The sequence below is a fragment of the Eumetopias jubatus genome, unplaced genomic scaffold, assembly GCF_037043125.1.
Source record: "Eumetopias jubatus isolate StellerSeaLion01/CBP00866 unplaced genomic scaffold, mEumJub1_p1.0 scaffold_15, whole genome shotgun sequence".
In the NCBI taxonomy this organism is placed as follows: domain Eukaryota; kingdom Metazoa; phylum Chordata; class Mammalia; order Carnivora; family Otariidae; genus Eumetopias; species Eumetopias jubatus.
Window position 1 is genome coordinate 20,933,936 of NW_028274821.1, and position 288,358 is coordinate 21,222,293.

A 288,358-nucleotide genomic window follows, 5' to 3' on the forward strand; every position below is an offset into this window, starting at 1 on the left:
AGGCCAATGAGCAAATATCTTAGGCTTCTCAGCCCATCTGTTTTCTCTCAGATACCCTTGCATGAAAGCAGCCAGGGACAACATGTAAATCAATGAGCATGGCTGAATTCCCCTAAAACTTGACTTATGGACAGTGACAGTTGATTTTATGTAATTTTCGCATATCACAAAATATTATTCTTGTTTTGATTTTTATTTCAATGGTTCAAAAATGCAAAAAGCATGGTTAACTCACCAGCCATCGAAAACCAGGCAGTGGGCCCACAGGGCAGTTTGCAGATCCTTGCTCCAGAGCAGTGAAAAATCATGAAGTGGCTGACTCGTTCAGATAATGTCTGCTAGGCAAAACAATGTCACTAGGGTTTACTAGCAAAGAGGAATGATTACAAGACTGTGTCAGTTTGGAGTGCTTTGGGCTGCAAAGAAGCCAAAAAGGCTAACATCAGGTTGGAAAGCAAGCCATTTCATAGTACAGTTAACAAGCAATCTGAATGGAGGGGTTCCAAGGTCTGCTCAGAAGTTTAACAATGTCATCAGGGACCCAGCATCTTTCGATTCTTTTGTTCCTCCATTCATAGCATGTTGAATTTCCACATTTATTCTTGATATTTCACAGTCCTAAGATTGCTTCTATGGCTCCAAGCATCATGTCCTCACATCCTCAGCATGAAAGAAGGGGAAGATTGTTCACCGAGAACTCTCACCATTTCAGTCTCTTTTGTCTGAAACCAAATACTTTCATAGAGGCCCTTCAGCAGACTACTCAGACTACTCCTTGGCTAAAATTAGGCCATATGGCCACATCTTTGCATTGCAAAGGAAAATGCAATTGTCGTCACCGGCCTATGTCAATCATCACTTGCCATCAGGCTGCTATAACAGGATACCACAGACTGAGGGTCTTAAAGAGCGGGAATTTATTTCTCCCAGGTCAGGAAGCTGGGAAGTCCAAGATCAAGGGGTCTGCCGATCCAGTGTCTGTTGAAAAGCCTCTTCCTGGTTTACAGATGGCGTTCATCTTGCTGTGTCCTCACATAATGGAGAGCAGAGAGCAATCATCTCTCCCATGTCTCTTCTTATAAGGGCCCTAATTCAATTTATGAGGGCTCCACCTCATGACCTAATTACCCTCCAAAGGCTCTGCCCATCATATCAGGATTTTAAACTTTGACATGTGAATTTAGGTGGGATGCAAACATCCAATCCCTAGTGGTCATTTATCACATTGGTCTGAACAAAACTAGGATTCCATGAGCAAGGAGGAAGTACAGCGATGATTCTTGGAAATGCCATTGACAAGATCTGCCTCAACGAAAGATACAGCATCTCACAGGAAGTTGAGCTACAAGCCACACTGAGGTAGGATGAAATTTCTGGATTCCTACATGGCCCTCTATCTTCCCACTTTCCATGTATAATGGCAACTATCGATAAATATTTCTATTTTCTAAATCGACCATCAGATGGCTGAGGTCCAGGACCATACCTTATTTGTCAGGGCGCTCTCCATGCCTGCCTGGCACATGGCAGCACTTCAGTGGGCTTTGAGAATACTCAGCAAATGGAAGTGTCAGAGCTTGCAGACAGAGTTAAGGAAATCCCCCAGTAAGGGATTAAGAGCCTGAATTAGGGAGAAGAAGAAATGGAATGAATCGAATGAATCTTGAATCGAAGTTGTGCAACCTTAAGTCTTTCTCTTCCCTGTGGGAAGCAGTGAAGCCATCCCAGCAGCAGTACCTGCTCTGCTCCCACGGTTCCTGGCCCTGTTGCATCCTCAGTGGAACGGAAAAGACCAGATCCCGTCTTTTGGCATCACAGTGAGTTGGCCAGGAAAGTTATCAGTGTCCTCCCTGAGAATGGGCCAGGGAAAATCTGAATAAACTTGAAAGAAATTTCAGTAAAAATGTGAAGGTGGACTCACAGTATGGGTATTTCACCAGCAACGGTTGGAGGCTGGAGTCCAACAGCAGAAAATTAGGTTTCCATCTTCTGTTCCTTTGTTTTTCAAGAGCTCTATTCTAAAGTGTTATAATCTCCTCTAACTTGTGAATTGGTGGCCATGTTCCCTGAACAGAAGGCAACACCCCAATGAATAAGGTAAGCAAAGCTTTGCCACTAAGCAAACAAAAGAGAACCGTAGTTGCCTCTTTTTCTAGTTTTTGCATCCAGTGAGTTCAATGTCGTCAAATAAAATGCACAACCAAGTTCATCTATTACAGCGTCGATGATATGCTGAGGATTTGTCATATGTACATTAGCAAGATGATGGAAGCACATTTCCAAAATGTCTTTCAGAAAAGTTTTTTTTTTAAGGTTTTATTTATTTATTTGAGAAAGAGTGAGGAAGAGAGACAGAACGAGCAGGGGGAGGGGCAGAGGAAGAGGGAGAAGCAGACTCCCCGCTGAGCGGGGAGCCCTACAGGGGACCTCGATCCCAGGACCCTGAGATCATGACCTGAGCCAAAGGTAGACGCTTAACCGACTAAGCCACCCGGGCGCCCCTCCTTGTGGATTTCCACACTTCTTAGAAACCTCACCCTTCTCTTGGAATCTCCTGTCTCCAGGAGGAATTGGTTGCACAGCCCTGGAGCTGAAACCCTGGCTGTTTTCTTACCAGTAGGCTCCACTGGCCTAGAAGCTTACTTTCAGTTTAGGGCCTGTGTTGCCAGGAGAGCTGAGTGGGCAGCAAATTACAGATAAAGGCCTCAGGTGGTAGTAACTGGAGGCTGGTGCATCCTCCCAGGCCCACAGCTTAGGAAGAACAGTGCCCCTGACTAGGTGGGGAGAGGCTAGAAATCTAGAAATGGGAAGTGCATACGGTGGTGGGTGATACCAAGCAGGAAGCGCTCAGTGTCTGGGGAATCAACTTGCAAGGCTGCCTTCAGGTTGAAGCCTCCCTGTGGCTGCTACTGATGGGGTTGCCCCGCCTAGCATATTACCCAAGGTCAAAGGCCTCTCTCTCTCCCCTCCTCCGCCCTCATTCGTTGATTCCCAGGATTCTCAGAACAGAAGCCACTTTTCTTCCATGACTCAGTTCCCACAGATGGTCTACCTGTCGTGAGGTGGGCAGTGGGTGCTTGGAGAGATGATTCGGGCTTGCCTCAGGGAGTTTAGACTCTGGAAAACTAGACGGGAAAAACAAAAGCTAATAAATTAGACAGAAAAGTAACATCCTCACTCAAATTGGCCATCAGATGCTTATCTCTTTCACCATCAGAAACTTGTCCATAAGAGAACCTGGGTGATGAAGAGAATGAATGCATGTGATTGACACTAGGGGGACAAAGCCCCAAATAATCCATCGCAACCAAAAAAATGTTTTGGAAGCATCATGCCATATACCAGTGGTTTTCAGCCAAGTATCACTTTGGTCCCCTTCCCCTTCCCCCCAGAGGACGTTTGACAATGTCTGGAAACATTTTTGGTTGTTGCAACTGGGAACAGCGTGCTTCTAGAAGGTAGAGGCCAGGGAGGCTGCTAAACACCCTACAAGTCACAGGACAGTCCCCTACAACAAAGAAGTATCCAGCCCAAAATGTCAATAGTGCCAAGGTTGAGAAGCCCTGCTTTATATTAAAATTCATGCAAATTTTGCATTCTACTCAATATTGAGAATAATATTTAACATTTTGTGTGCGTGTATTTTGTTTTTTGCTTTGGTTTTGTTTTCTGAGTAAAATTGACACAAAAAGAAAATGGGAACATTTTCTGATGCTCTGGCCTGGGCTCTGGCCCTTATGCACCATGCTTTAAAAAGCATGGCCCCATCCCTACCTCTCCACTGATTGCACTCATCCTTCAGCTTGCCTTCCACCTCTTCTGTGAAGACATCACAGAAGCTTGTAGCTGAGAGGTGTCAGATTAGGCAAGTAAAAATATGGGATGCCTGGTTAAATCTGAATTTCAGGAAAATAATCTTAGAGTGTCCACGTAGCCCATGAAATAGTTTGGACAATTGAAATTTAGAATTTTAGTTTCAATTTGGGATTTGAATTTCAAATAAAGAAGAAATATTTAAAAAAAAAATAAAAACATGTCCCATGTGATATTTGGGATATGTTTATACTGAGCAATATTTATTTTTTTTAATCTGAAATTCCATTTTAACTGGGTATCCTTTATTTTATCCAGCAGCCCTATCTACCCCAGCTTTAAGTGTTTTCTGTCTCCTCTCAACTCCTATGATGCTGTGGGTTGTACTCCTTTGGTACTTGTGTTTCATAATTGTATTTGAGTAATTCTCCTTTAGCAAGGATGTTTTAAGCCCCCTAAGTAAAATCTAAGTTTCATAGGTCTGGGATCAGGCCCCATCGCTTTGTTCTTGTTGTCTAGAAAAGTGCCCTGAATATTGCAGGAACCCAATAAATATTTTGTGGCTGATGCATCATGACATTTTCATGCTATGCTGGGAAACTAGAAACTTTATCAGGTATCATTACATGATACATACTCATAAGACTAGGATTTTAGCAATGAGTATAGACTATACTAGTTAGGATTCACTTGGCTGTTAGGATTCACCAAAACACACAAACAAACAAAAATCATCCCTAAAACAAGACACACGTTTACTTCTCTCCTGCATAAAAGCAGGCTGGAAATGAGCAAGGCAAAGTTGTGGTGGTATCCCCACTGTCAGAGACCCAGGCTTCTTTTTTTTTTTAAAGGCATATTTAATGACTATTGAATCAGCTAGTTCCTCCTAAACAAGGCTTCCTTCGTCTTTTTTTTTTTTAAGATTTTTTTTTTATTGATTTATTTGACACAGAGAGAGAGAGAGAGACAGCTAGAGAGGGAACAAAGCAGGGGGAGTGGGAGAAGCAGGCTCCCAGCTGAGCAGGAGCCCGATGCGGGGCTCGATCCCAGGACCCCGGGATCATGACCTGAGCCAAAGGCAGACGCGTAACGACTAAGCCACCCAGGCGCCCCAACCCAGGCTTCTTTGAATTTTTCACTCCACTCTCCTTAGGGTGTGGCCTTTGCCCTCACCTTCCAAATAGCTGCTGGAGATCCCGCCCTCGTATCCACATTCCAAGAGCCAGAAGGGCAGGAGGGAAGAAGAAGGGTTCACCCTCTCCCTTTAAAGACAGTTTCCTCCACTTGCATCTCATTGACCAGAACTCAAGCATACGGTCACCACACAGATGCAAGGGAGCCTGACAAATATGGTCTGTGTTCAGGAGAGCAGTGTGCCCAGCTAAATGTGAGGTTAATTTGAGAGCAAAGTGAAGAATGGCTATTTGATGAGCCAAGAGCAGTCTTTGATACGGATCCCTTCTGGCCTGAGACACAAATTCCATTACCACTTTTGACTTCTATCCCTCATTCTGAAAGAAATGGAAACCAGACACTAGAAGAGTCCCCGGTTCACACCTTGTTTTTAAATGCCACCTCCTTCACACAGCCTTCTTCCTTTCACAGTTTCTTCCTTTCACTTATCCCTTTGTGAACCATCCACGCACTTAATGCATGGGCATGGTTTTTACTTTGCCTCACAGTTATTGCTATGAACTCACATTTCCTCAGTAGACTGTAGACATCTTGAGGACAGCGTCAATTAGGAAATCTCCATGGCCTCTTGATGTGTTGCACACACAAGGAGTTCACCTACCAGTTTCATGGGGGAACGCCCGTCTCACACGTGTGGAAAAGGAGTAACAGCTTCTCCCAGACAGGCACAGGAGGGAAATGTCTGCATTCCCTTTAATGATGGCCAAGATAATACAGTGTGGAGATTATTTCATTTAGTTAAGTGGATCTGGTAAAGGGGAAAAATGAGTTTGTTTGGAGACTACAGGGAGCTTTTTGAATAGAACTGATGTGAGAGCCTCAAGATTTGGGCTAAAATCCTGCCCCCAAACTGCTCACGAAAACAGCGCGTCTGCAAAACTTGCCATTACTGAATGCATTGGTGGAGGAAGGCCGTCAGTGAAGGCTAATGCTTATACAGATGGTATAATGAAGAAATGGGACGTTTAGGCATGGGAACCACAGCTCCAACAGAAGGAGCTGAAAAGATATAGATAAGATTAGTGACATATGTAAAGGCCCAGATACTGTGTGACAAAGTCTACCCAGCTGAATAGGCTGAAGCCAGAAGTAATAGGAAGGCCATGTTCTCCCTAATCCGCCAAGATAAGCTGTTCCATCCAGAATTATCAGCCAACAATCTTCAGGGTATCAGGCTGAAAATGAAGTTTCAGACTGCTTTGATTCCTCATCCATAAATGAGAAAGTGCCTGAAGGATCTTTATTTATTCTCGCTCCCACCGAAACACTCTTCAAAAAGTGCCAATATACTAGCAACAGATGCATAAAGCCTCCCTTCCTTTGATTGACAGAACATGATATAAAGCAACCCTCACTTGACATTTCAGTTTTATAAGTCTCCTAGCAGGGGGAGGGAAAAAAAAAAATCTTGAAAAAAATCCACCAGAAAATAAAGAGGATTTTTGCAAACTCACATGAATGTTTTCAGAATCAAATTCAACAGTTTTATTTCTCTCCAGCCCTTATGTGATATTTCGGGTTGCAGATGAATAATTTCAGCAGAAGTAATTTCAGCCATGTGCTTATTAATGTTTATGGCTTATTAAAACAAAGTATTTACATGTTAATGTTTATTGATTACTGGATGTTTAAGTTGCTTAGTTATAAATAATTGGGTTATAAATAATAATCTGGGGAGGAGATATTTAATCTGGTGCTGTGTGCGCTTTAATTTAGATTTCAAAATAAGTAACTGAGTGAGAAAATGTCATCCACACCTATGCATTTCAGTTTTGAAAGGTCATCCCATGGTTAGTTTGTACATTTAAAAATTCTTGTCACACTGTTCAATAAGATATTAAAGTCAACCTCACCCCTCTACATATTTCTTGCAATTGACATATAAGTGTTCTGTTTGAAATAAGAACTGAATTTAATGCCTACATATTTCCTAGGAAGAAGGGTTGAAAAATCTTCCAGAGGAGTCTTTCAGAAAGATACTAATGCTTTTTGTCTTATCAAAGGCTTCTGCTTTGTATTTAATTCTTCTCTGAGTTTTTGCTAAGGTTATGGGTAGCTGGAGTTGTCCACGTCCTGTGGCAAACATGGTAGACTAGAATTTCAGCACACCAGCATTTCCCTGAGGAACATCAAAGCTGCTTTGGATCCTGGGGGTTGACTCTACGTCACTCAAAGAGCATTTCAAATGGTAATCTTCAGACTGCAAAGAAAACTCTGGGTGTATAAGAGCAAGAGCAATAATATACCAAATCTGACAAACCTTAGCTAGATGGAAGTCAGTTTTCTTTCAAGCATAATTTACTTATCTGTGTCTCCCGTTTTCCCCACTTGCCAACAAACTGAACAGTTAGAGAGCATGCAGATGTTGCCCAGAACGGTGTTAACACTCTTTGTCCTGCTTTGGGTGGCATTAGTGGTGGGTTGGCTCCAGATCTTGGTTATTTTGCCATAGGGAAGTGGGAACTTGAGGAAAGCAATGAGGGTGATCATTTTCCTATTACAGGCTCCCTGCTTGTGTCCTGCCAAAATTCCTATGTTGAAGCTTAAGTACCTAATATGATGTATTTGGAGATGGGGCCTTGGGGAGATAATTAGGTCAGAAGGGTGGAGCCCTCATGAGGACAGTAGTGCCCTTCTAAGTAGAGACTCTCCCCGTTCTCATCCCTTCCCCCTCCCCCCCTTCCTCTCCCTTGTGAGGACACAGCAAGAAGGCAGCTAGCTGTCTACAAGCCAGGAAGTGGTCCTCGGGAAACATCAGCACTACCTTACCTTGATCTTGGCCTTCCCAGCCTCCAGAACTGTGAGAGATAAATATTTGTCATTGAAACCACCCACTCTATGGTATTTTTGTTTTGTTTTAGCAGCCTGAATTGACTAAGACTGTGCCTAATGATAGTATCTTTACTGGCATAGAGATACTCTCAGAGAAGCCAGGAGAAAGTTATTGGCTTGCCCACCCACCACCTTATTTTTTTGATTGGATAAGAGACTATAATGTTTCCAGATTTCAACCAACAACCCAGGAAAACAGAGGAATTAGATGGAAAAGATTGAACAGAGAGTATATAGATAGAAATATTTGCATAAATTCAGGAGAATTCATTTTTTTAAAGATTTATTCATTTATGTTAGAGAGGGAGACAGCATGAGTGGGAGAGGCAGAGGGAGAGAGAATCTCAAACAGACTCCTCTCTTTGAGGGTGGAGCCCGACATGGGGCCCGATCTCAAGACCCTGAGATCATGACCCCGCGATCAAAACCCTGAGCTGAAACCAAGTTGGATACTCAACCCAGGTGCCCCAGGAGAATTCATTTTAAAAATAGACTTCTACTGCCCCATTCGTTTAGGACCCAAATATTCATCTTAGATACAATAATTCCGATGATACATGCAAAATGGATGAAGAGCATGGGATGCGACAGAATACTAGGGCTATACAATCCAGCCCCACAAAAAAGGATCTGATTAAATTTCATATATATGCCCCACTATGAACCCTGAATCAGAAACAAATGGTTAATTTTTTCAAAACAGAAAATTGGCTCCTAAGAAGTTCCAGGCTTGACTCCCAACGACTTTGATGGGATGTCTATTTAGATTAACTATAGTTCATAAGGCCTCCACCTCCTTCAGTCTATTTTATCAGTTCATGTGGTGATTAAATAAATCATATCATGGCACAAAATATCCTCTCTTTTCATTTAAACCTCATAGAGACACCCAAGATGATACAGGCTAGGAGTACCTATGTGACAACAGGGACCTTCATCTCCTGGGAGAAATGTGAACATGTCCTATAGCATTTTAGAAATATGTTATCATAGCTGGACCTTAGATAAGAAGAAACACATAAAATCAGCAGCCAGTATTAAAATAAATTGGGTTAGCATAGAAGTTTCTCCTAAAAATTAATAGTTTTTTTTTAAATGCATATGATGAGACAGGAGTTCTGTTTACTTTATCTCATTTAAATTTCCCAGTAACCCTGTGAGGTGAGTGCTATCAAAACCGCCATTTTGCAGACTGAGGGTTCTAGAGGGGAGGGGGTGGGGGGATGGGTTAGCCTGTTGATGGGTATTAAAGAGGGCGTGTTCTGCGTGGAGCACCGGGTGTTATGCACAAACAATGAATCATGGAACACTACATCCAAAACTAATGATGTAATCTATGGTGATTAACATAACAATAAAAAAACCCATTTTACCTAGAAGGAAACTGAGGCTTCTTTCTGAGCCTAACTGGGCACGATCCAGTCACTTGGTCAAGACTGTGTAGCTGGTGCACAGCAGAGCCCAGCTTTACACACAACCCTGTCGAATTGCACGGCCAACCTGCAGCCACCACTTTATATTACTAGCTTTTGATTCTTTTGGTTGGGAGTTGCTCCTGCACATCTGTTACACACATACTTTTTTTTTAATATTGTAATAGGGGGAAAAAAATCCATAGCCTGTGCTTTACTTCTAAATTCTCTGGAACCTCGGACATGATAAAAATATTTCAGAATATGTAGTGTGCACAGGATTGCCACAATATGCTTATATGGTAACAACTAAGCATGAGATGTGTGTGTGTACATGCGTGTGTTTAAAAGAGTCTGTTATTCTAAAATATATTTCCCATACATAAGTGTACATCCTTTGCTAAAGGCAGCATGTCAGAGTGACACTTATAATTTCAGGATAAGCTCAAATTAAGTCTAACACGTAAAATACAAAAATCTCAAATACCCAGACTTGCTTCCAAAAATGGCCATTTAATACAGAATTGTTGAATAATTCATTCTGTGCTATATAAGCACGTCCTATACCCAGTTGGCATTGGTACAGGTCACATATAAGCTGATGCATTTTACTATAACTCATGGCCATTATTTCTTGTCCAAATTTCTTACAAAGGTGTGTAATGTTGCCTGTAGAGAAACAAGGTAAGAATGTGGATGACTCCATCAAGACTCCCTTACCATGTGTTCTGTACAAGTCTGCAATAGATGAAGTTTACAAATAAAAGACTATACTTTTTAAAAAAGTAAATATAGGCATATTCTTATTAGCACAGGAACTACCTTCCTGGAAATGGGAACGCTAAGTGAATCTGTACCCTCCGTGTTTATTAGGTCATAGCCCTTGTAAGGATGTGGTCCCTATGTGGTGATTGTTTAATCGTTAACAGTGCCTAAAATAGTCCTTGTTCCAGAGCAGACACTCAGTAAATATTTGTTGAATGAATGAATGGATTATCCATTCACTTCGGCTTCCCTGAAGTCATCACATACCTTTCAACATTGCTTCTTCTGGGTACTAGCCACACCACTGTAGTCTGTCTCCCTGTCTGCAGGGATGTTTGTCTGTCTGAGGGCTTCTGCCCATCCTGGTTGGGGGCTGATCCTTACCCTCTGTTTCCCCACCTGCAAGCCCGTCCTTTGAAGGCGCCCCAAGCCATTATCAACCTCAAATATTAAAACCCCTCCTAAAAGTCTTGCTTGCACTGTTTCCCCTCCTCTGGCATGTTTACAAATATGTTTCTTATTAGCTATTATGAGTCAAGGTTGTTCAGCTAAACAAGAAGCAACGGCAGAATTAGATACTCAAGAGAATCAACAAATTGCCTGACGAACACCATTCAAACTGAGCCAAGTATCTCATGGTCTGCTGCTGGTCTTTGACAGAGCCTGGCATCCCAATGCTCTCCTCTGTACCAGCTCCCTGTCATAAGAAAAGTAGCTATTAATTACATTATTCACTATCTACGTATTTGGTAAAAGTATTTTCTGAGACAAAGAGTAAAATATCGAATCAGTAGTATAGGAGCGAATCCCAAATGTATGCCTTCATTCTAGTAAGAAAGCAACAGATTTGTTTTGTTTTGTTTTACTACTTTTTTGCAGTAGAGCATACATACCATAAAGTGTGTAAATCTAAAATATGCATTGTAATGAATTTTACCAAAGAAACACAACCACCCCACAACCCAGATAAAATCACTACCAGCAAACCAGAAGTCTCCCTCATACCTTTCTCCTACTCATTACTTACCCCATTTCTGACCCATAGCAAAGGAACTCTGGTATCTCTTACCAAAGATCTGTTTGCCTATGTTTTACTTCTTATAGATGTGTTATGTAGCACAGACTCATCTGTGTCTGTCTTCTTTCACTCAATCTTTTATCTGGGGGATTTATCCACATTGTTGCAGGTCCCTGTGATTCATTCATTCTCATTGCTCTATAGTATTCCATTGTACTAGTATATCACAGTTTATTTATCCATTCGTTTTTAATGGACATTTGGATTTTTCCCCAATTTGGGGCTGTTATGGACATTCTCGTACACGTTTGGGTGCACATGTGTAACATTTCTGTTCGGTATATAACCAGAAGGGAAATTATCAGGTTACAGGATAAACACTTTTTAATTTTTAGAAGGTATCGCCCTACAATTTCCCCAAGTGTATGAGACTTCCCGTGACTCTACACACATAAGACACTTGATATATAAGACGCTGGACCGTTTTTGGTTTGGGTTTATTTTAGCCATCCTTGCGAATGGGTAGTGTTACCTCAGGGTGGCTCTCTTTGCATTTCCCAAATACCTAAGAATATTGAACATCTTTTTGTTGATCATATAGAGATCTATATGATAAAATGCTTTTTCAAGTTATTGTCCATTTATATTGTGTTATATGTTTTTTCTTATTGATGTACACAGTTTTACATATGTAAACACTTACATATGTATATATAAACATACATATATAATGTATACGTACAATGTATATGTTCAATAATAACATGTGTTTTAGAGAGAGAGAAACAGAGACAGAGAGAGGAGGGGGCAGAGTTCTTTTCTGGAAATACATTAATAGCAATTATCTTCATCCACCCTCTCCCTAGTCGTTTTACTGTCTGGATGATGTCATTTAGTGAATTAAGATTCTGATACCTCTGTTGCCACAGAGGTATATAGAGCCCAGGACCTTACAGTCCTTGGGTTCTGTGTTAAAGAGTTTGGCCTGTGACTTCTGTGGCCTCACACCTCACTCTTCTCCCTGGTTCCCCTCTGCCATCTTCCTGCCATTTCAACAACTCCACCATATTGACTTCCTTGCAGCTTCTTCAATAGGCCAGGCCTCCATTCATCTCAGAGACTGTGACTTGCTTCTCTCCTGACAGAAACTACATTTTCTATTTAGGATTCAACTAAAGTTTCCTTTCTTGGTATGCCCCATTATATAGGGATACGGCTGGGGATAGGTACTATGTTTTGCTCATCTTTTTATCCTATCAACTTGACCAGCACATAATAAAGGTCCTCTAGAAACATTGTTTGTTTGAATGAATGAGAATGTATTTACTACAGTTCTCCTATGTCCACTGATCCTCTCAGTGTAAGAACTAAGGGCCAAAAGGAAAGTGAGAGAAACAAAACTATCACTAATCTACTCATTAATTAAGTCAGCAAATAAATATTGAATACTGGCTTTGGGTTAGCCACAATGCTGGACATGAGGGATACGACTGTAGGAAAGACAGGAAAACTCAAGAAGTTTTATAGTCTAGGGAGGGAGACAGACAGGTTCATATCAAGGGAAAAAAAGGTAAGTTTTAAAATCACAAATTGGAATAAGTTCCATAAAGAAAAACAAACGAACAAAACAACACAGGGCACTAAGCTCCAGAACACTGAGAGTAGGGAACACTCACTTCGGAGAGAATGTCAGGGAAAGCCTCTCAGGCGGTGACAATTCAGCTAACTTCTGGGGAATGAGGAGCCAGTGTCTACCCTTATTCAGTTCTGAACCAGGGTACTTAACTTGATCATAATCTTATTCAGGTTTGTTTACCTCAGGAGTTCTCAAGGGGCTGTCCGGAGATCAATAATAGGCTCCTCCCTTTCAGACATGCTATAAGGTCAAAACAAGCAAACTAACAACCAACAACACCCCCCAAAAACTAACTTCAGTCTTCTGTCATTACTAAGAAAAATGATTTCTCTTTGTAAACATCTTATGTACTTTACACTGTATCTGCATCTAAACTAGAAGTCAACAAAAGAAAATGTCCCACTGAGAGGAAGAAAGAAAGAAAGAAAGAAAGAAAGAAAGAAAGAAAGAAAGAAAGAAAGAAAGAAAGAAAGAAAGAAAGAAAGAAAGAAAGAAAGAAAGAAAGAAAGAAAAGGAAGGGAAGGAAGGAAGGAAGGAAGGAAGGAAGGAAGGAAGGAAGGAAGGAAGGAAGGAAGGAAGTAAAGAAAATAGAATATATTAAATATATTAAATTGGTAAGAGGTTTTTTTTTTTTTTGGCTATTCTTATAGCCTTGTTTAATGTACTATGGTCCCAGGAGACATTTATATTTGCACCAAATTTGCAAGCAGAAATTATCATATTACTCTGCGAATCCCTATGTTTGAATTTACCCTTTCTAAGGTTCTGACTTTTCCTATTATAAATATGCCCTTGAAGACTTGTATGAGGTAATATATGTGAAAAGCACATTACGCTACAAAGATATGTATACTCATGTATTGGATTATTATTGCAAGTAAAGAAAGTGAAATAAAAGTTATTGACACCATTTCTATATAATCCCCTCCATTGATTCCTAAGAGTGTCTTTGTGAATCCAAAGTGTCTTGTTTCTTGACTAATGGAACATTTTTATACAGACCCTTTCAAGTATATATGCCGTCAAGTAATCAATCTGTAATCTGGAGCCCTCTCTGATTTAAGATCTCCAAGTCTTTCTTGAATACTAATTAATCTATTCTGGAAAGATTTTCTATTAGCAAAGTTCAACAATATGCATTCTTCTATGTACCTGAATACTGAAACAAAATAATGATTTGTAGATGTTAGGACCAGTTTGGCAATGACCAAACTATACCATTATCCTTATAGTTACTTACACAAATTTCTTTGAGCACGTTGATACATACATTCTCCAGAGCTAGATTTTCCAATTCAGAGAACCAAGAGGTTCTCAGAATATTAGGGGAAAAAAATTAACATGAAAAGTCAACCATTTAGAATAACAAACTCATAATAACTGTCATTCCCGTTGTGAGGACTCAATTTATTTGAACAGACTTGACTAGAAAAATAATATTCAGTGAACGTGAGGATGTGGGATCATTGTTATATTTCCTTGAAATCGTTATTAATAGTTAAAAAGACATCATGACACTCTAAGATGAAACTACTTCCATGTAATTATCCTGCTGTTAAGGACTACGAACACATGAATACAAACTTTGTCAACAGAATTTTATAAAATCATCCATAAAGTGATCATTTACTTAGAGGCCCTCAGTCATCCTATCACTTTAATGTTCTTTACCTTTTTGGCATACTAGGACAATGATTTGGGAGAGGTGGATCTCCAGAAAATATTTACTTCACAGATTTGCTTGTGTGTGATATAATCCTTTATTCATTGAAGTCTCTATATCCCATCTTTGTTTCCCTGTTAGTGTCACTCTAAAACGAAGAAAGGGAAAGGAAAGATGTGAAAATGCTTTTTCTTCTTAAATCTCCTACCATCCTCAGCAAACACTATTAGTAAGTGAGAACCTCAATGTCAGTTATAAGAGAGATGCATGGAGGGTGTTTTGAAATGTCCTAAGGAGATGCCTCCTATCCTTAAATGCATCACATACTTAGAAAGAAAGACACCTTTATAAGGCAGGAAAAAAAGACACAAGAGTAGAATTTCCAGTTTCAGCTTTATGGTGTAAGTACGTTTGCTTCAGAGAAGGAAGAAGGAGGCAACTTTGACAGTCCTTACATATTTCTGGAAGGCAGTGAGATGCCCTACATTGCCCAGCATTGCAACACTGAAATCATAGATTTTGCCCCAAATAAGTTCACCTGTCAATCATACATGAAAAAATTGGATTGTAAAATTATTAGAATGAATTTAAATGTGTTTAAATTGCCATTTATATGCTCATGGAGATTATATAAGTGTGGAATAGCACCAAAGCTTATATAAGAAGGAAAATATAATGCTTAGCATAAATCAGGCAAAATATTTGGTTTAATATTGGATGCATCTGAACATTTTTTATTGGCATTTCGGGCTTTTCTTCCTCTATCTTTCTAGGTAATGTTGTTAATGAATAATACAGAAAGTATAAAGTATCCAACCCCCGCCTCCCATTCCCTTTGGTTGGGGCTGAGCGATTAGTTGGTGCATTCAGTGGGGCAGAGTTGGTTATCAGGGTAAGGGCTGAGGGAAAACCTATGAGATCAGAATATTGGCTATTTAGGGGTACTGAACAAATATATAAAGTAAATGAACTGAGGATAATGGGAAGCAGATTTCTCACTGTTGAAGACAGGAGTTACAAATATAGAAAGAGGGAACACTGGAAGTACTAAACTGGAATTGAAAGTGTTGGTGCGGAATCATGATTTTTCAATATACATAAATAGAAATAGGTAAAGCTTCATGTGAGCATGTGTGGGTGTTTGTATGCAGGTACACATTCCTAAGTCTGTCTGCACAAAGAACTTAGATGCAATGACACACTGGTAACAGCATCCAAGGTACTCAGATCTTGACTCCTAAGTAGCTCCCACCAGTTTCAAAGAAACCAAGAGTTCTGGGGAAATGGCTGAATGTAGGGCTGAGACAGGGAAAAAACAAGATGAACCTGGACTATCTTGGGATGGAAATTAGAAATTTCCCCCCCAAAATTATGTCAATTATGACATAGGAGCCAGCTTGAAGGGGCTTTCTTTGGCTAGGTCCGGGACAATTTGATCATCAGCACATATAATAATAATAATGGGTTGTAATATATTGAGTGAAATGGGAATTTGAGTCAAACCTGGTATAGATGGTAGGTAGGTAGATAGATGATAGATAGATAGAGATAAATGGGTTGATCTAGCTTTTATGGTGAAAGGAAAACTCTATCATCAGTAGAATGACATACACATATAAAAAAAAAGATCTAATTTATAAGATCACCATTTGCCAGCCATTATAGAGATAATTGATTCAGCAAAATTTATCAAAGGATGCTAAAACTGGTGGGTAAAGATTTGATGAGGAGCAGCATATTTACATAGTCTCAACATTTTCTCCACAAATTACTTAATTACTTATCAATTAATAGGTACAAAACACATAAAAAGTAATCTTACAATGGAGAAACTTGGAGAATACTATCTAAAGCAAATGATAAGAGTTAATAGCACCAAGAATGGGATGTATAGAAATCATGTGCCTCCAGAAATGCACTGAGAACACACTTCACTTCTATGATGCTTCTGCCAAAAAAATGCGTAAATCACAAGAAAATATCAGATAAATCATGATTGTGGGACATTCTACAAAAATTGGCTGGTACTCTTCAAACTTTTCAAGGTCATGAAAGATAAGGAAAGACAGAAGAACTGTTCCAGACTGAAGAAGACGGAAGAAATATAACTAAATACAACATGTGATCTTAGATTAGGTCTTGTACTTCATAAAGAGAGTTGTTAGGAGAATTGGCAAAATTTGAATGGGTCTGCAGATTAGAGGGTAATATTTTATCAATGTCAATTCCCTGATTTTAAAAGTTTGACTGCACTGATGTAGGAGAGTGTCCTCATTTTTAGAAAATATACATTGAAGTATTAAAGGGTAATGGGGTAACATGTCTGAAACTTAATCTCAAATGCTTCAGAAAAATATGTTGTAATGTGCACATATATGTATAGTGTGTATATGTGTGTGTGTGTCAAAAAGAATGATAAAATAAATGTACTAAAATGTCAATATCTGGGAACCTGATTGAAGGGTATACCAGAGATCTTTGTACTATAATGCACCTTTACTGTAATTTTAAAATCACTTCAAAGTGAAAAGTTAAGAAAAAAACTTAGTTCTCCTCACTTCCCAATAAAAGGGCATGAAATCATGATTTTAAAAAAGCAAAATAAAGCACCCAGACACCTAAATACAAGAAGCAATGGTCCAGGGACACCTGGGGGCTCAGATGGTTAAGTATCCAACTCTTGATTTCAGCTCAGGTCTTGATCTCAGGGTCGTGAGTTCAAGGCCTGAGTTGGGCTTGGGCTCTGTCCTGGGCATGAAGCCTACTTAAAAAAAAAAGAAGTGGTCCAGAATATCTACAAAAAATAATTCACGGTTGTATTAAACTATCAAAATTTAACGAGGAAAAATAGTTGTGTATTTTACCCAGTTCTGTCTCCCAGGAGATGGATGTCAAAATTTGGGTTCCAAATTTATGTCCACTTTTCTCTATTTCAGTTTATTGATTTCTAGTTTCTCAGAGAATCATTTTGGCAGACTGCATCCCTTTCCAATATTTCTCAGTGAGGCTACTTTCCAAATATCCATCTAAAGTTTTATAAATGTTCTCAATATGACCACAGATTATGTCTCTCCCCTCTAGGAAAACAGAGATTTTTTAATTCCTAAACAATACCTACTATCTTAAATTGAGGCATTGCACCTAAAAAATTATCTTTTCTCCCCTAGAGTTTGGACTTAAAGAAGGAGCCTTTAGATGGTAGGCAGAAGAGCAGGATATTATCAGAGGTGTTTCTTTTCAGCTTTGGGGTTTCATAATACAGCCAGTTTCACGTTTTTTCTGATTTTCTCTAATTCTAAATATTGAGTTTCATAATTAAAGCTTAAGACTATCTTTTAGGTATGATTTTCTTAAAGAGGAAATCTGGGTAAGTCTCAATATTTATTTGAGTTATAAACTACCATAAGCAATACTTTCTCAGTGTCACATTCTTCTCAATTTTCAAATTCTTGATCAATTAATAATTGTGTTTAAAGTTAAAAACTTCTCCCCTAAAAGAAACTAAGTAATGTGCTTGCTGTGTTGGGAAGATAAAGTCATTGAGTTTGGGTAGAAATCTAGGGATACAGAGATCCGTCTAGACCCAAAATGGTGATGATGATGATGGTGGTAGTGGTTGTAATGATGATGGTGATGATGATTATGACGGGATAATGGTGGTTATGATTATGATGGTGATAGTGGTGGGGATGATGAGATGTTGATGGTGGTGATGGTGGTAGTGATAGTGATAATGATGATGATGTTGGTATTGATGGTGATGATGATGATGGTGGTGCTTATGATGCTGATGGTGGTCATGGTGGTGATGATGAGATGATGGTGGTGGTGGTGGTGCTAATGATGACGGTGATGATGATGGTGGTGGTGGTGGTGATGGCAATGATGATGGTAAAGGAGAAAGAAGGAGATAAAATGATAATGACAATTATTAGTGTTAACATTGAGAACTTTAAGGGTCTCACATGCCCTTGACATTTTTAATCTTTAAAATAATTGTATAAAAAATATGCCCATTTACAAATGAAGAAGCTGAATTCCAGAAAGACAAATAAGTTGGCAGAAGTCACAGAATCAATAAAATGCGGATCCATGCTCCAAACCTAGGTCAGTACATCTCTTTTACCCTAACATGTTGAATTAAGAGTAGCCCTCCCCTTCCTGGCCTCCTCTACGAGCACATACTTACTATATTCTCTAAATTTCTTAGAACCCAGAAGTTGAATGGGAAAGAATTTTAATTCTGTCCACTGTTGTAATTCAGATATATACAGACACATCTGACCCAGTTGTGGGGCAGGAGGACTGGTAGCTAGATTGTAGATACCGACCAAGAAGCCTCACACACTTGCAGAAATCACTACAGTAACTATCAAGGTCTGCATGACCTGCCTCACTATTACCTTTCTGACACCATTTCCTGACACTTTCTCCATCGCTTACTCTACTCCAATCACGCAGGCCTCCTTGATGTTCCACGGATACATTAAGCACAAAAACCTCAAAGTTTTTGCATTTGCTAATCCCTTTGTTTACATAAGTAACATACACACATGCATTTGTAGTGTGTGCATGTGTGTCTGAAAGAGAGAAATTGATTGAGATCCATAAGTGAGGGCAGCCTCAGTAACTGCTTGAAATAAAAGGAGCAGTGGTTCAAGATATAAGGGAGACATTGCTATGGAATCCACCCTGACCTAGAGTCTCTCTGCCCTGGAAAGATGGGACTAAAAGGCAAAACCAAAAGAAATGCAAATGAAGGTTGATGCAACTCTGCTGGGTGGCTCTGCTCCCACAGAGCTGTACACTGCTCTGTACTTTCATTGACTTCATTGCTTTTTAAGAGATCCCTTACCCATTCCCCTAAATTCTCCCGTTCCTATCTTGCACCAAGGGATATAATACTAGCAGTGATCTTTTCTTAGCAGAGATTGGGACTATAGAACAGAGTTCTTTAATCAGGGTTTCAGTTAGAAAGTCTACAATTTGCAGATAACAGAAACCTGATTTACAGAGACTCAAACAGTCATTTCATTCTCTTATAACAAGAACCCCCAAGGTAGGTGTTTGCTGGCATTGAGTCAGCAGTTCAACAATGAATCAGGGACCTGGATCTTGTTTTTTCATGCTTCCATTCTTGCAAGCTGGCTTTTATCCTCCTGCTGTACCCTTGCCGTTGTAAAAGGCCATTGCGCCTCCAGGCATTATCGAAGGCCTGTCTCTCAAGCAGCTTTGTATTATTATTATTCAGGAAGGAAAATCCTCCTGCCAGTCCTCGTATTACACCCCATTGGCCAGAACTGAGTCACATGCCCATTCCCAAACCAATCACAGGCCAAGAGGCATAAGGTTATCTGGTGCGTATAAACCAATCAGCCCTAGGGCCTGAGGTAGGATTCTAGCCTCCCATTAGGAAATGGTATATTCTGAGAAGTGGGAGCGTTCTCTTAGCTGTTGAGTATATTACACCTTCTCACATCCCACCCATTGTTTCATTGTGTGCCTTTGCTCTAATATACTCGTTCAAGGGCACAGATTTTAAAAATAATAAAAGGAAAAATCACATGAGAACAAGAAAATAAAAGAATGGGGGTGAGGAGACAAATTTCTGATATAGCACATAGAAGAGAACAGGGCCTCCATACCTGGGTAGATAGAGGTTATCTTAGAATAAAAAACCTGTGCTCTGTTAAAGCTCTCCCAAACTACACGATAAATATAGATGTTAAATAAATATATACAAACGCTAGCTCTGTCCTTATTAATGTTTACTAATTACAAAGGGAAAAATAACTTTAGGGTGGAGAAATCTGGCAGGCATCATCTTAATCAAGGAATTAAAGCTAACATCACCGGTAGTGAGATTAACTGAAACCATGTGCCATGTGATAGGATGCAATGAATAACTTGCCAAATATGTATAACCGATATCTAATCACGAGGAAACAACAGGCAAGCCCAAATCAGGATCTTCTGCAAATTGGTCTACAATCATCAAAAGTGTCAAGGTCAAGGGGCACCTGGGTGGCTCAGTCAGTTAGGCGTCTGCCTTCGGCTCAGGTCATGATCCCAGGGTCCTGGGATCGAGCCCCACATCAGACTCCCTGCTCAGTGGAGAGTCTGCTTCTCCCTCTCCCTCTGCCTACCTCTCTGCCTACTTGTGCTCTCTATCTCTCTGTCAAATAAATAAATAAAATCTTAAAAAAAAAAAAGTGTCAAGGCCAAAAAATTAAGAAGAGACAGAGAGGAACTCTTCCAGAATGAGAAGGGTGACTAAAACTTCATGATAGCTAAAGGCAACACATGATTGTGGACTGGATCCTTTTGCAACAGAGGACACTATTAGGACAATTAACAAAAATGGAAAGGAGTGTGAGGATCAAGATGTTGGGAACATACTGATGTTAAGCCTTGATTTTGATGTCTGTATGGGTAGTATGCAGAGGAATGTCCCTTTCTGTATAAAATACATACTAAAAATATTTAGAGGTGATGGAGCATTATGTCAGCAACTTACAAAAGATTCAGGCAAAAGATTTTTGTATTATCTGTGCAAGCTTTCCAGAACTTTGATTCTGTTTCAAAATAAAAACACTCTTCTGCTGTTTTCACTTAATGATATACAGAGATGCCAATTCTTTGTAATGGCTGCATAGTATTCCAGTGCAGAGAAGTGACTAGTTTTCTATTGACGGACATTTTGATTGCTTCCCACCCTATGCTATTACACCCTATGCTGCCGTGAGTATTTCTGTACTTAGTATTTTTAATATGTGCCACTTTGTCTGTAAAATTAATATCTAGAAGTAGAAATTATCTTAACTGAGTTTAAATGGAAGGTGTGTTCCAAGATACATAGTACACAGTGCTCAATGATGAAATATTTACTACAACTATTTTAAGGTTGATTGATCTAGTTTTGTTTTATTTTGTTTTTTTAGAGGGAGAGAGAGATGAAGCTTGTGCATGTGAGGGGCAAGGAGGGGCAGAGAGAGAGAAGAGAGGAGAATCTTAAAACGGGTTCCATGCCCAGTGCAGAGCTATGTGGGGCTCAATCTACAACCCTGAGGTCATGATCTGAACTGAAATCAAGGTTCAGACCCTTAACCAACTGAGTCACCCAGGCGCCCCTGATCTGGCTTAATAATAGTTTTACTCATTGGCTCAACAAATATTTTTTGGTTTGCTCCTACAGAGTAAGCTCTGCATTAGTCCTAGAATGCAACCATAATCTTTACCTTCGAAGGAAATAAACATTTGAGATATTTAGCAGGTTGAAGTTAATTAATTTAAAATTTTCCCCATGTAAAATATATCTTAATATTGACAAATCTTAAATGGAGGCAGAAAAGAATTAAAACCCTTTTTCTCTTAAGGTGTATATAATTTTTTTTTCAACATGGAGAGGAAACCCTTAAAAAGTTTTAGATATTTTACTAAAGTCAGTTATCAGCCTTGGTGTTGCTATTAATATTCTATCTATTAATACTGTCTATGTTATGGTGATTTCAATTAAGTCCAGTTGGCCGTTTGACACACTGGTTCCTCTGTTTTTCCCCCATTTTAAGGTTTCATTGCACTTTCTTGGATGTCAACCATCTCCTGAAAGATGGAGAACAATGGCCCATCTCTACAAGAAGGAAATATTATTTTCAAGGTTGTTTTTTCCATAGATTTCCTGGAGAGAATTCAGAAGTAAATACATTCATAAAAATTTTTCAAATATAAGTGGAGGCCACTAAAGACTCCCACTCTAGGAAATTGACACAGAACTGACAAATTGCATAAATGGCCTTTTATGGATATTGATGCTAGCTGTGTAGACAGAGGAGGCTCTCCATCAAGAATTTATCAAGGAGAGTCCCCAAAATAAATAATAGTGAAAATCCCAGAATATTCCTATCCAGCCTTGTTAAGGAATAAATAATAACAATTAAGACTCCAATTATAAAGAAATAAATCTCTTAAGGTCAAAAGGCTATTCCTCTAAATTGAGGACCTCCGTGAAAAGGTTTGGAGTTGGATCTAGAGATTTGTCCAAATTGAAGTCAATCTCTGGTTTTGAAAGGGCCAGGCAAAGCCCCAGATGCAGAACAGTGCAGGGGTTGGGAGCTTAGTGGCTTGGGAGGCATATCCTCAGTATTTTATTGTGTGAGCATTCAGGGAGTCAATGATTTACCTTCTCTGAGTCTCAGTTTCTTCAGCTGTTTAATGAGATAACAACTCCAGCTTTTACCCAAGACCTAAATAAAAGTAATCTAATCTAACTAGTGGCCACTCGGCCACGAGTTGAAATTTGCCTGAGTGTGCCTGTTGATTTTCGTAGGGCGTCTTAGGGCGTCATTAAAGACCTGCCCTGAGCCTGCTTTTCCAGCCTCACCTGTCTCCACACCTCCCCTCGTAAACTACACTTTGGAAATAATCCCCATGATGCCACGCAGTTCCCTGTGCTGTTTCACATATCTGTTCCTCTAGCCTGGAATATTTTCTGTTTCTCATGATCAGCTCGAGGGTACTATCCATCAGGAAGCCTCGACTCACCCCTGGGTTTCCCACTTGGCCAAGTCCAGCATGTGCGCATGTGCCTGTTCTTGTCGGGGAGGACGCGGGGGGGACAGGGGGGTGCCGAGAGAGGAGAGTGTACAGGAAGCGATAGATGCGAGAGGCTGAGGAGGTCCTTTGGAGCCAGATTGGGAGGGGACTCACGTGATACATGGAAGAGTTTGGCCTCATCTTAAGGGCAAAATCTTACAGAGGCCACAGAGCCTTTTACTAGAGGAGTGACAGGATCAGATATTTTTTATTTAAGGAGATGATTTAGCTACAGTGACAAGGATAGATTGGAGATGGGGGAAATGTCACAAATCCAGATGGGCTCTGCTGAATGATAACAAGTCTCCCTGCAAGCTTCTTTCTCGTCGCCTCTGGAGTTTCAGAGGAATTGGTTGGTTGGTGTGTCAACCCAGACGGCATTTGACGGGAGTGCCTGAAACTTACAAAGCATCCGAGGGTGAATATCAGGGTCCCTGAGGGGTGAGTCTGACTGTGGCAGCCCAACCTCTCCCCGCGTTCTGCTCTCACCCCTCCTTTCTCTATAACAGAGAAGACAGAAGGCGACTGGAATTTCTTCTAATAATGAAAACGGAGAGGGAGTTGGAGAAGCAAGGGTAGGCAGCAGAGAAAGAAGGAGCATGCTTATAAAGGTTGTTACCACTTTTGCCCACGGACACCGTGCCAGGAGCTTTTCCTAGTCAGTGGTTCTCAAGCCATTAGAATCACCTCAAGGGCTCATTAAACCATAGAATCAGTGATTCTGATTCTACAGGTCTGGGGTGGGGCCAATAACTTGCCATTCTAACAAGATCCCATGTGAGGCTGATGCTGTTGGTCCAGGGGCCATACTTGAAAAGCCACTTGCCCTATTTTGTTTCATTTGTTCCTCTCAATAACGTGGCAAGGTGGTATTGTTGCAACAGAAGAAGCAGCCACTATTGGAGGATTTTGTAACCTGCCCCCTGCCCTAAATCAATGAGCAAGTAGAAAACAAAACTTTGGGGCCAGGTTGTGCTTGGCTCAAAAGCCCATGTTTTTCCCACCTCACCTCCCTTTCCCCGACAGCTGTCTTGAGACCTTAAGCAGGACAGATGGAGCTCCCAGCTTTTTCCTTCCCATCGGGGTCCCAATTGCCCACAGCTCTTAAGTGTGAGGGTGGTTTGTAAAGGAACATATTGTACATCTGAGCGCTTCCTTTTCTCCAAAAAAACGTTTTAACTCCTTAAGCTGTGGTTCCTCACTCTGGCCCAAGAGCTGATATCAAACTATTGCTATGCAGTTGCTCCTGGAACATGTTCTTTGAGAGAGGTACAAAATGAACATCCAACTGTTCCACACACAACATAATGCCTGGAAGTCTGCAATCTGCCCACATACATCTTGCCTTTGATGCCTTTTCCAGTAAGTTCCAGCCTTCCCTGTGCTTGCATTGTTAACCCTTATCACAGCCACAACCAGGTGGTTTTATATGGAATTGCCCACTGTGCTCTCTACAAGGCAGGTTTTCCCCCATTTTTTTCTTTTTCTTAAAATATTTCCACATGCTATGGAAGTCCTGCCAAATCCTGTTTCTGATGTTGGATCGTGTGTCCTTACTTGCTGGTTGTCCACTTTGAGCTGGAAAGAAAGAAAAAACAAGCGGCCAAGGAAAGCATTTATTTTGAATATACCTGTGCTTGGGAATTAATTATTTTATCTACAGGTAATATGTAAAAAGCCAAGATGACTGTTTTTGGCCAAAGGAAACATTTTAACCTAATATGTCCTTGTTGCTGTTTTGAAAGGTAATATTCAACCTATAAAGTAGCAAGGTTTGCTTGAGGACTTTTATAAATTCTTTCTTTCTGTGTTATTTACAATGCATATGTTCCTTTACTGCAATAATCAAAAGGCTAACTGCCCTGAGATTTTATTTATGCCTAAGATTTTTCCCTCTGAATAGAGAGGTAGTAAGCACCAACAAATTTTGCCCACCTAATTTTGCACAAAGCAGAGCATGATAATCCTCTTGAACTTCCAAGTTTACCTCATTGGTATAGTTCTTGTTTTTTGTTTGTTTGTTTGTTTTTTTATAAAACCAGCTGCTGTTTTTTTTTAAAGATTTATTTATTTATTTGAAAGAGAGAGAGAATGAGAGAGAGAGAGAGAGAGCACATGAGATGGGGGAGGGTCAGAGGGAGAAGCAGACCCCCTGCTGAGCAGGGAGCCCAATGTGGGACTTGATCCCGGGACTCCAGGATCATGACCTGAGCCAAAGGCAGTCGCCCAACCAACTGAGCCACCCAGTCGCCCGGTATAGTTCTTGTTGACCTCATTAACTTAGTATTAGTTGATTTAGGATTAACACAGCTTAGTATTCCTTGACTCTGGGTAGCATTTTTGTCAAAGTCGGTTTTGCTTTTTAAATCATTAGACTGTAGGAAAGTGAAAAATTTATTTTCATAAATGTAAATTTTCAAAGTCTAATATTATTCTTCCTTTTCTTCTGTTTTGTCTCCTCTTCCCTCTTTCCTTTTCCCCCTTTCTCTTCCCTTTTTTTCTCTCCCCTTCCTTTCCCAACAGTTCAGCCTCAGATCTATCAGCTAGTGGAGGAGGAGACAGCTCAGGGAGGGATAGCACAAGTCCATGGAAGTGAGGAGGACTCTACACTGGGGGATGGTCATGCTGGGTGACCCAGCATGTGAGGTTGCCAAATTTAGAATATAAAAATACGGGAAGTCGAGTTGGGTGTGAAAACCATTCAGTGAAACACTGAATGGTTTTCTTTTAGTATAAGTATGTCCCACGCAATATTTGGGATATACTTATGCTAAAAAATGTTTGTTTATTTGAAATTAAAATTTAACTGGATGCCCTATATTTTATCTACCAACACTATCAGTGTGGGATGTCAGAACTCAGTCTAGATGAGAAGGACATCCACATGGGAAAGTTTAACACAGGGTGTCAGAGCTAAGCAGGAGGACAGGGACATCTCTAAAGCAGAGAGATGATGGCCCAAGAGACTGTTCATTTACAAGGCAGTCGGTCAAATAGGGAAATATATTGAGGATAATGTTGAGGACCTGTTTTGTGGGGTTAGGATTGGAGATATTGGCGTCAACTCATGGTTGATAATGTGCAAATGGTTTATATATTTGCTTAACATGCATAGACTTTCTTTGGAAGATGCACAAGAGAGTCATGTGTTTACCTCTAAGGAATAGAACTGAGTGGCTGGAGCATGGAAGGGAAAAATGAAAAAGGTCCTTTGCTACTTTTTACATTTTGTGCCACGTGGTCACATTACCTGCGCTAGAGGATATTTCTTTAAACATTTAAAAAATAGAATTAGCTCTATTTCAAATCAGGATATTAGAGGTAGCAGGGACCTTGGAGATTTTTCTAGGCCACATTCCTGAATTTAAGATGTTATAACGGAGGACTAGAGACTTTAAGTGACCTTCAAGGTCAGAGGACCAAACAGTGTGTTTCATTGGAAAGAAAGAGCTCTGGATGAAATCATGATTCTATCCCATGGCAGCATGGTACCCTTGGGCAAGTCACTCGCCTCTCTGAACCTCACATTCCCCTACAGTACAGAGTACAAAGCAAGGGCTCAAGGTCAGCTCGCTCAGGGACAAGTCCTGTTCAGCTTCACCTGTCACAGTGCATGAACTTGGGCGAGTCGACTGGCCTCTTTAAACTGCAGAATCTTCATTTGTTATGATTGCATTAACTTTACTTTATCAAATCTAAGAAGCCTTAGATTGTTTAAAATGCACCATTATTTTATGTTGCACTAGGAAATTTTAAAAGTGCTGCGATTAATTGTAAGATGGCAACCACCGTGAGATGCATGCTGGTTTCAAAATGCTAAAATGTGGAGAAAGAAATGCATCTTAGACTCAATGTAATATGATAGTATTTACCAAAGGGAACAGATTTGTAATATAAGAGGTGGTCCAATGGTAATTGAGAAATAAATGGATACAAGTGAAGAAAATCAGGCTGGCATTTAAAAACATTATGAGGGTGGGAGAAAAAAAGAAATAAAGTAAAGATATAATGGAAAGTAAATACCTCAATCTTTATACCGTTTTGATCCAGAAAACAGATAGTTTGTACACACTTGGAAGTAAACACAACACAAAAAAAATGAAATAGAACTGGAGTCACTTTGCAGGAAGACAGGCTCTGGTGTCAAGTAATTTGGCCAAAAACCAAAACCCATCCTCTGTTTTAAAATGACATATTAGGGGCGCCTGGGTGGCTCAGTTGTTAAGCGTCTGCCTTCGGCTCAGGTCATGATCAGGCCCCACATCGGGCTCCTTGTTCAGCGGGAAGCCTGCTTCTCCCTCTCCCACTCCCCCTGTTTGTGTTCCCTCTCTTGCTGTCTCTCTGTCAAAAACTAAATAAAATCTTTATAAAAAGTGACATATTAATAAGAGGTGGCAGATGTGTGGTTTGGGCATGGAAGTAAGCAGCCCTGGGGAGCGCCAGGCTGGGTGGGGGTATACACTGCCTCTGGGCCGGCATCTGAGTGAAGTCAAAAGGAACAACAAAGTAAGAAAGGGATCTTGTGAGGTCTATAAAATATGTAACTCTAAGCGTGAATGCCTGAGAACTTTGGAGGAACGGTGGCCCTACTTAATTGTCCCATTAACCCTGGTAAGATACAGAAATTGAAAAATAATATGGTTGTGTATCTAGGTTGCCTCACCCATCCCACTAATCAATACTGGATCGAGTCCCAGAACGAGGGAGCTGTGTGGGGGAAGGAGCAGAAGCTCACCCTAGAGCCCCAGTCTGGGATGAGAGGCATCCAGCCTATAAGGTGGTCAGGTCAGTTTGACCTTATAATCACCCAGGAGGGTGAGTTTGGAAAGTACGGTGTTGAAGAGGAAGAAAACACCTCTTAAGAGTTGTTACGAGAATTAAATGAAATCACCACATCGGGCATGTGGTAAGGGCTTCAATAAATGTTAGCTATTGGTAAATAAAAAAAATTAAAAAAAGCTTTATCAACCATAAATGCCATACAAATATTTATATCATTTAGTTTTTTTTTTTAAGCACCACCATGATCAGATCCTGATTCTTGAGGCTCACAATCTAGACCTCTTTGCAACATGCTACCTTATGCTTATTTCATGCACTATTACTTTAAGTTGAACCTTTTCTCAATAAACTGCATTATATACACTTGTTCATAAACAATAGTTGTGTGCATGGGGTGCTGTTTATCTTTCAGATATTTCCATAATGCATACACATGATGTAACATAGAAACATAGATTTTTTTCTTTTAAAGAGCAAAGCTTCAGCAGTTTCTTTGAATTTTATTTTGCCATTTGACTACATTATATTTCTGATGTTCAATTTGCACTGAGTACATTATGGACTTCTCTAGGGAACAGAAAGAAAATTTTTTAAGTAAACATAAAATGCTTTGATAAATCAAAACATGTGAATGAAATTTCTGTTAAAAGTGTTCCAATCTCTTTTGAGACTTGAAATAAAGCTCTGTCTTTGATATAATAAAAACTTAACCCAAAGGCAACAACAAAGTAATAATAACTTGTTATAGGAGTAATGCATAAGGCTTATTTTAAAAGGTTAGTTGTTATATAAAATACAAAAAGAAATCTTGCTATAAACTAATTGTAAAGAAACTTAGAAGCTGTAAAGTCTGTGCTTTCTGATTTAAACTGGCAATAAGAAGTGTACATTGTTTGGAATCCATACATAACAGCTTATATCATAAACTAGCCATAATGTCTCTCATACTGAAAAGTCACCCTTATTCTAAGTTATGGAATATCACCTCAATAATAGCTCTGTGAGAATGAGACCCTGCCTGGCCCATCACAGCTGTATTTCCAGTGTATAGAATGATGTCTGCCCAGAGTAGGGCTCAATAAATATTTCTTGAATGAATAAATGACTGAACAGTTCACGCAGAAATTCAGTGATTTTAGAAATCCCAGTAAACAGGGGCACCTGGGTGGCTCAGTTGGTTAAGCAACTGCCTTCGGCTCAGGTCATGATCCTGGAGTCCCGGGATCGAGTCCCACATTGGGCTCCCTGCTCAGCAGGGAGTCTGCTTCTCCCTCTGACCCTCTTCCCTCTCGTGCTCTCTATCTCTCATTCTCTCTCAAATAAATAAATAAAATCTTAAAAAAAAAAAAAGAAATCCCAGTAAACAAAATTCTAAATATAAAAAATGGGTAATTAGAGAATGATAATTTAAAATACAAAAATGGTGCTATGAGCTTGCAAGTTTCGTACAAGTCAAAGGACTGTGGACAAGAAATCTGAAAATCTTAGCTCTGCTAGCCAACTATATTTAGTAAGTCACATAGCTGAGCCATTTAGCTTCTGAGTTTTAGTTTCTTCACCCCTAAAATGAAAAGGGAGGGGTGGCTAGAACTGATGATTCTAAGGGCCCTTGCAATTCAAAAATCCTATGATGCCAGAAATACAAAGGCCCACCCCCAAGCATGTATGTGTATGCTTGCTCATTTTTACTTGAGATAAAAACAGAGAAATTTGTAGCTAAATCACTATCAAAATTGACAGTGTGGAAGAGACTTCTGAGTGTCCTCCAAAACCTGCTTTCCCCTTCTTCCTGGGCACAGAGTTAGGCTACATATCTCAGCTTCTGCTGCAGTGAGGTGTGACCATGTGTCCAAGTCCTAGGGATGAAACATTAGGAAGTGGCGTGCACTACTTTCAAGCTTGCCTCGTAAGACCTTCCATGCTCTCTCCTCCAAACACTTCTCCTTCCAGCTGTCTGGGGTGGTGATGCTCCCATCCCCTAGAGTAACCTTAGAGGCTACATATTGAACATAGCTGAGTCATCATCAGTCTGGATCTCTGAATACCTTCGTGCAGTACAACACCTACTCCCTCTCTCATCCCAGAAATGTTGGGTGGCAATTCTCCTTGGGTCTCTCATGTTTCTGAATGTCCTGTAAGCAGAGACACTGGCTCTCTTAATTTCAGACTCTTGTCAAGGATGTTGGTACAGTGAATATAGCCTTGGAAGACAGAGATAGTGTCTTCCAGAGAAGCAAAGGGCGGGTTTCTTTGTTGTCCAGTGTGATAAAGGTAGTATCTTCCTCTGGGTAATAAAGGGCAGTTTTGCTTGCACCTCACTAGAAAAGATCCAGGTTCCCTAAGCTCAAGGATCCTTAGTGTTGACTCAAACTCACTTTATGTGCAGTATTCACACTGGGCAAGCTATGTCCTCCTGTGGGATTTGGCGGACATGGAGAAAGGACACAAACATGGAGCTCATGCTGCTTTCTGTGGCATGAGTAATCAAGTCACTTGTGCTTGACCCAGAAATTGTGTCTTCTGCTAGCTTCCATGAACCTGTGGTAGGCTAGCTAACTCATAAGCTCACAAGTGGGGTCAGATCTCACACAGTCACAGTTCTTGATACCCACCCACTCTTCTCACCCCACAAAAACCCTGGACTCTTAGGTGAGTGAGCCATTACATTTTAGGGTTTTGTTGTTGTTGTTATTGTTGTTTTATATCCTTAACTGATATAGCAGAAGTCACATCCCCATTGAAAAAAAAGAAGAAATTAGAGTTAATTACCTTATCTTTGCCAAATAAGGTGACAAAAATAAAGGATATGAGTCTGTTAAATGAGGGGATTGAATTAGATAAATATTTTCAGAATGTATCAGGGTACACCCTAGTGCTGTATCTAGTGAAAATAATGTTCTATATTCAGATATGTTTGCAATACACTCACTGTTTAAATCTTATCCCCCTCCTTCCCTGGAGAGTCACAATACACATAAGTTTATTAAAGACTCTGAGAAATCCTGTGGTAAAGAAAATTATTTGCATTATTTAACCAGCAGTATTTTCCTAAATTTTTTTCAGCGTAACCTCTATTGACATTCTCGGAAATGAGTGTTTCATGGAATACACAGGGGGAAATGCAGGGCTAGATCATTTCTAACATCACTTATAACATCCCTGCCTTTATGCATCTATGATTCAAACGTCTGAAAATAAGTAAGAAACATATTTATTCATTTATTAGACTAATTTGAGTACAGTCGGTGCTTCTTAAACTTTGATGTACACCTGGGAATCTTGGTAAAGTGTAGCTTTTGATTCTGAATGTCAGTGTAGGACCTGATACCCCACATGTCTATTGAGTTGCCAGGTGATATCGACCAATGTTTGAGTAACAAGGATCTAGACAATACAGGATCTAAAAAGTGAATAGTTGCACTTCCGATGATTGCATTAAGACACGTAGCAAATCATGGTTATGGATATGCTAAGGATATGTTACTGTAAATGAGTTTTTATTACATATTTAGGAAGAAAAATGCTCCAAAGTTCATATTGGACGACTTAGGGGTGATTTCAGACTTTCTCAGTATTACCCGATGAATTTAGGGGCATGTTGACTAACCGGAAAAATGAATGGGTATTAGTTTGGGGGCTCCATATCATCATACAGTCTCTTCCCAGTTCAGAAGTTTGAACACAGAGTGGGGATCTTCAGTAAAGACACTGACAAATAGTTTGTGGTTCAACCCAGTAAAAGGGATTAATCTGATCAGATTGTTACCTATCTGTTCTAGATTAAAGATGATGAAACTTTTTTCTCTCCAGAAAAGAATGTTTTTCTTTCTTTTGTTTCCTCTTAACTCAAATTTGAACTTCCTTGGCCTATTTTTCAAGAAATCATTTTCCCCACTCTACTCTAACGGTTCTATAGGAGAATTTTTTCAACAAAATATAAAGGCATGTGAGATCAGGTAGAAAGTTTATCAGGAGATGAGCTTACAGGAGCATAAAAATTTAATATCACTGAGGTTACTTCCAACAATGAAAATGAGAGAAAGTTTGGCATGTGCTAATTAAGGAATTTGATATGTGTGAATTTGTTTCCAATTATGAGATCTGAGTCCAATAATGAATTCTTTGAACCTGTTTCCAAAGTAACATATTTGGTTCTATAATAAAATCTCATAGCAATCCCTAAATAAAAATAATTTGCAACCTTCACACTAGTGAGAGGAAAAATGTCAAAGAAGGCACACCACATGCTCTCGATGGAAAAATAAGTAAAAAAAAAAAAAAAAAACCACATTTAACTTTGTAAGAATTGGAAAGAAATTCATGATATAACTTTATGTGAAATAAGAATAAAAGAAAGTCTATCTCCCCTATAAGTAGACAATAAGAAAATGAAAGCAATTCAGTGGGTGGTATGATAAAATCATGAGTGCATTTTTCTTTATTTTGGCTCCTGTTAATATTGTACTTCCACCATCAGTAGACATTATGTGATTTAAAATAAATATATTAAGATGGTTCATGCCGATGGGTCTGTGGAAACAGTAGTAGTTATGTCAAAATAGGAGTTAGAAAAATACCATATTTGTTTTGTTAATTTTTTTTAACATGTTGGTGTGGGAGAAATGTTGCTTGATCGGCACTTTCTGTCAATGTAGTGTGTAATCTAAGTTACACGTAGGGAAACTATGTTTCCCTGAGAAACTCGGCAGAAGACAGATGGCACACCCAAAGTGAACAGTTGAGGAGAGTTTAATCGACTACAAAGGTGAAGGCAGGGTTTATGGCAGTCCCTGGGTGGGTAGCAGAGAGTGAGCTGTTGTCACCATTGGGCCTGAAGGAACAAGGATAAAGTAGTCCTGCGGACTCAGGTTGGGCGGCCGATTGGAAGTGGCTACTGCAGCAGAGAGACAGCTAATGCGCAGAACGCACAGCATCCTGGCAGAGAAGCCCCAGAAACAGACACCCTGACCTCACATCCCTCCTGCCCTTCTTCACCCGTGGGTGCATCCTGCTCATCCACCGCAACCAAAGCCAAAGGCCAAGGGAGGTAGTTGGTGCACGTCAGCTTCCAAGGCCCGGAGTGGGGCGAGAGAAATGTGGGGCAGGGATCTGGAGGGACCAGGAGAAGAGAAGCCGAACAGGGGGCTCGAGGGCAGTGCAGAAACAGGATCTGTACATTTACACAAGGGGGCACGTGAGGGCTCATGCTAAGTGCTTCGGGCGAATGCTAATGAAGAAAAATATGGCCAAAGGCATTTCTGAAAACCTGGAGCATTGCATAAACATGTTTATTTCTCCTTATGTGCAAGAGTGCCCATGCTGTGTTTGCTTGGCTAAAATAAAATGTTCCAAGACATCCTGTGCTCTCCTTTGCATTAATAGCAAGAGCAATGGATCTTGAAACAAGAAGAATCTCAGTCAGAACTTTGTTTAAAAATCTCTCCTAATCAGCTTTTATATGTATTATATAGAGAACATATGTATGAATAAAATTAATAAAATTAATAAATCACCGTTGTTGAGGCTCTCTTGACTTCCAATTTTTTTTTTTTTTTTTGCTAGAAGTGTAAATTAGTGGTGATGGTGATGATGGTGATGGTGGTGGGGGTGGTGATGTTGATAGCTATCACTCTTGAATGTTTACTACGTGCCCAAGCACCTATGAGGTAGGTGCTATTATCGTCTCTATTTTAACACGGTATGGGTGAAGAATTGAGGCTAAAGGAAAATCATTAACATCTTCCAGTCACATCAACAAAAATAAATGACTGGGCTTTTAAAGGCAGCCAGTCTACAGAACACCAAATTTTAAACATCCTATTACCTCTGTCTTCGGAAACATTGCATTATACACTTTTTTTTAATACTGGAAAAGATGACTGGTGTTCTTTAAAACTTTTGCTTGAAAGTTAATCAAATAAAACACAAGGCTGCTAAAGATAGAGGAAGAACAAAAGAAAAGACATCAGAAGTAGGGTGGGGGAGACATGTCGGCTGAGGAAGGTTCTACACTGATGTCAGTCTACTTGCTGGTTCCTACCATTCACGAATGTTCTGTTCTGCACCTTTCCATCTAAACTGGGATGTTTGTCCTCCCCTTTCCTAAATGATCACTGTGAATACTTGGGAACCCAGTTTGATCATTTTGTTGAATCTGTATGAAAGTCCTATGTACAGAATTGTAATAGGATGGTTTTGCCATAGGCCTTCAACTTATCCCATATCAGCTTTGTTCAATGAAATGCTGAGAAATGTGATGAAATTGTGAAGTGTGCATACAGCTACATTGCATCTGTCCATGTGAATGGCTTTACTAACATGTTAAGCTGCTTTTGTAAAGCATTCTGATCATCGACCAAACCAAATACAGATAACCAAATATGGATAATCAAGGGTTATCCAAGTGTTATCCATATTACTCCGCAGCCTTCAATGCTCAAAACATGAAAACATTATAAAGAAATAAACAACAATTCTCACTCTACCTTGGAATGTCAAGGGATAGATAGATATTTATGGATTGTTGAGACTTGATACTTCTCCATGTTTGCACTGCTTGGCTCATTTTTCTATTTATCGGATGGTAGTCCTGAAAAATATGTAAAAATGGAAACCTTCAGTAAGTTAATATAATGACTTCTTAACAGCTTTGACAAAAAGGTTGGTGATGAAATTAAAATAGTTATGGAAGATGACATATTGAGGTTAACAGTGGGATTCAGTTACCCATGATATCCATTAGCATGGAAGGCTAAGAAGTTGCTGTATATTTCCTAAAGCTTGGACTGCCTCATAGCTTCAACCATATATAGCAGAAGAGATGTGAAGGAAGTCATTGGCTCCAAACTGATCTGATTTGCCTGGTGGCTGTGTACGAGCCTCTGTTGGCACAGATGTCCGAATTGCAGGCTGCTGAAGATGGTCCTGTAATAGCTCGTGTCTCTGCCACATGCTAGAGAAGACTTTATCTGGGCCAGACCTGGACTTCTGAAATAGTTTCCTGTCATGGCCATTTGTTTTTTGTTTTGTTTTGTTTCGTTTTTGCCTCTCTGGTATCCGTTCCCTTTTTCTCCACATTACAATACTTCAGATTTCCTTTGGGAAGCTACTCCATCCCCAATCTCAGGTCATGTGGTTTGAGATGGATCGCGTGACCCAGCACTCAATTTTCTGAGCCATACTGATTGGTTCAGAGGTGGGCTCATGAACCAGGCCTGCCCTAGTATCAAAATTCCATCCCTCTGGATGCATGGATTGGTTTAGAGATAGGCATAAACCCAAGTTGATCCAGTCATAGTTAATTCAGAGACCTGAGAAGGTACACCAAAAAAAAAAGTCTTCTCTGCTTGCATGACTCGCACTAACAATGATATAATCCTAGAGCTATAGTGCATCTTTATGGAATTCAAGAATGAATCCCATGAATGTAATGCAGAAAAAGCCAAGAAACTAATCCTTGCTAATGTTGTTTGAGCCCTTGGATCAAACCATGCCTAAAAATATGAGTATTGAACTCTCAGAGATATTAGTTAGTTTACCCTTCTTTTTTGCTGAAATGAGTTTAAATCGGGTTTCCTGTCACATGCAACAAGAGAGTTCTAAATACTGTATCTCTTATCTACATTTATTCTCATCTTCTAGTTCTAGAAATATCCTGCTATTGATCTCCCTCTTGATCTAGCACTCTCCCATTAAAGAACATTTAACAATGATTCTTCAGTGCTTAGCCTAACAGGCACAGTCTGGTTGCTGCCTTACCTTTGGCTGACTCAGCCGTGTGGCTTAGCCGCATGAGGGCAGTTGGGAGAAAGAACAAATAGGACTCGATGGGAAGTGGTCAGGGGACCATAGCCTGCTTGGGAGAGGACAGTGTGGCATCTGGGAGCAGTGTCCTGTGGTCATTTTTAAAATCCCAAGTGAAATAAATATGGACAATTGGAGACATAAAACAAATATTTCAGAGACATCATTCTGGGAAATCTGGGTCATCAAAAGGAGTCACAGTGACGCTGTAGCTCAAGGGCGAAGCTAGTTCCCCACCCCACCCCCGTCCATTGGTTCTGCCTGGTTGCAGGCAGACAATTAGCCATTTGGTTGGGCCATCAGGGCTTACTCTGGAGAGCGGCCATGTTAAGCCTCACTTGGGAGGGGACACACGGGTCACTACCAAATGCACTAACTAACCCTGTTGATATTCACTCAAAAAGTCCGATGGTTTGGAACCTGTGCGGCATGAGCACTTTACTAGCTTTAGCTGCAGAAAACAGAGGCAGGGAACGACAGTGGCTGCCAACAGGTGCAACCAACAGATCCCAGAGCCACAGTAGGGTTGTAACTATTGGCTCGGAGACCAACCTAGACCTAGGCTTAAGTCCCGGATCCACCATCAGCTACTGGTGTGGACTTAGGCAAGTGTTTAAATTTTATAGACAATTGCCTCAGTCTTCTCATCCAGAAAATAATTCTTTCCTCAGAAGGTAGTCATGAGTATTAATTGAGAAGAGTGTATAAAATGTTTAGGACAAGAGTAAATACTCAATGAACACTGTCTCTCGTTATACCCCTATACAGCTGATAATCTGGATGTACCATGTACCATTTCCTGTATATAGCTGATGCTCCCCATCTTCACACATTCCATTTTCTCCCCTTATGTTTCCCTACTGAAATTCTACCCAGCCATTAAGATTTAATTCAAAAGTCATCACTTTCAGGAAGGCTTCCTTCCAACTAGATGGAATCCTTCCTTTGGCTTTAGCTTTTTGTAAGAGACAGAATAGGGCAGTGGTTCTTAATCCTGGCTGCATATTAAAACCACTTGGAAATCTATTAAAAATATTGATGCCTGGGCCCCTATCCCAGAAATTCTGATTTAATTGGTCTGGGGTGAAGCTCAAGCATCAATATGTTTTAAAAGCTCCCTAGGTGATTCTAATGTGCAGCCAAGATTTAGAACTGATGGTTGAATGAGTATGTTCTTAAATAATGTTTTTCAATGAATTCACGCTAAGATATTAATGGCTTAAAGTTTTAATAGACTAACCTTTAGGAGAATTGCATTTTTATTCAAAGAAATGCAAAAATGCAAAGGTAAATAAGATTTTAAAGTAACATTTAGCCTCAAGAAAGTAATCATAATTAACTAGGGAAATGCATGTAGAGCTACAAGCATAGAATATGATATATGAATGGTATCCTAAAAATATATCTGAAGTATTTGGGGAGCACAAATGGGAAACATCCACTAATTTGGAGTGGCAGAAAAAGAAGAGGAAAAGAAGCTTTAAAATATGGGTGACACTGCGGAGACCTGGGTGGCTCAGTCCATTAGGCATCCGACTCCTGGTTTCAGCTTGGGTCGTGATCTCGGGGTTGTGGGATTAAGCCCCGCATTGGAGCCTGCTTGGGATTCTCTCTCTCCCTCTCCCTCTGCCTCTCCCCCCATGCTCATGCTCTCCCTCTCCCTCTCTCTCTCAAATAAATAAATAAATAAAATCTTTAAAAAATTGTGGATGACATTGAACTGAGTGTTGAAATGTGAAAGCAGGTTTTCAAGATAAGCCCTCCCAGGCTACATATGGAGGTATCGAAGTACATGGCTCTTTCCAGTTCATACACTTTCCTAACCCAAAGAATGAATTGCTAGCAAAGAAAATGGCAACTCTGTCTGTCTAGGTCTTAGTCGTGCGAGGGTAAGAGGATGTTTGGGGGCAGGAGAATTATTTCCCAAATTATACCTATAGTAGACTACTTTGGTATAATGGACCAACGTCCAAATTGATTTTTTTTTTTTTTTTAAAGAAAGAGTTGCCTTCCAAAACCAACTTATAGGATGAGTGTGATAGGGTTCAAGGATAACCGTTTCAGGAACTGGAACGGCCCCAACGCTTTATTCTCTTCCTTTTCTCTCTACTTCTCCCTGAATATCAATTGCATTACCATAGGCTTGCTTTGTCCATGTTGCCATGGCTGATGTCACAGGTTCCTAGATTCACAGGTGCTCAGCTCTCCCACCCGTGGAAGCATTTTTGAGCAGCCTGAACTAGGCCTTGTCCAAAACTAAGGCAAGCATGAAGGCAGGATGGGGAGTATTCTGATTAACCTAGGTTGGATCAGGTGCCCACCTCTGCCTAATCAGTATGGCCAAGGAAGCAGAGTCAATAGGAAGATGTCAGCATTCTCTTAAGTAAGTCTTGTGGTTAAAATAAGCATTCCTTAGAAGACAGGAAGTGAGTGCTGCTTGTAAAAGAATAAAAGAGTGCTAGCTGGGCAGATCTTAAAGACAAATCACTACCACTGACCATCTCTTGGGCACCTAGATCTCTCTTCCTATTTAAATAATTCCCCCCCACAGCCTCTGTGGTTGACTGTTTGCAGAAATGGCTCCAATTCCCCACTTTGCCCTCTATCCACACTCTTTGCAATGTGATTTTGCAGCAACTTTCATCAACAGGTGGATTCCCCCCATCCTTTCAACCCAGGCTGGCCTATGACTTGCTATGGCCAATAAAATAGGACAGAAGTGACAGTGAGTTAGTTCTCACCCTAGGCTTAAAAAGGCCCCGTGTGCTTCTGTTCTTTATGTTAGAACCTGCCACCAACATTGGAGCAAGCCCAGGCTAGTCTGATGGAAGATGACGGACTTTGGAGGCAGAACCAGATCTTTGTAGGTGAAGACATTTTAGACCAGGCATCCCCTAGCCAGCCCACCAGCTGAGTCACGGACACATGAGTATGCTCAGCCAAGATCAGTCGAGCCTCGCCAAGACTGAAGAACTGCCCAACCAACCCACAAACTCATGAGCTAAAGAAAATGATTGTTGTTTTAAGCCACTGAATTTTGTGGTTGCATGTTAACAGATTTTTTTGTGGAATAAATAACCAATAAAGCCACCAGTTTACAAATGCAATAATCTCCCATATAAACACAGGTATTCAGCCCACCTCAGTGCAAATAGCTGAACGTCCAGTATCATAGGGTGATGTCTGTTCCTATTTATTAAGTATAAATGTGACTTTTCTGATATTAATATTTAATGGTGGCAGAAAATGAAGATAATACTAATCAAAACTTTCCACATAGAAATAGGGGATAGAGAAGCCACATGCAGGGGCAAATGCTACCTGGCATTGAACCATGCTATTGATCCTTGCCTAGAGTGCTCCAATTTCCTTTGGCAATGCCCTCGGGCATTGCATGTGTGTGGCCATGGCAGGAGAGTGTTTCTAGCATCCTCCATCCACCAAAAAAATATCCTGCTGGTCAGGCATAATAAGATAAATGATGACTTTAGTAGGTCTCATTGGCATCTATGGGTTGAATCATTTCCCTGGCAGTATATCGAGTTCTTTAATTGGTCAATCTGGTAGCTCAGGTTCTGCCAGCTGGGTGATTTCCCTCCTCTATTTTCGTCAGCAGGAACCCCAAGAGAAGGGAGAGAGTTTGGGGAAGTTTGAACACCTCAAGGGTCCAGCTCGCCTACAATTGGTACGCACCTAGGGGTGTAAGGATTTCCTTGGTGCTTAAGCCATCACCGGCTTCTGTGTCCAGATTTGAGATTTGTCTGGCAACATCCTATTTGCCCAGTCGCCAGTGCCAGAACTGTGGTCCAGCCTGATATTTGAACTAAACATCACCATCACTTTTTCCTCCTAGCCTCTGCCTAGATCTTAAAGAATTAGATCCCTGCCTCTGCCTTGTGGTTGGGAAGGGTGGGTAGAGAAGGGAGGCAAAACCATTTTCGCCCCTAACTTCAGCTAATACCCGGGAGTGGCCCGGGAGATCAGACTTCCCGAATCCCCTGGGATTTCACCAGTCTCCCACTTTAGCTTAGGCTGAGAAATAGACTTCTGCAATTTCCCAGTGCATGAATCCCAGACCTGCAGCGGTTATGAGACCACTGCTGACCACAGAAAGGGATTCACTTAGCAAAACCATTTCATTCTCCTGCTGCTCTGTCTTTAATATGGGCAGAGCATGTCTTTCTCTTGTGGTACCACGTGGATCGCCCTAAGAGGAAGCCCCACACTCGGCTGTCAATGACATTTTTCTACCACACCGTCTACAACTTTAGTCTTGATGGAGATGGGCTTTGAATTCCAAGAGACCACACGCTGCAGTTTAGCCAAAAGCTTCAAATCTGCCTAAAAGCCCAGGATTTGAACCACATGCTTGGAGGACTTTTCTAGAGGAAGAAGTGTGCTCTTCCCAGAGCATCAATATTCTGGGCCAACAAAAGAAATCTCTGACTACTCCAACTCTATTTTGAACCCTGCTCCCCGGAGGTTGCCTGCTCTGATTATTGGTAGGGGCTGCTGTCAGTGCTACGTTGAAAGGAATTCGGAGACCATGCCCTGACTCTATGAGAAAGAATGCCATGATTAATTAGCTATGTCGGCCACGGTCAAGCGATGGGAGAGTAACAAGACATATGTCATGTTTTGTCATCCTGTTCTACACCAATTAAGTGTAAGATTAGGTCTGCTGCGTGGCTTTGTCTCTACAAGATAAGAATTTGAGAATTTGATAAGCATTGGAGATAAAATTGGAGAAGGGCCTCCTAGGAAAAATAATCACCTTAACTTCCAAATAGAATACCTTCATTTTTCAGAAAACTAGTTCATTTGTATCCATAAATCAACATTGTGGACAGAAGATTTTGTTTGCCCTCTGAATATGCTCAAGGCATTCCCCAGCTGAAACTGTCCCATGCTGAAGGTTACACGTCCCTTTCTTTTAAAATAAAAAGTCAGATAATAACTGAACACCTTATATGCTATAAAAGCAATCCCATCTTTTTGAAGCTCAGATAGAATCCCTGCTCTGCTTGCATCTCAGTCTGGTGAAGATCAGATGAACTTTGAAAACCTTCAAATGGTTTATGACAGCGATTTTTTACTGTTTTCCACTTTGGAAACTGTAATACTCGATGTCAATTATTTTTACCGTCATGTGCTTTTTTATTTTGGCTCCCTAACATCGATCCTTCCTCCCAGAGTGTCCCGGGCTCCTTTGGGGGTTGCCGTCAGGCACCATGAGTGGGGTGTCTGCAGGAGGGTGATTCCAATACTAATAACCCACAAATAACAGGGCAAGAGTGGGGGCGCTGAATCCTGCTTCCACTCATTTCTGAAATTACCAGTGTGCAGGCAGGTGAGAAAGCTCAGCGGAATCTGAGGCTTGCTCCTGAGAAACTGGCTCTGGGTTACAGGTGGAAGTTGGCAGCACTGGTTAGATGGGGGTCACAGTTTCGGTGGAGGCTGTGAAGGTGGCCAGGGCTTGATTATGACTTGACCATTCCTGGGGCCGGCAATGGCTGTGCCTCCTGATGCTCAGCCTCCTTCCTTGTCTTCTGTCCATTGTCCAAGTCACATTTTCCAGTCTCCCAGTGAAACTCTCATTGCCTAGTATCTTCTATGAATCCCCTCCCCCATTTTATCTTACAGTCTTATGCATTCATTGCAATAAATCTATTGCAAACAAGCTGTGGGTGTTGCAATACCTGATAGAGTAATGAACGTGGACCACAGACATGTGTCAGCATCTTGTGCATCGAGCCTGAAATGTAGCAGATGCTCAAATAAATAATTGTTGAGGGAATGCAAGTATGGAATCCAACTGACCTCTGACCTCTGTGCTGTAATCAGCCACATGCTGATCCCAGTGCAGCTCCAGACAGCATGTCTGAGTCCAAAGCTGGAAGAGCCATCCATGCCCACAGCATCTGTCCCCTTTGGTGAGGGGAGTCTTCTTTCCCAGAAGCCATTGTCCCAAAATCTCCTGCCTACTCCTCTTTCACCACCCTCCCCCCCACTACCTCCATGGTCATGGAGGTTGGGAAATCATGTATGCCACGTGAGTCTGGATCTTTTGTTGCCACGAACAGATAAAGGTTCTGTAAGTAAGGAAGAAATGGGTGAATAGATGTTGGGTAGACAACCAGTGATGTCTGCCAAAAAAAAAAAAAAAATCTAATACACACAAGCCTCGGTCCCCATGGTCCATTCCATCTGCCCCAGGCCAAGCAAGTTGTCCCTGCAGAGGATGTGGTAAGTCTGAGGATGGGGCCTTACTTTCAGACACAAACATGGAAGCTCTGGTTCCAGAGTAGGACTCATTTCTTCAGAGGAACCACAATCACTATAGCCGACCAAGGTCTTCGAAGCCTAAACGTTTCTACCTGGAGGTGGGGATGGCCCTTAAATGCCTGGAATGAAGGCACCCATCTGTGATGTGTTTCTGGAGATACAGCTATTCTGGTCAAGTTCCACGTGCCGTCAACAGTCCTGCTGGAGCCTTGCGGACAGCCTTACAAGGGCTGCTGCAGACCCCTGACCCCACCCTGCCCTGTCCCTTTAGGACAGATGGTCCGGGGAGACCCCACTAACCCAGCAATGACCCTTGCCACTCTGACCTCTCCTGGAGCTCCCTGCCTCTGACCGCAAGAACTAAACAGCCCCATCCTATGCCCCGCAGAGGCCCCAGACGCTGGGCCCATGGAGTAGCTAATTGGTTTTTTACAAGCCTGAGATAATTCAGACATTTAAATATTGATGTTCATTTCTGGGCAGCTATAAACACAAAAGGGGGGAAAGAGCATGTTTAACTGCTTCCTCTCATTTGTTCTCACTGGGATAATGGTCTTTAGTCAATAGGCCCAGCTTTCTAAAGAGGGGCTTCATTTGCATTAAAAAGGATGTTCCCTGTGGCTTGTCTCATGGTGACAGAATGGTCCATCCGCTGGGTAGCTGCTCCCTTCATCCCGCACCCTCACCTTTTGGGGGTGGCGGGACAGCTATAGAACGCCTGAGTCCTGCGCTGAGGGGAGAACAAAGCAGGCTACATTCAGTGCCCAAGGAAGCATTTCCCAGTAGCCGGTGAGACCCCACTGAGGATGGAGAGGCTGATACCCAACTCCAGATCCAGAGTGGGAGGCCATGCCCCCCTGCCTGTCTCTTCTTGAAGCACAGCTGTGAGTGGGGACGTTGGTGGGGACTTCGGACGCCTGGGGTGGGTCCCTGAGCTGACTGACGCATCCAGGAAGGAACCATCTCCCAGTCCCGTTCACCTCCTCCCTTAAAGTCATTCTGTGCTCTTGTCAGGGCCTCAAAAACCACTTGTCCGCGTGTCCCTGACATCTGCTCAGGTTTTTCTTGAACTAGTTTATATTGTTTCCGGAAAATGCCCAGCAACAAGCAGACAATAATCTGCTCCGATGCTGATACTTCTGTTTTCATGTGTATTTGGCTGTTACTATTAAAGACTTGTGATCCACCCATAAGAGCTGCTTCTTTCTTAATCAGGATCAAGAATATGAAGATGTATAAACAATATTAATAATGACAGTATCCTTTGGTTCAATTAAAACACTGTTAACATTACAGTACAGGTCATAGAATTCACAATTTGCTAATTTATGCATAATTGAAAGATTGTCTATGATACGGAGTCCCTCGTGTTATGTTTTTGTAGGTTCCCATATTATCACTCTTTAGGTTTTAGACTTCTTGTGGCAGTGACTTTATGACTCGGGGGTCGTGGAGTCACACGTTCACTCACAGTACAAGTCAGATGTTGATGGAAAGGACACTTTCTTTCATTTTTCCATTAACTGTTCTCCTTTTATAAATGCCTAACTGGTCAGCGAGGAAAAAGGGGGGAAAAAACAAATTTATTTTAACAACCCAGAAAATCTCAACCTCTTCATTAATTTTTACATTTTCTCTCCCTAACTGCTCAGTCTATTTTGGAAGAAATGTTCCACCTTTCAGATTTCGGCTTCCTCTCCCTGTTTTCCCCAAGATGGCCTCTGGGTACATGGGAAGAGGTCCTGGGGCTTCTGGGGCTTTGTGGAGGTGCGGGGGGGGGGGGGGCGGTGACAAGGTCTTCAGATCAGCCGAGTCTACCCTGGGTCCTCATGACATCTGCTACAGAGGGACTGACGAGGAATTCTCCAAGCAATTAATGACCACAGAGGGTTAGTGGCTCTCTTTCCAGGAGGTTCTACTATGAACCCATCCTAGAGCAGGGAGCTAGAGTAACTGATAGTTTTCTCTTTCATAATCTGGAGCCAACTATTTCCCTGCTGACTTAGTCCCACATTTGCTTTGCTGGTGCTGAGGACTCCCCCAAAATCCTGGCCCAGCCAGTCTGCCTGGCGGTCCTCAATTGCTGCCCCTAACACAGTGACTGTCCTCCTTCTAGATAGTTCCTGTCCAACTCTTCCTTAACTTTTCAGACTTTGTCTCCTTAGTTCCCTTGGGTCTCATTCATGCCACAGAGACACAGACAGTCGTTCAAGAGGTCTGCCCTCTGCCTCACTTTGGGGAATCTGTGAGTTTACTTCACTATGGCCATTCTTGGCTGCTGAGGGTGTGTTACAAAGGCTCTGTCCTCACAGAGGTACAAGTGGAAAGGAGGACAGAAGCACCTATTTTTACCTTTTCTTTCAATTTCAAACATTTCTTTGGATATACAATACCCTTGAGTTTAAGATATACCAATGTTCTATATACCACTAAAAGAGAAAATAACAGAGCTTTGGAAGATGTGGCACATCCTGATGCGACCTGGTTTCAGAGATATGAATGATCAGTGGATGATTTATGTGTGTAACATATGTTGCTGTCCACAGAACATTGGCCCAAGAACAAAGATGGTGTCATGACCACTACTAACCTTCCTCTCTCGCTTCCTTCTCTCCACAATCCCTCAGGCCCAGAGGAATAAGCTTGGGCCTTTTTGCTTCTTGTCATTGCCTTCTCCTGCTACCTCAGGGCAGTAAGCTTCACTGCCTAGCTTCCATTACCCTCCCATGGAAGAGACTCATCTATTCAGTCACGCCTAGCTCTTGAGACAATGGTACAATGAATTTGGAAAGTCCTTTCTGTTTCAACAAAGCCTGGCTTTCAAGCCTACATTGACTTGTGACAAAAATCCTCATTTGGATATCAGAAATTAAATATTAGCTCTTTTTTTTCATTGTGAATGATTTCTGTAACAATCCTAAAGTTCTAGAAAGTGAGCTTTTTGAACGCTTGTGGCAGAACGGGGAAGAGTTCAGTTAAGGAAAACAATAAAAACGAGGGGGGAAAATCAAAGCATGTTAAAATATTACCAAAAAATTATGCTCTTTCATTTTTATCTCCCCACTAGGCCTAGCATGGAGCAATGGGCAAAATTGACAGAGTAAATTCTAGCAGAAAAACAAAGAATGAAAATATTTGCACTCATTCCCAAAGCTCCTTTTTATGAGTACCTCTGAAGGCAGAATTTGTATCATTGACTTTCTTGGCAATTTCCCACAGAAAACTTAGACCTCGTTTTCAGGGGCCCTACAGTGGATGTTGACTTAGTAGTTAACCTCTTTACCATTTCCAAATTGATAACATCTCTCCCACCAAAAATAACCCTGAGGCCCTATACACTTTTGTATTTCTTTGTGTTGCAATCTTTGGATGAGGAGTGAATATTTGCTTCTTTTTACTATTCTAGTATTGGTATCTCATAGGCAGAACAGAGTTTACACATGGAAATTATTGGAGCACCTGGGTGGCTCTGTTGGTTAAGCAGCTGACTCTTGATTTCGGCTCAGATCCTGATCTCAGGGTCCTGGGATCAAGCCCTGCACAGGTCTCTGAGCTCCAAGGGGAGTCGGCTTCAGAATTATTCTCCCTCTCCCTCTGCTGGCTAGCTCTCTCTCTCTCTCTCTCTCTCTAAATAAATCTTTTTTTTTAAAAAAAAAGGTACAAATCATATGTAACTCTTAAAAAAAGAAAACTGTTATATTGTATAAATATGACTTTTTTTTTTTTTTTTTTACTATTATTTTGGAGAAGGCAGAAAGAGAAATTCCAGGGGCAGGACTTGTTGTAATGTAAGGCTTTTGTGTAGCTACTGAAGCTTTTTCTTCCCTGGCATTCTTTAAAAAGAAACTTTATGGAGATGCTTGGTGAGGTAATAGAAGTGGTTTCTCTGGCCAGGACTTAGCTGGCTGCACAAGGAACAACCATCTGGAAGGGCCTTTCTCCTGGCTAGCCTGTCCCAAGACACTGGTGACAAAATCTAAATATAAACCTAAAGTAACTGGCAGGTCAACAGTTGATAGTACTAGAAGCATACAAAAGAGATCATGCAATGATAGCATTGACTTGTAAATAGGTAGCTGAATGAAGTAAAAACTTACAGAACCACACAGATTTTTTCCTTCGTGTTTTTCTTCACCAAAGCCTCATTAATTATTTCTCCTATTTTCAGTTGCAATGTTTTAATCACATAGCTGTCATTTAAAAATATAATTTAAGAGGAACTCTCTTATTTCTTTAAATGTGCATTTCGAGGTGGATCTTTACCATTGAGGCAAAATTGTGTGTGTGTGTGTGTGTGTGTGTGTGTGTGTGTGTGTGTGTGTGTGTGTAGCACTTAATCCCTCTAAACTTCACTTTAATATGGAAGTCATCAAGAACAGAAGTGAGTGAATGTCGCTGAAATTCACATTACAGACATTTCTTTGGGATACTGATTATTTATTTTGCAAACTGATCCTAAAAAATAAATGAAACATATTAGTAAAAAGATCTTCCCATATATTGGAGGGATTTCTCAGGTGGGAAAAAAATTTTTTTTAATGGTCACTAATTGTTAATGGCTTTCTCTAGCTGCAAATATGACCCAGTATTTCCTCCTCAGGTTTTTATTCTCTTTGTAACAGCTCCTGTGCCTAACTCTGTGTAACATTTCGCACCAGCGGGTTAATAGGATGCAACACACAAAAAGGGCCCCTGAACCTGTTTGTTACAGTCTACTTACTAAAGCTATGGCTACAATACTCAGTGCTGAAGTCAGTGAAAAGGCATCATCCAAATACAATCCAAGGAAAATGCAAGCTGATACAGCACAAAGATGCTTTGTTTAAGAATGGCAGAAATTTCCAGCAACTATCTGGAAAAAAAAAAATGCAGGATGGGAGGGAATGTAATCAAATAACAAAACAAACCCCAACTAAAAGAGAATCTTTATAAACCAGCACAAGGACACTTTGTTTTTAAGTGCACACAATGAATTTTAAAGATCTTTGTTCAGAAGGGAAATAAAGTATTATGAAGGACTGACACATTTGATGGATGGATGGTTTCTGAAAAACAAACAAACAAACAAACAAAAAAACCACACATTATCAATTACTTTTTCCTTGTTTGGCCCCAGTCCAGTAATTTTTATTTGAACAAGCCACATGCTAGCAGGGTTTTGATTGCAGGAAGTGACTGGTTGTTGTTAAAGGCTACTATTTCACTTGGGGGCTTATCTCTTCCTCCCCCCTCCCCTTTCTGATGGGGACTCTGATATGAAAGGCACAGCTTCACTTGTTATAAACAGAGTCAGGGATTGTTTGATAGACCCACCCGTGTTTTGCTTTGGTACAATCTGGACAATGTATTCAGCAGCGCTTCGGAAAACAAACACTTGAATTTGGCTATTTCTGTCCTCGACTTTGATATGAAATTTTGATTTTTCTGACATTTATTTCTCTCATAAATTTAGGTGTGTAAGAAAAAAAAAGTTATGAATCTGATATCTTTTTTTTCTGTTTTCTTTTTTTTTAGTAGACTCAAATGAACCTTGCTGAGAAAAAAGGATCTTTATGAAACAGTTAAACTAAAATGTGTCAAGGATCTTCTCAAACAGTACTATGCCTTGTTCTTGCTTTGCTTATTTTTTTTTATCTAATCAAAACAAGTACATTAGGACACTGATTATTAGTCTAAATATAAGAAATATAGCCAATTAAACTATATTATTGTTACCAGTTTTCCTCTATAATTAAACAAAGATTTGGGTACAGTCATCAGCGGGCAGGAAATTATGTATGAAATCAACTGTTGATACTCATATGGACGTGTGTGTGTGTGCATGTGTCTGTGTATCTGCTATTCGTAATAACTTCCTTTATGACTGGATTTTTTGCATGTTATCATGCCTGAAACTTAAAATATTTCCAAATTCCCAGGGTAGCATGTTGACAACAGGCTTTGGATACTTAGTTAAGTACGGTTCTTAGTTCTATATTTTAAACACTAATTTTGGGACGCCTGGGTGGCTCAGTTGGTTAAGTGTCTGCCTTCGGCTCAAGGTCATGATCCCGGGGGCCCTGGGATCGAGCCCCATGTTGGGCTCTCTCCTTGGCGGGGAGCCTGCTCTCTCCCTCCCCCTCTGCTCCTCCCCCTGCTTGTGCTCTCTCTGTGTCAAATAAATAAATAAAAATCTTAAAAACAATAAAAAAAAAAACACTAATTTTAGTGATTATTCCTCTGCTGAGAATGAAAAAATTAAAAAAAAAGATGGGCTTAGAGAATGGGTCATTTGATTATTCATCAGAACATCAAAACAATTTGAATGAATTAGGATTTAATCTTGTTCAATGGAGGAAATATAAATTTAGCAAACTTTTGTTGACTCATTGGCTCATATCAAAATTCTTCTAAAGAAGATTGCATGGCATAGAGAGACACATATAAAATGCATTATTAGCCACAACTGATTCCCTGAAAACAAAATGAAGAAAGCAAAAGGTATTTTATATCAAAATTCTTTTTTTTTAATTTTATTTATTTATTTGACAGAGAGAGACACAGAGAGAGAGGGAACACAAGCAGAGGGAGTGGGAGAGGGAGAAGCAGGCTTCCCGCCGAGCAGGGAGCCCAATGCGGGGCTTAATCCCAGGACCCTGAGATCATGACCTGAGCCAAAGGCAGACGCTTAACGACTGAGCCACCCAGGCGCCCCATATATCAAAATTCTGTATCTAAATGTCTTATTCCTTTCTGACCTAGAAAAGGGTGGTTTAGAAGGAGCAAAAAACAAACCAACCGGAAAACCTGAAAAACCGAGAAACCTTCTAGAGAAACAGTCTTGAGTTTGGATTTTCCTTTGCAGTATGCAGGTTGAGTGAATTTATGTGAGTGAGGGCATTTGTTTGAGAGTCCATGGACTCACCTTTAAAATGGAGTTTAAGGTATTGTAATTAGATCATTTGTATGACAGTGTCTGGCATGGTTGGTGGGACTTGTCAAACAATGTGGTAACCAGTGGTTGATTACATGTAACCCAACTGTGGAATAAATACAGGTCCTTCCTAAGATATAACAGAAGGCCACTAGGCAAGGCTCATAAGAGAAATCAGTCGCTTTCCAGCACCAGAAGTCTTGATACTCAAAATGTTAAAAACAAAATTACACATCCCTTTTCTGTCACTATTTAAATTTTCAGTTGAATTGACAAGTTTTAGTATTTTATTTGGCAATTCTTCCTCCCGAAGCTATGATTTTGTATATATTTGGTTTTAATAATTAGTCAAGTCCTAATTGTGCATGCAGTAGCTTTACAGATAATAAAAATTTAATTAAACTTACTTTGATGCAACTTTGATTATAAATTTTCCTAAGCATTGCATAAATAATTCAAAAATGTATGTGACTAACATACTTCATTCAACAGAAAGCAAATTTTCAAAAGCTCCATGCTCAATATGGTTGTTTGTGTTAGGCTATCATAAACATTTTGCTCTAGAACTGATAGAAAATGTACACTTAGCATACCTTTTGCCAGTACAGTTATTACTATCCAGAGTTTTTATAGCTTAGATTTGATTTCTGAAGCTGACTAATTTTTACAACGTGATTCACATATTTACTGTTTTCGGAGCAAGTTGTTAGAGAACATTGCTGCATAGCAATCTAAATGTTATAAAAATGCTTCTAACTACAATTTGTAATAAATATTTGACAATTTACTTTACTTTTTCAATGTCATTAAACTATACTTATACGTGACAATTACCATCATAATAAATCATTTTCCACATGATTAATTACATATCTTAAAATTTTCAAAGAATATAACATCCTCCAAGGAATTAAAAACAAACTATTTCCTTTCAAGAAAGCCTAAGTACCAATTTCATAAGCCTGTAAAGGAAAAACAGTCTATGCTGCTGTTTAAATCCTTGACGAACGTCATTCCTAGAGATTATAAGGTTATTTCCAGCATTGCTTCCCTTTCAAAAGCCTTAATTTCTCTTTAAATTCTCACTGGATGAATTCTAAAAAGTGCCTCGGCTTGGGTTACAAATCGAGAATGGAGAATGAGCGAGTTATCTCCGCATGTCTCCCTTTCTTACATAGATGTTGCAAAAATTAGACTCAGAAATCAGCCCTCTGGGATAAAAACGCTACACAGTGGCAACTATAGTAGGGAAAGGTATGCCCATCACGCTATTGTAGTCGTGGTGCCTGTCCTGTGAAATGAGGTGGGATGAGCGAAGGAGGGTTCCTAGACTGAATGATAGCTGGGTGGTGTCTGCAACTGAGCAGGTCAAGGGGGGAGAGATAACCAAGGGGCAAGGATGGTTAATACTCTACTTCCATTTGTTTGCCCTACTGAGTTGTTAATTCCCTCTTCAGTAAAAGTGTTCATCACAGACAGCTTGTGTCCAGGGTACGTCAGAAGATGAGAGGATGTCCGAAAGGATAGCCTGGCATGGAAAAGGGACAGAAAAGCAGGATGCATCAAGTAGAGATCAAGCTTTCATCAGAAACAAGAGATCACAGCCAGGGATGGTAAAGAGAAACAGAGACCCTCCAGAATCCCTGGAGCTCCAGAGAAGGATGCTGGATTTCCTGCTGTACGTGGCTTGGTGGTGAATCATTCCTCTCGAAAGCTAGAAGAGCAAGGAATCCAGCTGGCTGGAAGATGAGGACATCCAGTTAACTGACACAGGGGTTATACAGATAACACCTTCCCACATATTTTCTAATTGTATATATTGTAGGATATTAACTCTTATTATATATGGCTATACATATCAGTTTAGATCATAGAGTTGGTGTGTACCTGTACTATACACATGTGAGTCAGGCCAGCCATTTTCTCTGCGTTAGTTTTCACATTTGCAAGGTGGTCACGATACCTGCTCTCCTTACCTAACAGGATTTTGTAAGGAAGGAAGAGGCATGAAGAAACACTTTGTAAAGTGCGATGCCTTATAATTAACTGATGGCATTAAAAGGCAGCTCTAGTGGAGTGGGAAGACGTGGAATTGAAAGCTCATGTTTGAGTCCCCTTTGCTTACTAGTTGTATAATCTTCAAGAGGCCATTGGTTTCTCTGAACATCAGTTTTCTAGTCTGTAAAATGGGGGTTTTCATATACCCATTCTTCCCATCTCTCAGGGTCTTTACATATTTCCAGATAACATGTGACACACGATGTAAACACTCGTGGTCCACACAGAAATTAAGTATCCACTGGTCTCTCTTGTCGACATATTTAATAAAAACCCATAACAGAAGCATTTAAATCTTGTTCCATATAACAGTGGAGGTGTATGTGTAGGGTGTCTCCATGAATGAAAATTTCCCAGAATTATAGTCTTTTCTAAAAGTAGTAGTGCACTAGGCTAGATATTACACTATGAATGATGGCTCCTTCACACCATTTTACAAGGACTTCTATTAAAGGAAGTCACGTGACTTACCAGAATTGTTCCGGGTTCCATAATAGTGAGGACAAGTCCTGAATTAAATTATAGCAGTGGGAGCCAACATACCAGCATTAAGATTATAGACCCTTACAGTTTTGAGTCTACTTTATAAGACATATAATCCATTCTCAACAGAACACGTCTGCTTCTACTTCCCCCAAATAATATTTACTCCAGAAGTTCATTTCTTTGGAAGTACTAAGGAAGGGGAAGGAAAAAGTGATCATGCTCAGCAGGTGATCCTGAATCAAAATCCGTTCTATATGGATCATGCAACTCCTGAATTATACAATAAAACATTTCAGGGGCTGCAAAGTTTTGCCTCTAGTGCAGAGAGGTTTATTTTCTCTATGGAGGAAACACCTCCATGGATGAAGTCAGAAAGGTTAAAGGGACTAACCAAAGTTGACCAGATCGTGGTAGGTTGTGAACTGAGCCCCGGTTCCTAAGAGAAGAATACTGGACTTTCATGACTGATTTTCTCCTACAAAGCAGTATGGTGTCTAGTTATACTGTCCTACACCTACCCCATTCCCATGCCACCCACTTCAGAAAGTGAATCCAGTTTTTCTCCTGGAATATCTGCCTTGCAGGCTGTTGTGATAGTATGAGTGGGTGCCTCTTGGAAGGCATGGTGGGAGCCGCTGAATGGGTGTGAGCCCTGCTGTTGTGGAGAGTGGAAGGACCGGAGCCTGAGCATCGTTCATCTCTCTTGAATTGTGCTTATCAAGCCTGCAGAGACTCTGAGGTTGGGGCCTGGAGGAAAGGAGGGAGTGAGGTTTGCTTCCTACATCCGTGGGAAGCCTCAGGTTCAAGTTTTGCCCACTGGTAGCTGCAACACACCCATCTCCCTGATTCATCCTCCACCTCCATTTTAGCAATAAAATCTCTGCTTGAAAAGGAGTAAACCATGCCAGTGAGTTGGGGAACGCTTAAATCACCTACTTTAATTGAATACCCACTTGTGGAAAGCAGGTTTTAGACAGGTACGACATAAGGAGGCAGGAGACAGAAGTTTGACCTCTGCTTCTGTACTTCTAAACTGTATAACTTTGGGCAAGTAACTTCTTTCAGCGCCTCCGTTGATTAATCTTTAAAGTGGGGATAATAATACCTTGTTTGCTTCAAGGCGGGGGAGTGGAACAGAAGTATCTCTTAAAGTTCCCTTCTAGATTCAAGGAAAGTAAATATAATGTAAATTTTTCTTGAGCAAGAGGGAAATTTTCTTTTTTTTTTTTAAGATTTTATTTATTTATTTGACAGAGAGATACAGCGAGAGAGGGAACACAAGCAGGGGGAGTGGGAGAGGGAGAAGCAGGCTTCCCGCGGAACAGGGAGCCCAATGCGGGGCTCGATCCCAGGACCCTGGGATCATGACCTGAGCCGAAGGCAGACGCCTAATGACTGAGCTACCCAGGCGCCCCGGGAAATTTTCTTTTTAAAGATTTTACTTATTTATTTGAGAGAGAGAAACAGAGAGCTCATGAACGGGGTGAGGGGCAGAGGGACAAGCAGACTCCCCACTGAGGCAGGAGCCCAACACGACGTGGGGCTCAATCCCAGGACTCTGAGATCATGACCTAAGCCAAAGTCAGACGCTTAACCAACTAAGCCACTCAGGTGCCCCAAGAGCGTCCTTTTTAAGGGTGTATTCCTTAAATATAGTTTGCTTTATCAGCTTGGAATATAAAGAAATTCACAGATCCTTTTAAATATTCAGACATATTGTCAATTGTTAATTGTTCAGACTAGCTAGAAGTTCAGGGTCTCCCTCAGGCACTTGGAACTATTGCTGACATAAGGTGTAACTATTGAAGACGGGGGTTCCTCTACAGACCTTTATCATCCTATACAGCCATTTATCCCAAAGCACTCCATTAGTGCTATAATGAGTAAACCAAAGGGGATTCCTATCTTTAACACAGACTTCTTCCAGAATGAGAAAGATCCATACTCCCTGCATCTGTTGCTACTGATGCTGAACCTAGGTCACTGGTCCATTCTCCTGTTGACTTTATGGTGAATTCTAGACACACACCCTCCCACCCCACCATGTCAGTCCTCCAACCCATGGGAGGGAAGAGAAAGGTTTCAGTGTTCCTTCTTGCCAGTAGACTTAATTAGGGACCATCTGAAGGGGTTCAAACAATGTAGCATTTCAGTAAGAAGAATTTTTTTCTCCCTGAAACCTCCTTAGTCTCTATACACATTTGTCCACCCTACTCCCAGGCCAAGTGCCACCATTCCCCAATAAAGCAATGGGTGCCCACTTGCCTTTTATCCACCAAGAAGACACATCCCAATACAAAGATAGCTTGGCAATTTCTACCACTAAACAGAGAGGTGGCTGGCAAAGATAAGGCTCTGCCTCACCAGGCAAGTTCAGAAATTTGGCATTCTCTTTGGCACTGACAACTAAGGAGAATACTATACAGTTATGCCCATCTTATCATAGATGGGAGAGGGGTTAGTGGTCAGTTATGGGGCAGATCAATTGCTGCCCTAGAAATGAATCTACATGTCCTTGATTCTCTATGATTATTGCTGTTCTAGTGGTACATTCAAGGCAGAGCTTGACATTTCTGAATTGCATAAATGGCTTCTATTCAAATTAAAATTTATCCATCACTCAATAGTGGGGTTAGGCAGTGCCAGTGCTAAGGGGATGTTGGCCTCAATAGTCTGTAATAGCTGCCCCAAATAAAAGTAATAGATATTCTTTAATATGGAAAAGGATGTTTTCTTAATCTTAGGGCCAAGTATGAGTAAGGGCACTTACGGACCAGTTTCATATCTGTAATGATCCTGTCACTCCCTTCTCACAGTCCTTCCCCCTCCCACACAGCTTCCCATTATACTCAGAAGAGAAAACAAATGCCTTTACAGATGTCAAACGTTCCATGTGACCTGGACCCATCGATGTGGCAGTGACCTGGTCCTACACTATTTTTACTCTTTTCAAAATCCTCACATTCACCAACACTTCCCCAGATGGGGCCTTTGTATCCACCTGAAGCTTGCTGCTCAGTGATCTCTGCCATGGCTGGCTCTTTCTTGGCAGACTGCTTAAGTGTCTCCTCTGGGAAGCCCACTGCCATCTGAACCACTCCGATCTGCCTACCTTGCTTAATTCTCTTCATAGCATGTACCACCACTTTCATATTACACGGTTACTCATTCAACTGTTTGTCTGCCTCTTTCAATCAGAATGTAAGTCCCCAAAGGGAAGAGACTGTGCATATGTTGTTTACTGCATCAGTCTGAGTCCAATTACACAGTAATTTGAACAAGAGAAGTTCAATATAAGACTTATTAATTATGACAGGAAATGGGAGTAGAGAGGGGCTGGTAAATAGGAGGTAAAGAAAACCCTGGATATAGAAATAGCAGATACAAGGAACAGCCATTACCTCTAGGGCTGACACAGAGGACTCAAGAAAGAGCCTCCCCAGGACCCACACACATACCCTATGGCTGAAATCCAGACCTTGCTCCAGAGGGCACAGCTGAAGCAGGTGGACCCTGATGGACATATGCGTTCTGGGAACTTACCGGAAAGCCACAGTCCAGAACTTACTGGAAATTGATCCTCTGGGCTGCCAAGGAAAGCTGTTCAGGTAATGTCTCAGCAAAGGTACTCTGCTCCGAAACTACATAAGGGGGTTTGTGGAGGAAGCTACAGGCTGCTGGGTGCAACTGATTACCACCTGCCTGGCCAGCACACCAGAATCAGGAAGCAAAACCCTTTCCTCTTGTAATGTCTCCCCAGCGCCCGCTATGGACAAAGCTTTGGTGCCAGTTGACAAAGGAAACTATTTAAAGGGCCCAGATCTATTTTCACAGAGCAGGCAAAGAGGATGAATTTGAAGCTGAGAGATGATAAATAAACAATAGCTAATTTATTGTTAAATTCCCTTATCCTGGCACATACTAGGTCAATAATTTTTTTTCAATAAATACTTGATGGAGGAATATGTAATTTATAACACGGAAGAGAAAATAATGTGCTTGCTTTGCATACATCACATTAAGATCGGAACCCCAGGCCTAGCTTCTAAGAGGAATGCTGCTGCTGAGCCCTGCCCACATAAAAATTCTGGAGCTCCCCACTGTGCGGTAGGGATAAGACAAGACCCCAGGTGACTTCACAGGTTGGCTCAACAGTTTGTGAAAAGTGCAAAAAGAGAAGTACAGGGGTGCCTGGCTGGCTCCGTCGGAAGAGCATGCAACTCTTGAGCTCTAGGTGGTGAGTTCGAGCCCCACGTTGGGTGTAGAGATTATTAAAAATAAATGAATAAATAAGCTTAGAGAGAGAGAAAAGCACGAGCAGAGAGCAGAAGAGACAAAAGCAGCTGTTTGCCCCCCCCCCCCAACTTTCTGTGTTCCGCTGGGACACCAGTTGCTTCATTTGGCATCTTTCTGAGACATCACTGTCATGTGAAAAAAGTGTGAAACACATTCAAGGGAAGTATTTCAAAACTGCACTTAATAAAAAGTAAAGAAACATCCTGATTTCTTGTCATTCTTCTGTGGACACAGAATATTGAAAGAGTTTAGCAGAGAGGTCCCTGCCATTAGTTACTTGATATTTTCTTTTTTTTTTTTTTAAAGATTTTATTTATTTATTTGAGAGAGAGAGAATGAGAGCATGAGAGGGAAGAGGGTCAGAGGGAGAAGCAGACTCCCTGCCGAGCAGGGAGCCCGATGCGGGACTCGATCCCGGGACTCCAGGATCATGACCTGAGCCGAAAGCAGTTGCTTAACCGACTGAGCCACCCAGGCGCCCAGTTACTTGATATTTTCTAACAGAGCAGTTTCCTCTTTGTCCACAGACCCTTTGAATAGCTCTTCAGGTTCTGTTATTCGGATTCTCATTCCCTGACCTGGGAAATAACTGCATAGAATCTCAATAAATATGGCCCAAATGATACAGAAGCTTTCTATACTGACGCAACATGGTGTTTGCTCATTAATGCCGTAAACAAGTATTTACTGAGCACCAGCTATGTGCCAGACATCATTCTAGGCATCTGGGGTGTGGCCATGAACATAACCAAGTTCCCGTTCTTATGGAACTTGCTAACATTCTGGCAAGAACAGATAACATGGAACTTTCTACAGAGGCATCGTGGGTGATTTAATGAACTATTGAAAAGCTCCACTGGGAGCAAATAACCAGCCCTAGAATAAAACGTGATTGTTCCTGGTGTTCTTAGAAAATTTGCTGTCCTTGTGTAGAAATTGTATCACTCAAGTCTTCTAATTTTTGGTTCTTAGGAATGTTTCAAAAACAGTGCTGTCCAATGGAAATATGTGAGCTACATCAAGTCATTTAAACCTTCCTAATATCTGGATTTAAAAAATTAGAAACAAACAGGCAAAAATTAATTTTAGTAACATATTTTATTTAAACAATTATATTCAAAATATTAGAATTTCAACATGTAATCATGATAAGTTATTGAGCTATTTCATGTTCCTTTTTGTTTTTGTATTGACTCTTCAAAATCAGTATGTGTTCTTACAGCACATCTCATTTTGGACTGGGCACATGGGACAGAGGAGGTTCAGAAAACTGCCCAGAGTTCTCCATCCTCTTATTTTGGGGATGGAGAAAGTATTTGCTGAATTGAATTATTGAAAGTACCTGGGGATGGAGTTCACATTGTGAAGACCATCGTAGCCTTCCTTTGCACCTGCCTCCACAGTGCCCAGCCGAGGGAGAAGCCCATAGAATGTGTTAGGTTGTACATTGTCATTGATTCGTCCACTGAGGCGTGGGATATTACTCAGAAGACTGGTTTTCCACTAATGCTGAAGCATCTCTGCCAATGTCTCAAGTTAGAGTAGGCAAATGACACTGAGAAATGAGCGTCCGAAACAGACCCTTAAATTAGTCGACCGTCAACTTGACTTTTTCTGAATTCCTCCACGCCCCCAAAGGCTAGAGGCTCACTAGGAAAGGCTACCAGCCGCAGCTCCGCCCCTTAAACCAGGGAGCTACCCCTAGCTGGATGAAGATGAAGGGTGAAGGCGCTGTCTACCCCCGACCGTCCTTTCTCGCCACGGAGTCGGTCCCCAACTCCTTAGCCCCTTCCCTGAAAATGCCTCTCCCCTCCGCCTCTGCCCCCGCACCAGCCCCACTTTGCTGGAACTTGTCCCCGGGGTGGCAGACCCGCCCTCTCTCGTGGCCCGCGTGGTCCGGCCCGTTTCAACCGCGTCAAACTTGCTCCTCCAAAGAGCAGGAAAAAGAGGGACAGTCTTCTTGCTTCCGATCCCGGGGAAAGGAGCATCTCAGGGGCGCCGGGGCGTTTTCTACCCTGTGCCTGCGTCAGGTACCTCGTTGACACTTGTCCTAGTGCGGGACCGACAGTCTGCGGAGTGCGGGTGGTCTCCTCGACAAAGTTTCTTTGGGAATTGGGCGACTCCTGTCCCCGGGCCTCCAGCCCCACCCCGAGACTCCACGGTTACGCCCCCGCGGCCCCCGAGGGGAGCGACTTGGGGTGCTTCGTCGCACAGTTGCTTGGGGAAACCGGCCCCACTTCGGGGTTAAACGGCAGTCACAGCCCCCTCGGGGCTCGGAGGAGCGCCTTCCCCACCCGCAACCCCGGCCCCCAGCCGGGTAAGCGTCTCGCAGCTCAGTCTCCTGCTCTAAACAAGAACAGGGGCCCGAGTCCGCGTTCACACGGAAAATTATGCCGGCTCCAGCGGCGCGTAAAATTGATGTGAACCGAACGAAGTGGGATCGGCGTGATCCTCCCTCTCTTGTCTCAACAGGGGTTTCGGCGCGTTACACAAGGCCGAGCTTGTCTCTTTAAGGAGACATTGGACCCTAATTAGTCCGCATTCCTGGCGCGGCCGAGGAGCTAAGGGGCCGAGGGTGTTTGGGTTGGAGGGGCGCTGGGGGGAGGACGAGACTCGGAAGGAGATCTCCTGACCAGCCGCCAGTCTTACCGCCCCCTCCACCTTCTTTATTTTGCCGCCACCACCGCCACCAACACCCAGTTCTGAAAATGCAGCCAGGGCAGCAGCAGCAGCAGCAGCAGCAGCAGCAGCAGCAGCAGCCGCCACCGCTTCTCCCCGGCCCACGTTACTTTGATTGACAGCTGAACAAATGTTTCCCCGGTTCGAACGCTCGCGCTAAGGAACGTCAGCCAAGCCGAAGCTCCGCCTTGGGCGGGCCATCTCCGCTCCGCCTCCGCTAACCCCATCCCGTCCCGTTCATTGGTCCGAACCGCGGACGACGCCCGGCCCCCACGTGGGCTCCAGCCCGGCCAGCTCCTCCCCTCTGGCTCGCCATTTGTCAGCAGTGAAATGATGGGCAGTAACACAGAACGGCGATTAATGTTCAGCCATCTCTGATTGGTTGCTGGAGACGCCTACCGCGCCGAGGGTGGGCGGGGCGCTTGAGGAGGGCCCCAGAGCGGTCGCGTGGCGGGCCGGTGATTGTAGTCAATCTGGCTGAATCCTCGACCGCAGTCGCTGGGGGTGGACTACATCTCCCGGGATCCTCCGCGGTCCCTCCACGGACGTTTGTGAATATGTATCAGAATGTTAATGATTAGCTGCTGCTAAATTTGGTCAAAGAAGTCACCTACACAGAGCGTGTTGTTAGAGCTGTTCTGAGCGGGTGTTTGGGCTGTTGGCTGCTTTCTTCCCCCTCTCTCACACACTTGTATATTATTTTGAGGTGGTGTTCGCAGAGTTTGAAAGGAGAGAGAATTAAAAAAAAAAGCCGCAAGCGTTTCACTCTCTTTTATTTTTATAATCCCCTTCAATTTGGGGTTAAAAAAAAGACAAGAAAACAGGAAGGAAGAAAAATAAGGAAATGAGATGTGGTAAAAGAAGCTAAAAGGTGCCTTTTAAAAGATCGTTGCTGTGAAGTGAAAAATTCTCCAGAGAAACCAAAAAGCACCGCCGAGACCTCTTCCGAACCAAAGGAGTTTGTGTTTGCTTTTAGGAAAAGAAGAGAGAGATCATTCATTCGGAGGAATAACAACCAATTAAAAGACAAATAAAAAAAAGTTTGGAGTGGGACGAGCGAACGGGCGGGCGGCGCTGCCGGCGGGCGCTGGTGCGCGGAGCTCGCACTTTCCCGGCCCGGGGGAGCGGCGCGGCGGCGGCGCTGGGCTCGGCGGGCGCGCCTCAGAGGAGCGAACGTCGGAGCGTTGCCGCGGGAGACGCGCGCCGGAGAATGCCCGCGGCGGGCCAGTGACGCCCGCAAGGAATGCCGAGCGGCCCGGCCGCCCGCACCCAGCCGCCGCCGCCGCGCGTTCCTGCAGCCCGCGTCACGCGAGACCCGGCGGGGGCCGGGACCGCCCGAGCCGCCCCTCGGACCCGGCCGGCCGCCTCTGCCGCCGCCTCCTCCACCTCCTCCTCGGGGCCATTAAAGCCAATGAGCCGCGCGCCTCTGCCCAGCGCAGCCAACTAAATCGGTTTGGATGATTCGCGACCTGAGCAAGATGTACCCGCAGACCAGACACCCGGTGAGTGCGGGCGGCGGGGCGCGAGCTTGCCGAGCGCGGGGGGATTCCCCGCGTCGCCCCCCGCGCGCCGAGTTGTGTCTGGGGCCGGAGGGGCGGGGAGGGCGGCCCGCACCCCGCGGCCCGCTCGGGGAGCTGCCTGCGGTCACCCCCCCACCCCCCGGCGCGGTGGTTCTCTCGGAGGGGGTGCAGAGAGGCAATTGAGTTGTAGCCATTTTCTTATTGTTGTCTTTGAAGCCCCTGGAAGCCGCGCCGAGCCGTTCCCGTCCCCGCGCCGCGACTCCTCGAGCGGGGCGGGGGGGGGGCGGCGAGCGATGGAGGAGGCGCGACTCCGCGCCGGGGCGGGGAGGGCGCCCTCGGCGGCGGCGCGGCTGGTCCGGCTGCGGCTCGGGAGTGCGGGGCGCCGGCCCCTCGCGCCGCGGGCCCCAGGGACGCGCGAGCGAGCCCGCCAGCCGGCCGCGGACGGTGGCGGCCGCGTTTCCCGCCCCCTCCCCCGACCTGACCGCGGCCAGACGCCATGGCGCGAGTCCCCCCGACGGGCCAGTTTCGATTCCGGGTGGGGAGGGAGTGGGCGCGGCGCGCCGGCCCCCGGGCGTCCGCGGTTGGCGGGGGAGCGGAGCGGGGTCTCGAGCCCGCAGGGTCCGGGGCGGGCCAGGGAACGCGGGGGCCGGGGGCCACCCCAAAACCAGCCCCTGCCGGGCTGTGCGGCGAGGCTGGGGGGGGGGGCGCTAGATGAGAGTTTTAATCGCTCTTTGCCTGCCTGCCTGCGCGGTGACCCCCCCCGCCCCCCGCTAACGCCGCGTGGTATGTTTTCTCCATCTCCCTGCCTCGCCTGTGATGTGGGCTAATTAAATATTTTATTGTTGTTCTTTAGGCACCGCATCAGCCTGCTCAACCCTTTAAATTTACAATTTCCGAGTCCTGTGATCGGATTAAGGAAGAGTTTCAGTTTTTACAGGCTCAATACCACAGGTAACGATATTGACTTTAGCTGATCCTGTTTGCTTAGCCCTTGTCTCCCCCCCCACATACACACACAAACCCCCCCCTTTTTTGGCCGCCACAAAGGTGATATTATCATTTTTACTTGTGGGCAGAAAGGGCAAGTCAAGGCCTCTTTTCCTTAGGCAGGTGTAAAGAAATTAAGTATTCTTTCCTTCTTCTGTAAATTAAAAAGGAGGCAGAACAATCGAAACTGGGGAGACTTGGAAAATGCTGAGCCAAACTTTCGATATTGATTTATTGGGGCCAGGAGAATGGAAGGTTGGGAAGATTCTGGGGCCTTTTGACTTCCTTGGTTCTTTATTACTCTGGGCTTGATTCCGTCTCACTTTTTTCTGCCGTTCCGCTGAAATACCATGAGCTGAGAGCCCTGGGAAGTCGCAAGTGAGCGATTTCATTACTTTTATGCTGAAAAATGTTTTCTTCTTACAGGCGATCGTTAGACTTAGAGTGCCTTTGAAATATTTTTCTTTCTCTGGCTTTCTAATGACGTGTAATTCTTATTTCTTAAATGCGAGAACCAAAACGAGCCACTGAACCCGATCCACACTTTGCCCCTGGGTGGTGATATTCAACTTGTCTCTGTTTTGGAGGGAACAAATAAGACATCATTCATAAGACATTCATAAGACATGCTTGATTCATATTTTCGTTAATTTCTTTGTGGAACATTAAAAAAAAACTCCCTTGTGACATTTTAGGGGATTTAAATTTGTGCTTGGGTTATTGATGTTTATTTTCTTTTTCTTCTTTCATGAAATGAATTTAGCGAATGTTTATTTCTGGATGCGGTTCCGGAATTAAACTGGCTAGAGGATTTTTTTTTTTTTCCCTTAAACAAAACCCCCAGATTTATCCTCATTGAAAGGACAAGTCCAGGCTGGTTCCAGTCACCCCTTTCTCTCCCACCACCTCTCCTTCAATAATGAGGTGCAATTTAAGATAGTTGATTTGGCGTTTTGTAGGTGATGATTTAGAGGAGGGAATGTCTATTTACATTTGAAGAATGTAAGTCAAGGTCTGCATTGTACTTAGATTTCATTATGTCTTGAACAGCCTGAAGCTGGAATGTGAGAAACTCGCCAGTGAGAAGACAGAGATGCAGCGGCATTATGTCATGGTAAGAAAACTGTCACAGATTCAAAGTGCCGATTAGTTTAAGATACCAAAAGCAAGGATACGTTCAGATTGCTGGAGGCTGCAGGATAGATCCCAGGCACAGCGTGCCAGTGCAGTTGGGGTTGTGGGAATGTGATCATTAGCAACCTGTAATTCCAGGATGTTATAACTTGCCTCTGACAACCAGCTTTGATTTGAATTTTCAGAAAGTTAAGCTGTGTGGGGTATGATCCTCTGTGCTTTGTTTTTATAGATTGGGAAAAAGAAAAAAGAACCTCATTTATGTTTTGTTGAGAGTCACAAGCAAAATGTTCTTGCGCTAGTGGTTTTCTTTGTTGTTTTATTGCTCTTGTTCCAAACAGTCTTAACCAATTTCTTTGTATGCAGTAAAAATTTTAAGGTTTCATTTTTTTTTTTTAGAGAATGATGGATATCAAAAGACACCAGATATCTTTTCAAAATTTTCCCGCTTTTTATGTTACGTGTGTGTGTGTGTGTGTGTGTGTGTGTGTGTGTGCATGTGTTCTGTGTGTTTTCAATTTCTGTGGTGTTACATTGGTTTGAGGAGCGTTGTCGTCTCCTGTATAACCGATCTGTTCTGCCAGAATTTCTGTAATGACAGTTACACTACACGTCCAAAAAAAATCAGATCTGCTTTTTCAGAAGTCTTACCAAGCATGTTTTTATGCTTGTTCATAAAGGCTCCAGAGTAACTCATTCATTTCCTATCAAGCCTTTTTCTTTATGAGCAGTACACTAAAAATGAGAAACGGAACTCTGAAGTAGCATCACCTTTCTGAATAGTTCTTTCAAAGCATCAGTATTTCTATGAGACACTTGCCATTAACTTGCCCGCTGTGCCTAGGAATTAGAGTCCATATGGTACTAAATTTTCATCAGGTCTTTTTGATTCATCTGCTTGTGATGTATAAAGACAGCTGGAGATGTTAAGAATGCTACGTGTGAACTTGATTTTCTTAGTTTTGTGAGTTACTCAGAGTCTGTGTCTTAGGGTGGCTGCTAGTTTATTAAGCTAAGTGTTCCTCCTTAGCATAGGTATTGTGGATATTTTGCTTTAGGTGAGGCTTTTGTTTGTTTTAAGCATACTTGGGGCATTTGGAACAAACTAGGGAGACTGATGAAAGGCACGAAATTAATTGCTTTCCCTTCTTTGACAGTATTATGAGATGTCCTATGGGTTGAATATAGAAATGCACAAGCAGGTAAGTTATTTCTTTATAACCATTTGAAATGACAATAATACTGTACACTTTAGAAAGAAAATTGTATGTTTTGCAATTTTATTCTGCATGTTTTTGTGACTTCCTGTATTTTAAAAGACTACTGAAAGAATACTGTCTTTTCAGGTGTGGTTCCTCATCCTTTTTGCATTTTATCCTGATTTTAATCATTTAAAAACATGATTTAAAATGTCTGAATGCATATTAAATTTTGTCCACTTTGAAAAGCAGGATGCTAAATTTTAAAAAATGTCTTGTTTTTCTTTTGAAAGAGTTAATTTATGTATTTCGGGCATTGCAAACTTGTCCTAAGAGAGGGCTTTTCTCAGAAAATATTAAAAAGAGGAACTGTAAATTGTGTGGAATCTTCCTTGGCTTGGTGTGAAAGAATGGATAGAGGGTGAGCTGGGAGGATCACAATGAAATCTGTGGAGCTACAAAGAAATTGATGTAAAATAAAATCCTGGTACCAGTGCCCGGAGGCTACTTAGTTGGGTCTTAACCAGGAACTGTAGCTGTATTTCCAAAAATTTGTACAGGGTAAATCGAGCTTGATAGGAGGGTGTGTGATAAGGTTCAACACTGGGCCTTCACATCTAGTAACTAGCTCAGCCAAAAAAGAAAAAGACAAAACAAAAAAGATAATGATTAGTCAGAAAGTGTTGAGAGGTATGACTTAAACAGCCTTTTTTTCTTTTTTCCTTCAGGAAACTGAATAAAATTAGTTTGGTTTAAATTTTCTACATAAAAAATAGCATATATATAAAAAATATTGCTTGGCAATAATATTTTATTTTTAGTGATCCCCAAGTGAAAGTGCTTCAGGTCTGTCTCATTAACTATTTCAGAATAGGTGTGTATGTGTTTACCTGTTGAGAGAAGATGAGGGAAAACTTAATGCTTTTCGTTTCTTATTTATACCCGTGGTAGATATGATTACTTTCTAAGTTTAAAACATACAGATTGATCACATATTATTAGGCTTTTACTATTTATGGATTCTTTTCTGGATATACTTAATTACCCACATACTTACAGATAGTAGATCTTTCAAGGGTGACTGTTGCACAGTAAAAGCCATCCGGTAAACAGTATTTGAAAACAGAAAGTTGGAAAAAAATGAGTTGTCACTTATGCTGAGGATTTTTTATTTCAGATACTTATTTTTACTTTATAAGCTATTTAATTATGTCAATATAAACATAGTATAGTTTGCTGCACATTAAAATTAAGTTCTTATTTTGGCATCTTTGCCGTTTCTGTTCAGAATCGTAATGTAAATATCTCCTGCTTAAACAAAAATCCGTTAAACTTAGGTGTGGATTCCCCTTGGCTCTACCTTACAGAAATAAATTACATGAGAGATATTGTTTGTTAATTGTGCTATTACATGTCATTTTAGGTCTGGATCTTGTACATGTGTGTTTTTGTTTGTTTTTTTTTTTTTGGTCCTCACTCCACCATCCAAGATTAATTAATGTCTTTTTAAAGATTGAGCCAGATGATTAATGTTCTTTTATTTCTCCTCCTGTATCTTATTTACCATAACACTTAGTTTCCAGATCTCTTTATACAGTTTACAGTTCTGAGAGGCACAGAGCTTGTATTTGATTGTATGCGTTTTTTGGGGAGGGGGGGTAGTGTGTGAGATCCCTTAATTTTACACATTTTGTAGCTCTGTAATTCTGTCATTCTCTTGTCCAGGTGGTCTCAAATGCCATCCATTTAAAATTGAGAATGGAGTACATTTTCCCTTTTTTTTTTTTCTTGCTTTTAAATTCAATCATATCAAGAATCCTGAGGGCAGTTTATCACATTATGAAATACAGACAGCCCTGCAAACCACCTACTTATTATATTTTCTTTCTTTCCCCCCTTAAGCACAGAGGCATATCTGTCTTTATTTGTTTTCCTAGGCAGACAGCCTTGGTTCCTCTTGGCCTCTCTTCCAGATGCACTCGCTGGATACCCTCGTAATGGAAAGGAGCAATAATGCAGGGAAGTTGCCCTGCGGCATAATTGGGCCTAGTTCTCAAGATCGGGTTAGGCTTATTCACTTATTAGATTTGTGTCTCTGAAGGGTTCAAGAGTAGGAGTCCCCGGAGTCCTTGGAAGTACCCTAGTAATTGGTGGCCCTGATATTCGAAACCTTTGTGTATTTTTTGGTTAACGCTCCTGTTCTTCTTGGCTGCTGCCAGCCACAGAGTATTTATTTTTAGAGAAATTTTTCATTGGAACAGAAAATGATGGCTGTGATGGAGTCATGACTCTGTGACTTAGCAAATTGATAAAAGGATAAAAGCACAGAGCAGTGACAAAACAGGTTGGGGGGCCTGGTATTACGGCCCCTCCCCTTTCTGTATGATGTTCATCATCAGTCACCCTGTGTTGATTCTGATAGAGGACTATAGAGTGAAATCTATGGGGAATTTGTCATTCTGAAATGAAAGCTAATGTAATTAGTACCAATTAAAGTACATTTAGTAAATTGGATTTAATCTTAATTAAGCCTGCATAATGTTGCCAATTTTTAACAATTATGTTTGAGAACATAATTAATTTAAATTTTGGTAACTGAGTAAATAGCATTAGTCTGGTAGAATTAGTTGATTTTTTTTTTTTTTTTAAAGGGGAACTCAGTGACATGACGTGGAATTAGAGCATAAAATATGAATCTAATTTCTGGTACTGTTTAGTAGGATCGATAGAGCTGAGCAGAGGAAGCTAGAAAAAAACCCAGAAAAGTTAGAATGGACTGTTCTAGGCCATAATGTAAATTAATGCCTCACCACTGTCTTAAGTTCCAACCTGAACATGAAGATGACAAATGGGACATGGTTAGAAATGACACGTTTTATTGTGATGTCTTCATATTGGAATTTTTTTTAAATGAAAGAACATTGGCCTTTATTCCCTAAGGATTTCCCTAAGTGTGGGGTTTTTTGATTTATTTTATTTTATTTTTTTTTTTTTGCTGTTGTTCTGGATGAACAGTAGGCCCATGGTTTAGTTGTTACTTTTTTTGCTGATTTTTCCTTTTTATAAATACAGTGTGACTTCTAAAAGGGTCAGTGACCGTGGGCAGAACAGGGTGATGCATGCAGTTGATAACATTGCTAAACGCTGCTCATTCCCATCCTTCACCTGTAATGCTGTAATTAAAGACCTCCTTGATTTAATCTGACAGCGGCAGTTTCCACTTTAAAAAGTGAATATTGGATGTAGATTAGGAACAGTAGGTATGTGAGTTCCACCTATAGGAACTTTAAATGGAGGTGAATATACCACATTTTGAGAGTCTCGTGACTTTCTTGTAGTCAGTATTCTGTAGTCTGAAGGTCTTTTTTTTGCTTCTAAAAAAATTTAGCTTAGTATTTGAGTTTTAGAATTAAAAACTTTTGGAAACCTACAACACTTAGAACCTAAAAGAAGTGAATACTACACATTTATATATGCATGTCTGTGCGTGTGTGTGTGTGTATGTGTATGTACATATATGTGTACGTCCGTGTGTATAGATGTGTAATTGTTATTATTTTTTAATCAGAGCAGGAAAACTCCTGTTTCACTCCAAGCCATGTAAATTTTATTATGAGACTTGGGCCACAACCATTTGAGTGCTGCTAAAATATTAATTGAATAGAAATGAAAGGGCCTTGCCAACTGATAGGATATCATAATCATAGCCTCTCTGGTCGATGGTAAATGATGATAAATGACATTAGGAACCTTTTAGCAAACTGTAATAACTACAAGGAGGGAAGCAGTATGGATTTGCATTATATCTGATACCCTCTAGTACCAAGTGGATTGCCAATACTGCTTGTTTAGCATTTTCTAAGGGCAATAGGATATTGATTTCTGACTTACAAGGAACAGCTCTATTTTCACCATTGAAAAGTATTGCAGGTTGTTAAGAAGAAATTGACTTGAAGAGGCCGACTGCTGCCCATCATGGAGCAAATAAAGCAAAACTGCCGAAGCATGGTGGAGCAGCGAGACGGGCCCTCAGCAATTTGTTGCTATTAATTTACCATGCTCGACAGCAAATCAATCGGCATCTACTTCATCTGCTGGAGAAAATGCTGTCCAGGGCAGATAAAAGGCTCGGCATGGTACAGAGAATAGACTGGATTGGCCAAAAGGAGGCTGCAGTTAATGTGTAAATAAGTGAAATCAAGGCCACTGTTGCAGAGGAAGCTGTTGTTAATTAGGTTGGTGCTTTTTAGCGAACTATTTTAGAAAGTAGCCTAGGATTTGAAGAGTGAAAAGAGATTTATTGAGGTCGAAGTAATACATGACTGGCATGACATTCCAGCCTTGAGTGGACTTGTTTCGAGGGTGCAGTAAATTTATTTGGGGACAGTGCTTGCAATGGAAGTCCATTTGTTTAAAGTTCCGTTTCGACCAGATTTCCCCTAAGAAAACTTACTTTTTTTAAAAGTATTACTAGTTTCTTGCACATCTCCTGTCTTAGACTATAGGCGCTTGGATTTGGAGGATTAGGTGCAGAGAGTAGGTGTTTGAGAATGTCGTGTCCTTACACGATGACTAATTATTTTTTTCGGCAATGGATGATTGAACTCTTGTATGGCAATGAAAGCGAACAGTTACCAAAGGTGGGATGTTCTAGCTGAAAGGAATAAACAAGTGAAAGTTTTACTGACAGAATTTTCTGTTGCTGTATAAACATTAGGGAATAGTCTAGAGGGTGGGGAACGGGTGGACACTACTGCCCTGGAAAATCTCAAAGAGATTACGAGTGAAATTTTGATGACTGTGCAAAACCCTCCAGATAACAATCAGAAGAGCATGTGCTTGGGTGGGGGAGGGGCTTTTTGGGCTTTTGTGTGTGTTTTTCATTGAGGCTTAAAGCCACCTCTTCTAATTTAGGATTACTTAGCCTTCAGTAATACTTTACAATTAATATTAACCAAACGGAGGTTATTGGTGGTGGTTTTTTTACCCCTGGCCTGCCTGATCTGGACATTTTGGGGTAGGGACCCAGCTTCAGTCCTATTTAGTAAATCTAGATACATGTAGATTTTAAGTTATATTTTCCCCCAAACTCTGAGAGGATCTAGCATTAGGACATTTGATACCAAGTTGGGCAGGACCCAGTGAGCTGTCGTTTTCCTTGTCACAAGTCTTTCAAGAGAAGCAGATCTGTGAGGAGGAAATTTAACCTGTCGGGTATGTGCATTATTAGGAGTGTTTTCTGGATGGCGTGGGTTTCCCCTTTTTCTCTTCTCACATGTCGAGCTCTGAATTTTCTCTTTTTTTGAGGTCTCGTAGAACATCTGAAGATTGTTCACCTAAAGCAGTGATTGTTGAGTGGAATTGGAAATTCCTTTCAGTGGAAGTAAATGTTATTATATATTCAGCATGTGCTTACCACTTACCTGGGCACACTGCCAAAATTCTTTAATTCTCACAATGATCCTGAGAAAGGGATTATGTCCAATCAAAGGGTGATTAAACAGGATCAGATCTGCACAAGGTGATATAGTTATTAGGTAGTGGATTCAGGACCTCAGATGAATTTACCTGAGAGGATGTCTCTTGGGAGATAGGTCTGTCCTGGGTTGGAGATTCAGGCCCCAGTTCGTTCCAGGAATGGGGAGCACCCTTGGGAGGCTGGGATAGGCCTGGGTTTTGTCCTTAAGTCACTGAACTTCGGGCTGATACCCAGATCCCCAGAGTGTCCTTCAGACTGCTTTTAGTGGGTAACAGGGTGAGGGTCCCTTTTGCGCCCGAGTCTCCCACAGATGGGGCGAGGAGAGCTGCCTGCTTATCAAGACTGAGTTTGCTTCCTCCCTGGGCAACCAATTTCTCATTTGTTTACAAACTTGCTCTTCCATTTAACTTTTATCTTTTCCTTGTGGCTTCTAAAACTATGCCTAAAGACAAGGGGCTGTTTGTTAATCACCATCTTGTGGGTTTTTGAAGGGGAAAACAGGGAGGGGAAAATGTGATGTTTTGTGGCCTCTTTGTAGTTCAGAAAGAGGTTCTTAGATGCAGGAAATCACACACAACTCAAACTTTTAAATGAAGGCAAATATTTTGCTTTTACTGGTGAAAGGTTTTCTTTGCAGCTTTCAAACAAAGGGATATTTCCTTCTCACTGCCCCTTAATCCCTACTGGATATTGTTTTTTATTTATTTTTTTTTTCAGGCAAAGTTCTTTGTATCTTAAGTAGTAATACCTTTGAGCTGGGTTGGACTCTTGTGTCTTTAGGCGCTGTTGCAGCCTTAGTGGAGTTGAGATGGTGCTGGCAATGGCCATTGTTCTCACAGTCTTCATTTCCCCTTTCCTCACCTAGAATTGTACTTTTTTTTTCTTTTTGTATTATAGAATAGGTAAAGTTCATTGGGAATGACATGTTTAAAATGTGCACTTAGGAGTTATTTGTGTGTGTGTGTTTAATGACATTTGTACTGCCTTTGACTGGATAGTCTGGTTTATCACTTCGGGACAGCAGTAATATATTTGATGGTCACGGAGCGAGTGAAGGGGATGTGATTTTTTTTTTAGAAGGTTCTTTCCCTTGATCCACCTCCACTTAGAAAACCCTAGCACTCCAGCAAGGGTTCCACATCCAGTGGTCTTGTGGCTCAGTTATCACTTCTGCAAGCTGGGCTATTGGAGAAAAGCAGGAGACAGCATATTTGGGGTGGGGGGGCAGCTGAGTGTTTGCACTGGTAATGCCAGTTTGTGAGGCTCAGGATTTGACTCGTTCTGCGCTAAGTGTACTGCAAACAGAATTCATGAAATTAATATTGCTCTACTTTGAGCAGGAAGGGCTTCAGAAATTTTAGTTAAAAGCAAAAGTCAGGGTTTTTTTTTGACTTTGCCTTAGTAACAGCTGTCCGGGGTAGTTGCTTTACAGATGTAAAGAGGGATTTAGCCAGCATTCATCAACGCAGATCTATATACCCTCTCTATTTTCATTGGAACTGACGCAGTGTTTATGCCAAGCTCTTGCTATTTCTCTACCACTGGGCCAGAACTTTCCTCCGAGCTTCATTGTGTAACCTGTGCTCCAGCCAGAGTGTGGATGAATGGCAAGGTGCGGCTTTTCTTAGTTGGATTGTCAGAGAAGCAGAAGAGAAATATTCCTGGATGCCCCTTATGTACTTGGTCTTCTGGTTAGTTGTGCCACTTTGTCATTATTTTTGAGCATTTTTCCCACAGGTGCTTAAGGATTTGTGTTGTGAAGGGAGCTTCTGCATCTCATGGGAAGAAAGGGTGGCTGCTCTCCTGGTGCAGGACGGGGGCTCTGTCCCTAGGCTGGCTGGCGGAGTCTGCTTCGGATCCTGGCGGTGGCCTGGCACTTGGAGCAGTGAAGGCAGCAAGACGAGGGGGAAATGAAGAGGGGTATCCGCTTCCTGATTTCTTAGCAAGCGTATTCCACTTACTGTTATTCTAATTAGGATACTGTTACTTTCTAACTATGTTTTCTGCTCCTCTGTGTTTGTGGATTATTTTGGTTAAGGAATTTGAAAATACCAGGAAATAAAACTGTAAAGAATGGTAACTGTAGAAATTACGAGCACAAGTACCCTGTAACACCCTCTCTTTGCAGAGCTTAAGGCATTTTATATGTTCTCTTTAATCTTCCTGCCGTTCCTGTAAAGCAAGTAGCAAGCTTTGGATCCATGTATTTATTTAAATAGCTTCTGTCAGTGGAGTACTCGACAGTTTGCCAAGCAGTGTCATTCCACTGGCCTCCTTGAACAGATGACACTGAGGCTTAAGGGCTTAAGAGACTAGCCCAGTGTCACGGCACAGGAGGATCAGCACGCGGGTGGAGAGCCTAGGGTTCAAGCAGGTCGGTGAGCATGCCCGAGGTCGCAGAGCGAGAATCACTGGCAGAAAAGGAAGTAGGCTTCTTGACTTCCCTTCCAGGGCTCTCTTCGTTGCCCGTGCTGTTTCCAAACAGCAAATAGTGTGCTTGTTCCTGTGATGTTCTTGGCTGTATGCAACATAAGGAGCATGGGGATGCTGTTGGCAGTCCAGGGGGTGTTATAGTGTCCTCTTGAGCGAGAGATCTGATCTGGGTGTTTGTGTGTGAGTACAGAGCCTTCCTCTTTTCCTCTGTACCCTTCCAGTGTTTGGGCCCTGCCCAAAGGGAGGCTTAGGATCCACAAACGAAAGTCTGAAGCCTAGATCCACTTTTAGCAAAGTGCTTATTAAAACTGGCTTTTCCTGCATTCCTACTAGAGTATGCTATGCAAACACTATGCTAGATACAACCTTGTTTCTTGCCAGTCTGCCCTGTCCCACTAGAATGTAAGCTTAATGGGAACAGGGGTGTCTCTTCTCTATGGGGTCCCTAGTGCTGAGAACTGTGCCTGTCACAGAAGGTGGCCATGAAGTACTTGGAGAGGAGGGAATGCTCACGGTCAGATCGAGCTAGCCAAGAATATGCGTGACCTCATATTTTTAAGGGCTAATATTTAGGTTGCGGGTTAACAAAAATGGAGTTCCCAAGCCTAGTTAGGCCTGTGGTGCCTACTTGTTAAGTTTGTGGAAAAAATGACAGCTGGAAAGGGAAATAGAAGACTGAGCTTGGGGTGCCTTTTGGGAGCGGGTTAGGATGAAGTAGAATGTATGTATTTGAGCGCATGGAATCGGCCTTTTTAAAGATGAAAACGTGAATGCATCCTAACTGAATTTAAAATTCAGTTTGAATATCACTATATTACTAGTCCGCGTTTATCTGAAGAATTCTTTTACTATTAATCAGTCTGTGCACATGTGGTTTGAATGAGTGTGGGGAGAGCCTGATCTTAACACACTGTCGCTTAGCTAACTACCTTCCAGATCAGTAAAAATGCAAGTGTCTAGTGCTTTTCAGGGGACAAGGAACTTGAAAGAGATCTTAGTTTTTTATTAGTGGAGATGGTATGGTGTTATTGAAAGAGTAATAATCATAACAGTAAGTGATTTTAGAGAGCTTATGAGGGTGATATTTCACTTAATCTCACAGTAACCTTATGAGATTATAGTATATTATTATTTTCATTTTCTCTATGAGGAGGAGGCTGAGATACAGAAATTAAATAACTTAGTGAAATAGGTTCTGGGTTTGACTCTGTTTTTAGATCACTGGTATGTTAGATATTGCTGCCATATTCCAAAAGCTATGTTTGGGATACTCTACTACCAGCATATAGACCCTACTATCTCCCCCCAAATAAATGACTGAGTCCAGGGATTCAGATTGTAGTCCTGGCCTTGCCAGTGACCAGCTGTGTGATACTGCTGAGTACTGTAACTTCTCAGGACTATACTTGCCTCAGCCTCAACTAGAGTATATATGGACATCCAGATCCCTGTTAGCTCTTTTGGTCTAAAATGACTCTTTGGTTTTGGTTTCTTATTTTCTGTGACCCACTGATTAGAAATTGAGACTTAATATCGTTTCCTTTTAGCCTTAGAAAGTCTCTTTAAACAGCTCTTCTCAGAGGTTGCTTGCTTGCTTTCAGTACAAAATTAACCTAATGAAGCTAGGAGTCGAAATGGGTATTTAAGTTTATATAGTACTTTATATTTTACAAGGTGCTTTCTCATCCATTATTTAAGTCACAATAATGTTGCTAAAGCATTTTCCCTATCTTGTGGGTGAATAAAATGAGATGTAGATGTTAAATGATTAAGTCCCACAGTTAATTAGTGGATGGTTCAGAATTCACTGATTTATATAATGTTATTCTTACAGGTAATATAAAAATATGTAATATAATACCAGTGTTTCTTTAAAGAGATTTGTTTTGATGCCTTTACTTTGGCATATATATCAGAAAACTTAATCTAAATACAACTTGTGAAATGTGTAATTTATATTGGGATCCAATAATTTTCTACCAGTGTATTAGGGGGAATTTAGTAGTTTGTTACCTGTTAGGTAATTACCTCCTGGGATTAGTTACCCCTCCAGAATCTGTAGATGTCAGTTTCTTTAGCTGAGGTTTACCTCAGGACACTCAGGGTGTAAAGCATGTCTGTAAACTGGCCTACAACGAGCTTGAGATCTTTTTTTTTTAAGATTTTATTTATTTATTTGACAGAGAGAGACACAGTGAGAGAGGGAACACAAGCAGGGGGAGTGGGAGAGGGAGAAGCAGGCCTCCTGCGGAGCAGGGAGCCCATGCAGGGCTTGATCCCAGGGCCATGCTTAACAACTGAGCCACCCAGGCGCCCCATGAGCTTGAGATCTTGAGTTCTTGAGTTTCTTGCATTGTCCTATCAGGGATCCTTTATTTGGGGGAGAGTTTGCACTTCTCAGCTTGGTTTATGGTAAGTTAATCATAAGCAAGTAAAAGAAGGGGACAGTGTTTAATCTTGGCCATTTTGAGTTGATGAATCAAGGACATAATAGAGATCAGTTTCCTTTACTAAGGCATAAGCTCCGAAAAGGAAGAATGTGTTTTGTTACTTCTGCATCCCTAGCACCTAAAACAGTTACTGGAACATAGTAGAAGAAATGAATGCTGGAATAGCTAAAGGAAGGGTATCATTTTTCCATTTCATTGCCTTTCTTATATTTGAGTGTCAACCACCTATGTATAAGTTTTATTTCCAAGCTCTTAGAGAGGACTCTCCCTCGGCTTTGTGATGAGCAAAAAAGGCCTAAATAGGCAATAAGAGATTAGGTGTTCTCTTTGCAGTTCTGCCATAGGTCCTTGAGCTGGCGATGGGCTATTTTAAAATTTAGGATTGAATTCATTTCCAGACGATGATTTATTTCTAAGCTATCTTTTAGCTGTAACATCATATGATTTAAAAATTACCAGCATTAGCAAAAGGTAGATTTTTAATTTCATTGCTTGATGCTAGAGATATGCCATTTAAGTTAAGGTTTAGAATCAGTTTTATGTAAGAGGAAATTATGTATATATATAGAAGAACCTGACTGTGAGCAGTATTAGGCTCTTGGAGACAGCTAAAAAAATCCTAATGTTGCCAGTGTTCTACAACCTAGAACCATGTGCTCTGTTGCTTCTTCCATAGCTACGGCCACATCTTACAAGTCCTTCTCTAGGCTAAGAGCTCATCAGTGACTAGATGGAGTTACAGATTTTCCATATGTGTGTCTGGCAAGTTTTGATGATAATAAGTTAATATTTATTAAGCACCTTCTGTGTACCAGGTGATGCAGTAAGAGCTTCAGATGTATTCATTTGTTTAATGGGTAACCCTTGAGGAAGGGATCTGGTTGTCCTCATTGTGTATGAGGAGACTAACATTAAGAGCAGCTAAGAAATTTGCCAGGGTTTTATAGTTAGTAAGTTGCAGAGTGGGGATTCAAGCCCAGGATTCTGGCTTTGGAGTCCCTGCTCTTGAACCAGGGGCAATACCTGCCTCCTAAATGACCATTTTAATATGGTAGGCTTTTTTTGTTTTGTTTTTATTTTTAAAATGTACCTAGGTGTACTAGTCTGTTGCTGTGTTTTCTGTACACAGGGAGCTTAAGTGTTACAAATAATAAGTGGGTCTCCTTTTGGGTATGTATTTGTATCAGAAAAGTGCCTTTTGAATTCTCAGATCAGCAAATTCTTTGCCCCCTAGTCCTTGTCGAAAAGTGTGGTGTTGGGGGAGTATAACCGAAGCCACATTTTCTCCCGGCCTCCATCCCCTCCACGGGCGATTTGGCTCGGGCTTTGCTTCCCTTCCATGGGCTGTCCAGTTCTGGCTCTACACTTCTCAACCATATGCAGTGGAAGGAACCCTTTTTTTTTTTTTTTTAACAAGTAGTAATACCTGTGGTCTCCAGAATGAGTTTCTAATATACAAAACAATTCCTTTTTGTTTTTGTTTTTGTTTGTTTCAGGACTTTTTACTAGCGTAACTGTTGAGTAGAAATAATGGATTAGGGGTAGTTTTTCAGCCAAGGCCACAGGGCCATGCATAAGACCATGAATTGGTTTAGTTATTCAGGTTGAAGAAAAAATAATACAATTTTTCTTCTGAACAAGTGCACTGGGTTAGTGAACCAATCGGTTCATCTTCATTGCAGATTTTCATTGCTGGCTCCTGGTCTGATGACCAGAGCCTATGGATATTTTTGTACTTCTGACTAGGAAATCTCTAGAACAGACCCAGTACTTTTTATAACTACATGGGAGTGTCCAGAGAACTAAAAAACTGCCTGCTTAGGAGTAAGAATGGGATGGGGGTCCTTGGCTGGGTTTTAAAGGATCCACATGATCCTTGAACTTCTTTGCAAAATTGTATGCCTTTTTCTGTGGGCAAAGAGTCCGTAAGCACTCACTGATCCAGTGAGGAAATGGGGACCCAAATGAAAGAGTTTGAGAACTACTTGTAGAGCAGTGGTCTCAAGCTGGGGCAAGTCCTTTCTCCCAAAGACAGTTTTGGCAGTGTCTGCAGGTATTTCTGGTTGTCACAACTTAGAGGTGCTGCTGGCGTGGAATGCGTAGAGGACAAGAATCAACCTTACCTGGCTTTTCTAGTTAATTCAGTCAGTTTGAGAGAACATGTCAAGTCGACCGTGCTTGTCTTTTTAGGTTTTCTTGTGATGATAAGCAGAGTAGGGTTGGTGGTAGTGGGTCAGGTTCTGAATGGGGATGTTACATGGTCTCCTGTAATCCATCCTTCCTTCCTTCCTTCCGTCCGTCCATCTGTCGTTTCTGAAGGGAGATTTTTTCCATTGAAGCTGTTGGACGAGTGGAAATTTCGTGGCCTTAAGTGAGGCCTATTTGTCCTGGCTACCCATTGAGGGTCCCAGAATTAGTCTTAGTCCTCTTGTAGGGAATAGTTGGTCCTTCATCAGCCTTCATTTGTCCATGCTGAACATAGTCAGTCATTTCAGCCATTCTCTTGGACACTTATCTGGTTAGTACCAAGATGTATATGATAGACTGGCCCACTTGAGATCTGAACATGACACCTTGGCCTGATCTGCCCCAGCTGAGGGATCAAGGCAGATCTTGTTGTAAATTAGTCCTTCTGTCTTTTCACTTGGTCTCTTGCTGAGGTCAAAGTGCATTGTGCTTGTCTTTGTCTAGTCCTGGTCACACTGTAATAAACAAAATGGAACCCTGAGTTTTCTCAGTAGCCTGTGGGTCTAGAACATGGGTTTATTTTATTTTTGAATGCATGGGCACTGATCCATGAACACAAGTTTTACTTGTACTTACTCCCCCCCACCCCCTCCCATTCCATTGAGCTGTACTGTGAATGTGGGTGACTATTTTAAAGGCTTTTGATTTTTTGGGACATAGAATTGTTTTGGAGTGTGGCTTATTACCTCTAAGTACATCTATGTTGGTTAACCTCAAAAAATATTACATTTAACCTAAAGTGGCCAATAAAAAACATGGTGGCAATTCCACAGTTACTTGCTTGAGTATTTTTTGGCTAACTTGGGGAGGACAGAATTCTTGTTTGGCCTTCTTAATGGAGAAATTATATTCTGCAAAATTCCAGAATGCCCTTCTTAAGCTTTCACCTTTATGTAGGTTCCAGGAATGTAGAGGTGACAGTTTGGCAGCTCTACTTCCTTGTGAGTCTTCCCTTACATTTAGGAGGTGGCAGATTTAGGAGGGGCTGGGTCAGGCATAGTACATTTATGTACAAAAACCTGGCTTTTTAATATGGCTACTTGTTTCCAAATGCTTGATATGGTTGGCAGAAGAAGATGGCTCAAAATTTGGACCTTTTTTAACCAGATCTCAGCAAAACTGATAGGATTTTCTTATAATCTCAGCAAGAATTCAGGATATTTTGCATCAATTTTGGATGCATATAGAAAAAATTTTGGTAAGATCTTTGTTGCATTTGGGTTGTGAGATGGCATGCCAGCGTCCAGCTTAGATTTATATATCCCACATTTTTCCTTGATGCAGGAATATCTTGGAGGTATTGGCAGGTTTAGTTCCAGACCATCACAGTAAAGCAAATATTGCAATAAACCAAGTCAGATGAATTTTTTGGTTTCCCAGGGCATATAAAAATTACATTTACACTGTACTGTAGTCTATTAAAGTGTGCAGTAGCGTTATGTATTAAAAAAAAACAATACACATACATTAAAAAACACTCTTGCTAAAAAATGCTAGCCACCATCTGAGCTTTCAGCGAGTCGTAATCACTGATCATAGATCACCATAAGAAATAGAATAATAATGAAAAAGTATGAAATATTGGGAGAATTACCAAATGTGACGCAGAGACATAAAACCAGCAAATGCTGTTGGAAAAATGGCGCCAATAGATTTTCTTGGTGTTGGATTGCCACAAACTTTCAACTCGTAAAATATGCAGTATCTGTGAAGCACAATAAAGTGAAATGGCAATAAAACGAGGTGGGCCTGTATTTGATTTTCCAGTTTGGGGGCATGCTTTTGCCACATTTGTTTGGAGCTCACCCTAAAAATTAACCATCTAAAATGGAAATATTTAGCTTCTCAAATTGAAATACCTAGAACAGGACCTACAAAGGTCAAGAAGATCATAACCTCGGGGCGCCTGGGTGGCTCAGTCGTTAAGCATCTGCCTTCGGCTGGGGTCATGATCCCAGGGTCCTGGAATCAAATCCCACATCGGGCTCCCTGCTCCGCGGGAAGCCTGCCTCTCCCTCTCCCAATCCCCCTGCTTGTGTTCCCTCTCTCACTGTGTCTCTCTCTGTCAAATAAATAAAATCTTAAAAAAAAAAATCATAATCTAAAGACTTAAACATGAACAAGAGCTTAATCCTCCTGAGGTTGTTTTAGTCTTCCTACATTGAGAGAAGGTAGTGCTGGAGACCTCAGGTGGAACGCAAAGGTGGAGTTGGCTTTGAATTGTTCTTTAAGCAAATGCTAATTGATCTCACACTACCACCTGTAGGGCACACTTTGCGGTCTAGGGAGTTAGAAGAGGTGATAGGCTCGCCTCCATGGAGATTCTAGTCTTTTTATGGCATTTGGACCAATGTGAACAAAACAAGGCATTTGTGTGGATGGCACTGTGACCTAGACAGAAGAGAGGAAGTCAGGAGTGATTAAGGATGCTATTCCCGAGATAGATGCAGGGGCATTTCAGTGGGACCTCAGAGGAGGGGGGTCACTTAGACAGGAAGAAAGGAAAGGGGATGATTCCAAGTGGAGGCCATATAGATGGGAAAGGGCTGTATATATTCAGGCTCTGGTTAGCGTTTCCAGCTTGGTTGGGATAGGGGAAGAAATGGTTGAGAAGGCAGGTTTGGGATTCATTTATAGAACGCCTTGAATGCTAGTATAGTATGTGGGCTATTGAAGGAAGGCAAGAAGATTAATCAGATGGTAGGGCAAGGACATGTCTGTTTTGCTAATTGCCTTACTCTCAGCAGCTAGCATGGGCCCTGATAGCAGATATTCAGTGAATGCTGGCCGAAATGATTTGAGTGGAGAGGGGCAGGACTGGAGAGGGACAGGGTTGAGGAGGGATGTGGGACTCGCAAGAAGGAACTCAAGTGACCCAGCAGTTCATTGGATGAGGGGTGTGTAAATGCATAGGAGAGAGTTCCTAAGACATTGACCCCTGCAGCCTGACAGAATCCTGGTACCACTGATAGAAAAGGAAACCTTGGAAGGGGGGGAACTTGCTCTTGATTATGCTGGGCATGAGGTGCCTGGGGAGGAGGGAGTGATAGAAGAAGGGGAGGAAAGAAAAGTGCATTTGTTGCTTCTCTTTCCTTCATGCCTTTATATCCGCATCTTCCCTTTATCTCCTGCCAAATCTATACTCCTGCCAAGAACCTCAAGGATTCTTTTACATAAGACCTGTATTTGTGCCTTTATTCTATACCCAGGCCAGGATGGACTTGGCAGGCAGCTCTTTGCAGACAGTGGATTTAGGAACTTACCGTATTAAAGAAGGTGTGTGGCCTTTGTGTTAGCCTATGGGAGAGAGTGTTTCTCTTCATCATTTTTGCTTGATTACTGCCATTACCTTTCTACAGATATAATAGTGGGAGTTTGCAAATTATCTGATTTTTGACTTTTTCCTTTTTAAATTTTTTAAACATTAAAAATAGGTACAGAATCCTCTAAATTATTCATCAGCTATGGAAACTGCTCCAGTCATTCTTTTTTTTCTTTTTAATTTTTATATCATTTGGTCAACGACTTTGGGTAGGTCAGTAATTCCATCTCCTTTTTGTGTTGAGAAATTTTGTGTAAACTATGAGTCTCAGTCTATAATTGTTTTGAGAAACTACAATATTTCCAAAGAAATAATTATCCCCATTGTTCATTATGTAGGAGCTAAATACTGAAATTACAGTGGATGCTTCAGTCAGTGCAAATTATGTATGCAGTTAATTTTCTTCTTTTTTTTCCCTAATGTGGCATATTCTATATTTTAAACTTTCCCCCCTTTAGACACTTGTCTTAAACTGCTGTAGTGGAATGAGAAAAGCAATGATAGTAAGGAAAGTTAAGTAAACATGAAATTAAAAAGGCCATAGGGTACATTTTGGTAAACCAGAATATTGCTTGGTTGCATAAAACCACAGATCCATTCCAAAAAAAAAAAAAAACAACACATGCGGAAATGTGGTTTTGCTGTCTGTCATGCAGTTTGTTTTCAACTGTCAGAAACATACGTTGCTTTCTGGGGTATTTTTTTTTCAAGTCTGACCACAGCTTTTCATTTCCTTCACTCCACCCACACCTCCCACCGCACCTCCACGTATCTAGTGCTAATTTATGGGTGATTTAAATGTAATGACATAATCATCAGCCAGCAGAAAGGTCTCAGCAGTTGTGGCAAAAGTTTCTTGTCTCAGATGTGCTCAGTGCCAGTTCTGTGCTTTTGGAAACTTCTATAATCGGACCACAGTGATTGTCCTTGTTTTTGGACTTTTCAATATAAGTTAAACTGTGATCTTTAAAAAGTGGTTTTGAAGTGCTTTGCTTTTTTGATAAAAAGGTAATATATTCACATTAAAGAACTTTTAGAAAGAAGAATCACCCACGATACTTCGACTCTGAGCTAACTGCTGACCTAGGCAGAGGCCCAAGGCTGAGGCCTCACTCTCTCCAGCAGTTGTGCTGTTGGCTGATGGAAAATTATGTCTGCCTACCCCTCATCAAAAGTACTGGTCAAGGTTCAAAGGGTAATACATAAAATAGACATGTGTGTGTTTTATTTCTTTTAAAAGTACAAAAGTACAGAAAGTGTATGTGTAGTAAAATGAAACCTTAGACCTTTAAAATTAATTTTGATTTGTTGGTAACTTTATGGTTTCTTTATCTTTTTTGTGGGCAACACAATCTTAAATATTTTTTTAGGATCTGCTCTTAATTTAGCCAGTAACTCCCTGTGATCTTGGTAAATTATTTAACTTCCCTGAATTTCAGTTCTCATGCATATCTAGAAAACGAGGGGATAGGACCTGATCAATATGTTTTATAAAATGCTGGTTCGCAGGCCCCAGAACCTGGGACTTGGGCATCAGCATTTTCCTAAATGCTCCAGGGTGATTCTAATGTGCAGCGGGCTTGAGAACCAGTGACTTAAAGCAGTGCTTCTCAAACTTTAGTGTGCGTACAAATCACTGGAGATCCTGTTAAAATCAGATTCTATTTCAGCGGGGTTGGAGTGGTGCCTGCTATCTAATGCCCAGGTGATGCTGATGCTGCTGGTCTCCTGACCACAAGTTGAGTAGCAAGGAGCCATAAAATCTCTAAAATTTCTCCCATTTCTTAGTCATTACTTATTTCCATGATGCAGTTTATATAGTACATGGGGGAGGTCCGTGTGCTGCTTGACTGACACCTCTGATTTAAGATGTCAGGATTGATAGGTAGTGTGGTATCTGCATAACCTTTCATTGTTTAGATTCCAGGCCTGCATTTCTGGAACAGTTCAGCAGAGTGAAGTAGTTTTAATAGTACCTTGCTTCAGGCAGCCTGACTGCATGCCAACTGGTGGCTAGTGGGCTTGGTACTTTGTTACAGAGAAGGGGGGCACTTTCCAGTCTTCCCTCCTCTGCTCACTGGGACCCCACTCTAAAAGGTGCTTACACTTTCAAATTCTGTCTCCTTTCTTATCCTCCAGTGGCTACCCTGCCCATATTGACCTCTAATTTCTGAGCAGTATTTTAGGTAAATGGGAAAAAGAAAACCATGAAGTAGTACATTTTGTCTTAACTTGATTTCTCATGTGAGCACATTCTCTGCAGAAAATTTATTCAACCTAATTTTAAGCAAGCAAAACTCCCCAATTTTAAGGTGTATCTTGTTGTGGAAGAAGCACAAACATCCTTGAGCGGTAACATTGGCCATGCTCTTCTTTAACCCTGTCATTTAGAAATAAAGAAGTACTGTTCATAATTGTAGTCCTTTCCTCTTGTTTGCTGTAGCATGGCATCAGACCAGCAGGCAGCGGGATCTAGCGGGATGGCCCCGCTGAGGTCTGGGGTGTCTGCAGAACGGATTTTTAGGCCATCAGCTGCCCTTAAGCAGTTAAGTATAACTGTGGCCACTTAGCTTCTCCATGTAAACCAGGCAGGGATCAGAGAATGCTCCATTTATTAGGGCTGTGTTAGAGAATTTTGTTGCCTTGAAGGAATATACTTACCACCTTTTCCAAAGTCCCAGGCAATAAGAAATTACAGTTTGCAGTGTGGGAGTGTTGCTTTAGAGTAGTGTTACTCAGTGTGGTCTGCGGACTGGAGCAGGTCTGCACGAACAGTGTGCTATAGGTGGGCGTTAACAATAAGGAGCTTCTACCAGACAGTAAATCAACACACCGCTTTCTTCATTGCACATGTCTTGGTTGTTAAAAAACAAAACCAAAGAACAAAAAAACCCCACCTAGCTGAACTGAATAGTAGTTGATTTAATTCTGGCACAAGACCTCTGTCTTTTTGCTGATGGATAACAATTTGAGGATTGCCTGCTCTTCTGTAGCACTGCTTTAGAATATGTAATCAGAGGGTTTATCAGGGTTGTTTTATTAGTTAGGAATAGACAAATAGAAGTTCATGAAGTTAAAGGAAGGTGTAACCTGAAAGATAAAAAAGTAAATATAGAGGCAAGTTAGGTTAAAAGTAAAATCAAGTTAAAGGTGGTAGGGACATGTGCAAAATAGTTATCTCAAGTGGGAAGCTGTTCAGAATCACTGCAGTTTGTGCGTTGGTTAATGCAAAACTCGTTTAAATTCTTCTTGAGTACTTCTGAATTCTTAATAACTTGTCTTAGAGTTTTTGTTTTTCCTTTTCATCATCTACCTCTAATGGAAAGAACACATTTCTATAAATCTCATATAACTGTTTTCTGTAGTCTTAAATTACAAGAAGCTTTGAAATTAAGCCTGACTTCCCCTCTACCTCTCCTTCTCTCCCCTCAGCCTGCTATTCTTTACTCTTTACTACTATATGTAAAATTTACTGCATCCAGGGCAAGTATCTGTTTACCAAGAAAATAGGAAGAGAGATCCTTTGCCAGTAGCAAAACATAAATACTAGAATGTCTTTTCTGGGTCATAGTGCAAGAAAGTGGAGAAACAGCAGATTTTCTGGGGCTGGGCTTGTGACCTCACTCTTCCCAATCAGTCGGGAAGCACTGTCCTCTGTTATCACTGTGCCAGTGAGTCTGCCCCATCCCCCCACCCCCCCATTCCCTTTAGATCTGCAGCCCTTGCCTGGTGTAGTATAAATTAGTGAGGGATGTATTCTTAATTGAGAGACAGGAAGAGCCTAAGCTTGAATCAATACCTAACAATACAGCTACTCAATTTGTAGCACTATCTAATCTCAGTTCTGTCTTAGAACAGAACTACTTACCTTAAGGGATTTTATTCATAAGTGTATCCTCATAAATATTTCTGCCAAGCAGATATGGGGCAGCTAATATTCTTCCCATTTCATGGGTGTAGAAATGGGAGTCCCAAATCACTTAGGGGTTTGCTGAAAGTCATGGTTTAGCTGGACTAGTAATTAGAGTCATCCTGGGAGTTGACACTCCACAGTTGTATCATTCACAGTATCTGGTGTGCTTTCCAGAATGTTTCATCATCTGAGTTCAGCTTTTTCCCTTTGCCTTACATAACTGCCCCCCCCCCCCCCCACAACACACCTTGAAACTAACCCTGTGACTTCCCAGTCCTAATGATTGGTAACACCATACCCAGGCTTTACATGTTGGGATCATGGATTCCTTCTAATTTTCCAGATCTTAGGGAGGTCACAACGTGCTGCTAGTTTTCCCTGTGCAGTGTGTCTCCTTTGCTTGCCCCCTCCATCACCAAGCCTTACGTGGGCTTAGGGGAACACAGGGAACACTTCGGTATCTGTCCATATTGGGTCATTCTTTAGGGGCCCTTCTCCACTCCTGGAAATCCAGCCAGAATTCCCATCATGGCTCTCTTCCTCTTCTCTGCTCATTTTACCCTTTACCTTGGTGACCTTGTGCACTCTTCTTAATAGATGGATCCCAAATTTTTTCTACAGCCTGCATCTCTCCTCTGAGAGCCTCGTATGGAACCAAGTCCTCATTTCCATTCAGTGTCTCAAAAGTACTTAAAGTCTCAATGTCCCCAGATGACATCATCCCCCACCAGCCTGCTTGTTTGTGGTCCAGTGATCTCTATTTCAGGAAATGCCAGAACCATCCACCCAGTTTCCCAAGCCAGAAACCTGGGGGCAGGTGATGATTGCCTTTCCTTCTTGCTCATTCGCCACACCCAGTCAGTCATCTGGTCTCTCGGAATCCACTCCCGGTTACTCCTGCATCTGTTTACTTCTCTCCAGCCATCTGAGCATGGTGAATTACTTACCCAGGTTCTTCTTTGGCTCTATCTGTATAATGAGGACAGAGTAATTCTCTTCAGTTGTTCTGCATTGAAGTGAAATATCTGGTGCAGGGGGAAACTCCTTGAACGTTAGGATGACGATGATGCACATAACCATGATTGGCACATTTAGCTGCCTTATATATTTAAGATGACTTTCAGGATGGTCCAGCCTGGGGGAAGATAATACCAGTACCCTGGGCTGTTGTGGATCTGCTTCGTCAGCCACATCTGGTGCTGCTACTGCCCCCTTTCTTTCACTTGTCCTGTTTGTTGAATATGAATGTCCCACATTGGTGCAGCAGGCTGATCCTTTTTGGAATGTTCTTGCCCTTTTCCCTGCCCCTCTCTCCTTTGTCTCTAAGACTCACTTCACCCTCAGTTACTCAGGGAACCAGAGTCCTCTGTTAAGCATTTTTAAATACTGTGCATTTTGTATTTTTTCAGTGTCTGTTTCATTTGCTAGATTATGGGCTCTATAAATCCTGTCTTCTTCAGCTGCTCTGTTTCTCAGACTATGACACAGTGCCTAGCAGGAGAGTAGACCATTATTGGAAACTGTGGAATTAATATGGCCTCACATGTAGCTTTCTCTCCAAAGCCTCTGTGAAGACTTCAGCCAGAAGGGGTTTTGTCCACCTTCACCCTCATTTCTAGGGCTCTTCTGTGCACCACCTAGGCACCATATGCTGTCTGTTACTGTGTTTATTTGCATTTGGTCTTTGACTGTACTAGATTATAAACACTTCAGAGTCCAGATCAAGTCGGCATTCACTGCCATTCCCACCATAGCTGCTAGCTTAGAGTAGGAGTGAATCTGAAAACATCTTGTTGAATTTCCTAAGTTTGTGGTGCTATGGGATTTCATATTCCTATTCTGAAGTTATCTTTCATCCTCCATCTTTCCTTTTGTGGTATGTTTTGTGGTTATAAATCTCTTCCACCGCCATTCAAATATAATCACTGACAAGAAGGGGGTGGAGGGCTGAAATGCACTGGATTGTCTTGACCTCCTGTCTGGTATTTATCATAGCTTTCCCAGGAATTGTCCTTGATAGGTCCTTGCTGCCTTGCAAATAAAGTTCAGGCTCTTTAGTGTGGCATTCAGGACCTTCCACAGGCTGACCCTGTGAGCCCTTTCTGTCCTTATTTTCCACTCCTTTTTTATTGCACACGTCCTGTGCTCTAGCTTAATGGTTTTCAATTCTGCCATTAGACTCACCTGGGGAGCTTTAAAATAATGCACTGAAGCATGGGTTCTGCCCTCCAAGAGCGTGAGTTCATTGGTCTGTGGTGAGGCCTGGGCGTTGGTGTTTGTGAAAGATCCACGGGTGATGCTGGTGTAAAGCCAGGCCTGGAAACCTTTGACCAGCTCAGAGTTGCCCACAAAGTGTGATCTGCTCTAAGAGCTTTGAGAAGAAAGGGTTCTGCAGTCAAGTTTAATTGGTACCGCTTTTCCTGCGCTCCTTTCCAAATATTTGTAACTAGCGCTATCGAATGGGAGGTCAGAGGTGTGCAAAGGAAGGGAACCTGTTTAACTCTGTTTAAGCCCGGTGAGGTCATCTGGTCAGGGTGTATGGTACCTGTTAACGACATCGGCAAGACGCTGTGTAGAAGCTGCTCTGGGCGATGCTGCTTCCAGCGGTATCTCAGCTTTTAAGTCAGTTCTTTATGTGCCGTTATTCATCTCATCCAAATCAGACCCATGCCCTGCCCCAGGCTTCTCTCTCAGAACCCCCATTGTACCTTCTTCAGCACTTCCCGGATCTGAAATTCCTCTTCGTCTATCCGTCTGTCCGCTTCTGGCTCCCTCCCGGACAAGGTGCACTCCATGACAGCAGGGACTTCTGTCTTGTTCGCCCCTGTGTCTCAGCACCTAAAGTAGGCCTGGCAAATAGTAGGTGCTTAATAAATATTTGTTGAATGGACAGAAAGGCAGCCATACATTTGTGGTTTGGCTTTTTCTAAGGTACACGTTTAAATATTTAAACTGCCTGCACAGTATAATTAAAAGCAGCTTGAAATACATTTGAACAGTAGCTAGAAATACAGGAACAAAAGGGGATGGTAGTAGTTTCTTATACTTTTAATTTTCTCAACCTATCTGGTAAAGTACTTAAAAAAAAAGAGAGGGAGAGAAAAAGTAGATATGAGCCTGACTATAGAGATAATGCTATTTTTCTGATTATAGAGAGGCCTCAGTCTGTGGTATGGGACTTCTTTTTTCTTTTTAAATTTTTTAACCAGCCTGTCACAGGTGGCTTCTCTCGGCCTGTGGGAGTCACACCTGTGTGAGTCAGAGAGTTTGGGTGAGGAATCATTCATTGAGTGATGGTGGACTTTTGTGTGAGATACACTGCACCGAGGACAAAAGCACACAAAACCCATCAGGAATTAGTACATTCTATGGAAAACCATCCCCTTATAGTGAGGGTATTCAAGCAGGTTTGTCAGGGATGGTAGGGAGGGGATTTGCATATTTGAATCTATGCATGGGTCCCAGCAATTTCTGACCTTTGTTTGGCAGGGAATCCAAGGTTGTGTTCTCTGTACGAGTCCTCTTGCTGCCACTGTGTTTATGGCTCCCGAAGCCAGGCTCTGACCACATTCTGAGTGGGGTTGGCATGTGTGAACTGCCCTGCATGTGTGATAGTTTGAGTGTGACCTGCTATGCCTCGAATTACCAGGAACTGCTCTTTTTACTTCCTGTGCTAGCATGGATGCCAGTGCATAGCTCGGGCCCGGCCCTTCCTTGGGCTGTTCAGGTTATCTCCCGGCTTTACTCTGGAGATACCCTTGTGGAGATTTCTCTTGACTCAGCATATGAGGCACTCCCCCATTGTGCTCTCTAACAAATACCCCAGTTCTTGTGGGTGAGGTGATTAGCAGTCTGGTGTGAGTAATCTCAGGAAGGAGGCTGAGTGGCATCTCCTTTTATCATATTTCTTAAAATACCTTTTAAAACACATGTCCTGCCAAGGTTTCAGAATGGAAGTTGTAGTCATTTACTTAGCAGTCAGGAATTGTCCAGAGTGAATTTGCATTCCCTTTTGTTGCCCACTGTGATTACTTATTATTCTTTTGGAGCAGCATGGCATCCTAAATGCCAGAAAAGATGTGTGTTGGGAAGGTAAACAAACCAAACCAGAGAACAAGCAGGTCTTCCAGGTGGATATTCCTTTATGAGTGAAGTGCTCTTAACTATTCCCAAACAATTTTGGGGTGCTTGTAAAAGATTTTAGGAGATTCCTACCACCTAACTGAACTGCGGTTGCTTCTGTTCATTCAATAGATATTTTTGGGTGTCTTCTACTTACCACAGAGGGGGGCGGTAGACCGAGATCTCTGCCTTCACTGAGCCTGCATTCTGTAGAACCTTGCTACTCAGGGTGCTCTCTGTATACCCGCGGTGTCCGTGTCACTTTGGAATTTGTTAGAAGCATAGACTGTCGGGCCCCACTTCAGGCAGAGATTTTAACAAGATTCCTGGGTGATTATTTGTATACACATTAAAATTTGAGAAGCACTACTCTCTGTTCATGTAAACAAAAACATGTGAGATGCTTTCAGAAGATCACGCCGTGGAGAAGGGACTGTACTGGGCCCGAGAATGACTGGGAGGGGTCAGAGGATGGGGAGTGGAGATGTGTGATGTGCCCATGGGCTGAGACTGAAGAGGTGAGTAGTAGGCAGCGAGCCTTGGGAAGATCAGGCACAGGGACCTCTCCCTCATCCTTGCATGCTTTATTCACCCCCGTTTTTCGGATGATTTTCCCTTTTCCGCTCGAGGCCAGGTGGGGGCCCACAGATTCACTTGCCTGCTCTGCCTGGATCCTGGGAGTGTTTGGCAGAGCAGCGTGAGTTCAAGCAGAGGGGCACAACTTTGGTTTTGATAGGAACTGGCTATTTATTTAAGTGAGAAAGCAGTCTAAGGGGCTGGAAGGGTATCTTGACAGTGATGACTTCAAAGACTTGAAATTTTATGTGATTGTGAGGGGGAAGGGGAAACCAATAGAGGCCTTGCTAGAATTGACAGGACGAGAGAAAAGGAAATGTGGATATAGATGTAGGTTTTCCAGAAAATGGAGAGAAGAAGAAAACAGACAAGGAGGTCTTTAGCCTAATGTAAGAGGATAGACTGAAAAACAAGAGCATGGCTCTCAGTGTAGAGAAGGTGGTTTATTGCTTTTCTTGGAGGTAGGTATCCTTGAGAGGTTGTAAGGACCATTAGTGTTTTTATTGGTCTTACTGGTTTTATTCCAATATCCCAAATTCCTCTGTCTTTAGGTGTTTCTCACATATAGTTTGATCACATAGATCATGTTGGGAAAAATTAAGGTAGATGATCTTCACCTGCTGTGGGTACAAGGAATATTTTTGCTCCCTCTACTCTTGCTAAGTGTGATAATGCTTAATTGTAAATCAGCATCCCAAGGCACCTGTACACTTACGTCAGTAGGAAAGAGTAAGGTGAAAACAGCTCGAGAGATTGATTGATGGATGCAGAGACCGGGAGAGAGAAAAGAAGAGAAATCAGACAGTAGCTAGCAGGCCTTGCTGTGACACACTGGGCCCGAAGGAATGAACATTTGCATGGGTGTCTTAGGACTCAGAGTAATCCGGTCAGAGGACCAGCTCCACCTTGTTCCTCGAAGGCTGAGGTCAGGCTCACCAGAGAAAGTCATTTTCTTTTCCGACTCCTGACGTCCCACTTTTCCCTCCCTTCTTTTTTCCCTGCCACTCCCCTCTGGTGGAGCTGAATATAGTCATGATAAAATTAGTTACAGTGTTTTTCAGACTTGAGAACCGAAATGATTTGACCTTGTAGGAGTAATTGGATGTCTGGCACAGTGGTCGTCGTTCTTAACCTTGATAATGTATCACTCTCAAACATTTGGAGCTGTATTTAAACACAATAACCAGAGCCCAGAAGGTGTAGTAAGGATAATAGGCATCTATCTGGGATTTCCCTTTTCCCTTAAAGACCTTATAGAAAGCTCAAGGGATGAGAGGAAAGGGCACTTTTTTCTAATCATGGCAAAAATGCTTCAGTAAAATGCAGCTTTTCCTTGGGGACGGATCAGAATAGTTTCACGAAATGTAGGTATACTGTGATACTCTTGAGGAGGGGCGTTGCCCTGTGTACTCTTGGGCTAGCATCACAAACAGTAGCACCCGTATATCTTGTTAGGACAAACAGTGTATTTCAGCGTATGCAATGAACTGAACTACATACTGGGTACTTAATAGCATACTTTACACTCAGTAAATTAGCATAGATATGAGTTCAGAAGCAAAGCAGATTGACATCGCTTTGAGGTATTACTGTCAGTAGAATCATTCCTTTAGTTCAACTCCCCGGAGGGGGTGGGGGGGGTTGGGTGGTGACTAAAAATTGGTTGAATATTGACACTTTCATATCGTTCAAGGTAAGATTAATTGAGTACTCCTAGATAGTACCTCTTTCTTATTAGAGGAAGTGGGATGATGAGAGCTTTTAAAAGTCTTAATACTTGCAAAAAAAAAAAAAAAGTCTTAGTAGTTTGAATCAGTCCTTTATGGAAACTGATAAGTGTTTTATCAAATTGATTCTCACAATGTTATCACTCCATTTATTGCTTTATTAAGCAACATAAAATATTTTGTACAAATAAGTACCTGAACTAAAATTAAACATAGGCATCTGGTTTACCAGCTTGCCGGCAGTGCTGACAGTACCTTTGGTCTAAATCTCTATACCTTAATTCCAGTTTGGCTTTTTTTAATACAAAAATTAGTTTTATCCATTGTATATTCTTATCTCTTTTGTAAAGTTGAATTTTGATAAGGTAAAAACCCGAGTTGTCATTTTTTTTAAAGATTTTTTTTTTTAAAGATTTTATTTATTTATTAGAGAGAGAGAGAGAATGAGAGATAGAGAGCACGAGAGGGAAGAGGGTCAGAGGGAGAAGCAGGCTCCCTGCTCCGATGTGGGACTCGATCCCGGAACTCCAGGATCATGACCTGAGCCGAAGGCAGTCACTTAACCATCTGAGCCACCGAGGCGCCCTTTTTTAAAGATTTTATTTATTTATTTGACAGAGAGCAACACAGCGAGAGAGGGAACACAAGCAGGGGGTGTGGGAGAGGGAGAAGCAGGCCTCCTGCCGAGCAGGGAGACCCATGCGGGGCTGGATCCCAGGACCTTGGGATCATGACCTGAGCTGAAGGCAGACGCTTAACGACTGAGCCACCCAGGCGCCCTTGAGTTGTCAGTTTTGAGAAATAGTACTACTTGAGTATTTTTCATTAGGTTTAGCCTGGATTTTTACTAAGTTGGAAAGAATTTCTCATTAGTCCTCTGACTTTTTAATCTAGGGGCAAGCAGGATCAGTTCCAGAAGTTAGGCCATTTCTGAGAAAATTTGGAACAATCAATGAACAAATAAAGATAATTTATTTTCTGATTGAAATAAAAAATTACAGTTTTTGGTTGTGTAGAGGTAAAAGAAGGGTGAAGGAGAGGGTTGCAGGATTTATTTGTACTTACTCCAAGAAGGATTTCAGATAGACTAAGAAGAAATTTCTCTTCACTTTTTTGAAGTGTTTTATATAATTGGTGAATGTATGTTCTTGATAAATGCTTAATAAGGTAGAGTTTCTCTTAACGTTTTTGGCAAAGAAACTGCTATAGAAAGCAAATTAATTGTGAAATGTTATTCTTCAAGAATTTTTTTTCTGAAACTATATTTGTGTTTTGTTGTTTTCTGGTTGGCTCCTAAAAGGGTTTCCTAATAATGTTTTGTTTTTCTCTTTTATTTCAACAATACTGTGCAGTAGTGTTGCTCCTATTTTGATGAGAGACTAAAACTCCAAGAGATATTTTTTAAACCAATAATTGCTTTTGATACATCTCTTTGATTACTAAAATAAAGTTACCTCTATTACTCTCAAGTTTATTATGTCATAAAAATAAAATTTGTTTAATTTTTTAAGGAAATCACATAGGCGGAAATAATCTAAATAAAAATTAGATTTTTATTATATTACAACTATTTGAGGGGATGTAATTTAATTCAAGGGTAGGCTTAACCAGTTTTTTGTCTTACTTAAATGACTAATGTAATTTGTTATAAGTGATAAGGAAAATATATATTTGATACTGTGTTCTTCAGTATTTGTTACTTTTTTAATCTAATGATTGAATTGTGGCATTCTTTTCAGTGCATGATGTTGCTTTCCCATGATGGCAAGGTAGTTTAAGCATTTTCCAACAGTTCTTGAGTTGGAGTATGAAGAATAAAAGCGATGAAATCTTCTTCCTTATGTTTTTCTGTTTCTTTACCAATTGATCATGCCACTAGGCCACTGGCCATCTCCATTTTGGAGGTGTTAGCCTGTCAGCATTCATGTGTCAAGTGTTGAGTGCACAGCCAAGGTGTTTTCATAGAATGCCTTTTTCTAAAATATTTTGCCCAGTTTGGGGTGTGTGTGTGTGTGTGTGTGTGTGTGTGTGTGTGTGTGTGTGTGTGTAGGGATGGTCATTTATTGGTTCTTTTTACCGGAGGTTGGCATAAAGGTAGGAAATTACAGGAGGAGGAAATAGAATGGTAGTGAAACGAGGGTAGGAAAATAGTGTGAAACTTACTTTTAAATGACTGTCTTGGTGGGTAGAGGAAGACATAATCAAAATATCAAAAATTGTTAATGGATTCGACAAACTGTGACTGTAAAAACAAATTATTTTGTTATGTTTTGGCATAAACAATTGTCCTTTTATTGGGGCCGTTAATGCTATTTTGGAATATCGCGGGCATCTAAAGCCAATAGTCTAGCAGTGTCTGTAAAGCCTGGAATACCACAATAACATGCAGCAGCCCTAACAGCAGTAGTTTGGAATCTTGGCCTGTTTAAATGGGCTATCTGTGAATGTACTTGCTCAGGGATGCATGAGCCACATCACCTATCAATTTGTATGGAAGCTACAGCGCTGGCATAGGCTGATGGATAGCAGATTAGAGCCCTGATTAACCATGTGATTCAAAGACTGGGAATATATTGTCTAAGCAAGATTCATCAGATGCAATCAGAATTTCAAGTGGTCAGATGAAATTCAAATGTGTATTGTGGCGTTTCCTCCCCTAGTGCTTTTCCTCCTAGGTTGCCTTTTTTCCCCCCTCTCTTTCCCCAAAACTGAAAAATACTTCTTTGATGAATCTGCTCCTTACCCTAAAGCTGTCTGTCTGTTATTCATCAGAAAGCAGGTCGCAGTTCAGTGAGCAGAAGAAAAGATTTTAATAGAAGCTGTGCCAAGGGCTGTAATGCATCATTTTAGGGCCCTAATTACATTACAATGACAAATATCAATGGTGACAACAGCAATAACCTACATCCTTTAATGGCTGTGCTGGAAAAGGAGTTTGGGCCCCACGCCATTAGATTAGACTCAGTTTCAAAACATAGGCCATTAGAAGTGTGTGTCCACAGTATTATTGGCTGATCACTGAAGCCCAGTGGAAAGGCCCGTAAATAAATGATGCCTCCCTAACGCTGGGTCCTGTGGGACAAAAGAGGCAAAATTAGTTGACCATGGAAGCAGAAGTGTTTCCGAGGCAACTTGAGCTTTCAAAGTGAGGAATGACGTGCTTAATTTTATGAAATCACACACACATCCCACCCCCCTGCCGCCAATTAGCCTGACCATGAAAAATCCATTGGCATGACAACTTAAAGAAATTAAGAAGTCTTTCAAGCAAAGGGAGACCTATAAAGAAAAAGTTTGCAGGATCCTCCCCTTTTTTTCTGTTATGTGTGTTAATATACATGAATAAAATAAATCTTTTCTACATTTATTTTTAAGAAAAATGCAGATTTTTTTTTTCTCCAGTTGCTCAGACTTAAAATAGCGTAGGCCCAAAATTGAAGAAGGCCAAATAAATGCCTCATGGCCTTTATTTTGCCTGACGAGTAAGTTTCCGTAGAGTAGTTTTTATTGCCTAGATTATGTAGGCAAACTAAAGAACTCTGTTTTCTTATGTGCCCACACATTTTTAAACCCTCCTAGCAAGGGACTATTTTATTTATGTAAACAACATAATGAAGGAAAATATGCTTGGCAGATGGTTCTTAGCATTAGAATCATCAGTTTGGTCTGCCCCAAAGTGTCTCATTATCTTTTATTCTCTCCCCCTCCATCTCTCCCTGCAAAAAGCTCAACAGCCAAATGCCTTTGAGATGCAGTGCTCTCCGTCTGGTGAATGCTACTCGATTCTCTTGGCTCACACTGGAATCTCACCCAGAACCACTGTGCTGTGTCGGTCCAGGTGGAGGGTGATTTGGTGATTCCCACTGCAGCTTTTCATGGTGCTTTAAGCATTCTTAAAGGATAGCTAAATGCTCCATGGGGCCAGTGCAGTAAATTAAATCAGGTCAGCACAGTTGGGTCCTTCTTCACTGCTGTGTTACTGGTGCTGGGTTTTTGTCCATCTGGTTGGGAATGCAGGCTGGGAGGGAAAGCTTAGGTTTGAAACTTCCTTCATGGTGAATTTGTGTTTTCTCTTGGCTGGCAAAGTTTTTAAGGTGCTGGCATTTAAAAGATTGCATAGCCGCAAAGTCAAAAGGGTTGCTGATGAAAGAAGGAAACCTAGATTGCACAAGGAGAGTGTCGCTGTCATTCTGGTAATGACTTAGCAAGAAAAAGAGCATTTTTGTCCTCTTACAAAATGAGAAACTGACCCTGGATGGAATTTATTTTAAGAATGTCTCAGGAATAGTAATTGCTTTACATTTTCTGCCTCTCGACACTTCTCGCCTGTCCTTCACACCACCCCATCATTTAAAATAGAAGATATTTTGCATTTATGTGTATCGGAAAACCATGTGTTTACGTGTCCCATCCTGAAGTATATAAGGAGCCATCTGATAATACAAATTAAGATGAACATCTGTGAAGCTCTGGGTAGATTTTTAAAGAAAATTTAGTGGTGGCATTTCTTTTTTTCTTTCTTTAACTCACTATAGCATCCTATTGATAGAAAATTTCTATACTTACAAAAATTATTAGAGAATAAACTATCATCTGATGTTGCTAGGACTTGGCAGATCTCTAGTTCAAGAATAAGTAATGTTCTGAAGGTTAGTTTCCATATGTTTATACAAATCCCTTTCTGTTAACTATAGGGAAATTTTTACCATGGTCTACCTCGGCATAGTGAAAACCCTGGTGGGACACATTTGGAAATTTTCATGACTGAAGAAAACATCCTGTTCCCTAGCAATTTATAACTTAAGGATCTGAGTTAATCAACTTATTTGGGTTGGTTGGGTGCTCTTCTTTTGGAAGGTTGGGGACTTGAAGCAAAGGCCACAAATGTATAAATCCAGTGAGTTACTGAGAGAAACTGGGATGGTGGGAAGAATGTATCTTTACTGTCAAACTAAAAACTCAAGGTTTTATGAAAAACCATATTAGAATGAACAAGGGTCCTGTTGAAAACTGATTTCCAGTCATGAAAATAAATTCCTTTTTATGTTGTCCTGGTGCTTGAAGGTGGACTTTTTTAAGATGAATGCTGGTTAATAAATTGTGCTATTAATGTGACACTGTTGTCACTGCCTCCTTTTAATGGGCTTGCTGATGAGAGTTTTCCTCTTCCTTAGGAAATATGTCAGCCAGAATATAAAGTGTGTTTTAATATCATCCTGTTAATATTTCGGGAATTTGTAACCAGCTGACTGTTCTCTTTATTGCTTTCCTCCCCCCCCCCCTTTTTTTTAATGCAGGCAGAGATTGTCAAGAGGCTGAATGCGATCTGTGCACAAGTCATTCCCTTCCTGTCCCAAGAGGTAAGGCAGTTGGTTTGAGATGCTGGGCTAGAAGGTGCCATTTTAGTGATTTTGCAGAAAAGGGATTGTGGAACTGAGTCTTTGGCCTTGTCAGTCTCTTGGTGTTTGTATGGCACATTTACTAAGATACGGTGTTCACATTCCAACTTCTACACCTTATTAACATTCAGTGGAGTATAACGGTGGTCATATAATGGAACATTTTCTTATGTGTGAAGCAAAATTCAGTTGTTAAAGTATTTTGCTGTCATTGGACAATGTAGTGTTGCTCAGAATCATGACTGTTTTTCATAATGGCATCTAATAAGGTGGATTGAAATATTGCCCAGAAGGGTTTGTTCTACACTTTTGTCGTGGGGCATTAAGAGTTGGCTGAAGACATCCATAGAAAGTGCTTTACGTAGTAAACAAACTAATGTAACTTTTGGCTAGCTGCTTTAAAAAAGTTACTTATTACCTGATGAAGTCTTAACCCTGTGCTAGCACTTGGAAAAAGATACGCAGGATCGGTCCTCTGAGTACCACAGACTTGCACATCGCCAAGGCCTGTGTGTGGCTCACCTGCTTCTTCTTGCTCACCAGCGGTGGAAGCACACACTGTGCGGACGCGCTCATTTTGGAATGAGAAGGTGCATTTCTCGTGGATGGTGGCTTCCTTGTGGCTTTTACCCCTCTTTTTGTTTGCTTGCTTGCTTTTGGTAGTTACAAAGTTTAGGTAACGGTGCTAAAGAGATCATTTTTGCTTCTGGATTACTCAGTCCGTCATTTGCTCAGGTAAGATCATCTGTGAGAAGGCAAGAAGCTAACTAATGGAGGATCTGTGTGTCTTAGCCACTGAGCTGTGTGTTGTGGGCTAGAAGGCACTTGGGGCACTCTCCTCCTACCCTTTACTTCTTTAGGTGTATAGGGAAGCCTTGCTTCCCAGGGGAGCTTTCCATCTGCCTGCCCACCAGTGGGCATGTGCTGATATAAGCCTGCAGTGGGTATTTGAGCATGGTTGTGTGTTATAGATAATAGGAATTACTGTGTGAATTCTTATTGGTTTGAACTGGGTTGGATCTCAGTAACCATGGGTACCTTTCATCAGTTATATATCCCATGGGGTGCTCATATTCACAAACCATGGACCTGAGTTAACATCCTGAATTCAAATGTTCTTCTGGACCACAAACAACAACGGAGGAGTTGTCTTTCTCGCCCTTTAGCTGTGACCAGAAAACCACTACCCACAGTATCCCCATTTGCCTATTTCTGCTCAGGATTTGCCTGTGACTAGATTGGGTGGAGTGATGAGGGAGAGTTAAGAGGACTGTTTGCATTTCTTTAGGAAGTCAAGCCACGCTTTGCCCAATCCAGACCAGTGTGTGTTTCTTCTTGGTTGAAGTAGCTCTGCTCTATGGAGATGGAGGATGGGAGCAATGTGTATATAACCCCCAGAGCTGTAACCATGCTGAGGTGTTCTACCCCAGGTGGAGGGAAGAGTTCGAACTGTCCCTGGGGTGGTATGAGACTTGAGGCCTTTGCAGGTGTAGACCCCCTGTCTATAATCAGTGGTATAGTTTATCCCCATGGCATTTTCCCAGGATCTGTGGGGTTATATGCAGAAGTGGAAGGAGGTCTTGGCGTTGTTGATGGAGCTGATTTGCAAATAGGTTGTTTTCCCACATGAGTTGTGTTGTTTGTGTGAGCAGGCCGAGTAGGAGGAGAATATGTAATGGTAGTGGTGCTGAGCAAGACCGGACTGGAATGAATTGGCTAAGAAAGTAGCTGTACCCCACAGAGGAAAGCCACGGGGAGACACTTGGAACTCCTTTTCTCTGCTTGAGGCTGGGAAGACAGCATCATGATCTCACCACTTACTGTTTATTTCCCCGATACTTTTGACATTTCTTGGTTGAAATCCTTGATTTGTGTGTAATGAATGATCTGTGTCATGGTTTTCTAAATCCTGATTCTGTGTATATCTTCTCTTCTGCTTACTTTGGATTTAATTGGCTCTTCTTTTTTCAGTTTCTTAAGGTGTGTGTCTATTAATGTGTGGGCCACAGACATGTTTGTTCCTGTCCCACCCAGGCCTCTCTGATGTTTTGTGTCTGAACATTGCCCACCTCCTTTCATCTTCTGGGCATTCTGTGAGCATCAGACTCCTCTCTTCTGTCCTGAGGCCAGATGGACCGTAATCTGGAGGGAGGGGAGGAGGCAGGTTATTAGAGGAAGATGAATTCTATTTCCTGTCTCTTCAGAGGCATGGAAAATCACTCTTGCATGGCTGCGAGCGTCACTCGGTGCCAGGTCTGAATGCTCTTAATCTGATCTTTTAACACCGGCTCTCTGTGTGACAGTCTCACTGCCAAAACGGCAGCTGTGGCATTAGAATTTATTTTAAAACGTTTTTATTTAAAAATGAAATGATTGTATTTAGAAAAAAGAAAAACATTCCCTGAAGACTAGTACATATAAGGTACAGGATAGTGGTTGGAGGGATTTTTTTTTGGAGTTTGATAGGAACGAGAGGTAAATTCACATACTTTTAGAACCCCGTTGTTAACTTAGCCCCCATGCTCATTAAGGTACCTGCTTAATACTGCTTGTGATTAGTATACCATATTTTCTAAAATTTAAAAAATACACGTATAATACTGAATGACAGCTATTAAATAAATTTAGTTTTGAGTGCCAGACTTTTTTGGGAAATAAGTTGTGTAATTGTAGTTCAGAAGTACTTAAAGTATGTCTGTGTATCGCAGGAAACAATCACAGGAAAAATATTTTCCTGGTAGATTTCACAAAAACATTTTTTAGAATTATAGCCAATATATATTTTAATGATGTGCTTGTTGCACTCATATATAACTACTTCTGAAGTCCCAGGCATTAGACAAAGATAACTTTTGTCATTAAAGTGAGTATCACACATAGTTGTTCTTCTTCTTCTTTTTTTTTTTTAAGGGAGGGGGAGTTGAGGCACGCAAATGGGAGGGGGAGGGGCAGAGGAGGAGAGAGAATCTTAAGCAGGCTCCATGCTCTGTGCGGTGTCTGACGCAGGACTCGATCTCACGACCCTGAGATCATGACCTGAGCTGAAATCAACAGGGGGATGCTTAACTGACTGAGCCACCCCGGCAACCCTCACATACAGTTCTAAAAATTTTATAGGATCCCTAATACCAGAATTTAAAGAAGCCTCATGAGTGAGTCCTCACCTGTCAGAAGCTGTTTTTTTTTTCTCCCACTTTTGGTTTTTAGGAATGGGTAAGACTGATCTATATTCTGTTGCCCTCAAGTTTCTCCTTTAAAAGGCAAATCTCAATGTAGTAAGTGGGAAGTTCTTCTCTTTCCTGCTTTGGGTCTCCTTTGCAGGAGAGGAGCTATAAATAATCAACTCCCTGTTGGCAGTTCCATAAGCAAGAGATGCCAGAATGATGACAGTTGGGTCTGGGTCGAGTCCTGGCCTCTCTGTTACAAATTACATGGCTTACTCTAGCCAAGTAAAGCTGGGTGACCTTTTTAGTAGGTCGTTTGCCGCTGTAAGCCTCAGTCTCCTCATCTGTACATGAGGTTAGTTATAGCATGCAATGCATACTTGGGATTACACGTGTGCTGCATAGTACGCAGTAAGCCCCTCCTGATGTTGGGTCCTGGCAGTGCCTGCTGCGGCAGTAGGAGCAAAGCTCTGAGTTTCCTTTTTGGGAAGACCTGGAACCAGCCCTCCCTCCCCTTTTTACTCATTGTCTTTGAAAGAATGAATTGCTTATCTTCTTCTCCTATGTCCTTATAGAGGACAAAAGTGTAAATTAAAACTCAAGTCAGAGCTGTGAACTAGCTAAAAATCTCAGTGAGGCATATTTGGTAGCCCCAACGGTGATTCTCTTCTAGCTCCAAAAATTAATTTTCCAGTTTGGCAAACACCGGTCTCTCCCCAACCAGCAAGCAAATACCCAGACGGTGACAGCCCTTCAAGGTGTTCAATCTATAGAGCTGACCTCCGAAGGAGCAGTGGTTTGGGACGTGGTCTGTATTTTGCCCACGAAGCTATCTAGACAAACAAACTTCTCAATCCAGTTGGGGACTGGATCTTTTCCAAATATCTGGTTGCTTAGCTGAAGTTAGTTTTGTTTTTACACGTAGTGTAATGAATGGACTCTCTTTTTTCATCAGTGATTTCAGGATATATCTTGTAGACCCTTAGACCTTACGGGGCCTCAGCAAAATTGAAGGATGCCACTAAGTACTGACTTGTCTCCTGTACCCCCCACCCCCCAACCCCTGTTTCTTGTTTCTTGAGTTACTTAAGTGGAGGCAGAACTGCTTTACGGCTGCTGGGGGAGCCCTGTGGACTTGTCCTCTCAGAGCCAAGGCGGAATGATGGCAGAACCCCCAGCTTTGAGGCCTGGGCTTACCGGTCAGCAGCTGTTTCTTCCTTGTATGTGAAAATATTGATTGCATAGGAAATTTAAATCGTTCTTTTGACCACATTTAATAATAGTCCTCTGGTCATTAGAAATTTTAGGGTGTAAAAGGGAAATTAAGAGTGAAATTTTTAAGCCTTTTATTTTTATTCTTGTATTTACCTAGGGAAAAGAGAGTATTCCAACTTGAATGCTTTCTGGTGCACATTTAATTTTAACTCAAAACTTGGTTTTTATTACCTATCTAATGAGTAGAACCAAATAGTGGTTTTACTCTAGAATTCTGCAGATTGGGTGCTTTCCATTGCATTTAAATAGTAGAAAATAGCACACAAGTACAGAATGGTGGTAATACGTGTTTATTTAAATTCTCCAATTCCAATAGCAAGAACAGCTATGATACCTGACTTTCTATTTTTGACATGCCATAAATTTGGTCCTTTTCATTTGATGGAAAACAGACTCCTTTTATGATATGAAATATGAGTGTATCTCAGATGCTGGGGTTTTTTTGGTACCTGGATTAATATGGTACTGAATTGCTCTGAACCACATTTTGCATGTATAGAATAATTGTAAAATGGAAGTTGAAAAATGTGATCAGTCACTTTCATATTGTGCCTCAGGGAGGAAATGAACAAAATACAGTGGTTACATGCACTGGTGGCAGTGTTCTCGCCTCATAATGGCACCCGGTTAACTCATCTTATTGCTTGTTAACTTTGTAAGGAACCAGTGACTTGTGATAACATGGTTTGATGTAGGTGAGCTTGGCTGAAATCACCAGAGATCCCCTGATAAGTAGGCGGTGACACCCGCAAGACCATCTTCAGATATCGTTCGTTAAATGCCAGCAACCCTCACAGGACACATCTGCGTTCCAGTCAGGGCCATTCTGTCAGTGCTGGTAATATGTTACGACAGTGCTGTATATCTCAGCAATGTCCTGAAATGACTCATACACCTAGATTGGGGCTTTAATGGATTTTGTCCCCTTCTCGGATTCTCACATTGGACAGCCTTTCATTTAAAACCTGGTTTCCCCGCAGTACTGAATGAGGCAGCAAGGAGCATAATCCTGCCCTGTGTTCCTCAGTTTGGCCCAACTGACTTGTTCTATGTGACTGTGCATTTTAGTGACAGTTGCATTTTTGGCGAGAGCCTTATGGTGGCATTATGGCCTGCTTAGCCTCAGCAAGTAAATGATTCTTAGGAGGGAGAACTTTTCTGCAGGTTTCAGTGTAGGCCTCCTTTCAGAGGCAGTATTTGCCAACCCTTACCTATATGTGTTGAAGAAATTAACGTGCTTTTGAGAAACCTACTCATTTCTTTGACTTTCAGTTAGGTGATGATTGGATTATAACTGGAGCTAAGCTTTAAAATACTTTAAGTAGAGCTTATAATGTCTAATACGGTAGCCATAGCCATGTGTGGCTGTTTAGATTTAAATTAAAATTAATCAAAGTTAAGTGAGGTTACAAATTAAGTTTCCCAGTCACAGTAGCCTCATTTCAGGTGCTCAGTATCCCCATATATGTGGCTAGTGGCCTCCAGATTATCAGCACAGATTTAGAACGTTTCCAACATCGTGGAAAGTTCTGTTGGAGAGCAGGGACTTGAGAGCTTATTGGACAGGTCGGGCAAGAATGCTCTGTCTTCATGGTGGGTGAGGCTAAATGATCAGCAGGAAAAAGCCTTGTGCAGCACTTCCCAAGCGTTAGTCCAAAGTTTCACAGCTAAAATTGTTTAGAAAACGCTGCTCAGAGAAGACCTGCCATTTACCAGGTATTAGCCAAATTAAACCCGGTGGGGTTTTTTTTGTTTTAAGGAATACCTGATTTCTTCTGGGACTAACATTTCTTGGGGGACACCATTAGGAAAGGCTGATTTGAATTTAAAACTTCTTTGGGGCCAGTACACTTGGTAGAGTTGCTGAAAAAGGCCGAGTAGGATTTTAGCCTGACTTACTGGGTATGGAGTGACACTTTCACTCACATTTGACCTGCTTAGCCATCCCTGGGGTATTCTGTCTCATCACCTAGAACACACCCGAGGAGTGGCCAGAGGATGAGTGGCCTAAAGCCAGTGGCCTGGGGATATTTAACCTGGAATAGAGAAAGTGAAAACAACAATTAGGCCATTTTCATGTACTTGAAGTGCACTCCAGTGGAGGAGACTTCAGAGGCAAAACTGGGTCCAGTGGGAAGAAGTTAAGAGAGTTAGATTTTGAATCAAAATTAGATAGAGTCCATTATCCCCACATAGAAAACGCTTGTGCATGAGCTGGTGAGTTCCCTTCCGGAGGATCTGATCAAGCAGAGAGTGACAGACTACTTGGTAGGGTGTGACAGAGGAAACTCATCTGTTGGATATAGTAATGGCTTTTGGCCTGTGCTTGATAGTACGATGCCACCCTTCCAGTCCACTGAGCTAGGGCAGCATTTAGAAATCTGTAGGCTTTTGGAAAGGTGGAGAGTCTTTTGTTGGTTGGTTTGTTGTTACAGTGCTGGGGGCACCACTGTCATCTGGGTCTCATGATTCCTAAGGCCATTACTAGTTCTGAGTGAGTGGCTTTTTATGTACCTGTGGCTAATGAGTCCTGTGAGCAGGAAGGGCGTTCGGTCCAAGTTCAAGCAAGTTTATCTTTTACCCTGGAGTATTGCCTTAGCCTTCTATCTGTTCTCCTTCCTATCTGGTTCACCTCCCTGTCATCCAGCTTCCTTACTATTCTTTACTATCCCAGCTGTATCTTACTAAAATGCAGAACTGGTAACACACAGCTGCTTTAACATTTTTAACAAAAAATGTCGTACCCGGGGGCGCCTGGGTGGTGTAGTTGGTTAAGTATCGGACTCTTGGTTTCTGCTCAGGTCATGATCTCAGGGTTGTAAGATTGAACCCCACGTTAGGCTCTGCACTCAGCATGGAGTCCGCTTGAGATTCTCTCTCCCTCTGCTCCTCCTGCCCATTCTCTCTCTCTCAAATAAATAAATAGACAAACAAATAAATATATCTTTAAAAAAATTGTCTTACCAGCATAAAGTCTAAGTTTTCCGCATGTCATGCAAAGCCAACCAGTGTTTGGCCTCCTCCTGCCTTGACAGATTTCACTTACGCTAGTACGTGGTTCTAGAGAGCATGCCCGGGCCGTACCCACATGACTTCAGGCGCTTGCCTTTGTTGTTCTTTTTGTGAATATTTATTCCACTTTAAGGTTTGCATGTGTGTTTTGCCATGCCTGAGAAGGCTTTCAGTCCCACCTTGCTTCGTCTCTCCCAACTTTTCCCATTACCCTGTTCTTCTCCTGCAGCCAACCATGTTCGTTCTCTTCCTTGACAGACAAGCTCCTTTCTCCTCCAGGGACCTTGCCCAAGCTCTTCTCTCTGCCTGGAATTCTTCTCTCCTTGTTTCATCCACAGAACTCTTGCACATCCTTCATGTCTCAGTTGTTGGCTCAGCTTCCACAGGGAATCTTCCTTCAGCCCTAAGATTCCATTAGGTATTTCCCCAATAAGTGATTGCATAGGGTGCCTGGGTGGCTCAGTTAAGCGTCTGCCTTCGGCTCAGGTCATGATCCTGGGGTCCTGGGATCGAGCCCCTCATTGGATTCCCTGCTCCGCGGGAAGCCTGCTTCACCCTCCCCCTCTCTCGCTCTGTCGCTCTCTGTCAAATTAATAAAATCTTAAAAAAAAAAAAAAGATAAGTGATTGCATAGCATCCTGTAATTTTCTTCATGGAAATTATCCTCCAGTTGTGATATTACCGAGGCTCGTGAGTGTTATTCATTCACTGAGTGTCTTGTTCATGACTCTAGTCTCAGCGCCCGCCACAGTTGCCTGGCGCACAGTAGGTTCTTAATAAATAATTGAATGAATGAAGAAGAAAACAAAGCCTTTCCTGATGCTCCAGGAAGTATGCTGGGCATTCCTTCCTATAATCTCCCTTAGTATTATTTTATGTCCTGCTTTCCTGTATAGTGTAAGATGCTCTATGTCTGGGTGTTCTTTGAGGAGTAGTGGGGCCATTATTCCAAGTGCTTACTTTTTCTTGTCACATGTCAGGAACATTAATGTTCATTATAAAAATCCTACTTCATTTTATACCTCTGCCTTTAACTACCCACTTACCTCTTTACTTACCCCTATCAATAAAGGGAGGTAAGGGAGGGGGTGGGTATTAAAAAAATTTTTAAGTTGTAGCAGTTTTTTCTTGTTTTTATTGGAAGTACTACATCTGTTTCCATGCCCTAAAGTATTGGCTTGGCAGGTATGGTCATTGTCATCTCTTCCCCAAAGCATACATTAAATATCTGTTACACATGTATTAGTGGTTTGTTAAGGTCTGTTTCTCAGCAGGCTTTGTTGGACTTACTGTTTCAGTCTCTTTCTTGTTGAAAAAATTACTCTTAAGACTTTTCCTGAAAAATGCAAAAAATAATTTTATGATGAAAGTTAAGTAGGAAAGTGATTTAATGTATAGCATTTCATTTTAGTGCCCCATCCATGCTTGTATTCCTTAAATCACAGTATTTAATTGAGATATAACTTACACATCGTAAAATCCATTTGTTTTAAGTGTGTAATTTAGTGATTTTTAGTAAATTTAGAGTTGTGCAACCATAATCACATTATAGGTTTTTTTTTTTAAGGATTTGTTTTTTAAAATTATAAATCGCAGTATTTTAAAGAATAAATTATTGGGCTTCCCTTGCTTCCAAGTCCCAGTTAGAGGACGCTTCTCTCACCTTAGGCTTATTGATATATTCTTAGTAACATTTTATTTGGTGGTGCTGGTAGAAAAAGTTCAATCCGGAGCCCCTATGTGGGGGAGCAGCTTGAGCAGTAAGAGGCCATAGGACTCTTGCTTTCTGCAGATTGACTGGGGCTAGAGTGGCTGTCACTACTTGTGGTGAGGTGGCAGAGGGGAGAAGCAGGAAGTGGGAGAGGAAATGAGATGCAGGGTGGAGTGGGAGGAGAGGAACAGATGGGGAAGGGGAAGAAAAGGGGAAGAGATGGCAGACGTAATGGGAAAACCATCAGGGTTCTGAGGAGATGTGAAAAACTTGCTGTGTTTTCTGAGTCAGAGAGCTTATTTGTTAAAATTGGAAATGGAAAAACAATTCTACCTTTGGGTCAGTTTATGAGGATTTTGGGCTTCTTCATCGAGTGTTCCTTTTTTTTTTTTTCTTTAGTGATCGTTTGCCCCTTCTTTCCTGAGGTGCGCTTCTTAACAGTGTTACTAACGTGGTGGCTGAGTGAGCAGTGGCAAGGTGTTTCTGGTGCTTTCAGAGCACACTGGGAGGAGGCGTTCTTTGCCTTAGGGAGCTTCTGTTCAAAAGGTCCTTAAACCAGCAGATGATTCACAGTTGTAAGCAGAATTAGAGAAGTAAAATCCTGAACTCCAGGTAGAGTTCAGATGTGGTATTAGCCCGTGGCCACTGCTATGAGAGGAAATGAAGGAGCTGAATCATGACTTCCATTGTCATTTTAGCTTTTTAGCAAGAGTTTCTGTAGGAACATCAGATGTCAGTGTTCTGGTTCCCTGCTGTGTTTCTGTTTTTCTCAGTAAACGAGCTTGATTTTAATGCTGAGCCAGAAAGATCACCCTACTGCCCTAAGGCATCTTTGCTCCCGTCTTGGCAGTTGGAGTCCAGGTTATGAAGCAAGAGTTGAACAATCTTCATGGTAGAAAGGCCCCTAATAGCTGTATTTTCTGCATGTCTGTCTTACGGAACTGTTCTTTGAATGTGTAATATAAAGTAGAGGCTATTACACTAATATGGAAATATTTCAGTAATATACAGAAATTGGATACAGTAAGAACTGAAAAAGACTTTTGTTGAATGGATGCATGAGTGGAGTGAATGATATGTGTGTTGGATGGGTGTTCGTGTGGTCCTTTGGCTTTCAGTCTCTTGAAGTTTTGGGAGCAGCTGTTGTTGAATGTTGGAGAGTAAAAGGTGGAAAATCCATTACCATTTTCTATCCCTATACTCGCTTTGAGTATTAGAAAAATCCCAGAGTCGTCCTACATGTTGTCTTTTTCTCTGTTGTCCTAGTACTGCCATTTTTCACTACTCTGACAATTAGACTGCTTTAAATCTAAACATGAACTCTGTGCTTGTAGGCTAACATACTGGTTAGGGTAGCTTCGAGGAAAAACTGCTGTTCCTGGTCACTTTATTGAGCATGCCTCTCTGTTCCTCTACTGGTGTCTTTATAAATCTTTAGGACTTTTACTTTCTTCAAACAGAGAAGGAAATGAGTTATTTCACTTTGGGAAATATTTTATTAAAGAGTAAGAGAATGGGTGGAGATATCTAGAAAGACGTTCAGGGCACCTGGGTGGCTCAGTCCCTTAAGCTTCTGCCTTCAGCTCAGGTCTTGATCTATCTCATGGTGCTGGTTAGGGTTAGGGTTAGCCCAGCCACGAGTCTGCTTCTCCCTCTGCCCCTTTCCCCACTGCTAGTGCCCGTGCGCACACGCTCTCTCTCTCAAATAAAATCTTTAAAAAAAAAAAAAAAGACTGGGTTTGTTTCTTAGGCCCTTGTTTTGAAACTCTTACAATTAAGAGAAAAATCAACGATACCTAGTTTAATGTTCAGAGTTTATTAAAAGCTCAAGATGCAGTGATCTCTTTGACATTTTTCTTTCCATTAGATTATAGGCACAAAATACACATTTCTATTAGGAAATCAAGGGTGAAAACACCACCTGTGGGTAACTAAAGCAGTTTTCTTTTCCACATTCCACACCCCCCTTCTAACCCTACACAGCTGGGAGGTGGAAATATTGGTCACCCTAGTTGATTGCAGGAACTGGGTATATTTGAGAGTTTGGGAATGTAATACGAGGTAGCTCAAAGGGAATTTCATGTATATAATCAATGGCTTCGCTTTTTGTGTGTATTAATAAGCAATATGCTAGCTAAGCTTCGTATTCACTTAAAATCAGTGGAGAAAGTTAGTTACATTTCTCAACTAGGATCAGTCAAAACAAGATTCTTCCTAGCCACACAGAGGAGTGCCTGTCTCATAGAACAATCTTTTTGGCTCTTCATTCATTAAACCTAGTTGAAAAACATCCAGAGGAGACCTATTTTAGACCAAATTTGAGAATGTAGATACTAGAGTGTTCAAGTGTATTTAGTTCAGAATAATATGTATATTTGGGGGGGGTACTTGTGTACACACAAGTGTATGTCCAGAAGTGGGTGAGTGCCCCCTTGCAGAGACTTCTGTGCTACTTCACTTTTTAATATTACACAAATTACTGATACTTCGTTCTTGCTCATTCTCTTTAGAACTGAATTCTGGATAGAGGGAGGGATTTTCCTATACTATCCATCATAGTTTTTCCAGAAGAGAAATAAATGAAACTTGTAGTTTTTAGTCTTCTATTGCATGGAGAAGAAACACCTGAAGTCCTTAGACTTTACTGCTAGTGAAAGTTGTACATTTTAATATCTCTTTTAAATATGCAGCCCTTCATGACAGGAATTAAAACATGAACACTTTACACATTTTCAGAAGACAGTAAACATTTGATTTTAAATGGCCTTCTAGTGCTTACTGTAACAAGTACCAGGAGAAATTTTTAAAAATAAGTACTTCCAGGAAATATTTTTCAGAAATTTTGTGTAGATGGCAGAGAAGAGGGGGTACAAAGAAGGCAGATGGGGGATGGATCGTGTTGTGTTTGTTAGTATTAGTGGAAGATGCTGGGCCACAGCGCACCACTGACATCAAAGTAAAATTTAAGCTGCTTCTACCAGTTGTAGGAGTGTCCTTTTTGGGGGTACAGTTGGTTGCCCAGTTACTTCTCTGCAGTAGAGACCCAAGTGTACCCTAGACATTTAGTCAGCCACCACGGGGGGCTTTTATTTGAAATATGGAGACCCCTAAATCCTGTTTTGCATGTAATTGAAGTTAGAGGACATGTTAGGAAAAGCTGTTCTTGATTGACTAGAAAGCAAATAATTGTATTCTGTTTCTGATCTTCATTTATAGCACCAGCAACAAGTGGTGCAGGCTGTGGAACGGGCCAAGCAGGTGACCATGGCCGAACTGAACGCCATCATTGGGGTACGTGGCCTTTCCATTTTAGCTCTGATCTTAGTGTGTGTCATCCGCTCGCTTGCTCTCTCTTTTTAAATTTTGTTCCATCAAAAGGGCAAAAGGCAATAGAGGACCACAAAGTGAAATTCAGCACTTTGCCTTCTGTCTCATGTGAAATTGGATGGCTTCCTCAGAAACTTTGGATCACATTCTCACCAATTCCAGTTGACATGTTCCCAGAAATTCTCTCCTAAGGGGATTAGATAGTTGTTTTTCATAATATTTCTTTCCTTTGCAATCAGCTCCTGTTGCTGGCCTAGGCCTGAAAAAAAAGATGGAGATTGTGCTGATGGTAAAATGACCTGATTTCTTTGATCTTTCTGCAAATATAGAGTACCTTCATACTGTTTTTGGTGAAATAAAATGTACATCTTTTTTTGTATCTCCCAGCTACTCTTCCTCCTTTGTGATGAGTGTTCTTAAGGGCTAGTGTCCATTTGTAGTTGGAATACAAGATGAAAGGTGTACCTTTTGGCAAAATCAGTGACCCAGTTAGGAAATTCTTCCTGGTGATGGTAGCGTTAATGTTGCATAGAAATCCTGCTGGAATTCATAGGTTTGGGCAATCACTCCAACTCCGCTTAGATTTTTGTTCTCCCAGATGAAGGTAACAAGTAATAAAATAAGGTGCTAAAACTTAAGGGATAATAAAGGTGAAAAATCTTAGCTGAAAAGAGCACAATATCACATCTCTATTTATGCAGCTGGTACAAGCAGTTCCTTAGATTATTCTAATGAAGACAGTACAACTATACTTTCCTCTCTCTGCCCCCTCCCAAATACTTTCTTTTGTGTATAGATTATACACAAAAGTCTTTTCTCTTTTTTTCCCCCTCAGTGTATCAAACACACTTTGAAATGCTAATTATTCCATTTACTTTCATTAAAATTCAAATTGCTGAGTGAAGATGCGGATAAGGGTCGCCTGATAATCAATCTGAAGTGAAGATATTGCTTCAATTATGCCTCTGTCTTTTAACAAGGAAATCACAACTGTGGGATGACTGGCGGGCGGCGGTGGAGCCCTAGTCTGATTGTGGCTTGTTTTTTAATGGGCTATTTTGAGCTCTGTTTTGTGGCCCTCTGACCACAAGAAAATACTGGTAGTAAATTGGAAGACATCATAAATGGAAAGGGGCAACCTTTATTTCCTCAGCAGTGCTGCCTTGGAAAGAAGGCGGAATCAGAACCAGCCGTGTAGACTCATCTGTAGTACACTTTCTACGCTCTGGGGATGAGGGAGAGATGAGAAATGAATACATTTCACAGGTAGTTTTTATTTCATAAAGCTCCAGAAAATAGCAGCATGTGACATTTTTTAAAAAGTTGCAAAAGCTTTCATTTTAGAGTTAGGTATATATATATGTCTCTTCCAGCCATGTTTGCTTGAAGCACTCGTATTCGCGTTGGGATGTGTTTTGGTTACCCAACCTCCCAAGGGCACCAGGGATAGAACCTGCATTTCTCACCCACTACACGACTGTCTGCTGTTGAAGGAGAGAATGTGTGCAGGAGGACTGAAAGGGGAGTGTGCTGGGTCATTTCTGCCTTCTTAGTGTTCATTGTTCGTGTGAACTGCTAAAACAAGCAGCATCCTACCTTAGGACTGGTTGGCAGCCGTTTCTCCGGGAAACAGAAGGCTGTTTTGTTTCTTTTTCCAGTCTTACTAGTTACTGTCTGTACAGTGGAGAGATTAATCTAAATCAAAAACCCATTGTTTTATGTTGGATGTTGCTTCAAAATAGGAGGGAAGATCTAAAACTCAGAACAGGTTCCCTTCCCTTCACACATCAGGTATATTTTTAATGCTGTTTCATATCTGTTTCATTTTCCATACCTTGTTTTGAATGGGATGGCAGATTGCCTTTTCTCAGGGAAAGGACGATGTATTAGACTGTAGGCAAGTTACTGACAGACATATTATGTATATATGGATTTAATTATTAAAATATAGCAAATTTAATTTTGTGACCTAAAAAACTTAATTTGAAGAACTCACTCAGTAGAGCCCCATGCTGTCAGAGCAGCACGTGCTGTTTGTGGATCTGGTGGGGATTCCAGATTATTGATGTCTGAGCAGGAAATGGAGTAACAGTCACATAATCTGACTATTCTGAAAAATCGATTGCAGGGATAGGGAGCCACAAACCAAGTGAGAAAGGAAGAGCCCCATTACAAACTCACTTGATACATTCCTACTGCAGCTCTTCTCTGTGGTGTGTGGTCTTTGTCTCAGCCCTGGTGATGCCTTCTGTCCAGTAGTTTTCAGTTGTAGCGCTGTGGGATTTTCAGTGCACCAGCTCTTCTGTGTCCCCTTGAGCATGGCTGTGTTGTGAGGTGGTGCCATTTTGACTTGCTACCGAAAGTGGTGAGGGGCCAATTTTAGATTTTTGTACTTGGTTTTGGGAATGTAGAGGGCCATGATTTTTTCCACTGAGGGAATGAAATTTTCCTCCCAAGAGGCAAAGACCCATCTAAAGCCCCCACAGACAGACCTTCATTTGTTTATCACTACGTATGTATCTGTTTTATATGTATGCACACCATCCAGACAAGTGCAAATGTTCCCAGATTTAATGAAATCTGATGAAGCACCTTTTTAACTCTGCAATATTATTCTACCTTCATTGGTAAATGAGCCAAACCAGTGATCCATGCAGTTTAAATGCAAAATGCTGAAGTGAGCCCGAAACCTGGAGAGGCGGCTTGTTCTCTTGACAATAAGCTAGTTGTGTTTAATGGAATGAAACACAGTTATAATGATTTCTTTCACAGGTCATGTTCAGTTTAAAACTGTTGATAGATTGAAATAAGTTAAATATCATTTATCTTTTATTTATAAGGCAAAAACCTAGGAAAATTCCTGTGTTGTATTCTGCAGTCAATGTTTTGTGTGTTGTTTTGAGTTGGTCATATCTCACATTTCCTTGAAGCTTTCCCGGAGTTCCCCCAAATGGGCTGAGGGAATGTTATGTATCTAGTCTGATCTTGTCATGTGTCCTACTAGCCACTGTGTTTTTAAATTAGAATCTCTGCGAGATCACACTGTTGGAACAGCACACAAATTGTAGTTTTAAATCAGTAATATGATCTAATTAGAAATGATGTTTTCATTTCCTGTATTATTAAATTGAGTCATCTGACTATCTTAAAATGCTTTTTAAATCCATTACACTATATAATCAGCACATGCTGTGTGAATGTGGTTATGCTTAATAAAGGAGACTGGCTTGGAACCTCATAAGAATTTCACTAAAGAATTTCACTAAAGAAGCCACCATTAGGAAAAAAAGTTTTGTTAGTATGAACATTGGAAAAGAAAATGTTTGGCTTGTAAAAATAGAAAGCGGGGTTCCTTTGGATTTCCCTCCACCCTCTTTTTTAACCTAACTCTTTGAAGGGGGAAAAAAAAGGTAGAAATATGCATTAAAAAACAACAACAACAACACCCCCTTAAAAAAATTCCTTAAGAATAGGTATGCCATGGTGTTTGTAGGAAAATGCAGTTTAGCACAAGAAATGCTGAACCTCAATTTTTAGCAGTGACATTTTAATGATAGGAAGTCTGCAAAATTATTTGCCATCAATTGTGAAGGCAATAACAAGCCTTGGTGGTTTTTCACACTCTCTGTGTTAAGTGCTTTCAGAATGACAGCGTAAACTGTGTTAGAGAACTCCAAGGAAGTAAAACTGATTAAAATGTTCATGCTTGAATGGTGCTGATGGAATAGTTCATTTGGACTTTCTCTACCTCCTGCAGCTCAAGCTGAAATATTAAAATTCAGTGGATTTAAATCTCTCTCCTCTCAGCTCAGGAAAAAAACATTACATTTTAATAGGTTTTAAACCCATAATTCATTGGTTTGGAGCAGCACTATTAAATCTATTTAAATATTACTTGTATTACTAAGGAAATGATTTAAATGACTTTGCCTTTACCATCCTATGTGTTTGAGTTAGTTCAAAAAAAAAGGAAGACAATACCTTCAGGGGTTTTTTCTTCCTCTTAGCATTTTGTTTTATTGTCCTTGTCATATGATTGGACCTTAAATTATACACACACACACACACACACACACACACACACTCCAGATTGGCATTTTGGCAGAGGGTCTTGCAGTATGACAGTTTGAAAAGGTATGTCTATGTCTTTTTCCATTATAGATTTCAAAACTGCCATTTTATGTTCCAGAGGCATTTAGTTAAGCCATTGTGGTAGTTTTTCTTGTTGTCTTTTTAAACTAATCAGTCATTAGGCAAAAAACTGGAAGATACAAATATGTACGTATTTATAAAGTGTGTGTGTGTGTGTCTGTCTGTGTTCCTGCCTGTTCTGTCACAGCTTCCAGTAACATAAAATTTGAAATACAATAAAAAATACTTCACTTTCTCAACTAAAGCAAAAAGATATTAAGTATCCAAGAGCCACATTTTCATCTCACCTCTGTATTGGCTAATAAAGGGCTTGCTAGAGGTATTGTTAATTTTGCAGTAGTTGTGCTATTGTCCTCTTTGGGGCACAGATATTCCCACAGTGCTGAAGCAGTGGTGTCCCTCCTGGGCTACCACCGCATTCTCGCAATTTCCTCATTTCCCTCGTCCGCTTTTCTCTCTGGCCATTGCCAGTACATCTACGGTGTTTCCCCAGGCTTGACAGCACCTCCCCTCAGCCGCACTGGGAAGCTCTTGCATTTCCAAGTGCTCTTGGTGGGGAATCCACTCTTCACTTATGCCTGAGCAGTATGAAAGGCTGAGGTATTTACACCTACCCCCATGGGGTAATCCTGGACACACAGGCAAACAGTGAAATGACCCTGCTCCTGCCTATTGGTGGGCAATTTTGAGGTGCTTTCTTCGTTGCTCCACAAAGGGTCCCGGCAGGACCGAGTTTCAGCATGCTGCCCATGGTAGTCATCAACTCAAGGTTACATCCTTGTTTTGAATTTCCATTCTTCCCTAGGTCCCACTCCTGTCTGGGATCATTTCTTAAAATTACCTGCAGCCAAAGCCCTGTCTCTCTACTTTTGGAAGAACTAGGAAACTCAGGATTTTACTTCATTGGCCCCAAGCTATAGCTAGGCGCTTGTACTCTGCTTTAATCGTGCTTTGTTTTTGGACATGAGTTCTGCGCATAAAACATTTTTTCTTTAACAGCTCAGCTTTTACATTATTTTTTAAATCAATACTTTCCCATAAATTTATAGGTGAGCTTCCCTTTCTTTTTCTTCTCCTGACTGATTACTGTTGGTATTTTCTAAATGTATATAATAGGGAATGAACTTAAAAACAAGCTGTGAAATAGATTGGTGTTTCATCAGAGATTGTTACTCCACCTCTGTGACTGTCTTTACCAGACAGTGTGCCCGGACTTTAAAGGCTTTATGAGATACGCTGGCCATGGCTGCGTGATGGACACAGCTTGCTGGGATAAGGGCTAGGGGTGGGGTGGGGCGGGAAGGAGGCTGGTTTTCTGTAGTTGTAGGGCTTTGCTCACCTACTCTCACAAGTTTGATCAACCCGTGATTGCACATAAGCCAAAGCAGTTTTATATCCTAAGTCTACACATTCTTCTGTATGTTGGTATGCCTGCCCCTCACCCTTTTATTGTTTTGTTTTTAACTGATTCATTTATTGTGGATCAGGGGGCTACATTATTGAATGATGCAGTCATAATCTAATCTTTGTGCTACAATTTGATGAGGCCCTAAGAGCAATAATTTCCCTTCTCTCATAGCAAAGACTCTCATATATTTAAGTAATTTTTTTTTTAGCTCTGTCTCCACTTCAGAACTCTCTAAGAAACCTGGGTAAAGAACAGGATTTCTAATTTGTATTTATGGTGTATACTCTGTTAATTTCTGTTATAAAGCTTTCCTAGAAGAAATTTCTAGAAGCTAGTCCATTTTTCCCTCCCTTCCTCCCTCCCTCTCTCTCTCTTTCTTTCCTTGTTGTCAACCTGAAGTGCTATTCTTTTTCTTTCTGTTGAGGAAGGAGCCCTTCTCTCCCTCCTTTCCGCTAATACTAATGCGTGTATTTCCATAGCTCAGGTAGAGCTCATCACAAAGTGTGACAAGAGTTGCAGAATGTGTCTGGATGGGTGCATCTGACTTAGTAAAAGGCCTGTGGGCTTTGCGCTTCCATTACTAAGGAGAAGGTAGAGTGTCCCAGATCTGTGATCTGCACTTCATTCACACCAGAGCACAGCAGGCTGAGCCTTTGTAGGGGTCCAGGGGTCTGGGAGTAAGAGTTAACACAGAAAAGCAGGTTTCACTCAGGGCAGCTTGCAAGCTTACACTTTGTTATCCCTTTTGATTGGTTAGTGGTTTGTTTTGTTTTTCTTTTTTGCATCCCTTTTTCTGATTCTCTTACTGATGTCTTGCCCTTAGTGTCCCTATTAGCACAGCGGCTCCCATGTAGCCAGACCTCTTGCCTTGTGTCTTCCAAAGCTGGGAGGGCAGGAAGAGGCAGACTCACCCCAAACAGCAACTCCAGGGTTTAAGGACTTAGGCTCAAAGGACTGTTGGTGTGTGTCCTCCTCAAAGTTTCCTAGGAAATCAGTTTGGGAATCTTTTACCTAAAAATGCATTTGTGATCATAAGTGTTTTCCTGAGGTCCTTTGTGAAAAGGTTAGAACCTTTTATCGAATGGTTAAAAATAATGATTACATCTACTTCATTCATTAAGCAAATATTTGAATACCTTCACCAAGTCATATCAAAGGGGCACATTTTATGTTCTCTTTGAATGATATTTTTAAACATTTTCTAATGTGTATATTACCTGCAGCCAAAGCCCTCTCTACTTTTGGAAGAATTAGGAAACTCAGGATTTTACTTCATTGGCCGCAAGCTATAGCTAGGCACTTGTACTCAGGTGCTTTAATCGTGCTTTGTTTTTGGACATGAGTTCTGTGCATAAAACATTTTTTTTATGAAATGATCATTCTGAAATGATCCTCAAATTACATTTAAATCATCTCTAAGGTTTTGGTAGTTGTACACTTTCTGGTTTTGCATTTTACTACACATAATCAACTTTTAATTTACACATTTTAATTTCAGTAAAACTTTAGTTTCCAAGGACAAAAGAATAAAGAGAGACAGTAGAAAACATAATAAAAATGAGGCATACATTTATGAATTTATATTTTTTATATTTGGAATTAGGAATCTAGCAATACACATCCATTATTGATATTCTATATATTTCAAAAATATTTATCGAAGTATAGTTTATATAAAGTGAAGTTGACCCTTTCTAGCATAATAGTCCTACGAGTTTTGGCAGCCGAAAACAGTCATGTAAACTACCACCACTATGGAGATACAGGATATTTCTCTCTTGTCCTGCCTCTCCAAATTCCCTTGTCCTTTGTAGTCAGTTCTTTTCCCTACCCCAGCCCCTGGCACCTGCCCATGAAGTTTTTTCTACCAAAGTGAGCCTTTTTGAGAATGTCCTATAAATGGAATTATACACTGTATAGCCTTTTGAGTTTTCATCTTCATTTAGAGTAATGCATTTGAGATTTGTCTGTGCCTGCCTGTATCCCTAATTCCTTCCTTTGTATGGCTGAACGATATTCTGTTGTAGGGTAGACTAGTATGTTTACTCTTTGAAGGACAGTTTGGTTAGCCATAGCTTTTTGTGATTGTGAACAAAGTCCCAGTAAATTTTAACATACAGATTTGTGTAAGATTTTGTAAGTGAATATAAGATTTCCTTTCTTCTGGGTAATTACCTGGAAGTGGGATAGCTGAGTTACCTGCTTAGTGTATTTTGGAAGTAACTGACCTACTGTTTTCCAAAGTGACCATATAGTTTTGCACTCTCGCTAATAGGCTCTGTGAGACGTTTGCTCCACATCTTCAGCAGTGCGCGATATTGTAGGCTTTTCAAGCCGTCAGCCATTTCTTTCTTTTTTTTTTTTTTTAGAGAGATTTTATTTATTTGACAGAGAGAGACACAGCGAGAGAGGGAACACAAGCAGGGGGAGTGGGAGAGGGAGAAGCAGATCTCCCGCGGAGCAGGGAGCCCGATGCGGGGCTCGATTGCAGGACCCTGGGACCATGACCTAAGCCGAAGGCAGATGCTTAACGGAAGTCGTCAGCCATTTCTGATAGGTGGACGGTGGTACTCATGCATTTCTGCATTTCTGTAACAGCTAATGATGTGTTAAGTGCCTGTGTACTTACTTGCTGTCCCTCTGTCTTCTTTGGGAAGTTTCTGCTCATTATCTTTGCCTCCCTTTTTCCTAGAGTCAGTTATTTTTTTATTATGAAGTTCTGAGAGTTTAAAGCAAAACAATACTCTGGATGTAAGTCCTTTGTATATTTTGCAAATATTTTCTCCCAATCTGTAATTGTCCTTTAATCTGTTTTAATAGTATCTTTCGAAGAGCAGAAATTTTTAATGCCGAGAAGTTGGATTTATGAATTTTTTTTCTTCATGAGTCTTAACTTTTAGTGTTGTTTCTTGATAATCTTTGTCTCACCCAAGACCACAAAGATGTTCTCCTAGCTTTTCTTCTAGAAGTTATATGTTTAGGCCTGTGATCTAGTTTGAGTTAACTTTGTTTATGGGATGAGATAGAGGTCCAGTTTCTTTCTTTCTCTCTCTTTCTTCAGACGGACCTTGGATTCGATGGTTCCAGCACATTTGTTAAAATAACTCTTTTCTCCATTGAATTGCCTTTGTACCATTGTTGAAGATCTAATGACTATATGTATGTGGGTCCTCTTCTGGACTCTCTTCTGCTCCATTAAACTGGGTGTCTGTTCTTTTGCCAATGACACACTGTCTCAATATCTGTAGCTTTCATTATCAGTATTCCCCGTTCCATGCTGTGCTTATTTTTTGCTGTTCTTGCTTGCCTTCTTTCCAGTACCCCTCAGAACTTGGGTCTTCATTGTCCATATCCTAGAGCCTGGCTGATGGAAGAAGGGAGGAAAGAATCCAAGCTCAATAAAAAACTTTTCTGTCCTATCAAAAATGGTATCCATTCTGCCTCCAGACTTCTGTCAAGGGGGCCTGCACTTGGTATCTTCCCTCCTCTGGTCTCCAGCCTCCTCCTTATAGGGCTTCTTGTTTATGCATTTGTCTCTCTCTGCTTTATCCTACCTGCAGCAGCCAGACTGATCTTCTGGAATACAACTTGGATCCTATTGCTCCGCTACTTAAAACCAGTCTCTGAGGGCTGCCAGTTTTGCTTAGAATGAAGTCTATATATCTTACTGTGGCCTACAGATTTCTTCGTGAGCTGACTCTTTGCCCACCTCTCTGATGTCACATACCACTCATTCTCTTCATTTGACTGTATTTCACCCACATTCCCACATTGGCCTCTTTCCTCTGTCCCTGGGTCACCCCAGGCTGCTTCTTGACTGAGGGTTTGTGCATCAGCACTTTTGAAGGCCTGCCCTCCATGGTCTTCCTAGTGCTCCTTAAAGTCCCAGCTCATGTATCTCCCAAGAAAGGACTTCCCTGATCAGCAGGCTTTAGTAGCTCTTTTACCCAGTTCATTCTCTGCCCTATTAGCCTGTTCTGTTTTTCTCATAGCATTTACCCTTTATTTGTTCATGAATGCATCACACTCCCTTCACTAGCAAGTGAAATCTTGTTCACTTTTCCTGCCGTGATGCCTAGAACAATGTGTAGCTTATCGGGTTCAAAAAATATTTGTATAGTAAGTACTCAGTAACTATTTGTTCAATAAACATGCAGTAATTTATTATGTTTAATAGATACCTGTTTAATAAATATTTGTTAAATGAACAAATAGTCTATTTTGAGCTATTTTTGCATCTTCCCCACCTTCCCCCCACGCACACAATTTTGAAAGGAAGTCTGGACTGGTAGAAAATCCACAATCCTGAGTGTCACTTATAGTATGATCTTAGGAATTTCATCTAATATTTTTCTCACCTGTACGCTGCATGGCTGGAGCAGATAACCACTAAAGTATTCTCACTCTTCTAACATTGTATGCACTGTATGGTTTCTAAGCCTCTTTATTTTGGTAACTATGGGTTTTTTTATTTTAAAACTAGAGAGCCTTTTGTGTCACAGTTATTTCTCTTGATTTACATCCCTAGGCTTAGATTCTTTTCCCTAAACAGGTAAGTAAAAGTAGTAAATGTTTAGGATTTGTTTTGTGTCAGTACTGTGTTTAATCTTCACATCAACCCCATGTGGAAGGTAGTATTACTCTCCCAACTTTACAAAAAGTGAAACCAAAGCTCTGAAGGGGTAAGTAGTTTTCTAAAGGCCACACAGGGAGGAAGTGGCAGAACGGGGTTCACACTTAGACCAACTTCAGAGTTCACACATTTAACCATTCTGTTACACTTGTCCCTTATTTGTTCCCTCGACTCTGTGTTCTTCTTTCTTTTATACTAGGATCAATAGTCTCTTTATCCCAAGATCCACTGTAGCATTGTCCAGTGTTTAGTGCCCAGAGCTCAGTGAGGGAAAGGAAATTGGGTGTGCCTGATGCACATACTAATTGGTTAGCCTAAGTTGTCTGAAGCATATTAGTTGCACAGATCATCTGGCTACTCCTGACTCATACTGTGTTTCTCCCTGTCTGTTGTAACTTACTCTCATATGTAAGAATCACAAGTTGTTATAAACACCACTTTTAAACCTGGGTCCTTGGATCTTCTTGGATTTCATGCTTGGGTATTAGGCTATCCATTAGCTCCCTGAAATGTTGACAAAATTATGGGTGGGGGAAAGAGATATGTACATTTTCTAGAGAAGAAATTTTGGACTTAGTTTCACAAAAGGTCCCATGACACAAAAACGTTTGAGCCTGTGTTTTATGGCAGTAGAACTGTGCCGGGTCCTGATAGGAAATAGTAAAATTCCTGGTGGGATGCATGCAGCTAGAAAGCAGTCGTCTGTAGCATTAAAAGAGGAGACATTGCTAGACAATTGTTCAGAAACCTGGAGATCAGGGCTTTATACTGATTTTGTTTCTAAATACTGCCCAGGGGATGGGGGAGTTCCTTGAACTGGTGATGGTTTAAAAAACAAAAAACAAACGAACAAACAAAAAACCCAAAGCTACACTTTGTTGATATCATCATAGGTACTATGGAACATAAGTTACCCATATTAAACATTTAAGCTTTAAATGATTGTTCATGATAATGGCTGCTTGGGATATTGTTTATATTAAGAGGAATTAACTGGAGCCAGCAGCTGCCTTCATATAGTTGTATATAAAAAAAATACAGACAAGTAAATATTCCTTCAGAAACTTTATTAGTTTCCTGTTTATACCAGCACCCTTTAAAGTTCTGAGACACAATGACAATTAAAAACTGGTCCCTGCCTCTTCGGTGCTCATGATTTTATGGGAGGGGTAGATCCAAAGATGGATAAATCATGTTAATATTAAATCATGAACCAAGCACTGGAGTAGTAGTTACCCAGTGAAAGCAGATGTGTGAGGGTAAGCGAATTACAGGCAGCAGTGGCTGAGGAAGGGAGTGCTGGTGGGGGAGGACCCTAGAGGGCCAGTGGCCAGTCAGAGGGCACATAAAGAAGAGTCCGTGGGGATTGCCAGTATATTTGGGGGAGTCCTATTTGAAATTTATTTCCCGGTCTTATGATAAATTGTACCTTTTTCCTGCTTTCATTTCTCCCATCTGGAGAAAGTCTTGTCTAGTCTGCTTGTGAGTAACAGCTGCTTTGTGGGATGCAGTAATACTGCACACTGAAATAGTCATGTTGACCTCATAAGTGAGAGTTAATTCTAACCCCTACACATAAACCTTTTAAGGAAAACTCAGAATGGTACGTTCTTGAACCCTTTTTAAGGCAGTTCCACAGGCATTCTGTCCCTTGTGATTTTCATACATTGTTTTCCCTTGGTAGATTTATAAAAAGGGGGAGAGTTTATCTTCTTTGACCAACAGGGCCAGTGCCACTGTAGCTCTGAAGCAGAGTGGCAGTCATGTATTATTTCCCCCTGGGTATTTCTGGGTTGACCATAAGCAATTTGTAGATACTTCTCTGCACAAACGAATATCTGGGAGAAGGAACTGTTGCAAGAATTTTAAGCTGCTGCCTACTTGGATTAAAAGCTCAGAGGTGGTTTGCGGTCTCTTTCAGCTGATAGCCTCAGACTGGACTGTGAGCAAAGATAGATGTCAGGGCAGGTTTTGTTGGTTGATTTTTGCAGGCTGAGCTTATACCTCCTGCTGTGGAAGCTAAACCATCCAGGTGCTCTGTTCAGCCTTCCTCACAGCCAGGCTGTGGGCCAGTAACCCTATCCAAGTCCATGAGCTATAAGGAGATATCTTTTTCTCCTTAACAGTAAGACCCAGAAAAAGAAAATGGCTCTCTTTCTGCATTTGAACATGGTGGTGTGAGGATGAGTTAATGCTTGGAGCTGTGGCAGCCATCTTGGTGTGGAAATGGGATATGAAAGGCCATGAGAGCCAGAGAGATGTTGACACAAAACCTTGATATGGCCAGGTCATCCGACTAACCCTGGACTTGTTAAGTGGGAAATAAAAAAATCTCTGTTACTCAGGACACTTTGATTTGGGTATTCTATAACTTGTTGAGAAACTATCTTAACTGATATTTTGTAATACCATGGTGACTCCATATATACATCAAAATTGGAAACAACCTAGACTTGAACCAAACGATTGAGGATCACTTAAATGAACTCATATATCTATACAATGGCATATACTATGCAGCCATTACAAATGATGCAGTCAAAGTATTACTTAGGGATATGGGAAAAAGTTTGATACGCACTAAAGAAGAAGAACTTTAAACTACAAGATAGCATGATGTTATTTGTGTCTTAAAATGCTTATATATGCATTGAAAAAAATACTAGATGGACTTGATCATTACATGAGTTTTTTTTGGCTGGTAGGATTTTGCGTGACTTTTAATTTCTTTTTATTCTTCTTCGTTACACACATGGCTCTTCTGATCTAAGGAAGTTATAACTTCTGTGAACTAAAACTGCTCTATAAAAATAAGGTACTTAGGAAAATTACATAGCAAAATTGTATTTATAGGCCCATTCCTCCTCACTTCTGCCCCATCTGAGTAAACAGTGCAATCATCTACCCAGTTACTGGTGACCTGGTGTTACCAAAGTATCCTGGATTCCTTCAGTTAGTCTTATGCCCTTCTCCTTCCATAACCATATCTTTTCTTTTTTTTTTTTTCATAACCATATCTTTTCATGCAGCCTCAATTTATTTTCACTCCTTCTACTCTTTGCAGCTTGTACTGCCACAACCCTAATCCAAGTCATCATTAGTTTTTGGTTTGAGCTCCTGTATTACCTCCCAGCTGGTCTCTCTCCTTTCATCATGGCCACTCTCCCAGTCTCACATGTATTTTAAACATTTTAAAATTATGTAATACTCTAGCTTGCAATACTGATTCGTCTTTATTTAAACCAGTGGAATAAATACTCAAAAATAGATCCATTCATATACATCAGAGGGGCATGCGGATCAGTGAGGGGAAAGATGGCCACTTGTAAGTACTACTGAGGGGACAGTTGGTTATTCTTGTGGAAGAAAGGAAATTGTGTGCACCTATCTCATCATCTGCAGGAGTCAATCCAAAAAGCATATGAAAGACAGAACTTTAAAACTTTCAGAAAAAACAAAACAGGAAGAATCTTTATCTTGGAGTAGAGAAGTATTTCTTAATGGGTCACAGAAAGCTCAAACCATAAGAAGAAAGATTGATAATATTACCTAGTTAAAATTTAAAAACACCTGTTCACTAAAAGGTATCCTAAAGAAAATGGAAAGACAGGCCCCAGAAACTGAGAGAAGATACTGGTAACACATATAGCCAGCAAATGATTATAATCCAGCTTATATCCATTAAGGACAAACTAAAAGTTCAATTTGGAAGATAAAACAAACCAGAAAAACTCACCATGGCCTAAAGATCTCCTTATTCTTCAAAGTCTAAATTCCTTTCTGTCCATGATCTGATTCCCATATTTCTGTTCTACCATACTTCTTCCTTGCTCCCTGGGCTCCCACCAGACGTCGTTTTGCTTCCTTGGTCACTTCAGGGCCTTTTCCAGTTCTGGGCCTTTGCACATGTTTCTCTCTTAACTGATTCCTTTCTCCCAGCACTCTGCAAGGTGCTCTCACTCTTACTTTTTACATCTTAGTTCAAAAATCACCTCCCCAGAGGGGCAGTCTCTTCTGATTCTTATGAAGGATCGCTTACCTCCTAGGGTTAGACCTCCCTAGTTAAGAAAGGTCCCCATAGGGCGGCACTGGACTGGATGGTGGGGGCTTGTGCTTCATTCTTGATGCTGATAAAATCTACTGACTCACATGTGTGGCTCTTGGCCTATAAGATTCTAAAGCCCATCCCTGCGGGTTGGGAGGATTCCCACTCCACCAGCTATTCTCTCACATCAGCTGGGTGTCCTGTAATTCAACTAAATTCTGATACTATCTCTCTGGAGATAGCATCCTGCCTCAGCAAGGATGCTGAGGCAAGACATCTTCCCACCACCACCATTATCCCCTCCTCTTCAGTCCAGGTTGTCACCTGTGCTTCCGACAGTTCCTTCTTGGGTTCTATTAATTTGCTACAGCAGCTCACAGAACTCAGAGAAACATCTTTCTTACTAGATTGGCCATATCTTATGAAAAAGATATAACTCAGGAACCAGATGATAGAGTATGTTGCATTAGACAAAATATGGGGAAAGGGTATGAAGTCTCCTGCCCTCCTAGTACACATTCTCTCCAGCTCTCCCCATGTGTTGATCAGCTGGGAAGCTTTCCCAACCCTGTCAAACTTTTGAGTTTTTATGGAGGCTTTGGCATGGTGGATTAAATCATTGGCCACTGGCGATGGGACTCAGTTTCTAGCCCACTCCTCTCCCCTGAGGTCAGAGAGTGGGGCTGAAGTTCTAACCCTCTAATCACGCAGTTCGTTCTCCTAGCAACCAGCCCCCAAAGTCACCTCATTAACATAGCAAAAGACACCTTTGCTGCTCTCATTGCTTAGGAAATCTCAAGGTTCTCTGTGCTAGAAATAGTGGACAAAGACTAAATGTATAATTACTGTAAGTCACAATATCACAACCTGGTTCAGTGTTTTTCCAATGGTAAGTCAGACTCATGAGTGTGCAGTGAAATCAATTCAGTGAGCCATAGTCAACATTTTTTATTAAAAAGTAGAAGAGAATAGAAAATATTACGGGGAGCTACACATACTATTTGGTATTGTTAAAATTTTGTTTTATTGACATGTGTATTCTATGCAGATACCTGCATGTCCACACTCATACACATGAGTTTTGGTCAAAATGTTGGAAAGCAGCTCATCTCAGTGTCATCTGAAATTCATTCTACTTTTGAAGGTCAGTTGCAGGATTACTGAAGAATCTAAAGTAGATAGCCTTTTTAAATGCAGCTTGACTTTTTTAAAGTACTCTGATATAACTAAAGAAAATTTCCTGAGGAAGATCTCCTAGCTCAGTGACTTTAAAGACTAAAACACAAAATAGAAACATTGGTTTCAGTAAGATATAGATAAAAAAATCTCTAAAAAAATTTTTTTAAGCTTAAAGAAGTTTCCAGGAAATGGTATTTCTGTTATTAATTTGCTTAGAACTACCTTTCCTAGTAAACTTTGGACCAATTCAGAAAAAATTCTAACAGGATCTCCAATGGGAAAGTTAACATAATAGTCAGATTTGGGGGATTTTTCCCCTCCATTTCTTGCCATTATCACTTTGTGAGTTAAACTGCAAGTTCTTTTTATTATTGCTTCTCACCATATATTCACTTACTGGCTTTTGCAGATGTATTTGTTAAAAGCAAGACCTCCCAGGGCACCTGGGTGGCTCAGTCCATTAAGCTTCTGCTTTTGACTCAGGTGGACTCAGGCTGCCACTCAGAGGGGAGTCTAGTCTGCTTCTCCCTCTGCCTCTGCCCCTCCTCTGACTTGTGTGTTCTCTCCCTCTGAAATAAATAAAATCTTAAAAAAAAAAAAGACCTCCCAATCCTTTTTCTTTTTTTAAAGATTTTATTTATTTCGTTGAGCGAGAGAGAGCACAAGCGGGGAGGAGAGCAAGAAACAGGCTCTCGCTGAGCAGGGAGCCCGAGGACGCGGGGCTGGATCCCAGAACTCTGGGATCACGACCTGAGCCGAATTCAGCCGCCCAACCGATTGAGCCACCCAGGTGCCCCAAGACCTCCCAATCTTCTGTCCAGAAGGGCACATCTATTTTTCCCATCCCAACAACTATAGAAAAGTGGAAAGAATAGTAAAATCAAGAGTGTGTACTCAGCACCTAGACTCAACCAGTTAACATTTTGTCTTTTGCATGTGTGCTGAACTGTTTGAAAGGAAGAGGCCATCATGATGATGGGTTCACCTCGTGATACATCAGCATGCATCTTCTATGAACGAGGGTATTTTCCTAAATCAGGATGGTAACGGTTAACACATCCGTAAATCCAGGGTATTGTTTGTATTACCAATTCTCCAGTACACAAAATGTCTGTGGAAGCACTTTATCTTCCTAGCAGCTTCCCCTCGGCTTCTGTGACTCATACTCACAAATGTCTTTGTTCCTCGGTCTCTACAAGTCTTCTCTAAGGTAGAACAGTCCCCAAACCATTTACTTTATGACTTGGGCATTTTAGAATATTCTAGACCAGTCTTGTGGCAGGTCTCACAACCTTGATTTGTTGATTGTTTCCTCATGTTTAGATTCAGGTGAAGTATTACAGTTGTATCACCTTATTGGTGAAGCTTGGTAATCTGTGGGGTGATGCTTTGACAGTGAATCACTTGACCCCCAACAACTTCTTACCCATTGGTTTTTAGCCTTGGTTGATGCTGTTAATACCTTTGGAGTGGTGAGGTGGTAAATTTTAAATTCTTTTCCCTTTTAAATTAATATTCTGTAAAGAAGAATTCCCCCCACGTCCCCACCCCCGTGTGTGTGTGTGTGTGTGTGTGTGTGTGTGTGTGTGTGTGTGTGTGGATGGACGGACTTTTGGATACCTTTGTCCAGTGATAGCAGTCACCATTTACTGTTTATTATTTGCCAAGCCCTGTGCTAAGGGTTTTATGTGAACAATCTCATAGAATTCCCCTAACACCCTCAGGGGAGAGATTTTAAAACTGTTCCCAGTTTTTACATGAAGAAACTGAGGCCCAGAAATGTTAAGTGACTGGCTCTTGCTTACATAGATGGTAATGACTCCAGCTTGGTGGCTCTGATGGCATCACTGATTACCATTCAGCATCTCTTTTCTCAAACTCAGCCCAGCCCCGACAGATAGCATCCTTACCAAAGGATATCTTCACAGTTCAAAGGGTGTAGATACCAGCCCAGTCCTGGGCCCTTCCGTGGGCTTGCTACTCCATTTCAGAGTCTGTTGCTGCCTCTTTCCCAGCTTTTCTCAGTCAAGGTCATTGGGTCCCCCATTACCTCTCTCAGCATGGTGAGGCTCAGTTGGTTAAGCGTCTGCCTTTGGCTCAGGTCGTGCTCTCAGGGGTCCTGGGATGGAGCCCTGTGTAGGACCCCCTGCTCAGCTCAGCAGGGAGTCTGCTCCCCCCCCGTTTTGCCCCCCCAACTCAGGCTCTCTCTCTCTCAAATAAATAAATAAATAAATAAATAAATAAAATCTTTTGAAAAAATAATTCCTCTTTTTGTAGAAAGATAACATTTCAAAAAACATTTCCTGTGAACCTAATTTACTCATGGGTCTTTTCCTACCCTTTGTTCCAAACTTGAAACTGCAGGGAAGTAATTCTTTGTTATAGAAACTCCAGTAAAAAGCTATTAACAGAATTGAGGCTATGTCTACCACCTCATTGCTGTATATTTTCAGAAGTAATTACTGGCTATTTTTCAAAATTAAATTAATTATCTTAATGGAATGCTTACTTGTCTAAGTTTAAAGTTCACTCCGCTTTAATGTTTATTCTCTTGAATGGCCCATCAGGGGGACCAGGAAAAATAAAAGGATTTTTATTTTGTATTGTGGTTTGAGATAAGAGAGTGTTTTGGGTTTTGTTTTTTTTTTTCTCCCCCCCCCCCCCTTTTAAATAAGTAACTGAAATATAGTAACAGCCTGGGGAGCTCAGTGAGAATTTTTCCAAGATATGGATCTTTCTCAGTAGGTTTTTCTCAGTTATGGTTACATAGAGTGTATTTTATTTTAATGTTTAATTGGTACTACAGTCTGTGCCCTTCTTTTTGATTTTTGGCTTTTTTTTCTTATAAAGTCATCATTTTTTAACTTGCTTGTTTATAATTAGATGGTGATTTGTCTTAAATTATTTTAGTTAACAAGTCAGTGTTGAACCATGTACTCTTGAATATATATTTCCTTTCCTTCCGTCTTTAAAAAGCAAGAGGTTTTACGTTTCTTAGCATGACTGTAGTAGCATAAAGTAGTAAACCTCGCAGGTTAATTGCTCTGTAATTAACACGGATGGGGCAGAGGCCAGAGGCCGAGGACGCCATGGGGCAACCTCAGCAAGCTTGCCTTGTGTTGTAGGGCAGTCCGTTAAGTTATGCTACTCTCAGCTTCTGGAATAATAGCCAGTGAAACTGAGTTCTCTCCCTTTGAGTTTTCCTCTCTCGATGAGAAGACTTGACAGAGAGTCTTTTTTGTGTTGAATTCTTAAATGTTACTTGAAATTTGATAGATTGAAGCCATTTTATATTTTAATCGAGGAAAGGGTGGGGTTCAGTTGATTTGTTGGTGACTCACTGCTTTTATTTAAAGAAGATGGCGTCTTATATGTTTGTTTTATTGACTGATCAGGAGTCATTATCAGTGTGCATCTGGCATTCTATTTCTAGGATAGTTTCTAAGTGTGAACTTTCAAAGAAGCTTAAAAATGACCACCTAATACAGAAAGTAGTCTGTTTGATTGATGTAAGCATTTTAAAACATACTAAATTATTTTTCTATATCTGTTTTACATTTTTGTCATATATCTTTTGGTGACTTACTTAATTGCATTCTTATTTTATAATTTTGTATTTTAAATACTTGATAAAGATTACTCCTTTCTACCAGGTGCCCTACTGAGTATGCTTTTTTGGTTTGATATTTTGTATGTATAGTAGTTGACCTGTGAAATGGGTTCATTTCTTCTCATTCCTTTTTTCTCTCCTAAGTTCAAGGCATATTCTATTCACCAACGCGACTATAATTTGGATGTTGCCATTCTTAAGATCTATGAAAGGGCTTTATAATTTTGGTATAATAACATGTGAAACATTAAAACTTCTCAATGCATTGTGGCATCCTAGGAGAGAAAAATGGCATTAGTGGAAAAACTAGAGAAATCTGAATAAAGTCTGTAGTTTGGTCAATAGTAATGCACTATGTTAATATTTTAGTTTTGATAATTTCTGTGGTTATGTAAGATATTAACTTTAATGGAAGCCAGGTAAGGGGTATATAGGAACTCTCTTCATATTTAGTGGAAATTTATCAAAAGCTTTAAATGTATGACTAAATACATATGACTAAATAGTGGTGAGTTAGGTGCCAGGGTTGCAGAGGCTAGAGGCTGGTCTCTTCTCTCCAAAACCTCACAGTCTTGCTGGCAAGGCAGAGGTCTTCTTAGCCATAAAAAGTTGAATAACAGTACCTTTTCAAGGCAGCCTATGCCAGTGAATGATACAGGGAATCCTGTGCAATAGTAGATGCATGGGATGTTTGAGAGGCCTTTGCAGAACGGTTGGAACATGAGGTGAGCTAGGATGGATGACCTAACAGCTTAGTTAGGTAAGGGTGAGGTTGTTTCAAGAGATGCCAGTGGTGACGCAGGATGGGAATTCATTGGGATTCAAGGGAGCTAATGGAGGCTTGCTCAAATCAAAGCATGATAAGGGTCTGATGGGTATGGTGGTGGTAGAAACACAAGGAATTGAGAATTGATCCGATTTGGTGATTAAGGGTGTAGGAGCACAGAAGAAAAACAAATCAATGGCTGCTGGTTAACTTGAACCAGCAGAAGTTACCTAGGGCATCTGTGTTAAACATTTTTGTTTTAACGTAATGCTGGGCTGCCAAGTAGAGTTGGCTGGCAAGAAGTTAGACCAGGGCTACCAGAGCATGGGAGAGGAGCAAAAAGTTAAGGACTGTTCCTCTTTAGTGAGCAGGAGAAGAAAAAACCAAGAAGGAAAGCTAATGGCAGAGCATTCAGATGGATAAAGAGAGGACTTGGGGATCATTGTGGTATTCCTGAAGCAGGTAGAGGAAAGTTTCAACAAGGAGGATATACTATCTATGGCTGCATGTATGTCAGAGAGAAAATTGTAAAATCTTGAGCTAATTGCTGTCTGGGTGGTCATCAGTTTCATGAGAAGGATGGGTCTGGAATCCAGATTATAGGGGGCTAAAGAGGAAGAGGCTGTGTGTGTGTGTGTGTGTGTGTGTGTCTTCCTGAGTGTGTGTGTGTGTGTATGTGTGTGTCCTGAGAAGTGGAGAGGGTGTGTGTGTGTGTGTGTGTGTGTAGAAAGAGGGTGTGTGTGTGTGTGTGTGTGTGTGTGTGTGTGTGTGTGTCTTCCTGAGAAGTGGAGAGAGCAAATTTACACTAGTTTTTAGAGAAGTTTGGCTCTGCAAAGTGAAGGATATGTGTGTGTGTGTGTGTGTGTGTGTGTGTGTGTGTGTGTGTATTAGGCCAGTAGCTGAAGAGGGCAAAAGAAGGTTATTTTAATTAAATTTAACAAACATTTATCAAGTGGCAATTATGTGCAGGGCACTGTGTTGGGGCAGTGGAGGACACAAAAAGTGATTAAAATACAGTGTTTTTTTCCCTCCTGAAAAAGTGCTACTCCAAGTTCTTTTGGCGTTCACTAGGCAATTCATCTTAAACAAAACCCTAGGGCTGCTGGTATCCAGCTAGCTAGCAGAAGGACAGAATCAGTGACAGAACAACTGAAGGTGGGGGAGAGCCCTGGAGAATCAACAGCACTGAAAGGAAGAGGGATGGACAGCTGACACAGCCTGTGTAGGCAGGGAAGGGTCTTGGCCTCAGAAAGGAAAAGGGCCCCTCCTTCCTCAAAGATGGACAGATGGGGAGAAGAGGAGAAGCTAGTGTCAGAGATACTTTGAGGTGGGATAGTGAGGCTCTCGGGAAGTCTCTACCATGAATGGCATGTGTGCAACAGACTCGGGGTATCTTTTCTGCCTTTGAAATGTTCCTGGTTGGGTAGAAAAATAAGGGTGATAGTGCTTATTTTTTGTCCTGAGAGAGAAAAATAGAAGTGAAACACCTGGATCATTGAAGGTACTGTTTTTGGCTGAGTCTTTTATTTTTTAATGTCTAATGAAATCGATGTACATATTTTAGAATTGCCCAGGTATTCTGAGTCTCAGCACCTGCAGGTAGCTAGGGTTTGTGTCAGATATAGACTCACAGAGCTTAGAGTCTAGGAAGGGTGATAAGAGAGACACATTTGCCAGCTCTTAATAAATGCCTGCCAATTGAACTCTGCTCTGAGGTACAAAGTGGCTGCGGGCCCAACCCATACACATGAAGTATTAGGAGATTTAGAGGAGAAAGGGAATTGGAGCAGTTTCTGGTGATTGCAGTTGAATCAGGTTTTGAAATAAATTTGCCATATATTTACCTAAAGGCCTTGTTTTCTTCATAGACGTTATTTTCTGCTCGTTTAGAAAATATGATCATGTGCTCATACTTTTGGTCACAACTGAGTTACAGTACATAAAGAACTATGATTTTGGCTCCTCAAAAGGAGAAATACACAGTGTTGAACTACCCAGTTAGCTAGTGCTTTGCCGGACTGTAGGGTGGGCGTTGATTGGTGGAATATCTGGATCACTGCTCCGATTTTTCGATTTTATATATGTGAACTTTCTTTAAAAGTGTTAGTACTTTAAAAAAAAAGTGTCAGTACTTTATTGGCTATATTTTAAGTGCATGTAGCCAGAAGATGGTTGCAGGTCAATTGGAGAAAAGAGCTAATTAGTGCTATAATTTGACTTTTATAGTCAGACACAGGAAGAAGGTGGGTAGAGGGGAAGAGGAAGGAAATAAAAGTGATTTGGGGGAGGAGAAAAAATTCACTTCTTTCTTTGAAGTCTTTTCTTTAAATATAAAAAAAGGCATTTCAAGATCCTTTTTATCGGTGAAGGGGAGCAGCATCCACAGTCCTACTTGGGAAGATTCTAGAAGACTGTTGGGCTATCATAGGATAGATCTGACAAGTGATTCACTTGGAGGCATTAATTAAAATGTAATCACTACAAAAGCTAGTCTGCAAATTCCTCAGCACTTGTTCTCCTGGAACACCATTAGGCAGGGTCTCCAGTGGAAGGGGGTGCCTGTGGAGGGACGTACTTAACTTCGAGTCCTTCCGTCACCTCCCCCTCCTCCTCTGCACCCGGTGGTGGCAGCAAAGCCTGCCCAGAGCAGTTCCTGTAGCTGAGCATGATGCGGCCTCTGCTGAGGTCAGGCACCTCCCATTCCAGCCTCTCGAGGGCTTTCTCCATGTGTTGCCAGTGTGCTGGGGAAAATGACTTTAAACTCTCGTCAGCACAGTTACTGGTGCATGCATCACAGTCCCACTCAGATAAACCTGTCACAACACAGAGGCGGCCGCTGGAGAAGAGTACGAGGGCCGGCCACTAGCTTTCCATTCGAGCATCACTAAACGTGCACAGAGTGCCCAATTATTTCAGCATTATTGAGCAAGCCTACAGGAGGACCCCAGCCTTGCTACATTAGATTTTCTTTAGTAATTTGCTCAAGTACCGCTGAGGACACTTAAAGGGCTTAAAACGGTGGCTGCAACCAGTTTCCTTTTCTGGGTTGTTAATTCAGGTTTTCTCTTTCAAATTAACTCTCACTGCATGCTGTGCAGCGGTTCTGGGAGAACTGTTTAACACTAATTTTCTCAATTTTCAGCTTTTTTTGTTCAACATAACTGCTTTAACAGTTAGTCACGTATATGTTTTGATTAGAAATGTACGATAGCAAGGCCGTATGTTTGGGAGAACAAAATACAGACATTTCGTTGAAGAAATCTGAGTTTCAGCTATTCAAAGGTACTTAGCTAATTTCACTATTTAAAAATTAAGTTCCTTACAGTATGGTGCAAAATCCCCAAATCTAAGGAAAAAAGAGCATTTCTCCACTCTACATCTCCCCTTCCTTCCCTTTCTGAAAAATCTGTACATGAAGGATAAATCTTTCCTTCGTGGGTGCTGGGTTTTCCAGGATCTCTTTGCACCTCTTTTCTTTTGCAAGGGGGGCACGGGTATAGGGAACAAGTTCAATATCTTTGTCTCATTCCTCACAGCAGCAACAACTCCAGGCCCAGCATTTATCACATGGACATGGTCTGCCGGTGCCTTTGACCCCACACCCTTCAGGGCTTCAGCCCCCTGCCATTCCACCCATTGGGAGCAGCGCCGGGCTTCTGGCCCTGTCTAGTGCCCTGGGAGGCCAGTCCCACCTGCCAATTAAAGATGAGAAGAAGCACCATGACAATGATCACCAAAGAGGTGAGTGATTCTCTCGAGATGTCGTCAATCTGCTGTTACCTGCCTGCCATCGAGGGTGGGTTCCAGATACCGTTGTTTATTCTGTCTCTGGATTTAATTTTCCCTGTGACTACACAAAGGATTTCTGCTGGAAGGTAAATGAATGACTGGAAGCAATCTTTTTCCAAAGGATCCCCTAGTGGTTGGCAACAGTGAATGCAGTCCCCAAAGGCAAGGGGTCCTGTTTCCTGGTTATTGCCTTTGATCCTGTGCTGCGTCTGATGTTCCCCAAGTCTAAATCAGTAATGAAATCCCACAGTTCTCTGTGTTTGAAATTGTGAGTGACATTAATAGCTAATTTTGACCTATTCTGTTTTGGGGAAGGACTTACTCATAAAGACTCACTTGATAATTTGACGGTCAATTATTATTTATAAATCAGATCAGCCTGTATGGTGCAGTAAAAATCTCTCAGGTAAGAAAACAATTTTAGTAGTCTTAGTAATTGAGAAAGTGCAGCCCAGATTAATGAAATCTCTTGGTTTAACTACCTCTCTCACACAGGCTGTCTAGAAGCATGAAATTAGGGACACCTGGGTGGCTCAGTGGGTTAAGCATCTGCCTTTGGCTCAGGTCATGATCCCAGAGTCCTGGGATCCAGTCCCACATCGGGCTCCTTGCTCAGCAGGGAGCCTGCTTTTCTATCTGCCTGCTGCTCCCCCTGCTTGTGTGCGCTGTCTCTCTCTGACAAATAAGTAAATAAAATCTTAAAAAAAAGAAATAGAAGCATGAAATTAACTCATTTCTTCCTATAAAAACAACACAATTGTTCATGCAAATAATTGATTTAAAGGACAGTTGTGCTCCTTCTAGATTGGGTTCCTCCCTCCATTAAAGTATATGAATGGTTCAGAGATATTTTGATGTGACTGTATGTTTGTATGGTGCTTACTAATAATTTTTATTAGTAATTGGCAGAAAAGCAAATGAAGAAGTGTCTCCCAGCATTCCTTTGTGGGAATTTAGTTAGCACATGGGTGGTTCATTAGTTAAAAGGTGTGGTTATAATTAAAACCTCATATCTACTCCTGTTTCAGTGTCATTACTGTGAATTATAATCTTGGGTAAATGATTTTTATCACAGACATAAATTTCCCATCTCCGATGTTGGAAACACTGTAATATTTCTTAATGCTATGAAGCAGAGCTGAAACATGACTAAGAACACTTTTTTTTTAAGTGGACAAGTCAAAAAGGAGTATAAATAATCTGAATATCCAGCTTCGGTTTCTGAAATTGTGTCAGAGGTAGATTGGCACTTTGTGGATCTGGTCGAACAGTATTAATAATTAACTTTACTGCAAAGATGACATCTGTGCCATTTATTATTTAGCAGAGATCAAGTTTGATAAATGTATGATTTTATGTAAACTAACTGGTACTTTTCTTTTTCCTTCTTCCCACCGCCTATGTTGCTGCTGTTTGGCCTATAGACAGAGACTCCATCAAGGTAGGACTCAAATTCACAGATGAAGGAATGGCTTAGAAGGTCTCTAAATGATTTGAATCAATCTAGTGGTGGGTTCTTTGAGATTTACAGAATGATTTGCTGGGCTTTACCAGTTAGTGGGTAACTATTTTTGACTACTTTCAGTTGTGTGGTTGAGATTTTTGAAGATATTGGTCTCATTTTTCTATCACAATTGGATTTGTAGTCCAGGATGGAACTATGGAAGATCTGGCTCACATTGCTTATTTTATTATGTCTTGCCATGTGAGGAAGAATAACTACTTTTTTTTTTTCAGTTAGGCTTTGGCTATAAGAAAAATAATAAAAAGTAAATAAATTGATTTATAAGAAATATATATTAGTCTCATTTTAGAAGACATTTCCATCCTACAAAACTCTCTAACAAAATGTATAAAAGCATTCTCTGCCAGAAAGATATTTATTTAACATCTTGTTTTCCAGTATAGCAAGTTATTCTCCTTAGGTTTTGCATCTCTCTTATCTGCCTCTGTATCTTTTTGCAGACAAGTTGTAGGGAAAGAGGAAAGTATTTAGGGCCTAATGATTTGGATGTGATTGTGTAACACCAGAATGGGATGTGCTAAGGATGCCTGAATTTAGAGAGTAAGCAAACAAGAAAAACAGGCTACCATGGCAGGAAATGAGGAAAATATGAAAATTGCTTGATCACTTTTGAGCCACACAATGTAAATATGCCACCATGTTATGCATAATTGCCTGTATATATGTGTTGTATTTTGTAAGGATTAAAAGGACAAGGCAGTTCTCAAGCATTGGCCAATACACAGATGCTGTCAAGTCTTTTCCTTGTATTTTGCAGCAGTTGTTTTGGAGCATAGGCAGTGTTACATCTCTTGTAGTTTTTAATGAAATTATGTGTATGAAGACTAAAATCTTCCCCTGAAACTACCTGTGCTGTCACTTTGAACGCCTCTTTCCTCCTTGTCTTTTTTTCCCAAAACCCTTACATGATGGAAAATAAAAATTAAGTGTATCTATTTTACCCTTCAAGAGTCTCTCTAATTTGAAAGGGCATCTGTACACCCATAGAAATGTCAACATTTACAATTGGAACTGCACACACTGAATTATTTAATTATGCTTTTACAGTTGTGTATTTTGTTGTGTAATATGCATATCAGGACCTAGATTAAAAAAAGCAATTTTGATCTGAGTGTTCCACACATGTGTACTTAGGAAGTGGTAAGTAAATGCATTGACCAGGATTAGCTGATAGCAGTCCTTGGAAAGCCTGTCTCGTTATTCTGGGGCCAATAATATAAACATTCCCTGCCTTCTTATGATAAATACATACCTTTAGGCAGGCCAGTGAACTAAACAAAAGCCTCCTCTCCTGCCCCACTCTGAGAAAGAAGACTGTGAAAATATTTATACTCCAGTGCACACTTTTGTGTCAATTACATTTTATATTCCCTTATGCCAGAGAAGGGTGTATTTTGAAATCATCTATAATCATTCAGGATGAGTCTGGGAGTGAGTGTCTATATAGCTAGAAGCCAGGGGGAAAACAAAGAGGAAATAGAGGTGGATGATTTGGCCTTGATTTATTATGGAATGGTAGCTGTAAATAGATGTTTCTGTTGGGTACGGTTCTCCAGATTTGAAGTTGTGTCAGGTTTGGGGCTGTGCTATGGCTTTGCAAGGTGAAAGAAGTTTGCTAATTTTCGTAAATGTGTTCTGTGATGCTCCAGAGAGGCAGTTAGTTGCTTGTTCCATTGATCGTCCTCACCCTCCCTTAAGTGGCTCCTGGTTAAGAGGGGCTTTTTATGATTGTCTGCTGTGTGACTTGAGATGGTTTTTATCAGCCGGAGTGTGCCAGTTGCCTGCAGCTGGAGTCAGGCTTGTATGAAATAATTTATTCATGCAGGATAATGCTCCTTAACATTTAACAGGTAATGAACGTGACATAAATTTCCTTCTTGCTTTTAATTTTTCCCTTTCCTCTTCTAATGTGCAAACAGGCAGCTCTGGTACTCTAAATAATAAGTAATTTTTGGCCATCTGTCAAAAGGAAATTTCAATACAAATTTAAATTAATGGTGCCTGAAATTTTTTATAGCTCCTCTAAAAGCCTCTAATGTGCAGAAAATTCTGAATCTGCTGGTAGTAATTAGTGTTGCATGTAATGAGGATGTGGGCAATGTTATACAGCCCCAGTGTAACATTTTGATATGGTAGCAAAATTTTGATTTATACAAGGTTGTGGATGGATTTAATTGTGAGAGACACTTTAAAATGTTTTCTTGACGTTACAGATTATTAAACAGGGCAGATTTCAGAATAGCTCATAAAATATAATTTAAACTTACTGTAAAGATTCAGGTAATTAAGGTGCTTTACCTTTTTAGGTGTCAAGTAAAATGAGAGAAATTCAATTGTTAAAGTGTTGGGCCTTTTTCTTCCTTTCCTTTCTCTTCTTGGACGTTCTGTGGCCACTAAACCACATGCTATTGGCTTTATTGATCTTGTTTTCTATAGCTCCAGGAGCCAAGTTCATTCCTAAGCCTTTTATTTACAGACCTGTATCTGAAGTTTTTCAACAAGGGTAGAGAATGTAAATATGGACCTAAAGGAGAAAGCACTGTGGGAGCCCAAGAATCAGGTTTATTTGATGATAAGAAGTCAGAACGGTGTGTATTCTAGGGCTGTTGAGGTACGGGTTCAGGGCACCTGCTTGTCATTTGGCTATCTAGTAACTCCATGTGTCCATGTGTCCAAAATGAAGCCCCAGAAACATGGAACATGATCCACTCTTGACCTTAGTGGTAGGTTGGCAGGCCCACATTTAGCTGTCTCAAGAGCCCCCCCCCCCCCAAATAAGGCTCCTACCTCTCTCTCCTGACTGGGGGCTTTCTCACCATCTTCTGGGATGCTTAGTACCATTTCTCTCATCCCTTGAAACAACATAAGTGAAACCAAGGAAGCATTCTCTGGGGTGGTGGAGCCTTCCAGGGCTCATGCCTCCTGAGGGTAAAGGGGTAAAAGTTGGTTGGCTCCAAAGTGGTGACAGAGCAGACATTTCCACATGCTGCCAGGAGCTGCCCAGTTGCTAGTGGTACCAGTTCATGAAGAGAAGTCATTACATTCCTCATATCACTATACATTCTCAACTGAGTGGCTGATGTGAGGATGATGATTCAGAGCTATGGAGGCCAACTTAACCCAAAATTTGCTAGGAATTTGAAGTTGAGAAGTTAGTCTTATTACCCCCAAATGTCTGCACATCTCTAATACCTTCTCGCAAATCATGGATCCCCAAATCGAGACCAGTTTCAATAGAAATAGCAAAATTCACTGTCACCAACTACTGATAAGCTCCACGGCCCTTCCCAGATTGATACTATTGTGCAAACTTTATTACTTCACTAGTCCTTTTAATGTATATTATGTATCTTGTTTTTTATCCCAAATGCAATAGAAGGATTTGCAATTTTTTTTTGTAAGAGTGTAAGTACATTTTTTCCTATAGAGTGGTGGTGCTTTTATTATTTCACTGGATCCTCTTCCCCAAAATGCTATGTGCATCATCAGAGTATGATCATTTTTAGCAACTTGTACACTGCCAGGTTAATCTCCAGAAACAGTGTACCACGTTAAAATGCCCTGTTTGTGTTCTCACACAATCCACTAGTATTGAACTTTATAACTTTTGTAATTTTTGCTAGTTTAAGTACAGCTAGTGCATTTTATTTTTCTAAACTTACATTTAGTTATTTTTCAAGCTAACTGCTTTTCTATGAGTGTACATACTGTGTCCCTGCCCCCTCCATGTGAATTCTTTGTTTTTGTTTAAGGGTTTTCATAATGATCTGTTCATTAGTCGCATCTAAGGCAATGCCTGTTCATTCTGCCTCAGCTGTATTTTGGTGTTTATTCTATGCGGATGACTAAAACATCATACGTTGCTTTTCTTCTCATCTCCAATTATTTTCTCTTGGCAATAAAGGTTTATCAATAGAGAATTAGGCTAAGGCTGTTTTTATGTAAAAATTGAAGTATGTGATTCAGGCCAAGAAAGCACTTTTACCTCATTAGTTGGGTGTTACAGGTGAAAGTGGGTTTTTAGCCTGAATTAACAGAATGATTACTTCTGTTTGCCACTTCACTTTGTACATCAAGACTTAATGGTTAAGGTTCTGTTCCAGGATCTTGTGTGACCTGTGTGATTTGGTGTTTTTGTTTGTTTGTTTGTTTGTTTTCTTCCCTGTCTCAAAGGAGTATCACACTGAAAAGAGTGTGCCTTTTATATGTTTAACCCTTTGGCATGTCTTGTGTGGGAGAAAGTGAAGAAGCCACTAGAGAGAAAGTGGGAGGGGGGATAACCAAATGGTCCAGGCATTGTGTTTTTAAGCACACCCTCCCCCCCTGCACCTGTATAAAATAAAATGTTTGTAGTTTTACCTTTCAGGAGAAAGCTTGCTGGAATTAATTTTCATTACTGTAGACTTTAGAAGGACATGTTATAGAAACACAAAGGCATAAAGTAATAGACTAGATTAAAAAGAGGAATAGATGAAGTCTATAAAACACTAAGGAGAGGATATAAACAAAAAATAAAAAATAAAAAACAAAAACACCACCACCAAACTTAGACTGTATTGGGGCTTGCATTATGTCCCATTTTTTTCCCCTCAGTCATCAGTAATCTGAGAAGAGAAGCTGTCTAATTAAGGACTGTAACTTGGACACTGCATCTTGTCCACTCTGACCTAGGGAAAAATAAGGTGGATTCCTACTCAGTGCCACTGTTGCATGTGTAACTCATAGTTCAGATTTCAACTGGAAAGGTGGGTGGCATATGCTTAGTCTTTTTTCAGACGTGAGGAAAGGCTTGGAGGTATTGAGGCCCTGTCCAAGGTCACATAGCCAGTGCCACCATCAGAGAAAAGCTTTTTGGGTGATTCATTCTGAATCTTTGTTAATAAAAATTTGAAACATACTTAGAAGCAGAAATAATAGTGCAAAGATCCTCCATATACTTAACATGGAGGTTTAAGAGCTATCAATTTCTAGCCACATTTTAATCTATTCCTTTATTTCTTTGCTAAAGTATTTTTAAAGCAAACCCCAGATAGCATGCATTTTGCCTTTATATACTTCAGGATGCAAAATGAACACATCTCCTTAAATAATAGACTTTTTTTTTTTTGGTCTAAAAATAGACACCCAATGATAGACATAATGCCTTTAATCACTCAATAAAAGTAATTATTTGAGAGCTTCTAATATCCAGCCTCTAAGCAAACTTTGATGATTTCCAATAATTAATTGGCTTGAAATGGGGTCCAGATAGGCTCCATTTCATTTTGTTGTAGTATCTCAGATCTGTGTAACTGACGTGTTGAAGAATCTGGTCTAGCCTTCTGCAGAATGGCCCATATTCTAGATATCTCTGTGCTTCCTTGTGGTGGCAAGAATACTTTCTGCTTAATCATACCAAGAAAAGTCTCTTTCTTATGCTGGGAAAATGGGTAGAAGAATGACCCCTAGGTTTGCACGTAAGTGTTGGTGATGAACCGTTTAATGAAATTTATTAATAAACAAGGGAGTAAAATATCTACAAATGATGCTGATCATTGATAAATAGAATTCTCTTTGTATCCTTTAACCTTCACAGACTGTGATGTATTTGAAATCCAACTACACTTTCCAGACATAAATATTGCTTAAGACAGGCCTTTAAAAATAGAATTTTAAGTAGGATTTTTAAAATACGTTAAGTACATCTATTTCCTTGTGGGTGGTGTCCTGTAGGTGCCCTGTGCCCCCACAGAATAAAGTTCTCTCCCATTAAATTTTTAGCTCCTTGAGGGCAAGAATCTTAATCTTCTTTGTTGGAACTGTATAGGAAGACAAATCAAGGATTAGTTAGGGAGGGAACTGTAATAGAATTAGGAAAATCCAGACCCTGCTAGGAATTCTCTCTCCCTCTAGTAAGCTGCGTGTCAATGGCAAGTCACTTTAACTTCCCTGGATCTCAAAGGTACAGTGCTAGGTATTTTTTCAAGCATTTGGATTTAGATGATTTCTTATGTAATTCAATTCCATCCTGCAAGTGAATTTTACAATAAAAGTCTTACATCCTAGGGTATATTTGTTTCATCAATAAAGTTGGTCATACCATTAGCTAAATAAACAGTGGTAATTATATTTCATTTTGGGGGTTGAGGGTAAGGGGATAGGTTAGTTTAATGTTTTAAAGTATGCCTCTCAAGCATTCAGTGTTTAACTCTTACCAGTTTTACAAAGTAAGACCGTAATTTGAAATTAAATGTTTCAGCATCATTGTTGCTTTTTTCTTCTTTATAGAAGTATTTGTTTCTAATGTGTATTTTACTGGTTACCTTATCAAAGGACAGTCAGGAACTTTTGTTCTATGGGTTTATGATGCAGTAATTTGTTCAGTATTAATTGATACCTGCCTCTAGGCATGTGAGCTGTGTGAAATGTAACAGGTGTCCTAATTCCAGAAAATATGTTGTAATTGTTTGTTTGTCAAACAGATGAATAAATATCTTTAGGGCCTAGCTGGTCCTCAGGTGGCAAGCATGAATGGATTAATGATGTGGCTGGGGGAGACGTGCTTGTTTGCTGTGCCCTCCTCCACCACCGATCACCCAGGCAGAACAAATAGTAATTAACAGGGGCAGGTTGGTGGTGGGGTCTGCCTTCCCCAGCTGATTTTTGGCAAGGGTGGTTTCTTTTCCTCCATGAACCAACCCTCTTATTTATTAGGCAAACATTTTCATCCTGGTGTTTAATATATCTAAATTTCTTAATTAGAATGCATTGCATCTATTTCGTGAAAACGATTGCACAGTAAAGTTAATATCTAACATTTTAAAAAAATTTTAGAGGGGCCCAAGACTTATTGAAATGTTTTAACTAGCACTTTAATTTCAAAAGCATTTGTTTCTCAAAATGTAGATAATTCTTCCAAAAGAACTGTTCCAAAGAATTGTTCACCATCTTTTTTTGTATTCTTCCAGTAATACTCATAACCTGTTCTGGCAAAATTATAAGATCACCTGGGGTAGCTGCATACTATCACTTCTCAAGCTTTCTTGAATCATTTCTGCTGGTAATCATTTCATTTACTTATATATCCAACTTATGTATTCTATTCTATGGTGGTTTGAAGTAATTCATGTATCTTTTAGGTTAAAGGCTCCCTATGCCTGGGGGCCATCACTAAGCGTTGTGTTTTTAGACGTCAAGAGGCATCCTATCTAATTATCACCATGGCAGCTGCTGTGGGACAGGATTGAACACCGTTTGGGTCTCATGAAAGTGGGCTAGAAAGGAAGTGTGCTGAGGGCAGAGTAGTACTTTCTGCAAGAATTTTAGATTCTTTGAAATAAGCTTGCGATTAAATGAAAGTAATAAAATCATATTTCAAGACTAAATGCTGCTTAGATCTGTCAAATCAAAACTTTAAATCTTAGAGTTGAATACTTAGTTGTTTTACTTTGAATCTAAAAATCAAACCAAAGGACTGTTACTTTAACTTCATTGGATTCATTACTCAGAACCAATCCATATTATTTCTGCCTGGAGTAAATTATAGTGCTATAAAAAACATTTTGGGCTTCTTCCCTTACTAGTATTGTAACTTATATTCCTATTTATTTGTGATAGTTGTAGTTCATGATAAAGCACCCTCCTCCCCCTACCCATGGGATCCCCAGTGCCCGTAGTTGAGCTTCAGCCCCACGGAAAACAGCCGCATACACTTGTATGGAGCCCACTCCCACATAATCTATTTTTCCCCCTCGCTGTTGAATATTCCATCCCCTCCTCAACCTCAACCTCTAAATGTTCAAGAAAAGCTTATGCTTTCCTGTCCTTCGCAGCCCCCACCCTTGTACTGAATTTCAGTGGGGTGGAAGTTAAAATGTCTTAAGTATTATTGTTGTAAGTGAGCTTTCAAAGATGGTGATAGGGTGAGCAAGAGGAATTCTTTTTCATGGAAATGGACTCATTATTTAATTGTATCACACCCTAAGGATTCTTGAATCTGTCTTTCAAAATTGGTACTTTTCAAGTTGCTGAGTATTCAGATACAAGGGGAGGAGAGGGGAGGGGGGGAGGTAAACAGGTTAGTGATGCCACCCAATGAGAGAGGCCAGTAGGCGATGTAATAACACCTCATTTTTATTTCTTTCTTATGGTCATTTTAATTGTAGAAATTTTTGAGTATTCTCTTCATTTATCTCTCTTTAAACTTCTGTTTTCTTGAGCGACATTTGGCCTTTTGAACAACAAAATAAAATTGGAAATGCTAATGTTTTGAGCCAACTAAAGGCGGAAAATAAAAATGTCACCATGGTAACAAAGCTGCTTTCTAGATGGTTTCCTAAGATATGCCTGAACTAGAAGCAGATGTCTGATTTGAGAATCTTGCCTCCTTCAATGTAAACAAATAACTTCTGGGCAGGTGTTGGAAATAATATGGAAATCCTATTAAGGGGCCCTGGGTTCCTGTCAGTCAGGAAGCCCGTGCCACAAAAGGGCTGGTTGTCACATAAAGGAGCAGAGTAAATTCTCATTAGGCTTGAGCTTTTCCCAGGAAATGATTGTCTCGGTGTGTTCTTTCTCCTGTGAATCTGAATGTAAGCTGTTGCTTCTATTGATCTATTCACTGGCTTTATTTTTCTCCTCTTCATTCCAGATCCTCCCTTGCCCAGCCAGCCTGTATTTTCCCCCTCACCCACCCCTTCCCTTTAGATTAACACTTGATCTGTGCTGCTGCTCTGAGAGTTGTGACATTTGTGATTTTAACCTCCCACCCTGGGCTGGGGTAGGGGGTGTGGGGGGCTGGGGGGTGGGGGAGGAGGGGAAGTCAGTCTTCATCCCTGGGCCTGTTGGACAAAGAACCCAGCTGATTAGGCCACGGGCCCCGGGCTGTTTGGAGCCAGCACAGTGAGCGACCGCCAGTCCTGAATAGTGTTCTGTGTATATTTACTTGGAGTTATATTTGTGTTAATTAAGCAGAAACTGAAAGCATAAAGAGACAGCATTTTTTGAACTTTTAAAAACGTACCTAGTTGTCTTGGTAAGCCTCTAAAACTGTGTGAATACGGTAGCCACTGGCCACATGAGGCATTTTAAATTTAAATTTGTTAAAATGAAATAGAATTTAAAAACTAGTTTCTCCGTTGCACTAGCCGCACTTCATGTGCTCCGTGGCCGCACGTGGCTGCCATCCCGGTGCAGGTATGGAACATTCCCATCATCACAGAAAAGTTCTGTTAGAGAGGAAGAGACTTTGGCCCGGTAAGGCTTGCTGCTTCTGCTTAAAACCGACTGTGATGTTCCAAAAGCAAGGTTCTTTCCCATGCACAGAAAATAAGGGGCATGTGCACGTTTTGGTTTTGTAGTAGCTTCTGTTCTGTTCAGAAATCGTCAATGTGGTCAGTTGCACTAATACAGTGATCTTTAAATGGTCGTAGGTCTTTTTTTTTCCCTAGTGGAACTGGTTGAGCAGTTTCACACGGATCTTCCCAAAATGGACCCCCAAGAGATGCATTTTAATGTTTCTAGATAGAGAGTTGAGGCGGTTTGGTGGTGATGGTGGTGGGAGGGTTTGAAGGCTGTGCATAACGATGCCTCTTTATAATACTTGGAAGGTTAAATGTGGATAAGCACAAAACAAGGCTTCAGAAAAGCCACACTATTATTATGCAGCATTTCTCGGACTATAGTCCCCGAGACGCACTTCATAAAGCCAATAAAGCTCGCACTGGTGGTCTCCCGTTGCCCTAGCAACGGACCATGGGGCACAGTGTATGTGAAATGCATGAACATCTGTGAATTAATCTTTTTTAGTTTGTTCTTTTCTTGGCACTGATTGGGCCGCTCGGGCTTGTGCCTATGACACTGTGTGTGGAGGGGTAATCTGGAGCAGTCCCCGGGGTCTTGCCCTAAAGTGGCTGGTGGAATGGCAAGTGAAGGCAGATTTATCCTGGTAGTGCATTCGGCAGTGGAGGGATTTGGCCTGACAGCACTCTCGGTGGGATGTTATTAGCTTACTTTCTGGTGCATGGGGAAATGAATAAAAAATTTTCAGTAAATCTGGGCATTATTGGGTTTATTGGGCTGCCCTGAAAAAATAATCTTTGGAGAAAATTGAAATAATCACTTGTGTTTCTACCACAGTGATCAGGACTTGAAAGGTCTCTGAGTTGTCCCACACCCTTGCTGCAGCCCCCAGGCCCAAATTCGGCCTGGGGATTATAACCAAACCATATTGGGCTAGTCAGAGGGAGGCTCCTGAATTGGGTGCTTAGGCTGGAATCTGTTTTCATAATAAAATCTGGTAGTAGCCTAGTCCGTCCTTATTTAGGAAATTCTAAACTAAGTTGGTAACATTTTTGCCCTTGGGAAAATGGAGCAAACTATGACTAATAGAAAATTAAAGAGCGAGGCATCCAGGAATAATACTTTGGTTAGCTAAGTTACTCCCCACTCCTAACAGGATTGTCTTCAGTTCCTCCCATTTTCAAACTGGCGCCCTCCCTCCAGACGGTAGTGCCGATCCGCAGACTCTGTGCTCACTCAGTTCCTCCTGTCAGTGCCAGATGCTCACTTGGGAACGGGTTTGCTCACCCTTGTCATTTTCAGTTCCCTTCTCTTCTTTTTTTCTTCCTCTCCCCTTTTTTGGTCTCCCTCCGTTCTTCCTTATGGGTCAACCCTTTTTCCTCCCTGGGGAGGAATGAAAGAAGAATATTACATATGAAGTGCCCTGTGTCGGATGTAGTCTGTGTGTGTAGTTTGTAGGGAGAAGAATTGCTTTAATAAGTGTATGAAGACAAAAGTCCGTGGAACATGCTAGTCCGTCTATGATTTGCTTGATTGTCTTTAATATTGAGGGTCATTTGAGTAGGAAGAGCTGTCAGTGTGTATGTTTTCCTTTAGATACTAAAAAGTCACAGCTGAACCTCTGAGGCTGAGCGATTTTCCTGATTTTCTTTAGACAACTAACCCCAAATTATTGTTTTAGTGGTTCCTGACTTTGAAACCTGTTGGTGTTGATACATGAACTTGAAAATTGAGCAATGCAGCCTAATATGCAAAGATGGTAGGTATTGATTTGGCAGCTGAAGGGCAAATAGGCCTGACCTGGGTCTTTGCAGGGTGCATGGTGTAAACATTAGCTACAATCCCTTCCCTCAAATTGTTTTCCTATTAAAGTGTGGAACTCAGATGTGCTGCCTTCTGAGTAGAATAAAATATATTAATGGATGGTTTCTCTTCATTTCTCTGAGCTCCCGGGTAGTCCTGAATTCTTTTAAATACTAGTTATGGTGATCGGAGGACAGCTTTTGAAGGCAGTCTTCCCAGGAAGCTGCCAGGGCTGATGTGCAAATACATGCAAACCTGGAACCTTCAGCAAACACTGACAGCAGTGCCAGTGGCAACATTCTGCAGACGCCCAGCCCTGATGGTGGTGCACGCCTTTTTACTTGTAGTTAGGTAGTGTTTTGTAGGAATCAGCAAAACAGCTGGAGTAGGCTAAAAGGTTCTATCATTGGACTGGTGGGTGTTCGGACGCCCTCAACTTGCTTTTCAGGTGGTTTCTGTGATTAAAAAAAGTTGCCTGTTGCTGCTCCCAGCAAATAGCCCCATTTCAGTTCAGAAGAAATTGTCTTCTTTCAAGGATCTTATTTTTTCTTCAAGAATCTTTTTTAAAGTTACCAACTCTCTGGTTGATACTGGAAGTCAGCCTCAGAAAGTACAGCAGTTACAGGGGTTATTAAAGACCTTTAGGAGGAAGCAGAATTCTCAAGTTGCTTTTCGTGTCCTGGTCTAGTATTTGTTTTTTGAAAGCACAATTCTTTATGCCAAGAACTAAAAATTCTTAGACGCTTCTGGTAAGAAGTGAGACTCCTACAGGGATGTAATAAATGGCAGTGAGTACACTGGCTGTCGTGAGCAGACGTGAGTTTGAGTCTGCTGTTTCCTTCACCTGTGTTTGATCAAGTGCGTTACAAGCAGTAATTTTATAATCTGGCTGTTTGAAGGCTGGAAGAGGAAAGCGAACACAAATAATCTAGAAGCGAAAAGGTCTGTCTCTAGCATTCAGATATTTTATCCTTACTGTATGGACTAGCCTAGCAAACAACATAATCCTTGAGTTTTATTTTGAACTCTTTAACATTTTATGTTTTTAATGTGTTTATAGAAATAAAATCAGTACTTTCGTTCCTGTGGTGGATCATACCTGGATCTGTAAAAAACCAAAGAGTTTTTAAGGGAAAAAATTCTCTCATGGTTTTCTGATGCATTGCAGTGGAACGTTTGGTGTAGAAGTGCTGTCAAAAGACAGGGTTCCCGAAATGACATGCTAGCTTCCTGTTGGGCCTACCCCTAACGTTTGTGGGGCCTGGGAAAGAGTACAAATGGGGGCCCTCATACCATCTGTCTGATTCTTTAAGAGTTATAAATCCAGTTTATAAATATACCTTCACGATTATCTGAAAGGCTAGGATTGAATTTACAGTTCTCAGGCCCCTTGGAGTTCATTGCTGGAACCGCAGGGGCCCTCACCTGTGCTCTTGTAGTAGATACCCCAGCTCTCACTTCAAAGCTTTGTTGCACACCAGTGGTTGCCCTCAGGTCCAGGTGTGCTCAAACCCTCAGCTTGGTCTACCCTTGGGGGCCTCCAGAAAGACTTGGGTAAACCCTGCATGAGGGTCGGGAATGCAGGGTCCTGGTGCCCAACCCAGGGCCTAGAGGCATGGAGTGTGTGCGGCCATGTCCCTTTGGTCCTGAGGGAGGGGTTCAGCTGGATGAGGGCCCAGACCCTGGTCAGGGTTCCCTCTTGCCAGGCTGTTCGGTTTATGTATGATTTCACAAGCCATACATTTAAGAGGAAAGAAAGGAAAGCAGGGATTTGGAATGGTTACATCTCAAAGTAATTCTTCCTTAAATAAACGTCAGTATTTTTACCAAATTAGGCCAGGGCATTGATGTTCTAAAATACAGTCTTTTAGGAACAGGTACTTCTAAACTATGCTTTGTAGCTCGTTAATACATTTCTAATTATGCTTTTAAAATGCTCCATTAAAAATCGTAAATGCATATTATACCTGTCGGCAGTGGTTATGAAAGGCGGGGAGTTGGGGGGGGCACTTTTAAAGTTGAACAAGGTAAAAGATAGTGGAGCTCTCGGGTTGGTCGTGGGTTGCCCTGAATGGCTAAGTGGCTGTCTGCTCGGCCCCACCCCCGTTTGGGTCATAGTGAAGCTTAGGCCTGTAGTGACAATGCTAGGCAAGGGTAGACCCAAAAGGATTAGTTGTAAAGACTTGGCTTTCTTAGACTAGAGATTATCACCGGGAACTAACGCGGGTCATGATTTCCGTTTTCATCCGCTTTTGTTCCTTTATGTGCTTCTGCAGTCGGACAGCTGGGAGTGCCGAAGAAATACTTGAAGAGCCCTGTTTAGTAGTTTACGGGGAAAGTCATTGAATAATTCACATAACAAATGATTAGACAAGCACTTGTCCATCTAACTGAATTATTCTACATGTTTGCTGAAGCAGCAAAGGAGGAGCACAGCGTTTCTTCCTGCAGAGGGTATACAGTGGCCATATTGACCCATCTAGTTATTGGGTTTCAGCCTTTTGTTGACATTGTTGTAAATGAAAGCAGCCCGGAAGAGCTTTGGAGCAGCTGGGCTGGATAATTGTGAAGGAGTCATGCTTGTTGCTGTTACCCCCAGTGTTTGCAGTGGGTTGTTTGCTTTGACTTTTGTTGAACTGTTGACAAAAGCATTAGATACAAATGGGAACAAATAAAGTGGTGAGATGCCAGGAGGGCTTGGCAGGAGTAGAGGTTTTCATTCTGACTTAAATGGGGGCTGTCGGAACTTATCTAGATGCGAAATGGAAGGTGTAATTGTGTGTGTGTGTGTGTGTGTGTGTGTGTGTGTGTGTGTGTGTGTGTGTGTGTGTGTGTGTGTGTGTCTAGTTTTCTTTTCAGATCCCAAATTGGAAAATAGTTTGCTGTTTATGTACCTTGGCTCACAGAGGTGAGAGATTTGAGGAGGCCGCCATGTCTTACAACCTTTAGAAAGCCACACTAGGCTTACTGCCCTTCAGATGTTTTGCTGGTCAGGAATGCTATAACACAGATCGTCACTTTCTGGATTCCTCCTTCCCAACTTGGGGGAAAAGAAAAAGACATTTTTAATACTGGAAATATTTTGGATTGGGGAGATGACAGACGTGACGTTGAGGTAGGGAGGATTAAGAAAAACAGTATATGCTAAAATAGTATAGCTAGCAAAATGGAAGTCATTTACTGGAACGCTTTTAATTTGGTTTAAACAAAGTACTCTTTTGTATATTCAAATGGGGAGTAGCTCAGCTGTTGTGAAGACAGAAAATTAATGGTATTTTGAGTGAAATAGCAAAAGCATGTCAACAACATAGCTGCCGATGATAATGCTGGCATTTTATTCATGAGGAATTATCAATGCAGGTTACCGGACAACATAGTGTGACTGAAAATGATTGAGTGCTGGAGAAGCCGCTGTCCTTCTGCTCTGCTCGATGATTTCATTTTGCATTTGGTCTTCCTCAGGCTTCATTTGTGCATGTATTTTCCCTGTCACAACCCAAAATATAAAGTCTTCTGGCCTGAGGATTGTATGCATATTTCTCCCTTTAAAATATCTGAACGTGGAAGTTCCCTTTGAGTATCGACTTGAAAGCTGTGGAGGGTGTTTTCAGTGCCCAGGTGGTTGGTGGAGGCGGTGGGTGTGCTCGGGAGAAAGGTTTCTCCAAAGAATTCACCAGAATAGGTCTATGGGAGTTGTCTAAAAGCACCAACCAGCATACCTGACCACCATGCGGTTGATGATGGCAAGTAAAGGATTTGGAATACCTCATGAGGCCGGAGAAATGTTCATAAAACTTGAGCAAGGATAGACAGAAACTGTATTTAGGAAGTTAAAATGCCTTCTGGGGCACTGCATTTCAGTGATATGATTAATTGAAAGGTTTACTAAAAATGTATGTGAGTGTTCATAAAAATTAAGCCATGCCTTTGTGTGTTTGGTCTTTAATTTACATTCGAAGCGCTTTGGGCACCTTCGTTAAGACCTCCTTTGGTCGGCACTGCTTCAGTGTTGGGCCAAGAGGCTGGTGTTTCCTCTTCTGTGTTCTGTTCTCCTTTGGATTTCCCTCCCCTGATAGTGACAAGAAGAATGGATGGTACCTTCGTGTAGTTGTTGTTCTTCGGTTCCAGTACCTCATGTGACTGACTCTTAAAGAATTAGGGTGGGAAAGAATGGAAATTTACCGAGTTTATGCTAACAGTGGGAATGTTCGATCGTTTTAATCTTTGCAGCACCTCTGGTCCTAGAGACTAGTAACCATTTGAGCAGGGGAGGCAACTTTATGAGGGAAAGGAGACGGTGGTATGCATCACGTGACAGTGCTCTGCCGTTTGCCAAAAAGAACTGCGAGATAAATGCTCTCCAGGCTTCAACTCATAGGTGATATTTTGCTTATTTCAGTACTAGGGGATCAAGGGCAGGGACCTAGATGTGAAGTTCATGAGGAAGAAATCCCTGAAAGGACTGGTATTGAGTGGGAATAGATGCATCCATGGGACTGAGCAGTTGACACCTCTGACAGAGGTTAGTCCTCAAGGGAGGAGGCGGGGGCTTCATGCAGGTTAGAAAACTTGAAAAGACAACAAGGCAAGAAGTTTGTCGTCGTTAACAAGCTGGAAGAAGAAAAGAGAGAGACCTGGCCTCCACAGACGTGACTCAGCCTGACTCCAAAATTATAAGAGACCTGGGCAAAAACACAATAAACGGCTCAGGAGCGAAAGGAGTGAGTTCAAGAGAAATTGACTTAGGCCGAGACAAAGAGACGGGTCCTCTGCGCCCCGCAGGCGGTGGCGGGGGCCACAGGCGGAAGAGCATATTTTGGAGGAGACCGTTTTACAGCCAGCTCCGCGGTGGCCTTCCCTCCTCCTCCTTTCCCAGCCCTCATTCATGTCTGCCGTGCTTTTAAAGCCGAAATAACATCCTCATAAAGGGTGACTCAAGGTGGCTCTTTGTACACGGTTTGAACCACATTTCTTCATATTGGGAAGCTGGTGTGTGTTGGGACCTGTCCACATCTGTGTGTGTGACACACTGTAAACTCTATAACCAGCCTGTAGGTGAAAAGCAGTGCTAGGAATACTGGTTACAAACTTAAGCTCTGGGATTAGAGGGCCTGGGTTCACACACTGCCCTCTGCCATTTACCAGCCTTGTGACTTTAGGCAACCTCCTTCCCTCTGTCCTGGTTACTGTAATGGAGCCCGAGTCGGGGGAGGTTGGGTAAGGGTAAATTTTCAGGGGTGCCTAACACTTAGTAGGTGCCCAGTGAATCTTACCGTTAATATTTGTTTAGTGCACAATATGGATAATTTGAAAATAACTTGGTTTCATTTTTTCTATTGGGAGTTAATATTTAAATCAACTTGCATTCCACAAGCAAACACCAGACTGACAGCAGAAAGCAGCAAACTAGAAATGTGTTAGGCTGTGGGGGAAATTATTCTGGGATTAAAATTTTGCTGCAGAAAATCTACAAAATGGATCTTGTACGTGCAGATGGTTGAGAATTAACTTTAGCTGATCTGAGCACATATTTAATTCCAAAGGGGATTTTGTGTTTCGGGAGAGTTCAACCTCAGCTGAGAGCATGACTTCTATGTAGTTTACAGCAAAAACCACATGCCACTCATAATAGATGAAATTGGAGACCAAACCAGGGGAACCATGTGGGTTCCTGTCAGTCTAAATCTTCATTTTAAAAGACATTCCCCTGCTGGACCGGCGCAGTGTGCTTCTGCTGGTGGCACGGACTAGCCTTACCAGCGCTGAAGGAGTGGCCTGAGGACCGCGGTCCTGCAGGTTACCTTGCGTTTCGTAGAGAACCTCTTTTATTTTCATGTCAGATTATCTGTAAAATGGACTTCTCCCTTCAGTGCTGTAAACCGTTCCTCTAATTGTGTGGGGAGAGAGGAGTATACCCAATAGATGCTTGTCGAGCAGGAGAGACTTATGCTGCTTTTCATTATTTTACTACTCATACACCTAATCCCTGTCAATAAGGTTGGCTGTTTGGGGAGGGAACACACATCCCTGCGCTATAATACGGATTGATTTGCAGCTCCTTTTCTTCAGGCTGACTTAACAGAGCAATCTCACGAGGCCACGCGAGTCCATCTTGGTCTGGGCTTTGGCAGGCATGCATCTGAGGGGGAAAAGGATGTTTCAGCATCTGGGGTGCTGCCCCCTCCTGTTGTGGGGGGAGGGCGGGCCCCTAGGATATGAATTCAGATCACTCAGTGTCATACCAGGTTTCAGGCAAGTGCCATATTTTCTTAATAGGAATGACAAAAGGGCCAGGGTCCTGGAGAGCAAGATGACACCTAGGCACTGGGTGCTGCTTGCCCTTCTGGGGAGAGTTTTGGCATAGCCAGGTCTCCCACGGGGGATGGGCAGTGAGGGGCATCTGAGCAGGTCAGATTTCAGCTTCCCCCCTAGGGGCCTTGGCTAGTCTCACAAAGCTTTAGAAGGTGTTTTTGAAATGACTCTTTGAGAAGAGAATTACATTTCCTCATCCGGATCCTTAGAGCCATCTTCCTGCCTAATCTGTTTTCTGTGAAGCAGGGGACCCGGGTGCCATATTTGGGGGCAGCCCATTCTTACTACTCACCAAACCTTTTTTTTTTTTTTTTTTAAGATTTTATTTATTTGAGAGAGAGAATGAGAGAGAGCATGAGAGGGAAGAGGGTCAGAGGGAGAAGCAGACTCCCCGCTGAGCAGGGAGCCGATGTGGGACTCGATCCCGGGACTCCAGGATCATGACCTGAGCCGAAGGCAGTCGCTTAACCAGCTGAGCCACCCAGGCACCCCCAAACCTTTTGTTTTTAGGAAAGTCATATCTCCACAAAGGCTCAAGAATCCTATGTGAGATCAGCTGTACTTGAGAATTCTTGAGTCTCTCTTTTTACTTTGTCCCACCTGAAATGCCACTTTTGAGTGCTTATTAGCTCAGGTTTGAAATTTGATTAAGAGGGATTCACATTTCTCTGGTTATCAAAGCTGAACAGCAACTGTGTTTCTTTGTAGAGATTTATTTAAAAGATAAGGAAAGGAATATACTCTAGCTCAGAAAACCCTATGAAGAAGGACTTGATTAAGTGGAAACTTTCTTCAGCCACGATTAGACTTCTGCTACAGAAACAAGTGCAAGTGAGGCCAGGTGGGGAGTAGAACATTCTCAGCCCAGGGACTCAATTAAAAATGCTTGAAAAATGTAATTCCAATCAATTTGGATCATTTTAGAACATTGCAAGATGTGTGAAAACATGCTTTAAATGCCAGCAACCAGTGAAAAGGGCACGGTTTCAGAAACCCTGCTATAAATTATGTGCCTTTGGCTTTCAAAAATGCGCAGGATACATCACTGAAGTATTCAGAATAAATATCAGAGAGAATTGTACAGTCTTTGCATCCAAGAAGGAATGAAATTTTTAAAGAGCTAGTTTTGTTGGGCTGAGATACTGATTTTTTTTTTTTTTTATGTTTGTCACAACATTTGTTTCGGGAGATGTACAAATTAAATCTGATTATAACAAATACCATTACAACAAATATACCCCTATAACCAAACAGTCTCTAGACCCCAACAAATAGTCCACTTACTTAAAACGATACTGAACGTACCCAATTCCATTAAGGCAAAATAATGTGGGTTAGTCTTTGGAGGTTTTTCCTTCATGATGTACCTCTTGGAATCCATGTATGTGAATTGGCAGTAAGTGATGGCAAAAACGTTTGTTTACCTTGGGAATATACTGTATGATGTTTTAAAGTGTAGTTTTCCTTTCAAATAATTCTGTGCATAGGTCCATATCAAAGCATTTGCTTTTGTGGGAGGATTCCACCCCAAATGAAATGTTTCTGTCTGATTCCCTACTTTGCATATTTTAGTTTTTTATTTTTATATCTAGAAAATGTTGCATGTATAACTTTCCCCTAAAAAAAATTAAAGTTGCAGTATAATTCCCAGTTTACTCATTGTCAGCCACCAAAACCTCAGGCCACAACTTGCTCACATGGAGTAAATGTGAAACGAAACACAGGCTCAAAATACAGTTACAGTGAGTGGTCATCATCACGTGAGTCATTTTGCCTCTGAGCTCTGGTGGCACTGCTTCCAACGTGGCTGTGTATGCCTCCCTCGGAGGGATGGGTTTGTAGACCAGGCAGTTCTGGTTGGTGGCTCTTGCCTGTGGTTGTCCCTGGGCCCATTGCCCTGGAATCTTGCTCCTAATTGCCTGCACCTTCTCTTGTCCCTTCACATGACACATGCCTCGGGCTTCCCTTCCTGGAGGTGGCCTGTTGCTTTCCTCAATGTTTATGAAAATTGCCTGAAGGCTGCTTAGTATAGAGTGAAGAAGCACGGGCTTTGTAGCCACTGTCATTGGTTCTAGAAACAACTCGGCCACCTGCTAGCTTTGTGATCTTGGATAATAATAATAATAACGCTGAGGGTGTGTTTATTTACTGTGCTGGTTAGGTCCTTACCTTGCAGCCGTCCTTTGGTTTTAGCCATAACAGGCTGAAGAAAGTGGGACACAAAGACTGAGACACTTGCCCACGGTCAGCTGGAATGTAATCTGTCCGATGAGCTGATTAGAACCAGGTTAGTCTGATTCAACAGTCTTACACAGACCTGTACCTCTGAAACAAGCAATACATGATATGTTAAAAAGAAGAAGAAGAAGAAGATAGTAAGAAGGGAAAAATGAAGGGGGGAAATCGGAGGGGGAGACGAACCATGAGAGACTGTGGACTCTGAAAGGCAGACTGAGGGTTCTAGAGGGGAGGGCAGTGGAGGGATGGGTCAGCCTGGTGATGGGTATTAAAGAGGGCACAGTCTGCACGGAGCACTGGGTGCTATGCACAAACAATGGATCATGGAACACTACATCAAAAACTAATGATGTGCTGTATGGTGATTAACATAACATAATAATAATAAAAAAAGAGAGGACAAATGGGGAAAAAAAAAAAAAAAAACCACACAAACAGGTTCATCTCCAGAGCCTATCCTTTCCATCTCTACACGGGGGTCAATTTAAATCTCATCTGGGCATGCCTTACTGGGTGTGGGATATTAAGTGTGAGGATTAGAGACGTATATGAGGAGACCCAGCAAAACGCCTGCCACTTAGAAAGACAACTGTGATAGTATCTGAGCTTCTTCCTTTCTTGTCTGTCAGATGCACAGAAATCCAAAGCAAATAGATGCTGATTTTGTGCACCTGTAGTAACACTGTTGTGATGTGTTCACTCGTGCGGCCTGCCTGTCACATGTCCTTACAAGTGTAAACTCCTCACTAGGGGAAGGCATGTGTTTTTAATAATGGTGATTTGAGGCCATTTTTGTTTCTCAGCATTTTGGAATGTTATCACACAGTCCTGGGTGTGTTTTTTCTGTAAATGTCTCATATCCACAGATGTACCCTCCTCCTCTTACAACTCAGATTCTGTTATCTGATTAATTGAAATTTATGCAGGTGAAAAATCTGACAGAGTCACTCATCCGTTTGTTGGAGGGTAATAGAAATATTCTTACCGTCATAGAATTCCCTAATTTGGGTTTTATAGTTTGTTGTCCTTTTTCTTTCATGGAGAAGCAAGGGTAGTTTTGCCTTTTTTTTTTTTTAAAATACAACTACTAACTGCATTTAGTAATACTTCCTGACTTAAGTGTCTGTGATAATTGGTAATTTTTAAATCATTTATGCTTAGTTTTATTCCTTAATTGATGAACAGTGCTCATATTTTCAGTGTTCTGGCTGTAATTTTTATTAGCTGACTTTTGTAGATTTATGACACAGATTGAAGAGGGACCACTTGTATTTCCTGGCTTCGAGGCCCCTTTGGACTGTTGTGAGTTTTCCTTTCCAGTCCATTCCTTCCCTCTGCTGCTACCCTCCTCCCTCCAAAAAAGGATGACTTTGGTACCTTGGAACAAAAAAGTTGGGGTAGTTAGGTAGGAGTCACAGGGGAAATGAATGCTTGATGGCAGTGCTGTATGAATTTGTTGAGGATAACATGAAGAATTAAGTTGGGGGCTATGTACGATGGTGATTTATTTATAATTTCAGAATACCAAACTGGGGCCCATGGCTTGACAAGAGCATTTTTGTGCCAATTTGGGAATCCATTTGAAACGAATTAAGAGATAGAAGTAGAATTTCATTTATTCTACATTTATTTATTTAAAATGAAAGTAAAATGTGGTATCAGGCTATCCTGTCAATCCACAATGGATGCTCATTAACAGCTATTTATGACTGGGGGCTTTAATCATTTTCAGGATCCCTCTTTTGTTCCTTATAAGCACTGTCCATGCCACTCTGATTAGTCATTCTGCTTCTCTTTTAAACATAACTCTCAGCTTTACATGAGGGAGCTGAGGTGAGGAGAGAGAGATGTGCCTTAGAATCCTCTACCAGCCACTTTGATCTGATCCAGTCACAGGCATCTTGTAAGACGCCTAAAGCTGGGCTGCCCTAGTAGAGTGGCAGTAACAAAATGCTATTTTATGCTCATTTTAGTCTACTGCCATATTTGATGGCCTGTTAATTGCCACTGATGTTTGTTTTAGAGACTCTAATTAATGGAATTCTTCACTGTTTTTGCTCCCCAAGGTCTTTCCAGCAAAGGGCACAACAGATAAAGTAAATAAATTACTGCTTTTGTTACTACTGAAACTATTTTGGTTCAGTAGTCTAACTCATTGAGGGTACTTTTTAAAATAAAATACGTAAAGGGGCGCCTGGTGGCTCAGTCGGTTAAACGTCTGCCATCGGGTCAGGCTCAGGTCTTGATCCCAGGCTTCTGGGATCCAGCCCAGGGCTGCCTGCTCAGCTGGGAGTCTGCTTCTCCCTCTCCCTTTGCCCCTCCCCCTGCACGCGCACTCTCTCTCTCTCTCTCTCAAATAAAAAAAAATCTTTAAAAAAATAAAATATGTAGAAAGAAAAAAAGGCCAACTGGTGATATAGTAGAACGAGCACTGGACTGGGAGTCAGGGAATTGGCTCTGTTACCCGACCTTGGGTGTGCCCTCTATTCTCTCTAAACCTCAGTTTCCCACCAGATTGGGTGACTGCTTGGGTTCTTCAGAACCTAGAACTATGGTAATATTATGATAAATATAATGAGGTATTGTGAATTTTGTTTAATATTTGGGAGTATTTTGATTATTCAGCATTTAATAGCAGTACTTTATTGTGCAAAAGCCCCAGTTTTTTAGTGTGCTTTTTGTGCCTTATCTCATTTTAGGGTGTTCTTTCTTTTTCCTTCAAGATGTTAATTTTAATTATGTGTCCTAGACTATGATTAACAGCAGGGGCAAGATGACACGGTAGGAACTTCAAAAAATTTTTTTAAGTTGATAATCACAGGTCCTGATAACCTGATTTCTTCATTAAGCTTTTTGTAAGACACTTCTATATTTTGAATTTATATATAACCAGTGCCAGATTTAACTTTTTATTTTCTTGAAATAAACTTAAACTGAGCCTGTACCATCCCCCAACTTTTAAGATGCGACATCCTCACAATGAAAGTCCTTCCGAGTTTTGTAGGCTTGTCATTAATTTCACATCTGTATTAATGTAGCCCAATGGTGGGCACTCTTTTGCCTATAGAAGCAGAAGTGGGCAGTGTACGACATTTTACATTTACCGAACTCAGAAACTTCAGGAGGAAGATTAAGGAAAGATTAACCTTGTCAGGTACTCTTACTAAAATGTCTGTCTTCTCTTTTGAATGCCTGTTTGTATATAAAATACCATACAAAACAAGTAGTGAGTGGGATGCAATTGCTGCACGAGTTCAGAGAATATTTTATATTGTATAAAGTCCTCAGTTGTTAGAGAAGTTAGCAGGAACATGTTAACTATATTCTGAAATACGTGGAATGAGGCAGAAAAGAAATTGTGCACAGCCTTATCAAGGATACAGGATGCTTAGGTTCAGGGAGGATGAGCTTCATCCAGTTCTGTGTATGGACCTGCCTCTTTGATAATTAGAAACTTTGTTTCTTTGTAATCTTGACCCTGTGAGCCTAAGGTAATACAGCCAGAACTAATGTGTAGGCTTTAATCTGTGTGTATTGTCTGGGGTAATCATCCTTGTTTATCAGCCTACTTCCATTCCTTGAATCAGAAACCACATGCAGACCTCAGTCTATTCTAGCTTGCCCTCTTATGATTATAGGACCCTCAGGCAAGTCCCGCCACTTGCTTTTACTTACGTGTTAAAACCAAAGTGTTTGGACAGGAGTTCTCTAAGTTTGTTGTCTATATTTAAAAAACTAAATTCGGTCTGGGGAAAATAATGTATTGATGCATTAGAAAGAATCTTGGATATACTCTATCTACTGTGGTGAAAAGAACTCGCCATCTGCCAGTTCAGTGAACCACTGTAGTTGGTTTTTCATGCTTAAGTGTACAAGTTACAAATGAAAATCACTTTTGTAGATTTGATAGGTTTTGACAAAGGGCTTGCTTCTTACGGGGTGCTATAGCCAAAGCAAAGGTCATTTGGGCACAGGGTCTTTCCTCATAGAGTGACAGAGACATACATACCAAGAAGGTCATAAAATCTCTAGCTTTCATATTAACGGGTGTTAGAGCGTGTTTTCTTGGGAATTGGAGATATAATATCCACATTACAGTGGCCCCCTTCTAAAAGCATATTACTTTTCTAGCCACATAGCCACAGGTATTTAGTGATTCGATGGGTAATTTATTGAGAAAGCTATATACTTTCCTTAACTGTCTCTTAGGGAATATTTTATGTATTTTTGTAATCTGATTTTTAATGACTTTTGGGCGTGCGAGAAAGTGTTACTAAGACTAAAATCTCGATGAGCTTGAATTCACCTCACTTGCATCTCAGGTAACCCTGTTGTTGTCTTTGTAAAGATCTGGTGCTGTAAAGAAGGCTGCCTGGTGCAGCGAAAGTTGACCGTTGCTTAGAGTTTGGACCTGACAGGACCATATTATGTGGTTTTCTTAAGTTAAAACTTAAAGAGAAAGATAAAATAAGTTTACAGACTCTGCTGAGGTTGGGCAGGCCTAATCTTATCTTTATCCCTTACCTTATCCACTACAATTGCGTATCCACTACCCTGACATCCAAAGAGCTCTGAAGACAGAGTGGTTTTTTTTGCATCTCATTTGGTAACAAAACTGAATTGACTCTAGAAATATGAATGTTTGGTTCTGGGCTGTCATCCCAGAACATGTACAGTAAGTGTATCTTACTCCAAAATACTGAATGTTAAAGTGCATCTAGCCCCGAAGGATTTCCTGACATGTAGCCTCTGAGTGCAGCCTTAGAGCTTGTGTGCTTATCTTATCTCTAACTTTTCCATGGACAAAATGCTTTGAGGGCAAAGACCTTGTCCTTTCCGGCTTTGAACATTCCTATATCGCTGTCAGGGTACCTCTGTCACAGCAGTCCTTTCTTTGTTACACTCTTGAATAAACCAGTGGAGGGCGGAAGGAGTGTTCGGCCAACTCAGCCCATTCTCCTTCAAACCAGTCAGCCCACAATTTCTTGTCCAGTGCCCCAGGCCTAGTAAGTTAAGCCATGAAACTGAATGGATGGATAACTGAAGTTCTTAAGATGACAATTTAGGACCTTTCCCTTGCGTTTAAAATAATGGAAATCAAAATGCTTGGGGCATCTCAGGTGGTGAGACGAGCCAGGTGGCATGGCAGGTCATCCCATGCAGACCCCATCTCTCCTCTCTCGAGACCTGTTGAGTGCACCATGAGGAGAGAATACTGGAAGCTTGATAGGATTGTTGTGGTGGTATTCTTTAGATTATAAAAAAAAAATGTAGGAATAAACCACATTCTCTTGCAGTTACATAGATGAGGGGCGGGCAGACTATGGCCAAATTCATTTCTTACTTTTCTTTTTCCTTTCCTTTCCTTTCCTTTTTTTTTGTGGCCCGTGAACTAAGACTGGTTTTTATATTTTTAAAGGGTTGTAAACAAAGAATATGCAACAGAGACCTTATGTGGTCCACAAAGCCTTGACATGATTACTAGCAAGCCTTTTACCAAAGAAGTTGGCCAACCTTTGATACAAACCATTAATTCAACTCCCAGCCTAATTCCCTGTCTTTTGTATGAATCCTTTCCTTCTCTGTGCCTGTGCTTTTTTTGTCTTCAGGGGTCCCCCGACTCCATGGTCATTCTTCTGAGGGCTTAGGTGATACTTTTTTTTTTTTTCCTGTGAAATGATAATTCTAAAGTACTTTTTATTCCCTTTTTAAAATGTCCTCAGGAGGAAATTTAGGGGCGCTTGGGTGGCTCAATCTTCAGCGTCTGCCTTCGGCTCAGGTCATGATCCCAGGGTCCTGGGGTCGAGCCCCACGTCGGGCTCCCTGCTCAGTAGGAAGCCTGCTTCTCTCTCTCCCACTCCCCCAGCTTGTGTTCCCTCTCTCGCTGTATCTCTGTCAAATAAATAAAATCTTTAAAATAAAATAAAATAAAATGTCCTCAGGAGGAAATTTAAATGAAGACGAGATGTAGAACTAAGCTGAGTATAAACATGAATTTGAGAGTAGTTCTAATATTCAGATGTGGAGAGAACCAATTACAGAGCTTCGACGACGCCAGTTCTGACTAGTTTTATGGAGGTATCATTACTCTAGTCCCTTTATCTTCGACATTCCTTTGATTCACCAAATTATGTGCACAATTTGAATACTGAGAACTATTTAAAAAATAATAACTTGGGAAAATAATCTCTTGCTTTTTAAAGAAGTGATATTTTAATTCATGTCTAACTTATGTAATCCTGGAATATCAGTGTGGTTTAGGATTTATGCTGGGAGCTATTCTGTTCTTTTCTAAATTATTTCAGTGACATCAATATGTAGTTTTTTCTATCTTGCCTTTTTACTCCATGAATTGATCAGGTGTGTGTCCTCTCACTGACCTTGTCTTAGTCTCCTTACTTCATGTCAGGGTATTAGTGAGAATCAGTTCAGGGATACCAGCTTTACTTCTCTCTACCTCAAGCAGTCCCTTAATCTCACTTAGAGTTCTGTTTGCTCATCACTAACATGGTGGTGATAATACTATCCTAACAAAGTTTTGGAGAGGGCAAACACGATGATCTGTGTGGAAATGATTTGAAAATTATAGAGCGATTTTCAAATGTCAGTTGGTATTGGTGAAGCAATAAGTAATCTATGATCATTTACCATTTATACATATGTTGATTCATTTCTTAAGGTATTAGAAGTGATGAGGTTGAGAAGTAGAAAGGAATGAGCTTGCTTCTTTACATTATTTTCATCTATTCTTTATAGCTTAAAGAAGGAAAAGGGGCATATATTCTTACGGTGCTTATACTTAATTAAATGGTTGTATCAGTTAGCAGTCATGTAATAGTCTTCTAAAACTTGGTATAAAATGAAAATTATATATCTCTTTTTTTAAAAGATTTTATTTATTTATTTGAGACAGAGACCATGAAAGAGAGCGAGAGCACAAGTGGCGGGGAGAAGTAGAGGGAGGAGCAGACTCCCTGCCGAGCAGGGAGCCAGATGCGGGACTTGATCCCAGGATGCTGGGATCCTGACCTGAGCAGAAGGCAGACACTTAAGTGACTGAGCCACCCTGGTGTCCATGTTATATCTCTTTAGTCTCTGTGTTAGCTGTGGGAAAAGTCCTTCTACCTGTGCTGGGCTGATCTTGTCTGAAGTCACCTGGGTGGTCTAGAATGTCTTCAGCTGAGATAATCTGGCTCTCTCCCATGTATTTCTTGTAGCCACCCAGCAGGCCAGCCAAGGGCTTGTTCTCTCTCTCTCTCTTTTTATTTATTTTTTTTTTTTGCAGTGGCAGAGTTTAGGAGAGCCTTTGATACTGTACTCTTGGCCAAAGCAATTCACATGATCAAGTCTAGCCTCAGTGGGAGAAAGCACTACCAAATGGGGATACAGGGAGGTCTGAAAAACTGTGGCCACTCTTGCAGCCAGTTTGCACAATGGTCTTAGAAGTAAAGGAAGATCTTCCCAAGTGGGAACCAGAGGAGAGCCTGGCATGTGAGTCAGGGTAGTCCTGTGTTCTTGAGAACATCTTACATAATTTCAGTGCTTACACTCTCCCATTCTTCATCACTGTACTAGAACCTTGGCAGCCTCACGATCTGACTGCTTCACAAGAAATAGCTCACGCCCAAATATGCACCTCGTGTGTTTTAAATAATACAAAGAATATTGTTTCCAAGACAACTTTGATGCAATGTCAGCTTTCTCTAGGTTCTGAACCCACATAAGAAGCATTGTTACCCTCATCCCTGCTGGGTAATTTGTATACTGCAGTAGTTTGTTTGGAAACATGCCTGTTGTTCTTTAAAATATGCTTAATGCTAGATTAGAGAACAGATTTTTTTTTTTGTTGTTTATGCAAGCTCATTTCTAAAGCATTTAAAATAAAGAGCTTGGGCATGTATGGTATTTAAAAACCCTTCACATGATGTTTTTAAAACAGATCAATTTCAGCATTAAAATGTTAGGAATTCAGCCAAGGAAAATTCAACTTGGATTGTATAGCTGTAATGATAATGTATTATAACCATCTTCTTTGAAAGTGATTGTACCAGCAGAGTTGAACCTGGTGAATTACATAATTTAAGAGTGTTTGCCAGAACACTGTTGTAGGGGTATTATTCAAGCCTTTTCTAAACAAAAGCAAAATGAAAGATGGATTTTATTATGAGGTACTTAAATCACAAGAATCGTTGTCACAAAATATCTAAAGATAACTCATTTGAATTGAACAGAAGGTCATATGTCTGAATGTCAGTTATCACACTAACTACTTGGCAGAGTATTAGGATGTAAGAGAGCATGATTTCTGTTTTTTAGCTTCTTTGGCTTGAATTAAAAATGACTTTATTACTTACCCAAAAAGTATTTTCGAGTCCAAAGTATCCCAGAGATGGAGACTTTATTGATTTGAAATATTGGCTTCCAAATTGTTAGGAAGTTTATATATCACTCACATTTTTAGGCATATCATTAATCTTTTTAAAACTTTTTTTTTTTTTAAAGGGAAAAGCTCATATATTCTTGGTTCACCCTCAGCCCAGTAGCCCTGTGTTTCAAAGGACCATACCTTGCACGATGAGTACTTTTGTGGGTCTGTTGCATCTTGTCTGCTGCTGCCTCACTCATTCAAGGTCTTGAGTAAGAGAATGTTTTGGGAGGATCAGGTTCATCATTTTGCAATATAAATATTGTTCCTTTGGAGGAGTGCTACAGGTTGAAATTCCTTAGTGCTTTTTTTTTTTTTTTTAAGATTTTATTTATTTATTTGACAGAGACACAGCGAGAGAGGAAACACAAGCAGGGGGAGTGGGAGAGGGAGAAGCAGGCTTCCCGCTGAGCAGGGAGCCCGATGTGGGGCTCGATGCCAGGTCCCTGGGATCATGACCTGAGCCGAAGGCAGATGCTTGATGACTGAGCCACCCAGGCGCCCCTCCTTAGTACTTTCAACGATGGAGATGAGGCAAGACTCTGAAAGAAATAAGAAGGGGTTGGGGAAACATTTGTTTAGAAAGCTGTCGCCTCTGCCTTGACACTGAGACCACATGGATGTGGTGAGAAAGTCATCTAGACAGAACAGTTCTCGAGACACTGCAGTGACATTGTCACTGTTGCGGGGGTTGGGGACAGGGAAGTATGTAAACTGGGAGGGGAGAGGGCCACATGAAGACAGGCAGAGACTGGAGTTACGCTGCCACACACCCTGCAGTGCCAAGGATTGCCAGCAACCACCAGAAGCTGGAGAGGCAAGAAGGACTCTTCCCTAGAGACTCCAGCAGAAGCATGGCCCTCCTGACACCTTGGCCGTGACTTTTAGCCTCCCAAGCTGTGAGACAACACATTTCTGTTGTTTGAAGCCACCTGGTTTGTGGGAATTTGTACCACAGCCCTGGGAAGCTTAAGGTAGCTCCCAAGAGTTAAGTTTATCAGTCAGATTTGTTCCATCACTCCGTGTAGCAGTTGCTGTATGATGCCAAATACAGTGAGCATCTCCATACAGTAAGCTACAAAACTGTTCTTTGTTAAATGTTCTTTAAATGTTGCTCTTCAGTGGGGAACTAAGTACAGGCACTGTACTTAGGCTGTGGGGATATAGAGGTGAAAAAGACAAATGTCTGCCCTCATGGAGCTCAAAGTTCATTGGGAAGAGAAACATTCATTATAGATTAAGAATTCTGACAAAATTGCCTCAGTGGTTTTTATGGAGCCTGCATTCTTGTTCCTTTTTTTGCCATTGTCTAGAATCCTAATTGACCTTTGGATGCAGCCTCAGGTGATGCGACAGACTGCCTGTGCTTGTCATTCTCTTGGGAGTTAGTCTGGCCACATAGATTTATGCAGGAACACAGTTCATAGTGCCCACAGTCTTCAGCACGCATCCTCCGCCGTCCTTTGTGGTGGCCCTGCCAAGGCCATGTTTTCTCTCATGTTGCTGTCTTTCATCAAAAAAATAAAGTGGAGACTTTTCTAGAGTTTTTCTTTTTTAATATATGTTTTAATGTCCTTTTCATCTTTTGTATTTATAGAATTTGTAAGTTTTCTCTTTATACATGTTTCAGACTTCTTGGCTTAGGTAGAATAGATTTGAACCCAGATCTGTCAGACCTAATGAAGCAAGCCCCTTTGTCATTCCTTTGACTCCTTTTGTGTCCTCTTTTATTGATGATGCCTCGTTGCTCTGTATACAGGTTGGTTTCTTTTGACAGCACACAGGCATCATTTCCTGTGCCTCTTATTAAAATCAGAGGACTGTCTTGCAGTATCTGCCCTGTTAGTTTGAGTTACTTCATCCTCGGGATTCAGGTTTCTTCCTATATGAAGGGAGGAGGTTGAAGTAGACAGGTGCTTGTCAAACATTAATGAGCATAAAAGGCACACGTGGGTTAACAGCAGAGTCCCGATTCAGTGGGTATGGGGCAGGGCCTGAGGCGGTACGTTTCTAATAAGCTCTCAGAGGCCATCTCGATGCTGCTGGACAGTGAGTGGGCCCTACTCAGGAGTAAGCGAGGGACTAGATGATTTCCCCGGTCCCTCCCAGATAAAGATGAGCACTTTCAGCCTTGTTCGGTAGCTGTGAGCTTCCTGTTGAGAAGGCCCACGCTGGTCTTGGCATTCCAGTATTCTCACCATCCCTGCTCGCTGCATTCCACTGGAAAGGGCAAGGTACACTCGGTGCCCTCTGATAGTGCTTGAAAGGATCTGCTGTCTGCACTTCATGTTTGATAGCTTGATCCATTTTCTTAGACTGAAGCTAAACCCACTTTCTAATGCATAATTAGCATCAGCCTTCAGGTTACATAGTTCTTCGTGTGGCTGTTTGCCTTGGGTTTCTCCATTCCTTCATCTTACAGTAATGGTAGATTTATAACTGTCCTCGTAACTATGATTAAATATCTCAATTCTTTTGCTTTATGTGGCGTTCTTGGCCACTTAATTACACTGCATTAAATGGTATGTTGTTGCTGTCAGTGCAGTTGGATTGCATTGTGGATAGCATCTCTGGATATTTTGAAAAATGTTCCTATCATACAATTTGAGCTTGTAAACAGAAGTGCTGAGCATGCAGAAATGCGCTTTAAGAAATTATTTCTTTATTACTGTTTAGTTGAACTGATGGTGACACTAAACATCAAGACTTTGATGTTTTATACGGTATTCTTCCCCACTAATTAACTGCACTAATGAAGTTAATTAGTGGGGAAGAATGCCGTATAAAACATCAAAGTCTTGATGTTTAATCACAGCTTAAAAAGGAAGTTTCATACTCTTCGATTGCCAAACACATTCCTATTAGCCAGAGGAAGGTCAAACATTTTGTTTTCCCTCTTCTGGTCTTCCAAGCTTTTCCTGGCTCTTCTGGTTGACCATTGGTTACTTGAGCCTGAGTGTTAATCCTCTAGGCAAGCTGACAGTGGTATGTGGAGGGCAAAATCTCTTCCCACAAGCTGTAAACCAGCATATCTGAGAGACTCGGTTTCTGCAAAAGACCATGAAGACTTCTTGTAACATGCTGATGGGGTGGAGGTGGGGGGAATTACTCTCAAGGAGTAATGGGTATTTGTTTTTCTCATTACTGTCTAATTTTATCATTAATTTAGAGCCACTCCGTTTTCCTGTATGTTACCCTTTTGAGCCACCTAACTTCTGATAGGCCTATTTCCTTAGTAAACTCAGACTGCAAAGCTGAAGAAACACGTATGGTTTAAACGGGTAGGGTGTAAGTGGGGGGCCCTACAAAGTTGATTGTATGAATTCTTCGGTGACTATTAGGCAACAAGAACAAGAACTCCTTCTCAGGTCATTTCTCTGTGGTGTGTGTTAGATCAGTTCTTACTGTTTTTTGCCTTTTTTTTTTAATCAAGCAGGGTTTGCAATAGCATAATGTAATTCAGATAAGCAATTATTGTAATTGACCTTGGCGAAGAGTATCCTTGGCTTTTACCACAGTTTACTTAATACCTGAGAATGGCCAATTATCTCATAATGCCCACTTTATTGAGATTATTGTTTTAATTATGGCACTCGAAATACATCACTTTGTCAGCATTGTAGAGTCATGCATGGGAACACCACATTCAAGCATTCAGAAATGTGTAAAGAGCATGTGTCCTCATCTTATGACATGGTTGTGATTGAGTTTTTTCTCGCTCCCAACTCCAAACTATGATTTTAAAATATGTTATTTCTTACCAGTTAAATGTGGGTCCTCCTGGCGAGAACAGCCACAGGGAGATAAAGTCTGGGATGCTGGTACTGCCTCTGAGCTAATTGTGCCCTCTGAAAGGGCTGGAGGTGACTTGGTACTAATAGGTAGGTGGTTCAAGTTGATTAGGAGTTCTAATTGACAGCAGTCCCAGCAGCTGCTGATTATCTGAATATACCTTAGGTCAGAGGTTCTCAGCTTTAGAGTCACTTGGGGGCTTGTAAAATTGCCTGGGCCCACTCCTCAGTCTGACTCCGTTGTTCTAGGGCAGGGCACAGGTGGGGTTTTGTTGTTGTTATTTTATTGTTGTTGTTTAAAGCTCCACGGCTGAGTCTGTCATGAAGTCAGGGTGGAGAACCACTGTCCGGTCATTAAATTCCTCCCCACCAGCTTGTCTCATCCTGTGACCCTGTCCCAGAGAAAGGACACCTTTCGGTCCTTCCTGCTCTGTGTTTTACTCTCCTCCTCTTTCTCCCAGACTTAGCCTAGCCTTCCCCCCATGTCTGAAATCCCCTTGGTCCTCCTTCCCATGAAGTGCCTGGCCTACTGCGCCCAAAGAAATCTCAGGGGCTAGATCCTACCCCTTCTGAAACGTCTCACTGTGCTCTTATAACCAAGTTTTCTGTTCACCACGGAGAGATGGCTTACCTTCTTTCTAAGTTTCTTTGAGTAAGGATAGCATTTATTCTTTAGCATCTATCTCAAATGACTCATATACCACTTTGTGGAAATGTAATTCTGGCTCATTAGATCAGTTGTGTGCCCCTCCCCCCCCCCGTGATAAGCCTGGAGGATGCCGTTTACATGTGCCACACAGTCTCTTAACCTTAAGGTTAAGAGCATTCTTGTGGGGTACCTAGGAAAGGACAGGAGCCCTTTCTTTTTCCAGTAGAAACTTATGTCACAGTGAAGATGAATGAAGTATGTTGACAGACTTGATTTCATTCTAATTATATACATACATACATATATATACACGCATATATACATATATAAATACATATATATATGCACACACCCTGGAATATACGAATACTTATGTGCGCCCCCCCGCGATTGTATGAAGTCAGTCACCGGGTTCTAAGTCTCCATCTCTCTCAAATCCATTCTCTCCTCCCCTCCTCCAGCACCCTCTCCAGTCGTATCCAGCATCGTCTCCCCTGGACCACTGCTTCCCTTCCACAGCTCGATTAGCTGCAGGCCCAGCTAAGTCCTGCTAACTGTGTTAGTACAAGCAGGAGCACCAAAAGTGATGAAAGCTCAGCTTTGAAGATCTGAATCAAAATTTTGTTTTCATTTTAGCATAATGTAAGGTTTATATTGTGCATTTATTGTTTTTATTTTTAATTACTAAGGGTGGAGGGTAGGTAAAGTAGTCTTTTCTGTTTTTAAGTACTTTGAAAATCTTAACTCTGACTCTGGCCCCCTGTCTAACATAGAACTTTCCAAAATCTCCTGAATGATTTCTCGAGCGGGTGCCATCTCATCATTCCCTTCAGTGGCACTTCCAGTACAACAGACTTCACCGTGGCCTGCTGAGCCCCGCACAGCCCGGCCCCTCCCTCTGCCCAGCACCATCCCCCGCTGCTCCCCCTCCGCTGCAGGCCCCAGCCCTCCTGGCCCTCAAGTGTCACTGCAGGCTTCCTCCCACGGCAGGGCCTGTGCATGTGCTGTTCCCTCTGTCTGCAGAATTCTTTTCCTGGCTCTTCACATAGTTGGCTCCAGCTTGTGCTCCCGCTATCAGCCTGAATGTCATCTCTTTGAAGAGGCCGTCCCTGGCCACCCTGTCAGTAGGCTCAATTTTAGCATCCTGTTTATGTCCTTTGTAACACACTGCCATTTGCACTTATTAATTTTTTATTAATATATTATTAATAATTTACTCTTACGCCCCTTTACTACAGCAAGTGCTCTCTGAGGGCAGGGTCTTCATCTGCCCTTTTTACTGTGTACTGAGCCAGTGCCTCACAGCCCAGCAGCGTGCCTGGTACTCAGTTCAGTAACTGCCAGTATTCAGCTATTCACAAGGGGAATACGTGCTGTGTCCTCCCCCCCCAACCCCATTAGTCCTTTAGAGTCATCTGTCAAGCCTCCAGTGAAGTTGGGGTTGCAAGTTTCGACTTTACTCTGTTACCCCAACTCAACGTCATGTCAGAAGGTATGCTGGACATGAATTCTGCAAATAAGGAGAAAGAGCAGAACTTCTAAAGAGGGCACTAAGCCAGCCGGGCAGGTAGATGCCCAGACTAGAGAATCTGCTGTCTGAAACATTTGAACCTGGGCATATAGGAGAGTGGCCTTTGCCCAGAAGCCGAGGAACTGCCCAGTACCCTCTTTCAAAGGAACGCCAGTAGGAGACTTTGTAGCAGCTCTCGGGGCATCTTCTTGCCTGGTTAGGGCTGGCAAAGGCTTGGCCTTTGACTTCTCAGGCAGATTCCAGAAATCTGCATGAAAGAAAGGGCAGCGTGGCTGCCACTTCACGTAGCTATCTCATTTAATCTTCATGATGGTCTCGTAGAACAGATACCTTTATTTTACAGGTAGGAACATGGAAGCTGCAGGGGCTTAACTTGCCAGAATCACACAGCTAATAGGTGCTGGTGCAGAGATTTGAAGCCAGAGCGCTCTCACTCTAGAGCCTGTGACTGTTCCGTTCCAGCCCCTTGCGTCTGAGCTCCATAGTGCCGTAAAGCTGGTGCCGTGCTCACTTTGTGTCCCCAGTGTCTAACACACTGCCAGTACAGAAGTAGCATTCAGCTCAAGTTGTAGGATTTTCCTGGCATCACTACGTGAGACCATGCTTGCAAAGTTTTTTGTTCTTTAGAAAGAGGAGTTAAGCCTCATTTTTTTCATCCACCAGCTAGTATTGAAAGCACTTCTACAAAATCGCTATCTCCATCCCCCTGGTCTAGCTGGCTCTCTCAGGGCTGCTAATGGCCTCTCTGACCCACTCCATTCCCAGCGGAAGTCCTTGGCTGTGTGTTTCAGCCGACTCTTAGTGGCTCAAGGTCTGGGACATGACATTGAATGAATCCGGTACTGGCTGCTTTGGTTACATACCAAGTTATAGGACCTTCTGCATCTAATTCCTGTGCCCTGGATGCTTCCAAACCAAAAAGATTAGCAAGAGGCTACTGTTGGCTGTGTTAGCAGAGGGCTATCCTGCTACGGAATGCGTGTGCACGTGTGTGTGTATGTGTGCGCGTGTGCATATGTAGAGAGAGAGAGTCATACCTACACTTTGAGTTACTTTCATCTTCATCCCTTCAGTCAGCAAGCATTTGCTGGACTGTCCATACATTACGAAGTGCAGGATTCCTTCAAGCCGTAGTTAGTATTAAATAGCAAAAGCATACCACTAGGCTAGTGTTCTTGCTTTTTAATAGAAGAGTGATTGATCAGATGGTATTCACCTCATTTCTCACTGTGGTGAGTGTGAGAGTATTTTCTTCCAGTCCATTTTCAGCATGCTACTATTACCGCCCCATTTAGCTCGGTGCCAAATTGCAGTTGGCTCCATTCACTTCTGTTTACCCGAGTAGTGCTGTAGTGATTAAATGTCACTGGGTACACCGAGTATACAAAAGTAATTAACCTAAAAGGAGATGTTAGAATAAGGGTCAACAACCTCTTTAGCCCACAGTGCCCCCAGCCAGACTAAGTACTGACAGAGGTGTCGCTGGCAGGGCAGGGGCCAGGTGAGGAGTGGGAGGGAAGGAAAGAGGAAAGGTCAGAGAAGCAGGAGAACAGACCAGCACTCACAGTTGTTTGGGGTGGCAAGTAGACAGCTCTGAGACATCTGTAGTTCCCTTAAATTTCGCTCTTAGACCTGTGATCGAATGGTGGGAGGGGGGTGGGAATAGACCATGAACGGACTCCCCTGTCAGCATCTCAGCACGGGTTAGTGGAATGCCATTTCCTGGGTAGACCAGACTAATCTTGCTTGGCACACACTTGGTAAATCAACCTGTTCTTCCAATGTTTTATGTATTTTGTCAGCCCTGCATCTTTGCACCTACTTGTCAAATGAAAGCTGCTGCTTGAAATCGTTTCTTTGGAAAGATTTGAAATTGTGTCTCTTAAGTATCTGTGTCTGGTTTGTTTTCATTCCTCAGTATACTGAAGTCACTTTGTTAAACTGATTGATATTAATGCTTTATGTTGCTTTACATACTAAAATTTACATAAAACTCTAGATAGTCCTTTGTGACTTAACAATCAGCCATTGTAAAGCTCCTTTAAAAAAAAAAAAAGTATTATCTCTTGTCTGCCCTATATTGGGCTTTTTATTTCATCACCTGTGTGTGGTGACTTACTATCCAGAAAAAAAAAAAAAAAGGGAGTAGTGAGGGATTTTTTTTTTTTTCCCCCTCTTACCACATACCTCCTTGGGAGAGAAACCTTCTAGGAGATCCCCAGGGATCACTGTACTCTGAGTGCGCGGCCACAGAGAAACTGCTGATGTCTGCGTTCTTCGTGTGGTCCGACTGTCAGGCAGGACTCGTTTAAATCCTACCTTTTTGGTGGTTAGGCCTGAGTACGATTTGTTTCTCCCTGGTCACAGACAGGGATGAGTACATGATGAAAGACGAAGGAGAGCCAGTGGAAAAATGTCTCCCTTATGTGGAAGATTTATCTTTTTTAGAATAAGAAAAATTGGTGGCCTTGATATGTTTATGCAACAACAGATATTTCTTGTGTGTCCACCCAGAGGCCAGATCCTGGTGCTGACCTTGGGGGAGGGGGCCTGTGCCCTTGCTGGTGGGAAACAAACAGGGAAAGGGTGCCACCTTTGACCCTCTCTTCCACCTGGCATCTTTCTGACCTTTGTTCCAGTTTTAATTTTTCCACTGCTTTCTCTTGGTGTCTCTTCAGCATGGTCCTGAAAAATCGTCTTGTCACTGTATCACTTTCACAATTACCATTTTTGACTTTTGAAGGCTGCCTCCTTCCTTTGGTGTGCCTGCACACATCTGCATCACCCCCCACCCCACCCCCATGCAGCTATTCTTCTGATGGCAATCATTAATACTGAGTGCTGAGAATACAAAAAATAAGGTGCGGGAGCTTATGGCCTTTAGGGATGCACAACTGCGTGAGCAGATCAAGTTTTGTATTCACTCATTTGTTCAGGAGCTGTTAATTGAGGCACCAAACCAAGTGGAGGGTCTCTGCCTTTGTGAAACTTATAGTCAAGTAGAAGAGACAAGAAAATATTCAAAATAATGGCCATGATACAAATGTTAGGAAGGAAGTAAATAAGGGATTATGATAGAGATTTCCAGGAGAGATCTCCTTGGATAATGTCACCGACAAGCCCTCTCTGAGAAAGTGGCATTTAAGCTGAGACATAAAAGGTGGAAAATGCTAGCCACTCAGAGGCTGGGGAAGAGTTCTTGGCAGAAGCCCACACCGAGAGATGAAAGAGAGTATGGGGTGTCCAGCATTCTGACAAAGAGACTTTGAACTCAGATTGGAGAAACTAGGCAGTAGGCAGGTCCGGCCTGTGCTTCTATAAATTGCCAGATGCTTGTAGTAAGGGGCGTGATTCCTGTTGTGCCTTTAAGATCTTTGAGGCCTGTGTCATCCAGTATAGTAGCCACAAGCCACATGTCGCTATCAAGCCCTGGAAATGTGGCCAGGCCAAGTCAATATGTGCTGCAAATGTGAAATACAGGCCAGATTTTAAAGACCTAGTACTAAAAAAAAAAAAAATCATGTAAAATGTGTCATAATTTTGATATTGATTTTATGCTGATGTATTTTTAGATACAGTGGCTTAAATAAATAAATATATGACTAAAATTAATTGTACTGTTTTCAAATTTTTAAAATCTAGCTACTAGGAAAATTTAAAATATGTACATGGCTCGTGTTATATTTCTGTTTGTTAGTTGTGTTCTAGAGCACAAACTTTAGTGTTTTAATGAAGGACCTTAAGACCAAATTGTCCCAGCTGTTTTTTGCCACATTGGGGGGGGGGTATGAAGAAGACTTGAGGTTTCTTACTAGCCCTCTCAAAACTGTTAGGCAGCCTCCCTTTAAATTGATATACTATTGTTGCCTTTCTGTGTTCCTGCTGAATTACCTTCGATACTGTAGAGTATATTTGCATACATAATACATAAGAATATATATGAGACTCTGTGGAGTTAACACTCTTTGGAAGAAAAAAATGTTTAGCCTTTCAAATAGATTAAAACAGTTTACTGGAAAAAATAGCAACATGAAAAGACTTTCTTTTCCGATAAATTTTAATAGTTACTAAAATGAGGATTCTGGTCCATTAAGATAGAGCTTGCCAAGTCTTCAAGCTGAGTCACTTATTTTCTCTGAGCGGCTACTCTACTTCAGCTTCTTTCAAAGCAGCTGTTAGAAGTACGTTGATACTTTGATTCAAGAACAGAACGCAGTGCAAGTATAGGTCTAAAGTCAATTCACCTTCCCAGAAAATTAAGGAAGGTAATTTTTGCCAGTCCCCCCTTTTTGTTAATTTAGGGCAGTCAACCTCATGTACTACGTCGTATTTGTCAGTGAGACTTAGTAACATTGATTATAAAGCGGTAGGTGAATGAGTGACCTCAGATATATTTTATGGCTGCTGTACAAAAAAAAAAAAAATTCCCAGGAGGACATGGCAGGTGCATGTGACTGTATTTTACAAAGTGCATACAAGATTTATAGAGTCTCTGTTAATGAGGGAAGGGAATTCTTGGTGGAGAACAAATGCATGTAGGAACATTAGGTCTTGTGAACTTTGAAGAGGCCCATTGGATTGAAGAGCTCTGCGGTGGCTTTGGGATGATTAGCTGGATTAAAAGATGGGACTTTTATGCACTATCTGTGGGCTCACTTCTCCATCAGTGGTAAGGGGATGTACTTGTCCCTTCTCGTTCTCCCAGTTTGCGTGCTCATGTGACCTGCCGTTCAGACCAAGAGCAGACAGTTGGCTATCAAGAGCGGGAAGCTAAGCTGCCCACACAAGGATCAAACCTGTATCTTTGGTGTCAAAGCATCATGTTCCAGCAGCTCAGCTCACCAGCTAAAGTAACTGTATTTAATGAAATTTCTGGGGTGGAGCCAACAGCTTTATTCCAGGAAGAGGAAATAACAGTCAAGAAACCCCAGGAGGACATTAAGATAATGTTCTAATTTAAAATCAATTTTATTGATACCTTTATTATTATAGCATTTTATCCTGACCAAGTAATACATAATGCTGAAGCCATGGAAACAAAACATGAATGACTAAATATTGAAGTGCTATATATTTTACTGCATGAAGCAAAAAATATGTAGGACTTATGTATTCTAAGTATTTTGAACTCAGGGAGCCTTCTGGAGGGCAAGGGTGTAGATTTCATTCATCTTTGTATTTCTGTACTTTAGCGGGTGTTCAGTAACTACTTGTTCAAAGAGCCCATAAGTAGACTGAGATTGTGTGGTGGTTTCACATTAGCATAGGAGTTGTAGCTCTTCATGAGGCTAGCTACTGTGTTCCCAACATGCGCTCTCCTTCATCTTGGCGGCAGTCTTCTAGGCAGGTACTCCGGTGAGCCTCGTTTTATCCACTCGGGAACTGGAAGCTTAGAGAAGTTCATTAACTTGTCCAAGGTCACACAGCTGGTGGTACAGTCTAGTTTGGAACCCAGGGCTGTCTGACCCTCATGCCCATACCATAACCATTGTGGACACTGCCTTTCATCTTAATCATTCCTCTGTCAGTTCCTCTTGTTTTGATTATCTGCCAGAGAAATTTATTCTGCCCCAAGTATCAGGAGAGAAGTAGAAAGACAAAGACAACAATAGAACATTTTTAAAGAACGCATTGTTTATGATATGTTGTAGAAGGTGAAACACTTATTAAGAACAGATTCATTACTTTTTTATACAGAGATTATATTTTATACAGAGATTATATTTTACTCATTTTATTCATTACTTTATACAGAGATTATATTTTACCAAGGGCAGGTCTTCAGAAAGTCCCGGTCATTTTTGAAGGTGAATTTTGATTTATGTTAATTTGGAAAAAGCAAGTTCTGTGAGGGTTATATACAGATTGTGTTTTTAATGACTTCCTTAATCAAGCAGGTTATTTTTAAAAAAAAGTCTTACTGAGGGGCACCTGGGTGGCTCAGATGGTTAAGCGTCTGCCTTTAGCTCAGGTCATGATCCCAGGGTCCTGGGATCGAGCCCCGCATCGGTCTCGCTGCTCAGCGGGAAGCCTGCTTCTCCCCTTCCCTCTGCCGCTCCCCCTGCTCATATTCTCTCTCTCTCTCTGTATCTCTGGTGTCTCGAATGAATAAATTAAAAAAAAAAGTCTTACTGAAATGAGCAGTAAACGGACACCAGTGACTGGCTTAGAGCGCTACCATATTCAGGTTTTTCACCATGAGCATGCTATAAATTTTAAGCTAATTTACATAAATTTGCATGTTATGAGTCAGTATGTAAGATGTGTATATTTTAACCAAATAATTTTTATTTTTTAATTTTTCCCAACTGCGGATTATTTTCTCCATCTCTGCTGGTTGTTTTTTTAATAGGTGGGATAGTAAATACTAAAATGTTTTATTAGTTATAAAGAACTGTATGAATAGAAATACAAACATTTTGTATACTACTGTACAATAAAACCTCAGTCAGAAATGCACTGGGGTATGGTACTATGTTTGGTATATATAGGTTTATTGAGGGTATTACTTTTACTTCAGAACTTGTTGAAAGTTTTTCATAACTCTGAAATGCTTTGAGGACTAGTGAACATAGTGACCCAGGGTGGCTCATGATTGTAGGGCTCCTCCTAATGAAGGCCCTTCTGCTTAGGAGGGGGAGTGGGCCGAGTCTCTGCTGATCTCAGGTAATATGTTGGCCTTCCTGAATTCAAGAGAGTCAACAATATTCCTTTCTGTTTTAGTCATCTGTTTTGTTGTTGTTGTTGTTACAGAGGAAATGATGCTTGAGGACTTCAGTTATGGCATCAGTGAAGGGTCAACAGGCCTCTTGAGCCTGCCTTCTCTGTCCTGCCCTCCCCCCTGCTGCCGTTAACCAACTCCTTCTGAATTGTCCCTGACCCAAACTAATTCCTGTACTGAATGAACTACAGTTCGATTAGCAGTAAAGTTTATCTTCTAAACTGGGCTGGTTTTGAGTAAAGTAGGCCTTGGACAACAATTGTAAGGGGAGGGCAAAACCCTAGCCAGATTTTTGTGGTTATCTCTTGCCCTGTTATTATCCCCTTTATCTGTTTGAAAATGGATTTACCCTTTGGTACCAAGTAGATGGGGTGTTGGAAGGCTGTAGCTGATGAACAGACAAACCATAACAAGTGAGTTTTAGAGTTTTTGATCATGGTCGTCCAACCATTCCTTCTGGTTGGAATCTTGTTAAGTGAATAGGGACATACGAACTTACACGGATGGCAAGCAGAATTAGCTTGATGTGCATTTGAAATCAAATTAGAAAGTTCGATATGGAGGTGGTATTTATAGTCCTGCCTGCAGTATTGAACCAAAACCTTATTGTGTTTAAAGGAGATGTGTTTTGGTTAATAGCAGCCTATTGAAACCCCATCATTATGGACCATCTGTATATCTGTGCTGAGGGGTAGTGCTACACAGAAGCCGAGAATAGTCCTTATGTGAGGCTTAAAATAGAAGAGCCACCCTAGCTCTGTAGTAAATAGCGTGCAGTGCAGCCCCAGTGCCGAGTTGCTGTTGCAGAGGGGCTCGGTTATCTGTCTGGGACTGTGCCTTGTATTACTTTATGGAGATTCTTTCACCTAGTCCTCAAAGCAGCCCAGGGAGGGAGTGGGCGGGGTGTTCTTGTCCCAGACTACAGAGATTGAGACTGAGCAATATCCCCAAGGCTACACAGCTATTAAGTGGAAAACTCTAGACTCAAATCCAGACAGGCAGTCTGACTCCAGCCAGATGCTATTGCCTGCTAGTAAAATCTGTGCTACCTGTTATTAAAACTAGCTAATTGTAACAACACTACCTCTTGTTTTTTTTGGGGGGGGGGTGTACTTTATAGAACTCTTTGTCATACATGGTCATCTTTGATCTTGAGGTGGCAGAAGAGTAAAGGTGAAAGGGTGGGGCCATCCACTTCAATTGCGGGAGGTCTCCGTTTTTAGTCTGACTTGGTCAATAACCTTAGTAAAGTCTTGGTTGGGTTTCAAACCAGGATCTAGAATTTTCTCATTTTGAGATGAAATATGATTTGTAACGTTAAGAGTAACTGTTTTAAGGCTTATCTTTTGCTTTCAAAGCAATTGGGATTTCCATATAATAAGGCTTAACAAATTTTTAGTATTTTTCCCCTAGTTTGTCCTTGCTTGCCCCCCTTCTTTTCTTCCATTAAACATCTACTTTGTTGTTTTTACTATCCCAATAATGTGTTTCATTTTTAAAAATACAGAGCTTTCTAGTAAACATTCACATTTAAGGTCTTTTGCCTTGTCTTGATTGGCCACTGCTTTTTTTGTTATGTTAATCACAATATATTACATCATTAGTTTTTGATGTAGTGTTCCATGATTCATTGTTTGCGTATACCACCCAGTGCTCCATTCAATACGTGCCCTCTTTAATACCCATCACCAGGCTAACCCATCCCCACCCCCTCCCCTCTAGAACCCTCAGTTTGTTTCTGAGAGTCCATAGTCTTTCATGGTTCATCTCCCCCTCCGATTTCCCCCCCTTCATTTTTCTGATTGTTATGGCCCTCCATTCTTAACAAATTCGCCGATATAGTCACATGATCAAGCTGTAATGAGAAAATGTTACTAGGTTTGTAGATTTATTCAGAGTCATGATGCAGCTCCAGTTAAGTTTCCTGTGTAGTAAGCTAGGGAAATATCTAACCTAGGTAAGCTTTTAAAATAATGATAGAGAAATAAAAATATTTTCTAGTAGAACCGGACTTTGTCTTTAAAAGTATTTACTTAATTCCTCCTGTTCACGTGCTCAGTAAAAATCCAAGTGGCCTTCCAGTGGCTCAATGGTGGACTTGTAAGATTCATGATGAGAGTCTGTGCCAAGTCCAATTTGATTCCAGAGCAATTATGTTATTAGAACATTGCTGATTGCCCCGGTGCCCATTGTGTAGCTTAACCTTTAAATGCTAGTGATAATTAACTACTTTATCATTCTACCAGGAAACTCCAACATGTGACCCTGTTCTGCAGTAAAATTTCACAAGTAAAATACTGCCCACAGAGCCAGAAACAGCCAGTTAAGAAAAGTGAAGCTAGCTTGTTTGTACATGTGTGTCAATAAATAAGCATAAAGATCTAAATAAATAAGTGTTACCATTTAGTGTTAATTTTTAAGAAAGTATTTTATAATGGTTTAAAAATCAGTTTTCCCTTTTGGACAAAGTGGAGATAACTTTGAGTAGTATCTCAGAATCAAAAGGCTCAGATTGTTGTTAATCACAAACACACAATTTTTTCTTCCTTTTGTAAAATAGCAAATGAGTAGGACGAAGGCATGTGGAAGTAGGTAGAAGAGTAGAGGGGAAGAGACACGACTGTCCTGCCGCTAATTCCCAAGGGCGGCGCTTCCCAAGGGCGGTGCTACTCGGGTCTTACTGTAATGAATGGTTTCTTGTGTAAACTGTTCAGCCTAGTGGTCTTCTGAAAGGGAATGTATCGTATGAATTTTAGGTTAAGATTGAGGAGCGCAAAGGGGATGTTTGCTCATTTATGTTTAAAAACATTTCTGGGCAGTTCTCTGCTGCTCACTGTGCTGGGGGCCCCACCCCAGGTAACCCACAGCCTGTAGTGGGAAGTGGCCTTGTAAACAAATAGCCACATATTGATTGCGAGTGCTCTACTCACGGGGTGAACAAAGTGTTAAGGGAACAAAGAAGAATTGAGTGATTAATTCTGCCTGACAGCGTCTGAGCGAGCTTTAAAAGGGGACATTAGAGCTGGTCCTTAAGAATAAGGATTTCAACAAAAAAAATACTGAGGGGAAATGGGCATTCTCATAAGCCAGGGAAAAAAGGCTACAGATAACAATGAAAATGCACAGAGCGCTGGACCACAACAAGCTCATGGTGCTGAGCTCTAAGGTTAGGGCGTAGAGGGAAGGGCTTTGGAAACGGCCATGTGCAGAAATATTTGGACTTTCTCCCCTAAGGACAGTGGGGAAACTGTTGGTGGCTTTTAAGGAAGAGTGAGAAGTGGTAGAATCTCTCTTTGGGAGATATGAACCCTAGAAATGTGGAGAATAGACCGGAGGAGGGGGGAACTAGATAGGGGGTTCTGACGTCAAATATGGTACGTCGTGGCTCACAGATGATATTTGCAAGCATGATTTCGATGGAGTAATGGTCACAAAAAAAACCCCGGTCACGGCATTGGCTTGGGAATGAGGATTGGAACTCAAGAGAGATACATGAAGAAGCTGTCCAATTTTTAAAAAATTGTTTGGCTTCTAATGTTTTACTTTGGTCTTTGGCCTTACTGAATGACGTCTGCCATCTTTTCTGCTATTAATCTTAAGGGTGAATGAGTAGGGTAGTTTCAGGGTTTGGTGCCTCCGACCTAGAGTATTCATTGAAGACTCTGAGAGAGGATGATACAGGAAGGAAGGGTTTAGAGGTACCCACCCCTCTCATTGGGAACCCACTCACTTGTCCTTCCTCCCATCTTCTCCTGACACCAAACTCCTATCCCTCCTTCCTGCCTTTGGAGCTAGTGGTGGAGTTGCCGTCACCGCAGCTGACCACCAGGGGGTGATGTCTTGGTAGTGTGATAACTGACCCAGGCATGGGAAAAAAAAGTTCATTGATTTTCCTCTAACAACAGGCTTCAAAAGTTTAGTCACAAAAGAAAATGTGGCATTAAGGTTCAGTGGAAGTGAAATGGGATATAGAGCCAAAAGTTCTGGACATCACACTGCCTCTCATAGTTAATTTAAAAGCCCTTGTAAATGTTGTGTATCTTCATAAATGTTAAATTATTACCATCAGACTTAAGATAAAGGAAAAAAACATACAAGGGGTTAGTTTTATATGAGAAGAATAAAGTTATCAATGAGGAAGAGCTTTATGGAACAGTTTCCTGAATTGATTTAGATGCAAGGCAAAGAGATATTCTGGTGGTGATACTTTGTTCTTCCTAGAACTTGTTTTCTCATCTCCAAATGTTCTTTCCACTGCCCAGCCTGAGTTAATTTAGCACTCAGAGCCCTGCGCAGGTGCCCTGCTGAGGGGCTTGGCTTTTCTGGCCTTTATGACCCACCCTCCACAGGTCAGCCCTGCTCCCTCTCTCACACCTCACCTAAGTGTTGAGCTGGCTCCTGTTTGTTGTGTCTGGAACTGAGTTACTAGCCAGTTCATAAGGTTGCTTCCAGTTTTCATTGACGCTTTCTTCACTTCCTCATAAATGATTTTAAGCTCTCATACTGTCTCAATGTGCCCAGTAGTAATCCCCCTGGCCTCAATGGCAGACAGACGCATTCTCTGTGCTTGAGTGTTTATTTTCGGCGTGTAGGCCTCCTCCAGTTGGGAGCACTTTGGAAGAGCAGAGATGATGAACATTGCCTGAGCCTGTATGGCTTGCTCCCGACTGTGATCCCAAGAGGGAGGGACTATCATTCCCAGTTACCTGGTCCTAATGGGGGTTCCAGGGTTTCCAGAGATAAAAAGGAGCAGGCTCATGAAAACTGTAGGAGTCAGAAAGGAATAAAGTAAATTTTTGCAGGTGTTTGGTTTTTATTTTTATTTGCCATTCTGAATCTTCCATGCCCTTAAAACAAGGGACTTAGCAAAATCCGTAGATAGGACCTTTGTGTCACGTGATCACCATTTGGGGGTTACTTAAATTCCCAAAGAGTACCTGTCTTCTTTTTTCTTTGAAGAATTACTAGTTTTTCTCAAGATGGACTCTAACATATTCAGTGTCTCTGTACAAGCTTAAGTTACTGCCTTCCCATCAGCCAGCAAACTCGGGGCGGAGGGGGGTGGGGTTTGCCTTTTCCTCCCTTCCATTTTCTCTCCTCTCTGCTTCCTTCCTCACCTCTTTGAAGCTGCTTCACCAGTGTAATAATCTACATCTCTTTGGGACCAGACCCATTCTGTCTTCTGAATTTGCTATTCCTTGCCTCCTTTTTTATTCCTTGGCTCCCTCTCTGCTCCTGTCTCTGTTTCTTCTTTCCTGTTTGTTCCTTTTTTCCCCTCATTCCCTTTTCCTGGTTTTCTGTCTCCACCTCTGTTGCCCTCTTCCTTTCACCTCCTCCTTTCTCTCCTGTCTCCTCCTAACAGTTTTGCAGGTGTGCACTAACGAACAGAAAGGACACGAAGCCTGAAAAACCCACGGTTAAGTGGGTGGTCATTTCTCAACCCTGCTTTCTTTCCTAATTCCAGAGCTCTTCGGTATCCCCGTCAGCCAGTTTCCGAGGTGCCGAGAAACACAGAAACTCCACAGACTACTCCTCCGATAGCAAAAAGCAGAAAACTGAAGAAAAGGAAATTGCAGCTCGTTATGTAGGTTCATCCACCTTTGCTTTGGGGGAAGCCAGTTTACTCTTTTTATCAGCAGCCATTTTACCCTTTGACTATTACCAACCAAAATGAGAACATAGGAGGAAAAAACATCCACTAGGAGAAAAAAATAGTGGTTGCGTTTAGAGCTGTGTCTCAGTTGGCTAGCTGAAGTCCTCTGTGGTGCAGGTCAGTGCGTGTGTGTATGCGAGTCGGAACAGAGTGCTTTATCTGGCAGCTAATAGAAGATGTTGTGGGTGTCCCATAATATCCTTTCTAGAGATGTATTTGCTTCCCTCTGTGTGTTTCAAGGTGGTTGAATTTTCTGTGGTCAACTCAAAATGTTAAGGAAAAATGTAAAATCATAGAAAACCTGTTAAAATGTCTAAAATGAATTTGTGCTGAGGAATAAAGCGAATTTTGTGGAGTATAACTTGCAGAGGCATTCAGATGTGTCCCTAGCATGGGTTGAAGTTCATTTTCCTTCAGGGACTAACCCTTCAGGTCACATAGTGAAGGGAGCAAGCTGGATGGGACCGGGGTGGATGCAGACAGCCCCCACTCCGCTTCCTGTGGTGATGCCCTGCAGGACTACAAGGCCTCAAAAAAAGCGGAAAGTTTGGATTTTTCTGTGACACCTCCCAATTTTAAAATGGTGATTACTTAACCCAGTTTTTTAAACTGAGCGAACAAATCACACCCAACAGTAGGCTGGATTTAGCCTGGACATGCCAGCTTCCACCAGATGCTCTGGAGTAACAAGCAAGCCATAAGCTTCGGTTTTTTACAGGGTAAAGTGGAATCATCATATTACCTACCTTGTAACATCATTATGAGGATTAAAGAACATAGTACATTGTAAAGTGTTTAGCACTATTGGGTGCAGTTTGTTTTTATAAGATAAGAGGAATTAGTCTGAACTTATCCAGGGTAAATCTGGCCTTTGTGCGTTTGTGCTGGGGGAGGAGGTAATGCTTGTCACTTGTCAATGCAGGACAGCGATGGCGAGAAGAGTGACGACAACTTGGTGGTTGACGTTTCTAATGAGGTATGTTTTCTGGCTCATTCAGCTTCCTGCTCTTACCCACTGTAACAATGACTAGTGTCCAGACAGTTAGTATTCAAAATGTGTGCTTTGTTTCCAAAAGGACCCACTTTTTGTTTACCTGAGAAATTTATGTATTACTGATTTTATGTATTAGTGATCCTTTTTTTTTATTGCTATTCTTTTCTATAAAAGTACAAGTATGTTTTTGCTATCACCATAAATGCACACCAGACATATGTGGTCAGCCTGCAGATCTCACTGACAAGTGACCTGTAGATATGTAGGGTTTTGATTTTTGTTTTGAGTAAGTAACAGCTGACCCTTGAATAATGCAGATGGGGGAGCAGTGTTTCAGGGGCACCAACCTCCCATGAAGTTGAGTATACGCATGTAACTCCCCCCCCAACACACACCTTTTTTTAAAAATTTAAGTGTAGTTGTTGACACACAATGTTACATTAGTTTCAGGTGTACAAAAGAGTGATTCAGCAAGTCTGCACGTTATGCTGCCCCCCCCGTATAACTTTCAGCTCCCTCAAAACTTAACTATTAATAGCTTACAATAACATAAACAGTCGATGAACACATATTTTGTGTGTTAACATACTCTATTCTTATGATAAAGACAGCTAGAGGAATGTTATTAAGACCATAAGGAAGAGAAAATACAGTTTATAGTACTATAGTGCATTTACTGAAAAAAATCTGCATATAAGTATACCTGCGCAGATCCAGCTCATGTCGTTCAAGGGTCAACTGTGCTATAAATACTGTATTTTCTTTGACTTCAGTACCAAATATTTTCTTCAGCAATAGTGGTACGTCTTTTATTATCGATTACAGAACATTTTGCTCCATGCTTTCCGCTAGAAACATCCACACTCAGGTACTCTAGCTAGCATCGTGAATGTGCTGTCTGCATTAATGCCCTTGATGTTCCTTCGTAGGATCCATCTTCCCCTCGAGGGAGCCCAGCACACTCCCCGAGAGAGAATGGCCTGGACAAGACACGCCTGCTCAAGAAAGATGCCCCCATCAGTCCAGCCTCTATTGCATCCTCCAGCAGCACTCCTTCCTCCAAATCCAAAGAACTTAGCCTTGTAAGCTGTTCATCATCTTTCTTATTAGCCTTGCCTGTTTCAAGATGATTGGCTTTGATTATTTTTAAATTTGGTATTTTTCACATTTTTCTATAGGACTCTTATTTCCAAATATATGTATACATTCAGTATTCAAGTTTAATTGACAAAAGTACTTTGGGAACACAATGGGTTTACTGACTTCCCGGTGATAGATGTTTGTTTTATGAGTCTTTTTGCAAGGATAGGGGAGGGATATGGGGAAATTGATTGAAACGTGTCTCAGCAAAGATGAAGAAATACACATTGGGCTTACAGAGATGGTTTTGTCACCTATGGTTTATGGTAAATTTAGTTTTCGGCTGGGATGTGATTTTGTTGCTAGCTTTGTTTGAATTACCAAGCTATATATGACTGCAATAATTTTCCCTTCCTATCTAAGAAATAATCTGTCATTTACAAAAGTCTACCTTGACTCACACCACAAATCACAAATGCAAAAATGAAACTGCTTATGAGTCAGGATAATCTCCCCATACCCCCTTCTTCTCTGGCTCTGTAGTTAATTGCATTTTTGTGTATATGTCTTCCTTTTTCCTCACCAGTTATTTCCTTGTAACGTAACATTTAAAAAAAAAAAAAGACTCAGTTTTCAAATAACCTTCTGAATTCACAGCTGAAGGAAAGAAAGTTCCTCAGTTGGTCTGCATATTAGGAGGATGTGTCTGGCACGGGGCTACATTAAGTTTTTTTCTGTTGTTCTCTCTTGGCCTTCTGGCCTTCTTGTATTGGCAACTCCTCTGTGCTGATCAGGGCATGGATCTGTTCTAAGGGGACCCGTTAACCGGGAAACCTCTTGTGACATGAACAGTCCACCAGGAACCCAGCTCAAGCAGCCTTAAATCAAAGCAACCAGCAAGTGTTTGGTCACAGGATGTCATGATTTGTCAGCCTCTGTCTGACTCAGACCCAGTTTCCTGGAAATCATTTACTCTACCCTAAATTCTGCTTCAGTTCATATCCTCCTGAATGTTGGTTTTGTGGTCTCGGGGAACTCTTTCTGTTTGTTGGTTTGTCCTTTTTAATTAGGAAAATAAAGGCCCAACCTGAAGAACTTTTTCCATTTCTTTCTCTTTTCCTTTTGACTTGCCTTTTTAAACGTTTAACATCATCATTAAAACTGTGTTCTGATTGCCACTCTATTCTCTTCCATCTCTTGTTAGAATGAAAAATCTACTACTCCTGTTTCAAAGTCCAATACCCCTACTCCACGAACCGATGCACCTACTCCAGGCAGTAACTCCACTCCTGGATTGAGGCCTGTGCCTGGAAAACCACCAGGAGTCGACCCCTTGGGTTAGTAAGAAGGGTTTTCTGTGTATTTATGCTTCATGGTTTTGAAGACATTAAAGCAATTTAAACAGTGCATTACCGTAAGAGTAGTAATAACCAGCCATGAAAAGCTGTTAGAGTTACTTATTTAACCTGAACCAAGTGCCTTGATGATTTTTGAGAATATTACATTATGTGAATTTGAGCCCCGGACCCTATTTTTCTTTAAGGTGTAAGTTAATGTTAACTTCCTTATTGTTTCCCGTGTTCTTGGTTTTTCTATTCTCTCCTTTCATTTTGGTCTGTAGCCTCAAGCCTCAGGACCCCAATGGCAGTCCCTTGTCCATATCCAACCCCGTTCGGGATCGTGCCCCACGCCGGTATGAACGGGGAGCTGACCAGTCCTGGCGCTGCCTATGCCGGACTACACAACATCTCTCCGCAGATGAGCGCGGCCGCTGCCGCTGCCGCCGCAGCCGCCGCCTACGGGAGATCGCCGGTGGTACGTTTGTGGGCCTTCGAGAAACCAGCCCATCCCGTGGCTCACAGGATCGCCAGACGTATTTTTGAATGTAGTATATGTAATTTGAGGTATTTGTAGAGGGACCTGTCCTATCCGTAAATTAAACTACACACAGTTGTACAGTGAGATCCATTTACTTTTCTAAGGAGAGGAAATGTCCTTGTTATTTTAGGTTTACTTTTAATTTTAAACCTACAAGAGCAGAGTGAACGATCATGAATGTAGTGAACCCTGTGTTTCCATTATAAGCTTCAAAAATTATACAAATAATTTTTTTCGTGTATATTACCCCGAAAATCATAAACATCCTGTCTTTTCATCAGTAGATACATCTGTCTGTATATCTCTAAAATCGTATTTAAAGTCTGTGTTCTCCCAAGACCTAGAGAGGCATTGAATAGGCTGAGATGAGTTAATGTAACTTCCTATGTTTTTGTTGTTTTGCTTGGGAAAATTGTAGGTTGGATTTGATCCACACCATCACATGCGCGTGCCAGCCATACCTCCAAACCTGACAGGCATTCCGGGAGGAAAACCGTGAGTACCCCTGAGCCTCATGCTCACCGCCATGTGCCAGACCCTGGGCCGTTGCCGGCCCTTTCCGCTGAGCACTGCTAGGCGGCGGCGGGGGGTGGGGGGGTGGGGGAGGAACTCCTGGAGCTCAACTTTTTTTTTTTTTTCCTCCGTTGCAAAGAATTTCCATTTTCTCTTCGCACAAGGAAAGAAGTAATGAGGTGGAGTTTTGTATTTTCAATTTAAAATCTTGAGCTTCTAATGTGGAAATGCAAATTACTGAGGCATCTCCAGCAGTCAGGTCTTCTCTACGTCTGTTACTGAATTCTTTTGTTGCCTTGAAAAAAACCGTCTTATGTTCAAACCTGGATGCTCAGAATTTGAGCGTGTTGGGAAAAGACGTGCCAAACTTCAAAGGCTGTGAAAAGAAAGAAGTGTGGTCTTATGCTCAATTGTGTTTGTGGAAAAGGTGGCTTTGCTCATTTGGCTTCTTGTCCAGTGAGCTGGATATTTGGAGCGTCTGCATTCACAGTCCCCTTGAGTTATGAAGGCAAGATGCACACACCAGTTTTTCCAGCCACTTCTTGTACATTCTAATCTCTCACCATATCTCATTCCACATCCTTCATTTCAGTCCAGTGCACCTTTTTATTACTACTTATGCATGGTTCTCTCTGCTCTCTGGCTTCATCTTCCCAGATAAAAAGCCTTGACTACAAAATAACCCACTCTTCCCTTAAAATCCCAGCTTCCTCTCTCCTCCCTTTAGGAAGCATCCCGCAGACCCTCTCTGCCTTATTAGTCACATGTGTATATTTATGCTCTTGGCTCTTTCTGCTGGCATTCTGTCTGTCACCACACATGCTGTACCCACGCTGCTTCTCCAGGCTGGTGCTTCCTCCCCGCCCTCTGCTCCCCACGCTTGACCCTCAGTAGCCTCGAAGTCCCTTCCCCCAGATGCTGCCTCAGGGCATTTGCTCTTACTGGCCCTTCCTGCAGTACTTTTTCTGTGGCTTACTGTCTCACTTCAAAAGTGTTTGCTAAAATGTCACTTGTGCGAGCATTCTTCCCTGCCAGCCCTATCTAAAAGAGCATCCTTCTCTCCCTTCCTCTCCCCATTGTTGTTCTTTTCTACTGCCTGCCTTTTTTGTACTTGGCTGTAGCCGTGATCGGCCTCTCCCTGCTTGAATGTAAGTTCCACGAGAGCAGAACAGAACTCTTCGCTGTTCAGTTATAGAAGTAGCTCCGCTGTCTGGAGTGGTACCTGGTTCATAGTTGGTGCTCACAGTACATACTTTTTAAATCAGTGAGAGGGAGAGAGAGCGCATGCGCGTGCGAGAGAGCATGCAGGTGAGCCAGCCAGTCTCTTTCTTCTCTGATCTTCCACTGCTTATTTATTCACTGCTATACACTCAGGCGCTTAGTTGTCACCGTGTTATTTCCTATGTGTAACTTCTTGGGTAACCTACTTCTGTACAGATCTATGCTAAACTTCCCTGTTGCATCAAACACAATGCTGGCTCCATAGCCAAGTTGCTCCGTAAATATTTGACTGATTAATAAGGGAGGCAAGGCAAATTAGACGTTAAGTTCCCTGAGAATTGAAGGTATAAATATCCGTTACCATAAAATTCTGTGTACTTGTGTGTGTTCTGCAAATAGTTGTTGACTAACTTACAAGTCTTGTTGACCAAGAACCTCTGATGTATTTGAAGGTGAAAGTTTGGTCTCTTTCAGTCAGTGACTAAATAACAAGGTCATAGGATTAATCAAATAACTCAAATACCTATGAATTCCATATGAACCTGTGGGGATAGAGAGCTTTCCTTAGGGAAAAGGTATTATCCCATGTTCGGGTACTGCCTAGTTACCGCTTGGTTAACTAGCTGTTGCACCAGAGCTCTGGTATAACCACTAGAGCAGTGGAGCTGGTGCCTCTCATCTCAGCTACTGCCCAGGGGCCACAAGGGGTGAAGAGAGGTGAAGGAGTGTTAGGTGCCTATAAAGAAGAATGACGGTCTTGGTTTAGCTTTGGGCCAGCTGAACCACTGTCGAGTTAGAGCTGGTCTGATTCAGGAGGCACTTCTGAGCCTTGAGCTGGACTCCCGTCCTTCCCCTAGTCTTGATTCTTAGCATTATAAAATTGTTGAGATCCTTTTGGGAAGATTGATGGGTTTGAGGATGGTTGCAAATTTTCGTTCTGGGAGTGATAGAGCCACATCTCGTGCAGTTGGCAGATGACATTAGGAATCCCAGAGAGAGCACAGTGTGGTCGACAGTGAGTTCCGGAGTGTGACAGATCAAAATTTGAGTTTTTACTCTGCCAGTTGACAACTAGAAGACAGTTTCTTAACTTTGTGAGCTTCAGTTGGCTCATCTGTAAACCAGGGATAGCACCTCCCTGACAAGAGGGCCGTAAGGGTGAGATAAGTTGTTACATGTTTAGTACCGTGTTTGGTGTTTGGGGCTCTTTAGGTAATCGCAGCGTCATTTCCGGCTTAGCTTTGCCCCAGGGCATTCATTATCAGGTTTCAGCTGCTTATGCAAGTGAACTGAACTGCATTTCTGTAGTGGGCAGAAAGGACCCAAGAAAATTTGATTGAGTAAATTAGACTCCAACGTTCCTGTCATTGGTGTGTCTTATACAAGAGGGCGTCAAAACATGTAAATTCACATTCATTTATGCATATGGGGTAATATATTTTTATTATAGGTTTTTCAGAAATGATTATAACAGTTAGGTGGCTCTTCAGATCTTAAGATACAGAACTGTGAAATGTCATCTTGTGCGTGTTTCGACAGAAACAACTATTTTCTTTTGTGCTAGAACATAAAACATAATAAATCACCTAAAGGCTTCCCCTACCACACACAACAAAGTAAACTGCCTTTCTCCAGAAAGACTTAAAACAGCTGTGTATCTCTGTCCTAATTATTTTTACAGAATGACTTGCTAGATGTTATCAAAAGTTATAATTAAATGCATGTCAACCAACTAATGAATAAAGTAGCATTTATTTAATAATTCACATTGGGGCTTCTTGTCTCTTCGAGTGAATTAGCAAGAGTTCCACTCAATTTGTAATTGGAATGACAACATAGTTTAATTTCAACATAAGCCCAAAATGGACTTTTTCTCTCACCTGTTACTTTAATGAGACATCTATAAATAGTGTAAAACTATTCAATGAAAGCCATAGTACTAATTATATTATGGGACATGGCATATGGATGCAGCCGTGACAGAAGAGCTCAGGTTTGTTGGTTTGGGGCTGCTCACAATTCAGAAATTTTTTCCTGTTGTTCTGTTTGGTTTTATAAGGTAGGATTTTTCAAAATAGGAACAATGCTTAACACACAGCAAGCCCTTAACAGTTATTTTTGCTTGGCTGACCTACTAGTGGGTTCATATGCTACTTAGAACCTGATTTTCTAGCATACTTTATAAAGTACAATGGCCAGATATTTTATTGTGAATTCAGGTTCTAGTCCCATCTCGTGAGACACTGAAAACTTTGGAGAAAGTGTTGCAAAGTATGAGAAAGATGAGTGCAGTATTATAGAACTGGGCCTTTTAGAGCGGGTAAATGAGGTCAGGGTGGGAAGGCCAAGGACCTTCTTTAAATATGCTGAGTTTTCATCGAAAGATGATGATTCAGATAAAATAGCATCTTCAATGCCCATGTTTTAAATAGAGCGATTTGCAGATGCCTTGATTGTTTGAAGTATAGTTCTGTTACAGAGTCCTAGCTGTTTCTGTTCTACCATCTTCCTTAGAGAGCCATTCTTAGATGTTAGTGCTTTCACCTCCTGCACGCACACGTGCTTGTGTGTGTGTGTGTGTGTGTGTGTGTGTGTTTTGGAAGAGCGCACCCTCTCCCTCCAGCCCTACATTTGTAGCTATTTGCTGGACATCTCAGATATCTTGAGTGTGTATTACTTGCGCTTCAAAGTCATCATATCATGATGCTTCTTCCCCAGACTAGGTCTTCTCCCACATTGCCCATCAGGACTATTGGTATTTTTGTCCTTGTTTCCTAAGCTCAGAAACTCAATAATTATTGGCTCCTTCCTCACATCTCATACGTTAAGTCCTGCAGAATTTTTAGTGTCTTCCTTGACCTAGCCTGGTTCAGGTCCCCCATTACCTTGCATCTCAGTTATTGGAATTGTCTCTTTCTCCTCCTACCCATTGTATTCTTTGTGATCAAATGTATTCTGTCACTTGCCCCAATAGTGTCCTACCTGTTTTCCCTCCAAAAAACCCTGTAGTGAATTCTGTTTGTGGAGTTCTCAGGCTGGCCTTGTAGGCCCTCCCTTTCTACAGCCCTCCATTTTCTAGCAGATAGATAGCAATCTGTGTGTTGGGGGGGGTAGCATAAATGTATATATTCCTGATACATTTGATCAGACTGTGCTCAGGCCAGCTCCTCTAACCACTTAACCACAGGGTCGTTACTGAATAAATGAATCCTTGGATCAAAACCAGTCTAGAAATTCCCATCATTGTACCCCATCCTTTTAGAGCTCTTGCTCTCTGCTGTTTCTGCCTCCCTCCCCAGAATTGTTTTTCCATCTTGCTCCCTCTTCGGTGAGATTCCCTCCATTCTGTAAAACCCATCTCTAGGACCATGTCACTATTGAAACATAAGCTTTGTCCTTTCTTTTTGAACCACCATAGAACTTTCTACTTCTCATCTTCCACCTGGTATTGTGACCACTTCTGTGCTTTTCTCATTACACTTCCTAGATTAGAAGCCGCTCGGGGGCAAGGCCAGTGCCTTACCTCATTTTGTGTTCTTAGCATGATGTCTCTATCCAAGTGTGTGGCTAAGAGGCCTTACCGATACATTTAATCTGGTAGAAAAAGAACAGTTCTTCAAGCCTGGGTTTCTGATTTCTAGAAAGGTTGGCTTTCGTTACACATTCCAGTACACCTTGCCAGCTACACATCAAAGTTAGTTGAAATCTGATAAGAATCTTACTATAGAGTTTTATTTTTTCCAGTCCTGAGTATCTTACATGTACTAATAGCAAACAGAGGACCACGTTATAGCCTTAATGCAAGTAGGCTCTTGACGTTCTTTTAAAGGGAGTTCCAGGAACATAGTAGGTGCTCACAGAGTGGTTGTGGTTGAGTTGAAGAATGTCCATATCAAAAACCTCGAAAGAAATTGTGTGTCTGGTTTCTTAACTATTTAAATTCTCAGTGCTCTTTAAAAACCACTTAGTGATACTAGAGAGGAGAGGAGGGATGGCTTTTCACGTAAATTATCATTAAGAATGTATAACACCATCTAAACTTGGAATAACCTTCCTCTCCCTTCCTTTAAGATTTAGTCCTCATGACCTCTTTAATTGCTAAATCAATTAGCCTTTTCCTCCATTGTCATCCCTCAGAGTCTCAGCCTTTCTCTGCGGGCGCTGCTGCCTTCCCCTCCTTGCCCCTTGGCACTTGGCTCTCTCCCATGGGGACCCCTCCACCTGCAGCCCTCTGAGGGGGCGCCCCTTCATTTGTTTCATATCCTGAAATCCTCAGGGCCAGTGAGGGGGTGATAAAGGCTGTATCATCCCCTCCCCACCGCCACCAGTCTTTTCTAGAACTGAACTCCTCGATCTTTTTGTGAAAACTCTGCCCTTTCAGGCTTGTGTCATTGGATTCTACCCATCCTTACACCTTGTTGGGGGATTTCCCGTTTATTAAAGACTTGACAGTTGGCTTAGGGTCTGCCTCCCCTCAGGGCCTGCCATCATTCCGGGTGACTCTGGTGTTCACAAGGTCAGCACCCAGTAATCTCGTCTTGGGGCTTGGACCACGTCGACTGGAGCTGTCCTTCTTGCCTTCAGTTACCTCCTCACAGGCTCACAAGGAAGGTCTCGTCCCCGCCCTTCAGTGTGTCACTTCCAGAATCCAGATGTCCCATCCAGCGCAGCCTTCTCTCCTTCTCTCCTTCCACCCAGCCAGAGTGAGCTTTTGAATTGCACGTCTGTTCCCAGCTGTCTCACTGTCTCCCAGGCCCAGCCACTGGCTTCTCCCCTCGTTTACTGCACAGACCTCCTGTTCAGTGGTCCTTTTCCTGCTCTGCCACCTAGAACCCATTCTTCACCCCGCGGCTGGAAGGGCACCTGGAGAATTAACTGCGTGCTGTCCTTCCCTGCCCAGAAGACCCGGTGACCTCCCATTCCCCCCGGGGTGGTCTCCGCATTCCTCATCACCGCCCGCCAGGCCCTTTTTCCTGCTGCCCTCTGTCTGCAGGCTGCCCCTCTCCGCTGAGTGCGCACTGCCGTTCTCTCTTGGTTCTGCTCTAGGGACTCTGCTTTGTTCCTCTACCTGGCACATTCCACATTACTCCCTCAATGTGTGCAGGGCCTGCATCCTTTCTCCTTGGTTCCGCTCATACAGTGCCTAGACCTGGGCACCGTGTGTGTGTGTGTGTGTGTGTGTGCCTCGGCATCTCATGGGGATCTGAGGTTACTTATTTTTATGCTTATATATGGAATCTGCTTTCCCTTCTAGATGTTGGCCCTGGAGGATAGGGACTTTGTCTACTTTGTTCGCCCCTGATTACCCAGCACCTAATAGTACCTGGTTCATATTAGGCATTTAATAAATAGTTTCTGACTAAATGGGTACTAAGCATTTGGTCTCACTCTGGCCTTCATATTTGCCATACCCCTCCCCTTCACACCATCTTCATCTTTATATCGAAGCCCCATTGCCTCACTCTGTCAAATCTCACAGTACCAGGCATGTCCACTGTTCATTGCATTGACCGTCTGACATTTTTGTATTTATTTATGTGAATATCTCCCTAGTGAATCCACCCCTCTACCCACCTGCCGCCTACTCCCACAGGCTGTAACTTCAGGAGAACGAGGGATATGGGTTTTTTCTTTCTGTTGTAACCCCAGTTCTGCTGGTATGGTGCTTGGCACACGGGGGTACCCAAGAACTACGTGTTTAATGGTTGAATCTCTTAATAAGTGGTCAGGTGGTTGACAGTTTTTCCCCATCCCTGCACTTGATCGTCTCTCTCGATTGTCCGTGTCTGACTGCTCTTGCTGGAGGAGGTTCCTTAGATGTTAGCGGTCCCCTAGATCCTGCATCTAGTCTGCTCACTGCATAATCTGCTACAGCATTATTGTTTCTGCTCCCTTAGCTTCCACTGTCACTTCTTAGTCGATAAGCATACATTGTCTTTCTTACCTACCCTCTCGCCTGAATCACAGCACTCAGCCTCCTGTTGAGTTGTTGGGATTCCCGACTGCCCTCAAATTGAAGAAAACCAAACCATTTAGCTTCTCACATGCGTACCTTGTGGTCGCATGTCCCCATCACTTCACTAATGTGTCGTGGTCCACCTGAGTCACCTGGGTCCCGAGCCTTAGAGCCCTCCTCCGCACCTCTCTCCCCGGTCACATGTCCAGTGTGTCTCCAAGTCCTGTTGATTGGACCGAGGAAATGTCTTCTGCCTCTTGTCTCCCCAGCTTCCACCTCCTTCCCCCTCAGCCATCCGGCATACTACGTTTCTGCTGTAGGCCGGGTCCATGCCTCTCTCTGTTGTTGACGGAGAAAGAAAAAGCCCTCCACTGCCTGCCACCACATCTTCCCCAGCCACATACTTGCTTCAACCCCTCCTGGGGACAGTCGGGGTGATGAGGGCCCCTCAGTAATGGGCTGAATTTTGATGAATGTGGCTAGCCTGTAGCTTTTTGCATTAAGGAACCATAAACTATTTTGATTCTAAAACTTCCCTGATAGGTCCAAGCTCCAACCTTTTGTGTACCCACAGATGCTTTCCCTTGGTATATCTTTCTTAAACTTCTTCCTATAAACAGAGCACATTCCAAAGCTTCATGCCAACGCAGAATGACATAATTTCCGAAACGGGCTATTGCCCATGATACAAGACAGGCCCAGGTCCCTCCCCCCACCCCTGCATCACATAGCCTCACTGATGTGCCCTTCCTTATTTCAGCACCCTAAGAATAGAGATCTCTTGAGGGAGATGTTCGAACTGAAGTTGTATTTTAGAACCAAATGTCTTCATAAGTGTAGAGCTTTCCCTGGAGATGAACTGGAGTTGGAGCCGATGATAGGCACTCACAGGTGGGCCTTTGGGGTAGTCCCACAGGATGCCTTTACAGGTCCTAATTTCATTGGGAATTACTTGAATTAGTGATTGTCAAGTCTCTGATAGGACTTATTCTGGTGTGTGTGCGGGGGTCACAGCTGTCATTTCACCATGTAGGCCTAGAGACTCTTAACTCTTTAAAGCTTGATCATTTTGACTCATTGATCTCCATTAGTAAATCACTTGACTGGGGTGAATTCATATACAGGCAGAAATCTCATCACAGGCTTCTGAGTCACCCAGAGTAGAAAACAGAGCAAGTTTGCAGAGTGCCCTGAAGGAGTAGGTACTATACTAGACGTTGGATATCTTATGTAATTCTCTGTGAAATAGAGGTAGCATTCTCTCCCTTTTAAAGATGAGAACTGGGGTTCAGAGAGGCACAGTAACTACTTATGTCACACAGTGGTTAGTGAAGAGTCGACCTGACATTTGATTGTAGATCTAGTTCTAGACTCTGAAAATTATGTTCTTTCTACTGTACCAGGTAAATTTGACTTATTTGCAAATCATAAGAGCACTGAAAATGTTTTCTTTTTCATTTCCTTACACTGATCAGTTAACTAACATTTTTTACCTTCCGTCTTCCTATTTTTTCTCCTCCCCACTACCTTAGAGCGTACTCCTTCCACGTTACTGCAGACGGTCAGATGCAGCCTGTCCCTTTCCCCCCCGACGCCCTCATCGGACCCGGAATCCCCCGACACGCGCGCCAGATCAACACCCTGAACCACGGGGAGGTGGTGTGCGCCGTGACCATCAGCAACCCCACTAGACACGTGTACACGGGCGGGAAGGGCTGCGTCAAGGTCTGGGACATCAGCCACCCCGGCAACAAGAGCCCCGTCTCTCAGCTCGACTGTCTGGTGAGTGAACATGGAGGAACAGGGCTTACACCTTCATTCAGAAAATGGGATGGGATAGTGAGAGACTTGGTTGGACAAGCAACATGCGGAATTAATCCCAAGTGGGTAGTTGTCTTCGGTGGTTTGTGGCCCTTCACGTGGAGACTTAGATCGCTGATGAGGAGGCATGTCTTTCAGTTCCTCAGGCAGAGTTATCCCGTTCTTGATGCACGTGCCCCAGTGCAGCTTTCCTGAACCATGCCCAGTGCGTGGGCCCAGGCTCGCTACCTGTTTTCCTGTCTGATAAAGGAGCGTAAGAAAAGTAAAAGCCCAGGAGGGTTTCTGTGAGAGTGCACCTGACTCTCAGTCTGTCACATGGTGAGACCAGGGCAGACCCTAGACTATCCCTTTGGCTGTGTCTTGGGCATTTGTCCTTACGTCACTTACAGAACATTCAGGTGGACGTTCTTCCTTAGACCAGCAGTGGAATTTTTGCTGCTGCACGATATTAGGTCAGTGTAACATGATGTACCCACCTTGCCCAGATCCAGGACCTTTCTTCCCGCCCCATCCCTTAATACTCCTTGACCAAGTTTTGCCTCCAGTTGATGCTGCTTGAGCAGCTGCCACTGCCCAGGACTGTGCGTGCTCCTGTGTGTGTGTGTGTGCGTGTGCGTGTGTGTGTGTGTGTGTGTGTGTGTGTGTGTGTGTGCGCGCGCGCACGCGCGCACGCAAATGAGTCAGGCAGCCGGGTGATGTTGGTGGTGGTGGTGGGAGTTGGGTCTAGATCTTTGCATTTTCATGCTAATTAAGATTAAATATCTCAGCACTAAATTTGTAGATCAAGTTTAAGTACTTCCCTAATTTCATGTAATTTTCTAGCATTAATCCACTTTATCATTGTCATAAGTAAAAATGGCTCATTAAAACCAGGAGGGAACACAATACTTTTATGGATTTCTGCTCTCATGTTAATGCTGTTTTCCTTTCCTCATGAGTGATCTTTTGATGGTTTTTGTCTCTACAGAACAGGGATAACTACATCCGTTCCTGCCGATTGCTCCCTGACGGTCGCACCCTCATCGTGGGAGGGGAGGCCAGTACTCTGTCCATCTGGGACCTGGCGGCTCCGACCCCGCGCATCAAGGCAGAGCTGACGTCCTCGGCCCCCGCGTGCTATGCCCTGGCCATCAGCCCCGACTCCAAGGTCTGCTTCTCGTGCTGCAGTGATGGTAACATCGCCGTCTGGGACCTGCACAACCAGACGCTGGTGAGGTGGGTCAGCAAGATCCCTGCCCAGAGCATGTGGGGGAGCCGATTTACCGCTCTTGTGCCAAAGAGCTGTGTGTGTCTAAAATGGTGAAATAGAATTCTCCTACTAAGAAGTGTTAGGGACAGTCTCCTTTTAAAGATGCTAGAAACAAATTACTAACGTAAAATCTTTCTGCACCTTTGAACTTAGCATATGGGTTGTTTTCTTTCTTTGCTTTTTTTGGACATTATCCTAAGCATCATCAGTTTAGGTTTTTAAAAAAATGAGGTCATTTTTACATAATTAATGTACATCATGTTCTCATGACCTCATGAGCTCGTTAGACGTCCGTAATTTGCCATCTGTGCTTGCTAACTAACCGTCATTGTCGGTAGACACTCACCGAGAAGATTCACAGCACAGGGCACTGTCTTCCATGCCACATGTATCCCACACATGTCTTCCTTCAGCAGATCATCACTGAACCCCTGCCACAGGCCCAGGCCTTGTGCTTCTCTCTGAAATGGTCTAGATGGTCTAGATTATCTGTAATCCCACCATTAAGGATGGGTCAATGCACTGAGATGTCTGTTTAGAAGTGAAATTGTATGGGATCGGTGTTGATAGGTAACGCCCTGAAACAAGTCTCCTGATGTCAGCACCCGAGAGAGCAGGGAGCAGGAGGGATGATCTGCTGAAGGGTGCGAGAAGGTTGTAATCAAATCTAGCCGCAAGTCAAGGGGAGTATGTGAGAAGAGGCCTCTGCTGGCCGTCTGTCAGGTATTTTGCAGGACTGAGCTCTCTGTATGATTCCAAAAACAAAGGGGTCATCATTTGTTTCATCTTGGGTAAGGTCCTTACAAGGAACTGCTTCTAATCTCTTCTCTTCCCAGTGTCTTTTGTACATTCTCCCAGCTCCTGGGGCAGCTGAGGCACACTGAATTTCTTTCCATGTGCCTTACGTGAGGGCATGGCCTGTTCGTTGTCTTGCACAGCCTGCTACATTTGCATTGTTGCGCAGTGGCAAAATTTGCCCTGCTGCTCCCGTGCCCATCCCCAAAGCTTTTGTTAGAAGGGAGAATATAATATGCCTTACAGCCTTTTAAATCCTTTCCTTTGTATTACAGTGATAAAAGAGGTCTTAGATGTATTTTTGATTAGTTCACATACATATAGCTGTGTGTTTTGTTTATTTCAGTTGGAGATTTTTTTTTTCCGTTGGTTATCAGTCGTTTTTTGGTATGAGAGAATACTTCCTAAGTGTTCAAAAATAAAAAGTGCAGGAAGTTCAACATCTCAATTAAACCTGAATCTCTCTAAGTATATGCTTTGTTATTTGAATAATTAGAAAACATAGTAAACCCAAGTGAAATCTATAAATAAGACCTGCAATGAAACTGATCCCTGAGGAGTTCTAAATTTTTTTTTTATTGAAGTATAATTAACATTCAGTGTTATATTAGTTTCGGGTGTGCAAAATGATGATTCAGCAGTTCTGTGCATGACTCAGTGCTCATCACGATAAGTGTACTCTAAATCCCCTTCACCTGTTTCACCCATCCCCCCACCCACCTCCCCTCTGGTAACCATCAGTTTGTTCTCTGTATGAGTCTCTTTGTCTCTTTCTTTTCTTCGTTTATTTGTTTTGTTTCTTAAATTCCTACAGATGAGTGAAATCATATGGCATTTATCTTTCTTTGACTTATTTCGATTAGCATATACTCTGTATCCCTCCATGTTGTTGCAAACAAGGACTCATTCTTTTTTATGGCTGAATGATACTCCATTGTATATGTACACCGCATCTTCTTTACCCATTTCTTGATGGACACTTGGGCTGGTTCCATGTCTTGGCTATTGTACATAATGCTGCCAAAAACACAGGGTAGCGTACATCTTTTCGAATTAGTGTATTCGTTTTCTTTGGGTGAATATCGGTCATGGACTCACTGGATCATACGGTAATTCAACTTTTAATTGTTTGAAGACCTCCACAGTTTTCCACAGTGGCTAACCAACGACCTCGGAATTGAGTTCACATAAAAACTTAACTTTTCAAAGGTTTGCCCTCCATTTTGACATTTTCAGGCAATTCCAGGGCCACACAGACGGGGCCAGCTGTATTGACATTTCTAACGATGGCACCAAGCTGTGGACGGGCGGCCTGGACAACACGGTCAGGTCCTGGGACCTGCGCGAGGGGCGGCAGCTGCAGCAGCATGACTTTACCTCCCAGGTACGGGCTTGGGCCCGGGACGCTTCGGAAGACACGGGTTCGTGACACACATGACAGACGTTACCATGTGACAAAGTCACTTTTGACTCTAGGTTAGATAACTGGACATTGTATTGTTTTCTGTCAAAACACAGTAATGTGTATTAAAGGATTAAAAAAATTATCATAAGCTTTTAGCAGCTTTTTCCTTCAAAGACCATTACTCTGTATTCTTTGAATTTTACGTAAGTGACTAGTTAAATGATACTGTGCAGATGTATCGCATTACTTTGGCATCACCCATTTGGCTGTGATTTCTTCTTGTACAGTTCAAATCATCCAGACTTCCTTCACAATTTCAATAGTATCCCCAGAAGAAGTAGTACCTCCCGGGGAGAGGCAGTGTATCTTCCGTAGGCACCCTCACTCTGAGCTGTTTTAATCGTAGATCTTTTCTTTGGGCTACTGCCCAACCGGAGAGTGGCTGGCCGTGGGGATGGAGAACAGTAACGTGGAAGTGCTACACGTCACCAAGCCGGACAAATACCAGCTGCATCTCCACGAGAGCTGCGTCCTGTCACTCAAGTTTGCCCATTGCGGTAAGCCGTCGCCCCCCCCTCCCCCGTCCATTTCCTGTCCGTGAGACTCGCTCCCTCTGCCCTCCTGCACATGCGTCTGCGCACCGCTCCTGTGGTTTAGTAGCGTGTGCCTCTTGGAAATTACATTAGTTCCTGCTTCGCTAATGCCGTGTGCCAGTCCACTTATCCTTGTTGTAAGGATAAATGACTCACTAAATCTAGGACAGGGAGCTTTATGTTTCCAGCAAAAAGAAACTTCTGTTGCAAATTAGAACAGTCTTCTGTGAATACTTTGGTGCTCTATAAAGCAAATCTCCAGTGTCTGACAAAGTACCACGAACAAAACCTTTTTTCACACTCTCTTTCTGTAGGCAAATGGTTTGTAAGCACTGGAAAGGACAACCTTCTGAATGCCTGGAGAACACCTTATGGGGCCAGTATATTCCAGGTAACACTTACCTTGTTCAACTCCCACTTACTGCACGCTCCCTGCATGGCAGTGGTTTACCCAGACTCTCTCTGTGCATTGTCAGGTTAATAAGGCTCCTAAGTGTCCTAGGAGGTAGGGCAAGAGAAGAATACCTTGCCTGAGAGAGGCTGATGTCACAGCCACATGCCGTGGAGCTGGGGGTGGTCTCCTTTTCGAGCCCAGAGCCAAAGACACTGCCCATTGCATTAACCAGCTCTCCGTGCCTTGGTCCCGTTTATACACTAGAGTAGAGTTTTTATACGTCCTCTGTGATTTGTGTGTGTGTGATTTGTGTGTGATTTGTGTGTGTGTGTGTGTGTATGTGTATGTGTATGTGTATGTGTTATGTCTTTAAAATGCTTCTATTTAAAAAGTTTGAGCGTTTTGCTTAAATACTCTTATTAGTATTGTTATGTCTTTGATTTTTCTTTCCAAAGAAGTGTTATGGAAAAGTTTAGCAAATCTTGATTAATTTCAGAAATGTTTATTCTTATTGACTCAGTGGTACTTGTGCAGTGTGTCAAATTACTTGTAGGAGGACCAAATGGTAGACATGATCAATGTGTGCACACACACAGTCTCTCTGCTCTCTGGCTGGTATGTGGTTAAAGAACACTCCTCTTTTTTAACCTACACTTCGGATGTTATTTTTTTAGGTGTGTTTTGTGTGTGTGTGTTTGAGGAATAACAACAGATTTGCAGTTTTCTTGACTGAGTAGTAATATGTCATCATAGAGTAGATCAATGCATTTGAATCCAAAAATACATATATTGAGTGAAAATACTGTGCAAGATAATCAATAGGACAAAAATAGTTGATTCTTGGCTGTCATGAAGTTTGTAATTGAATACAATATATGTTCTTGGTATTATGGGTCACAACCTTTCTGGTGGTTCCAACCAGGACTAACAAAAAAGAAATATAAAATCTTAGAGTGGATCTTTTATAGTAAGTGTAAGTGTTGTATCTTCTGTGTATACTGGGTTATGAGGTAAAATGGATTAATGACAGGTTACAGTCAAAAAAGTTTGAGAAACACTGGTAGTGGGTTAGCATCTGCATGTCAGGCATTAAGTTTTTAAATGTTCAGAGTTCTGGTGGGAGGGATGGGGTGGCTGGGTGATAGACATTGGGGAGGGTATGTGCTATGGTGAGCTCTGTGAATTGTGCAAGACTGTTGAATCACAGATCTGTACCTCTGAAACAAATAATGCAATGTATGTTAAAAAAAAAAAAAGATAGCAGGAGGGGAAGAATGAAGGGGAGTAAGTCGGAGGGGGAGACGAACCATGAGAGACGATGGACTCTGAAAAACAAACTAAGGTTTCTAGAGGGGAGGGAGGTGGGGGGATGGGTTAGCCTGGTGATGGGTATTAAAGAGGGCACGTTCTGCGTGGAGCACTGGGTGTTATGCACAAACAATGAATCATGGAACACTACATCAGAAACTAATGATGTAATGTATGGTGATTAACATAACAATAAAAAATTAAAAAAAAATAAATGTTCCGAGTTCTGGTTAAAATCCTGCAGCGTTAGTTTGTTTAGTACAGTTCAGTTAAAAGTTGACATTGAACCCCTTGTAGTTGATGTAGTTGAACATGGTATCCAGGACTCTTAAGTATGGAACATTTCTCTGTCGAACTCCTCCCCGCTTGGAGATCTGCATTCTTTCTTCACACAGGCTTTCTATTAGAAATACTTTTACATGCCCGATTTCAAAAAATGTAGTGTTTTCCATGCCATTTTCCACTTGAACTCTAAGGCAACTTGCTGAGGTGGCAGGCAGGTAGAGGTCTTTACCTGTTCATAAGGTGGGAGGCTCGCCCAGGTTAAGTGACGTGTCTGGTGTTCTGCAGCTCGACCTCCATCCCAGCCATGTCACTGAGGCGGAGGACGGTTCATGCTAAGAACACTGTGCTCTTCCCTGTCTGGAGAAGAGGATTAGAAACCAGGCCTTGCTTCTTGAGAGCACAGGTGTTTGTCTAGCTGGCTTGCCTGCCACCTGGTGTCCCGAGTGCAGGAGCCTGTAGCCCAGCGCCGGGAGGGGTCCCTGGCAGTGTTCTGGGCCGCCCCCGTGTTAAGCGACTGCCGGGACTGTCTTGCCTGGCTGGCTGCTTCTGTTTGCATAACGGGACACGTTCACGCTTGTCTTTGCTCTGTGTCTTCCAGCCCCGCCTCATGGGTTTTTCTTTGAATAGTTAACATTTGTGTTTGTTTCTTTCCTAGTCCAAAGAATCCTCATCGGTGCTTAGCTGTGACATCTCTGTGGATGACAAATACATTGTCACTGGCTCTGGGGATAAGAAGGCCACGGTTTATGAAGTTATTTATTAAGGACAAATCTTCATGCAGACTGGACCCCTTCTCCTTGTAGCACTTTGTTCTGTCATCCTCTTGCCCTGCATCTAAAACCAAGGATTTCAAATACTCATTGCAGTTGTGGAGTTTAACCCCGTCTCTCACCCCCACTTCCTCCTTGCTATTGAATTGTGAATACTCATTAAGAACCTGTGATACCAAATCTTCAGCTCTCTACTTGGAAGAACATGGAATAACCATACTTAACAGTGACGGAATCTTTAATTATGTATTATATCTGTAATATATTTATTTTGTTTAAAGAAGGCTTTCTAACTTTGACTGAATAAAGCTGTCTGCTCCTGCATTGTTAATGAAGATGCATTGTATTTGATACCCCTCCCCCCCTTTTTTTGCAAAGGAGGGGAAAGGAAGGTTTAAAATAATTGGTGAAAAATGTCACTAAATGTAGACTAAGGACTGTATAGAGATGTGAAATGTATAATTACATATGGAAGCAATATGTTGCTGTGTTAGATTTTTTTTGTTTCTGTTTTCTACTTATTTTATATGTTTGGAAATTTGAACAATTAGAACATGACAGGCCACGTCGTATTCATTTGAGTCTATTTGGACAACTTTAACCAATATATCTATAGCTTTAGATTCTATTTGATAAAAGTCATTGGACTTTTTTCTTTTTTTTCTTTTTTGACTTGTTGACAAGTGTCTTTGTAATAAGTTTTTAATTCCGTTTTTTTTATTGTATTATAGACAGATGAACAAATTAAATTTGGCCTAAAGAGAGAACTTAATCCCTTCTGGATATTTTTGCCACGTTTCTTTGCAAAGGGAGATGTATACCTTTGGGCAGTTTTGTCATTACGAGAAAGTATGGGCTATTTTTTGGCATGTTCTTTGGGAACTGCACAGATTCAGGGGAGGAGTCCTCCTTCTGTGCAAGTCAAGCCTTTTACAAAATAAGGACAGCAGAGGAGATTTGCAAGGACCTCCCTCTGAAAACCAGAAAGAATGGACTCTCACCTGAGATGAGGACTTGCTTTCTTTACCTCCGGTTCTTTCCCTGTCTTAGTTGGACGTCCCCGAAGTGGACACAGGCTGTGCCATTGTGCCATAAACATTGTGTTATCTTTTATGTTGTTGTTGTTGCTGTTCAACTATGATATGTGACTCCTTTTTTTATTATTTTTTTGTTTGAATGCTTTAAAAATCTTTTAAGTCTGTGGATCTGCTGATGTACAGTGCCTTTGCTGCTATGGATCAAAATCAAGAGAACTGTGTAGATAAACTTTATTGTATAAGTAGAAAATTACTTAATTTCATACTAGAAATGGATGGATGCTGCAAGTTGAAATGGACTGTCTATTGACGTTCCTAATGTGGTAGCAGAAAAAAAAAACGGTGTCTTAAGTGCTTAGTGTTTGATGTCATTAACAGTTTCGTAAAACTCTACAGTGTAGAAAGATTTTGATACTAAACTGTGCATTGTACATAGTTCTAATGCATTGTATTGACCACCAGTACTTCTATAATGGTAGATTGTTTGTGCATTCAGACTTTTAAGCATTAAACATAAATAACTTCTAGAATGCTTATTTCTAATTCTTTGTTTGGCTGGCTTTCGTTTATTTTTGGTCTTTGACTATGCCACTTCCATATACTAAAAATTACTAGTTTCATTCAAGGGAGACTGGTGTTAAAGTCACGTGGGTTTTATTATTATTGCCTTTTCTAGTTTTGTTTTTACTTTTACTTGACAAGAACTAGAAGGGAGAGCAGATGGAGGTTATCAAGGACAGGTTGCTAGCAAATATTTATCCAGTGCCTCTTTGGTTTGTAAAAATCCTGTCTGTCAAAAAGTCACGTTACTCATGTGCTTTAGAGCTGCACTGTTCAGTGTGGTTGCGCTAGCCATTTGTGGCTATTTAAATTTAACTCTACTGAAATTATTTTTTTTTTTTAAGTTTATTAGTCACAGTAACTGCATTTCAAATATTCAGTAGCTGCATATGGCTAATGGCTATCATACTGGACTACTCAAATTTATAGAACACATCCAGCATCACAGAAAGTTCCATGGGACCAGCGCTGCTTTAGAATTAGCCCACACATACCGTTTCTAGCCATTTGGGTTTGGGAAACACGTCGAGTGTAATACACTGGAGTCGTTGAAAGCCTGAAGCCCATTGGTCTGCTGCTGGTGCGGTGTGTGAAGATTGAGCCATAAGAAGGTGCTTAAAGGATTCTGAATTCCCGAGACTCGAAAATCTGTCCTTTTTAAGGGATCCACTGGGTAGAAAGAAGGCTGGGGTTGGGGGCCGTGGTCTGGAGTGTGTGCTCCGTGATCAGCTGTAAGAGATCCTGACTCTTCAGGTTCCCAATTTCAGCAGTGTGCACCAGTGGGGTTGGAAGCAGCACTTCAGATGTGAGTACTGTGAATGCTACTACTCCAGACGATAACATTTTAAAGGATTCTTAACTCAATATCTGTGCATCCTTACTAAAATGTCTTTAAAAATATAGAGATTTGGAGTAAAAATATCGTTTTGGTACAAAGAATATGACACCTGTACCGTGTTTACACCTCTAGAAGGAGAGCGTGCCTGCCTTAAGGAGGTAGAATTCCCTTTTGGTCCCTGGCGGTCAAGTCTCTTTAGGGAGATCCAACATTGGCCATTGAGATGAATGCGTATATAGACCTAGCTTTCTTAAATTAATGGGCATCAATTTCCTCTCATTGCTGAGGTTTTATCAGATTAGATTTTTATGTCTTTGATATAAATCTCAGACCTAGATCGATCTACACAGAATTCTTGATGTTGTAATTATAACTTGGTTTACCATAGTTTTTGCTCCAAGTATGGTCTCTCAGAGTCTAAAGAACAACAAAGGAATCACCCGGGAGCAGAGACAACTTGGTTCCAGTCAAAGAACAGTGGTGTAGGATTGGAAGACAGACTCACATAGAATTACCAAGAAATAGAAACTTAGATTGAAGAAGCCATCAAGACTTTCCTAAGATTGGCAGATAAAACGTAGAATGAGAAACTCCAAGATCTTTAAAGTTTTTACAGACACACCCTCCCTCGGGCCACTACTTAGCAGGGTGGTTTCATGTCCAGTGAGCTGCCAGAGGTCCAGCCTTGTCCTGGAGGGTGTAGGCTGAAACTGCAACCCTGTAACACCTGCAGAGAGTAGGAATTACGCAGCCATGAGATACGGAGAAACTCCGTTTTAAACCATCTCATGTAGCCACGAAATTCTGGAACCTTACAGCCAAAAGCATGGGAGATGGATGCTCCCCCCCAGTTAGAAGGCAGCGTTCTGGACTGAGAAGTAGTGCACACGTGAGCCGCGAGACCATCAGTGATACCCTCAACTATCAACTGGGCTCTTTGCATCCTCAATCTGGATGATCTCAGCAGAGCTGTATAACCTGGAAACAAAAAGCCCGACTAGAGTATTTGTCATTCAGGATTTTTGGCAGTTGTAAGGAAATTTGTACTGGGATTCCTTGCCCAGCATCAAGAAATTACAAAGTTATAAAGATGTTGGTACAAAAAAAAAAAAGGCCTTGATGTTCTTGGAGGCTCACGTGCGTAGCTATCCAGCTCCCAGACCTGCAGAGTGGCATTCAGAAATGGGCCCTGGGTCCTGCAGTCCCTCAGCAGTAGATGCGGTGCCTCAACCATCCTGTTCTTCTGATCTATTTATTTGCCTGTCAATTACAAATTTGATTCAGGGCTGACAATGGAAATGGCTCCGTTGTGGTAACCCGAGCACATCAGGAAAAACCTCTGGTGTATCACACTTTTTAACAACAATGTTACCATATGGTAGGAACTCTCATTCATTATAAGCTGCTATCAACATCTTATTGTAGTTTTTGTTTGGGTTTTTGGCAGCAAGTGACAGAATCTTTGGGGTCCCAGATAGGAATTAGTGAGGGAATTGGTCTCTGGTTCACCTCTACCCAGGGAAGGAAATTCTCTGCTGGGATCTTAGGTGTTTGGCCTGTAGGGAAGGAGAATTCCTGCGGGGCTGCCTTTAGTCCAAAAGAAAATCAAGAGTACAAGTGTTTTCACAAAAAATTGTCCTGTTTGGTCTCACAGCAGTATAGACAGACTGGGTGCCAGAATACTGAATTTACACAAAAGTGCACAGGGGATCAGAGAAGAAAATCAATTACCCAAATCCCTTATCTCCCAAGGACAAGCTGACCTGAGCCCCAAGGCTCCAGACTCGGGGGTTGGAATTTTGTACCAATGCCCAGCAGGGCAGATGTGGGAGTGTTACAGACACCCACCTTGCTGCTCTCTGCCCCTCAGTTTCCCGCAAGCTACCTGACTTGGGATTTCAGCATCACAGAACCTCTTGAGAACTTAATCACGAATCGTCTTTTGAGTCCCTGTAACGTGTGTGTGCTTACTGTGGACTGTGGTACATACAAGGCAAAAGCCCACTTGTGGCCACGTACACTTACCCAAGCGCGACCCTCGTGACCTTGGTGACCCTGGACGTCTTAGTGCCTCTCCCATTCAAGTGACATCATGGCTTGATGAGAACATTCATAACTAACAAGTTTTATGTTATTTTGGAAGAAGACTTAAATTCACCTAAATGTCATGCTTTAATTGACTTGAGCCCAGCATAATTTAACACACACCAGAAGGTACTTGTGAGCTATCTGGATTTTGAGAATTTAGGCAGTAAGTGTTTGGACTCTAGGTGTTCAAACTAATGCCCAAGTGGTTTTTAGCCGCCCAGCATTTCTCCACAGAGACCTTGTAGGTAGACCTAGTTGGCCATTTCCCAACCTACTAGATATCTCCACAGCTGCTTCCAAAAAAATACTACCAGAGGTAGTATCCTGGCTCTACCTTGTGCCATGTGGCAGAAAGTATGAGGTGAGTTGGACATTTTGTTCTCCCAGGAGGCTGGGAGGTAGCAGAAGAATGAGTCATGGTGGGATCTTGGTCGAAGAGAATGCTTCTGGCCTTGGGGTCATGAGGGCTCCAGCAGAGAAAACTCAGGCCGACCATGTGCCGGCCCTTCCTCCTTATAGGGACAGGAAGAGGCACCGCAGGAGTCGTCAGGGATGGAGTGAGACCCCTGGACCACCATGCATCGAGCAGAGGAGTTTTCCTGAGGACAACTTCCTGTTATTTGAAGAACTTCAGTCGGATGCCTCTTTATTTCAAGAGTTGAGCTTAAACACAATCCATCTCAACATCTATGAAGTCTGCTTTCAGCATCGTGCATCTAACGCAGAGAAGTCTAGTGGGGCTGAGAACAAAGCACCTTCCCCCAAAGTCTGTGTTAGTATCTCCCAAGGGAACGAAAACAAGTGTCTGGACTGACTGGAGAAATCATCAGTTACACTTTGTTCTCAAATCTCCTTCAGATATTATTAGCCCCTTTTGTTTTTCCTCCAAGTAGATGAGCACTGTTAATGAAGTGTGATTTCAGGTTTTATGGCTGAGTCAGGAAGTTCAAAGTTAAGAGTTTCCACACTGACCATCAGTCAACCCGGCCACACGTACGTCTTTAGGCCTCAACGTTTTCGTGGGACAAGAGCAGCCTTCTGGGCATAAACTGGTTGTGAAGGTTACTCTGAGGACAAAAGCCCTGGTTCACAGACACTTGTTCCTGAGCTGTGGTCTTAAAAATAAAGCATAATAAATGAAGCACCCCTAATGAGAATTGTAGTGGTGACTCAAGTTGATTAAAAGTGAAGAACGTGGCGTGAATCCCTCAGGGACGGACTTGCTTTCACGTTGAGGGGCTTGGCTAGGGGTGGTTGGTCTGGGCCCATGTGGCTTTGCCGACATCCCCCCAGTGTGGGCAGCTTTGAGCCAGGAGTACCAAATGAACTTGAGTTCAACTCTTTCAGACTTTTGGCAGACAGCGTTTCCAGCTCCTGGCTTTCTGTGTTTGCTTGAATATGTGCTTTCCTTGCTGAAGATCTGTTTTCATAGGAGGTCCAGAGAACAGTGTTATGGAGTCTTCTTATATTGATTGCTATTAGGTTTGCAAAACTCATGTGAGCTGGTGACCTGACTGCGGGGGTGAAGAAGATAAGGCAGTTGGTGTTTGAACTTATATAGGTTTATCTTACCCCGCCTCGATTTATTGAGAGATAATTGACATATATAACCTTGTGTACGTTGAAGATCTACAACGTGACGATTTGATACATGCCTATATTGGGGAATGTTGACCACAATAAGGTCAGGTAACACATGGTATGGTGCTGTCACTGTGTTCCCCGGGGTCCAGAATGGTTCTCCTCGGTCTTGGGCAGCTCCAGGGGAATCCCAGGCTCCTACCTGGACCCCGAAACCCCCACAAAGGCACTTCTGCCCGTGGATAGATGCCTACCCATTGTTGCTGAGGGTGGGATACAAGTGGGGGACTTCTTTTTCTGCCACCTCGCTGACATCACTCTACCAAGGTTTATCTTTTTAAAAATTTAAAAATTTCCCCATTTTTTGCTGTGAATGATTTTACTGCATCATGATTTACCTCAGTCAGCTGGCATTTTCCGAAAATGAAAAAGTCCATGTTGTTTAATTTTCCAAATGACTGACATTTATTCCTTTAAGAACCAAAACTTAGGGGGCGCCTGGGTGGCTCAGTCATTAAAGCGTCTGCCTTCGGCTCAGGTCATGGTCCCAGGGTCCTGGGATCGAGGCCCACAACAGGCTTCCTGCTCCGCGGGAAGCCTGCTTCTCCCTCTCCCACTCCCCCTGCTTGTGTTCCCTCTCTCGCTGCTCTCTCTCTCAAATAAGCAAATAAAATCTTAAAAAATAATAATAAAAAAAGAACCAAAACTTTAAAAAAAAAACCTTTTTGACAGAGAAATGTCCAAAAGTATCGAACTTCTCTGTTGCCTTTAATTCCCTTCAAAAGATACTATAAACTTGCCTGATAGCAGAAAGTCAAAAGAACAATTATTTTGTGGCGCCGTACATAACAGCTAATGCTTTCTTTGGTATTTTCATTACTAAAACCAGAGTAAATGAAATGAATCTCTTACCACATGCCAGCCATGATCCTACACGGTTTACTCACATAATCTCATTGTTTTTAACATTTAGTTTTTTTAAACGTTTTATTTTTAAGTAATCCCTACACCCAACGAGGGACTCAAACTCACAACCTTGAGATCAAGAGCTGCATGCTCTACCACCCGAGCCACCCGGCTGCCCCCACTAACCTCATTTTTCTCTGCATAACAACCCTATGAAGTAAAGGCATGGGTTCTGAAAACTGATTTGAAATCCTTGGGTCCACGTGTATTTGAGAATAGAGACCGATTTTGGATTTTGAAAAGGTCAAATGTTATATGAGCCACGTGTGACATCCCACCCAGCAGCACTCCACAGTCAAGCACATTCATATTTCTAGGCAAAATGTGAATGTCCATACTCCATGGAGTTAAATGAGGACTAGAAACATCCACAGCTCAGTTCAGGGCAGTTTTGCCCCAAATGCATCACAAAAAAAAAAAAAACAAAAACAAAAACAAACAAAAAAACTGATATTCTTCAAATGTTCCATCTTGGAATTGGAAGTAAAGGATTTGTGGCCCTTATCCCATTTTACTGATGCGAAATCAGATCCACAGAGGTTAAGTGACTTGAATGACACCAGAGCCAGTGTCCTTCACGTCTCCCCACTGTCAACACATCAGTGATTAGATCACGGTTGCCCAGAATGTCCCCTGGGTTGCGCTAGTTTTATATGCTTTCTGCATCCCTTCTTCAGATCAGTTACTGAAAATTACTCTTGTGAAGCCCAAGGAAAATCCCATACTTTTTCTTACAAAACAAAAACAAACAAACAAACAAAAACAAGGCTGGTCTTGCTACCGTGCCCTGAGCTCTGAGAAGTTTGCTTCTTGGTTTGATGCTATTTTCTTTGTGACTAAAAGTCTGATCTTTAGATGAGAGGCCTTGTTAAAAGCAATACACTTTAATGGTAACAAAAACATCAGCAAAACCCATGTGGCTTCAAAAGTATCTATCATTTTCTGATCAGAAGTGTCCTAATCCGTGTTTTGTTTTGTTTTTTTTTAATCTTCTGAACTTTAAATGTGGTTACTTTTTTTTTTTTTACTTTTGATACTACTCTTGTGTATTACTCTTGATAAAGTAGTGTGGGTTTTTCCTTTTTTTTTTTTTTTGCCTTCTTTTATTTTTAAAAAGCACTTCATGGTAGGCACAATAGTCTTATTTGAAAGGTGGGCCACGTCGGAAGATTTTCTTTGATTACTAGTGTGTATTTTGATTCCTGAGCTCATAAAGCCCCAGCCATGGTGGTTAAAGCAGAATTGTTTACAGTCATGTGAAAATTATACTGAGATAGCAGGGGTCCTGCTCACAGGATAGATTGAGTTGCGGGGCAAAGGACACAGGTTGCTGGAAATCCTGGGAGCCACTACTCTGGATCCAAAAAGGCATTATGATCTATTGCTCTAGTTTGGGGACAGTTTGATTCTGTACTCTGGGTGCTTAATATCACACACCTGTATTAAAAAGCTCACTTCTCTCAACTGCCAAGAAAAGAATTCTTGGGGAATTCAGAGAGATGGTTTTGTAGAGTTTTAATTAAGATCTCATCACAGAACTTGGACCAGTTAAGTGACTATCTGAATTGCTTTCCTGTGAAAAACAAGGTCTGCCAGAGTCTGGGCTGGGATGCACAGCTATCTGGACAAGTGCATAATTGGTTCCCTAGAGGAGAATGGGGCAGCGAGGAGTGTTTTGTTTTCAGGATCAGTCTTTTAGGGATGTTGCAAAACTATAATCCTGTTCATCTGTGGTCCCTGGAAGGTCTTCCCTGAAATCCCCAACAGTCCAGGGAGGTATCACCATGTCTGGAATTGAACACAGATGCCTTGCTCACTTCTCTCTTTGGAGATAATGATTATATACAATGCCGGTTGCTGGCTCAGCAGGCAGTAATAAATGGTAGCTCTCCTCCTGATTCACCCAACTTCCCTCACGCTGTTAGATAAGACTGCATTTCCGGTGGATATTCGCTCTCAGGACTATTATTTGACTAACTTATATGTGTAGAAGTTGCCATGTAAAATGTGGCAATAATCAAGCAGTTTGGTAACTGTGTTGAACAAAAAAAATTTGTACAACTTTTTATAATGCAGCTGGAGGAAACTTATTAAAAAGAGAATCCGGGTTTCATTCCACTAGGATCATACCTTAATGTCCAAGCAAATGCACACCCCATCGCATGTGTGTGGCTCCCAATATTAAAGGGATATTGATGGGAAAATTTGTCTCTCACTCAGAGGCCACCCTCTTTACAAGAGATGCTTCTGTTTTTAGCATTATGCTTGTGGCTCAAATGAACGTCTTACTTTAAAACAGAAAGCTTCCTGAAGCTGAGTTGTAAAAATCCTATTGCATATGTATTTGCCATCATGGGGACTTGGGAAGATGATTAGGTTTTACTGTAAGTTGGTGGATGATTGAGAACAAATTTGAGAGGACTTAAATATTCATTCATTCATGTATTCAACACATGTTTATTCCAAAGCTCCTCTGTGTTTTAAGGAACTGAGCTAGGTCCTGGAGATACAGACAGAAGAGAGATGATCCCTGGCCTCACAGAGCTTAGGAAAGAAATAGGAGTTCATGTAAGCCATTATGTGATTACCACATAGTTGGATGGTTAGTACGCTAGCGGTGTTCAGAACATTCTAGGACCACATGGAAGGGAACACAGCCCAGACTTGTAGGGTCAGGGTGGGATTCTGGAAGGTGGGATCAGCAGAGGCTTCCAGAAGAAGTGACAGATAAGCCCAAACCTGGAGACTATGTAGGGATTGGTCAGACAAAGAGTTCATGCATACGGGTGGACGCTCAAGTCGGAAGAAACAAGTGGAAATGCCCAGAGGTGACAGCGTGGGGACTTCAAAAAACTTGAAAGCCCTTTGGTGTGGCTGGCAGTTGAAGCGCAGTGGGCTCGGGTTCAAGAACCAACGGCAGCTAGACCATGAAGGCCCTTGTGAACTATGTAAGCATTCACGACTTTGTACTCAAGCCAGTGAGGATCTAGGAAAGATTTTCAGCAGAGGAGTAGCATTGCCAGGTATTTATCTGGGAAGGACCACATGTAGAGAATAGACCAGAAGGAGAGTGGACTGCCATCCAGGGACTACTTTGGAAGATATGGGAGCTATCCAAGTGAGAGATAATCATGACCTGGACAGAGAGACTGACAGTGGAGATGTGAAGGCGCTCTAGAGACATCGAAGATGTCACTGATAGAACTGACCAGGACTGGGTGATTTCATGCGTGCTGAATGAAGGTTTTCATGTTTGTTTTCCTGTTCTACGGGGCAGGTAACAGACAGTGTCTCTGGCCAACTTAAGTGGAAGTGGGATTTCTCGGAAGGCCATCAGGATAGGTCACAAAATCGAAGAGCAAGCTAAACAAGCAGCCTGGGGAGCCAGGAAACCGAGCGCTTTGACTCCTCAGAGTCTTCCAAAGACCAAAGAGCCATTTTTTTTTTTTTTCCTAGAGTGCTGCCATAAAATGTGTTGGTTCCAATTATCTCTAATTTATCAGGTATATTCTCTGAGAATTCAAAGTCTCAGGAGAGAAAATCTGAAAGGGCCAGCTTAGACCCCACCTACCCACCCCATGCAGCCAGGTTTGGTATGTTCTATTACCAGTGGCCTGGAGGGGGGAGGAGCAGGGCCAACCGGAGCAGTGGCCCCAATGATATGGAGGGGGGCAGAGAGAGCAGTCAAACTCTAGACCCACATCCCAGCCTGGGCAACTGGGTGGATGGGGATATGATCCTCTGAGACAGGAAAAGGAGCAGGTTGGAAGTGAGGAATGGGGAGTGGCATTTAGTATTGGACATACATATGAAGAGGTCTTGCAGGAAAGTGAAAATACAAGCCTGGAACCAAGAGAACAATATCCAGGCTGAGGAGATAGTCCTCAGCACTCACATGGTTGTAAAATCCATGGGGATGGAAGAGAGGGTGTAAGGACAGTGTGTGGTATGTGGGGAAGAGAGGCTTGGACAGAATCCTCAGAATTCACCTGGGCAGATCTAAGAGGGATTAGAGGTAAAGTAAGTTGTTTTGTTGTTGTTGTTTTTTTTTTTATAATGATGCTTTTTATTTATTTATTTTTTAAATTTTATTTATTTGTTTGAGAGAGAGAGAATGAGAGATAGAGAGCACGAGAGGGAAGAGGGTCAGAGGGAGAAGCAGACTCCCCCCGATGCGGGACTCGATCCCGGGACTCCGGGATCATGACCTGAGCCGAAGGCAGTCGCTTAACCAACTGAGCCACCCGGGCGCCCGTAGAGGTAAAGTAAGTTTGACCTGGGCTGTCATTGCCAGCCAATGATGGCCAGTGATCCCACCTCCTGGTATTCATCCCCTTGTGTAGACTGGAATTGATGTATGTAACAGACAGAATGTGCGGAAGTGATAACATTTTAAGTTATAAGACGTTGTGGCTTTTGTTTTGCTCTCTCTCTCCCTTTTGGATCTCTCTCACTCTGCCCTTTGCCATGTTGTGAGCATGGAGAGGCCCACGTGATGGGCAATTCAGGTCTTTGGTCAACCTCCATGGGGCTGAGCTTGGAAGCAGACGCTCCGGCCCTGGTCAAGCCCAGGTGACTACAGCCCCAGGTCACACCCTGCTTCTGGACTCATGACAAATCCTGAACCATAATGCAGTGCAGAACCAGTGCAGAACCATAATCACCTAGCTGAGCTGCTCCTAGATTTCTGACCGCAGCTATTATGAGATGATAACTTTTTGCTGTTTTAAAACACTAAGTTTTGAGATAATCGGTCATATAGCAATAGATACCAAACACAAATCTCTCTGTAACTTAGAGTTTCTAAAATTGTAATTCCAGCATAGCTAGCATACAGTGTTATATTAGTTTCAGGTGTCCAATATAGCGATTCAACAATTCTATACATTACTCAGTGCTCGTCATGATAAGCGTGCTCTTCATCCCCATCACCTATTTCACCCATCCCCCTACCCAGCCCCCCTCTGGTAACATCAGTTTGTTCTCTATAGTTAAGAGTCTGGTTTTTTTTTTGGGTTGTCTCTCCTTTTTTTTTTTTTTTTTCCTTTGTTCATTTGTTTTGTTTCTTAAATTCCACATATGAGAGGTGCCTGGGCGGTATAGTCAGTTAAACGTCCAACTCTTGGTTTGGCTCTGGTTGTGATCTCAGGGTTGTGGGATTGAGCCCCATGTCAGGCTCCCCGCTCAGTGTAGAGTCTGCCTAACATTCTATCTCCCTCTGCCCAGCCCCACATGTGTGCTATCTCTCTCTCTCAAATAAATAAATAAATAAATCTTAAAAAAAATCCACATATGAGCCAAACCACATGGTATTTGTCTTTCTTTGAGTGACTTCTTTTGCTTAACATTATACTCTCTAGATCTATCCATGGTGTTGCCAATGTCAAAATCTCATTCCTCTTTATGGCTGAGTAATATTCCATTGTATATATAGACTGCAGCTTCTTTATCCATTCATCTATTGATGAATACTTGGGCTGCTTCCATAATTTGGCTATTGTAAATAATGCTGCAATAAACAAAGTGGTATATCCTTTCGATTTGGTGTTTTTGTCTTCTTTGGGTAAATACCCAGTAGTGTAATGTGGTAATTCTATTTTTTACCTTTTTGAGGAATCTCCATACTGTTTCCCCCAGTGGCTGCACCAGTTGCATTCCCACCAGCAGTGCATGAGGCTTCCTTTTTCTCCAGATCCTCTCCAACACTCGTTCCTCATGTTTTTGATTTTAGCCGTTCTGACAGGCGTGAGGTGGGTAACCTGGATTCTGTCAATGTTTTTCCTCTGACATTAATTCAGTTCTATTATTCAGTTTTCTTTGTATAATATTTTGTGTCTAATCTCCCTTCAAATTTTAATAAGCCAATAATGACTTTCAGGGTCACTTGGTCATTTCTAGCCATATTTATTTATTTTTCTCAGTAACCTTAATAGTCCTATAAGTATAACTTCTTGGGATTTTTATTGGTTAAATAGGTTTTTTAACATCTAAGAAATAAGCTATACAAAGAAGAATTTCTTTAGTTACAGTGCAGAAAAGAGAGGAACAAGGAAATTGACTGCAAGAAAAAAGGAAGAACAATTGTCAAGAAGGAAAGATGCCGAGCTTGGAGAGAGCCTGCTAATTGTATGTGAGCTTTTCCTTCATGCAAAAATGGTCAACTCTTAAAGGGCAACTGCATTATTTTTCCCTAGGAGGGTGAAAGAGAAAAGAAATCCTGAAGATTTTAAGTAGCTAATGAAAACTTGAAGGTGTTGATTATATTCTGATTATACTCAAATGATTTGAAGATATTAAAAAATTGGTGGGTATCATTGCTTTGGAGACTTCCCTGAAAGAGCAAGTATAGTACCATTTCTCAAAAAAGGAAGGGGGATCTAGTTCTTTATTTAACCTTCAACTCACCCTAAGAAATAACAAATAACAAAATAGCATGAAATATTTGCAACACATATGACAAAGTTTTACTATTTTTCTATACAAATAGCTTTTACAAATCAATTAGGAACGGTATTAATAGAAAATTGGGCAAATGACACAAATGGACATTCAGCAAAGATGAGAAATATATAGCTGTTATTAGAATTTATAACTGAACAAATACAAACTAGAGAAAGATACTATTTTTCACCTTTCAAACTGGCAAAACTAGTTGTTGTTTTTTTTTTTTTTAATCCAGTGTTAGGAAAGCATAGGTAACAGACATTCTCATATACTGCAGGGGAGAGTTGAAATTAATAAAACTTTTCTGAGGCGCCTGGGCGGCTCACTCAGTTAAGCATCTGCCTTCAGCTCAGGTCATGATCCCTGGGTCCTGGGATTGAACCCCACTTGGGGCTCCCTGCTCAGCAGGGAGTCTGCTTCTCCCTCTTCCTCTGCCCCTCCCCCTGCTCTTTCTCTCTCTCTTGCTGACCTTTTCTCAAATAAATAAACAAAATCTTAAAGCAAAAAAAATCTTTTCTGAAAGACATTTTGGAAATGTGCTTCCATCATCTTGCTAACGTACATAAGCCTTGACTCAAAAATACAGTTTCTCTGATTTTACTGTAAGTAAATATCTGAGGGTATAATCAAAGATTTTTTTAAAAAAGGGTTTTAGTTACAGCATGTTTTGAAATCTGGTTACAAGGGAGAGAAACGCAACCTGAAAAGGCATAAGCAAAAACGGAGCTTATTGGCTTGGGGAATCGGAGAGTTTGAAGAACTGAGGCACAGAAGGCAGGGAGTAGCTGCCACCACTGGACTCGGGGTTTGAATGTTGACAGGTCTTGTCCTGTCACTCTTCTTGCTGTTCTCTGAGCATTCTCTTGTTTTTAGGACAGACTGGATCTTTCTCATGGTGGGAAACATCTCCATTGGTCCAATGGATGTTGTCAGCAAAAGAGAGGCTGAGTAACCTCAAATTCTCTGACTTCAAGGGCAAATCCAATTCTGTGGAAAGCCTATGCTGGTCCATTCAGAAGCTCACCCATGGAATTGGCAATTGCACTGGAGAGGATTGGCCTATATATATATATATTTTAAGATTTATTTATTTATTTTAGAGAGAGAGAGAGCATGAGAGGGGGAGGAGCAGAGGGAGAGGAGAGAGAATCCCAAGTAGACTCCCTACTGAATGTGGAGCCTGGCCCAGAGCTCCATCCCATGACCCCAACATCATGACCTGAGCCAAGATCAAGAGTGGGATGCTTAACTGACTGAGCCACCCAGGTGCCCCGAGGATTGGCCTACATTGATGCAGATACCCAATTCAGATGGGTTGGTGTGGCCAAGATGGTGAGACCATGAGAACACATGGCAGTTTCTGCCATAGCCATGCAGCCTTGGAGAAAGGGGAGGGGCATAGTGACTGGGCAGGCAACTCCATAGATATCCACTGGAAATTTTTGGGTTCTTCCATATGATAAGCCAAATACTAGACGGAGTATGGTGTCTAAAGTATGGAAACTGGGAATGGAGAATGAGAATCATGGGGTAAACATCAGACAGACATTGGTGACTTCAGACTGATGGCAGAAGACAAGAAGTTGATACATGTATCACTGAATCTCCTACTATAAGTTACTTTCTTGAGGTGGACTTCCCAGCGTGTGAACGGAAGTGAGGCACTAATACTTATTACATGCCTCCAGTATGCCTAACTCTGGAGAAAGTACCTATATACCTAAATATTTAAATGCATTGTATATGTGACTATATAAGACATATATTCATGTCTTATTCATAAATATATGTGATATGATGAAATTTCATTTCCGATTTCAACTCTGGAACATTTAGGAGGCCCGTTTTATATATAAGGACATTGGAAGTCTGAGAAAGGTTAAATAAATTACCCAAAGTAGTACAATTAGGAAACAGTCAAATCAGTTTTCAAACTCTGACTCCTATGTGCTGGCTCCTTAAATCACCTCATCTTTCTCAAAATTTTACCCCAAAGATATTTTAAGGATTTGGCGTGTTTTTCATCAAACCCTTGCATTCTGTATACCATTCTTTTTGCATTTTCTAAAGCTTGAGTTTATGTAGATTGATTTTCTCCAAAGTAAAATGTAAACCATTATTTTTGCATACTTATAAAATTACTCTGAAGAAGTAATCTGTAACTAAATCTCTCCCAAACAATGTCAATCCCTTACCTATTATCATGCTTAGGAAGCTGGCTCTTCATAGAGAGAGGGAAATACTCATCTTCAATATTCTGGTCTGTGACCGCCCGTTCCTCTGAGAGTCACGACAATTCACCAAGCAGCAGCTGTCCTACCCCCTCTTGCATTGCCTGAGTGCCCATTGCGCAGGTGCTAGAGCTGGCTTTGGGACTGATGAGCATATTAAAGTGTCCACGAGCCACTCAATCCTGTGTCAGACATCACCTGCCCAGACCCCCACCCACCCGTTTCAGGGGGAAACACTAAGAGCTGTGCTGTTTAGTAAACCTGTACAGCAAATTCCTTCTGATTTGAAGTCGTCTGTTGATGAGCATATCATGGAAGACAGAATCAAGAGCTTTGTGAAATTCAAGCTCCATTACATCTATTTCATCCCTCTGATCTTCTGGGCCTGTCGCTCTGTTTTAGAAGGAAATTGGATGGTCCTGACAAGACTGTTCTTCACAAAGCAATGCTGATTATTACCTAGTATTCTGTGATCATATGGGTGTTTGCAAATTGATTTTTTGATGATTTGTTCTAGTATTTTCCACCTATGAACACTAAACTGACTACACTATGATTTTCAGGGTTGTCCCTTCCTCAGTTTCAAATATAGTTCTGATCTCTACTGTTTTTACTGTTCAATGGCCTCACTGATCCCTGTTGAATTTTTTAAATTGCTTTTGAAAAACGTCATTAGGCTTGCTTAGACGTTATGTAAGGGGAAACACTTAAAGGAAATGATGACTTGAGTATTTACGGTTAATTTTTTAAAAAGAAAACATGGTAACAAAGACCTGAAATCTGGAGTTTCTTACAGATTTGCTAGGCCACCTTCTGCAGCCCTAAGTTTGGCCCTAACCAAAACCGAGAATGTGTAAGTTTACCATTACAGGGGCATAACAATAAGCAATGCTTCGTGAAATAGTTAAAGATGTTTAAGGCCAATTGATTCGAATATTTGCTCCCCTTGGCAAGCTTGCTTTGTGAAAGGTACACACAGATTACAGGATAAGACATACTTTTGAGATATAAGGAGACTTGTTTAGCCCTCCAAAGGGAATAATCCTTGATGGAGATCAATGCAACTGCTCTTCCCTGCTATTAAAATAAATTCAGTGTCACGTTAGAAGCCCAGGTGAGATCTCCTTGTCGTTAACTCACTATGAAAACGTGGTCAGCAGACAGCTTAGTAGAGTCTTACTGCGTGGAAATGATATCAAGATGGGAGCTTTGGAGGCTGTAGCAGACTCACCTGTAGGGAAACTGAAGAACAGCTGTGCAAATGCCCTTCCCCAAACATCTGGGGGTAAACACGAGGTGAATACACCTGGATGTGCTCCGGATGGAGAAATGATGGGATTTTCTTCATTCTCTGGGTACTTTCTTGGCGCCAGCATAGGGTCACTGGTACACTTAGCTTTGGAGCCTCAAAGCAAGAGTTCAGTAAAGAGAGCTTTGTGACTCCAAGGCAGACAGAACGATTTTTCAATTGCAGAAGTACTTAATTCTTTCTCACTTTAAGTGTGAAAGCCATTTGGGTGATAGCCCAGGCAGGGTATTGCAGACCAGGAGTGAAAAACTCTTGGCCTCTAAGAAGAAACAGTAGGGGGGGGGAAATAAAACTCACTTACCATTTACTAAGAGACCAAGAAAAAAAAATATTGCATTTAGAAAAAATTGCTTTTGGCAACTGTGCTTAAGACTCTCAGATTTGGAAGTTAAACATGGGAAAATGTTATAAACGGGTTGCACCATATTTGTCTATCACTCTGTTTTTGAAGTGGCAATCTGGGGGACTGGAAAGTATGAACACATCTCTATTCTGGTGCAGCTTGCTGAGAACCGTGAGTTACAGAATGAAGCCTGCCTGTTGGGCGGCTGCTTATAAATAGAAGGAATTGGGTTCATGCTATGGGGTTGGTGGGGGGGCTGCCGTTTGATTTTTTGCATGTGGGTAAAGGCGGCTACTGTGTATTCGACGGGGCAGCTCAGCTGTCGTGAGCGGGCAGGTAGTGCCAGAAGGAGGAGAAGGGCCCAGCAAACAGCCATTCTCTGAACGTGCTCCTTGAAGACGTGGGATGTGCCCTGTGGCAATCATCCTCAGCCTTGGGTTAGGATTTCGGGGGCCGGCGGGAGTGTCGCAACGGAGGCCCTGCGAGTTCTGGAGCGTCTGAGGGCTTTCAGAGCTGCCCCACTAGCTACTTGGCAACAACACATCCTCCCGGGGAACAGCCATTCTCTTCCTCCTCCTCATTTTTTTGGCAGTGGTAGCCTTTTTATGAGAGGATGGGCCGACAGAGATCTGGGGAGGATGATGGGATGCTCATATTCAGGTAGGAAAATAGTATCATTAGAAAAGATGTAATAGTACCTGCTGAATACGTTACTGTATTTACAACATTTTATTTAATTCCCACCGTAACACCGTTATGTAGGCGGCATGAGCCGAACTTAAATGCATGGAAATGGAGCTTCAGGGAAGTGAAGTGATTGGCTCCAAGTTTATAACCAGGAAGCGGTGTGATCAGTCTACCCAACTTGAGCAGGACAGCCCATGGTCAACTGGTTTACCTTTTCCTCACATGAGAAAGGCACAGCTGTGGGTTGCACTAAGAGCCGATTTTCCTAGGAGACCAGTGAGCCTCCGCCAGGTAGCCTGGGCTATGGCTTAGGTCTTTGTCCTCGTACAGAGGAACTGCGGACTCACTGGCCAGCCACTCTGGCAATTCTGTCGAGAGCCCCAAACTATAGTTCAGCACCAGGCCTGCTTTACAGAGGGGATTAAAACCATTTGTCAACACTGTGTGAGCCTTTCCATTTTCAGGGTGAGCGAAAAGTCCTTATTTATTCCTCTGGGATTGTTGTCATCCAGCTGTCCTTTTGGACCTTTAGAAAGTGCGAGAGTTTGTGCTGCTCACGTGGCCATGTTTCTCACAGCAATAGCTGTGTGTGTGTGTGTGTGTGTGTGTGTGTGTGCGCGCGTGCCTGTGTGTGTCTTCATCCCTGGTCTCTGGTTCAGTTGTGATGGATATCCTACTGTTTTTCTTATGCTTCAAGTCTAAGTAAGTCCCAAACATCTTCAGGACCACTGTTGTAGGGATGCTTTGAAGCCAATGCAATGAATACTATTCAGTGATTTCCAGACTTCTATCAGTTTGGTAATACATTTCTCATCAGCCGGGGCACAGACAATGTGTCTTGCAGAATCATACCTCTGCTGTGTCCTTCCGTGGAGATCTTGCAGGAGCTTTACTCACTCAGCTCGGTTGGACACATGCAGGCGCTGGATCCCAAAAGTTGGTCCGAGGATCAGATCATGTTCCTGAAGAAGGTTTCACCAGATCTTCCCCCCCCCGTATTTTTTTAAGATTTATTTATTTTAGAGAGGGGAAAGGGAGAAAAAGACAGGGCACTCATGTACATGAATTGGGGGGAGGGCCAGAGGGAGAGAATCTTCAAGCCGACACCCCCCACCCTGCTGTGTGCTGGGCTCGATCCCATGAACCATGAGATCATTCAACCTGAGCTGAAACCAAGAGTCAGACACTTAACCAACTGAGCCACCCAGGTGCCCCACTTTCACCAGATCTTGAACAAACAAACAGATGAATAAACAGATGCAATAAATAAGTTTTTTAAAAAACTAGCCAATTTAAAGTAGTCTTTCATCTAAGTGTATGTTCTTCATGATTGTGTGTACCTGTGTTAGAAACATCTTTCTTGAATCAATGGACATTACGGAGGGCTGATGTTTATTTTCAATGGCCTATTTTACCCCTCCCCTTCAGCAAACGGTCAATTCCACATGGATTCCCAAAATTACCAAATTCCTACTGTTCTCTGAAATCCTCAATCTGGCAACCAGTAATCCCACATATGATGTTTTTTATCTCCACCATCCTACACATGCATCTTCCAAACTCCATCAGCAGAGAGATTCTCAGAAGGATGGGGAAAGCAGAAAACATTGGAAAGAAGAAAAGAATCCCACTGCTATAGAAAAACCAGAAAAAGATATAATATTTAAATTGCATGTAATTTGTAAAGATTACATAGAGCATATATTTACATATTTATATACATTTGTTTATAGAGGCTCTTTGAATGTAGGTGAGCTGAAGATTTTTCTTCATTGGATGCTCTAGTGCTTAGGAGTCTTTTTGACGGAGACCGTTAAGGGTCAGAGGCTTTAATTCCTTGGGGATGTGAGAGGTAGCCTTACTTAGATTCTTTCTCGTCTATTTTCCTTTCTTTCTCTTGTCTCCTTCCCTCTCTTCATTCCCCTTCTCCTTCTAAGTACTGAGCTTACCCCAGACAAGAGGGGTCCTTCCCTGGTCTCACACTCTAGAAAACCCTACCTGTCACAAAGAGACATAAATGAATTAAAGAACATGTGGGCACCTCTGTCACTTGGGATCCGGTGTTCAGTGCTGGGGCGGTGTAACCCTAAACATCCACACTCAGAATTATCGCTGTTAAGCCCCCAGGGAAATACTTTTCCATCCTTACCCTTTGTCCTTAAAATAATAAAGGGTGACTCCATCCAAATGCCATAAAGACCTCCGGGCTGTACTATGATACATCAGAAACAAATATTACTTTGGAGCTAGTGACAAGATTTGAATGGCAGAGGTACTTAGGTAAGAAAAAAGACAAATTAATTAACTTGTCAAATCATTGTTCTCTGATAGCATGAGTGTGATAGAGTCTCGTATGTTCAAATATCATTTCCCATTAGTGCTGAACATACACTTTCTTATTCCTCTTTGTGGTTCCAGAGGTATTTACAAATTAGCACAATATTCAGAGCACTAGCACATGGAGTCTGAGGAACATTTTCTAAAATTAAATAATCCAAATTACTACTAAATCTGCCTAGATGTGAAAAGTATTTTGCTTACATTATTGCATGGTTCTAGATATTGCTTTGAAAGATGGTGAAAATCATGATATGACAAGGTATATATTGAAGTGGAAATATTTTGTAATTTTCATAGTAACAATAATCTATTATACACAATCCAAATATCATGCTTGAGCATGATATAGAAAGGAATTCTGTTAACAACTCCAGGTACTACTGCTTTAGCAGAGTGAATGTTCTCTGAATAGAAATTAATAATAAAAAATTACCTTAGAACTATAATATTTCAAGAAATGTGTCTATTTTAGCATTGCTGTCAATAGGATACAAATACACGCAAGTGTTGATTATAACATAATTAGTGTTTTGCTGAAACAAAGGCAAGAAAAGCAAATTTTACGGAGTATATTTGTGAATTAATGAGAGTTATTTTATTACTTCTCAAACAGCGTTAGCCCATCAAAGAAACACTCAGACATGCACAATATAATTAAATCCAGTCATCTTTGAGAGTTTGTTGACTTTCAGTCATAGAAAAACCCAAGCTTTAAACAGAGTTTTCATTTTATCATTGTGAATATTTATTTGTCAAGGAAGGGGATAGAATATGTACTATTTAACAGTTCGTTAACCTGCTTTATATCTTATAATTAATGAGATCTATGGAATATGGGCGACCATTTGAACGAACTCTTGACATATTTTTCCTTCTTTCCCCTCATTTTCTCCCTTCTTTTCCTTTCTCCTCCCTTTGATATAACATAATTTCTCCCTCTTATTTCTCTCTTCTCTCCTCTTTGTCCTTCTAAATCTTATGCACAATCTCAAGTGCTTAATAAGTGCTATCTTTATTTTTTGGAAAGCAAATCAAATTCGTGCCTGAATCCCCATCGCTCCCTGATGGCAAGAAATCCAATCTTCGTCGTTATGGAGAAGGGTGTGAGGATGGAATTCTCTCCCCCCTTCTCTTTTTCTAGGGCCGTATAACAAATCGGAAGGTTTATACAGCAGTCAAAAGGCCCTCTCATTCAGACATCACGTTGACCCCTGATGTCTGATGTCCCAAGCTGGGTGACTCACCAGAGGTGGGTATTTCTGCAGCTTCTTCCTTGCAAAGCTGGGACCCATGGTCAGCACTGCTCTTGGAGACCCTGGTGGTTGGAGTCCAGGCTCTCCAGGGTACCACAGGCATTCTCTTCTGGGGTGCTGCCCCCCTCCAGGGTGCTGGGAGAGCTGCGTGTGAGTCACACTCTTTGAGGGGTCTACCAACCCCAGCCCCTTTCCAGTTCGGGGGAAATATCCCTGCTTCCTTTAGCAACATTCCAATTCCCCCTCCCTCTGCACCCCCAGGATGATTCCTTCAGGAATCCGATGCTTTTGGAAAAACAAGCCCGAGGGTCAAGACGTCTAAAGGCAATTTCTGCTTTTGTGAATCACAAACTCCTCTAAAGCAAGGAACTGAACACAAAGTCCTGTCCATCTGCTTGGAAGAGGGCAAAGAAAAATACTGGAATGGCAAAACAAATCAATATTTTTAAAAAATTATCTCACACATTTGGACTTAGGGCATGAGGGGAAGAGCGCAGCGTCTGCTTAATTCTGGAGACCTAAGGACACTTGGAAAATGAAAGCAGGGGCCCAGCTAATAATGACTGATTTTAGGCTGGAAGGGAAGTTTCAGATTTTGGTGTAGGCTATCCATTCATCTCACTGGAGAAAAGATGGAGACGGGGACTTCAGGTCATACTTCTGGCCAGGAATGGAGTCAGTGCCCTTGGCCAGAACCTTCTCTGACGTGTGTCTCTTGGAAATTAGTGTTTTCCTCAAGCTCCAGTGTTCATCCCCCTCCAAAACCTGCTTGATATCCCATATATACTTAACACATAGGCAAAATTAAACATGCTTAAAGGTGAGGTCTTTCTTTATATAGACACTTATTCACTCAAAAAATATTTGTTGAGGGCCTTCTGGGATTACCAGGCATGATTTGGGTGCTGGGTGTACATAGGTGCATAAAATAGGCATGATGTTGCCCAGTGGAACTTACAGCTCATTAGGGGAGAGACTCAATAAACAAGAAAACCAATAAATCTGAATTATAAATTGTGCTAAGAGAGTGAACACAGAGAATGACCAGGACGTCAAAAGAACTGAAAACATTATTGTATGAAGAATTGAAGGAATTAGAAAGGTTTTGCCTTCTCCATAGAAGGCTCAGAAGAACTTTCTAACTGTACATAATTTTAAAGGATGTCATATGAAGACTTTCTTTCATCAGTTCTGAGGGGTTGAGCTAGCATCAAAAGCTGAGAGCCTTAGAGAGATCCATGTTGGATTGACAGGGTGCAGACTTTTTTGAGTAGTAAAGAAATGGAATGGTTTGCTTGGAGGAGAGGGGCAGGTGTTTCTTGATTAAAAATAGCCACAATTAGTACTCAGTAATAAGAAGGAGTAAATATACAACAGCATGGATGACTCTCAAAAAACATTATGCTAAATGAAAGAAGTCTTACACAAAACTATCATATACTGTGTGACTGAAGTTCTAGATTAGGGCAAAACTAATCTGTCGGGGATGATCAGAACAGTGATTGCCTGGGGCCAGAAGCAAGACAGTAAGGGCTAGGACTAGTGAGGAAGAGGTGTGAGGGAACTTTCTGGGTAATGGACATGTTCTGTATCTGGATAGCGGTTTGGTTTACACAGGTATAGGCATTGTCAATATTCATCCAATGGTTCATTTAACATTTGTGCATTTCACTATGTATATTTTTACCTAAAAGTAAATAAGGCAGGAAGACAGGAAGTCAAAGAAAAAGGAAGGAAGGATGGAAGGGAGAAAGGAAAGACAAATATTGAATTTTAGTTCCTGATTCGCGTGCTGGAGTTTTAGGGGTGGAGTATACTGATGTCTGCATTTTCTTTGAGCTACATGAAAAGTCAGATGGACTGATGAATGGATATGGAGATAGAACCCCGGCATAGAGAAGCAAGAGCAGCTGGCTCCAGGATCTCAAACAGACCAGGTTTGGCCATTCGTTGCTGACAAAAATCCAAAGGCAGAGACGAGTGGTGGTGAAACAAGAAAGGGATTTATTTCAGTGAGGCCAACACTGGGAAGACAGCAGACTGACGAACGCTTCTTCAGAGATGGTCTCCAAAGTGCTGAAAATACTTCATATAAGGAAAATGTGGGACAGGGGTTGGTGATGATGTGTAGGTGGGCAGTAAAGGTCAGGTGGATCTTTGTCTTGGGGTCAATCATGTGGGATCTTGCGGGCAGTCTCTTGCTTGAGGGGTGAGTTTTGGCTCTCACCCCTCAATCATGGGATGCTTTGCCCATGGGGTCTTTGCCTGAGTTAAGAGATTAGCAGGAAAGAACTTAATCAATTAGAAAGTTTGAGGTCAAGATGGAGGTGGTCAATGTCCTTTCTCACAGACATGTGATAGAGCAACACAACCAAATGTTAACAATTAGAGAATCTAGGTAGTGGGTATATGGGGATTCATTGTTACGATTTACAGCTTTTCTGATGTTTTAGTTTTTTCCTAAGTGTTAAGGAAAAAATAGTCCCTCTTCCCTGAAGATCTGTTACAATCTGTTCATCACTGTGCTATGTGTTTTAGATATAGTACCTCTAATACTAAAGAGAATAAATTTATTAATAAAGTCATTTATTATATTTTCTTCTATTATAAATTTGTAAATTGTAAATCACAAAACTGGGGCGAAGAGAAGTCACGTAACTTGTCGGGGACCATATCATGACAGTCTACACCTGTGCTATCCTAAATGGTATCCACTCACCACATGTAGCTCTTGAGCATTTGAAATATGGCTGGTGCGAGTGAGTAACTGAATTTATGATTTTATTTAATTTAAACTTAAAAATCTGATATTTAATTCAGTGATTGGAAAACTCACTTCAGTTATTGGAAAAGTTTCAAGTATGTTTGTAACAACTTGGGTAAGTAACGTTACTTTTTCAACTGTAAATTTTACGAAACCTAATACTTAGCAAAAACTCCCAATGGGAATGTAGCATTCAAACTGCAGTATGCCGTAAGTGTAAAAGTAGACACATTTTGAAGACTTATTGTGAAAAAAAGAACGTTAACTATCTCATTAATCATTTTTAAATTGATGAAATGTTGAAATAATATTTTGGTTGCATTGGGTTATATTTTTAAATATTAGAATTAGTTCTACCCCTTTTTACTTTAAAAAATATTAATATTGCATGTATAACTCATTTTTTTATTTTTTAAAATTTATTTATTTGAGAGAGAGAGAACATGAGTGGGGGTTGGTGCAGAGGGAGTGGGAGAAGCAGACTCCCCACTGAGCAGGAAGCTGGAATGCAGGGCTCTGTCCTCGTACCCTGAGATCATGACCTGAGCTGAAGGCAGACAATCACCTGAGCCACCCAGGTGCCCCTCATATTATATTTCTATTGGATGGAGTTGGTCTATGCTTATACCAGTATACACCAGCCTGGATAATATTGGTACTCAGGCTAGGGGATGCGAGTTGCCAGGAGGGGTTGTGGGGTGGGGTGGGGGGGGGTGGGAGTGCACCAAGTCACCAAGACCCTTTATAATGGTGAGATCCTGGGAAATGTGATGTAGCGTTTACTATGTACCCGGGACTATTTTCAGATCTTGACATGTATTAATTCATTTAATTCTTACCAAGACCCTTTGGGGTGGGTACTGTCATTATCCCCATTTTGCGGATGGGATGGAAGCACAGAGGTGCCCACATGGCCATTTAGCAGAAACTAAATCAAAGTAAAGAAACTGCCACATTTGGGTTATACTCAGAATTTAAACCATGCTCTTTCAGAACTTCCCTTAAGTGGCTTCTATTTACAGATTTGCTTTCAATCTCTCAGACTCTCGAGGACGTTTTCTTCTAAGGACGACACTGACCCCTTTTTCTGTACAAGCAGCTCTCCGAATCATACATCTTTCCCAGAATTCGAAGACATTTGTTCAAACAACGGGCATTGAACTAGATAATTGGCCAATAGGAGTACAATGTAGCTGAGCAAATGGATTATTAGAGGGGTCCCATTTGAGAATTCATCATTTTCTTTCAGTAGAAAGGGTAGTTTAATCTCTCTAAAAGCCTGCCACACCCTGTGATAATTGACTTAGCAGTGGAATTGCCTTGCAGAAAGCTCTTGCATTTCTCTAGCAGTGCTGCTGACGGAAGTCGTGAAGGGGCTCAGGAGCTGCTCCGGGTTGTTCTTCCTAGATATTTACAGGAGGAGAGAAGGTGACTACTGCCTTCAGAGGCAGTTAATTTCCTAAGTGCCAGGCTCTGTTCATTTTGAAGAGACCTAGGATTGGTGGATGTTCTAGAAACTGCAACAAAGAAACAGGTGAGTCGTCAGAGGTAACTTGAGCAGCTTGGATGGTAGGCAATGTGGGTTTCTAATACCGGAGATCAACTCTTTCCCTTCTTTTATGAGTATGTCTTAAAATTCAGGTCAGTATTGATGCCAGTTATAATCCCCATCTCCTTCCAGAAGGCAGTGCCTGCAATGGTTATGAGACCCAGCATGTGTATGCTGTTAACACATTGGCAAAGCTTTCAAACAGTGAAAGAGGAAGCTCTAAAAATTCAGGAGAATGTCACCATAATGCCAGTTCTAAGAGGGTAGAAGGGATAACATGGAAAAGTCTTGAAGAGCGGAATACTTTGAGTATGACAAATGGTAACTCCCACATTCTCCTAAAAACACAGAAGGTGCCAAATACAAATATCTAAAAGGTGTTACTTTCTACCACCACAAAATTAAAATGTCCAGGTTTGTGAGTCATTGGTGACAAATAGCGGGGAGCATCTTGTATTTAGTTGGATCTAGACCCCGGCTACTGCCAAGTGCAGTCCTGACCAGCAGTGGCAGCACTACCTAGAACCTTGTTAGAAATGCAGAATCATGACCTCACTCAAATCACTGAATCAGAATCTCTGGGACTGGCGATCAAGAATCTGAGTTTTAACCATAGCCCTAGACTGACGCTTCTCGAACCTTCTATGGTGGAGGCCAAGTGTTGTGGTTTTTTTGTTTTGTTTTGTTTTGTTTTTTTGAAATTTGTCACTGGCCCATTCTTTTGTAAAACATGTCCTTCAGCGGGATAAATTCAGCTCTCACCCGTGGCTACAGCATCCGTGGCTACAAAAGTTTTAGAGACTTGCTCTCAACGTGTCCACCTTTCTTATTGGAGATTGGGAAAAACAGGTGCGCAGACTCGCACCAGTCTACAGACCCCGCTGTAAGTAGCACTCATCTCAGCCATACTTCTTCAGGCCACTGGCTCTCCTCAGTCCCGAAGGATCCCTGTTGCTGCCTGGCCCTCACTGACCTTTGCCATGGAAAACCTCGGCGCCTCACAGAGGACAAAATCATGGAGATGAGAGTTAACCGGAAACCAGCCCTTCCACCTAGGCTGCTCAGACAGTGACTAAGCTCACTTTCAGCTGAAACAGATCAGGCAAAATTTTAGTCTTGGATGGATTGCCTTCTTGTGTTACTGGATTAAGATGGTGAATTACGAAGGTTTGCTTTTCCTGTATTACCGTTGTGGTTCATGAAACTCCCCGTTGCCTTGAGTGTGCAGAGAGGGAGAAAGTAAATTTATTTTCATGTCTGTCTTCCAAACAGGGCCGAGTTTCTAATCTTCTGCTGAAAGGCTGTCTTACAGAATTTGGCTGGTCAGATAATATTTGGAGTCCATCAAATTCTAATTGATGAATAAACACGGGGACAATGTTTCTTTCCCAGACGCACAGAGTGGTCAATGTCAGATGAGCTTGAGGTGTTGTAAAAATTTTGCTTTACTTTGTACCCCATTTGGTTATCCTCGTTCCATAACCACATCTCTTAAAATCTTGTTAAAATACATTACGGCTTATTACATACCTTGTTTATATTAGGAATTCAGTAAGAGGAGGTGTCAATGATGTAAACATTACATAAAAGTAAAGGCTTCGGAGATGAAAAAAGTGCTTACTGGAGATGCTTAGTGGGAAATGAATTCTGATATTATCCAGAACCGGTTCTTATTCTGAGATGGTCCCCACTTACAAAGAGTGTCAAACAGCCTTTTAGCAACCTTCCAAAAAAAAAAAAAATCTATGATTGTTTACATAAAAGTGTTTCAAACTCTTCATCAGCTATAAATTGTGTAGAGCCAAGTGGGTGCATTAGGATTTATACTAAATCTCTTTATCTGGTAAGATAAAAGAAATGTTTATAATTTCTCTGAAATGTATTTGCTTTTTCCACAGCTTCATATAATACTGTTAACCCCTTAAAAGAAGCCATTTAAGAAATAGCTGTTTAACCTACAACACAAACAGTAGCATAAACCCTTTGGTATTTTCAAATGTCCAAAAATGAATAATTGTGTCTTTTCCAACTACAACCTCCCCTACAAGAACGGGCCTGGTTTGTGAAGTTTATCTAATTTAAGAATACCTATGCCAAGTTGTTTTGAACAGTTTCTCCTCTTGGTTTCTTGAATTCACCTGTGATGGAAGTATGTCTTAAAGAGAATTAAAACCATGATAAGATACCATTTGACACCCAGCACACTGGTGAACAAAAGAAAAAGGCCATCATTAGCAAGTGTTGGTGAGGATGTGGTGCAGGAAGTCTCACAAGCTGGTGGCGGTATGAATTGGAACAGCAACTTTGGAGACCAATTTGGTTTTACAGAGTAAAGTAGAGCACTTTCCTTCCTAGGTGTACTCCTACGGAGATTCTTGTACATGCACACCAGGATATACATAAGAATACTTGTATCAGCGTAGTTTCTAATAGCAGAAATTCCCAACAGGAAATTCAAATGGCCATCTGCTAGGAGAAGGGTAAATTCATATTGTTATATTCATACAACTGCAGCAAAAGTGAATAAAATATGGCTACACGCATCTGCGTGGATGAATCTTAAAAACATAACATGAAGTAAAAAAGCAAGTTCCAGAATAAGAATGAAATCTACAATAAGATTTCATTTGAATAAAGTTCCATAATGTACAAAAGTTGGCAATATACTTGAGAGATAAAATCATCAAGACACTCGAGTGAATCATTAACTGAAAAAAAGATAATTACTTGTCATCTTTTGGGGGGGAAGAGGGGAGTAATCAATGGAGGAAAGTCACATGGTGGAATTTGAAGGAACTGGTCATGTTTTATTTCTGAAGTTGGATGATGTTTACATGGGTGCACTTAAAAAATCAGACAGATTTGGTACCTGTAATTTGCAAGCGTGAAATGTTTCATAACAAAATAAAAGTCAATGGAAAAAGGTTCGGTCCTAGAAAGAAATCATAGACCTTTATCTGCTAGGTCCCATCAGGTTATTCTGGGTAACAAACTGTCTCAGGTTCACACTGACTTAGTGAAGCAATGTTTATTTTTCTCTCATGTCTACATGTCCAACGAGAGTCATCAGGGGCCTCTGATTACTGTGGTAACTGGGAGGCCCAGGCTGACAGAGCTCCTATGGGAAAGAGCCTTATGAGTATTGTCTTTGGGAAAAATTATCACCAGATCATCACCTACAGAGGGGCTGGGGGGAGGGGAAGAAGGAACACAGTAAGTCAGGCATTGGTTCCTCAAATTCTTATTCTGGAAATGATACGTCACTTCTACTCACATTTTCCACTACTCACAAGCCCTCTGGCCCTGCTAACACCTGCCAAAGTTGTCAGGAAAGTGCAGTCTTACTATGTTTCTGAAAAAAGAATGTGACTGTGAACAGACCTGATGACCATAATGATTTCCAAATATGACAACAAGCCAAACTTCGAGTTCACTCCTGCTTCTCCTGTCTAAGGCTCTGGAACACACATTTAGGCTTAGTTGTCGTTCCACCTCCGACAAGGATACAAAGTGCTGAATTGGGAAGGGGTCTCTCCTGACGGTCTTAGGAGAGAGTCCCTGCTAGAGATAAGATGCTCTTATTCCAAACAAAAGCCATATCCTTGGAGTAAAAGCCTCTTCTTTTCTGCTATCTGTGGAGATGGAAGGCAAAGATACTCAGCGTTCCACTTTCCAGAACTGGGAAAAGGCAGGTTGGGGTGTCCAGTGAGGGTGGGTAGAGGAGGTGGGGGGTGGCAGATACCAACAGAAATCCACACTGATTTGAAAACGCAGCAACTGGAAGTTGCAAATTCATGGCCAAGATCTGCCCCTCCCTTTGTGTCAGAGTTCCTGATGCCTCCCTCAGAGGCATCAGACACATCTGCATCCAGGCAATCAAGGGAGTGAGAAAATACGTACCAACCATCTGACATGGGTGGTGAAACCAACTGCCAATGTCTTGCCCCCGAGGGGTGGGGCAGAGACTGGCTGTTTATGCTCCAGTCTAATTCTTTGTCCAGGACACATTGGAAGATTACATTTTCCAATCTCCCCTGCAATTAGGTTTGGGTCATGGAATCTGGATTCTGGATAATGGATCATGGTGGACATGACGTGATGTCCAGACCTGACCATAAAATAGCAGCACAATATCTCATACTTTGTCACTTCCCTTGTCTTTGGGCCAAACACAGAGGAACCATTCTGAGGAGCCAAGCAGATGGTAGGAGCCTGGGTCCCCAAATCACCTCATTGAAGGCTGGCCACTGAAAACACAATGGGATGTTTCTGTGAGCAAGAAATAAGCTTTTATTGGGGCGCCTGGGTGGCTCAGTCAGTTGAGCATCTGCCTTCGGCTCAGGTCATGAACCCGGTTCCTGGATGGCGCCCTGCGTTGGGCTCTCTGCTCTGTGGGGAGTCTGCTTCTCCCTCTCCCTCTGCTCCTCCCCCCACTCATGCTCTCTCTCTCACTCCCTCTCTCTCTCAAATAAATAATAAATAAATAAAAAGTAAAAGAAAAAAGAAATAAGCTTTTATTTTGTGAAACCAGTAAGATCTGGGGGTCTTTAGTTTTATCATCTAGTGTTCCTTTACTATAAATAATATAAGGGACCACAGTCCCTTTCTTCAGAGCTACTGCTGACAAAGATCTCTGTTGGGTTGAATTCAGATAATTCTCTGGAATGAGTTCTCCTGGTATGTGAGAGAGGCTTGTCATCTTTTCTTACTACTTTCAAAATGGGAAGGCAAGCCAGGCCTTACCCATGTGTTAGGTGCTCATTCAGAGTTGATATTATAATTTGAGCACATATAAATTCTTCAAGTGATTTTGAAATTTTCATCCCATTCAGACTTCATGGTTGTCTGGGATTTTGAGCCTTGACTTACCTCTGCAAATGATTTAAGAGCTGGGTATATTTTAGCAGAAGGTGTGGCGTGATTTAAGAGATGATACAATAATTCTATAAATGTCTGGGCAGGCTGCTTTATATGCTTTAGGGCCAGTTAGGCATAATAAGCCCATTGAATGAAGGGGAATACAGGTTCCAAGTGCTATTTCATGTCTGTGGAATATGGAGAGAGAAATGCCCAGAGCAGAAAAGACTGGAGTCCAAAGTAGATAAGCAGGCAAAAGTGAGGGTCAGAAAGGGAGTTGTCCGGTGAACATTTCTTTTTTTTTTCAATGAGAAAAGAAAACGCAGATTGCAGCCATAGCGATAAGACCTGTAAGGTGACACTTTCGTGCCCGTGATGTAGGTGGTGGTGGCCCGAGGTAGGTTTACTTATCCTTACAGAAGGGGAAGAATAAGCCTGTGTTTATTCATAGTCCCGTAGTGACCTTGGGAAAACTACAATGGCTGGTGGCCTCCTAAGAAGAGTCAATGACACATCAGCTGAGGCATCTGAAGTGCTTCGCCCTTGTCACACACAGGTGGCATTCTTGCTTTTGGATACATGTCCACAAAGCAGCCTGGGGACGGGTTGACTCCTGAGTCAGAAGCCTAAACCTTAAATTGCAATCCCGCTGCTTGTTGTAAATGCAGCCCTGGGCACGCGCCACAACCCTCAGCTTCAGTGTCCACATCTATAATATGAAGACTCCACAGAAATTTTGTGAGGGGCAAGTGAAGGAATGTATGACACGTACAAACAAGTATAGCAGTGCCTGGCATATGACTAGCATCCAATCATATTTGCTCTCTTCATTCTTTCCTCAATTTGATGTTAAGTTCCTTGAGGGAAGGAGCAGGGCACATTCATTTTGCATTGCCCTAAGGGCCTGGAGCACTATCTGGAAGATTGGAGATGCTGGATAAATGGTTTTAAATGTGCCAATGCCAAAGGCATTGGTGGTGAGGCTTTGGGGCTAACCACTGGACCTGAGTAACTAAAATATTGACCTTTATCCCTCCATGAAATTTCCCTAAAGCTAGGTGTATTAGGTAGGCTTTATTGTCATCAGCATTTACCAGAGACTGAAATGACAGAGGCTGAAAAGATAGAAGTTGATTTTTGTCTCATGTAAAAATCTGAATGGGCAGTGCAAGGCTGGGGTAGTGGTGCCATTGTGTCCCAGTGGCCTCTGACTCCATTGTTCAAAATGGAGGAAAGGGGGTAAGAAGTGGTACATTGCCACTGCCTTCCATTACACAACCGGGACGTCTCATATACCTCCTTCCCTCAGCTCCCAGTAGCCCGAAGTCTGAGCTGCTTAAGGACTGAGGATGGACTTTTTATTCCAAGATGTCCATGTGGCTTCTATAACTTGGAAAGGGAGATTAGATATTAGACAACAATCTGCAGTTCCTTCCACAGGCATTCTTCTAGAATACTTCTCGGAAAATGGGATGATGGCTGGTCCCCCATGCTGGACCGTGAAGGTGGTAGCCACTTCCCAGGGATGGAAGAGAGACGGTCTAGAAGCATCCTGAGTCCCAGATAAATGAAGAGCTGCCAGACAGTCTTGAATTATGCATTTACACATGAGAAACAAATTTCTTTCTTAAAACACCCATTATTTTGGATCTTTGTTATCTACAAGTAAACCCATATTCTAAGTGATGCAATCGGTCTGGTGTGCATGAGTGTGTGACTGTGTGGGAGCTGGAGAAACTTTTACCCTCTGCCTATGTTATTACCCACCGGGGAGCGAGTGGTCCCTCTCTCTCCTGACTCAGCAGCTACACTGACTGGCAGGAGGCCATTCCTCTCTCCACCCAGCTGTGACTTCATTCTATTAGGCTAAAATTTAGATTGGGGTGAGTTAAGATACCAAATTGTACCCCAGTGGCTTCCAATTTATTCTCTTCACACTTATAGGGTCAGGCCCCGTATACTTAGTTTTATACTAGCAATACAAATTGCATAAGACTCCTAAAACAAAAAAAATCAAGCCAATCAGAAGTGATAAGATAGTAAAACACAGTCCTGCCTTGCTGTAGGAAATCTCAGTATGAAAATTCGGATATATTTAAAGTGATAATGCCTCTACAAAAAGATTGATCCCTTTACAAAGTAAGCAGAGTAAGAGGTGGGTCCACCTAATAATTTGCTGAATATCTAAATACCTTTAAATAGCGACATTTCCTTACACATTTATAATACTGTGCCCAAATTACTTCAAATGTTCACATAATCCTTCTGTTACACAAAGTGAGATAATCAGCTCAAACACCCATGTTGTGTCTAAATAAAATACATGGAAATTCATCCATGTACTATTGTTTTTCCAATGTTACTGCCTTGACCTTAACAGTAAGGATGAGTAACAGGATGGAATAGTAAGGAAACGTTACCTAAAGGCATAGTAAAGGAATTAAAATGGCGGCCAGTCTGTACAAGATCAAGCCTTCCCATTTCTTCCTGTTACTTTTTATCACAGTTTAGACACTCCCCTCCCCCTACATTTTAGAATTCATACCTTGCGTACTTTATAAAGCTTATACTTTGCATATTTTTAATATCATTAAAAAGTCTTAACTCTAGGCATTTTCCCTTCTTCCACTGTAGTTATGCTACCACAGAAGCCTGGAACTAACTTTATGATCCTCAAAGGCAAGATCTCCAGCTTTTAAAGCAGGCTGGCCTTCATATCCAACAGCTTTAACCTCTAATAACACAGGGAAATAAAAAGAAAAAGTGCCTAGAAGTGGAAACCAGCTTTTCATCTGGGCTGTCTTTCATTATGAGTTCTTAGAAAAAAACGAACACAAAAAAACTATGTTCGTGGTCTGTTGCCTCGCTTTTCAGCAGGGACATTTTCTGGATTTGAATGCGGCGTCTTTGTTCACCCATGATTCCACGGAGAAGTCCACTTTTTGTGAGCAGTCAATTATATACCTCACCAGCTTTGTAGCCACAGTTCCATTTGTAGCTTCAGTTGCCACTCGCTGGGGAGGAAGGGCCCTGGCCAGTGTCCAAGGCCACACACCAAAACAAGGAAATCAGAGTTCGCAGAGTGCTGAGCACCATTTTCACTGGATTATGGCAGGACAAGTGAACAGTTCAGAACGGCTCTCTGGTTTATTATCTTCTCTCCCATTCCCAGGGAGTGTCTTCTCCAGATAGGCTGGGACTAGAAAGTCTATCAGCCTTCTAAATGCAAGTTTATAGAAAGAAATCCAGTTAGCAGAGGGAAAACCCTAGGTAGATACGGACGATGTATGAATAGACAGACAACTCTTACACCTGTGAGCAGTTTTCTGCCCAGATACCTGCCCTCTTGCCCGTTCCCCTCACTCTGCCTCTGGGAAGCAGGACGCTCCCTTCCAGGGCTCCCCAGCCAAGGCTGACTCATTTGGGGGGTTATACTTTCAGCTCTAATGTGGCCAGACCCCCAGGAGACTTCTTTCTCCAAGACTCCACTGGACGTCTGCAGTGAGGATTTTGCTTGCCTGGTTTCTGGGTTCACCGTGGTGGTTGCACCCCAGTTGGAGGAAAGCAGCAGAGACCGCTGCTCGGATTCACTTCGGAAGTGTTGCTTTGCTTTCTTGTCTTGCCATTGAGTTACTGGCTCTTCTGTCTCCATTTATCTTTACACTGGACGAGGCAGACAGGAGAAAATTTCAAACCATTCCCCTCTCTGCTTCAGAAATGACCAGCCAACTCCACCTAACCACAGGCCAGGTGCTTCCGGCCTGCATCCTTCTGCCTGACAGAGCCCTGCACACGAGCCCTCGTAACCACTTTCTGTTCTGCCTTCTGTTTACTTCCTGCCTGAACCACCTACGCTTGCTGGGAGTGGAGAACAGGGGAGTGGAAGGGACAGAGCTTTGAACTTGAAGTCAGGTAGCAGTTTTAATCCTTGTAGCCCGAGACCTTATTGTCTGTGTGATCTTGAGAGGTCATTTAACCTCACCGAGACTCACCTTTCTTCACCTGTAAAGTGGACATCCCCATGCTCCTGCTGACTCAGCAGGAGTCAACCGAACTGCCTTCCCCAGAGGTTTCCTCTCAGACTCCGTCTCCATATATATATTTTTGAAGATTTATTGCACGTGTTCTGTGTAATAGCTAAAAGCCAGACTTGCTTTTTAAGAAAGTAGAAATAGAAGTTAGCATGCAAATCTGGAGTGTTGTGAAGTTTAGTTGAATTACTTAATAGAAGACAATTCAGCAGAGCTGGCTGCATGATGGAGGCCCCACAGGTGAACTTTCTTCTCTCCTCCCCATGACCCATTTTCATCTCCAGATTTGGGGCAGGAGTTTCTAGGAACTCAGGGAAGAGGGAATGAAACGTATCATATCCCCATGAAGACGTTCAGAACATTGCATTTTCTTTTACAGAGCAGGCTTGTTGATGCGTGTTCCCTTAAAGCGGAAAGGGCAAAAGCTGAAGCTCCCTGAGTTCATTTGGTTCAGGTGTGCAAGTGGATCGATCTGCAGCTTCTCCCAATTTCCGGTGTCTCTTTATCGACTGTGATCTGAGGCAAGGAGCACGTGCTCCCCTGAGGCGCCAGTTAAGCCAAGGAGAGGATTGGTGGGACATGTGGTCTTTTGAAAAACCACATGACCACACCTGTGGCTGAGACTACAGTGTCTCTGAGGAGCGGCTGTGGGTATGGAGGGGAGCTGAAGCCATGACTACAGAGGAATTCTTTCTTGAGAAGCCTCCCCAATCTCTCCCGGTGTGTGGTTTACGCTTCGCGGCAGAGAGGTGAGAATAGGGTTCCGTTCAGCCTCCACCACGCCGTGCGCTCAGGCAGGGGATTCTGCAGTGCGCTGGGTATTAATTCCCAAGCGAGGGCTGCCACAGACAGATGGCTGGCTGACCTCTTACTCATTCATCCCGTGGGCCCGTTTACTGAGCATTTATTATGTACCACACATTGCTTTTTAACACTCTACTGATTTTAACTCATTTATTCCTCACAGCATCTTTATAAGTGGGCACCACTTTTATCCCCACTGCACAAAGGAGGAAATTGAGGCAGAGGGAGGCGAAGCTTTCTTTATGCTCTCTTTACTAGGAACTGTTTTCGGTATATAGTTATTGACTTGAAGGTGGCAATTTCCAGAGAATTTTTCTTGAATGATCTGGCCAGAACCACTCGCTCACTAAGCACTTCACATGTTTGTTTCAGACAGTGACAGACCACCCAGACAGAATGAAGGAGAGTATACTATGGGGGTGGTATCACTGATATTAGACCTTTCTGTACCACGGGGCAGGTGGCCTAGATGATCGTGCTCACAGGGGGCGCTCGTAGTTTTCAGATCTGTTTGTTGGTCTCTGACCTTAGGCCAGTGGTTTTCTTTTCTTTCTTTTTTTTAAGATTTTATTTATTTATTTATTTGACAGAGAGAGAGAGAGAGAGAGAGCAGAAGCAGGGGGAGTGGCAGGCAGAGGGAGAAGCAGGCTTCCCGCTGAGCAGGGAGCCTGACATGGGGCTTGATCCCAGGACCCTGAGATCGTGACCTGAGCCGAAGGCAGACACTTACCTGACTGAGCCGCCCCTAGGCCAGTGGTTTCTAAAACATCCCACATTTCCTTCCAAAGCAAAGGCATCAACATGCATCTCTTCTCAGGTGACTGTTTACGAGAGTTTTGATAGCCCATCCGGTTTGAATACCTCTGTGGAGCAAATTCCAAATTGCGCATTGTATCATCTGCCACGGTCACCTTAAAACACAGAAAGAGAGATTAAGGATGGGGTGACGTCCATGGTTCTTCTCTTGGCAATGAGGAGTCCTTTGGGCAGCCTGGTAGCAGCTCTCACTCCGCCTTTGAGACCCCCTCCCCTCCTGCCTTTAGAACTCAGCAGAATCTCATGTGAAATTTGACTGTGTGCGTGCTGGGGTGGGAGGCCCAGAGCCAGGCCCTGGTTGAACTGCAATGGCCCCCAAAGCACGTCCTGCACCATGGTGGCATGATAAACTGGGGTTACGGGAGATTGCTGGCAGAAATTATTGGAAAACTGGGGTAACGGGAGAAAAATGTGGAGGGCAGGGGAAATTGATGAAGGCGAGTGGTTGCAAACTTAGGCCATTAACCCCATGGGCTGTCACCGTGCTTTCCTTCTAGTAGCTGCCACCTGCTGTCGTAGTAGGTGAAGCGCCACTGGGAAACTGGGCTGGATGGCGTGGGGTCCGCTCATCATGCGCTGAAAAAGTGCTTAGTTACCCAGGACAACTGACATTTGTAAGGGTGGACTAGGAGCAGGGCCCCGAGTCTCTGCTTTGTTCTTATCCGGTGACCCCAGTGACCACACACTGTGTTTCCAATCCCCCCGCCCCCAACACCATGATCTTTAGGCATTCTGTCCATTTGGCTTCTTAGGATGGGTTAGTCCAGAGCAGGTTGGAAATGCCGGTTATTTTAGTTAAAGCCAAGCAATCTGACTGGCTCTCTCCTCCTGCTTCCCTCTCTCCTCACCTCCTAAAATCCTTCACACCCTTCAATGCACACCTCAGAGGCTGCTTTTTCTACAAGCCCTCCCCTCCTCCCCAATATTGTCTGGAGCTGGATTTAAGCTTGCCCTCTTTGGTGTGTTCTCTATTGTAGCATGCACAAAACATCCTGTATTTATCTTTATTGTTTGTGTCCATGTCTCACCTTGACCCAAAACTCCCTGAGGGCAGGACTCATGTTTTGTTCATCATCGCTGCCTCTGTATCACCTTGCACACAGTACCTCGTACAAAGTACATGGCTAATAACCTCTTGCGGGATGGAAGTCGATTGCAGATCTTCCATAATCGCGGTTGCATGGAGAATAGCCCATGTTTCTACAAACGTGAAGATATGTGGGATGGATCGGAGAGGCAGGAGATGAGGGCTGTCCAGGGGAGGAGAGATGTTTGCAGGGACTGAGCATTTCTACACTGAGCCAATCCAGATCTGTCTCCTCCCTAAGCCATCAACCCTTCTCCTGTTTTCTCCTGGAGGGTCTCTGTCCTTCTTGCTTTTCAGAGATTAACTGGATTGCTCCTTTTTTTTTTTTTTTTTTCTGGCATGCTTTGAACGCCTCACTGGCATCTCCTTTGCTTTTCAGAGAGCCCCAGGAGGTGATGGGAGAATGTCAAGCCATAACTGACATTCCATATCAACTGGCTAAGGATGAACTTCACCAGCCCCGACGCCAAGCTTGCCATTGCTGTTTTAAAATACTAACCTAGGATCATTCTGTCTATGTTAAAGGACAGGGCTCAATACTTCAAAAATAAGTGAACACAGTGATTCTTCTCTTTCTACCCTAATGTTTTAATTGTTATTCTTATTATTTTTTGGCCCTTTGTTTTAACACCCAGGGAATGTTCTATATCTGTAAGGGCCCCTAGTTCAATGACAGTCTCTAAATTTGGACACTCAGTTTCATCTCTACTTTCTCAAGAGAGCCTGGCTTTTGGCTATTCAACAGAATTCTTGTAGGAGGGACATCTTATTAAAATACACGGAGATGAAATTTGAGGGCCTGGGCAAAGGGTTTCTCCTCGGCTCCTGGCGACACAGCTGGGCCAGGTGGGTTGTGGAAGATGTAGGAGGAGAGAGGTCTTTGGAGGGAGGTGGCCGGAGCAGACCCAGCCCCTTCGGTCCGCACGATCGGTAGAAACCCGGACAGAGGCGTAAGCTGTCTCCTCATCCTTACAGTCCACTGGGTACATTTTGGACCCCAACAATTCTCATCTTCTACAGGCTCTTTCTGATCACAACCGGCCCCAGTAACTGAAAGCAAAAGAATCTCACCTACTCCTCAGTGTGGGCAAGATGCTGGCAAGAGCGTGCGTAAGTCAGGAAGAGTGGGAAACATGGCTTCGACAATGCGTAAGTGGCGAGCTTAACGAGCAGCACTTGTGACAGAAACAAAACACAGCATTACAGGCTTTCCTCCAACGAAGCTTTGAGCTTGATTCCGTGGCATTAGCTGTCTCCTGCCCAGGATGTCAACTCTGGATCTCACTGCTTTTGCCTCCAGTCTTCTATAAAAATACTCCAAGGTCACTATAGGTTGCAAACACCATCTCCATTCAGTAATTAGAATGTCATGGTGCAGATGTTAATCAAAACTCGGAGCGTGACTGCATCCAATTGTCTGACTTCCTTCAGCTCCGAGCTGCTTCAGGCATGGTCCTCTCGTCTCCCTCCCTCCCTCCTCCCTCCCCTCGCGCCTCATTCTCCCCCCCCCCCCCCCCCCGTTCACCTTGCCTTCCTTGCTCTTCTCTTTCTCCTGGTGTGCTTTTCCTCACCTGCGGGATCCCTGCCAGCATGAAAGATGGGAGAGGGCGGGAGATGGGCCTGAAGCTACCATCCCTGGTTAGGTTGCTGATGATTAAAACAGACCTTTCCTCTGTGGCTGCCTTTCTGGGCTCTTTGAAGGACTCTGCTGAGCTCTTCCTCCGGCTGCTCCCATTGCCTATGTGGATTCACCTGTATTTCGGCTGCCCATTTGTAACTCCTCCCCTTAGCTGCTGGGTCCCCAGTGAACTCCTCCTGCGGAGATGGTCTCACCCTGAGGAGACGAGCTGAGCTGGGTGTCTCTCTGGCACGGCTCACATCAGCTCCCGGGATCCTTTGCCCCGCCAGCCCTGAGGATGTGGGATGACCCCCACCCCCCAACTCCTGCAGAGCACTGTTCCGCCTGCAGCACCAAAAGAGGGAGGCGGCTCTTTGCTCCCTGGACACATTGTCCCTGCAGAAGGCAGAGCTTAGGTAACACCCGTCCCGGCCTTCCCAGCCATGAGTTGGAAACTGGTCCTTGGTGTATATCAATTGCACTTCCAAATTTTCTGAAACTCTCGTTGAAACTCTCTCTTCCAGACTATTACTCTACATCCTTGAGGGTAGAAGGTGGTGCCCCATCGTTCTCCCAGGAAAAGGAGGATAGGGGGTTCACAAGACAGTAGCACTTCTTGCAAAAAAGAAAAAAGAAAAGCAAAAGAGAAGAAGGAAAAAACACTTCGCTCATTTCCTTTTTCCACCCTCTCTGATCTTTTATATTTTTGATCTGGCTGAAAGCTTCAAGATTCACGGGACAAGTTTTTGAGACCTTTCCAAATGGTTGCATATGAAGCTGCAGGTCTTGCCTTGCTCCCACGTTGACACGTGACATCCGTTGTATCACCCCGTTGAAGCGGAGGCTGAAAGAATTCAAGTCTAACACACGGCCGCACATAGTATGCAAGGTAGCTCTGATCAGCTAGATCTGTGCCTCTTATCTGCCCCTGCCTGGCGACATCAGGTACACGATTTGACCTGCCAACTTCGGTAGCCACAGAAGAATAAGCCTGTTGGGATCAGTCCTTTTTATTTATATTTATATTACCCTAGACAATGCCAGTGTTTTTACTGGGGTGGGTAATGGACAGGTGGGGAGGGGTCTCAGTCCATTTCTGTGAGGGGAGGAATAGAAATTAAATGTTTCAAATGATGATTAAAAGGTGAGGTGGGAAGGAAGAGGTGCATATTCCTTGGCATTTAGAGGGAACTCTCTAGTCAGCTCTAGTAACAAATCACAACCCCCAATCAGCAAGGTTATAAATCCTACTATAGCATAATACTTCCCTTTATGGGCTATGATGGCTATCAGTTAACATAATCATGCTACATTACAAACAACCACAAGCTCACTGGCCTATAAGAAGCCAGGTCTGTTGTTTACGCTTCAGAGGGGTCCCTTGAGGCTCAACCAGATGGTTCTGCTGATCTGGCTGGGCTCACTCATCTTGAATGGAAGGTGAGTGAATGCTGGTTGATCAAGGGTGACCTCGGCTGGAGTGACAGGGGGAGAGATCTGGCTCTGCTCCCTATATATTTTTTCTTGTAATAGGCTAGCTCAGTCAGATAAAGACACAAAAGTGAGCAGAAATTTGCAAGAACTCTTGAGCCCGAGACTTGGAACAGGCACACTTATTTTCAACTTGGACATCCTGTAGTTTTTTATTTGCCACATCTGGCAACTCTATAATTCATTTTACTGGCCCATACAAAGTCCTGTGGCCAAGCCCAGAGAGGAGCAGCAGGGCAGATCACCCTGACCACCACTGGAAAGCCTTGCAGAGTTACCTGGCAAAGGGCAAGGATCTAGGGCTGGTTAGAGTAACCCAATGAACCTACCCACCCCATGGGCTTTTTTTTTTTTTTTTATAAACTTCTATTTTTCTGGCTAAGGACCATCATATTTATAGTGGTCCCCCTCGTGGTCTCTTTACCTGCATGCTAGCCATAGACGTAAATCTTATTTTCAGGACTTTAGTTTCTGCTTCTAAGAGAAACTGAGAAGTGGCCATACTCCCTTGCTAAAGTGATTCCTGCCCTCACAAATCTTTGCAAACAGAGGATTCATATTCCTGCTTTGGCACCATGATGAATTTCATCACCCTTTGGCCCTTTATGGTCTCAGAGAGTCAAAACTGTACACGTGAACTCAGAGAATATCAGGGTATTATGGTGCCAGAATCACTTGTGAGAAAGAATGACAAGTGAGCGAAAAGAAGGAGGCGCAGAGCCAAATGGGGGCTAGAGACTTCACAAGACAGAGCCAAGGAGTGGCTGTAAGAAGCTGGCAAGGGGAATGTAAGTAACTCAGGTCACGGTTTCCAAGCCTGCTTAACCACCCGAAACACCTGGAGATATCCTACATTTCTTTCTTCCCTGTGAGGACTGGGACTCCTGGTCCATATAAGCCTTAGAAATCCAGTTCCTCAACTTGTTTCCTTACAGACTTAGATGCACGTCAGTGTAAGTGGGATAACACCCCTTGACAGAATTAAGATTGGTTGGAAACCTTCCGGTGCGAAAACTGCACATAAATCTTAGTTAATCTCTATTTTTCTCAGTTATATTTTGTTAATTTCATGACCAATATCTCTATGCATTAGAGATAATGAATACAAAAATTATATTTGACTCTTCAGTTATTTGCTTACATTTTTGACTAGCACATTCTTTGATGGAAAAACCATACCAATTCTGGGCTAGTGTGGAATACTCAGAATTTGGTTTCTGTTTTTGTTAAATGCAGTAACCTCACAATTTTTTTTGATATTTAAGTATTTGCTTTGTTAAAATAATACATTTGAGGACTGGAGGAAGAGGGAGTAGTTATTAGCATGATTTAATTTTATTGCTTTTGAAGTAGCAAATATTCATTGACTTGCAGACAAATTATTTGATTTCTCTGAAAGAGTATAGTATACAATGAGTGTCGGCTGCTGCTGTGTTTTCTTGACAAGTACTTTTAAGAAGACTATTTCTAAATGCAAAATGCCAAGCAAAATCTTGAGGAAAAGCTGCGTATTTCTTTAGTGAGTTCATAGTGATCCACTGTACCCTTTTCATTTTGTTTTTGCTCCTTAGAAATCCCTTATCTATTTAGGAATTTCTTTTTCCTGCTTTGAATGGAAATACTCTGCAGAGCAAACCACTTTATATATCTGTTTTAAACTCTTGATTGGTTCATTAAAATTGGTTTTTAAGAGTTTTTGTGTAGTTTGGATTTATGACCCTAAACACTTAAAGTCAACAGTGTGTCAAGTCTAGTATGGCTGATGGAGTGGAGAGAATATTTAGTACAGTACTGAAATTTTATAAGCTTTGGCAATAAAGGGTAGAGATCTATATTCATTTAGAAACTAATATTGGAAAATAGTGCCTTGTAATTTTATAGCATATCATCTCAGTTGATTCTCAAAATTACCATTGTGTGATGTAGGCCATCAGGTAGCCATATCCCTATGTTAATGATAAGAAAACCAAGCCTCAGAGAGGTTGACTGAATGGGCCGGTGTCTTCCTGGTATGTTGAAGAACCAGAATAGGAATCCACGTTTTCTGTCAGCAAGACCTGACTTTTTACATGATGGCGTATGGCTTTTAAGACTGAAGTGGTTAGTTAGGGTTAGGCCTGGACATACAAAGATGGAATGAGACACCAACCCTATTTTCAAGAGCTCGTTGGGAGGTCCACTGAGAGACAGGCAAGTCAAAGTGTGCTTCGCAACACAGTTCAGGGACGAGAGGCTGAGGGTATGAGGGAAGGAGGGCCCAATTCTGTCAGGGTTGGGAGTGGGAAAGAGTTTAAGCTCTTATGGTTACAAGAAGGAGTCTTGGTCCTCGACAGCATTTCTCTTCCACAAGACCTGACCATGAAAGAGAAGTGTTTTTGTTTTTGTTTTTGTTTCCCCTGTGGTCAGGAAACTGAGTGATCAAGGAATTGAACTGATGGTATTGAAGACAGCAACTCCAGCTGAGCAAGGAAGTCTGTGGCGGTTGAAGAATTCTCGGTCTTGGTGTCAGGAGTGTTCCCCGGGGAAGGCAGCAGGGGTAGAGCCTGTAGAGGAGACAATGAATCCAGACCTTTGCCCCCACCTGGAGCTTCAGACAGCCATTGTGGCAGATAGTACTTTCCAGAGACGGCCACAGGCTCCTTGGCAGTGTCACCTTCTGTTCCCCTATCAAAAGGCTGAGTCTAATTCTTCTTCCTTTGAATTTGGGTGAACTTGGGATTGCTTTCACCAGAAGAGTATGCGAAGGGGACACTGTGTGATTGCCAGGACTGGTTGCAAAGGGGAAGGCAGCATTGTTTGCTGGGACACTTTTGCTTGATTCAGGCTACTTTCTTCTTCTTCTTTTTTTTCTATGGATTGCTACCTTAGTGAGGTGACATTTAATCTTTTTTTTTATTATTGTTATGTTAGTCACCATACAATACATCATTAGTTTTTGATGTAGTGTTCCATGATTCATTGTTTTTGTATAACACCCAGTGCTCCGTGCAATACGTGCCCTCCATAATACCCATCACCGGGCTAACCCATCCCCCACCCCCCTGCCCTCCAAAACCCTCAGTTTGTTTCTCAGAGTCCACAGTCTCTCATGGTTCATCTCTCCCTCTGATTTCCCCCTTCAGTTTTCCCTTCCTTCTCCTAATGTCCTCCATACTATTCCTGATGTTCCACAAATAAGTGAAACCATATGATAATTGACTTTCTCTGCTTGACTTATTTCACTTAGCATCATCTCCTCCAGGCCCATCCATGTTGATGTAAAGGTTGGGTATTCATCCTTTCTGATGGCTACTTTCTATAAAAATAAGGTCAATACCTCAAGGATGAACAATTTCTGTATCTTTTCTCTCTCATCTCTATCATCTGTCTGTCTATCATCTATATCTCTTAATATGAGAGAAAAATTTTCTACCGCCATTAGCTCTAGTCTGCCATTTTTTTCCTACTCTTGGAGTCAAATTATGGATATGTAAAATTTGTTCATACACAGAATCAGAAATAAAAGTTGAAGGTGAAAATGGATCTCTTCCTTTGTAAGAAGACTGTACTTCTAGAAAAGGGCTGGTGAACAAGGGAGATGTTGTGCTGTCTCCCAAACCAGGCTCATGTTTACTCTTGTGTTTTGGTTTTTCTCTATCACTCTGGTTTCTCCTGCTCAGTTTTTTTGTTGCCACTTTTTGCTCTGTCCATCCCGTACTTATTGCTGGTTTCCATGGTTACTCCGTAGACCCTCTCTCCTTTCCTTTTTATTCCTTTTTCTTCCCACATTTTCCCTTCCTATCTCCCTCCCCACACTCTCCAAGGGTGATCTTATCCTCGTTTTTGGCTTAATTACTATTTAGTGTGGGCAGTCCTTAACTCCACAAGCATTTATTGACTGCCTTCTGTGTGCCAGGCATTCTTCTAAGAACTGGGGATACAGTTATAGCTTAACAGTTTTAGTGGTTTTAGGCTTGTGAATCTTATTTTCAACTGGCAATGATCATCACAGAAATTCAAATATTATTGTATAAATTTACATTAACATAAAATATGTGTTCCGACGATGATGAATGTTTAGGAAAAAATGAGAAAGTGGTTAGCAGCTTGAGCCAGCAGACTTTTCCTACCTCTTAACTTGGAAAGAGTATCTGTTTATCCTTGGTATTAAGGTAGCATGATTGATGAGAAAATAATTTTCCCTTTTTGACACATATTGCACTGGGTAGGATGCAGTTGGGAAGTCCCCTGTGCTGACAGCTATTAATGGCAGAAAACCTGTTTGAGGCAGATGCCAGAAGAGAAGGAACTAGGAAGTGTCATCTTACTCTGGTCTACTTGGCTCTCACACTTTGTGGATTGTACTGGATCACTGTGAGCCAGCTTTCTGGACTTTAGATTATCTTGATTGACTTCTTTCTTGGACTGGAGTTATTTGGTAATGTTAATAAGGACTTTCCAGAGGAGTAGCTCGGAAAAATAGCATCAAACCACTCATGCAGTTGAAAGCAGACATCTTTGGTGATATTTATATTGGGCAGAGACTGTGCCTTATTTTGGGTTATGCATAAAGACATTCTTGGCTTCCAGCATTCTAACCCTAATGTAATTTGCAAAGTTATTTGGTTTGGAAAGATGTAGAAAAGCCAATTTTAATTTGTCACGTAGTTTTTACTTTCAATCCATTGAGGAGCTTAAAGATCAACATGAAGCCACGCCCCACCAGTGCTATTAAAAAAACCCCAAACAGTTCACTAAAAGAAAAGAAAAGAAAAGAAAAGAAAAGAAAAGAAAAGAAAAGAAAAGAAAAGAAAAGAAAAATCTATCAAAGTAAAAACAAATAGCCCACATTTTTTCCTACCTAGACTATTTGCTTCTAGACTTTCTGGGTGTTTTTTTTGCTTTTTTATTGTCATGCTGTCGAGGACTCCTCTTCCTTTTGAATCTAAGACACCGAAAGTCTTTGTTCTGAAACTATTTTCCACCAGAGCAGCTGGTGGTCTGGTAAACACAAAAAGAGCGCTTAGTTTTTAGGAAGCCTAGCATCCTCTTCTTAGATCCCCATTCTGCTGTTGCCTCCTGCAGGTTAGTACCAATCATCTTCAGCTGTGTCTCAGGAGCAGCTCTCTGGTATTTCAATTCCAAAGACCCATAGGCCAATTATGAAGTCACACCCAACCACAGTGATGGGCTCTGTTGCAGGCAGCTACTTTGAGTTTCCTTTTGTGTGGCTGGGTCAAGAAGATGCCTGTGAAATTGAGGAGAAACACAAATGCATCTGTGCTGGGGATGGGATAGGAAACAGACAGGAGAAGTTAATGACCTAATGGAGTGCATGTTTGGGTAGAAGCAATATCAAAACTCATGAAGTTTCTTGGAGGCATGGTAACTGCTGAGTAGAGCTCAGTGGAGGGGAGTGGAGAGGAGGGAACGCATTGGGTATCAGGTTCCGGGCGAGGATTTTCCTAACCTCTCTTATTTAAATCTCACAACAAAATTAGGGCGTGACTATTATCCCTAACTCACAAATGAGAAGGGGAAAGTTCAAAGCCTGAGACAGTTTGTGCCAGATCACGTGGCTCGTAAATGGCAGGGCCGGTCTTTGAACCCAAGTTTGAAGCCAGAAGCTTTGCTTTTTTTCCGGAACCCCACCAACACCACACGATAGAAGCTATCCATCGACTATTTTATTTCATGATGCGTCAAGAAAGAGTGGGCCACAGTGTCCTCAGGGTTGCTGGAAATGTGACATCTGACCTCGCTAAGTGAAAACAATTGGAGGAATGAACTTCACAGAGAATTAGGGAGACCATTTACAGTCTCCAAACGTCAGCCCAGAAAACAGTCTTGACATTCAGCTTGACAGTCCTTATCTGGGGCATCAAACGACCAGCGGCAAACCTGAGTCTCTGATCCTCCTGTTGGAACCAAAGCAACAAGGAAGCGTGAGCAAAAGAAAGGATAAGGTGAAGGGTTTTGTGAAGACGCAGCATCTCCGTGGTGTGGTTTGCCCCTCACCTTCCACTAATTGGCTTCTGAATGCTTTTCCTCCAAGACTTAATTAGAAACATCCTACCTGGTGCTTTAGCAATGTGAAGATTCTTTCTGCTGTTGTTAAGCAGGTTTTTTTTTTTTTTTTCCCCGTTTAAAGAAAGAAACTTAATTCAAAGTTTAGTTTCAATATGCTTGAATTTTAATCTCATATTTCTTCGCTGAGGCACATTTTTTCTTTTGGATCAGAAAGCACTCCTGGCTGCTACCAAGAGTAAGAAATACCGTCCTGAGACAGATGTCTATTTCCCCTGCCAGGCTGGTGTGGAAGCCGACCCATGTTTCCTTCCCCATCTGAATGGCGGGGGAAGCGGCAAGAAGATATCAAACATTCTGCCTAAAACATTTTTTCTCACCCCAATGCTCTTGCCACATCCAGCGTCTTTTAAAATAGCAACAGGATGGCTCTGGAAGTAGGTGGTGTTGGTGGAAGGTGAGTGGCTAGGGCCTCTCAGCTTATGAGTCACGCCTGTCCCGTCCCAAGAGCAGGACAACTTTGGGGCTGGATTTGAATCTCAGCCATGATGGTTTATAAGCATTTATGGGACAGAACTTGTTCTACAACACCACCTGTCCTGTGATCTTGGGATTTTAATTAAGGCTCACACATCGAGGACAATGGGTGGTAAGTGCTCATGCTTTGTAAGGAAGGTCTAGATGTTTCTTTTTTGACTTTATTGGGAAGTAGGAAAACTAGTCTTTGAACTCTGTCCAAATTGCCCACCACCCCCAGTCTGTGTAAGAGAAAATGAGATGATGTGAGGAGGGAACAGGAGAAATCTTTGAAGGGTCTGAACAGAATTAGAAAATGCCAAGTTTTTGTCCGGTGCTTCCTTCTTGGCCTCAAATCCTGGAAAACCATTGTTAAAGGCGGGGGCCGTTGGATGGAAAGGAAAATTGACGTGTCATAATCTTGCTGTTTGCTTGATGACCTATAACAGAGATGGGCAAACTTTTTCTACACAGAACCAAATAGTAAGTATTTTAGGCATTATGGGCCACGTGGTCGTAGTTGTAGGAATTCAACTCTGCTGCTATAGAGAGACAGGCTTTCTAGACAATAGGTCAATGTGGCTGTATTCCAATAAAACTTTATCTCTAAAAATCTGCTGGTCAGTTTTGGCCTGCGGGTCATAGTGTCGGGACCCCGATTTAGAGATTTACCCATTAGTTCTCTGGGTTGGATCACAAGTGAATTCCCAGAAGAGTGTCTGATGGGCATTATGAGATAATGAAGACTAGAGTGTCCCATAATGGCCCAGTCAAGAAAAGTTGTGAAAGACTTGAAATGGGCAAGAAAGATAACTGGGTCTTTTTAAATGGAAGCCAAGCATCGTCTAGAACACTCTCCTTGGTTATGTGATTCTCTGGGATCTGCAGCTTTCGTTCTCTTCGAATTATAGATAATCTCTCTTTATAATTTAGTTTATATTATATATTTACAATATAATTTAATTCTACAGTTTCTGTAAATTCTAGAAAATTGATTGATATTAATACAAATTATTTCTGTCCGGAGAGATGCAAGTGAATTTTGTTTGATGGGTATTCAATTCATTCCCCTCTCTTTTCCTCCAAAGATGCAAGTTTTATATCTAGTCTTCAAATTCCTTTTGTTCCAGATTCCTGAGGGCCTAAATTGTAACTGCACTTTGGGTTCTCCTTCGAACTGGTTCTAACATTGTAACTGTTCCCTCATTAGCTAATGAGTTAAGGATCATTTTTGATGAACGTTCATTTTATGTTTGCATAAGAGTTGTGATTTTGTCTCTTAACATCTAGGAAAGGAGAGGGAGCACTAGAGGCAGTGTGTTGAGCCCCTTTTAGGCATCACTTCAGAATTCTCTTGGCCCCTTAACCTCTTCCTCCATTTTCTGCTGTTTTCTGCAGGTAGAGTGAGAGAGGGCCGGGCCTCAGGCCTGCCCTGCATCGCCTCCCCTTCCTGCCCTGGGGCTTCTCTGATAAAATGGCGCTGAACTAAATGTGCTCAGCTTGGCATTCTGGGGAGTTCACACCAGTGGGGTCACCACTTGGCCAATGGGGGATGAGAGACAATAGATAAATGCTTTCTACTTTCCTCAGTTTCCCTCACCCCCAGCTCTGAGATGCATTTCATAAAGGTCCATAGTATGTCCTCACAGGATGTTCATCTTTGTCCTTCTTGGGGGCCAAGTTGATAAAACACACCTGTAGTGGCTTTGCCTCCTTCTCTTTCTTTCTTCTTCTCCTGTTCTCTGGCTCCCTGGGATCACAACCGTACATGAACTATCCGCGTGCAAGCCTCTGGGTTCAGCCCTACTTTGGGGGAATTTAGACTAAGACAGGAAAGACCCGTACTTCTTTTTTTTTTTTTTAAAGATTTTATTTATTTCCTTAACAGAGAAAGAGAGAGGGAGAGAGAGAGATAAAACACTGGCCCAGAGGGAGCAGCAGGCAGAGGGAGAGGGAGAAACAGACTCTCCCCTGAGCAAGGAGCCCGATGTGGGACTCGATCCCAGGACCCTGGGGTCATGACCTGAGCCGAAGGCAGACGCTTAACTGACTGAGCCACCCAGGCTCAAGTATAGGGAGAGACCTATACCTTACCTGTTTGCTGGATAAGCTTTCCTAGTTTCCTAGAGGCCAAGTGGACTCTGGGCAGGATAGCCAGGAGTGAGCTCTGTTGGAAGGACCCTGCCTGGGAGGAGTGTTTGCTGGGGTGAGGCGGCCCTGATGGAAAGAGATTGTATGAAGTCTACAGACAGTGGGTGGGAATTAAGCTGGAGTAAAAGAGGTCAGCCTGAAATTGCATCCCCTGCCCTGAGGATTGGTCCGATGGGAGGTCTCTGAAGAGGACTTGGAATAATTTACAAGGAACCTCATAGAAGAGCCAGAATTTGAGGACTGCTTTGCAAGTCATTAGACATAAAAGAGGACCATAAAAAGCATCAACTGAAAAAAAAAAAAAAGAAGTTTTATTCCCGTACCACTTATTCCACTTGTTTCTCTCTCTCTCTCTCTTTTTTTTTGGAAAGAGAACTTTTTATTACTTTTATGTACAGAAAATTCAACAGTGTCCACTCAGCCCAGTTTGGCGGCCAGTTCTTTAGTCTTTGCCTTTTCCAGCTTGGCGATGCAAGCCACTGGCTTCGGACCCAGGACGTTGCCTCCAGGGGCGGTGGATGTCATCATATCTGTCGTTGTCATTGGTCCCGATACATTCCACCAGCTTAGCCAGAGCTCCTTTGTCTTCCAAGTTCACTTGTGTGAAGGCAACAGTGGAGCAGGTCTTCTTGTGGACCAGATGCCCCAGCCTGGCCTTCCCCTTGATAATGCAGTAGGGACCCCCCCCATCTTACAACACAGGACAGGCAGGAAGACAGCTAGCTCAGTGGGATCCATAGCATGTGCAGTCCCTACCAGCTGAGCCTTCTTGCTGTCCACCAAGGTGGTGACAGTGTTAACCCCAGCTCAAAGGACAGGCCTCTTAGTGGGGACCTCCCCTTTGCCCTCAGCCTTCTTCTCAGCCTGGGCCAACAATCTCTGCTTCTTCTCTTGCTTTGTCTCTGGTCCGTACTTGTGGGCCAGCTTATGCAGCTGAGGAGCTGTTTGATGGTCCAGGGCCTGGGTGAGTTGGTTCATTGTGGCACTTGTAAAGTTTATAGAGAATAGCCCTTTGCCTGCTGTAGCCGGATGTAGTGGGGCCATGTGACAAAGCGGGTGAGGTCCCTTTTGGGCTGGATGTCCTGTCCGATGCCAAAATTCTTGGGCCTTTTCTTGAACAGGGGATTGAGCACCTTCTTGGCCTCCTGCTTCTTCACACCAGAGGCTTTGGGGCCACCTTCTTCTCCTTTGCCTTCTTTCGTTTTGGCATCTTGGATGGCCGGAGGAGAGAGCTCCACTGGCTTCTCTTGACCACGGAAGAGGTAAGGTGACCTTGAGTAGGTGAGGAGCTGGGTTAACAGAGGAAAAGAAAAGAGAGCATGCCGCCTTCCTTGATCGCTCATGTCTGTAAAATTGTGGGTTCGGATAAGCAGTGCAGGAGGGGAGAAGTTCTTAAATGTCTCCAACATTTCTCCACATTCTTGTATTGGCATCGAAAGTTTGCCAAGCAGTTCAGTCCTTTCCTAACTCCCTACAATGGCCAGGTTTCTTTAACAGTTTTAGAATTTTCACTTAAAATGCATTAAAAGTAAAATGCCCATTGCTGTGATCTCTGTGGGGAAAAAAAGAACAACAACTTCTGAGAGATTGAAAGTTGTGAGTTTGAAGTTGAGATATTGACATTTTGATTTGGACTGGACTTTTTTTAAGATTTTATTTATTTATTTTGAAAGAGAGTGAGAGAGGAGGGGCAGAGGGAGAGGGAGAGAGAGAATGTCAAGTAGACTGCTCTTGATCCCATGACCCCAAGATCATGACCTGAGCTGAAACTAAGAGTTGGGCACTTAACCAACTGAGCCACCCAGGCACCTGGACTGGATTGGACTTCTTAACACTGAAACTCTTTTAATGACTAAAAATGTCTGGAAAGCTATGGAGTCTGCCTCAGGTATGGTCAAAGGGCCAGGAAAGGAAAAGTTGGTAGTATTTAAGGGCTCTTTCTTGAGTTTGTCCCATTTAATAAATTACTTATTTAACTTCCCTGATTTTATTTTCCTCATTTTCTCTTAAAGTGGGGATACTAAACCTGGCTTATGAGTTTGTAAGGATTAAACTGGTTTGCAAGGGTTAAACGAAGTGCTCGGTGTGGGGTCTGTTGACTGACTGACTGATTGATTGAAACGCAGGCACTGAACTCAGATTCCAATGGCCAGTTATTTTCACTCCTTGAATGATCTCAATTCAAATGATCATCATCAAATGTTGTCTGCTCTCAAACCGTGCCAGTCAGTCTTTAAATACTGCTCTAATCATCCGAGTGTCTTTTTCTCGGATAACTCAAATGGAAAGGCAGGATTTTTTTTTTTATTACTGCTCAGATGACATTTTCTAATTTCTATTTTACATCCATCAGAGTAGCCCCACACTTCCCCTGATACTCCTCAGTGTAATTTCCCCTTTGTTATTGATGAAGAACATCAAGGCACCCTGCCGTCAAACCTAGCAACCTAATTAATAAGGAGCATGGGGCTGAGATGCAATCTTGAAAAATTCTCAAATGTTCTATCCTGAGTGATTTAATCCTGGGAACATATACATAAATTTCTGTTCTAAGTCGTAAGATGTTATTTGTCACTCATCAAAATAAGATTGTCATTTTCAGGATGAATTTACAGAATTGCCAGAACTTTTTATTTTTTTTTTTTTTAGTGAATCAGGAGTGCTTCCCTTTTTGCTCCACGTGTTTCTGACTTAGGCGTCATTCTTGTCATTTTATCTTGCTGAGAAGTATGTGTGCAAAGCATCTTGTCTTGGGACCGCCATCAGGTCTGACTTCCCATTTTCCCAAAGCTCAACTATAAATAAGAGAGTTTCTCTTATCACCCCTAACTTCTCATGGTCTCCCCCACCTGAATTTACTTTGTAAAATTTTTCCAAAGAAGGGAATAGTGACATTCGGGGAAGCATTAAAAAAAAAAAAAAAAAGTCCGGGCGCCTGGGTGACTCAGTTGTTTAAGTGTCTGCCTTTGGCTCAGGTCATGATCCCTGGGTCCTGGGATGGAGCTCTACATGGGGCTCCTGGCTCAGCGGAGAGTCTGCTTCTCCCTCTGCCTCTGCCCCTTCCCCCTCCTCGTGCACTGTTTCTCTCAAAAAAAAAAAAAATTCCTTCTAGGGTATTGGTGGTTATACCAATGGCCCATAACACATTCACAGAAGAGCTACAGACGTCCTTACTTGAGTCCGTGGAGGTGCAGGATCTCCTTACGATAAGCAGGAGCACGTCTCCCCCCAGGTTTGGTCTCCTCTGAGGAAGAGAGGAAGTCTGGCAAGTATCATGTCTATTTGGGCAGCTGTGTGGCAAGTCTCAAGCAGGGTGGGCCCTTCATAAAATGTCTAAGTCACAAAAGTTTGACACAGGTACATTTTGGTTATTATTTTAGCTCTTTTTTCCTTTCTCCTCCCCTTCCATCTGTCCTAAGTGGCTCATGGTTCCTTCCTGTCCTGTGCACCCTACTACCTGTGGGTACACCGTGCTTGGACATGTAGTAGGTCCTCAATGAATCTGATATACGAGTAAATGACATGCTTGACTGAGGTACTTTTATCCCTATGCCGTTGCTAGTGGGCGTGTTTTTCCCTGCAAGGTTGTAGTTTAGAGTGTGGCCAGAGATGTCATAGAGAAGTGGTACTGCTGTGATCCCCATGTCCTCAAACATTCAAATCCATCAGGAGGCCCAAGTAAAAACATTTTCATAATGTATATGGCTATAATTTTCTCATGTACGTAGATGAAATTGGGATTAATAAAATGCAATGATGCTTATAGGCCTTACTGGACAGGGTTTAACATAATGCTGAAAACCTGTAAATCTGTATTTATTGCCATGAGAGGATGTTGGTATGTTATTTTGTGACGGAAATGAGGGTTTTTTTTTGTTTGTTTTTGTTTTTGTTTTTTTTTTTTTTTTTTTGAGTGAATGCACAAGCTAAGGGGTGGAGAGTGGCGGGGCAGGGGGAGAGGGAGAGAGAATCTTAAGCAGGCTCCATGCCCAGCATGGCTCCTGACATGGGGCTCAGTCTCACAACACTGAGATCATGATCTGAGCCAAAATTAAGAGTCAGTCGTTTAACCAAGTGAGGCACCTTGGCACCCCGAGAGAAATGAGTTTTACTTATTTGTTTTATTATTATTATTATATTAAAGTTTTATTATTTATTTGAGAGAGTGGGTGGAGAGGCAGAGAGAGAGAGAGAGAGAGAGGGAAAATCCTCAAACAGACGCCACCCTGAGCAGGGGGCCCTCTTAGATGCCAACTGACTGAGCCACTCAGGCACCCGGAGAAATGAGTTTTCAAACAGTATGGAAAGTATAACATCATTCCTGCAAGGTAGTATATAAAATATTAGGTAGATGATAGATAGATAATAGATGTAAATCAGGACAAAAATAAATGATCTGACAGGTACTCTTCATTTTTAGTTTATTTCTTCATTTTGGTGGAATACATCAACCAGTTGATTTCTGAGCAAATGAGCACAGGAGGTTAAGTAATTTAGATCACTCATTTTTTTCCCTGTCATGTTTTTAATTTATAAGGTTAAAAAATTCTCTCTTATTTCTTTTTTAAAAATAGCTTTCTATTCTTATTCTATGGATATGAATTTCTATAACGTCCTAAAAATTTATTATGGTTATTTAAGTGTTCTCTATTTTCTGTTAGAAAAAAATTTTTCTTATTTGTTTGAATTTGGACCTTCCTATTTGTCCTTGGTGCATCCTGGTGATCTCTGGCTAAACTGGTCATATTTGAGAATAAGGCACTCAAGATCGATGGAAGCTCTGTGGTTGTGATGAGGCTTTGTCCACTTTCTGGCCCTTGCCAGGGGTTCTCTGACTCTTGCTGGGTCGCCTAAATTTCTCCAATTTTTTGCTCACATGGGGCAGGTTAGGAGTCTGCCTGCCAGCATTCTGAAAGGTGACCAGAGAAGGGACCGGAAGATCACTGTTTAGTTTATACAATTTCACTGTCCTATCTCTCTTTTCCGTTTCTTGCATGATCCCAGGGATCCGCTCAGCCTGGGACTACTAAGTCTAGAGCCTCTGGTTTACATGCTCTGCATAAACATGTTCACTCTTTTTCAGATGGAGCAGGTGGAAACTGAACATCTGGGGCAGAACCAACATCTGGAAATCTGATGACGGCCTCTTCAGACTTCAACCATAAAAGGTCCTAAACATAATATGCAATATGTATAAAAGATATATTTGACTTAAAAACACATATATTTAATATATTATTTTAAGTATACTTCATATATTACGAATGTAAATTTAATATATTTTAAATATATTACAGCTGTATTTAATTCAGGGAACAAATAGTGCTTTGACCATAACTTTAGATGATATATGTAGTTTTGCTGGAAATAGCTAATTATATAGGCAATTAATTCATTTTTACAGTTGTTTCTATAGGTGGTTAACTTAAACAGGTGATTACTTTTCATATGGTCCCTTTTCTTATATATCATTTTAACCTATAGAAAATACATGCTTTGCTATAAAATATTAAGGTGGTATAGAGGGGGATGCAGTAGAAATTGAGGTCCTTTCATCTTTTTTCTCTCCCATTCAACCTGCACACCTTCCAAGAAGTAATCACCTTTAAGAATTGGAGTCGGTACTCTCTATTGCTTTTCTGGCTATTGTTTCTAATACTTTCCCTTCGATTGATTTATTGTGTATTAATTAGCATGCCTCCTCTCAAATGCCGATCATTTGGAACAGGTTTGGTGGAGGGTAAACAGCTGTGCCTTATGTGAATTCTGGCTCCTTCCAGGGCCTTTCAATTAATTATAACAGGCCAATATTTCCCCAGTTACCATGGCTAACTGAAGGCTGACCATCATTCAAATTGGTTTTACAGATCATAACGTTGGGTATCAGACTTTAAGAACGATCATTTTAAAGAGCTTCCTGGTATTCTGTGCTGGGGGAAAGACCCAGTTGGAAGAATAAGAATGAGATGAAGAATTTAAACTGACACCCAAATGAAAGCCTGTGTGCTGTGAGAAGCATTCAAATAATTTTTTAATGAACTGGTTCCTTTGACTTATTTTAAGGCCTATATGTAGGGGGAAATAAAAGCATGACAGGAACAGAATAGACGAGAAAAAAATTAAACAAGATTCTGCCCCATTAGTTATGACTGACAAGGAAAAGATAATAGCCAAAAAGCAAATGGAGTTTGTTGGCAGAGGGGGATAATGATAATGGGACTTTCACAAATATATCAGGGAAGAAATAGATAAAAGTTTTTAAGAAGTTCAGTTGTCAGTAGAGATAGGCCTACAGTGAATGACTCCATAATGGTGGAGATATCGGTGTTTAAATTGTGTCATTACCAGGAGACATAAAGAAGGGAAGTTCAGATCACTAATGAGCAATAAATAAAATTGCAAACATGGCTATGAAAAATGCAGATAAGTGACTGTTTGTACTTGGAAAATTTGAACGTAGATCTATCGGTACATCTGGTTGACACACTTCCTCTTGAGTAATGTGAGAATTAGCTAATGTGCTTACAAACCACTTTGGATGCATAATTTTCATAAGATAATTGTGCTGATTCAACATGAACTAAATCTCTCAATGCATCGAACTCTAGAGTTGCCACTTTTCAAAGAAGGACAGCAGGGAAACTGCAATAACAAGAATTTGAGGTTTCTATGATTTTATTCTTCAGATTGACCAATCTCTCTCCCTTAGCTCAGAAGGCCAAGAGTCACAAAGAGCTATGCACAATTCCTTATGTCATGTGAGTTTAAGCCAACAAAATGTAACCACGTGTGCCATCTCATTTCCTCCTCACCTATATTTGCCAAAAAAAAAAAAAAAAATCCCAGAAGAGAAAAAAATAATTGTTGGTTCATTGATCAAATGCGGGGAAACAATATAGTAGAATGTCTAATGTACAAAGCATGTCTCCACAGAAGTATCTGCTGAGATGTGGCAGGGAAATCTTAGAACTTCTACTTATCTATTAACCTAATTCTATAAACATGTTATCTAAAGTGAGAAATAAATTAATTTTATGAATATTTGATTTATTGATTGACACTGGCGTCCTTATTTTGGAGTGTTCCACTCCAGAAAGATTGGGTCTTGGTAGATGTTTGATCACTTGCTTAATTTCAGCTTCCTGCAAACTTTTTATAGACCATATGGGTCTGTTTATGTGGTTTTATAGAAGGTAGTATCTTGCTTGAATCTCGATCTTTCAGTGGAAAATGAACTAATAAAAATTCCTGGAAAGACATTACAGATAAAATAATATCAGTGATCGCGCAGAGGCAAACATCAAGAACATGGCAGAGCTGACATTTCACCCACCTCTTACATGAGTGGTTGGTTACCATGTAAGAGGTAAAAACAATAGCAAGCTAATCATCTAACTAGTGCACATAAGGCTTAAAAATGATCAAGAAGGCTTTTTCACATGTGAATTTACACTTACAACGTAGGGATTAGCTACTGACAGTGTGAGGTCATCATGATTCACAGTAGTTTTATTTCACTTTATCTCATCTTTCAAATTGTCTGAGTTTTCTACATGTATAAAATGTATGAATAGGTATCTGTATTTTGGGAATGCTTGTCAAATGTATTAATGGTGTACCGGATTAAGAATGCTTGGAGATCACTGTGTGTGAGCAGGTAGGTTAGAAGAAGATGCCGCAGAGATTCTCAAAGAGTGTGCTCCCTAATGCTTAGCCGTGTTTATTACCTTGTATGTCATATTTAGGTATAAATTCCATGACACACACTTTGCAGTAACTAAATTACTCTGCTATTTTATGAATTCTTCCACAAGTCGGTCACAGCATTTTCCATGTTTTTTCGTGGTGTGGAAATAAATGAAGACCAGATGAGAAAAGCAGAGGCTATTTATTTAGGGCCTCTTTTAGTTTGTGTTTGGCAGAGACTCAAAGGCAGGCAGAGGAGTGGGAATGCTTGAGAGTGGGAAAAACGGATAGCTTTGGGTGAGCCCTGCTCAGAGGCTGTTGGCATGGGGGAGTGGGAGGCAGGATAATCAGAAGGTGGGCATCCTCTGTGACTGGTTGGGGGTGCATATTTGACTTTCTCTGATTGGTCCGAATTGGAAGCAGGGACAGTGATTAGGCAAGCTGTCAGTTGCTAATGGAATCCTGGCCATTTGAGACTCACTGTTACAGAAGTTACTGTTTAGCTTCCTGGATCGTTACTAGAGGTAGCAATCTGACTTGCTGCAAGTCTCATAGCAGGTGGGTTTCCTGGGCTATGTTTTGGAGACAAAGGGCTTGCTTTCCTGGGCAGGTTTCTGAAGGTTGTGGGTCAGAGTTCTGTTTTTACATATAGTCTGGCCATTGTCCATTTGTATATTTAGTCTTATAACGGCTATTTAGAATGTTCCTTTTGCCACTCCTCTTAAAAATGCACTCTGCGGGCTGCCTGGGTGGCTCAGTCGGTTAAGGATCTGACTTCAGCTCGGGTCATGATCTCAGGGTCCCCGGATGGAGCTATTGTCAGGCTCTGTGCTCAGCGGGGAATCTGCTTCTCCCTCTCCCTCTGCTCCCCCCCCCTGCTTGTGCTCTCGTTTAAACAAATAAATAAAATCTTAAAAAAAAAAAAATCCACTCTGGGATATTGCACTAATATTTGCTATTTTGACAACTTGCTGAAAATTCTACAAAATGACTTAAAAGAATTAGAGAATCCTTCCATTCTGCCTCCTGAATGTTGCAAATAAAAACAATAGTGCTGAAATCACTGCTCTGGATGCTTCTGGGTGTTTGCCCTTTCCACCCTTCCGGAAAGGGAATCTACAACATCTAAAAAGGGAGAGGCTGTGCTCCAGGGGGTCTCTGGGGTCTTTCTAAAAAAGCCTTTCTGTTTTTAAAAAATATCCTTTGCTTTATTGAATCCTCTTAACACCTCCAAGAATTAAAACTACAGCAAGAAGGACAAAAAGAAACTTAAAGCAAAGCCAAGGTACAATCTTGGGACCAAATACAGAATAAAATTTGGATTCTAGAGATTGGGTATTTAATATGCTGCTGTGAAAAAGCATTCTGGAGGTAACAGCTCCTTTGTCCCCATGACCAGTGACACCTGAGCAGCACATGGGTCACGACCTCCCGGTGGTGGCACCCTTGAGAAAGTCTATGGGAAAGCTGTGGCATTTCATGGGTAGGATCACCACCACCATTTGTCTTCAAGGCCATTAAAATCCCGCTTACTCTTTTATTTCCAGAAAGTACCCCTTCTCACGTAATTCTAGCAACCCCTCTTTCACTGTATTGTGCACTTATATACGAAACAGAACAAGTGTGCTAAAAACATTCAGTATCGTCCACTCAGAAGTGCCCAGTTTAAACTGAAAAGATGTTCATTCCAAGAGGCAGAATTCCTCTAAGTGTATGAAATTGTGATGAAAATTACATTGTTTATTAAGAAAGAAAAACATTTTTTAAAAAATACCAATTTAGGGACACCTGGGTGGCTCAGTCGTTTAGGCATCTGCCTTCGGCTCAGGTCATGATCCCAGGGCCCTGGGATCGAGCCCCGCATCGGGCTCCCTGCTCGGCGGAGAGCCTGCTTCTCCCTTTCCCACTCCCCCTGCTTGTGTTCCCTCTCTCTCTCTCTCTGACAAATAAATAAAGTCTTAAAAAAAATGCCAATTAAAAAAGACTATGGAAATCACCACATAGACTAGTTTTGAAACAAGTGTTTATTACATTTTATTAAATACGTTAAATGCTTTGAGTAATACTTGCTCATCAGAGGGAATTTAGAACACACAGAGCAATGAAAAGAAGATATAAAGGCCACTCAGTGTCTGAAAACACAAAGAAAACCCAAAGAAAACCAATGTTATCTGGATGTATTTCCTTCCTTTTTTTTTTTTTTCTAGGTAAGGGATTTTAAAATACCATGTACATAGAGCCATACTGTTTTTCTAAGATTTGTTTTCTGTCTTCTTGCTCATTTCTTATTCACACTTAAACAGAGTCATTTGTTTAAAAAGTAAAAAAAACAAATCAAAACAAAACAAAAACGCAAGGAGCTCCCTCCGATTCTGCTGTATTTATCTTATGCTCCTCATCTATCTCAAGTGGGAAAAGGGAGAAGGTGGCAATTAGCCTACTGGAAAACCACATTCAGGTCTGCTAATGTTCTTCTATTCCCCAACCTTTAGACCCAGAAGAAATTAAGGGGAAATGGTATAACCAACCATTTAGTTAGATAGGCCAACAAAGATATTTAGGGAGGCTTCCCTGTTCTGTTCTTGCTTCTCTCCCCATGTGTCCTCAGTGGCACTGACCATGAGGCTGAGTAGCCTGACATTACACAAAAGAAAAGAGAGTGAGCTGTGGACTGACCTAGAAGGGTGTGTCTGAAAATACTTCTGTTATGTGGGAAGACATACCCTGCTTATAAATAAACATATTATGCTCTTTGACTGAACATGATGTCTTTGAATAGTAGGAATTTTGTTTTGTTGGTATTTGTAATTCATTTACTCCCCTGCCCTCTTTGTCCCTCAGAGTTATTTCTAGTTATTGAGTTATGAAGACATGGTAAGGAGGAGTTCAGAAATGTTGAGTTTACTATATTTGCTGTGGGTTTGTCTTTTGACCATGGATAGAGACTTCTCAATACCCAGAGGGCCACAGGTCTTCACAGAAATGAACACCTTAACTCTCTCCAAGGGTGTGGTCAACAATCTATCCATTGCCATGGAGAAAGGGGACCATTTTTTTTGTTTTTTTTTAAAGATTTTATTTATTTATTTGAGAGAGAGAGAGAGAGAGCAAGCATCAGCAGTGGGGCAGAGGAAGAGGGAGAAGCAGGCTCTTGCTGAGCAGGGAGCCCAATGTAGGGCTCCATCCCAGGACCCCGGGATCATGACCCGAGCCAAAGGCAGATGCTTAACCAACTGAGCCACACAGGCACCTGAGAAAGGGGACCATTCTTCTCCATGGGCCCGATATTTCTTCATCAGCATTTCCCTGAAAGCAGTGATTTAAGTAGTAATTACTGAAGCCCCGTAGAGATAGAGTGGGGCAGGATGAAGGTGGGTGGTAGATCATAGATCAAGTATTACACCCTAATCTCATTACCCAGTACAACATAGGAACTTTAGCTGATGCTAACTAAGCACTAGGTGGGGAGACCAGATGGTAGGGAGAGAGTCTGAAAATTCCAGAAGTGAATTGCACAAAAAAATTGATCTTTGATTATGCACAGATCCAAAAGGACCTTCTGACTTATGTTTATCACCCAGGAATCAATAGACAGCTGGTTTCTATTCAATCCGGGTCATCAGTCTTAATACCAAAAGGCAAGTGTCAATGCAAGGCAGCACCTAATAAACATTGCACAGTTCCCTGTACTTTTCTTCTCTGAGTTTGCCCATTCTCTCTTTTGTTTTCCCCAACCCATAGCTGGTTCCTTTATGAGGCCCTCATCGCTCCTCTTCCCCGTCTCCCGTATTTCCCAGAACAGGCTACCCCCTTGAGAGTAATGTTCAGAGAACTCTCTTGTGCTTCGCCAACTTTACAAACTCTACCTGCCCAATGAATGTCAAAAATCCCCCACCTCTACTGTTTTCTGCAAGCTCTGCAGAGGTCTCAAGGAGTACAGTGACCAGAAGGAAGAAGAGCTTTCGACTCTTTGGGTACAGTTAGAATTTATTTAATTCTCAAACCTTCCCTGGGGTCTGCTAGACACATTTTCTTTCCTCTTTTTCCACATTTTTACTTTACTCCATGTGAACTAATAATCCTGACCTTGATCTTACTGTGATAAGAGAGCATTTGCATTCTCCCTGCTCTGAGAATTTGTAGAACAAAACTTTCCTACATGGATGGACTATGAAGGTGCCCGGTCTAAATCAGTTTCCCGTTGTACCAAGTCATGGAAGGTTCCAGAATGCTCTTTTAGCCTGGTCATTCTGAAAAGAGGTTCCACGAGTTTTCAGGAAGATCATCCCACAAATGTAGCACTGATTGTATTTTATAGGTTAGAATAATTAACATATTTTTTTCTGATTAAATTCCATTCCATCCACGTTAAATAATTTGCTAAACATTTCAAGCCATAGCTAAAATTTAGGTTGTAGTCGATTAAATTATTATAAATAAGACTGCTATGAACATCTTGGTACATAGTTTTTCTGCATTTAAGATTAAGGTAGTATACCAGAAGAAGAGTTTTCTACAAAAACAGTCTTTATCAACACATGATCCTTTTATTATTTGTTTTTTTGTGGATTAAAAAAAAAGTCTACATAAATCCTTTTTTGGTGCTATGCTATTAAAATTTGTCCAACTAATATTTGCTTCATTATAACACCAAAGTTTAATGAATACTTATGCTTTTCATCTTGTTTTCCTGTTTGTGTATTGTGTTACTGTTTAATAGAGCCTGTTGGTGAAACTGAATTCTTGTTTATTCAATTAAAAATGCATTCTTTTAATTGAAGATTAGTCAGTTAGGTAATATGGCACTTTAACATCGAAATGCCTTAAATTGAAGAAATAAACCCAATTACATGATCACTTCATTGAATATAATTTCTGAACTGCTAACTAATAGATATTGGATTAAATTTTTTTTCAAAAGATCATCGCATCTATGAGTAATTTCAAATATAAACCAATTTGCATAAAAATAAAAATATTCTATTTTGAATCATCTATAAAATAAAAATAATTGTACTTCAGATTTTTTGATATCTATGAATATTTTAAGTAAAAATGCTTTCATCCCCATATATTTCTTTTTTTTTAAGATTTTATTTATTTATTTGTCAGAGAGAGAGACAGAACACAAGCAGGGGGAGAGGCAGGCAGAGGGAGAAGCAGGTTCCCCGCCAAGCAAGGAGCCCGGCGTGGGACTCGATCCCAGGACCCTGGGATCATGACCTGAGCCGAAGGCAGCCGCCTAACCAACTGAGCCACCCAGGCGTCCCTCATCCCCATATATTTCTTTTAAAAAATTGGTTAAATTTTTGAGAAATCTCGTGAATAAGTCTAGGGTGTGGGAATTCACTGAGAAAGTAAATCCTTCTTAGGTTTTAATTTGACATCTCATAATATTTAATGATCCATCTGTATTGTACAGGATACAAAGAAATACAAAGTAAGTTCACTGCATTCAAAGAACAATTTACATGAAAAGTACAAGGCATAAACATAAAAAGTTGAATCTTTTATCTGAACCCCAATTTAACTGCAGACTTGGGCCATTTGAGTATCACAGGTAATACTACATAAGTTCCAAATTTGTAATCAAATTTCTGTGATAAGTTGCAATTTGATAAAGAAATAATACATACAGAGAAATTATTCCAGGGACTATTTGTGAAAGAAGCACCCTAACTGCTTTGAGTAGGCTGAGCCTGTCAGAGAAAATTCCTGAAAGAAAGAGATTTGTATCCTATCAAAATTTCCCTAATCAGTGGCTATGTGGAGAATTTGTGGGAGGAATGTATATAACAAAGCTCTTCTATATGGACAGACCTTGACAGGTGTTCTGCCCAAATCACTTTTCATTTTACCAAGCCATAGATGGTTCTAGAATGTTGCCGTAGACTGAAAATTCTGAAATGAGGCTGACAAGTATTCAGGAAGATTATCCCACAAATATCACACAAGTCACAAGTATTTTAAGAGCAGTGGTTTCTTCAAATCAGAATTTGAAGCACAGGAGTCCTAGTTAGTGGGTAATAACAGTGCTAGGCCACCTTCACAGAAATATAGAAATCTCAAAGAGCTTGTTGCAATTTAGGCAAAGGTAACATGAAATTTATGATACAAAGGTGTAAAATCGTAAAAGGCAGACTTCATCTTCACTGAATGTGTTGGCTTGAGTCCTCTGAGAAGCAGACATCAAGGCAGAATTGAACATCCTGGAGACCTGTTCGGGGAAATGTCTGTGAATGGTGAAGGCATAGGAAGCAGATTAGGTGGAGAGAGCCTTCAGACTGTAATAAAGGTTGACACTTATGAAAAGAGCAAGGGAGGGAAGGAAGATAGGTTTGGAAGAGCCCCAGACTGCAGTGAACCTCTGAGAAAATCTCAGGCAGACACAGAACCAAATCAAGGTCGCGGTGGACCATAGCAACTCCAGCCACAGTAAGATTGATGGTAAATTATATGTGAAAGGGTGCTTGGATTTTTAGTAGCAAAAGATTATAAAGGGAAGGGGAATATTATATTGCATTTTATTTTTTAAAAATGATTTTATTATTTATTTAGAGACAACGTGAGCAGGGGGAGGGGCAGAGGAAGAGGGAGAGAGAGAATCTCAAGCAGACTCCCCGACAGGGGGCTCGCTTCCATGACCCTGAGATCATGACCTGAGCCAAAATCAAAGAGCTGGACACTTAACCGACTGTGCCACCCAGGCACCCTGGGGAATATTGTATTTTAAAGAGAGGCAACTGGGGTTTCAATTTCTGGCAATATATGTCAGACTAGATGGCATAAAACAACAAAATCTTGGCTGAAACAGAACAGCTTGCTGAATTGGCCTGGTAAAATTTGACAAAGCAGAACATTCAGGATAGTTAAAGAAATCCTAGGGACCAAAGACGGCGAGGAAACTGAGAAGCTAAGCTGAATATGGGAGTTAAGTCGTGTCTGCCTTGTGACGGAGGTGGATGCTGGTTCTGAAGACCATGGGAATACATGTCAGTGGTCATTAGGAAGAAAATAAGAATGGAATCTCTGGTCTTTGTAATGAGAGGACTTAGAAAAGAAAATGACTCTACCCAACCCCCCATATAGAGGATCCTAAAAGTAATTACCCTAAATGACAGTAGCATTGGCGGCACGGGATACAAACAAATGAACACTGTACCACAAAGCCACTTACTAGCATGGGGGCGGGGGAGGCTTATTGGTCTTTTTGACTTGGGTTCTGGGTGGGAGAAGAAGTCTCCCTCGTGATACCATAATTATAAGTCTATGCGTATGTGGGTTTGTTACACTACTTGTATGATTTGGTAATCTGTAAGCCAAGAATTTATGATAACGTAGCATCCCCTCCAAAATTGGGTTTGTTTCTGGTAATTTCTCTGGGTGGCCTGACAGAAGCAACACAGAATTTTTCTAGGGAGATAGAGTATCAACCCCTCTCCCCAGCAGTCCCACCTGTAAAGTCTAAGTGAACATGCATTGATGATCCAAAATTATGAAATATGAAAGGAAAAAACACCCCCAAAATAAAAATCAGCAGATTCACCAAACAGCTGAATTAAACTCTGAAGAATTTGAGGGAATAGAATCAGCAAAGGGAGGCTTTAAACTAAGTAACTTTAGAACGACTAGAATCTAATCCACAACCGGGATACTTCACAGAGAAACACTGTAAAACACACAGAAAACATTCACTTCAAAGGAAAGATCTTAAAAGCAGCCAGGAAGAAAAGACACATTACTTAAAAAGTAATGACAGGAGGTCAGCAAACTTCTTAAAACCACCAGGGGAAGACATTCAGGAAAAACATTGCACATAGAAAGCACAAAGCAATAAATAAATACGAATATGACAATGAATAAATGTAAGTGGTCTGAATTTGATGAAAAGTCACCAACTTTTCTGATTGCACTAAAAATATCACATTAGGTATGAGCTGCTTGCAAATGATCTTTAAAACCTAAGGTCCATGGACAGAAGGGAGGTGGGCAGGGGAACGGGTGAAGTAGGTGATGGGGATTAAGGTGCACGCCTGTCGTGATGAACATCGGGTGATGTCAAGAGGTGTTGAGTCACTATTTTGTACACCTGAAACTAATATTACCCTGAAATTTAAGTAAAATCTTAAAACTCATAAGGTGAATGGAAGCAATGGTAGAAGTTATGTCACAGAAATATTAACCAAACAAACATCAGCATAGCTATATTTAATTCAGACAAAATAAATTTAAGGCCAAAAGCATCTTTAGGGATAAAGGGGTTACTACGTAATCATTACCATTTTAACTCACCAGGAATTCTATAATTATATACTGTATTCTCGTATAATAGAGTTCCTAAAATTGTACTCATTCATTTATTTAACATTAACTGAAAGCCAAGCTATGCCACAGTCTGTTCTAGGTGCTTGGGGACACACTGGTGAGCAAAACAGACAAAAATTTCTGTGCTCGTGACATTTACAATCTAATCTTTGGGAGTGCAGGATAATTAAGCACTAAGCAAAGAAACAAATTTGGCGGGGGCGGGTAATGTATACTATGAAACAGTGTAAAGGGAAGAAAACAACGGAAGCGGATGCTTTTTTAAAAATAAAGTGACCTTGGGAGCTCCTGGGTGGCTCAGTCAGTTGGGCATCTGCCTTTGGCTCAGGTCATGATCCCAGGGTCCTGGGATCAAGTCCCTCTTCGGGCTCCTTGCTCAGTGGGGAGTCTGCTTCTCCTTCTCCCTCTGCCTGCCGCTCTCCCTGCTTGTGCTCTCTCTCTCTGTCAAATAAATAAATAAATCTAAAAAAAAAAAAATAAAGTGACATTGGAACTGAGACTCAAAGGAAGTGAAGGAATAATCAATATGGAGATATAGGGGAGGAGCTTTCAAAGCAGAGGAATTAGCAAATGCAAAGACCTTGAGCAAGACTCTGCTTAATGTGTGCAGGGAATGGCAAGGAGTCTGTTGAAATAGGAGTGGAATGAGCAATGGAGAAAGTGGCAGAAGATGGTGTCAGCAAGGTAGTAATGAGCCAGATCATGCAGACCTTGATGGCAACTGCAGTGATTTTGGATTTTTTTTTTTTTTTCAGAGTGAGACGGATACCTTTGAGCAGCGGTTACACTTTTGTTTTAAAAGGATCACTCGGGCTGTGGTGCAGAGTTTAGACTGTAGGAGGACAAGCAAACAGGAAGACCAGTTTGTATGCTGTCGCTCTAATCCACATGAGAGGTGATTGTGGTTTGGACCACTAGAGACGATGAGAATGAGTCAGATTCTGGTGTAATTTCAATAACAGAGCCCATGGGATTTGACTCAGGAGACAAAGAGGAGTCAAGAATGACCCCATGTTTTCCAGTTTGTGAAGTGGAAAAAGAAGTGTCGTCCATTGCTGAGACAGGGAAGAGCACACAGTAGGGGCAAGTATGGGAGATTGGAAGTTGGACATGAATACCTAGAAGAGAAGAAATGAAATCATTTCAAGGAGCAGGACATAATTTACTAGTTATTGTGCGGCTGGCAATATGCTTCCCCCGATCAATCAATGGGTTGAGTAGAGGAAAAAATGGGGTATAAAAGATTTAAACTCTGCAGTTAAAAATTTTGTTTTGTGGAAATACACTCCTGCATGTCATGTGACCTTCATGACAACTGTCTATTTACTGGACTATAAAACGAGTCTCAACAAATTTTAAGAATTGGTCATCTGCAGACCACATACTTTAAGCACAGCACAATCACGGAATACATCCATGGCTAAGGATAGCTGGAGGATAACTAAAAGAAAGGCAGCAGGCTGGAAAGAAAAGAATTTTGGAGAAACGAAATATCAAGCAACAGGATTTCTGAGAAGCTGAAGCTGCTACCTCTAGACCAGCTCAGTGTCTTTGGTTTCACTTGTGCGACAGCCTGTATTTCTTGCCTGGTTCTTAGTCAGGAGTTCGCCTGAACTAGGATAATTCTGGCTCTCTCCAGCAACTTCCCAGGATTCCCTGTAACCTGGACAAATTTCTTAAAGGTGACTTAGAATGTCTTAAATTTCAAGATATTCTTTTCTTTTTTGAGTTGTCCTACAATCTGTATCATTTTAGTGTCTTGAAAGTAGCTCTGGTTGTCAGGTGCATGATGCCTGTTCTGGTCATGCCTGAATTGAGGTTGGGGGGGGGTGTCCCTGGGAGGCTAGAGCTGCCCTGAATTTAACGTTATGGCAGGACACAGGGAGCTCCTTGGGTTATCCTGGTCTAGGAGTCCGTGACTGGTACCTCCCTCTTGTGTGTTTGGCTCACATGGCTGTGTGAGGGAACCAGAATCGAGCCGGTCCCACCTCAGTTGCCTTCCTTAAGCTACCGGGACCACCTCAGGACTAAGCCCCAAGTCACCAAAGGGAAGCCCTGTAGGTATCTGCAAGGTTTGCCCCCTTCTTGAACTTACTTTCGCTAGGCTTGAGCTTTCCTTTTCTGCTGCTGCTCATCCAGGCTGCCGGCTTTGCTCCTCCTATCCCATGGATGGACCCTACTGTGTTTCCACACATGATCCTGCCACATCCATCGATTGACTTCATTTGTTTATCTGGCTCTTTTGGCAATGATCTCCACTGTTGCTTTGGATTGCGTGTTTCCTCTGTCATGTGGGCCTCTCACTATATTTCAATCCAGTTTGAGAACCTCTCTCCAGTCCAGCTGTGACCTGGGCCAGGGAAGTATCTTGCTCACGATGGATGCTGGAGATGGGGATTTGTGCAGATAGGACAGTGAGTTATCCAACAGTTTTCTAATTATTGTTATTTTTTTCCTGATTATAAACAATACATATTGAGTTGTAGGAAGTTTAAAAAATACAAAGAGTATAAAGAAGAAAAAAAAAACCCACTCATACTCCTACCATTTAGGAGTAGCCTTTGTTAATATTTTGGTGCATTTACTACCTGAAATGTATATGCATATAAATGACTAAATGAATAAATTTAAAAAAATTGGATTTTACTTTACATTCAGACTTTATGCTACTTTATTCATTGACATAAATAAACATGATTCTAGGGGTGCCTAGGTGGCCCAGTTGGTTAAGTGTCTGCCTTCCACTCAGTTGTGACCCCAGGGTCCTGGGATCGAGCCCCGCATAGCGCTCCCTGCTCAGTGGGGGGAGTCTGCTTCTCCCTCTGCCTCTGCCTCTTTCCCTGCCCTTCCCCCTGCTCGTGCTCTCTCTTGTTCTCTCTCTCTCTCTAGTAAGTAAATAAAATCTTTAAAAAATAAACATTATTCTAGGACAATAAAAACTTTGTAAACACCCTTTTAAATGATTGCATAATATGTTGGCATATGTGTTTTCTTTACACTTATATTTCTTCTGTTTTTTATTTGCCTCATTTCCCCCCCCCCCAAAACCTTGTATTCTTCCTGATGACAAAGACATTTGCTAGAATGGTTTATTTCTTGATATCATTACTTTTCCTAAAGTCAACATCTTATGTTTCTAATTATTATTTTTTTTAAGAGGAGAATTACAAATGCTAAGATTGTCAAAGGTGATATAATTTTACCTTCGTGAAAGGATTCAACTTTTGTAATTTTTCCTTTTAGAAGTGGAATTAACTTTGGGTATTTTTAAAGATTTAGGGTTTTATTAAACTAATGAAGTAACAACTAAATCTCCAAGTTCTTTAGGAACACAACTGATAACGTCTGAAGAAGGCTAGCAAACCAGGGTTTCGGGTTCACAGTCTATTTCTAGGAAAAGTAAAGATTATGCTTCTAAAAATGTCCCCATGCTTCCAGACCAATGAGCAGCTCCTTTTAAGAAACTGGAGAGACAGAATTATTTTGTTTCATCTTTTTATCTCCACATATCTGGCCCAAGCTCCACCACCGGCTGGCTGTGAGTTTTTGGACACATGATTGAGCCTCCCTAATCGTCAGTTTTCTTGTGTGTAAAATGGGGATGATAATTTCTCATTGGATTGTTGTAAGGATTAAATATAATACGCACAATGTCTAGTCGGCCTCATTCCATTTTGGGTGTTATTCATATCGTTATTATGTTGCTGGTGGAGATAGCACAACATGGTGGTTAATATCATGGACTCTGGGGCAAGGCTGACCAGGTTCTGTCACTAGTTTTGTGGTCTTGAGAACACACTTATACTCTTGTGTCTCAGTTTTCTTACCTGTAAAAATGTAATAATAGTATCTACCTGAGGGGATTTTTATGAGGATGAAATATTTTCATGTATATGAAAGTACTGAGAACAATGTCTAGCACATATTAAGTGCTATATAAGTGGTTATCTGAATTAAATTAAATATTTAATCCATATTTTAAGTCATAGGTGGATGGGATGGTTATAGAACAAAATTAAATCATGTTACTTTTGTTTCCTCAATATTTTGTTTTTCCTCTGAAGTGTTCAGTACCCAGAAGAATTGTGTGTTCTGAGATTGTTGGTCCAAAGTGTGCTCAATTTGACTAATCACCAAAGAAGTACTTACCAGACCACTAGGATGGCAGGTTAATGCTTCAGAATCATCAACATCTGAGATGAGTCAGCTGATGCCCACTTTCTGAGTCTTCAGTAGTGTCCAAGAACACGAGAGACATATTCTGAATAGATAGCCTTCTCTATTTATGTTTATGGGACCACTCTGCCACCCCTTCAAATGCAGAAAAGTAGTTGTGGACTGAAGAGACTAATTTGCTTTTAGAGATTAAATGTCTTGACTGTCCCTGGGCAAAAAGAAGTTCACGTAGAGTGAAAAAAATATAAACAGTATTACTCTGTTCCTCCTTCCATAAGACTCTTCTTCATAAAGGATGGCCTGATAAGCTAGAAGACTTTTAAGCAAATCAAAATTATTTTCCACAAGGCAAATGAGAATTTTGATTGCCTCCCTATGTTTTAGAAGTACTAAGAGTTTTTCAAATGAGGTCCAAAGTGCAGCAAAACATAATCATCCAACTTGGAAGGCAGCCATGGAATGGGATGACTGAATAAATATTATCATCTAGCATCATTTATCTCAGGCTCTAGTGGGAATGGGAGAGAGGTTGGGGAGGAATTTCCTGCCAAAATCCAAGGTTAAACCCAGAGAGAAGTTAGTACCCTCCAGGGGCCATTGTTTCCCCATTATGAGCCTTAGATATGATTTCATTTCAGTGATTATTCTTAAAAATCGTATTGTGAAGGGGGGGTATGCAGAGCCAGTTTTGAACATCTATAACTCAAAAATTCATCAGGAGATATGATGGTCGGTTTGCATGGGTATGAATACATACCTTTGCTGCTGGCCTTTTCTTCAATATATTTTTTTTCTACTGACAAATTAGGGCCATTAAAAATTCCTTGCAGTACGGGCATTTGATTATTTAAAGTGAGATTTTGGACACCTCCATTAGCCCTTGACAGGGGACAAACACCATAAGCTGGAAACTGTAACGTAAGCCTTGAGACAATAGAGTAACTTAACAGACCTGAATCAAGCATAAACAATGAAGTGGTTTGAAAGGGTTGGTCTCCCCAAAATGTCACGTTCCACGGAAGAATGCTTTCTCTATTTGATCTGTCACTAGAGCTCTCAAAACATGACACTCCTCGAACATAATATACTTTGATGATAAACTAGATTAACTTTCCCAGTACAAGTGAAAGGCCACCTGTTGCCAGAATGGCCATATTCCTCGTTGGCTGTCTTGTAGCTGTCATCACTTCAATGCAATCTGCAGCCGACATGCTGGAATATAATGAATATGTCAGAAGTTGGAGGTCAGCCATCCAAGTACATGAAAACTTGGCTCGCCTACAGTGTCAGCATGGAGGCCTTCCCTATCATCTTGTGCAAAGGATTTCTGCACCACTTGATTTGTTTGCACAGGGTTTGTTGCTGTTGGATGGGGCGTATTTCTGTCTTTTTGACAGCCCATTCAAATATTTTCAGTGTGGAAAAATAGGGCTTCTGGTTTCAAGCTCTTCAAATAATAATAGGTGGTGTGAAATGCCGTGGTAGCTGATGGTGGTGGGGGTCTGTTGTTGGTTGTTGGTGGAGAAATATCCACAGAGACTGTTAGAAGGGTTTTGATTGGAATGGAGAGGAGGGTTGGTTGGAAGGTGAGAACTCCTGGAGAAATCATACAGGTGCTCAATTTCTACCTTCTCCTACCCACCCTTAGCATACAATGGTGTTGGGTCAACTGGGCCACCAACTCTTGGTATAGGGAAGTATAACATGGTGCATCCTGATTATTTATATGTCATATATTTATAACATATATAATATAATATGTATCAGTTTTTCCAGTTCATAATAATGAGGGACAATAGGAGATTTTTTTTTTTCTTATTCATGGCGTATCTGTTCTTTTCTTCTTTCTTCTCAAAAGGCAGTCTGTTTTGGGAAGAGGCCTTCTGAAATCTTGGTCAGTATGATTAAAGAGTCATGACTATTTCCGTTGGTTGAAAGTAAGAGAACTTAAAGGCCATCTTAGCTATTGTTAAATACTTGCTCCAAACCTCTAAGAGCCAACTAAAAGGACAATTCTGTTCTTGGCTTTAGCTAGGGTAGAGTTTCTCAACCTTGGCACTATTGACATTTTGGATTGGATAATTCTTCATGTGGTGGTGGTGGGGGGCGGTGCTGTCCTTTGCATTGTAGGATGTTTAGCAGCAACCCTGGTCTTTATCCACTGGACACCAGTAGCACCTTCCCAGTGATGACAATAAAAAAGGTCTCCAGAGATCCCAAATAGCCAGTTGTCCTGTGGGACCCACTAAGGGGCACAACTGCCCCTGGCTGAAAAACACTGAATTAGGGGTATACTATGATCCTAGAAATATGTTACATTGTAATAACACAAGGAAGCAAATTATATGCATAAACCCATCCTCCTAACTCTCCCCCACCCAGTTTTAACATCACAGTATCAACTGAAAAGGAGTGGGAGGTTTATTGCCCTCTATACCATAATTCACATTCGTATATCCTAAGAGTATGGGTTCGGGTAGCTAAGGGTCTAAGACTGTCTTCTGTTGGTTTTGGTAATAATAGCAATAATAGCTCTCATTTATTGAGGGATGATTATGGTGCCCCTCCCTATGCTCAGTCACTTACATGTGTCATTTCATTTGCTCCTTCTAACAAATATAGAAATTAACTATATTATCGTAGTCTCTTATCATATTAGTACACTTATCAGATGAGTAAAAGCTTAGAGCATTTGAAGAACTTGTCCAAGTTTATACCCTTAGTAAGTAACAGTACTTTAAATCCAGGTGGTCCCACCAAGAATTTGGATGTTTAATTACTTGCATAGAGTTTCTCCCTATATGGACTGGATCACGATAGAAGGGGATCTGCTCCCAAGAAATGAACTGTCACTCGTCCCCAACCGCTGATGTTCAGCAGATTTCTTTCCAGCACATTCACATAGGCCTCAGTGAGTCACATCCTATAATCATTTTATGAGAACAAAGTGGCAAATAGCTAATTTAAAATTATCCCTGTCAAAAGAAGATAAGAAAATTACGCGTGGGTTTGATAAAAAACATTTTATATCTCTTCTAAAACACTTGTTAAATTTTATCAAGATGTGACCTTATAAACTTAAGACCAATGCATTGGCAAGCTGCAGGCTCAGTAGGAATTCAAATCCCTACTCCATATTTAATTTGCATTAATTAACTTAATATTTAAGTTTTGCTATTTGTTTCCATCACCTCTAACATTTTCTACATGTGTTGACAAGGGGAAATATCTGAATAGTGCATTTCTTTTTTTTTTTTCCCCCTTTTGCCCTGCTTGTTGAGGTCTAAGAACCAATGTAATAGTCAAAAGTCAGGCAGAGTGAACAAAACAAAAGCAGAGATACCAATTAATGCACAGCCTGGGAAATGAGCGAACAAATTTGCCATCATCTAGATTTTCTTAGTCCGATGTCAGAGCTCCTTTCCCCCTTTCTTTATTTATATATTTTTTAAATTTAATTTAATCTATTTATTTGACAGAGAGAAGGAGAGAGACAGCGAGAGAGGGAACACAAGTAGGGGGAGTGGGAGAGGGAGAAGCAGGCTCCCCACCGAGCAAGGAGCCTGATGTGGGGCTCGATCCCAGGACCCTGGGACCAAGACCTGAGCCGAAGGCAGATGCTTAATGACTGAGCCACCCAGGTGCCCCTATTTATATATTCCTTTAATCATTACTTACCTTCACTTATGCTGTTGCTGTTTTCCACATTGATCACAAATGTAAGAAGAGTCTTTTAGTTTTTATTTGGTTTTTTAAATGGGTGCATTAGGTCATTTCTTCATTAGTGCTTAGCAGAAACTAAATATTTACTGTCTTATGGAGCCCAGTAGACAAATCAGAGTAGGAAACATATCAAAACAAGAGATATAGACAATGCTTGGCCATATGGAAAATATCGGTACTGCCATGATGGAAGACAGGAAAGGCAGTGAATCATCATTACCATATTTCACTGATGACTTTTGAAGTACTCATTGTCATGGAGAATTTCAAACATGTACGAGAGTAGAAAGAAGAGTCAATGAACCCCCATACACTTCTCACTCACCTCAAAAGTCATCAAACCTTGGGCAGTCTTGTAGGGTACTCTATTAGTTATCCACTGGGGTAAAATGAATTACCCCAAATTTAGCATCCTAAAACACTGTGTATTTATTATCTCACAGTTTCTGTGGATTAGGTCTCCAGATAAGGCTTGTTTGGATCCTCTGGCTAATCTCACAAGGCTGCAGTCCCCTCAAATCCCACCTGGGAAGGATACACTTCCTAGCTTACTCAAGTGGTTGTTGACAAGAGTCCTTGACTCATGAGCTGTTGGGGGGAGGCCTCTCTCTGTTCCTTTCCATGTGGCTATCCCTATAAAGCATCTCACAACAGGGCAGCTTGTGAGCAAGAAGGGAAGTCACAGTGTTTTTTAACCTAATCATAAAAGAGGCATCCCACTATCCTTGACAAATTCTGTTCTTTGGGAATAAGTCACTAGGTCCAGCCCACACTCAAGGGGAGGGAATTATGAAGGGCATATCTACCAAGGTGAGGATCATTGGGAACTATTTTAGAAATCTGCCTATCACACATACACACCACCCTTCTCCTCTACCCTCCTACATTATTTTGAAGCAAATCCCAGATTTCATATTATCTTTTCTGTAAAAATTTCAACACGTATCCCTAAAAGATAAGGGCTCTTTAAAAAAATATGTCACCATGGTACCAATATTACACCTAAAATTCTAAATGATAAGAAGTTATTTTTATCAGTTTTATTGGCAAGGTTTGTTTCTCCCCCCCCTTAGGGTCTTTTAAAATAATTGTGTTTCTCAATGAGATGATCAGATTTGATGAAATATATTACTGATAATGAAACTTAAAAAAAAAACTGTCCTCTAGAGCTAAGTTCAGGAGATATAGGGATTTTCTTTTCTTTCTTCTCTCCTCATAAGGTTTTTCTTGTTGATACAGTTACGCCCCGGTCTTCGAAAGTTTGCAATAGGTCACTTCATTTTTATGAAGGACCTACATTAGTACTTCTTTCTCACTAAGTGAAAGAAATTTGAGGAGGGTTTTGCTTTAAGGTTACTGTACTAATGCAAGTCTTTTGGACAAGCAAAGTGGCAAAATGTGGAAATGGGAGGGATACTCTTGCTTTATGGCATTTCAGCGTACCAAAGGTTTCACAGAAATGCTTTAGTCTTGGATAGTGGGGGAAACATAGAATCCTGCCTTTCCTTGATACCAGGATACCAGACACCATAGGTTGTTAGATACACCATAAATTTTATAACAGCTTTTCAGGGAAAAAAAAGCACCCATATTTATAAGGGCTTACACAGCTTTTTTTTTTTTTTTTCTGATAGGCGTACATTCTTCAGTTTGAAAGTTTGATTTGAACCCAAGCCTTTTCACATTCAAAATCCAAATATGCTCCTGAGTCTCTTTTGGACACCACCCATAATGTCATGCTGACCTCCTCCATGGTACCTTATGACCTGTCTTTTCTGTCTCTCTTCAGCACATGTCAGAACAGAAGACTAATTTCAAGGTGTATCACAGTATTCCAGGCTTGAGGAACTGTTCCAGTGTGGTTAAAGTCATCATTATATTTTCCCCCTTCCCTGAATGGTATATTGGACCTTAAATAGTTCTTAAGAATCAATGGGGGATTTCTGATAGATGGATGCTGGTACCAGAGTGGTAACTGTTTGGGATTCAAGACTAGACACCATCAAATCTTTATAGTTTTGAGAAAGGCATGCCTTATTCTAAGAGACAGGGCAATTTTTTATTGCCTTTAATTGTATTGTGTAGAGCATGACAATATTCTGCGAAGATAATTATTATTTGTTTCTCTGTTAAATTTTAATCAGTTCTTTTAAAAGCCATTTTAAATGACAATTAGGATCCAAATTTAAAAGGAGGTTCAACTACATGCCATGTTAACAAGGCTCATCTCTCAGCTTAGGTGAGACTCAGATGAATCTATAACCTCCTATACACATGCTAATTTGCACATGTGCAGGCATTGACATCTATGTCACAACTCACTCCTCTGCCAAATTTCTTTTGGCACTGACTATAAATTACATACGAATTTGAGATATGTTAAAATGTGAAAAGTTCTGCATCTTAGACTTGATGAAATACAGTAATAAATAACATTTGTAGAGTGTGTGTAAGATGCTAGATACTTTACCTATATTATTCCACTTAATTTTATAGTTACTTTAGCAAACCATGCTATTATTGTCCCCATTTTACAGATGAAGAAAACTGAGTCTTGGGGAGTTTAAGTCATTTGCCCAAGAAAAGGCAGAACTGAGTCAAAGCTTGAACTTGAAAGCACATGCTATCTTTACTTCTCTACTTCCCTTCAAGTAAACCCTTACTTTTTTGATGCTCTAATGGGACTGTCCAATAGAACTTTCTGTGATGCAAATGTTCTCCAGCTGTGCTAACCAGGATTTTAGCCACTAGCCACCTGGGGCTACTGAGCATTTAAAAGGCAGTGAGTATGACAGAGCAATTAAAGATTTAATGTTATTTAATTTTAATTAATTTCAATTTAAATAGGCACACGTGTCTGGTGGTGCCCATAGTGGAGAAGGCAACACTGGAATGAAGGTCACTATATTCACAGGAAAATACCAAAGAGTTAAGGGACACAGAGTTCACTTATACTCTTGCAAAAATCATGTCTACACAAGTCCAAGTATTCTGAAGTAATTACTTCTCTGAGACAATCTGACTATTCTCATGGTCATTTGGAAGCTGGTCATCAAAGTCCTGCATAAACAAAAAAGGGCAACTGGAAAGCTATCTTAACCACTGGTGGGGATTTACTCATGATGTAGAAAGGTCTCTGATGGGATTCTTTTTAGGCTCACTGTGACAGGTTTTCCTTGATGTTGTTATTAATACTTTACCTTTGTAAACTACTTTACCTTGGTGAACTACTTTACATCTTACCTAACGGTTTCCAATTCTCTTAATGAAACTTTCCCAAACATTCTATAAGGTAAGGAGAACTGGTATTACTAACCCCATTTTACAAGTAAGGACATTGAGACTCAGAGAGGTTATGTGATTTTCCTAGGGTCACACAGGTAAGGAGTGACTTACCCTGGGGCTGGTACCTAGATCTTTGGACTTCTGGTCAGTTGTGCTTTCCTCTACAAGGAACTATTTTTCCCCTTTCTATTCAAGCATATTTTATTCAAAAACAAATAAACACTGAACAAACTCTGCTGGTAGAAACTCTGGCAGTGGGTGGAGCTGATGGAATAAGTGTCGCCCAACGGAGCATTTGTCTCTTCAAAGAGAAGCCTTTAGCAATGGTTTGAGTGATGTCACTGTTTTCAGGTTGACTGGCTTCCAGCCAAGTGACTGTGATGCAAGAGCCAATGTGAGGGCACTAACTCTGCTGGTCTTCAAAGTAGAGTACTAGATTTGTGCTTCGCAGAGAAAACGAATACGTCCTAATCTCAATTCCTCTCCAGGTATTTTGGTTGGCTTCAAGTACCGTTCCTTTTGTAATTAAGTGGGAAAGGGAAAACAGATGGTCACCTTGTCAAATCTTGTTTTCAAGTTAAATACACACAGCGCTCTCTCCTTAAGTAGAAGTTCCTTTTAATGGTAACACTTTCAGATAGGCAAGCACTAGTGATTTTGCATAGGATCCACTGGATGGTCATGTAATGTCCACCTGCTTAAACAGTACACTTGAAAATAAAAGATTCTTTTTCTTATTATTATGTTATGTTAATCACCATACATTACATCATTAGTTTTTGATGTAGTGTTCCCTGATTCATTGTTTGCGTATAACACCCAGTGCTTCATGCAGTACGTGCCCTCTTTAATATGGAAGCACCACCTGTAGTCTTTTGTGTTGTCTAGAAGAGTCATCATTTAGCTTCTCTGTACTTTAGCCTTCTCAGGGTTACATCTTCTGTATGTAGAGCCAAAGCATGCACATGTAGCAATAATATTTATCCGGGCACCGTGAGGTGCCATTGGAGTTAAGATTAGAAGAACAGCGGAGAGTTTTCCAGATGGTCCCACTGTCACCTCATTTTGTTTACTTTTGGATATTAAGGAGGATCCAGAGAGGCGAAGGATTGATTATTACTCAAATGTGAAAGCCATCTCTTTCTTCCCCACCTGCTTCCTAGAACAATGAGGTTAGTGTGTTCATAGGAGAGGCCATAGAGTGCTCATGGCAAAGGCCATTCTCAGATTTATTCCCCATGTCATGGAGAAAAGAACATACCTTCAGTTTAGAAAAAACTTTTTTTTTCTTCTTTTTTTGAGATGGTATGGAAGTGGGAAGCAGGTCTTCTTGTCTTGGCCAATTTAAAGTCTCTTTCACAAATATCTCCGGCTAACTTCCTTGCCCTTTTAATGACATACTATCTGGATCACCCGCATCACACAGGAAGGTGGACTTCCAGACAAAGAGAAAACCTTGATTCATTCTCTATTTCTAGAAAGACATGAGATTTTTGTCATCGCTTTTCCATCAATCAGCAATGACTTATTGGGTGCCTACTGTGTACTTAGAATGTGTTGGCATTCTTTCATCTTGCCCTGAAGTAGAGCGCATTGATTTTTAGAACCACTTTAGTTAAGACTTTAATTTTAAAATCCAGTATTATTTTTAAAATGTGTGTCATTCCTCTTGGATTTCTGAAGTCTTTTGCTTTCTGCCTTGGTGTTGGCTTGGAGGACTTAACTTTCCTTCTTCTTTATTTCCTTTAGCCAGAAGTAAAGGAGACAACTAATTTTTGTGAAGTTTCTTTTAAAGTGTTTTGAATTGTGGCTGATGGTCTGGCTAATTCATCGCTGTAGTTGCTGTAAATGCTTGCTGTCTAAAAATACATAGTTTGGGAGATCATCTAATACTGTTGCACACCTTAAACATATGCCCACATATAGCACGAGTAGATTTAGATTGAGTTTACTGAAATAGCCTTTTTACTAGAACATCAACCTTCCATATCTTATGGTTTTTACATACTACCCCCCCCAATTCTTATGCTTAAATGTTGGTTAACAGAGTAATAAAAAATGTATATGTAAAGATCTATTTGATAACCATTTTATATTCTGTAAATATACTGTAGAAACCACATAAGTCTAAACTAAAGAAAAAACCCAACAACCCTGAATTTTACCATTACTAAACAAATGTTATTAGCTCAGAAGTGGAAACTTAGGTGCCAACTCATTGATGTTTAATAAACTTTATTATTACTGAATTAATTGGCCAAAGACAAGTGTGGGCCATCTAAGTCTTGCTATAAATGGGGCTACACTGTGAAACAGATGACTTTTTTCACTGGATCTTGTCTTCCTCTATGGTTCTCAAGGAGGGTCCTCTTTGGGTTGCTGGAGTGGTGGGGGGTGAGAGGGATGGGGCGGCTGGGTGATAGACATTGGGGAGGGTATGTGCTATGGTGAGTGCTGTGAATTGTGCAAGACTGTTTAATCACGGATCTGTACCTCTGAAACAAATAATACATTATATGGTAAAAAAGAAAAAAAGAAGAAGATAGCAGGAGGAGAAGAATGAAGGGGGGGAAATCGGAGGGGGAGATGAACCATGAGAGACTATGGACTCTGAGAATCAAACTGAGGGTTCTAGAGGGGAGGGGGTGGGGGGATGGGTTAACCTGGTGATGGGTATTGAAGAGGGCACATAGGCATGGAGCACTGGGTGTTATACGCAAACAGTGAATCATGGAACACTACATCAAAACTAATGATGTAATGTATGGTGATTAACATAACATAATAATAAAAAAAGGAGGGTCCTCTTTGCACTATTCAATGTTTTTGACTTATTTATAATTCTGAGGAAATGTTTCACAAAACCACAAATATTTCTTTTTTTTTTAAAGATTTTATTTATTTATTTGAGAGAGAGAATGACAGAGAGAGAAAGCACATGAGGGGGGGGAGGGTCAGAGGGAGAAGCAGACTCCCTGCTGAGCAGGGAGCCCGATGCGGGACTCGATCCAGGGACTCCAAGATCATGACCTGAGCCGAAGGCAGTCGCTTAACCAACTGAGCCACCCAGGTGCCCCAAAACCACAAATATTTCAAATGTCACTGTTATCACAGAATTGCTCATTCAGACTGCAAATGAAACCAGGAATGTTTTTGTCATTTAGAACTTCCAGAGCCAGAGTGAACATCACAGTGAGGTTCCAAGGTTAGGCAGATGTGGTAAAAATGCATTCATTTTGTGTGCGGGCTTTTTTTTTTTTTTTTTTGCTAACAAAAGTGCAAGCTTAATATAAGTTGCAGATTTCTCTTTCCCTCTTCCTTTCGTTAACCTGTTAGTGGTGATCGTGTTTAAAAAGGAAATTATGAGAACATACTCTTCTTTAGCAGCTAGCCTTGATTTGGTGAAATGTATCTTTTATTTTTTTAATTCACACATTTGTCTCTGTGGTATTGGAAATTAGAAGTTATGTTTTATTTGTTTGTTTATTTATTTTTTGAGAGAGAGAGCACATGCAAAGTGGGGGGAAGGGCAGAGGGAGAGGGAAAGAGAGAATCTTAAACAGACTCCACCCTCAGGGTGGAGCTCAACCCAGGGCTTGATCTTAGGACCCTGAGATCATGATCTGAGCCAAAATCATGACCTAAGATTTGGACGCTCAACCAACTGAGCCAACCAGATGCCTCAGAAATCATTTTTAATAGTTTTAACCAGTTTAATAAGCTCAGACAGTTTGATGAGCTCAACTTTATATGTAAGAAAACCATGTTCAAGTTCCTCAGAACTGATTTTAAGACTGACGTTTCCTTAGGGATCCTTATTTACCCTTCGCCTTTATTTTTGATCTTTAATTTATAAAATAAGATTTTTCTCTTGTCCTGTCCTATATCTTAACTTCTTACTTTCTTTGTGTGAGGGGGATTTGGAGATGGTCGGAAGAATTCACTTTTCCCCCTCTTTGCATTTCGAAGATGAGAAGGAAATTATCTGTGCACAGTTTAAACTCCTAGATTATTACTTAGCGTAATAAGAACAGCATGTGCTATTTACCCGAAAAACATAATGCTGATTCCTTTTTTAATGGTATTGATTTAGGGTTCAGAAAAATGTCTATGAGGGTCCTCTGTGGATGGGGGGCTTCATGCTCTCATTGGCAACCGATTTCTGGCATTGACAACTCAATTTTCCTTTTACCCCCTTTTGCCTTACTTTCATTGTCAAAGACCACCATGCTGTAATCGCTCTCTGCTTCTCCTCCCTAGACATGAGCACACATTATTTCACACTCACTATTGAATACTGCAGTCTGCTCTTAGTTCAACATCCCACTAAATATGAATGATCACTATCCATCTGAAAGTTAAAACATGAAATGAGGACTCCCCGTCCCCCCACTTCAGGGGTTACAATTTGAAATCAACATTTGTGTCCCCTCAGGAAAAATTATTATGGACATTTCTAGAATATCTCCACACTCCCTATTGGAATTCAAATGATAATACCATCAACCCAGAAAAGGAAATCACCCTAAAATTTCATATTATGATTACAAGTGTAACCTTGCTGAAGGAGAAAATTTCTAATTATTAGATAAGAAGAGTCACATCTCTCCAAGCGAAGATCCAGAGCATTGCATCTTTGGAGAAAAGGTCTATTTTGGGTGGAAAATTACACTAGGCCCCAGGCTCACCATGTGGCAAGTGGTCAGTCAGTGTTTGTTGCCTCAGATTTAAAAGTTGGCCCCCTCCTAAAACCATAGAAAGTGTTTCTAATTATTCTTTTGCCATTTTTAAATACCACACTGATTTATTTCCATGATGAAAAGAAAATTTTCCTTCTCAGCCCCACTAAAAATTGTTATAAGGAGGGAGTAAGAGAAGAGGAAAGACTGAAAAAAAAAGAGAGAAAAAAAAAAAGAAGAGAAAGAGGAAGAAAAGTGAAGGATGGAAGGAAATGAAAATGGCATTCACATTTGGTTGCTGTCCTGAGATTAAGCCCGACCATACAAAAACCCAAAGGAAGCAAGCATCATTTAACATTCAACTTGCAATTCATTTTGTGACTCTATCATTATGCCAGCTCATTTGTCTGCAGTTTAAAATGTGTTATAAAGTCAAACTTAGAAGTAAAATTCTTTCACTTCCTGATACTAGAGTGAGCGTAGTACATCTGCCTGTTTTGGATCATTTCGAAGCATTTCTCAAAGGTTAGTTCTACTTTGTCTGAAAGATGGTGTTTGAACCATCGAAAACTGTTTCATCAAAACTTTATCAGATCGCAATTTCTTTTTTAAAACTCCCTATTGGCAGAGAACACTATTCAAACAGTTTAACGTTAGTCACCTTGCCCTGTTAATTTTATCTCTGAAATGTCTCTTGAATGTAGCCCTTTTTATCCATACCCCTGGCCCTGTCCTATGTCATGAACACCTCTCTACCAGGTCGGCTCCTGGGTCCTGGGTTGACTTCTGTTCCAATCTTTCCTAATTTAATGATTTCTTCAGGCTGTTATCAGGATTATTTACCAAGGAATAGGATAGATTGTGAAGGGTTTTTTTCCCTCCTTCCAAAGCCTCCAATGGCTTTTATTTACTTATTTTATACAGTCTGAACTGCTTCAAGATCTTTTATCATCTAGCTCCCTGCCTCGACTTCCCCTTTATCCCTCTACATCTATTCGATGTTGAACCAGTGAGTTCTATAAGTGCACGGATGCTCTCACATTTCTTTGTCATTGTTCGCTCTTAGTTCCTCATCCCAAATGTCCTTACTCTGCTTTTACAGTTATGGAAACCCTAGCTCCACTGAAATAGCATGCCTTCCTGAAGCCTTGGGTACATTCCCCAGCTGAAGGTAAGTAACTGTTCTTTCCTCTTTCTTCCCATAGCACCTGGAGTAAATTAATATACTGAAGATGGAAAAAGTTTATAGTTTAATCAAACTCCATTCAGGAATTATCTTGGTGTTAGAGAGATGATTTAGTTTTCAATGAAAGAAATAGCAAACAAATGGGGGTAAATAAAAGATGTATGTATTGGTTCATGTCACTGAAAATCTAGTAGTTGAGCTGACCAAATGTGATGCCCAGCTAATGTCTTCAGGAATCTGTCCTTCATTGCATTTCTTGGCTCCGATTTCCTTCATGTTGATTTCAGTATTCAGCAGACCCTTCACTCATGCATGATAGGAAAGTAGTTCTCACAAGCCCCAGATTTACATGCTGTTTTTAGCTCTTAATCTCAAAAGGAGAGAAATCCTCTTCCACAACACTTATATCCATACCCGACACCCCCAACCCACCCCCCAGTCACCATAGGATGCCAACTGTCCCTGTTTGGATCATGTGTCCACCCTGGATCTATCATTGTTTCTGGGAAGTTGGAGTTCTCTGATTGGCTGGCATAGGGCATATGCTGGTTCCTGTGGTGAAGGAGGTGGGGCATGTGATGGACAGGTACCTTAGAATACTCCAGAGTGAGTAAGGAATCATCTCCCAAGAGGAAGGTGATTTTTATTCATTATATCTTCTGTTGGTTCTGTTGGTATGCTCTCCATTACAGCCCACTGTTGATGTGTATTTACCCTTTTAATTCTAAGCTACTTGAGAGCATGTATCTACATACATTTAATAAATGTTAGCAGAGTTCAATAAATATTAGTTGAATAAAGGACTTACAGGCAGATGACAAATGAAATAATACCCCAACTTAATCATTTTAATGGACTAAGGATCTTTTTGACCTTTTCTTTTCTTTTTTTTTTTAAAGATGTATTTATTTATTTGAGAAAGAGAGAGAGAAGAAGAGGGAGGGACAGAGCAGAAGGGGTGGGAGAGAAAAATCTCAAGCAGATTCTGCACTGAGTGCACAGGCTATGAGTTGCTCCATCTCACCACCATGAGATCACGACCTGAGCCGAAACTGAGAGTTGGATGCTTAATCGAATGGGCCACCCAGGTGCCCCTCTTTTTGACCTTTTCAAAGCCTCATTAGTGACACTTGATATTTTCCGATGATTAAGGATGATTAAGGAAGATTAGCGTTCATAGAAAATGGGGGAGAGGTTACTATTTAGGATAACAATCAATTTATTTACAATATCAGACTCTGAACACTTCTATCTATGATTTGGCTAGCAAAAACCATTTAAATTAAACTTTTTTTTTAACTTAGAAAATGCTTGCTTTTAGTAGAGAAAATATTGATAGAGTTTATTACCATCACTAAAACAGTGATACTTAAAATCTGCATTTTTAATTTCTCACCATTTGGCAGTCAGTTTTATTTTATACTCTTAGAAAGTATGAGGTCTTAAAGTCTTCAAAATGGAAAATTAAAGAGTAGTTCCTCATTTCTTTCCTTTTCTTAGTAACTTTAAATAAATCTAAGAAAATGACCCTGCTTTGCATTTTTTCGCTCTAAATTCTCTTAAGTGCTTTATTTAAACTATTTATTTCATGAGCATGATGCTATGCAAGACAGTTGACCACTCTTGGCCATGACATGGACAGTACCATATTGTGAACACTTTATTTGTATTGTTTCCTTCAATGAGCTTTTAATAAAGCAATTTCTCAGCTTGTTTTCATCAAATCTGTGTTCTCGAGGTTGTTTAGTGTAGAGGATAAGCCTTCTGGACTTGCAACCAGATTTAATCTGATATGAAATCTAACTCTGCAACTCATTAGTTCTGGGTGTCCTTGGCTTCTGAATTTCAGTTTACTCATCTGTAAAACGGGGCTAATAATACCTGTCTCAGAGAATTGGGAAGATTAAAGGGGATAATGTGATATTGTACATGGACCATTGTTAAAGGCTCAATATAAGGGTTATTATGACAATAGCTATTATGGTACTTCTCCTGGTATCTATTGCTTTAGATGGGAAGCGAAGCTGGAAAGAATATTTTCACAGTTGTATGAAAAGTACTCCGGCTTAGAATGGAAAATGGGGCATTTAAAAGACAGAACAATGTCCTTATTTCATCTTTGGTAAGAGGTCCTACTTTTGACCCTTGATGGACTTATGACTCTGTGCTGCTTTATTCTCGCACACCCTCTCTAACTGCAACTCCCAGTGTTTTGGGCAAAAGACTCCTCTTCCCTAGATGGACCGTGAGGACCTCAAGGTCAATCCCAGCATGACTTTTCACGTCCTACAAGATAGAAATATCTTACTCCATTTGAGGGTACGTTCAATCTTTTTGGAAAATGTAAAGCGGTTATTTTCCAGTTTCCTAAATATCAAAGATGTGATATGAAACAAGGCATAGCATACAGAGAGATCTAAGCAGACATCCCAGGGCTGTAATGAGACCATAAATCATGGAGCTTTGCTATGATTAGTCACGGTGGTATTAGACCAATGATGGCTTGCCTAATCTTATGGTTGCCATGATTCTGGATTGAGCACACTGTCTTCTGCAAAGAACATTTCTGTTTAGTATGTGTATAGAGAAGGTATATTCATTCTTATATAGTCCCTGCCTACTGTCATTTGCTGTTTATGGTAATTTAGAAACTTTATTTTGCAAAAATTTCAAACTTACTAGAATGTTGCAAGATTTCTTAAGAAAATTGTATAGCTTTAGGCGTGCCTGACTGCTCAGCCGGTGGAGTGTATGACTCTTAATCTCAGGATTGTGAATTCGAGCCCCATGTTAGGTGTAGAGATTACTTAAAAAAAAAAAGAAAAGAAAAGAAAAAAAGAAAATTGTATAACTTTTCCCCAGATGCACACATTTTGTTTTGAATGAACACATCTTAAAGATCTTAACTTATTATTAGTGAAGGAAACAGGCGAATATTATGACTGGTTCAAAGGTTCATTTATAGATTGGGAATATGGAAGTGAATTTGTGAATGGTTGCAAAACTGGTTTCTTACGCTGTGGGGGAGGGAGCCAACCTGACCTCCGCTTGACAGAATTTCTTTACATGCCTTTTGACAAGAATTATTTTGCCTAGCCATGATGATTTGCTAATTTTAAACATTTTGCCACATATCCTTTATCATTCCCTCTTTCTCTAATTAAATTTTTCTAAAGCCCTTTGAGAATAATTTGCATGCATCATGCCATCATACCCATTAATACCTTTAATTCACTGGGAATTGTGGAAGAAAACACATTCTCTTATATAACGATGGCAAATTATTAAATTCAGAAAATTCAACATCGACACAATACTTTATATTGCGTGTTCTGTCAGTTGGTCTAATAATATCCTCGATGGCATTTTTCATTCTCTGGCCTTGAATTCAGTCCAGGGTTATGTGTTTCATATAGTTACCAGGTCTCTGTAGAGTCCTTTCTGTCTTTTAGAAAAGTTTGAAGTTTATCTACGTTGGAAATTGAGAGTCAAAGATTGTGGCATCTGTGTGTGTGTGTGCGCGTGCGTGTGCGCGTGTGTGTCTGTGTTCACTTCACTTATGAAAATGTACTGGGCTCTTATGTCAAAAGCTGACTTTTTTTTTTTTTTAATGAGTTTCTACTCCAAAGTACGACTGGAGGGGGGGAAGAGCGAACATAAATCAGAACATCAAAGTAAGCCCCACCATGCCTACAGTGTACACATATCTGTTGATGAGTTTCCCATGCTTACTGAACTGAATAAGTATAAAAGCTTTTCGTGTGCATTCCTATTTTCGGGCCCAATACAGTACGTTAACCTCAGAATATCAAATTGAATCAGCGGTTCTGAGACGAGCCGCCTGCAAAGCAGTTAGAATGACACTCTTCATTACGCTATCTATTTTCAGGCTTCAGACAGCTATAACCAAGCTTTTCCAACCTCTCACCTACAGTCAGGTACACACAACCCAAATCAGAGACTACCTTCTGGCAAGGGCTCCCAGACCGCTTAAAATACGAGGTCCATCGGGACCCAGAAAGGCAAGCCTAAAATGGTTAGGAAGAACCTTTTCTTGATGACATTTTTCCTTGGGAGGCCTAAACCCACAGCCGCTGCAAAGCTGCTCACCACACAGTATGTCAGCACATATTATGCAGCCTGGGGATGAGTGGATGTGTTGGCTGCCCATTAGACCACACTAAAATAGAATTGCTGGTTGCCTGAAGCATGAAGCATGATATTAGATAAAGTGATGAAATCTCACTCGATTAAAGAGCCGGGTCAAGGACAGTTACCTCAGGAAATTCCTTTTTTCCTCGAATATTCTCACAACTTTGATGAATTTATCATTTTCGTGCTTATTTTTCATTATCGTTCGGGGCTTTATGAACAATAAAATGTGCCCTCAGCAGGCACTGACATATGGGAGTGATCAGAATCATAGGTTATATTGATTCAAAGAAAGAAAGGTGTGTGTGGGGGGGGAGACGGGATTGACATTGCCACAGGTCAAAAGCCTTTGGAAATGTTGGATTGATTTGTTTAGACAGTTGTTTGATTTCTCTCTCTTTCTCTAGCTCTTTTTTCCTCCTCCTAGTAAAGGGATAAGAAAAAGAACAGAGAGGGTAATCTTTTTTATTTTAGGCCAGTTGAAGGATAGGAACAGAAGCATATGGCTTGGCAGGAATTTTTATTTTTATTTATTTGATTTATAAGGACAGGAGAGAAATGCTTCTTGCAAAGGGCTTCTTTTTTTTTTTTTTTTTTTTTTTTCAAAAGGACTTGCAGCCTGAACGTAAATGACTGCATACTTCTGTTGCTTCTTAAAACCTGGGTTGGAAAACCACAGCTAGCCTGGGTAAAGCTGTCTGGCTCCTCCGAACTGTGGAGAAAAAAAAAAGGATTTTGGTTCATGAGTACTGCACTCTGGTTTAATTTCATATACAGTAACATTTGAGAGGCAAAAGAAAGGAAAAATGAATATTCAGAGCACTTCAGTTTTACCCTTAGTGCTTAATGGTTCTCTCCACCTCTCTCCGTCCCGGCCTTCCCTGCCAGGGAGTGGGGAGGTTCCTCAGACAGTGGGACATCCCAGGATGTGCCTGTGGAGCAGCCCGGCACTGCCATGTTCAAATAATCTGAACACGGAGACTCTTACTCAATTGGTTCAGCTGCCCCTTCTTTGGGTCCAGAAAACCACAGTTGCAAAAGTGCTCCTTTGGAGGGTTGAGAACATTTTGCAGGTAGAAGCTTCCAGCACCACTTGAAGGTCCTTTACAAACTCTCAAATTTAATAAATGATGGCATTGTTTTAGTTCAATGAATTTCCCATGCAATATTTTAACGTTGGGCTCCAATTCCATTCTATATATGTAGGCTGCTTGAGTTTTTAGATTCCTCTTTTTCCCTTCATAAAATGGGGATCATATTAGCATCTTCTACCTCTTCTAGCTCACAAGCCTATAATATAATGAAGATGAAATAAGGTCACCTGTTTACAGATATGTTGAGTTCTTAAGACGAAAAGCCTTATCTAGATTCCAAATGGTGTCATGATTCTATTTTCATCTGATATTAATTTTTAATGCTGGGGGACAAAGAACTTGTATGACCCAGTGAGTGGCATTTACTTGGAATGTGAGCCATTGCCACACTTAAAAATTACACCTTCTTCTTCAGCACATTCCTTAGGCATTACATGATGTTTCTCTAAATCTAGCTTCTTATTTATAATAGCATTTCCTAGGTGAGAGCTGATGTCCAAGGAAGGAATATGTTACGTAGCAGGCTAGTTGGACAGGCAGGAAATACAGGAAGGTGTATGGGGTTTAAGGTTAACGCCTCAGTTTCTCCATAATTGAAAGGACAATAGTGAGAGGGTGCCAGTTTTCTCTTTTCCTTACAGAAGAAAAAAAAAAAAAAGCATGATTACTTGCTACATAGAAATGTTAGCCGATTGTTTCCAGGTCTGATCAACTGAAATCTTTCTTTTCCTTTTCCTCTGGAGCCAAGGGGGTTTTGTTTTTTTGTTTTTCAAAATATTGAAGTGGTTTGAAAGATCAGAAGGCAGTTGTACTAAATTTGCTATTATTAGCATAGAAGTGATAACAGCTTTCCTATCCCTTGGGAGAAGAGGCGGCAGTTGGAGGCTGAGGAATTCTCAGTGCAGTTTCGGCAAGCTTCTCGCCAAAACAAAAGAAGGAGTAAGAGTATCTGCCTGTGAGAAAATGATGAGTCTGTTACTTTTTCTCCGGGCGAGGTGCACGTCGAAGACACACAAAGAGGTAAAAGTGAGGGCCACGAAATGGGGGGAGTTTTAAAGCCTCCTTCTGCATACTGGGTGAGCTGGATTCTGGTCTTTGGAGGCCGTGCCCTGCATGGTGGCTGCTCTCTGTCTTCTCAGGGCTCCTTGGGCCACTGATGTTTTCCCGGGTCACTTGCTTTGGGAACTCAGTTTCTTTGCTTGGATCATTTTACTTTGGCCTAACAAAATCATTCCCATGGCTACAGAATGGGGAAGAACCTGGGCCAAGGGTTGGTGGCAAAGTAAAGAGGCATCAATTTTTTTTAAAGATTTTATTTATTTATTTGAGAGAGAGAGAGAGAGCACGAGAGAGAGGGAGTAAGCATGAATGGGGGGCAGGGTAGGGCAGAGGGCAAGGGAGAAGCAGACTCCCTGCTGAGCAGGGAGCCCGGCCTGGGACTCGATCCCAGGACCCCGAGATCATGACCTGAACCAAAGGCAGACGCTTAACCCACTGAACCACCCAGGCATCCCAGGTGCATCAATTGTTTTAAGATGCAGGAGGAGGCATTTTCCCCATATTTCTCTTCCTCTTCATCAAACACCTGGGCAGCACTAGGCAGGAATTGTATCTTACTGACAGTCACCTTGCTTATGATGAAAATTATATGTTTTATCCTGAGCAACAATAAAAGAAATTACTTTG

At 41.6% G+C, this 288,358-nt stretch overlaps 1 protein-coding gene and 1 pseudogene across 9 annotated transcripts; one reads left to right on the forward strand and one right to left on the reverse strand.

Moving 5' to 3' along the window:
- The first annotated feature begins 58,843 nt into the window (after positions 1 to 58,843).
- Positions 58,844 to 200,565, forward strand: TLE4 (TLE family member 4, transcriptional corepressor). Of its 9 annotated transcripts, none has more exons than XM_028090373.2 (20): positions 58,844 to 59,732; positions 60,604 to 60,701; positions 61,788 to 61,851; positions 63,029 to 63,073; positions 94,637 to 94,699; positions 107,117 to 107,191; positions 130,557 to 130,761; positions 132,234 to 132,250; positions 178,548 to 178,667; positions 179,659 to 179,712; positions 180,660 to 180,812; positions 182,015 to 182,147; positions 182,432 to 182,625; positions 183,107 to 183,183; positions 191,911 to 192,160; positions 193,167 to 193,414; positions 195,480 to 195,627; positions 196,055 to 196,205; positions 196,556 to 196,632; positions 198,884 to 200,565. In XM_028090373.2, the coding sequence occupies exons 1-20, from the start codon at positions 59,688 to 59,690 to the stop codon at positions 198,989 to 198,991; spliced, it is 2,325 nt and encodes a 774-aa protein (XP_027946174.1). In that variant the 5' UTR covers positions 58,844 to 59,687; the 3' UTR covers positions 198,992 to 200,565. The 9 variants fall into 9 exon arrangements, with proteins under 9 accessions (XP_027946174.1, XP_027946175.1, XP_027946178.1 ...); XM_028090374.2 differs by having other exon boundaries at positions 130,560 to 130,761; XM_088018914.1 differs by lacking the exon at positions 58,844 to 59,732 and adding an exon at positions 60,232 to 60,285.
- Positions 200,566 to 248,783: 48,218 nt separating this feature from the next.
- Positions 248,784 to 249,576, reverse strand: LOC114198735 (large ribosomal subunit protein eL8 pseudogene; annotated as a pseudogene).
- Between the last annotated feature and the right edge of the window lie 38,782 nt (positions 249,577 to 288,358).

Excerpts from the sequence above, each read along its gene's own strand:
- TLE4 (XM_028090373.2), top strand. The coding sequence starts at position 59,688 with ATGATTCGCGACCTGAGCAAGATGTACCCGCAGACCAGACACCCG. Across the intron at positions 63,074-94,636 it reads ATATAGAAATGCACAAGCAG|GCAGAGATTGTCAAGAGGCT; the intron begins GTAAGTTATTTC and ends TTTTTAATGCAG. Across the intron at positions 179,713-180,659 it reads TGGTTGACGTTTCTAATGAG|GATCCATCTTCCCCTCGAGG; the intron begins GTATGTTTTCTG and ends GTTCCTTCGTAG.